At 40.6% G+C, this 237598-nt stretch overlaps 3 protein-coding genes and 2 pseudogenes across 8 annotated transcripts; 1 reads left to right on the forward strand and 4 right to left on the reverse strand.

The window, feature by feature from the left end:
* Positions 1-1535: 1535 nt before the first annotated feature.
* LOC127646169 (calcium-dependent secretion activator 1-like) lies at positions 1536-156211 on the reverse strand. 6 transcript variants are annotated; one of them, XM_052129650.1, is made up of 31 exons: positions 155581-156211; positions 110814-110927; positions 104282-104614; positions 80776-80856; positions 73905-74138; positions 71811-71932; positions 59196-59307; positions 52471-52610; positions 50796-50862; positions 50437-50545; positions 49813-50025; positions 36153-36289; positions 34660-34847; positions 32615-32716; positions 32358-32421; positions 32012-32135; positions 28381-28449; positions 27485-27517; positions 23524-23630; positions 23001-23030; positions 18957-19113; positions 16617-16758; positions 15347-15508; positions 13353-13508; positions 13031-13178; positions 11784-11858; positions 11571-11654; positions 10878-10910; positions 10395-10502; positions 3048-3152; positions 1536-2849 (listed from the first exon to the last, which is right to left on the reverse strand). In XM_052129650.1, the coding sequence occupies exons 1-31, from the start codon at positions 155917-155919 to the stop codon at positions 2673-2675; spliced, it is 4065 nt and encodes a 1354-aa protein (XP_051985610.1). In that variant the 5' UTR covers positions 155920-156211; the 3' UTR covers positions 1536-2672. The 6 variants fall into 6 exon arrangements, with proteins under 6 accessions (XP_051985610.1, XP_051985607.1, XP_051985605.1 ...); XM_052129647.1 differs by lacking the exon at positions 28381-28449; XM_052129645.1 differs by lacking the exon at positions 27485-27517.
* Positions 156212-187368: 31157 nt separating this feature from the next.
* Positions 187369-198252, forward strand: LOC127646206 (synaptoporin-like). The gene is made up of 5 exons (XM_052129705.1): positions 187369-187539; positions 189655-189773; positions 195556-195754; positions 195874-196065; positions 196910-198252. Exons 1-5 carry the CDS (start codon positions 187516-187518, stop codon positions 197225-197227), a joined length of 852 nt encoding a protein of 283 aa, XP_051985665.1. The 5' UTR covers positions 187369-187515; the 3' UTR covers positions 197228-198252.
* A 4827-nt stretch (positions 198253-203079) lies between these two features.
* On the reverse strand, positions 203080-207632 carry LOC127646222 (green-sensitive opsin-3-like; annotated as a pseudogene).
* Positions 207633-209771: 2139 nt separating this feature from the next.
* Positions 209772-212484, reverse strand: LOC127646215 (green-sensitive opsin-1-like). Its single transcript, XM_052129715.1, has 5 exons — positions 211975-212484; positions 211723-211891; positions 211368-211533; positions 211049-211288; positions 209772-210406 (listed from the first exon to the last, which is right to left on the reverse strand). The coding sequence occupies exons 1-5, from the start codon at positions 212333-212335 to the stop codon at positions 210293-210295; spliced, it is 1050 nt and encodes a 349-aa protein (XP_051985675.1). The 5' UTR covers positions 212336-212484; the 3' UTR covers positions 209772-210292.
* A 19065-nt stretch (positions 212485-231549) lies between these two features.
* Positions 231550-233228, reverse strand: LOC127646203 (green-sensitive opsin-1-like; annotated as a pseudogene).
* Between the last annotated feature and the right edge of the window lie 4370 nt (positions 233229-237598).

Here is a 237598-nt window from a genome sequence, read left to right on the forward strand (position 1 = left end):
ATATATGTCCTGCAGCAAACTGTTAACAAAATAAAACACTGTAAAGTTACAATATGTTAAAAAAAAAAAAAAATATGTAAAGGACACAAAAATAACTCTGAATACATTACTTTTTCCTTATAATGAGAAGTATCTTAGCTGTTGAACCATATAAACAGGTAAATCTATGAGAGAAGACTATGCAATGATTTCTCTGGGGTCAGCCTGTGGGCATATGAAGCAGCTATCCAGTCCTGCTTCCACAGGTTTTCTGTAAGGGCATTTTGGAGGGGTGCTACGCCCTATGCTCACATCCCCAACAATCTAAACCGTCAAGGTCTAGTGATGACAATTACATTACAGTGCATTTAAATACTCCCAGGACGATCAATGTTTTAATACTAATTCAACAACATATTTTAGTAAATTTGATGGATACTTGTGCCAACCACTAACTTAACCACTCGATCTGAGGGTTCTGTGATATCTGATTTGAAAGGAGCCACAGTCAGTGAAGAAGAAAAGGAAAAGGATGACATCCACCTGTCACTTATAGGATTGTGAGGAGTAGGGTCAACATTTTATCAGACATGGTATTATAAAATGTAATATTTACATTTATGCATTTGGCAGACGCTTTTATCCAAAACCTATAATATATGCATGTATATCCTATAATGATACAGAACGTGTAGCTTGAGGTAAAGTAACCTTTTACTTAAAATGTGTGATGGAGTGGCTCACCGGTAACATGTGGTCAAATATTCGCATTGCACTTTACCCACAGTCCCACAACTCAAAGTGGAAAAACAGCAGATGGCCAGTTTCCTTTTGCCTTACAAGCCAGAAATTCACTGTTGTCTCTATGCGTACAGGGATCACAGTTAAATGATCGGAGGCACTGACTACAAATGTTCCTCCCTAGACTAAATTAACTATGTTAAGTCCTTAGACATTAAATAGATTTATTTTTAACAATCTAGACCTCTCATTTATTAAGCGTTTATAGTCAAAGCCAGGCACGCACAGAATCTGCATGGAATTTCCCCACAAAATCAGTAGAAAATGCAAAAAAAGAAAATGAAATCCAGATTCCATCTGGGCCTCATTATAACAGAGAGGCCTATATTTGAAGGTGCAAATATGTTTTGTGCTGTAACACTGGTGGCTGATATGACAGTGATATCTGACTTTTTACTTTCGCACAAATGCAAGTTGTCATTTACCCCAATAAAGACTCTATTCAAGACATATTTGTTGACTATGATCAAGAAAAAGTGAGCACCACGAGGGACATTAAGTAGAATATAACAGTTTTGTTTCTTTAGGTATAAAACTTTGGTTAAACATTTAGTGCACCTTTAATTGAACTTTACCAAAATGGATATAGATTTTTCACTCCCTTGTGTTTAGGAATGGGCTTAAGGGATACAGACCAATCAGGTAGTGTGCAGTAAGAATTTGGCAGAGAGTAAAGTTTTGGCAAAACACCAGGATTCAAGGACCACAGCTGAAAACAAACAAGGGACAAGATCCACCAGTATATTAGTACATCATGTTATCTTTATTGAGAAGCCACAGCTCTTGCATATTACAACTGTTGGCTTTGATAAGGCAAACGCAAGAATGAATCCACCAGCTAATTGACACAGAAAAACAAAATGCTTTTGGAGAAAGTGGATCCCACAGGCATGCAGCGATGGCTCAGAATGCAATGTACAGCATCATATGTACAAAACAATAGTGAGACCCCAAAAAATGGCACATATCTATCTCAACAGATCTACTAAAATAAAAAGAAAGACTTTACTTGGACATACAAACTTAAAAAAGAGAGCGAGAGAGATCCTCTGTAAAAGTGAAACTGAACCAAAAATATAGCTTTTTTTATTTATTTATTTATTTTTGTCATGTCTGACATCTAATTAAAATAAGTCTCCAACAAGATATCAAAATGGAGGTATGAGGATATTGCATTTCTAGAATGCCAATTCATTTTCATTTTAAGATGCCTGTGAGACAATGCCTAGTTGTTTTTTTGCAACATAAGGTCACAGAGCCTCGACACAAAGAAAGAAAATAAAATGTACTATGAAAATGTGCAGACACAGAAGACATTTACAGTAAACAGTTTTAAACTTAAATACAGAAGTTCCTTTTTAGATTTTAAGCAGTTTTCATCCACTTTAAAAACAGACAAGACAAAGAAGAGGGTCCATACACTCATCTTCACAACAATGTACTATTAATTTTTGTAAGAGAACGTCAAAGAAGCGCCATATATGTTATCGCATTGGACAGGGAGACACCTAATAATCTCACTCGACATTATCAAACAAATGGTACTCCATATTGCTTAGGAACACATAGAAACAAATTCCTCAAATAAATGAGTTCAAAAATTGGTGCTAATTTGTTGTTCTTTATTATATTATGACACAGCTTAAATTGCCAATCAAACTCTTTGCAACTTTCTTTTTGCTCAGTACAATTATTTGATTTTTTATTATATTTTTAGCTTTGTTTGTGGACAATTCGAGCTGATGGGGGAAGATCCTAGAGTGGCTAACTGGGAATCAGAGGCGTTACATGCATCTTACTTTATCAGGCTAAGTTTAAAGTGTTGGGGTAGGGTAGGGTTCGATAGACAGGTCAGGTTCAGGGTGGTGGGCAGCACCGGATGGCCCGATGCTCTAGTCGTCCTCCTCGTCTTCCTCATCGCTGTCCTTCATCGAGATGCCCTGCATGCCTCCCTCCCTGACAGAGGCAGTGGCTTCTTCTAGGGTGAGCCGGTTCCGCACTGTGTCGTACGACTTGCTGTTCAGTGTAGTGTCAAGAACGCCTTGCAGCCTAAAATCTCGGTATTTCTTCTACAAGAATGAGAGATAGCAGATGGTATAATACTCTCTTAAATGCATTTAATGTCAGACACATATTTTTCCATAAATACTCTTGGACTTGCTTGCCTCTGAAAGCTAGAAAACTATATTAGAAGGCCGTATGTTATTCGGGGAAACAGTTGTTTTCCTTATAAGTCCCTAAAATATTGCTATGTGAGAAAGAAATACCTTAACCACCCTGATGAGGATTTTGAGTTGATAGACATGAAGCTGTTGGTCCATCCGTTCAGTCAGCCAGGTTGCCAGCAGATTCATAGTGGCTGTATACCATTGCTGCAAAGCACAAAAACACAGCATTCTCCAGCAAAACACAGACAGACAAACAAATGCATGCACAAGACCATCGTGTGTAGACATACATGTAAACATAACAGCCACACTGTGGACAGACATATTTGAATAAACAAAAAACACTCAAATGTGGGCACACAAACCCACACACTCCATTCATACACACATACAATACTGTACACACAACTGATCCCAACATTTACACATTCACACCCTCACTTAGAACCAAGGTTAGTCAGACAATTGAAATAAATTTCAAGAGCCAGCATTAGGAAGTAGCAATATTAATAACATAATCACCTATCTGCCCTACATTTATACAGCTAAGCCAAAACCCAAGTTTCAAATGACTTCAATAAAAATCTTGGTTATCCAGATAAGCTCAAATCTTTTGATCTCAGATCAAAAAATTATTTGGCTTTTTAAAAAATTCAAAAGATTGAAGCAGATGAAATTAAGTGCTTTTTCCTCTGTTCCCATTAACCATGCTGAATATATTAGTTCAAAAAAGCTCTAGAGAACAGTTATTCATGTTATCATTTAAAAGGAATAAAGTAAATCTTAAAAGCACAATTTTCCACTATTGGGCCAAACGTTCCTGTAGCATTTCCACTTGAGCATGGTTCGGCACGGCACGATTACAATCTGTTCTCACCACAGATTTCTTGGTATGTTTAGCTAAACATGCTCAACTGTGTTGGTGGAATGACTTTGGTACGTGGCGACTAATGATTGTCAATTTGCCAACTCCAAGGTAACTATTGTTTCTAGGTAGCTTGCAAAATAAATAAAAAGTGTATGTTTGGTGTATCTTTATGATTTTATAATTATGAAGAACTAGTGTAGTGCATAATTTTTCTACATGCCTTTTGTGTCAGAGAGGTAGATTACACTAGTAACTTATTAAAACTAATTTAATATATAATTATATTAATCACACGATATTTTGTTAATAAATGTTATTTTTAGCTAGTCTGTGAAAGTTGCCCTTTCTGTGTGTTCGTATCTGGTGACACGAACAACCCTTCAACAAATGATGATAAACCTCTTGCACTTTTATCTGTTTTCCTTTTTGTAACATGGGAAATGTCTTTATTGTGCTTTAGCAGAGTTAAAACCAGGAGGAAAAGCAGTCCTAAAAACTGGAATATATGATCATCCTCCATAGAGCACTCGCTCCAATGTTTACTTCACACGCTGCCAGCTGTGGTATTTGTTATGTACATTGGAGCAACACAGTGAGAAAAGAATCCGTGACCAGGCCAACTGGCCTGGATCAACACAAAACAGCATAGTTTCGCAACGAGATCAGTTCGGCCCAATGGTGGAAAAGTACAAAAGCAGTTCACCCAAAAATAAAGATATTTTCATAATTATATTGTTGTTCAAAACACATATGACTTGCAAGGAGATGTTAGGCAGAATGACTGTTTCAGTCACCACCACTTTAATGTAAAAAGATGCAATGAAAGTGAATACTGACTTAGAGTAACATACTGCCAATCAAAGTTATATGGGTTTGGAACAACAACAGGGTGCGAAAATGTTGACAGAATCTTATTTTTGGGTGAAATATACCTTTAAGCCCTAAAGCAGTGTTTCCCAACCATTTTAATTTTTTTGCCTTAAGCCCACGGCAACATCAGTAAGGCTCAAGTTCCCCTTCATCAACACAAAAGCAAAGATGTGTTTAAAAGACTGCACACCATTTTATGTTATCATTAACATTTTGTATTATTGATCAGTGAGTATGGGTTTGATCTATTGACATCCCTATTAGGGCTGAGAAGTAATAATGTTTTCCATTTGATTCCGATTCACAAGCTCTCGATTAGATTCTGATTTGGATTCAATTCTGATTAATTTGAGTGTATGAGTGTATTTTAGTTATAATGTTTATTTTTCTTACATATGAAATGCTAATGCTGTTAACTAAACAAGGGATCTCCTAACTTGGTGCATTATGAACAGGGATGGGAGGGTTACTTTTTAAATGTAATCCACTACAGATTAAAGAATAATGTAAAAGGTAATTTGTAATGTATTCTGTTAGATTACTCAAGGCAGTAATGTAGTCTAAATACTTTGATTTACTTCTTCAGCACGGGGCAGATTTTTTCACTTGTTTTGACTATAAAAACTCTGCAAAATACACGTTAAAAATACATTCTCTGAAAAACCTAAATATCTTATTAGGCGGTGTTGTTTCTAAAACAAGATAAATCAAACTGATCTTGTTTTAAGGGTTTGTAGATATTTTCAAAGGAAAACGATACAAAAATAATTGTCAAGAATATGATTTTTGCCCTAATATCAAAGGTCTTACTAGAAAAAAGAAATTGTGATAACGTGAATTTTCTTGATAAAAAAATATGATTGTGTCTGGTAACGTGCATGTGAAATGGCTAGAAATAGCATTTTAGCTTAGCATAAAGCTGACAATTTACACAAGGTTTATTTCTATTTCTTCTGATCCAAACTTCAAACTTACTTCTCTGTCTGCTCGTAAGAATGTAACACATAATAAGAAAGTGTTTCACCGCTGTTGAAATGCACTTTGGATCGCATCATTTATATATATAAATGTTTTGCATCCGAAAGGACTAAATATTAAATGAAACAAATGAGAATAAAATGATAAGTAATCTCTTCAGTAATCAAAATACTTTTTGAATGTAACTGTATTCTAATTACCAGTTATTTAAATTGTAAATGTAGTGGAATACAGATACTATGTTGTATTTTAAATATGTAATCCTGTTACATGTAATCCATTACTCCCCAACCCCGATTATGAAATATTAATTTTACAAATTGTTAACAATAATTTGGTCACATGTTAGCTTTTTAAAAATGTACAAATGAAATGTATTCCATTAACACAAATATTTTGTTCAATGTAGAAGTATTTACAATGATATTAAAAACAAGTGCTAAAACATTACTGTACATTTAAGAATGGCGGTAGTTCAGCGGAGAAGCGTCTGACAGAAGTGTTTTGTGTGAGTTTAATGGCATCTGCATCCGTGCTATGTGTGATTAGAATTAAATGTTCATTTTTTGTTGTTTATGATCAACAACTAACTGTAAAAAACAGAAAGGGAATTAAAAGAGACATTATTTCAATTACAAATTTGCGTGGATCTCGTCTTTGGACACACATTACATGAAACGAGTCAAACCAAACTTTTACTCTCAACACGCAGGATGCTGCAGGTTGGTGCTAACTTTCGCATTAATTAATTAATTAATTAATTAATTAATCTTTAGATTTTAAGATCCCTAATCCCTATTGTTTTTATATTAAGACATACATTTGGTTTATAGGTTCAACATAACAAAATCTGATTATTTTTGCATTTCCCAGAACCTGCTTACGTACCCCCGGTTGGGAATCACTGCCCTAAAGCAAACTCTATAGTCCTCAAAAGGCAAAAATCCAAAGTTGTGCAATCATAATCAGAATTCAAGAAATACAAACTGATTAAATTTTTTTAAAACTGAGTATAAGGCATTTGCAGGCAAAGGTGTATTGTACTGTTATCTTAAACCATTTCTACATCATATAATATGAAAATGTTCTCTAAATCTGAGGATCATGCATGTTCAGAATTCTCCAAATGCACGGATAAAATCTTACTTGTAGTTCAAAGAGAACAGCACATTTGTGGTTCAATGGATGATGCACAAACTACCATCTAGAAAGAGGAGTGCTGCATCCTATGAAGTGAATAGATAGATCTGGGAGTTTTGAAGTGGGCTACTTTGAGTTCAAGAGGTTAGAGTCACTGGACATGGTGTATACAGTTTGATTGAAGACACAGTGGCATTTCCAATCAATGTTTAAAGTATTCCTGGATTTATTCACAGTAAATCTGATTTGTGAGGATCTGAATTAAATGACTTAAAATCAGATTGCTTTAATTTTATTAAGGATATTTGATGTTTGATCAGTGATTCCTTTTTCACTTGTCCACTTCAAAGAGTTGACTGGTCAGAGCGTGCAGTGCATGCAGAGTGCAGTTGAGTGTACTGGGCAGAGAGCTGTGTGTGTGTGTGTGTGTGTGTGTGTGTGCATGAGGTCGAATTTTCAAGAGGTGGGTCATGCTAGAAGATGTACACAGGTAGATTATTTGATTAAAACTCATGCCACTAGACAGAATGTGATCAAACAGCAGGACATTTAGAGATAAGTTCCACTTTGTCCTAAAAGGAATGCAGAATGAGTTGGAATGCTGTCTTAGGAGGTTGGGTTAGGATAACGTGAGTACAAAGTGTTTAATGGTTGGGGAGTATGAAATGAAAATATACATACATACAATTCAAGTGTAGTTGCATGCAACCAAAATCTGTAACACAAGTTGCATCATCCAAAAAACACCTTGAAATTGCAGTTCACTGTTCAGACAGCACATGATGCAGAGAAAGATATTCAGCTTGGGCGGCTACATATCTATGAGTGTCAATGTGTAAGGATCCATGTAATATAATTTAGCAAAAATGTCGCCACAGTCACATAATTTTTATGAGGTCAGGCTGGCTTTATCAATGAGTCCAATCACTTTGAAAAATACTTCTGAAAGGCACTGTATCATTCATATCTGTAGCACAAACAGTGTAGGATGAGAATACACTCCTTGAAAAACCAGTAACCCTAAGAGCAACAGTAATCATGTTGCTTGCCTTAGCAACTGATGTCAATTAAGTTTCAAAGTTAAATTAGTACATAACATCAATAAGTTGTAGCAATAGTTTTTGACGCTTCGCTGAATATGTCTTTTGACAACTGACCTCACAAGACCATGATGAATCTTACAAACTATCATAGTCTCAGTCTGTATGATGGAACTGACCAAGCAAGAATTTAGTCAAAGCTAAGCGACATGTTCCAGAGGCAACACTGGTTCATGTTGCTCTCTGCTATTTGTTAATTTGCCATTAACACATTTTCTTTATGGCAGCAGTCTTTGTAGATTTTCCTGTTTTAAAAATTGCTTTTGATTTCGTGCTTCCAAGTGTCTTCAAGTGCTGTGCCTCTCACTGATAGTGATTGGTTTGGACTGAATTCTTGCAAAGACAGTGTTTGATCAGCGAAACGGCCAGACTGCAACTACAGCGCAAAAACAGGAGAAATCCTGCCAGATTCAATGTGGGTCTTATGAGGTTAGAAGTTATAAATATATATATATATATATTTTTTTTTACAAAGAAATAATAAAAAAAACATGATGCACAATAAAAAGCACTGCATTAAATGATAAAAAAAACAAACAGAGATTCAACAGGCATGCATAAGATGTGTGTCACAAATGTACAAATCACAAGCCAGTGATTCTACAAAAGGGTTCCTTAATACAAATTCCTAAGACTCAGACACTCACACAGACATACACTCTTATTGCAATTATAGACCAAAATGTACGGCTCACTACAGTGTGGTATGACACAGATCCAAATACTCAAATACGCACATACAATACACACTAATAAAAATGTAATATAAAAGACAACAAAAATTTTATTAAAAAACATCTTTGACAAACCCTCACACACACACACACACACACACACACACACACACACACACACATCCATTTGTATCCAAAACACAACCACTGGTCCACACATCTATTACATTTAAAAAAAAATATTAAAAACACACGTATGCCACTGTGTAACGAAGACACATGTTCACAAAATCACAAAGGATTATTTTTCTAAATCGAACAGTGCTCTCTTAAGCTTTTTATTAGTTATTATTTCAAATCGGTCCTGTTATTTCCATTCTGGCTCCTGTGTTTACAGTGCAAAACTCATTTTAAAGGTTTTATTAGAAAGTAGTTTTATCTTGATTTCCAGTAAAATTTCTAGATCATCCATTTTGTATGATAAATATACTTGTTTTCAGAGAATATGTCTTGAATTAAGTCTTTCTAACCCAAAGTCTTTCTAATGCCAAAGGGCTAACAAGAATGATCTTAATTTAAGATAAGTCTCTTATAACAAGTCAAAGTATATTATGTTCTTTTGCATACCAAATGTATCTTGTTTGAAGATATTTTAACTGGGAAAAAAGAAAAAGAATACTGATTAAGAAATGTATTTTTGCAGTGTAAACTACAGATTTAGTTTTATTTAAAAAAACTGAATATCTAATTTCAGGTTTAAAGTGATAGTTCAACCAAAAGTGAAATGATGTCACCATTTGTTCACCCTCATGCGATTCCAGATGAGTATGGCTTTCTTTCTTTTGCTGAACACAAACATAGATTTTTAGAAAAATATCTCAGCTCTGTAGGTCCATACAATTCAAGTTAACAGTGTAGAGCAATTTGAAGGTCCAAAAAGCACATAAAGATAGCATAAAATGAATCCATATGACTCCAGTGTTTAAATCTGTATATTCAGAAGGTATATGAAATGTGTGGGTGAGAAACAAATCGATTTAAAATTTTATTTTAAGTAATTTCTATAAATTGCCCAGTAGGTGGCAATATGCACAAAGAATACAAGTTGCCAAAAACAAAAGAAGAAAGTGAAAGTGGTTAAAAAAAAAGGACTTAAATATTGATCTGTTTCTCACCCACACCTATCACATCCCTTCTGAAGATATGGATTTAACCAATTAAGTCATGTGGATTACTTTTATGCTATCTCTATGTGCTTTTTGGACATTCAATATTCTGACCACTATTCACTTGCATTGTATGGAACTACAGAGCTGAGATATTTTTCTAAAAATCTTATTTTGTGTTCAGCAGACACATCTTGGATGGCATGAGGGTGAGTAAATGATAAGAGAATAAAACATTTTGGGTGACCTATTCCTTTAAAGTAAAATTCCCTCACTCATTCTTTTAAGAGCACTGTCTTATAAATAATCCACTTGGTGGTAGTGGTGACACTTTGCCTCTTAAACAAGAAACCGCTGTGAGCAAAAAAGTCCAATGAACATTAGCTAACACAACGCCAGAGCACAAAGGTCCAATGCATCGTGGCCAATGAAACACCAGAGCACAGAGAGCTGGAACAGGAAGTCACAGCAATGAGACATTAGGGAGCTGACTGAAAGCTTCAGGTCATGATTGGCCTTATGTGTCTGGATGTAAGGTCTAGAAGGCTTAGCACTCAAAATGTGACTTATCCCTCGAATGCCCCATTGTTTTGCCACATTTTGGATGGGCCCTCCTTTGTTATGTAGGTAGGCTTCGGCATCTTACTTACATCAAATAACCTTTCTATATACACCTCCTCATTGACCTTATCTCTCAGAATGTCCTGAGAGTGACGGACGAAGGTCACATAGCCATCGGCAACGTCCATCCCTGGTTTCTGTTGAAGGGGGATCAGAGAAAGAGCGAGTTAATTTTGCACAAAAGGCTTTTGAATAAAGGGAAAGTTCACCCAAAATGTACATTTCTGTCACTTTTGTTACAAAAGCAGATGTTAGGCAGTTTGTAAGCCTCAGCCACCTTTAACTTTTGTTGTACCTTTTTTTCTCTCCATACAATTAAAGTGAATGGTGACTGAGGCTAACATTCTGTCTAACATTGCCTTTTTTGTTCCATAGATGAATGAACATCATACGGGTTTGGAACAACATGAAGGTGAGTACATGATGACAGGATTTAAATTTTTAGGTGAACTGTACCTTAAAAAAAAAAAAAAATAGGGGAAAAAATATTGGATTTCTAAGAGTCTACTTACGGGAACATCCACATACTTTGATGCTGCTTTCACCTGAAAACAATAACAGGTTTGACTTATATGCTTCCTTACCCAAAATTAAAAAGGGCAACCCACATTGCCTTAAATTTACACAGTAATATTTTCCACTCAAACAAGTTTTGGACTTGAATGAATAGTACTTTGGTATGTTTTAAGTAAAAACAAAAATGGCATTCACAACACATTTTACTTTCGTAAAATATTACCAAATGAAACAGGATAATCAATAAGAAAAAATGTAGAGTGAGAATTTAGTGGTCTCTAAATGACGGGAGGGATAAAATAAGTGAAAAATAAGAGGGATCGGTGACGGCAGCTGAAAAGAGGCAGAGCAATTTATTATATTTTGATGAAAGATTAAGAACACACATTTTTTTTTCTTTGAAATAACATGCACAGATGACGGACAGTTTCAGTTACATAATAAATTACTCATGGGTGACAAATATGCCTAAGAACAGGGCATTTCAACAATGCTATTCATAATCATAAACTTTTGCTTTTTTGCAATACTGCTTCCAGGCAGATAATTGTCAGTGTAAACTCTCTGTTCAATGTCACATTTGTTGTTTAGGAAGACAAACAAGAGCCAGTCAAACTAACAAAACATTACTTAGTGCACTTAAATTACATTTAAAAACAATAAATACATTTAAAAGAGCTTGTTCTTACCGTAAAGGAGAGGAAGGACGAGAACAGAGTTCCTTCATCATACCTGGAGATCTTGGCAAGTACACTCTCCAGAATCACAACAAACTATACAGGTGAGATGAAAACAAAACTGATTTAACAACAACACAAACATACAATTTCATAAAAAAAAATATATTAATCACTTAACTAAAAAGTATCATTAAAAATAACAACCATTTTCTGAAAACATACCTTTGCCACCAAACTGGAAATCATGTCTTTTACGCTCTCTTCAATAAGTTCATCAATTTGAGAATGGTATTGTTTCTAAAAGGTGGAAACAGATTTAAACAATGCACAATTTGAACACTTCCTGCACAAGAATGTACCATGTATATACCATTAGCTTGAATTTGTTCAGTAACTGTTTAAACCTCAAGTTAGTCTGGGCAGAAATAAAATGGCATGACTGGACTGGAGTTTCCGAATTAGCCAGATTTCAGACTGATTGCCAAGGTACATAAAACTAGCAATACATTCAAAGTTTTATTATATTACTTGCTGCAAGTTAACACTTCTTTACAGCATGAGTATGGTCAATCCTGAATTTTTACATTTGAATGTTTGCATGCTGTTACGAAATGCTGAGCCCAGCATTTTTGCCCCTGGTATCTGATTTTTAGGGGCATTTTTTGTAAAATACTTAAAAAAAACTTTAATGCTTTTATTAAAATTAATTCTTAATTAATTAGGGCTTTTACCCATACATTTAAATCAGCATCAACCCATATTTTTTGATAAAACATATTAGGCTTGGATTTTTAAGGGCTTTATGTCATATTTTTACTGTATTAAATCATAAAATGACCATAATATGTATTTTCTGAAGCAGTATATTCTACTTTGAAGTTTCCATTCCAAGCCGGAATTTCTGTTTATGTTTTGTCCTGTGTGATCCTGCCCACTGCCCACTCACCAATAGTATTTCAACACCGCCGGGTTGCTAGATTTGAAACAAGTTTGCAGGCAAACAGATGCTGAGTTGGCTAATTTGCATGTCAACATTCAGACAACTCTCCAATATTTAGAATTTGGAATGCAGCACCCATTTCAAACATTTGTTGTCAATCTTACTTATAGTACCTTTAAATATGAAAAAAATTGAATTTTAACAGGACAGATTTTATTTCTGTGGCATTTTTGTCACTTCAGTGGCATTTTTGCCCAAATTGTTGCTGGCTGAGACTGAAGTAAATGTACAAACAAAAACAGATTAGTGTGGAGGTGTCCAAAATCTGTATACAATGTCAGGGATTAAAATTGTATAATGATAATAAAATCCCCAAAAATCAATTACGACAAACAAACAAACAATCCACTGCTGACATAAAGGATAAGATGGATTATGTACTTGGTTTCTAGGACTCCTACTATAAGTGTGCATAGACAAATCTGTACTGGGACTTCACAACAATCTTACAAAGTTTTTTTATAATTACCTCCTGGCCCATCTCCATCGCACACAGTTTAGCAGACTGGTCCTTGGCATCCACCATCACATTGAACATTGTGCATAAGGACAGTGGGATGCGGAAGTCTGTGGAACGGCTGCTTTTGGCCAGCTTGGATTCAAATGCTCCCTTGGTGCTGTAAGCAAAGTGTGTGAAGAAGATGAGTCATTTCTTACATGGAATTTTACTTTTTTAGGTCTAAGAAGATGTTTCAAATCTTCAATGTGTACCATAAAGCATTTTGAGCCTGTTTAGTACAGATAAACATGGAGGTTCTTGCAAGGTAAAACAAACACAATCAGGCACGTACCGTTTGACACTTGTCTCGATCATATCACTCGACATGAGTTTCATCCGGTTGTCCAAGTGCTTGGCAAACTCTTCTTCAGGCCAGTTTAGGTCTCTGATGAAGGTCTGGAGGGCATCCAGCTTCCAGAACAGATCTTCTGATGTCCCCGAGCCATTGCTGCCAGGCACAGTAAGATAGAGGTCAAGTTTCAAGGTCAAACAGTTAATAAGAGGAAGACTTTATTTAAGTAGTTATTTTCCATATTGCCATTATTTTAACCATACACCAACAGGTGGACCCAAAGTTTGACCCTCAAACTGGTTTGTTCAATTTAAAGGGAATGAGATCGCACAATTAGTGAATGGTAAAAAAATCAGACAGGTGCATTTCCAAAACATTAATAACCTTGTACATTGTCATGGTTATTGGTTGGGAATGGCCTGGTGAGAGAAGGCAGGGAAGGAGAGTATTAACTTCTGATTTTCATTCTAGAGAACGTTTGATTGAACATAAATGTGTATATGCCCTCTGGACATGATGAGTCGTTTATAATTTTGGCCCAATTTTCAGTTATAGAAAGATTGTAAATTTTAAATCTGTATATCTGCAATTTAAAAAAATATATTTTTTAGGAATACACTAGCATATTAATGTCTGTAAAGACCACTCCAAACTTATTTCATGGGTTCTTTATGATCAGGCTTGTGGTCTTATTAACATTTAACATTAAAGAGGTTCTAAACATGCAATATGATTTTCTGGATATATGCCCACAGAGGCTAACAGAGCTCCCGAGACCAAAACACACCATGCAGTTGACTCTGTGGACACTGCCATCCTGAGCAGAAATAGTTGGAATGGGAGGGGAAGTGCCATAAGTTACAGGGAAGAGTTAAAACATTAGAGTGACAGATAACTTCTTCTTTGTGGCATTGGTAAGTTCAAGATAAGTTGAGTGTGAACTGTGTTGCAAACTAATGTAGGTCTATCTAAAAGGTCTTCAAATTGCATTATTTAAATGGCTCAGATTTGGTGATTATCTACTCAATGCAAATGTGATCATGCATATTTGTTGAAAAAGAAGCCAACTCTGATGTTTGAACTCTATGGGGGCTAGTCTTGATGGCAGCAACACTGAAGTAACATCTACTTCAGAGCATCAGCTACCAACTCAATGACAGAGCTACGACCACACAGGGAGTTCCACAATGCACACCCACTGGTACCTTCCACACAAAACTAACCCCCAACGATTCCCTTGTTTCTTGGACCATACGTCAGTCTTAGATTTTGGAAGTTTTGTATGATGACTATGCCAGTTCAACAAACCCTAATGTCTCAGCATAATTAACGCAAGAACCTTTAGAAGGTAGATGCCAAAGCAAGTAAAACTGTAAATAAATATTGACTAAAATGGCCTTGATTAGGATATACAGTAGGTGAATTAGAGAATGAAAATTCTAAGGAAATTTGTATTGACAGCATATTGAAAGACAAACAATTGGGACAAAACTTAACAGATCCTTAAAGAACAGGAAGAAAATGGTCTAAGTTCTGATTTGAATGCAAAGAAATCATCAAATGGGATTATAACTTGATTGTATTGCTCGACTGTAGGTTTGGGTTGCAATTCAGATCTCACCACCTCAGTCCAACCTCAATGGCATGCACATTGAGGAAAATGAAGAGCTTTTCAGTTCTCATTTCAAATATACAAATCACACGAGCCTGTCTGGAATCCTTTGCAGGCTACTTGACATGAGAATGATTTTAGAGGCATTTCTTCTCACCCTATAGTTATCCTAATGTTTGCCATAAGATGGAAAGCCTGATATAGTCATTCCTCACATCATTTATGTCTGTATGCCATTATGTCTATATTATTATGTCTGATAAAAGTTGACAATTTGGACCATTATTTCCCAATACAATAATACTTAACTGCCAGAAAATATTTTCATGCCAAGAAGACTTTTAAAGGCATCAGATCTCAGGTAAATGCATTGAATACACACTCAGAGTCATAAATAGCAGCCATCCAGGACGGAGTGGAAAAGCTAGGCATTTGTGGAAGGTTAACAGATAGTCCTGCTACTGGCACGGGAAGATTTGGTACTTTGGGAATTTGGAGGTTCACATTTGGTAGATTCACATTGGGCAGATTACTTGTTAAACTCCTGCAGAAACAGACAAAAAAAAAGAAGGGAAAAAAAATCCATAACAGTGGCAGTGTGGAATGCTGCAAATAAGAAATGTAAGACATACAGTACAAAAAAAAGAGAAACTGAGAAATGGAGAAGACCATCTTCAGACACAAACAGCAGACAAACAAAAACAGTTCAATAAATGTAGAGAGGGACTCTAAAGCACATTTAAACAGAAGAACTGAGTAGAAAGAAACTCATGGTCAATAACATCGACAACAGCACATATACAATATACATATATATTAAAAATGCCAGTAAAAGCAGGATTTTTCACAGCAGTAACAAATAGCAGCTCGAATATTTAGGAACAGTGATGAGGTTTCACACATATACAACAGACAAATAAGAAATGAGAGAATCTATACTGATATTCAAGCCATATTTCTCAAGGGGCATCAGTTGAATAGACAGAAGAATATTCTGTAAGTATGTAACATTTGTATAGTCTGTATCTTTTCTAAAGATAACACTTCATCTAAATAATGTTATCTGTTCAATTGGGGACTGGCATGAAATCATGCAAACTAAAATCAAGCATGACAGAACAATTGATTAGGTCATAAAAAGCATTTTGTTTAAAGTGCACAATATGAGGGTTAGTACAAACAAACAAACACACACACACACACACACACACACACACACACACACACACACACACACACACACACACACACACACACACACACACACACACACACACACAAAGATGAAAACCTGCAAGAAACTGTCTTAAGTCTATCCTGATAGATTGTGGACTCCTCTGATGTTTGGCAGCCATCTTATATCAGGAATAGTTAAAGAGACTTTTCTTTAAACTAGCATTAGTTATTAATAAAAATGACATGGTTTTGTTCTTCACCTAAGAATTCTAACTGGATAAAATAAACTTATTGAATAACTGCATTGTTTTGTGGAGACCACCATACCCTTGGGATGGGGATATATGCCTGTTACACATATTTGAATTATTTTATATTCTTTGTATTTTTCTTTTTTTGTTGGTTTGTCCAGAAAGGCCAAAAAGCATCAGAAAAAAAAGTCACCGGCCCACTTCGCTGAGAAAGTGGTGTCTTACTTTACAGGTTCCCATGACTCCCGCTCAAAACCCCTGTTAATGGACTGAGCGATGGAGGACTCCATGAGATCCACATATCGCACCACAAGAGGGGCGTACAAGTCCTGCAGATGTTTGTGAAACTTTCCGTTACAAAGATGATCTGCAAAAATAGAGACATATACATCAAAAATTAAATGTTTACATTCTAAGCTTTTATATTATAAAAACATTATAAGTGCAGTGTGTTAACCAGTGTTGGGGAAGCTACTTAGAAACTGTAGCTTGCTGAGCTACAAGCCACTCATAAATTAAAGCAGTTCAAATAGAGTCAAGCTATTTAAAAACAAATTATTTAGCTACATGATCACACAGGAAGTCGATATGTTGTTACCGAATGTTCCTGTACCACGACAGCAACAAAATTCTGCCGAATTACTGACTAGTGCCATCTCCGATCAGATGGTCCATGGAAACCAGTAAGTAATAAAGTTCACATAAACAATGATGAGCATGAATTGGAGTTTGCATTTCCCCACTAAAATGTAATATTTACTCCACTAACGGTTAGGGAAAGGGCGTAGGGTTATTATCACATCATTTACAACTAAAAAAACAACTCGCTTTATAACTTGCTTTTGGCACCACTCTGTGGGCTATGCAATCTGGAGCTTACACATGCACAGACGTTTAACAACAGTCTTCGACTCAGGTCACTGCCTGCCACTCACATTCCTGGCAACCGCAACACGACGGTGGACGCACTGCCGTGGCAGGTTTCACCCAGCGGAGAGTGGAGGCTCCACCCCCAGGTGGTCCAGCTGATCTGGGACCGATTCGGCATGGCACAGATAGAGCTTTGGTACTCCCTGACAGGAGCTCCTCTCGGGACAGACGCGCTGGCACACAGCTGGCCCCGGGGGCTGCGCATTTCCCCCAGTGAGCATTCTTGCACTGGTGCTGTGCAAGATCAGGGAGGACGAGGAACAGGTCATCCTATTGGCTCCTTACTGGCCCACCCGGACCTGTTTCTCGGGACAGCACCTCCCTGGAAAATTCCCCTGAGGAAGGACCTTCTTTCTCAGGGACGGGGCACCCTCTGGCACCCGCGCCCAGACCTCTTGAACCTCCACGTCTGGCCCCTGGATGGGATGCGGAAGATCTAGTGGATCTACCACCTGCAGTCGTAGACGTGGTCAACCAAGCCAGAGCTCCCTCCACCATGCAACTTTATGCCCTAAAGTGGCGCTTGTTCGCGAATTGGTGTTCTTTCCGAGTAGAAGACCCGCACAGGTGCACAGTTCGGTCAGTGCTTTCATTCCTGCAGGAGAGGCTGGAGGGGAGGCTGTCCCCATCCACATTGAAGGTGTATGTATCTGCTATCGCAGCCCACCACGACGCAGTAGATGGCAAGTCCCTAGGTAAGCACGACTTGATTATCAGGTTCCTGAAAGGCGCCCAGTGACTGAACCCTCCTGGGATCTCTCAGTGGTCCAAGTTCAAGGCCCTCTCCCTGAAGACGGCCCTCCTGATCGCATCAAATTTAATTTTGTGATCCCCAACTAAATACACTAGTAAAACTTAAAATATCTAAGATTTGTTTTTGCTTAATTTTCTTAAAGATTACTCAATTAAATTTGATGAAAATTTGTCACAAAATTGAAATGTGTAAATCTTGAAATGCGTACTGTAAATCTTAAAAATATGTAATTTTTATTACATTATCTTATGTAATTTTTTTTTAAACCTAATACATAACTGAATACTTTATCCATACATATTTATATATTTTAAAACATTTAAATATTCAGTGTGAACCAGCAATAGATTTTTCAGTCATTGATCAGGTGTCCAGGAATTTTCAGGGCCAAAGTGGCAACCCTATGATTGAATGAGCAATCTCATGAATAATCATATTAATGTGAGAGCATTAAACAGATACTATATATTAACACTAAATACAACTTCAAAACTTGAAAAAAATAACAAATAATTGCAGCATATAACTAAATATTTTCCAAAACAAGAAGACCTAAAATGCTGTGAAGAATTTTTTAAAGCAGTTAATTTACTGCTAAAATAAAATAAAGAGCTGTCCAAACAAAAGATTCTCTAAAATGAATCAGACTTTTCAACACTATATAAGAGAATGAGGACAGTTTACAAGAGTGTGTGGCATGAAAACAGAGAAGTAGCTATTTGTCGTGATAAATCTCTACAGCTAATGTACGACGTTACTGAAAAAGCTACTGTGTTTTTAAAACAACTGAGCAAATGCTGCTACTTTTAGTTAGTTACACCCCAACACTGCTGGCAACAATATTTATTTTCAGAGCTCAAGATGTTGCAAGATGTGCTTACAGTCGGCACGGAGGAAATCATTAAGAAGCTGAAAGAGTGGGAAACTGTCCCAGCTTTCAGGAGACTGTATCTCAAGGGCAGCATCCATATCCACACCATACAAGGACAGGAAGTTCTCAGCATGTTCCGTCATCAGGTCTGACCACCATGCGAAGGCCTTGATTGTCCAGTAAAGGAAGAAAGAATGGAAAAAGTCAGAGAGAGATAGAAATCAAGACTGTATAAGGCAAGCTCAGGCAAGAAAAATTCAGTAAACTGGTTTAGTGTCTGCCACGTGAAATACAGATTTCATATATTGTACTTGGAAAGTGTATTTCTAACAAACGGCTCTTTATCTGAAATGTTAAGCAAATGGAGCTGGTAAATATATATATATATATATATATATATATATATATATATATATATATATATAGTACTGTGCAAACGTTTTAGGCACTTGTGAAAAACTTTCAAAGTGAGGATTAATAAAAAAAAAAAACGTCCAGTCCAGTAAACAGGAGTCCAGTAAACAGAAAAAGAGCTAAATCAATATTTGGAGTGAACACATTTGCCTTCAAAACAGCACCAATCCTCCTACTCTACTTACACCTGGACACAGTTTTTCTTGGTTGTTGGTAGATAGGATGTTCCAAGCTTCTTGGAGAATTTGCCACAATTATTTATTTAGGCTGTCTCAATTACTTCTGTCTCTAAGTGTAATCCCAGACTGACCTGATGTTCAGTTGGGGGCTCTGTGATTGCCATGCCATCTATTGCAGGGCTCCCTGTTCTTCTATTCTACTCTATTTGCAAAAAGAATGTTTGGGAGTATAACATTTATATTTCCTATTGACACACAAATGTAGCAAATATAAATAACCATGTTTTTGTGAAACATCTTATGTGTCTAAGACTTTGCACAATACTGTATATGTGTGTATATATATATATATATATATATATATATATATATATATATATATATATATATATATATATATATATAAAGGTATAGATATACTGTAGATAGTAAATCAACATTCTATGTGGTTGTTATGTTCATTACATTTACAAGGCATTCAAGTAACCAGTTTACAAGATTAAAGCCGATACGTTTAACATCATGGACTTTAAAACATACTTTAAACGATTTATAAATTTGCAACACAGACAACTCTACAATACATATTCTAAAACAAAGTCTAATTATTGTGAAAACTATTTCACGTATAAGGTTGTATATCTCAAGAATTCTGAGACCCTCTAAAAATAATAATCTTAATCCAGGTAAGGGAAACTAAAACTCCTTTAATAAGAGAGCCAGACATTCAGTTCCAAAATTGTCTTATGAGAATACACCTTAAATCTTGTGTTGCAAATGTCTGTACATGTGACCAGAGATCACTCAATTTTAGAACAATCTTCCAACTATCAGGTCATTTGCCAGTGGATTCAAGATGCCAGAGGAGGTGCAGTTCTCATGCAAGTGAAGTAGAAATCCCTGCATGCTTTTGCCCTCCATATGGAAGATGTAGTTCAACCTTTCACATCACAGCATCCCTAACTTTGGGATGGGAATGTGTCTCGCAAACATGCAACATTGCAGTCCCTGATTCAGACTGCAAGCAAGCTTTCGGCAAAGAGAGCTTGATGTATACAGAATGACAAAATATTTATTAGATACTGTGCTTTTATCTCTTAAAGTGATAATAAATTTGGGGCCTGTATTGGGATATTGATCTGGAGTTTCTTAGATCAATCAGGCTTGCTTGTAGTCTTGGCATGAAACTCTTTTTTTCTAATAAAAAAAACAGATCAGTGATAAACCCATTCTGTGAACCGATCAGCCTTTTAAGAGGCTTAATCCTTCCCTCTGGCTGCATGCTATGTGAGAAAAAAAATCCTTTTTTACCCCTCTAAACCCACAACTTCAATGAGCCCCACAACATTTTGCCCCAAATCCACTCAGCAGAGGAATAGCAAGCCTTAAGTCTAAACATACCATTTCACTAACCGGCACTCTTCATAATTAACTCTTGAAATATTACATTGGTCATAAGGTTGTGTTCAGCAAATATAGAATTTACTGGGTTAGCAGAGCAACACATACACTGCAATCATCAAAAATTATTTTCATACTAAATTTTATTGTCTTGTTTTCCAGAAACAAATATTGAAACATACAGTATCTGGAAGCACCGGGTAGGCGTTAGCATTAGCTAATATGACTACATGTTATGCCCCCATTGACTGAATGCTGAGTAAGATGTTTTATATAAAATATACTTTATACCTAAAGGGATAGTTAATCCAAAACATAAATAAATATATAATAATTATCTCACTATTTACTTACCCTCATTTCATTCAAAACCTGTATGACATTATTTCTTCAGTGGTACAAAAAAGGAGAGATTTTGAACACTGTACTAGTCGCTTTTTTTGTGCGATTACATTGAAAAAGGAAACAAAAGCATCATAAAAACATTATAAAAGTGGTCCATACAATTTTTGCAAAATATATGTTTTTTGAAGCCACCTGTCATCAATATGCCAAAGAGAGCTAAAGTGGATGTCAAGATTTTCAGTGAATAATTAGTTAAAATTCAGTCTGTTTTAATGCAAAGCCATGTATGGCTTCAGAAGACTTATATAGTGCACAAGTAATATGGACTACTTTATGATACTTTGCATCCTTTTTTAAGTCCCCTTAAAATATCCAGTCCCCATTCATTGTGATAGCATGTAAATGAGCGTTAAGTACATATTTCAAAATTTTGTGATCCACGGAAGTCATATGTGATTGGAGTGTCACGAGGGTGAGTAAATGATGACAGAATTTTTATTTTGGGGTGAACTAATCCTTTAACTTCAATCAGCAATAGAGATCCTGGAAAGAGGGTTATAACATTGGTTTGGTCCTTCAGAGGAAGTTTGAACTCTGGAATGTACACTAAAAAAACTTTAGGGAAAGGGAAAATAGCTAATTGGAAAAGTTAGGTTGACAACGAGTGGAGGGGTGGGTAAATATATAAACATCCCCCCTGGAAGCAAAATCATGCAGAAGGATAACCTTGCCAGTGGTGATGCAAGCCTTACAAGAACTTTGAAGGGAAAGTTGACAGGCACAAAGCTGAGGAATTAAGATGCCCATGAATTAACCCATGTCAGACGTGGAAATATATTCTCTCATATCGTGAGTAACAGGAAATTACAGGGGAAGGGAACTCTTTCATAGCTCATGCACAAGGCAGTAAGGGGCTTTTTCGTTGCATTCAGCTTGACCACATACCTCTTTTCCCTGCACAACACCATCAAATGGATTGAATGGTGAGAAAAACATGAAAATGTAGAGTGAAGTATGTGCAAATGTTAATGTGTGCACCAAATGTTTATTATTTACAAATTTTGGATGATGAATTCATTATTATTGGTGTTATGTGTGATGGTTTAGTGCAAACTGGCTACAGTAAGATTTGTGTGAGTCTCTTGACTCTTAAAGGAATAGATCACTAAAAATTAAAATGCTGTCATCATTTAATCACCCTCATGTCTTTCAAAACCTGTGTGACTTTCTTTCCTCAATGGAACACAAAATAAGTTATTTATGGCAGAATGTCGAAGCTTCACTTTTCCATGTAATGAAAGTAGATTGCTTTCATTGTGTGCAAGACAATGTAAGCATGAACATTCTTCAAAACTTCTCCTTTTGTGTTCAATGGAATAAAGAAATTCATACAGGTTTGAAACAACATGAGGTTGAGAAAACAATTATAGCATTTTCATTTTGGGGTGTACAATCCCTTTAAAGATCAAGTGCTAAAACTAATTTACTTTGCTCATCAGTTTGATAAAACAATTTCCTAGAAATTCAGGAGACCAAAACTAAACACTTCTCTTCTTAAAACTATCTCTTTAACTCCAACACATTCTTTAAGAATTTATTTCAACTGCCCCATCCACCCCGACATGACAGAAAAGCCCTGTGTGATCGACATGCTTGAGGGAAAAGGTACACTATGTGATGACAACTTAAGGAAAAAAAGAAACATGATACTGTACCGACTGATCTCCTGTACTTGTGACCGCAGCCTGTTAAGCATATTCAAAAAGATACAGTAAATCTATAAATCTTAGGAAGACCATGGATTACCTAATACTTTAAATTGCAGCTTGGAATAAGTAGTCAACTGCTGTAACATGATGCAACCAATTATTATTGGCTGGAAACCCTACTTGGCTCTATTTATAATGCATCTTCAGTGTTCCTTCTTTTTTTTAAAGGCATTTCAAAGGCATTTGTCTAATATCTGGTAAAAAAGAAACAATCTGTATTCTGGGGCTGCCTTTGTGTATAGATCCAGAGAAAGTGGTTGAGATAGTGGATCAAGTGATAGTGAACTCTTGCTGCTTTACTAATTCACTTCAGTTTTACAAACTGTATTGTGCAAAATGGACAGCTGTTCTTATAAGAGAGGTGAACATTAATTCCTTTAAGACAATGCTATATTCACAGAATAAACTCATTAACTAGATAAAAAAAGAAAGTGAACGGGAGAGAAAGAGAGAGATAGACCTGACTCACCTCTGCGTGATGGTCCTGGTTTTGTTGGAGAACCTCAATGATTAACTCCGCCAGATGGATGACGTGTTCCAGTTTTTTAGCAGGTGTAGCTAGGTTAGCAACATTCTCTGGAGCACAGTGGCGGGAAGAGAAGCAACCGTTAATATTAAATAGGTTTATTAACATATGTTTCATGAATTTTTGATGTCATGAAGACTACAATGCAGTCTGAAAAAGTCCTTACATAGCTAAATTTGCATGCAGAAATGACACTACTGTTGATGACAGTCATAACACTTGAAGAAAAGATGGATCCTAACTGGTTACTCTAAGTTACTAAAGTGATTTGTCTTAAAAGCAACAATTTAGTTTAAAGAAATAGAGCTAATGTTAGTTATTAACCATAATATCATAATCAACCAGATATGCCAAATCACATTATAAAAACATGGAGTAGTCAATAAGTTTTAAATATATATATTTTACTTTTTTGTGGCCACAAAGAGTATTTGGGCACTTAAGCCACATTTAAAATATATGTATTTTATTGCATTAGATACAAAATATCAAACCAAGTGGCATCTGCAATCAAATGATACTAGACCTTTTCTCAGAACAAATTTCTCTTTTGTGTATGTTCCACTAATGAACTTATCTGTGAAATATTTAGCTTGAGACGTGTGCTATATCTTTCTTTAAAATAGATGTCTCTAGGTTAGACTTTTGTTCCTTAATACAATGACATTCGTACTGTACATTTTTAAGTGTGGCTAAAGTGTCAGAATACTTTTTTGGGGTCACTGAATATAATTTAATACTTATATACAGTGGCAAGAAAAAGTATGTGAACCCTTTGGAATTAATCAACATTTTCATCCTAAATTAGTCATGAAATGTGATCTCATCTTCATCAGTCACAAGTTTAGACAAACACAATGTGATTAAGCTAACAACACACACGATTATAATCTTTCATGTCTTTATAGAACACATCCCATTAAACATTCACGGTGCTGTGGAAATGTATGTGAGCCCTAGTATTTAATAACTGGTCAATCCTCCTTTGACAGCAATAACCTCAACCAAGCGTTTCCGGTAGCTGTGGATTTGTCCTGCAGAATGTTCAGAAGGAATTTTGGACCATTCTTCCTTACAGAACGGCTTCAGCTCAAACATATTCTAAGGATGTCTGGTGTGAAAGGCTCTCTTGAGGTCATTCCACAGCTTCTCTTTTGTGTTAAGGTCTGATGGCCACAATAATAGGTGGATTTTCTTTTTTTGAAGCCATTCTGTAGTGGATTTACTTCGATGTTTAGGGTCATTGTCCAACTGCATCACCCAACTTCTACTGAGCTTTAGCTGGCACACAGCTACCCAGACACTAACCTGTAGGATATCTTGAAAAACTTGAGAAATAATTTTTCCCTCAATGATGGCAATTGGTCCAGGGCCAGTAGCAGCAAAGCAGCCCCAAATCATGATACTCCCTCCACTGTACTTCACCATTGGGATGATGTATATCATGTTGGTAAGTGGTGCCCTTTTTATGCCACCTTCAACGTAAAACCATCAACCTTAGTTTCATCAGTCCACAATATTTTTTCCCAGTAGCGTTGTGGAGTGTCAAGGTGGTCTTTGGCAAACTTCAGTCGTGCAGCAATGTTTTTGTTTGAAAGCAGCAGCTTCCGTTGTGGTTTCCTGCCATGGACACCATGCCTGTTCAAAGTTTCCGTATAGTAGACTCATGAACAGAGACGTTAACCAGTTTCAATGATTCCTTCATGTCTTTAGCTGTCACTCAAGGGTTCTTTTGTTTTCACCTCATTGAGCATTCTGCGGCATGCCCTTTGAGTCATCTTGGCTGAACAGCCACTTCTAGGGAGAGTAGCCACAGTACTAAATCAAAAAAATTGTCTAACTGTGGACAGATGAATATCTAAGCTCTTCAAAATAACTTTTGTAAACCCTTTCCAGCTTTATACAAAGCAATTCTTGATCACAGGTCTTCTGAGATCTCTTTTTTGCGAGGCATGATCCACGTCAGTAGATGCTTCTTGTAAATAGCAAACTCAAAATGTTACTCCTATCTCTAATTAGCTTTTTTTGCCATCATTAGCCTAGGGGTTCACATACTTTTTTCCAACCAACACTGTTTTTGAATGATGTATTCAGTATGTGCAAGAATAATACAATAATTTGTGTGTTATTCGTTAAAGTTATTATATTTGTTCGTTATTGTAACAGATGAATATCAAACCAGATTTTAAGACAAATGTATACAAAAATGCAGGTAATTCCAAAGGGTTCACATAATTTTTGTTGCCACTGTAGTTGTAATTTTACTTAATATTAATATGCTACCTTTAGATTTTCTCAGAAAGAAAACTGAGACTTCTCAATGTTAAACTGTTGTCTAGAATTTAAGGCCAACACATGAGAGAAAGAGCAGGACAGACTGTCAGACATATACAACATTTTGATGTATGAGGACAGTAGGACACACAATAATGTTTTTGATTTAAAAATATAATCAAATTTGGTCTGAACAAGATGAAATGAAAAAGACAAAAAGCAAAATGTCTGAAAATACCGACCAACTCAGCAATGCTAAGCTCTCCACTGAAGGAGAAAAGAACATCTTTAATTTATGACTGAAATGTTACTTCAGTCATTGAGTACATTACTTATTTAACATTTTCCCTGACTATTTAATCAAGGTGTCTAGATTGCGATATGTTCACTTTTATGCCATTGGTTTATTGGTCTGTTGAATTCTCTTGTTATTAATTTGAGATGTGGGGCACTGCACAACAATTTACTACTCAGCAGTCTGTGGACCATAAATATTAGATAGAAGCTCATTCTAACTCTTCCTAAGGCCATGATGTCATCAACACAACATGATAAATTAATGACAATGGATGTAATGATAATCTGTGATTATCATCATCCATGTTTCATTCTTTTTTACAACTATTTTCAATGTGTCCAAAATGTTTTGTCCATGTCAAGTTTTTTAAAAAAGAAGGAAAATATCTCTGAAGAACTGAGGAGTGATTTAGAGAGTCTGAATTGAATTAAGTATAACTTTTATATTCCAATTAAAATCCTGAATATGAATTGAATTTAAATTGAGGTAGCAAATATGATCAAGAATTCTAATTTTAATCTGAATTTAAGTAGAATTAAAATTGAATGATTTTTTAATAATACATTTTGTTTTTATTAATATGAATAAATTAAGTTTGAAAAAACACCTTTGGTAATTTGAAGTTAATTTATATATATTTATTAAAATATAATAATTATTATTATTTATAATTATTCATTATTCATATACAGTATACAATTAATACATTTTCATTTTTTGAACAAGGGTGGAAGAAACGTTTCCCAGAGTGCCATTACCTATGTTGAAATTCTTTGAATTGCAATTCAGTCACTGTAATTCAAATTCCAAATAAAAATCCTATAGGGTGTGGTCAATTTAATTTAAATTCAAACTTGTGAATCAGTTTAGAATTCAAATCAATTTAAAACTCAATTCCTAAATTCAGAATTTTAACCAACCCCCAATTGTGCCTGATCTTATTCCCAGTGCTTTAGTGAGAAATATTTTTCCACATTTTAACACATTGAAAACATTGTCACTGAAATATTTGTGAAAGATAGTATTACTTCTTATAAGGCTGCATAATGGCATACCATTATGCAGCATCTTAACACCATTGAAGAAGTCCAGTTTCTATTTAAAAAGACAAAATATAACAGAAGATAAGTCTTAAAAAGTATTCTTATATTTATAGAAGAATACTATCTTCACAAAAAACAATGCACAAAAGAGGCCCTTGTGTTATGAAGTGTCAGACTAAAGAAGTTCTCCCTCTTGCTGTTGTAATTGTTTCATGTGTCATATACAGTGTGCATATGCCAGGAGGGATATGTTGAAGGGGACAAGGGATGACGTCAAACATAGCTTCACCTGGATCCTTCTGATCCTTTAGAGTTTTCTCAACTTGAGAGAGAGAGAGAGAGAGAGAGAGAGAGAGAGAGAAAGAAAAAGAGAGTCAGAGCAACATAAAAGATAATAAAGAAAAAGAAAGAGAGAAATACAGAGTGATAAAGAGAGGAAGTGGGGAAAGAAGTATTATTCCTCAAGGTGTTTTTTTTAAGTCACTGCAGCATCCCTAGTAATTTCACTCTTAGTCGCTCTCCAGAGAATTCTTGCAAATTGGATATCTAATAATAATAATGATAAAAAAACAATAATGAACCCCCCAAAAAAAGGGAAACAAATACGCACACTTGGGAATTTACCTGGAACAAAAGGAACATAAAGCATAGCAAAGTAGCAACAGAATGACATACTTAACAAAGAGACATTAGCCATTGTTCACAGTTGTTGTAATCATAAACGGGACAAAACTTGTGATGTTGGAACACATAAATCATAGGTCATACACTTGTACAAACTCCTGCTCTCCTTGTAGCTCTGTCACCTGTTGTTTTGTTCTAGAACCCCCCAGTGATACCACCTACCACACCACAGTAACAATATAAACTCAGACAAAGTAAAGTGGTGAGCAAAGTAAAAATGCATTCAAGTCACAAACATGAGCTTCAACCAAAGATGGACAAGAGGAAGCTGAACGGATGCATTAGTCATGTAATATTACAAACAGATGGAACATCTCTGCCAACGAAATTGGAATTGGAACATTACATATTGTTCTCCACTCAATGTCTTTCATCTGTGTGAAGATGGCCAAACAGAAAATAAGAATTGACAGTTCTGAGAACGATGTGAAAAGGGATGTTGATTGGTTGACGAAAGAGGGATAAAAAAAAGAAATGAGGGGGTGAGGAGTTCTTACTCACGGATGGTTATATCCATCACTTGTGTAGCCAAGGAGTAGACAGGGTGGTCATACATTTCCCTCTTTTTTCCTAAAGAAAAAGAGGATTTCGGCATGCAAGAGTTTGGGATCAGAGGAGGGGGGTGGGGGTAAGGGTCAAATATGGTGAAGGGATGTTTTATCTTAAGAAGCTCTCATCATGAAGAATAGATGACTGGGTCTCATTGAATCAAGTTCTAACATTTTTGCAATATTTTTACATTCCTCACATAATATTATGACATCAAGTAGGTCGAGTTCGAGTCAAGACCGAGACCAGAAGAGGGTCGAGTCCGAGTCAAGACCAATACCGGGAGGGCAGAGTCTGAGTCGAGACAGAGACCAGTAAAAGCTGAGTCTAAGACAAGAGTTTTTTATTAATGTATTAACTGTGTAATTTAAAGAACTATTTTATTTAGGTACATATATCAAATAATAATTGTTTATTATTTTCTTAAGCTTATGTTGGTTAAACAAACTTACCAGTTGAGAATTGAAAAATTTAACTAATGACACATCCAAGGTTAAGTGAACAAATTGGTATTACAATTACAACATGTCAGTGTGGCCGAGCGACATCTGTGGAGAGCGAGGCCAGAAGAGGACCAGCTATTTTGTGTTGCAGTGAGAGCTGGAGGGGATATAAGGGCAGTCTAGACCACCGGAGGGGAGAGAGAACGATGCACGAAGCACTCTAGTGTGTGTGTTAAGTGTTGCTGAAAAGCAAACCGTGTTTGTTAGAGCAAGAATATAAAAGCTTATGTGGATTGTTTTTCCGGCTCCCACTTTCTTCTTCACAAGAGAGCAAGGGAACTTTGACTGTGGTGCCGAAACCCCAGAATTAGGAGGAAGAAATGCTGTCATGGAGTCCTTGCCACTGGCCGAAGTGATCAAGACCCTCATCCACCAAGCTCAACATCAGGCTCTGCTTGATACAGTTCTAGGTGCTCTTCCAGGCTGAAGCGGAGGATCTTCAGGTGCTACGGAGCTTGGTACACCAGGAGGGGTCTCCAGCCGCGAATCTGGACCCATCTATGGCTGTGCCTAACATCATACTACAAGATGGGACCTCAGAACTACCTGGAGGCTTTTATTGAGCTCTTCGAGAGGAAGGCCGAAGCATGGAAGTGGCCAAGCACCCAGTGGGCGGTCCATCTACCTCCGCTGGGGAAGCCCAACTCGCATTCCAACAACTTCCTGCGGCCAACCTCCTGGTGTATGAGGACTTGAAGAAAGCTAAGTTAAATTACTCACGACTCCATGACAAGACCATGAGTCCATGAAAATGTGGTCTTGGACTCGGACTCCAGAATGAGTATTACAACACTGTGTACAATAGCACATGACTTGTAACACACTACATTTTTAAGTTTGCATTATATATCCAACTACATTTAAAAGCTAGTTCAAGTGGGATCAAATTGTTCAAAAGTTCAACTAATAGTGTTGCACTTGCAAAACGAAGGTCCTTAAGAGCAGGCAAGTCCACACATGATGGTGAGCTGAAAGTGTAATAAAAGCACCACAAACAGCTTCAGCAATTGCATTTTTTATCTCAAATTTGCTTTTTACTACACTAGCTGTTAGGTTTAGGGTAGGCAGAAAGTATTTTGTTAATTTTAAACTCGAAAAAGTATTAACCTTAAAAATCCTTAAAAACACCTCAGAACTGCCCAACCCCAAGGTGTAAGGAAGAACGTAATATAATTTTGCAAAATGTCACCACAGTCATGTAATTCGCATGAGATCAGACTGAGAATAGAGCAGGACCGATTAGCACTTTTAGATTAAGTTGTATAATGCAACATAATTAGATGGTTTAACCCTCAAACCACAACCACCCTTAGATTAGAAGGTAACAATAAGGAATGAAGTGAATATAACAATTGGAAGTGAAGAAAGTAATTTTTAAAAGGATAGTTCACCCTTGACCTAATTCTTGTCATCGAAATTGATGATTTTCTTTCTTCTATGGCTTTAGAAGACTTAGAATACAGTGCCAAGAGTCATATGGATCTTCATTTATAGTGCTTTTAAGGTGGGTTTTTGTCCTCAATGTAAGACAGCAACTACTTACTATCCACTAATGTTAGGAAATGGAAATATTTCTTTTTTTTATTGGGTAAATGCCTAAAATGAGCTCCTCTTTTTGCTTCCTATGGAAGAAAGAGAAACATACAGATTTCAGCTGTTTGTTTGAGCATTCTGACCAGCCTAACATAACCAGTGGCTTGAGTTTTGGGTGGGACTATCTGTATGTCGGACTAATGGGGGGGAGTGTTGGAAAAAGTTGTTTGAAGACACACTTTTACACACTTCACCTTTAAAGACAAACTTATAAAGATATTCTCAATGTTGTCAGTCATTTGTTGCACTAGTATCTTTGCTTTGCTCTGTTAGAAATAAAAAGTGACAGAGCCATTGACTAAGTATTAAGTAGAAGGCAGTCATTCAGAGAGAGACAGAGAGAATAAAATGGACCATAGAAAATAAATGGATATATGTTTTTTACCTGACTTATTATAGACCTAAAACGTAAACGTAAAATGCAGTTCTCAAGAATACAATCTCAGGCATCATTAGTCCACTAAATGTGCAGAGCAGTATGTTAGATAAGTCGCTTCAAAACTCCAAAAAGGTCTGTTCATGCATTGATAACTGTTATAACTACGCCAATAACTGTATATAGTTAAACTTCATGATTGTAAAACACTTGCATTTGATGAACTCTTTAACTGGCCGCTGATGGAGAACAGCACCTAGCTAGTGGACCCAAGGTAAACTGAGTTTGAGACCCCTGCTCTAATGGGGTACTTCACCCTTCGACTTCTAACCACATGCTGCATTATTTCACCCCCAAAATCCCTACCTTAAAATTCGTCCCTATTCTTAAATCCTTAATTTTCCTGTTCTTGTTCCTTCATAAACCTCTTCCATAACTTTTTCTCTAGCCCTTCTCATCCTGAGCAGAGACATAACAATAGTATAAGAGAATGTGAAGATTAATGGTGAATCTCTAAACAAAAGTCCTTTATGTCCTTTATTTTCCTACGTTATCTTTCGCAATAGATAGTGGTCAGAAGCTCTTCTTTGTGTGGCATTTGAATGCATTATTTACACACAAGTCCACAAAAGGAGAATGTACAAGGAGACATTTAATCTTTCCTTGAAAACAAAGAAAGTAACAAAAGCAGTAGGGGGTTACTTGACCTTGATCAAACAAACATATAATTTTAAAACAAGACAGATGCTGTACAATTCTGTACAAGGTAGACTGAGGCTAAACAACATGTATACTGGTAAAAATACATTTAAATAAAAAAGCAGGAAAAAAGCCAATTAAACCACTGAATATACAGTACTCAACTGAAAACCATCAAAATCTATTCTTCAACCTAAAATTATTTTCACAAAACAAACTGAAAAAGAACAGAATTTTATTTACTATAAGCAACACATTATTCCAATATGGACCACAGTTTATGCATATAAACGATTCAAATGAACATGTTAAAAAGAAAGCAGCTAGTAAAAAATATAGAGATTTCTTCTGGTTCAAATCATAGGACGCTTTAAAGCATCATGCAGTGAAGGAAGAGAGCAATGGTAGTCACCTTCCACTATGGCGTAGTCTGTGATACGCTGGTAGTTGATTTGAGCTGCTTGCTCTAAGCATTTACGAATAACTGCCTTGACTTCTTCCTGCGGCACTGGGGTCACAATGTCCTTCATAAGCACCTGAGCAACAACACAAAGCCACATTTCTTACCTATTTTCGATATTGTTGTCTTGGCACAAATGAGTCTTTAGGATCAAACTTTTATACTTGAAATTCTGATTCAGGACAGAACAAGAAAATAGAGGCAGGCAGTACAAAACAAAAGGCCATCAATTGCTTCTTTTCTTTCTATTTTTATTACGTCTTTGACTCTAAATCAGTATTAGCAATGTTGTCATTACCCTTTCCAGCAAAGACAGAGTGGCTTTCAATGCTCCCTCTGGGCGACCAAATGGAAAGCAATACCTACAACAACAAAAAACAGCATAGTGGCAGGAGAAAATTCTTAACAATAATTTTTTGGTGTGTAATGTTGAGAAAACAATACAAAGGTGTACACCACTGATTCTCACAGTACCAAAACCAGTTGAAAACCACTGATGTAAAATGTTGTCTTTAATTGAAATTTTCTATTAAAGCCGTACATCCATAGACTCACCTAAAGTTTGTGATCTGATTTTCCAAAAGAACACGTAATCGTTCTTTGATTTCCTCAAAGCGCTCTTTTTCCTCCACTGTTACGGTGCCGAGACCATCAGGCCTATTTTACAAGCAAAATATGGCATTATTTACATGTGGGTTTGGATTCACTTGAAGAACCAAGAAGAAAGTGATAAAAACAGATTTGTTCATTTACTTAAAAAAATCATCCATCAACAACTAATTATGATACTATATTACCTTTTAATGCCCTATAATATTCACTAAAAGCAAATCAAACGTCATCAACATTTATGCCTTCATACTTGTAACAATAAAATACAATAAAATACAGCCCTGACACGCTGCACGGAGAGTACATCTAACCAGGAGCAATGTCTGGCTTTCTTTAATCAGATACACTGGCTATAAATGTATTTGTACCCAGCAGATGGGACCCTTCTGTGATACTCTTGGGGGACATTTTTTCCAACCCATTTTTTTAAATTACAGCAATCAATGTCACAGTACACCACTTGGGCTTCATATAATACATTTAATACACACCCAGCTGCAACACAATAATAAATATACCTTCAACAAGTCAGTGGGAACAGCTTGTAGGTTGTGAACTTAAAGACCCCATGCAATCAAAATGGAGTTTCGGGCTTTTGGTTCATGTCTATTAGCTTTAAAGCCATATAAATGAAAGAGTACTCCTAAAAACTGTCAGAATTAACCTTTAGCACATATACTGTATGCATTTAAAATGTACAGTCTTTCTCGTCTGGCAAAACAGAAAAAACAATTACTCATTTTGAGTAATACTCATAACACAGATTTCTGTCCAATCAAAATCCTTCTATAATGAGAATGTCCCTCCCCTTAATACCATTTGCAAATGACAAGGAAGTAGCAAATAATGGCTCATGGCTGTGATATAACAAATGATTATTGACTATTAATAAAAAGGGATGAGTCTTTCCATATATCCCACCCAAACCTCCTGTTTTAATAGGAATTATGTCAACACAGGAAAGAAAACTGCGTCGACAAGTGATTCCATGGGGTCTTTAAACCAAACATGTTATACAAATGCATACAGAAACTGCTTTCAAGGATTAAGCCAAAGCTTAATTTAACCTGAACCAGGGTCAGAAATTAACTTTCCTATTGGGAAGCAATATTTGGCAGGGGCATTTTTTCCATTGTAAAAACTACAACAGTTTATTTTGAATAAGAGGAGTGAACGGTCATGGAATTTAGTGAAGGAGCATGACACCAAACTCATTCAGAGCAATATAAGCATAGTGCCCATCTGTGCGGGTCAATAGTGTGAGGATCAGCCACTACTGATGGTGAGCTGCAAATAATGTTCAGCGAATATTCAAATGAAGATCGCAATATACGTATTTGTAACTATTTCAGATGTTATTAATAAAACAACAGAAACTAATTGTGGGGTGTTTTTTGCCCCCCTTCTTTTAATTTCAGGGCATATTTTCCCTGAGCCCCAATTAATTTCCAACCCTGACCTTAACCCATTTCACCCTGTACAAAAGAGAATGTCCTTGATATGCCCTCTTACCTTGTATTTTCAGGGGCCTGCTGTGTTTTACATTTCCTCTTTTTTTTAGAATCCTTTCTCCCTCCTGGCTTTGAGCCAGCCCCCTGTAACTCAGACCCCCTCTGACTATAAGGAACATGTAATGAAGTGAGCAACAACAATAACAAAAAGGGAGAATGGAAAGTATAGTGTCTGCAAGTATACTGCTGAGGTTTGGAAAGGGAAAAGAAATGATGATGATTGAGAACAAAAGACACAACAAAATCAAACAAAACTTGGCAAAATTATAAAGAACATTCACATGAAAAAAATTATAATAAACGCTAAAGCAAAATAGAGTGCAAAATAGTGTTTATGACTTTTGATGAGACCTTGGATGATCACCTTCTTTGACCCTGGTTTCAAGATCTGCTACTCTTCCAAAATGTGTACACCCCAGTAACTTTGTGTATCAGTGTGTAGGCTGTCAATAGAGCCATGTGATATGTGATGTATACCTGTTACCATGAACATGGGAGGCACAAAATGCAAAGCTGTAGTGCAGCAGCGTGGGGTCAATCATGTGCCCTGTGTCTGCCCTCTCCAGCAGGTCACCCAGGTAACAGAGGTGTCTGTGGCATCCTCTTACCCCGTTCCGAGCACAGTACTCATCAAGAACAAACACTTGTCCTGGGCTAAACCATCCCTACAATTCAAACAAAGGGGAATTGTAAGAGTGAGTTCCTTTTATTTCATTTAAACCAGTAATAATGGTTTGTGGATAGTAAAGAGCTTATGTGATTAGTTGAAAATCACATGATTCACACCAAATAAGGTTACTTGGTCAAATTGGCAATGTTCAGAATAGGATTTTTCATTTACACACTTTTATCAAAAGCAACTTCAGGGTACTGATTTTACTGTATTAGTATTTTAGTTTTTGGTGTGTTCCACACATTGTTGGGGAAAATACTTTGAAAATAGCTACAAGCTATTCATAACATAAATTAGTTAAACTACATTAAAAAAGCTACACTAAAAGCAAGTTTTTTTATGGATAACAGTTGGCTGATATTATTTATTTCTGCAATCAATTCCCTAAGCCTATCCATTTATTAATTTATATATTTAATCAGGGTGAAATTGAACAATAACCATGGTATTTGAAGAAAAAGCATAGTAAACATGATTAAACATGGTTAATACAGTCATGGTTACTAAAATGTTGTAAAAACATGGTTATTTCCATAAGGGTTAAACAAGAGTGACAACATTACTGTAAATTGAAAATAACTGTATACTTAATATACACTAATAAACAAGAAAACATCTTATTTTATATACATGACTCAAAATAGTGATAAACAGCAGCAATACACAAACTATGAACCGTCTGAAAGAGCCGACTCACTATATAACCAACTTACAGGTCCCAACGCTAAATATAAGGAAATTGTTTATTTCAACCAGTTGATTTACATTCATAAATGATTTGGTTTTCCCAGCGCTACATGAGAGAGAGAGAGAGCGAGAGAGGATGGGTGTGTTTTAATATTCTCTCTGCTCCTTTTCTCTATTCGCAATAGATGATGGCAAATGTTGTGTTTTTTGTCGCTACAGCGCTACTTGTTGGAAAATGTAGCTCATAACTGGAAAAGCTACACTTTTGTGAAAATAGCTGAACAAATGTCACACTAATGACAAATGTAGTTAAGTTTGTAGCATCGCTACTTTTAGTTAACTACTCCCCAACACTGGTTCCCCAGGAATCATACCCACAATCAATCCCATATTGCTAGCACCATGCTTTACAGGTTGAGCTACAGGAACCCTATATATACTGTATTATAGCATCTCACACCCAAACAGGTTAATAAGTTGAATAAGCTTCACATACAGTTGTCTATTCTATGTTTGCACCTGAAATATCCCCTATTTGGCTGGTATAAAAATGGCAGCCCTAGTAGTATTAGGCTATTCTGAACACATTACCATAATGTATTTCACTTACCAGACATGCAAAGTTGTCATTTAGCCTGTGGTCCAAAGTGAGCCTCTGCACCATCTCGAACAATGAGGCATGGTCAAAGCTACATGGGTTAGCTGAGATAAACTCATCCATGCCATGCTTCTGTGCCCTGTCAGCATCTATCCAGCCATTCATGGAAGAGGAAGGGAGAAAGGGTGGGTTCAAGGAAGAGAATGTTAGCAAACAGCAAGGGCAATTGTTTTGGCAAATGGATTGTGTTCTCTCACCAAAAAGCCTAGCATGGGTATTCTATGGCAAATCAAGGACATTGCGCCTTCACATTGTCAACTTGCAGCAATCAAGCATATTTCAATTCAGACCGAACTACTGTGGCAATGTGAAACTGAATGATACCTCTCAGCTCACATTCAGTCTGGATGTGCATGCATGAGCTGAACTGGGCGTGGTCTCTTCCTGCTCTCTCAATTTCAATTTTTGAATGAAAAACTACCAATGGTTTTGAAGAGGCGGCGGTAATCGGAATTATTCATTAAACATGAATACAATAGATTCTGCCATTCGCAATTGATTATGTCACTTATTTTCAAAGAAAAGATGAATGGCGTGCTTGTAAAAAACAGAAGCCAGAAAATCAGGGGGATATGTTAGCTAACCATTTCACCAGGAACCTTTCTTTCTAAACTAATTTAACACTGCAACAGTAATGACTACCCTAGTCTACCCTCCTTTGTGTACAAGAGTTCTCTTCAAGATTATACTTCATGTGCTTGATGTTCTAAAAGTAGCCAAAAAAAAAAAATAATAATAGTCTGTGCAATTATAGGAAAATAGTCTGTGCAATTACTGCAATGCAATTACACTACATGGCCAAAAGTATGTGGATACCCAAACACCACTCCCATATGTTTGTTGACAATGTATTTTCAAAACCATGGGTTTTAATAGGGAATTGGTCTTCCCTTTGCTGCTATAACTGATTCCACTCTTCTGGGAAAGTTTTTCAATAGATGTTGGAGCATGGCTGTGGGAAATTTGCTCCCATTCATATACAAGAGCATCAGTGAGGACAGGCACTAATTTTGGGTGATAGGTCTGACTTGCAGTTGCTATTCCAATTAATTCCAAAGGTGTTCAATGGGATTCAGTACTGGAGTTTGTGTATGCCACTCAAAGTCTTCCATAGCAGACTCAGTAAACCATTTAATTGGTGGCATCCTATTGAAAGTCACTGAACTTTTCGGCATATCCATTCTAGAATAAATGTAATGTCGACAGCGATTGCATGGCTGTATGCTTGATTTGATGCATCTGTTAGTAATGGGTGTAGTTGAAATAGCCAAACCAATAAATTAGAATGGGATGCCCACATATTTTTGGCCATAGAGTTTATATTTGCTGCGGATTTGCTTGTCCTTTGTGTGCAAATATATTTGTTGTAGAAAATTGTAAAAGTAAAGTTAAAAACCCAGAGTTCTTTAACAAAAACTATTTCAGAGATTTTTTTTTTATTAACAACAGAATGATAGAATCAAAATATGTGCAGTGATAAACATGCTTGAATGAGAGAAAATGTGAAGATAGAATATGCACTGTGTTACACCATGGCTGGGCTATGGGTCTAGATAATTATTATGATCTCACAACTTTTTTGAGAAGACATGGATAAAAATATTTATCTGTTGATCATACAACAAACAAATAAATAGATCTGCTTAATAAGAGGAACTTGGATCAAGTTATTTTATCTTTTGCGAAGTAGCGCATCATTAAAAAACTATAGAGTCTTAGATCAAACTAAAAGAGAGGACAAAAAAAAAAGGACAAAGATACAGGATACCATGCAATATGGATACAGTAACTATGACGAGCTAAGTGAGTAAATTAGATAGGGAATAGAAAAGGACAAACTTAATGAGGGGAGAAAAGATGAATATCAGAGTAGATGGCAGAGAAGCCCTATAACTAATTACTAAAGAAAAAATAGAAATGAGAAAAAGCAAGTGTAATGGATAACAAAACAGACTATATGAGCTATGAACAATGGAATTTAATGAGAGAAATAGGAAAGTTTTCCCCACTGAACAACACTGAAAAATTGCTTTAATTACAGGATACATAATAAATGATTATGCCTTATTAGCTTGCATTTTTACATTTCATAAATATGCAATAATGAAAACATTGTACTTCTACAGTGGAGGACCACAACATTTTGAATTGGCTTATGCACAAAGCATTGTGCTACATTCATAAGACTATAGGCAACTGGATGATAATACTATTTCCTACTGTATTCAAAAACTGTATTGTTTAAGGGAAAGATTATTATTTTTAATGGTTATATGTGCTATTTAATTGAAATGTCTGATACATTCAGGATGGCAGTGAGACATTTCCACTGTGCTTTCCAATTTCATGTGGGAAAAAGGAAGAGGAAAAAAGAGAAATAGGAAATAAAAATCTGGAATATTTTCCACTTGCCTATCCATTTGCATTCTGTATTATTCTCTTAGCATTTGCAAGTTGACAATACTAGAGAACTTTTCAGTGTGTTTGTAAGGGTGGCTGAGCACACTGACAAGCAAGCCACCTCAGTGGCATGCTAACAGGCTAACATTACTGTTCTGATGCAAATACATGTCTTTAGCATGAAGCCAACAGAGGCTAAAAAGTAATTAATTCATTCTCTGGAAAAATGGAGAATAACAAAACAACAACAAAAAAAAAAGTAATAAAATGAAATTGTCTTTCCATCAGCATCTGAATGGATTACATGACATCAAAATGCTCACCTACTCAAGCAATTAAAGGGCAATCAAAACACAGAGTTGCAAAATTGACTATATATTTGCAAAAACGTTCTAAATTTGGTTTAGAGACTACTTCAAAGAGGCCCATTTTCTGTGAACGGAAGATAATCAGGAGTATTTCTTGGTGAGGAGGGGCGGCAGCGTTGACTCCTTCACATTGGCATTCAGAATACTCCCCTTACATATTTGCCAACTCTTCCGAAGCAAGTTCAAATATAGAGAAATAAGTTTAAAGGCAACAGACCCCTAGAGAGTAAAGTCCAAGTACTCAACTTATTGTTGATTGGTTAGTTATTAATTTCATTTTGGTGACTAAATAAACCCCAACATTTTTAGAATGCCACCAAATCCTAGGCAACAGCCTTAATTGATTCTTCAGTCATTAGTTTTAATTGTAAGCAATAAGTCAAGAATAAGAATAAGCTTTAGCCTGTGGGGTATTCTCTGGGGTCTTCTGATGCCAAAAATATTTATATAGAGAAGGCAATTATGCAAATAAATAATAAACCATATTAACTTAGCTAAATGATAAATACAAACAAACTAATTTACATGCAACCTAAACTGGCAAGAATAATGAAGGTTTGTAGTTTAAACCATCCTCAAAAAGGTTACGCAAAAGTAAAATAATCTACTTAGGTCTAAGGCATGAAAAGTGAGATTGGAAAGGAGTAGAAAAGAACAAGAGAAAAAAGGATAAAGAGAGCACGTTGCATTGGTCAGATAATGGTTTTATGATTATCTGACTGGTGCTAGCTAACAGGTTAGCACTTACCCTTGAGTCCAGCTAGAAGACAGCAGGGTAAGAAGGGACAAACCAGAATAACATAAAGACTAGCAACAAGGCTGAAGGAAAAAGCAGACACGAAAACCCTAACTCCACTACAGTTGCAGGACTAAAGAAGGGTACAAGCAAAGCATGAACGGAGTAAAAACACAACGCAAAATACAACAACCTGTACCAACATGATATTGCACTCTGAACTGGTGTTGGACAAAGGGGTGGTCAGATAGTGTAGAGAAAAAAGAAAAGAAAGAAAGAAAGAAAGAAAGGTAGGAAGGAAGGTAAGAAGGAAGGAAGGGAGGACGAAAATAAGAAAGAAAGGGTGGTAAGAAGGAAGAAAGGAAGGAGGTAAGAAGGATGGAAGGAAGGAAGAAGGGAGGTAGAGAGGGAGGGAGGAAGGAGGTAAGAAGAAAGAATTGAAGGAAGGAATGAATGAAGGAAGAAGGGATGGAAGGAAGAAGGAAAAAGAAGAAGGGAGGGAGATAGGAAGGAGGTAAGAATAAAGGAAGGAAGAAAGGAAGGAAGGAAGAAGGGATGGAGGGAAGAAGAAGGAAGGAAGGAAGGAAGAAAGAAAGTAAGCAAGAAAGAAGGGAGGGAGATTGGAAGGAGTTAAGAATGAATGAAGGAAGGAAGGAAGGAAGGAGGTAAGAAGGAAGGAAGGAAGGAAGGAAGGAAGGAAGGAGGTAAGAAGGAAGGAAGGAAGGAAGCAAGGAAGGAAGGAAGAAGGTAGGGAGGGAGGAAGGGAGGAAGGAAGGGAGGGAGGGAGGAAGGAAGAAAGTCAATATTTTGGTGTATCACTGGTGTGCTCTGCTGCAGCTGATTTTGACAGGATTCTCAGCATTGCACTGGATTTCTAAACACTAATACCATTTACAGGGGGCAGATCACTGGAACAGGTACTAATACTGTACTGGCAAATACACTTACCTTCAGACATTTAGATTTGAAAGCTGGTTAAAAGTGTATTTGATGCCAGTATCAGCTACTCTATAATTCTATGAAGGTACTGCATTCAATATAATAAGCTGCAAGGAGAATGCTCAAACAATAAATCCAGTCACCATTTTTTCAATATTTTGAAAATAGGCATTTGATCATTAGGCTGTCAGTTTACTGGCTATTTCACTGTTTGCAAAAGCAAAAGCAAAAATTAAATAAAAATGAAAATTAATAATAATAATAATAATCAGGTATTCCATTGCTTTTTTAAAATTAGCTAAATCATTTCATATTCTTTTTAAGTTATTATGATATACAGTCAGGTCCATAAATATTGGGACATCGACACAATTCTAATCTTTTTGGCTCTATACACCACCACAAATGAAACGAACAAGATGTGCTTTAACTGCAGACTTTCAGCTTTAATTTGAGGGTATTTACATCCAAATCAGGTGAACGGTGTAGGAATTACAACAGTTTGTATATGTGCCTCCCACTTTTTAAGGGACCAAAAGTAATGGGACAATTGGCTGCTCAGCTGTTCCATGGCCAGGTGTGTGTTATTCCCTCATTATCCCATTTACAAGGAGCAGATAAAAGGTCCAGAGTTCATTTCAAGTGTGCTATTTGCATTTGGAATCTGTTGCTGTCAACTCTCAATATGAGATCCAAAGAGCTGTCACTATCAGTGAAGCACGCCATTGGCATCATTAGGCTGAAAAATCAAAACAAACCCAGCAAAAACATTAGGTGTGGCCAAATCAACTGTTTGGAACATTCTTAAAAAGAAAGAACACACCGGTGAGCTCAGCAACACCAAAAGACCCGGAAGACCAAGGAAAACAACTGTGGTGGATGACCGAATAATTATTTCCCTGGTGAAGAAAACACTCTTCACAACAGTTGGACAGATCAAGAACACTCTCCAGGAGGTAGGTGTATGTGTGTCAAAGTCAACAATCAAGAGAAGACTTCACAGTGAATACAGAGGGTTCACCACAAGATGTACACCATTGGTGAGCCTCAAAAACAGGAAGGCCAGATTAGAGTTTGCCAAACAACATCTAAAAAAGCCTTCACAGTTCTGGAACAACATCCTATGGACAGATGAGACAAAGATCAACTTGTACCAGAGTGATGGGAAGAGAAGAGTATGGAGAAGGAAAGGAACTGCTCATGATCCAAAGCATACCACCTCATCAGTGAAGCATGGTGGTGGTAGTGTCATGGCGTGGGCATGTATGGCTGCCAATGGAACTGGTTCTCTTGTATTTATTGATGATGTGACTGCTGACAAAAGCAGCAGGATGAATTCTGAAGTGTTTCGGGCAATATTATCTGCTCATATTCAGCCAAATGCTTCAGAACTCATTGGACGGCGCTTCACAGTACAGATGGACAATGACACGAAGCATACTGCGAAAGCAACCAAAGAGTTTTTTAAGGGAAAGAAGTGGAATGTTATGCAATGGCCAAGTCAATCACCTGACCTGAATCCGATTGAGCATGCATTTCACTTGTTGAAGACAAAACTGAAGGGAAAATGCCCCAAGAACAAGCAGGAACTGAAGACAGTTGCAGTAGAGACCTGGCAGAGCATCATCAGGGATGAAACCCAGCGTCTGGTGATGTCTATGCGTTCCAGACTTCAGGCTGTAATTGACTGCAAAGGATTTGCAACCAAGTATTAAAAAGTGAAAGTTTGATTTATGATTGTTAATCTGTCCCATTACTTTTGGTCCCTTAAAAAGTGGGAGGCACATATACAAACTGTTGTAATTCCTACACCGTTCACCTGATTTGGATGTAAATACCCTCAAATTAAAGCAGTTAAAGCACATCTTGTTCGTTTCATTTCAAATCCATTGTGGTGGTGTATAGAGCCAAAAAGATTAGAATTGTGTTGATGTCCCAATATTTATGGACCTGACTGAATGCACTCTGTTTTAAATTGAAGTGCTTAATGTATATTTAATGCATGTTTTTTACACTAAAAATCTCTATTCAGAACCTTCATAGTATTCTAGAATCTGCAAAAAACACACTGCAGCAAAGTTGTGTGGTGTTTGCTTGTGATTGAGTGTGAAGTATATTCCACTACTCTGTGCCATTCAAGACCACCTGGGTTGTGCTAAGGTGGAGGGTGAAACATTTGCACAGTATGATAATGTTTCAGAGAGAAGAAGGACTGTAATCATGACAAAATTGAATGGCATCTGAATTAGGAGGGAATCATCTGACCACAAGAAACTTTCACAAAGAGGACAAATAAATAGATGGAAAAAAAAACAGAACCTCTATCCTTAGATTTTGTATATGTGGTTAAAACTGGTAATAAATACATGGTGGTTATATTGCAATGAACTTATTAACACATAAAGTGTATGAATTCTCAGTAGTTCTGTAACTTACCGCACACCAAAAGACAACGCTCTGAATAGCAGGATCTATTATTATTTTGATGCTTTAAAGTTACTAGACATTAATGTGAAGTACTGGTTTTATATATGGAAATCATTTTTAAAATCTTTGTTCCCCTTCTGTCACTCTCTCCACGTTGTGTCAGAGAAGCGACACTAGGGGTCTCTCTTGAGCGCCGATATTCACCTCTGAACTATGAAAAAAGGCCAATGAGATTTGGCACCCAGTATTTGCATGTCCCACCTCCGGGAATACGGGTATTTAATCGGCGCAAATACGGGAGTTCATTCAGAAAATTTCTTCGGAGCCGATGGTCGTGCATGCAGTCTGCTGCGAGTTACACACCCAGTTCCTGTTTAATCCTCTGACGCTCTGCATGCTGTTGGATCTGACGGCGCATAACAGCGGCTTTCTCATTCGTGCACGGCTGTGCATTCTTGCCCCTGGGCGGTCTACAGCGCAGACAACTCGAAAGAGTTATTCTAAAACAGTTAATTTCGCTCTAAAAGAGCAAAACACAGAGGCGTTGAACGTCCTTCTCAGGACGCGTCTTTTTAAAGACAATTTTCCTCCTCTGTGTAGTTTCTGGATGCGTTGATTCTCCCCACCTCTTGACGGCCATTAAAACTGCCTTGCATTCCTGGGTTGCGATCACACGCAGGCAGCGTTTTTATGAATGGTCTATGTTTTCAGTACGAGAACATAGCCATGACAGCATTGCGGTCGTAGGCTTTTTCTTGTAGTGATAAAAAGCCACTTCAGCCGCCCCCCCCCGCACCTCGCCTCCTTCCTACAGGATTGAGGCAGGCGCCGCGGGCGATGAAAACGATCTGGGGACAGTGACGGGCTCCATTTCGCCAGGTGAACCCCCTCGAAACCCCCCGCCTCCCCGGCGCGCTTGCTTGTTTCCGTCCGAGCTCGGGATGAGCATTCTCTCCAATGGGTTATGTTTTCAGTGTGAGAACATAACCGCGGCAGTGTTGCGAGCTCTGCTTTCTCTTGTAGTGAGAGAGAGCCATTTTAGCCGCCCCCCCGCGCCTCGCCTCCTTCCTACGGGATTGAGGCAGGCACCACGGGCGATGGAGAACGATCTGGGGAGAATAACGGGACGCTTTCGCTGGGTAAATCCCCTCGAAAAACCTCCCGCCTCCCCGGCACGCTTGCCTGCTTCCCCCGAGCTCGGGATTAGTGCGGTCTGCTTAACAGCCTACCGTCCGGTCCCTCGAGCTCCCCGGCATTGGATGATGACATCACCGCTGCATCGGAGAGCATAACAACGGCATCGGATGCGGATAACACGCCTGGGCCGCCACCTTCGGGTCTCCGCCCAGTCTGAGCCTGACGCAACAAGGTCCGCTATGCTTCCCCGGGCTTAATTGGTTCCGCGGGCATGTGCGCCGCTCACAGCCGCACCCCCCTCGGATTCCTTCCCGGACGTGCATGACGAGCTGAGCAAGCCCAGCTTCCTCGCTCCTCCACTCTCGCTACCCTCGGTGGTAGAACGGTCCCAGACCGCTCCCCCCTGCACGCCATGGCCCCCTCCTGCAAGTCCACCGTGCCAGGGCACTTCAAAATCTGCACTTGGGTGGTCCTGTTCTTGACGTGCTGCAATAACTGCACTCAAACAGGCGATGGCCACTCCGTGGTCCAGAAACGCAACGATGGACAGGCAGTACGGGAGGCAGACAAAGCACGCTTTCTCAAACACCACCATCTCCCAGCTCCGTCCATTTGGCGACACCACTTGACGACTTCGCCCAGCAGTCCTCAGTGGTGAAGAAACAGACGAAGGCTATTTTCAAGCAAAAAAAAAGCATCCTGCCCTGTCACAAACCTGCCGCCTGCGTCCTCCTGCGGCTTTCATGAAAGAAAGAAAGTGGTGCTCCGCCTCAACTAACAAGTGAGTGGGCCCAGCTCTCAGCCCCAGTGTTGAGCTCCCCGCAGAAGTTGGATGCCCATCGTCTCATGGACCCCCTTGAGGACTCAGAAGGCTCCCAGGCGCTCCTGAGATGACAGACCCAGAGACCGAGACGTTAGCTCCGGAGCTGGTAAGACCACTCCGTTCCCCGGTGGAGGGCCGGGAGGAGAATTTTTTGTTAAATTCTTTACACTCTATAGAGCTATTTCCTTGTTGTCTCTGGGGTCACCTGGCCTGCAAATGCCGTTCTCACGGCACTCTGCTTTCAGGCCTCAACAGTCCCGACTGTTCCCTGACCGGCCGGTTCAGACGAATTCAGAGGACGCCAGCATCAGACCTCCTCCTAAGTCACAAACCCGCCCCTGCCGGGGGCGTGGAGCAAGGTAAGTGCTTTGAGGTTATTCTCAGCACCAGAGCCTCGGGACGCCACGTTGCCTCCCGACGCCGCGTTACCTGTTCCGCACCGCTGCGAAGCCCCACCGGGTGCGTACAAAAAACTCGTCCCCTTGGTGCCCCTAGCACGGAGCTTAGAGGTGTGGCCTTCACTGCCCAACCCGTCACGCTGGCTGCACCGGACCATTCGACTCGGTTATGCAGTTCAGTTTGCCAGGTCTCCGCCCCCCTTCGTGGGCGTACATTTTTCCGCAGTACACGGCCAACATGCCCATTCCCTGCGCGAAGAAATCGCCTCCCTTCTATTAAAGGACGCGATAGAGCCTGTCCCTCCAACCCAAACTAAGAAGGGTTTCTACAGCCCTTACTTTTTTGTACCCAAGAAATGCAGCGGCTTACGACCGATCTTGGACCTGCGAGTTTTCAATCGGACCTTGTCCAAACTCCCGTTTAAAATGCTCACCCAGAAACAAATTCTATCTGGCGTCCAGCATCTAGATTGGTTCGCAGCGGTAGACCTGAAGGACGCGTACTTCCATGTCTCAATTTACCCTCGACATCGACCCTTCCTACGGTTCACGTTCGACGGCCAGGCGTATCAGTACAAAGTCCTCCCCTTCGGCCTGTCTCTGTCCCCTCGCGTCTTCACGAAAGTCACAGAGGCAGCTCTTGCCCCGCTCCGAGAAGCCGGCATACGCATACTCAATTACCTCGACGACTGGCTCATATTGGCCCACTCCCGAGAGTTACTATGCATACACAGAGACCAGGTGCTCAGCCACCTCAGTCGTTTGGGGCTTCAGGTCAACTGGGAAAAGAGCAAGCTCTCCCCGGTCCAGAGCATCTCTTTTCTTGGTCTGGAGTTAGACTCAGTCTCAATGACAGCACGTCTCTCCAATGAGCGTGCTCAGTCAGTGCTGAAATGCCTCGCTTCCTTCAAGCCAGGCGCCGTGGTCCCGCTAAAACGTTTCCAACAGCTCCTGGGGCATATGGCATCCTCCGCGGCGGCTGCACCGCTGGGGTTGATGCATATGAGACCACTTCAGCACTGGCTCCGGACTCGAGTCCCGAGACGACCATGGCGCTGCGGCACGCACAACGTAAAAGTTACTTCTGCCTGCCGCCAAACCTTCAAACCCTGGACCCCTCTGCTTTTTACGGGCAGGAGTACCCTTGCAGCAGGTGTCCCGACGCGTTCTGGTCACAACCGACACCTCCAAATTGGGTTGGGGCGCCGTGTGCAACGGGCGCGCAGCCACAGGCCGGTGGAACCGAGGCCCGCTGCGCTGGCACATCAACTGCCTAGAGCTGCTGGCTATTTTTCTGGCCCTGCAGAAGTTTCTCCCGTTAATTCGGAACAAACACGTCCTAGTCAGGACAGACAGCACCACGGTCGCAGCTTACATAAACCGCCAAGGCGGAGTACGCTCCCTCCACATGTCACAGCTCGCCCGTCGTCTCCTCCTTTGGAGTCAGCAGCGACTCAAGTCACTGCACGCCACTCACATCCCCGGCAACCTCAATGTGATAGCGAACGCGCTGTCAAGACAAAGCTTGCCTGGTGGAGAGTGGAGGCTCCACCCCCAGTCGGTCCAACTGATTTGGGACCGGTTCGGCAAGGCTCAGGTAGACCTGTTTGCCTCCCAAGAAACCTCCCACTGTCCGCTCTGGTATGCCCGGACAGAGGCTCCCCTCGGGGCAGACGCGTTGGCACAGAGCTGGCCTGCGGGGCTGCGCAAGTACGCATTTCCCCCAGTGAGCCTTCTTGCACAGGTGCTATGCAAGGTCAGGGAGGACGAGGAGCAAGTCATTCTGGTAGCCCCCTACTGGCCCAGCCGGACTTGGTTTTCGGACCTCACGCTCCTCACGACAGCCCCTCCCTGGTGAATTCCCCTGAGGAAGGACCTTCTTTCTCAGGGACGGGGCACACTCTGGCACCCGCACCCAGACCTCTGTAACCCCCACGTCTGGCCCCTGGACAGGATGCGGAAGATCTAGCCGGCCTACCATCGACCGTCATAGATACAATCAATCAAGCCAGAGCCCCCTCTACCAGGCATCTCTACGCCCTAAAGTGGCATCTGTTCGCGGACTGGTGTTCTTCCCGAGCCGAAGACCCGCAGAAGTGCGCAGTTAATTCAGTGCTCGTGTTTCTACAGGAGAGGTTGGAGAGGAGGCTGTCCCCCTCCACCCTCAAGGTGTATGTCACCGCTATTGCGGCCCACCATGACACGACTTAATCGTCAGGTTCCTAAAAGGTGCCTGGAGGATGACTCCCTCCCGGCCTAACCTGTTCCCCTCCTGGGATCTCTCGGTCACCCTTACGGGACTCCAGAGACCCCCCCCCCTTCGAGCCGCTTGACTCAGTTGGACCCCCCTCTCTCTCAAGACCGCCCTGCTGATCGCGCTCGCTTCCATCAAGAGGGTCGGGGACCTGCATGTGTTCTCTGTTAGCGACGCTTGCCTGGAGTTCGGTCCGGCAGACACTTTCGTGATCCTAAGACCGCGACCGGGCTACGTGCCCAAGGTTCCTACCACACCCTTCAGGGATCCGGTGGTGAACCTGCAAGCTGCCCCGGGAGGAGGCAGACCCAGCACTTTCACTGCTGTGTCCAGTATGCGCTTTGCGTATTTATCTGGACCGCACACAGAGCACCAGACGCTCTGAGCAGCTCTTCGTCTGCTTTGGGGGACAGCAGAAAGGGAACGCTGTCTCCAAGCAGAGACTCGCCCACTGGGTTGTCGACGCCATTTCCCTGGCTTATCACACCCAGGTCGTGCCCCCCTTTGCGGGTCCGAGCTCACTCCACCAGGAGTGTTGTGTCCTCATGGGCACTGGCTAGGGGCACTGCCCTAGCAGACATTTGTAGAGCAGCGGGCTGGGCAACACCTAACACTTTTGCGAGATTCTACAATCTCCGAGTTGAGTCGGTATCGTCCCATGTCTTCTCAGGTACCGAGCCCGTAGTACTCAGTAGCACGCTGACGATCTGACCGGGTGAACCGCTTGCACCTAGCGCCCTTCCCCCTAACCAGGGGAAACAGTGCGCCTTAATTCCCAGGAGATCCCATGTTTGGGACGCTGGTTGATTGCTCCCTAGCCCTCGTGGGTTGCAGTTCTGCGGAGGAACTTGCCGTTCCCAGGTTGGCAGGCATTGGGGAAGGGTACGTGCAGCCTGATACAGTTGGTCGTCAAGCACGTAAGAATACCTGCTCGCTCCTGTATCAGCAGTTCATGTACACAGCTCAGCGCATGGCACTTTTATAAGTGGACCCCTAGTGTCGCTTCTCTGACACAACGTGGAGAGAGCGACAGAAGGGGACCGTCTAGGTTACGTATGTAACCTCCGTTCCCCGATGGAGGGAACGAGACGTTGTGTCTCCCCTGCCACGTCGCTGAGCCGAGCCACTGTTGTGGCCGGACTATTTCCGGCTCCTCAGAAAAATCCTGAATGAACTCCCGTATTTGCGCCGCTTAAATACCCGTATGTCCGGGGGCGGGACATGCAAATACTGGGTGCCAACTCTCATTGGCCTTTTTTCATAGTTCAGAGGTGAATATCGGTGCTCAAGAGAGACCCCTAGTGTCGCTTCTCTGACACAACGTCTCGTTCCCTACATCGGGGAATGGAGGTTACATACGTAACCTAGACGTTTTCAAATCCAAATGTGGGTAAGAATGTTTTTGTGTCCTTACTGGCAGAATCATTGGAATGTGTGCTTTAACTGTTTAGCAATCTTCCTTGTAACATTCCTGAAAGTCTAACTTCTATTCATATTTAAACATTTTCAAATTGTACTTGGGAGTCATTCATCTGAGGTCATGGTAATATCAGACTAAATATGAAAAAAGGAGGGCCTCTTTTAAAACGTTCTTCAAAGTAGAATGGTTGAAAGAATGTTAATTTTCTGAAGAGTGCTTTCTGGACAAAAAAACTTTTACAAGTCTACAAACTCACCTTTTCCACTACTTGTGGAGTATGCTTGTCATCACTATGACATCATGAGTTAATAAACCGCAAGTAGTGCTTTATTTGTGGAATGGGGTCACTTCTATTCTCATAGTTATAATATCAACCTGAATTCATGAATGTATTTTTTGTGATTGACTGTGAGACTGAAAATTGCTGCTGCATTTACAGTATAATTTATGTTGTCAAGGTAACAAGGTCACTGTGCTTGAGTGGTTGGAGGAGCATTGGGACCATAACCTAAATAAAAAAGTTGTTGGGATATAAAAGATGAAGACTATCGAGGTTGGAATTTAATTATTTAGTTGCCATGTCAGCTACCGTCACTTTTTTGCTTTTGAAAAATAATAAAAAAATAGCTATTTAAAGAGTTTACAGGTTAATTCTTTTGAAGGAATGTCTTGTCTGATATTGCAATGAATCATTTGACATGCTTACTTACAGAACTGAGAAATGGGGGCGTCCATCTGTGCTGAAGCTCCGCTCTTAGAATTCAGTTTCTGGACCTGGGTGGGCGGGATGGGTTTGTGTGACTGGCCAGTGGCCCGATACATGGCCTGCACCCATAGGATGCGGTCCTGCTCATCATCACTGGCAAAGATCACAGTATCGCCCTCCTTCACTGCATTGAAGAAAGCTCGGCCTCCATCTAGACCTGCACACATAGACAGTAATGACATATTCAGACATCTTCAGTTTTGATTAATTGACAGTATGCATCAGTAATTTTCTCCATTGCCCATTAAAAACCATCCTTTAATAATACAATTGCGTATATTAAAGGATGCCAGGGATTCTGTTATAGGCTAAGGACCAAGTGGAGTGGTGGTGGCGTAGTGGCTAAAGCACAGGGCTGTTAATCAGAAGGTCACAGGTTCTAACCCCACGGCCACCACCATTGTGTCCTTGAGCAAGGCACTTAACTCCAGGTTGTTCCGGGGGGATTGTCCCTGTAATAATTGCACTGTAAGTCGCTTTGGATAAAAGTGTCTGCCAAATGCATAAATGTAAATGTAAGGACAATGTGACTAGTTTCATAACTATTTTCTGCATGTGTGTGTATTACCTGGCTGTGGGTCAGTGTAGTCCACAGTATACCCATCCAGCTGCAGCAGCTCCTGAGGTTCTGACTTCTTCTCCCGATAGCTGCACATGGCAAAGGTGTACTGACTTACCTTTAATAAAAGAGAAACACAGAGTATTAAAGTGCTTAAAATCTTATATGCAATCAATTAGTTTCATTAGCCACATGCACTTTAACCCTTACAATATTTGCATATGATTCATCAGTTTCTTTTGAACTTTAGGGCATCGTCAAGGATATACTGTACCATGTAAGACTATAATGTATTTTATTCATCAAATTTTTCACTCTCACTTTTAATGTACACACTTGGAAAACTGATCAATGGGGACATGCAGTACCTGGACCAGAACAAAGAAGCGCTTCTTCCAGCGTTTCCAAACATTTTTGCCAACAGCCCATAAATACCTAAAAGAAAAACCACAGGTTTCATCAATATTTATTCATTAACATCTGTATATCTAAATGACAAAAGAACTACAGATGCTATGCGTGGATGATACTATTTAAAAATGAGGATGAATGAACAGGCTTAGCTAAGTCTTGATAAGCTAACAATTGCTTTGGGTGTGTAGTAATATGCAATTTCCAGATGAACAGAAGACTGTACCTTATCTATACAAAAAAATAACAATATTGAGGTAAAATTCCAGAGGGAAAACATTATGTCTAAATTGTCATGATGTCTTAATGGGGAGCTCATAATTATTTAGCATACAGAAATATCTCAGTCTTTTTGATGGATTACATTTGCTGAAACATTTTCTCATAAATAACATCAGGGTAGAGAAACTGTACCACAACTAGCATGAACTTCCGCTGCATCCAAATTCATATACTTCTGCAATTTTCTATGCCATTTTGTAGCGTAAGTAATGCAAGTAGTGTGTTAGAGAGAGACATAGAGTTCTATGAGAACCCAGAAGATAAGCGTTATACTGAGATTGGCTAATGTGCTAACGCTAGCAGCAAAAATCACATGCTTTTAAAACCTCACTTCCATTAGCTTTAAAACTGCGAATGCTTTTGTGTAGTAAATAAAACAAAAAACATAAGTGTTCCCATTTAATATTATTGTAGCCTTTGAAAATGTATATTCTAGATGTCCTCATGTATAGTGTTATGCTGTCTTTACGTGCCATTCGAATTACTGTAAATACAAGTTTAATACACGGAAGTTGTAAGTGAGCCACACTTTAAGTCGTAAATACAACTGGGAACCTCTGAGATAATTTTGATACCTGAGTTTCCGAGATGGGAGGAGTCATAAACTTTCAACATGGCGGAGTAGAGTAAGCTTTCTGTAGTGAACAGTGTTTATTCATTTATCTAAATACAGCTTATCGTTAGCACTTGCCGTTTCGGTCATATACATTAATGTATTTTAGCAACCATTTTATGCATGTTGCACATTTTCACACCATGAAAATAGCTTGTAATTTACCAAAATTCCATTATTGTCAGCAAGCTTACTGAAAAATATGTATTATGGTTTGAACTTTTTCAAAATAAAAGTTCCATGAAGTAAAATATTGTTGTTTACTACATGTAGACCGATAATTTAAGAAGTAAAGATGCATATTGCATGTCTGATGGTAGTTTTTATTTTTTATATGCCACATTTCTCATGCTTTAGAATTTTGTGAAACGTGTGAGGTGTAATTCATCAAACTGTTACATAGTTAAATAATTCTACGGGCACATTGAACCAAGTTAAAACTTGTTTTCCAGATAGTTAAAAAAGAACCTACACATATTTCTCCTCTGTAAACCATGGATATGCATTTACAAAAACTTTTATTTATATAAACAAAAAATATGATATTCTAAAATGCTTAAAAGATTATTTAAACTGCAGCACAGCCCATATCCACCATTGAAATCTGATGCTCAAAAGAACCCGGAAGTGTGGTTGCCTGCGGTGACGTCACAGTCATTTAATCTACAGTAAATCATTTGAGAAACACCATTATACTTCACTTTCATCAAATACTCTATAAAAATGGAATCACTTACCCACAAGCCTTCATGTTCTGAGGCTTGTCCATGCGGACGGCAAGTTTGATCTTCAGATCTTGATCAGGGCAGGCCTTGGTGATGGTCATCTTATGCAGTTCTGCCTGCTTTGGACTGTTGGGAGTTGGGTGAAGGACAACCTAATCATTCAACATGAGAGAACCATAATCATTAGTCCATCTAATCACAACCGATCTGACCAGATTGAGAGACCAAACTATCACCATTTAACATTAAATCCTATAACCAGCATCTGCCCTAGAAACATTTTCACTTCAGTAAAGTATATACAGGTTGTGTGAGTGTGGGAAAATATCCCTGAGTCTGGGTGTAAGCTGATAATTGCATATTACTTTGCCAGTCAGCATTTTCTGAGAAATTCTCAACACTCAATTAATTTTGGCTCATGCCTCTGTGCACTGAGAGTTAGACTGTGCTGCTCTTCTCTTGGCACCTTATCAGAGAGGAGTCAGTTTTTCTTCCATTTTCTTCTGTTCTTTTTTCTTCTGTCTCTTTCGCTCTCTCATGAGTTGGCGTAATCTATTTCTTAGCAGAGTTATAGGCTTAAAGATACCTGCCTACCTCAGCCTGATGGAGACAAATTTATAGTGTGAGCCAAGCATCTGGTATCAGTCAAGGTTGAAAAACATGTCTGTGCTGATGGGGCATGGCCGAGCGACGTCTGTAGAGAGCAAGGCCGGGAGCGTGAGAACGATAAGGATTGACACCTGTGGGAAATTATCTCTAACAGCTGTTTGTGTTTGCAGTGAGAGCTGAGAGGGATAAAAGGGACAGTTTTGACTGCCGGAGGGGAGAGAGAGAGCTACGTTTCAACTGACTGAGTATGTGCGAGTTTATGTGTGTGTGCTAAAAAACGAATCAGTTATCTAATGTAACCTCGGTTCTCTCTATATGAGGGAACGAATATTGCATAAGCTAGCTTACACTACGGGAAAGATTAATCTTTTCTGAGATATTGAAGCCAAAAAATTATCCTTAATTTTGTATCCATTGTCAACGCAGTGCAGCAGCTGCATACCTTGAGCGGGCTAGCTAGCGAGCTCATTGGTTGCTGCTGCAGCCTATAGACGAACTTAAGTGAACTCGCGTCCAATGACAGGCGCCCGCGCCGTCACTGTATCAAAGCCCGCCAGAATGGGCTTGGCTAGAGTGCATATAAGCATAAATTCGTAGGCTGGAACCCTGGTTTTCATTGAATGAAGCGAAAATCGCTCGTGGCGCGAGCACGGCCGGCTACGCAATACTCGTTCCCTCATCTAGAGAGAACCGAGGTTACGTTAGGTAACCGATTCATTCTCTTACGAGAGGTTCTCTCGTATTGCGTAAGCTAGCTTACGCTACGGGAACCCATTGTCAACGCTGTGCGTGCCAAGCATCCACTGCATGAGCCCCGGGGGTGGGGGGAGCCCTTGTGAGTGGGGGAATAATATTTGGCCGGCAAGAGTGCGGGCCAGTGTGTGTGTACTACATAAGCACATAGTGGGAAGGGAAAGACAGAGTGGCGGTGCCGGTCTGTGTGGAATGTGTCCCGTCAGTGCAGCTCACCAGGGGAGCTGTAGCGTATTAAACCGCTAGTAGTTTTGCCTGCAGGGCGGGCACTTCCAGATTGTAAAATCTGACAAAGGTGGAGGGGGAAGCCCAGCCCGCTGCCACACATATGTCGTGAATGGAAATCCCGCTGGACCATGCCCACGAGGAGGCCATGCCTCTAGTGGAGTGAGCCCTAATGCCTAACGGGCATGGAAGGTCTTTTGACGCGTACGCGGCAGCAATAGCGTCCACTATCCATCTAGACAGTGTCTGTTTCGAGGCGGCAAAACCTTTGGTGCGCCCTCCGAATGAAACGAAAAGCTGCTCAGAGCGTCTGAAAGAGGCGGAGCGCGCAGTATACAATCTCAGTGCTCTGACTGGGCAAAGGAGATTGGCGTCGCGTTCGCGATAGGGAAATGATTTATGCTCTGAAAGGAGTACCGATCACCTTGGGGACATAGCCGTGTCTAGGCTTTAAAATGACCTTGGAGTCACTTGGTCCAAACTCAAGACACGCAGCGCTGACAGACAGCGCGTGAAGGTCTCCCACACGTTTAACTGATGACAGGGCAGTTAGAAAAACGGTTTTGAGTGAAAGGTATTTCAAATCCATGGATTGAAGCGGTTCGAAAGGGGGGGGCTTTCATAGCTTCGAGAACTACGGAAAGATCCCAGATAGAAACCGATGGGGGGCGCGGGGGGTTCATCCTTCTAGCTCCCCTGAGGAAGCGGATGACCAGCTCATTTTTTCCCAGTGACTGGCCGTGCAGGGGTTCAGCGAACGCCGCGACGGCCGTCACGTACACTTTGAGCATAGATGGGGATCTGCCCTTATCCAGCAGCTCTTGTAAAAACACGAGCAGCGACGACACCCCACATGTCCGTGGGTCCAGGTCTCTGTCGGTGCACCATTTTGAAAACACAGACCATTTGGACGCATAGAGTCTTCTCGTGGAAGGGGCTCTAGCGTGTATAATAGTGTTTATTACTCCTGGCAAAGCAACGGGTAGTCGTTGATCACCCAAGCGTGCAGCTCCCAGCGCTCTGGGTGGGGATGCCAGATCGTGCCGCGAGCTTGAGAGAGGAGATCTGCTCTCACTGGAATGGGCCACGGGGCTGTCAGTGACAGCTGCGTAAGCTCCGGGAACCATGTCTGATTCTCCCAGCGCGGGGCTATGAGGAGCACCTAGTGACGTGTTTCCCTGATCCTCTGCATTACCTGTGGCAATAGCGAGACGGGAGGGAAGGCGTAGAGCGGGCGGTTGGGCCAGTCCTGGGCCAGCGCGTCCTCGCTTTTCGAGAAAAATACTGGCCAGTGAGAGTTCTCTTCTGACGCAAAGAGGTCTATCTCTGCTCTGCCGAATATGCTCCATAACTTCTGGACTGTTTGAGCGTGCAGGGACCATTCCCCTGGGGAAATATTGTCTCTGGACAGTCTGTTTGGGCCGTCGTTCAGGTGGCCTGGCATGTGCGTCGCCCTCAGCGAGCGCAGGTGGCACTGGGACCAACTCAGTATGCGTTTTGTCAGATGGAAGAGGTTCCTGGATCTGACACCGCCCTGATGGTTTAGATAGGATACCACAGATCTGTTGTCCAAACGGACCAGGACGTGGTGACCCTGAATGACCGGGAGGAAGTGCACGAGCGCATACTCGACCGGTATCATTTCCAAACAATTTATGTGAAGGAGCTTTTCCTAAACTGACCATAGGCCAAAAACCGGAGAGCCCTCGCAGACCGCGCCCCAACCCGTGTTGGACGCGTCTGTCGAGATGACTTTTCGGCGAGATACAGCTCCCATCGTCACTCCCCGCTGATACCATTCGGCCAATGCCCAGGGCTGCAGAGCTGAGATACAGGTCTGAATCACTCTGATCGGCTGGCGGCCCGTGGCCCAAGCCCGGCGAGACACGCGGGTGTTTAGCCAATGCTGAAGCGGGCGCATGCACAGTAAACCCAGCTGAAGTACTGCTGCGGCTGAGGCCATGTAACTTAGCATTCTCTGAAATTTTTTCAGAGGCGTGAGGCTGTTCATCTGAAAGGACGCGGCTAGTCGCTGAACACGGCGCGCGGTGTGTAGATAAGCGAGCCATCATCGCCATGGAGTCTAGTTCTATTCCAAGGAAGGAAATTGCCTGACTGGGCTGTAGTGAGCTCTTGGTCCAATTGACTGCAAGACCCAAACTGTTCAGATGACTGAGGAGAACTGTCCTGTGAGACAGAAGCTCCGTATGTGACTGTGCCAAAATCAGCCAATCGTCCAAATAGTTCAGAATTCGCAAGCCCTGACTCCGCAGGGGTGCGAGCGCCGCATCCATGCACTTCGTGAAAGTACGGGGTGCTAAAGACAGGCCGAACGGAAGGACGGTGTATTGATAAACCTGGCCATCGAAGGCGAATCTCAAGAATGGCCTGTGACGGGGATTTATCTGAATCTGAAAGTAGGCATCTTTCAGATCGAGAGAAATAAACCAGTCCCCCTGGCGCACATGCGCGAGGAGTTTCCTGATTGTAAGCATTTTGAACGGTCTTTTTGCGAGCACCTTGTTCAAAACCCTGAGATCTAATATTTGTCTGAGGCCGCCGTCTTTCTTGGGGACAAGAAAATAACGGCTGTAAAACCCCGACTCGCTCAGAGAAGGTGGCACTCTCTCTATGGCCCTTTTGCACAGAAGGTTTGCTATTTCTGAACGAAGCATGCAGGCTGCTTCCGTGTTCACAGTAGTTTCGAGCCGCGCTCTGAAGCGGGGAGGGCGGCGATCGAACTGTAGCAAATAGCCCTGTTTTATTGTGCTTAACACCCATTTGGATATCCCTGGGATAGCTTTCCACGCTTTGAAGCGTAACGCTAGAGGGTGAATGGCCAAGTCGCCCTGATTGCCGCACACAGCGAGCTGAACAGAATGTGTGAGCGCGCTTACTGTGCTTATGCATGACTGTTCGCAGACAGCAGGGACAGGCTGTTCTGAGAGTGACTTCCCGATTGAGGTGAATGGGGAAAGAGTCACATCTGTGAAGTGATGCGCGAGCATAGTCACGGGCATGGGACTTACATACAGAGAGGTGTTTGCTGGCCGTGTGACAGAGCGGGCAGAGAAGGGGCGCGCGCACGGATTCGTGGGCGCGTTTATTGACTCTAACACTCAAGCTGGCTGTGCCCGCTTTATGTGAGTGGGCTCTGATAGGGACACGGGAAGTGTAATGCTTGTGTGTAGGGGTGAACACTGGATTGTGGGCACATTTTCTACACATAAGGCATGTTTGCTTTTTAAAAGATTTCTTTGGGTCGCCGTGAAAATGGCATTTGAGTGCAGGCAAGCGGGCAGTATCACCGGCTTGTTGGCTGCTGAATCCACCACTGCAGTAGCCTGAGAGAAGGGGACTGACAGGGGGCGAAGCTTTGACGGTGGTCCGGCCGCGGCGGGACTGAGCCGTCGTTTCCTCAACAAAGCTAGGAGGACTTCGGTTGCTCAGGTTTCAGCGCAATCTTAGGCCGAGGCCCGCGGGGGCGGCGGGCTGCGGCGGCTGTCTGAGCACGTTCTAGGGCGGCCGCCCTGTCGACGCTAAGAAGTCTGGTTTGCTGAGCTGGGTGCTGTGAAGAGGCTCGTGCAGGAGGCTGGTCACGTGGGCGGCCTGCAGAGGAGCTAGCGCGACGAGGCAGGAAGAGATTCATGGCTTGGGTGGCTTTCTGGACTTCCGAGAAACGGTCAACAATGCCACTCACCGTGGAACCGAAGAGACCGGACGGAGAGAGCGGCGCGTTGAGGAACGTGGAGTGTTCAGCTTCTCCCATGTCGGCTAGCGTTAGCCATAGGTGTCTCTCGGTCACAGTCAACGCGGCCATGCACTTCCCTAGGGCTTGAGCTGCAGCTTTGGTGGCGCGAAGGGAGAGATCCGTCGCGCTCCTTAGATCTGAAACAGCCTCTGGGTGCCTGCCTTTCTCATCCCACTCTCGAAGGAGGTCCGCTTGGAGGATCTGTAAAATGGCCATGGAATGCAGAGCAGATGCGTCTTGGCCGGCGGCGGCATAAGTTTTGAGTGTTTCGAGTCGAGCCAGCAGGGTCGACATCGGAAGCTCCTCGCAGAGGTCGCATCCGCCGTCAGCGAGGGCGAGCTCTGCATGTTCCAGTCCCAGGCAGAGAGCGCAGATGAGGTGGCGGTCTCCGGCGCTGAGAGGGGCGCGGCATGAGGCGCAGGTGGTGCGAGGCATCTTTAAAAAGACGCTCGTTGCTCTTTTTGTGAAGTTCGCTGAGGAACTAGCTTGCTCTAAAAAAGGATACGTCGCCGGATGGCGTAGCTCGCAGGATGGCTGAAGGTGGCGAAGACGGCCGGCTTCTTCGAGCGCTGTCCAAGCTTGCTAGATGCCCCTCGAACGGTGACGCGGCTTCTGCAGTTCAGAGATGCGAAGAGCTTCGCTGAATAGATGAAAATCAGGGTTCCAGCCTACGAACTTACGCTTATATGCACTCTAGCCACGCCCATTCTGGCGGGCTTTGATACAGTGACGGCACGGGCGCCTGTCATTGGACGCGAGTTCACTCAAGTTCGTCTATAGGCTGCAGCAGTTGCCGCAGAGCAACCAATGAGCTCGCTAGCTAGCCCGCTCAAGGTATGCAGCTGCTGCACTGCGTTGACAATGGATACAAAATTAAGGATAATTTTTTGGCTTCAGTATCTCAGAAAAGATGAATCTTTCCCATAGCCTAAGCTAGCTTACGCAATACGAGAGAACCTCTCGTAAGAGAACCACGTTGTTTAATGTAAATATACGGCTTCATTGAGAAAAGAATACGCAGAGTCCCACTTCCTCCTTCCAACAGATCCAGTGACTTGTTACAATCTCATAATTAGAGGACGTCTGAGAACTTACTAGAGGATATTTGTTAAATCTCACATTGTAGCAATAACCACCCAGTTATAATATTTAATCCAGCAAAAAGCTTGCCAACATACGTTTGCCTGTGTAACTACACAGTACATGTATATACTATACAGTATATTGTGTCTCTTTGCAAAGACTTGAAAAGACCTGCTTTTTTTCTTTTTTGTAGCCATAGGCTATTTTTATTTTGGGTGAACTATCCTTTAAATTCACAAGTCTTGAGGTGATAAAACAAACAGAAAGAGCAAGATGCCCTAAGCCAATGCACAGAAAAGAGAGGAATGAGTGTTACCCTGCCCAGCTCCTTGTCCTCCAGGGCCAGCACTCCTGTACTCTCAGTGAAGAGCTTCACTTTGACTGCTGGCAGAGGGTGTGTGCTGGTAAAGTCTCCTTGGGTACCCCAACTAAGAACACAGATAAACAAAACTCTGGTCATGTCCTGGCTTCTTGGCTATTGTATCTTGAATACCCTTTGTGACCAAGGTAACATACAAAAAATGCACACATAGTACAATCATTCACTCTGTATTACTTTATCAGAGCATATCCCTGCTGTGCACAGACAGCTGGAAACCCTTGTTTGTGTTATATTACGTTTGATAAGATAGAAAAACAATCTTCAGAATCCTGCTACACTGATGAAACATTTCACTAACAAATCATTTGATAAGTTCCAATATTGAATGTCAAGTGCATGTGAGACAGACCAGTGGGTAAAGTGTATCGTCTGAAGATTTATATGTAATAAATTCAGTCTAAAATATTCTCTGGCAAATACTGGTATGATATTCTCCCACAAAAGAGACAAATCTGACATTGGATAAATAAATCAACACCTAAACTTGCATGCATGCATTAGTAACAAAACATTATTTACTCTTTAAATACCCATTTATTATTACAGCCTCATTTCTATTCTCTCCTTCTCGGTATACCTCCTTCTTACAGTGCGGCCACACTAATCCATATGAATGTAGGGTAAAGCCGTTATAAAGGGAATTTATAGTACCTAGCAGTGTTGTCTGCTTTACTGTTATGATGCTGGCTTCAAATTTGCATGTGTGGGAGACCGCAGTGAAGCTTAGAGAATGTGTGGAAAAAACTATAACAATGATCAATTTTGACATTATAAATTATACATTTACACAATCTCAGAACTACGTGATGCAACAGTATAGAAATGTTCACCTAACCAAACACTGATACACTCTCTCTCTCTCATGCACACACACACACACACACACACACACACACACACACACACACACACACACACACACACACACACACACACACACACACACAGAGTGAGGGGTAGAGTTGGCCTAGTAAAGAAGGACACGTGACATGATCTGCTGCCGTGGAAACAGGCTGAATATTTCAGAGACAGCAGTCAATTTACTGAAAGGAAAGAGGGGAACAGGGAGAAAGAAAGAGAGCAAGAGCTTGTGCGAAAGGGAAAACTGCTATATGTGTGGGAATTGTGATTTATCACAGTGGGAAGTGACAAATTTAGACTTGAAAAATGGGTGAGCACAATCTCACAATTTGCTTGGTAACCACCAGAGAGCGATACACATAACATAACGACTGGGTGGCAGAGAATTGATTGAGACAACAAGAAAGCTCCCTCTGCAAAAAATCACAATTAATATTTGACAAATGTTGCCACAAAGCTCATTTGTATGTGAAAATGAGTTTTCAGCAAATGTGTGGTGATATGGTTGTGCTGTGACCATTCATAGTTCCCCGTCTGTCAGGGCGATTTGAGGAGTGCAGCAGGCTCGGTTTCGCCGTGTAAATCCCCACGAACCACCCGCCCCCCAGCACGCTCGTTTGCTTCCATCCGGGTCCGACGCAAGATCAGCTCGCCCCACGGCCAGTCTGATGTCTCCCTCGGACCCCGTGAGCTGGATAATGATTTTGCCGCTGCATTGGAGAGCGTCACAGCGGCGTCTGATACTGATGACTCGACTGGGCTGCCACCTTTGGGTCTGCTCATCCAGTCTGAGCCTGACGCACAGATGTCCGCTATGCTTGCCCGGGCCACCATGTTGTTCCTCGGGTCAGGGCGCTGCTCACAGTCACGTCTCCCGGTACCTTTCTTCCTGGAGGTGCATGACGAGTTGACAAAGCCGTAGAGGGCACCTTTTACTGCCCGAAAATGCTTCCATCAAAAGGGTTGGGGACATGTGTGCGTTCTCTGTCAGAGACACTTACCTGGAGTCCGGTCCAGCAGATGCTCACGTCATCCTAACATTCCGACCGGGCTATGTGCGCAAGGTTCCTACGACTCCCTCAGAGGTAGTGAACCTGCAAGTGAAGCTTCCCCAGGAGGAGGAAGACCCAGCCTTATCGTTGCTGTGTCTGGTGCGTGCTTTGCGTACCTATGTGGACCGCACGCAGAGCTTTAAATGTTCTGAGCAGCTCTTGTCTGCTTTGGTGGACAGTGGAAAGGGAATGCTGTCTCCAAACAGAGGCTAGCCCACTGGGTCGTCGACGCCATCGCTTTGGCCTATCACACCCAGGTCACCCCCTTGCTGGTTCGAGCACACTAGACGAGAAGTGTGGCATCCTTGTGGGCACTGGCCAACAGCACCTCCCTAGCAGACACCTGCAGAGCGGTGGGCTGGGCAACACCCAATATCCTTACAAGATTTTACAATCTCAGGGTTGAGTTGGTCTTGTCCCGTGTTCTCTCAGGTCCGAGCAGAACTCGGGAATAAGCTTTGTTCCCCCCCTCCACTTGCACATAGCACCCTTCTCCTCCACTGAAGTGATCACGTGCGCTCTTTCTCCCAGGAGAGTCCACTAAACTTGCGCTCCCTGGATGTCCTTCCTCCCTGGCCCACTACGGGTACCGGCAGACCCGCATCTCCCTTGGTCATCCCCTCTGCCCCACGGTCGCTGTGTTTGTAGCAACTCCTCCCTCGCAGCAGGTAGGATCTACCACCGCACCACTTCCACAAGTGGCCTGAAAACCCATGTGACGTATTCGTCACACTTAACCTCCACCCAGCTTGGGCAGGATTTGGTCTCCAGGTCTTTTCCCCCTGAAAGAATAGGAGAAAGAAACCCCGCTGCCTGCTACCATGCTTGGCATGTTGCTTTGTCCCCCCCCTTCGGGATTCTGGGAACCTAAAAAGTTTATGACGCTCTATATGGGGAGTTGGGGAAGTCTGACGCAGCCTGCTGCTTTGGCACACAACTGCCTGCCCGCACCTGCATCAACAGTCTCCTAAGCAACCAAATTGGCCCAGTTGCTAGGAAGGGTAGAGTATCATGGGGTAACCTCGTAGTCACGACTAGTGGTTCTCGCTCTTGATGTGGCACGTGGTAAATTGATCGCGAAGGGTAGCATGAGCATCCACATGCGGAGTCTCAGCGGTGTCATGCACAACGAGCCACGTGATAAGGTGACCGGAAATTTCACAAGCTGCTTACAAAAGTTCACGTTTTAAACACACTGCCTTCTGGCTTAATGCAAATATGCAAATAATAAATATGTTAAAGCTGCAAGTTTTTATTGTTGCAGGAAAGTGAGTACAGTATGCCATCCCAGATGTGTATGACTTTCTTTCTGTTGCAGAATACAAATTATGATTTTTAGAATAATATTTCAGCTCTGTAAGTCCATGCAATGCAAGTGAATGGGTGCCAAAATTTGACGCTCCAAAAAGCACATAAATGCATCATAAAATTAATCCACATGACTTGTCGTAAGCAATATGATAGGTGTGGGTAAGAAACAGGTCAATATTTAAGTCCTTTTTTGCTAGGAATTCTCTACCTGCCCATTAGGAGGCGATATATATGAAGAATGTGAATAACCAAAAAACACAAGAAGAAGAATGTGAAAGGGAAATTTAAAGTGGAGACTGGCTATGCAGGGAGAAGAATTTATAGTAAAAAGGACATTGTAAGAGCATGGACCAAAAGAGTCAACAGTATGTAAAATCTTTGTTTGAGTTCAGCAGATGAAAGAAAGTCATACACATTTGGGATGGCATAAGGGTGAGCAAATGAAGATAACATTTTCGTTTTTGGGTGAACAATTTCTTTAACAAACGTGATTACCGGCGCTTAAGCCATGGCTACAAGGGGGCCCACAACTCCCGGGGTGGGGGGGCAATTTGTGGCATCCATCACCCATTTCTCCCCTGGCAGCATTAGGGGAGGAGCGCATGTGAGCACGTTTAGCAGGAGATGACGATATAAACATAGAACAACAGCAAAAGCCATCTGTGTAGTGCATCACCTTACAGTTACACCTCTGTTTTGTGACTGTATTCATTTTTTTTTATTATTTAACTAAATGTTCAATTTCCTTTCTTTCATCTTTCACTGTGTCCTCCTCCTTCTCCTCTCAATCCTTCTCCTTCAGCATGTCTGTTTGATGTGACACATTTCTTTGTCCATTAGGGCTGTTCTGCTTTGCCAAAATGAGCCAATTCTCCCAGATTCCAGCCACCAGTGACAGCATGAATATATGAATATAAACCAAGTTCTATGACTCATATTTATAAGGCTTTTATAAGAGCTAAGTCTGTTACAGTTGAAAGAAAAAAGAGAGAGATTAAAATGAAATTTTAGTAACAAAAAGAGAAATAGAGTGGACAAAATCATGGATTCAGAAGAACATAGAAGAAAAAAGTGCTGGACGATTTACTGAATTTAAACATAATATTGACCGAATATATGAATGTCAAATTATAAGCAATATAATGTGATATTTAATTGACAATTATATTTCCTAAAGACCTTGTCATAAGTCTTTTCACGCATTTCATTTTACATTTGTTAAGACAGAGATCGCATATTTAATTTGAACTTCAGAAGCAAAAACTGCGTTAAAAATGTTACATTATTCCATTTTAAAGTACTGATTCAACTATTTGTTTGCATCATCAGTCAAAAATGTGGCACTTTTTATATATTAAAATGCTTTGATTTCTGTTTAATTTGACTTTTTTATTTTTATTTTGTTATGTTGCATCTTTATGCCCAAAAATCTACAATAAAAAATCAAATCAAACTCCATACCCCTAAATGACAAAGCAAAAAACAGGTTTCTGATAACTTTATTAAAAAAAAAAAAAAAAAATATCACATTGACATAAGTATTCAGACCCTTTGCTATGCTACTTGATATTTAGCTCAGGTGCATCCCATTTATCTGGATCATCTTTGAGATGTTTCTACACTTTGATTGGAGTACACATGTGGCAAATTCAATTAACTGGACATGATTTGGAAATGCACAGTCTACATAAGGTTTCACAGCTGAAAATGCATATCAGAGCAAAAACCATGCCATGATGACAAAGGAACTGCCTGCAGAACTCAGAGACAGGATTGTGTCGAGGCACAGATCTGGGGAAGTCTACAAAAACATTTTTGGCTGCATTGAAGTTTCCCAAGAGCACAGTGGCCTCCATAGTTCTTAAATGGAAGAAGTTTGGAACAACCAGGACTCTTCCTAGAGCTGGCCACCTGGCCAAACTGAGCAATCGGGGGAGAAGGTCCTTAGTAAGAGAGGTGACCAAGAACCCGATGGTCACACATGTTGAGTTCCAGTGATCATGTGTGGAGATGGGAGAAACTTGCAGAAGGAAAACCATCACTGCAACACTCCACCGATCTAGGCTTTATGGAAGAGCGGCCAGATGGATGCCTCTCATCAGCACAAGACACATAAAAAAATCACCTAAAGGACTCTAAGACTGTGAGAAACAAGTCTCTCTGGTCTGATGAAACGAAGATTGAAATATCTGGCCTTAATTCCAAGCGTCATGTCTGGAGGAAACCAGGCACTGCTCATCACCTGCACAATACCATCCCAATGGTGAAGCATGGTGGTGGTAGCATCATGCTGTGGGTGGTGTTTTTCAGCAGCAGGGACTGTCAGGGTTGAAGGAAAGCTGAATGCAGCAAAATACAGAGATATCCTTAATGAAAACCTGGTCTAGAGCACTCAGAACCACAGACTGGGCTGAAGGTTCACCTTCCAACAGGACAATGTCCCTAAGCAAACAGCCAAGACAACGCAAGAGTGGCTTAGGGAAAACTCTGTGAATGTCCTGAGTTGCCCAGCCAGAACTCAGACTTGAAAATTTCGTTTTTTAATCATGCACTGAAATTCCAAATCTTTATCAATGGTGTAGAGCAACATACCTTTGCCAATGAATACTTCAAGTGCTTTAGTTATTGATTTATGTATGTTTGAATTAGCACTGAGTGCCCGCTTAAAAACGCAAGGGAGTGTGTGCAGTTTCGTGCTCGTGCTGCGATTCTTTGCGCGCTAATTAATTAGAATATTCAATGTATTACCAACATTTTGACAATGTTTTTTGACCATCACTATTGTAAATAACTGCAAATATAAAATGTTTCCAAACAGGAAACTTGAATAACGTAACATCTTCTTTCCCAGCTGCTTTTCTGCTTCACTTACAATATTCAACTACACAACAGTGTGTTCTGAACTGTGATGTCATTAACTGATTTAACATACTTAGAGTCAGGGCCATAGCAAGGTATTCTGTGCCCCCTGTATGTATATTGCTCTGGGCCCTTTGCTAGTTTTATATTTTATATTTTACTGTATTTTACGGCATAAACATTTTTAATCTACTTAGCAACAATGGATGTTTGGCTGACATGATGATTCCTCTGATTGAAAAAAGACCCTCTTGAACAATTTCTAGGAAATATATAGATGTGTTTATATATTGGATGTTTGGCTGACATGATGATTCCTGTGATTGAAAAAAAGACCTTCTTCAACAATTTCTAGGAAATATAGAGATGTATTTATATATTGCCAAAATAATAGCTGTAGAGCACAGCCCTATACATGATGAAAAGAAGGAGAAAGAGATCAAATAGGGAGACGAAAAGAAAAAGTCCTTCAAAATGAAGCTTCATTATTTGTTTTCCTGCTCTTGAGGGGCCTGAAGGTGACCTTGTTTATGAAACAGATTTTATTGCAGTCAAAGGAGTGCCACAATGTGTGTGTGCATATTCACACCAGTTCGCACATAAAGGTATACACAAACATGTGAAGGTTGCCGTGTGTGATGACAGAATCTAAATGCTAATTCTCACGTGATGTCATTATTCTTCAGGAGTGCTAGAGGCTCTAGTTCTCTCTTTCTCTCTCTTGCTTTCCCATTCCCCCTTCCACTGGGATATGCACTCCTAATCAGCTTCTCCACAGCTGATTACTTGTCTGAGGGGACATGGAGGCTCACATTTTCTGATTCTTTCTCTTATACACTCGCTCCACCACTCACGCTTTTTAGCTCGTTGTAAATCGGCATCTGATCCAATAATGGAACTTGGGGGCCAAAAATAGCAGCACATCATCTGCTTATCCCTAGAGTAACTGCCTCTGGCCAAATAAGAGAGTTCTAGTTGGAGGAAACAGCTCCTGAAGCTGTACTGCCATTAGAAAACCGCAACGTATCTATTCACTGCTGCTTTTACAAGGTACTGACAGTGTTTTGCATAGTCATAACACTATGACGTATACCTTGTTAAGTTAATACATCTATTATGATTTCATAACACAATTCTGATTACACACACACACAAAAAATACACACACTTGAGTCAATCGTGGACAGTGGTTCCATATGTCTTCAATCAATAGAACGCAATGAAATCAAGTTGTGAGAAAATGTTCTAGAATTGTGTTGCTTTACTACATTTTAATGATTTTTCATTTGTTATCATTAGTTAATGCATTAGGTATCATAAACTAACAATGAACAATATATTTTTACAATATATTTATCTTTGTTAATGCTAGTTAATAAAAATACAATTCTTTATTGTTAGTTCATGTTAGTTTATAATGCATTAACTAATGTTAACATACAGTTTACAACTTTAGATTTTTGCTATAAAAATATTGTTCATAGTTAATGTTAACTAATGTTTTTTAACTAATGTTAACAAATGAAACCTTATTGAAAAGTTGCTTGTACAAGCACCATGCCAGTAAGTCTATTGCTTTCAACGAGAAACCATTCAATGGGAAACCTTCGACTTCTGGTGGCCCTGTTCTGCTGGCGACATGGACTCTTGTGTTGTTGCTGACACATTGTTAACTGTTAAATGATGTTATGTCATGTTAGTTAATTAGTCCCTTTACGAATAATACGGACACAAGTTTTTCCTTTTGGTATTGATCATCGCGTACCTGGCTTCACTGTGTCACTCATACCAAATGGCGCCAAAGAGCAGAAACCCAGCGCTGACATATACAAGACATGATCTGCTGTTGCTCCGTTCTGTGGAATATAATGTACCTGTGGACTTGCCGGTGTCCTGAAAATATATGCTACCTTTCAGGATGTGCTACCAATGCTATATACGCATAGTTGTAGGGTTGGGGTTAGGGTTTGGGGCAGAGTTAGGGCTTAGTACAGCCTCACACCATATCACACTATCTGATATGAATGCTGGTAGCACATCCTGATAGGTATTATCTGCCTAAAAATATGAGGTTACCTAGGTTAACACATTTCATGCTGTTGTAGCACATACCGACAGGTTCTCCTGTGCCTCCCGACATTTGCTACCATGTTTTAACTTTACATATCACTGTTGTAATGTTGGTAGCACATCCTGAGTAGGTAGCACAGATTGTCAGAAGACCGGCATTCCTGAGAGCACAGCCGGTTAGAAGCAGATGTCGGTCGAGGAGTGGACAAATTGGAGGTGTTAGACAGCATCTTCGGCATTGCAGCAACAGACCTCCACTGCCAGCAATAATCCTAAGCAACGTTAGATCACTGCAATACAAAATTTAGGAACTACATATTAAAGCCAGGGCTTGTTTTGAGTATAGGGAAGAGGGCCTTATGGTGCTCACAGAGACCTGGATTCATCTGGAGAATGCCTGCTTGTAAATTGAGGTGGAAGGCTTCTCTCTTGTTCAAGTAGATAGAACTGTTACATCGAGGAAAAGTCAAAGAGACAGCATTTGCATGTTTGTAAACGAAAGCTGGTGCAGCTAATTCACAGTGAAAACTTTGGTATGTAATTCTGATATTTATTATTGTGCCTAAGTTTAAGACCTTTTTATCTTCTGCTGGAGTTTGGGAACATTCTTATCTGTGCGGTTTATGTCTCTCCATTGGGCAATCACTGCAATTTCGAACTGGTACTTTCTGGTTATGAACAGTATGTAAAATGCAATACCAGAGATAAAAAAGTACTTGATAAATGCTATGGAGACATAAAAGAAGTGTATACTGCTAGATCAAGGCCTCCCTTATCAAATTCTGACCAGACTGTTCATGTAATTCCAACATATAAGACACTTCTGAAGAGACATAAACCTAAGATTAAAAAGTGTGTGGTCCAAGGACAGTGTAGAATCTCTGAAGCTATATTTTCTCTGCACCGACTGGCATGTTTTCCACAGCATCAGCATTGATGAAGCAACTGTGGTAACTACGGATGCTGTATAGATTCTGTTCTGATTCTGTACGGACAATGTGGTCTCTAAAAAAGATGTGATTACTTACCCCAACAATAAACCCTACATAACAAAGGAGATAAAGGACTGTATTAACAGGAAAAACTTTGCTTTTAGAAATCATGATCGCTTAGCATTAAAAATCTGTTCAAAAATAATTGAATCAGTTACTTAGACGTGCTAGGATAAGACAAAAGCATATCCTAGAGAATAATTTTTATAGTTCAAACTCTAAATGGGTTTGGGACTCAACGAAATCTATAACTAATATGCATTCAGTGAAGAATATTATAACTACACATGATGATCTATAAAAGGCAAACAATTTAAATAATTTATATTTAAAAAGTTGTGCAGATGAATTGACCTTGGCATAGTGCCACATTTTTCAACAATCTTTAGACATCCAAACTGTTCCTAACTTTTGGGAAAAGCTGTTATTATATCAGTCCCAAAGAAAGAAAAGACTTAAGAAAATAATGACTTTAGACCTGTTGCACTAATGGCAATCTTAATGAAATGTTTTGAAATGTGCGTGGTGTCTATGTAAAAAGCAGATATCAGTAGTAAATTAGAATCAATACAGTTTGCTTGTAGACAAGGAAGGGGCACTAAGGATGCCATTAATAGCAGCATGCACTTGATTTCAAAACACCTGGAAGATCCTAGAGCTTATACTCGGTTACTTTTTATCGATTTTAGCTCTGCCTTCAATACGCTTCATCCTCATTTGTTCACTAAAAAACTTGAGCAGCTGAGTGTAAACCCATCAATTATCAAATCACATTCTTCTTTTTTAACAAATAGAATGCGATGTGTGAAAGTAAATAACAGTCTGTCACAACAAAAATTATCAGTACAGTACGGGTGTTCTACAAGGCTTTGACAGTTCACCAGTCCTTTTTACACTTTTTACAAATGAGTGCTCAAGCAGGCACTCACAGAATTATATTTTTAAATACTCAGATGACACTGCTATTTTGAGTTTACTTCACAAGCGAGACAATATCAGCACTATCTACCAGTCAGAAATAAGGTTGTTTGTTGACTGGTGTGATAAGAATTACTTAATAATAAATCAAAAGAAAACTAGAGGAGATTGTCTTTGATTCTACAGGCATAGGTAATCATTGTCACATGATTATACATGGCCAGCAAATTACACAAATGCAGTCCTATAAGTATTTGGGTATTTATATAGATAGTTCACTCACTTGGAATACACATTGTATAGGTATGTGCTCGTCTGCATCAGAGATTGTACCTTTTACATAGACTGTGTTTTTATGGAGTTGATAAGAAATTGTGTTTTTGAAAGTATTGTCTGGTACGGAATAACTGTATGGTTTGGGAATCTTACTGTAAAGCTAAAATCTAAGTTAATACATTTAGTAAAGACAGCAATGAAAATTATGGGACAGATACCACAACCTCCAGTCTCTATATGAGCAGTGCATATATGGCCAGGTGAAGAAACTTCTGAGTGATCCATCCCACTTTCCTTCTGGGAGAAGATACAGAGTTCCACATTGTAAATTAAATAGGTTTAAGAACTAATTTGTGCCTGTATCAGTGTGAATATTTAATAGCAGTTCACATTGATTGAATGTCTTTGTTTGTGCTGTACTGTGTGTCATTTTTAATGTTCATTTGAGTCCACACCAAATTTTCCCTTGGGGACAATAAATTATTCTTTGATTTTGATATGGACACAAATTAAAAGGATGGGAGTTTTTCAAACTGGATTTTTGTGCCCTTGAAGGGCACTGCAGAAAGAGGACACCACTCAAAGGGTCGTTACAAACTAAAGGGCCCAACCACTAGGGCTGCGAGCATCACCGTGACAACCGCCATGATGAGTGGTAGAGTTATGCATTCGCTTCATTGCAGATGTAAGCTATAATATTATATTTATGCGTATGGCTTGTTTATCTCTTATATTTATATGATTAAAAATATGATACATTTGAAAAAACTGATTACAAAATGTTTTACAGGAATTGTAGCTTTCATCTCTCGACATGCATTTTAGACGAAAAAAATATAAAAAATCCTTAAAATACTAAGAGTGTATCATTTGAATAAACAAGGTTTTATTCAACAGGATTTTTCTTCTTCTAAAACATTGTCTATGCATCGATTATATCTTGCAGTGTTTGTTAACAGAATCAAATAACAGCTCAATTACATTTGTGTGTAATTTCGTTGACGAGACTAACAGGTTCTGGATGGTGCGTCGTAAGGACGGAGAGGGAAAACGCAAGGTTTTTCCCGACAGTGAAGCTCTGTCATTCAACCAAAATTTGAGAACATTTCAACTTTTGCTGCAACGCACTCTGGTGTAGGCATCCATTGACCAATGGGATGCGGGACTAGTTGCACAGTGAAATCGGAAAAACATGGTGGACAAACACAAACAAGCAGTGAATTCATTCTCTGTCCTCTATTACATTTCTCCATCAGGAAAAATAATTATGGAGAGAGAGCCTGGATAAGAGTTTCAATGTTTACTGGTACATTGTCAAAAAGCTTTATTTTAAATATCCATCTCTATCCATGGCCTTTCAAACATACCTTTCGCAGCTCTGTCACTTGGAGTGAGTAGGGCATAGGGATGATCACTTTCAATTGGATTTCGCCCAATATTTTTACAATCATAAAGCTAGTTTCTCAAAAGATCTTGATAATTTTACTTGCTAAAATGTGTACACATTTGTAATTGTATGTTTATTTCTAAAGAAAGCTGTATTATATATTTATTACACATTTAATTCAATTTATTTAATCATCTATTCCAGTATCTGAAAAGAGATGAACTGAGCAAGATTTATTAGTTCACAGAGGTTTTAATATTTAATCTGTTGTTTTCTTACATTTGTGCTTTCCTTTTGTTTTGTGTTGATGGTCGACTAAAATATAAACCTCACCAACTTCAACTTTAATCAAAGATATTTCTTGTCTTTAGTGTTAAACTGTAAGCATCACACATGGTTCCGATTTAGTCAGTCAACCAAAAAAACAAAAACAAAAAAAAACCGAAGGAAAAATGCCACTTCAAAAGAGGCAATTGTGCACATAAAACATCCGATTAAACATTAACCACAACTAAATAATAAATGGTTCAAATAGAAAATCATACTCCAAAATGTCATGTGATGATGATGAAATTATACCTCAATATATACAATATATATATTTATACAATTAGATTCATGATAATAAAACTCTGATGCCCATCACATCAGTATATTGATGCCAAATGTTTCTCATTGAAAGCAGTGGGCATAAAGGGTGCTTTTGCCATCTACATAATGATGCACAGGGCTCTTGCACAAGGGTCAGTATTTGATGTCTTGGGAGTAAGAAGTTGGATATTTGTCCATTTTGAGTTTATAAAGTGTATAGAATGTGTCTTACGTTGGTTTGGAGGCCTCAGCCTGGTCTGTCTGTAGCTTCTCTCCACCCTCTACCTCCATAGTGCAGTACACGATGCGGTTGGGAGCCAGTGACTTCAACCCCTGAACTTCCATAATAACCACCTATATAGGAGAAACATTAATTGAAGAACATTCAGTTCAGTATTCTGTCTGCAGGTATGAGTTGTAAAACTTACATAAGTAGTCATACAGTCCCTTGAATAATGTTGTTATTTTCCTGTCATTACCAGTTAATAAGGAGCCCACCATCTCAACTTTCTATTCACATTATAAACTTTTATTGTTTTATTATTCAAATGTCATTGTGCCTGTCATTCATTAAATAAGTATTGTTAATGTTCCAGCAGAAAATCATTTCACACACCCAGAGCATCTTTAAAATCTACCAGCTCATAGCTTCCCAATACAAAACAAAAAAGACTCAACCCTATACCAAAAACACTGCTCTGTCAGCCACTATGACTACTAAAGTCTTGCTATATTACAATCAACTGCCCAGTAAAAATGAGCTAACTCCAGATGGTATAATTATAGTAAAAACTTAGACTGGATAGGCACTCGATATTCTCTAGGATAATTTATCAAAAATGTAAAATAACACATTTTTAATATACTGCAGTCCTTTCTGTCAGCAGACTAGCAGCCTATCTATAATTTATGCAATAGCAAGGACTGAAAATCCAGTGAAAATTTTAATCTCCAAGACGTATGTGTTAAACTAACACTGCAGTTGTTAATACTGCAAAATTTAACACTCTTTCTCACTCAAATTCTCCATCTAAACTGAGGGGTGTCTATTAATTCCCAATAATGAAAGGCAAATACTTTTAGACACTAGACAGCCAAAAGATTTGATCTGAGGGTAATGTTTAGACTGTGCAACAAGTGAAAACACTTTAATGTCTCTGATTGATTACGTAAGCAGTAAAACAGTATGTCCAATTTATTTTTGGAAATGACACTTTTTAAAAACTCAAGAGTGTAATTTCTGCACCACTAGAGGCACCAAATGGAAATGTAAGCATATTGATTGTTTCCAAAGGGGGTACCCCATTTGTTGTTCAAGCAAACAGGTAGTCACAGCCCAAACTCACGCCCTCACTTGAGACAGAAGCAGACATATCAGACAACTCAATCAATCAGAGCAATGTTTTGAAAGCACCACTTGGACATTGTGTTTACACTCTTTTGAGAAATCAACAACTTATTGTCATCTCTGCACAATACGCTGGAATAGGTTAAAGTACATTAAAAAGAAAGAAATGAAAAACTTAAACTTTAAGAACTATTAATTAAAAATACTGTAGCATTAAGTCAAAATAAAAATGTAAAGCCTTTTACTATCTTGAGATGCAAGTCTGAGAACACTGTTTTGAGATGATGAGTAATACAAAATTAAGTTTTTTTGTGTGTTTTTATTTTAAAGACCAAAAAGGTCTCTGACTTTAATATATAGTGACAACGCTGTTCACGGAACAGGTCAATAAAGGACAACTCTTCACAGTGTCAGAATGTAGAATTATTTTTGCTGAAATTATGTTAGTATGTCTGGTAGTTTGCTGCATTTAAGCTTTGTTAATAATAATATTTCAATGACAACATTTAGACAATTTATCATTGTTATACCTCAGTCATTCATATTTTTTTAATACCACACATAAAATGTCTCTACGACCTGACAGATAACACTGAAATATTTGTCCTGAGAAATCACACCTGATTCTGTGACAGCCCTAACGAGGGAGCTGGCCCACACTTTTTAAGCCAATAAGAAAAATAGCCATCAGAAACACACTGTAAATGTCTGTAAATCTCTTTGTGTGTTTGGGATTGTCGATATTGGGTTAGCTGACATGGCTTTAGGGGCGAGTTTTGGAGAAAAGGCATGTGGTTATAAACATTTTTGGCAAAATGAATTGCTTACTTTTATATTAAAAGTGATTACTTTTAAGGACCTATAATAAAACATAAAGAATTACACCTTTATGGCACAGTCACACAAAAATGTCACATAACTTCACCCCAAAAAAAGCACAAAATGAAAACACTGCCTGAAGAATAGAACAATTTCTACCTCGAGTGTGAATGACAGTACAACATCAGACTTAGAGAGCTGGTTTTCGTCTTCCTGTCCCATATCGATGATGGAGGTGTTGTGTCCCCTCTTGAGCTTCTGCAGTTTAAAATCTCCTCCCTTTGAGACTGGCATGCTCTCCAGGTTAGCCATCAGCTGGTTCACTGAGCTCTTCAGCTCCTCAATATACATAGCTTCCATCTCCTTTGATACAAACTTAAGGAATTTTCCAGCCTAATGTTTAAAAGAAGGAGCAAAAAAAAAAAGAAGAAGAAAATAATTCATTTAAAATATCACTTTAAGACAATATTAAAAAGCAAACAAAGCTTAAACAGCTTAAAGCCAGTTTTTAAATTGTCTAGATTGTATCCCATTATGGTAAAGCTTGTGTTCAGCTGCTTTGTTGGTCAGATATCTGGTCTCCCAGCATGACCATCTTACAAGCATCCAAAACAGAAAGCTTAACCAGCTTGACCAGACTGGGAGACCAGATAACGTCTAGGTTACGTATGTAACCTCCGTTCCCCGATGGAGGGAACGAGACGTTGTGTCAGAGAAGCGACACTAGGGGTCTCTCTTGAGCGCCGATATTCACCTCTGAACTATGAAAAAAGGCCAATGAGAGTTGGCAACCAGTATTTGCAACGTAACCTAGACGTTCCCCTTCTGTCGCTCTCTCCACGTTGTGTCAGAGAAGCGACACTAGGGGTCCACTTAAAAAGAGCCATGCGCTGAGTCGTGTACGTGATCCGCTGATACAGGAGCGAGCAGGTATTCCTACATGCAGAATGACCAACTGTATCAGGCTGCACGTACCCTTCCCCAATGCCCCATTTAAGCCATCAGGATTCCTTATCGTTACCCTGGAGGGAGGAACAAGGTGACGGCCGCCAACATGGGAACGGGCCAGCCTGGCTGGGCCTCTTTTCTCTCTATGTTTCTCGCATAGAGCAACTATGGCCGGGGCCCTTACACGCATTGAGGGAAGGGGGTCTTAGCCATTATTAGGGCGGAGAAGACCCTGCGGAGGCCACACCTACCCGGGAGGGGAGGCAAATTTTGAGTGGCAAATACATCGCATGGCCTATACTTAGGTCTTATGCGGAACAGTAGTGCGGTGGTAGATCCAGCCTCGCAGAGTATACAGCACGGCACCCGAGGCAGCTGTAACTGCCTAAGGAAAACACGGAGTCAACTCTCGTGAGGGGACAGAACCGTGTGGTTTTACACACAGGGGGAGTCCGAACAGGAGGCCTTACCTGTGGGGCACCTATACCAGTACAGGGTAGCTAGTGGTACCCGCAGTGGTTTGGGTCGGCGAGTTCCTCCGCAGAACTGCGACCCACGAGGGCTAGGGAGGAGTCAACCAGTGTCCCAAACCTGGGATCTCCTGGGAAAGAAGGCACACTGTTTCCCCTGGTTAGGGGGAAGGGCGCTGGGTGCAAGCGATTCACCCGTTCAGATCATGGACGTGCCACCGAGTTCTACGGGCTCGGTACCTGAGAGAACACGGGACGATACTGACTCAACTCGGAGATTGTAGAATCTCGCAAAAGTGTTAGGTGTTGCCCAGCCCGCTGCTCTACAAATGTCTGCTAGGGCAATGCCCCTAGCCAGTGCCCACGAGGACGCAACACTCCTGGTGGAGTGGGCTCGGACCCGCAAAGGGGGGGGCACGGCCTGGGTGTGATAAGCCAGGGAAATGGCGTCAACAACCCATCTCTGCTTGGAGAGAGCATTCCCTTTCTGCTGTCCCCCAAAGCAGACGAAGAGCTGCTCAGAGCGTCTGGTGCTCTATGTGCGGTCCAGGTAAATACGTAAGGCACGTACTGGACACAGCAGTGAAAGGGCTGGGTCTGCCTCCTCCCGGAGCAGCGCTTGCAGGTTCACCACCTGATCCCTGAAGGGTGTGGTAGGAACCTTGGGCACGTAGCCCGGTCGCGGTCTTATGATCACGAAAGTGTCCGCCGGACCGAACTCCAGGCAAGCGTCGCTAACAGAGAACGCATGCAGGTCCCCGACCCTCTTGATGGAAGCGAGTGCGATCAGCAGGGCGGTCTTGAGAGAGAGGGCCCTGAGTCCAGCTGAGTCAAGCGGCTCAAAGGGGGGTCTCCGGAGTCCCATAAGGACGACCGAGAGATCCCAGGAGGGAAACAGGTTAGGCCGGGAGGGAGTCATCCTCCGGGCACCTTTTAGGAACCTGACGATTAAGTCGTGCTTACCAAGAGACTTGCCGTCTACTGTGTCGTGGTGGGCCGCGATAGCAGCAACATACACCTTGAGGGTGGAGGGGGACAGCCTCCTCTCCAGCCTCTCCTGAAGAAACACGAGCACTGACCTAACTGCGCACTTCTGTGGGTCTTCGGCTCGGGAATAACACCAGTCCGTGAACAGACGCCACTTCAGGGCGTAAAGATGCCTGGTCGAAGGGGCTCTGGCTTGGTTAATAGTGTCTATGACGGTCGAAGGTAGGCCGGCTAGATCCTCCGCGTCCCGTCCAGGGACCAGACGTGGAGATTCCAGTGGTCTGGATGCGGATGCCAGAGCGTGCCCTGTCCCTAAGAAAGAAGGTCCTTCCTCAGGGGAATTCTCCAGGGAGGGGCTGTCATGAGGAGCGTGAGATCCGAAAACCACGTCCGGTTGGGCCAGTAGGGGGCCACCAGAGTGACTTGCTCCTTGTCCTCCCTGACCTTGCATAGAACCTGTGCAAGAAGGCTCACTGGGGGAAAAGCGTACTTGCGCAGCCCAGCGAGCCAGCTGTGCGCCAGAGCATCTGTCCCAAGGGAAGCCTCTGTGAGGGCATACCAGAGCGGACAGTGGGAGGTTTCCTGGGAGGCAAACAGGTCTACCTGGGCCTTGCCGAACCTGTCCCAAATCAGCTGGGCCGATTGGGGGTGGAGCCTCCACTCTCCGCCGGGCAAGTTTTGCCGTGACAGCGCATCCGCTATCACATTGAGGTTGCCGGGGATGTGAGTGGCGCGCAGTGACTCCAGTCACTGCTGACTCCAAAGGAGGAGACGACGGGCGAACTGTGACATGTGGAGGGAGCGTACTCCACCTTGGCGGTTTATGTAGGCCACCACTGTGGTGCTGTCTGTCCTGACTAGGACATGCTTGCCACGAATCAACGGAAGAAATTTCTTCAGGGCAAGAAAAACAGCTCTAGGCAATTGATGTGCCAGCGCAGCGGGCCTTGATTCCACCGGCCTGCGGCTGCGCGCCCGTTGCACACGGCGCCCCAACCCAATTTGGAGGCGTCGGTTGTAACCAGAACGCTACGGGACACCTGCTGCAAGGGTACTCCTGCCCGTAGAAAGCAGAGGTCTGTCCAGGGTTTGAAGGTTTGGCGGCAGGCGGGGGTAACTTCCACGCCATGCGTGCCGTGGCGCCATGCTCGTCTCGGGACTCGAGTCTGGAGCCAATGCTGAAGTGGTCTCATATGCATCAACCCCAGTGGCGCGGCCGCCGCGGAGGATGCCATATGCCCCAGGAGCCGTTGGAAACGTTTCAAAGGGACCACGGTGCCTGGTTCGAAAGAAGCGAGGCATTCCAGCACTGACTGAGCACGCTCGTTGGAGAGACGTGCTGTCATTGAGACTGAGTCTAACTCCAAACCGAGAAAAGAGATGCTCTGGACCGGGGTGAGCTTGCTCTTTTCCCAGTTGACCTGAAACCCTAAACGGCCGAGGTGCTCGAGCACCTGGTCTCTGTGTGCGCATAGTAATTCCTGCGAGGAGGCCAAAATGAGCCAATCGTCAAGGTAATTGAGTATGCGTATGCCCGCTCCTCGTCGACCTTCGTGAAGACGCAAGGGGACAGAGACAGGCCGAAGGGGAGGACCTTGTACTGATACGCCTGGCCGCCGAACGCAAACCGTAGAAAGGGTCGATGTCGAGGGCGAATTGAGACGTGGAAGTACGCATCCTTCAGGTCTACCGCTGCGAACCAATCTAGATGCCGGACGCCAGATAGAATTTGTTTCTGGGTAAGCATTTTGAACGGGAGTTTGGACAAGGTCCGATTGAAAACTCGCAGGTCCAAGATCGGTCATATGCCGCCGCCTTTCTTGGGTACAACGAAGTAAGGGCTGTAGAAACCCTTCTTCGTTTCGGTCGGAGGGACAGGCTCTATCGCGTCCTTGATTAGAAGGGAGGCGATTTCCTCGCGCAGGGAGTGGGCATGTTCACCGTGCACTGCGGAGGAATGAATGCCCACGAAGGGGGGCGGAGGCCTGGCAAACTGAATTGCGTAACCGAGTCGGATGGTCCGGTGCAGCCACCGTGACGAGCTGGGCAGTGAAAGCCATGCCTCTAAGCTCCGTGCTAGGGGCACCAAGGGGACGAGTATTTTGGACGTACCCGGCGGGGCTTCGCAGCGGTGCGGAACAGGTAACGCGGCGTCGGGAGGCGCTGTGGCGTCCCGTGGCTCTGGTGCTGAGAATAAACTCAAAGCACTTACCTTGTTCCGCGCACCCGGCAGGGGGCGGGTTCGTGACTGAGGAGGAGGTCTGATGCTGGCGTCCTCTGGACTCGTCTGAACCGGCCGGCCGGGGAACAGTCATGGGGCTGAGGGCGGAAGCACCGCATCCTGGGCGCCGAGACTGTTGAGGCCTGAAAGCAAAGTGCCGTGAGAACAGCATTTGCGGGCCATGTGACCCAGAGGTAAAGGAAATAGCTCTTTTATTGAGAATTTGGGTACCGCAGCCCCCGTCAGGGGGTGCGGCAAATTAAAAAACAAAAGATTCTCCTCCCGGCCCTCCACCGGGGGACGGAGTGGTCTTACCACCTCCGGAGCTAACTTCTCGTCCTCTGGGTCCGCTGTCTCAGGGACGCTTGGGAGCCTTCCGGGTCCTCGAAGGGGTCCGTGAGGCAGGGGGCGTACGCTTCCTGCGGTTTGATCGACGCTGGAGCTGAGAACTGGGCCCAGATTGGGGCGGAGCAGAAGGTCTTCTGGCCGCGGGAGGACGCCCTCGGCAAGCAGGTGGGGCCTGGGCCGTGGCGGCAAGCTTGTGGCTTGCGGAAAGCATGATGTGCGAAATGGCCTCCGTCTGCTTCTTCACCAGGGAGAACTGCTGGGCAAAGTCCTCAACGGTGTCACCGAAGAGGCCGAACTGGGAGACAGGGGCGTTGAGGAAGCGAGTCTTGTCAGCTTCACGCATCTCAACCAAGTCCAGCCATTGCTGACATTCCTGGACCACCAGAGTGGCCATCGCCTGCCCGAGTGCCTGCGCTGTGACCTTCGTTGCTCTCAGGGCGAGGTCGGTCGCTGAGCGCAGTACCTGCAGCGTGTCGGGATCAGGGCCACCCCCGTGCATGTTGCGAAGTGCCTTGGCTTGGTGGACCTGCAGGAGAGCCATGGCATGCAGGGCGGAAGCGGCGCATCCGGTAGCGCTGTAGGCCTTCGCGGTGAGCGAGGATGTTGCTCTACAGGACCGGGAAGGGAGTACAGAGCGGCCCCGCCAGGTGGTAGTGCTTCCGGGACATAAGTGGAGCGCAACAGCTCTATCCACCTAGGGGATCTCTGTGTACCCGAGCCCTCAGCATCAGAGCCCACGCCCTCCGATGTCGCGGCGAACTCATCTCCATCTCTTCCATCGCAAGAGGGTAGGCAGACTGGCTGTGAGGCGAGTCGCCGCCACCTCGAGCGGGGACGGGAGTCAACGAGCGTGCCGGGGCGCGGGTGGTCCGAGGGGGCGTACCCGGCGGAGCTGCACCCGCTGCCATCCCCGAATCGCCTCCATCACCAGCCGCATCGTCCTCAATCCCGTGGGAAGAAGGAGCGACGCGGGGGGCAGCTGGAGTGGCTTGCTTACGGTTGTAAGCAAGCCGCGACCGCAACGTTGTCATGGTCATGTTCTCGCAATGAGAACATGAACCATCCACAAAAGCAGCCTCAGTGTGATCACTGCCCAGACACACGAGACAACGCCTGTGGCCGTCGGAAGCGGAGAGTACTCTACCGCATCCAGGAACAACACAGGGGCGGAAAGGGATCTTTATAAAGACGCGTCCTTAAAAGGACGTTCAACGCCGCTGTGTTTTTTTGCTCTTTTTAGAGGAAATTACTCTTTTAAATAAAATCACTCTTTTATGAATGAAAGAACTCATGAGAGATCTTTCTTATCTGCAACTGTCGATGCGCTCAGGGGCAGGAAGTGCACAGCCGTGTAAACAGGAGAAAGCCGATGTTGTGCGCCGTAGAATCCAACAGCATGCAGCAGAGGATAGCAGGAACTCGGTGTGTAAAACGCAGCAGTCTGCAAACATGACCATCGGCCCCGAAGAAATTTTCTGAATGAACTCCCGTATTTGCGCCGCTTAAATGATGTCCGGGGGCGGGACATGCAAATACTGGTTGCCAACTCTCATTGGCCTTTTTTCATAGTTCAGAGGTGAATATCGGCGCTCAAGAGAGACCCCTAGTGTCGCTTCTCTGACACAACGTGGAGAGAGGGACAGAAGGGGAACCACCTTTGGCTGGTTTAAGCCTTTTTTTTTTTAAGTGTTGTCAAACCTTAACTTTTTCCAGGCAGTTTGACCATGATTTTGTTCAGTAGGACATGTACCTGGAATAACATTCCAATAAACCAATCAGATTTTAGGGTTTAGTTTAGGGTGAAGGGTTAATGTTTAGGGCTTGATTTAATGCTTAAACAACATATCAACCTAATTTCACTCTAGTTAGCGATTTTGTTTGTATGACATGAATTTTGTTCAAGGACCAACAAATGTTATTGATCAAAGAACACATTCTACTTGGCAAAATCATAGTAATCCCGTTGGAATTCTGAAGTGCAATAGAACTGATCCCAAGTTTCTTTACAGCACCTCTGCTGCATTTCATATGAAAGTGATCAAATGATGAGCCTTACCCGGGCAATCTGATCAGCCATCTGCAAGCGCCCATCCAGTTCTCTCCTGATCTGAGCTGCTTGCTCATCCAAATTATCCAACTGCAATGACATAAACACACTCAGTTACTTTGGTTACCATCACCCCTCACGGCTCCATGCACCGATAACAGCCTATACATCTCCAGAAGGCAACTAATCAATCCTGACCCCTGTTAAAGCTTTTATATATGCACCCCATATCTGAAATAACTGGGGTCACACTTTATTACCGTTTTTAATGAAAAAAAGAAGTCTATTTTGTTTTGGATGAAACTTACAAAACTTTTCAAAAACATGTCCAGGTCACATTTCAACCCAAAATCAAAAGATTTTTTTATATATATATATATATATATATATATAAAAATAAATAATCAAAAAAATATATATATAAAAATAAATAATCTAAAAATATGCATCATTTTCTTTCTGCAAAATAGAATTGATATATATATATATATATATATATATATATATATATATATATATCAACATATTGATATATATATATATATATATATATATATATATATATATATATATATATATATATATATATATCAATTCTATTTTGCAGAAAGAAAATGATGCATATTTTTAGATAATTTTTTTTTTCATGACAATGAAACACATTTCCCCCCAATTGTCATTGTCGCAATTTATCATTTTAATATTAAAGTATTTAAATATCATTGTAGCATTTGTTGTACTGTTTTTACTTTAAGCTGTTTTTAAATCATTGTGTAACAATATTTCGTAAAGATTATACAGTAAATAAAATACTGGGTTCCACTTTATATTAAGTGTATTTAACAACTATGTACTAACATTAAAATACATACAATCCAATGCATTTATTGTGTAATGGTTCAGCAAAATTATAAAAAAATGCACATTTGCTGCAACTGAGGTTGTGGTAAATGTAGGTTTAAGAGTAAGAGTAGGGGTCGGGGTAAAGTTAGAGGTAACGGTTAGGGTTTAGGATAAGGGTTGGGGTAGCGTTAGGGGTAAGGTTAACAGTGTAACTACAGATGCATTTAAATGCAGGTACTTCAAATATAAGTATAATGCAACAACGTACATTATAAGTACATTGTATTAAGTACATAGTAGTTGAAGACACTTAATGTAAAGTTGGTCCAAATACATAGGGTATTACAATAAACAGAATCTAATGAATCACTATTGAGAATACAAAATAACTCTAAAGTAATACATCTGGATGCATTATGGTAATAAGAATTTGGCTTAATTGCCTTATTGTCAAGATCCTGTAACAATACAAAGAAATAAATAAAAAAATCTTATCGGTCCTAAAATTTGCTTTATTTTCTAAATAAAAAAGGAAATTTCTTATTTTTCTCTTTAGGCTTTGGGCTTTTGATTGTGGGCTTTTGATAACCTGTAAATTGTATGTTTCTATGAGATCCCACGTATAATTAAAGTACATATTTACATTTGTTGTGCTCTAATTCCACAGAATTCTGTAACCCACATATAGCATGACAACAGACTCTTGTGACTGAATGTCACTGAGGGGACATTTTGCCTGCACAACTGAAATGTCACACTGATGCATTTTCCATTCATCAAGTCATTTAACTCATCACAATACAGTTCTTGCCTGGTTACCCACTGAAGCTAAGCAGGGTTGACCCTGGCTAACACTTGGGTGGGAGACCTCTTGGGGAAAACAATGGTTGCTAATGGAAGAGGTATTAGGGAGGCCAGCAGGGGGTGCAATATACTGTAGTAGTGGGGACACTATACTTTAACAATTCATTGTCCTTCCTATGATGTTAAACTGAGGTCCTGACTATCTGTGTCCATAAAAAAAATCCAGGGCACTTCTTGTAAAAAGAGTAGGGGTGTCACCCTGGTCTCTTGGCAAAATTTGCCCATTGGCCTCTATGCAACATGGCTTCCAAAAAAATCCCTATATATATATGAATTGGCCCACTTTACTCTCTCTCTCCACCAATAGCTGGTGTGTGGTGGGCATTCTGGTGCACTATGGCTGCTGTTGCATTATCCAGGTGGATGCTGCATAGTAGTGGTGGTTGAGGAGATTCCCCTAATACTATGTAAAGCACTTTAAGTGCCTAGAAAACCCTATATAAATGTAATTCATTATTATCATCATTCAAATGCCAATTAGCTCTTGCGTGTCATGTGGCTGATCTTGCCATGTGACTGATTGCGAGAACATAATGTTTGGCCGTATTTTCAGAGAGGAACATTAGCTATTAAAACCTTCAGTTTCACTGTGTTCCTTACACCAGTATTTCCCAAACTTTTTACAGTGGTGTACCCCTCCAAACATTCAACATCCTTTTGCGTACCCATTCTCTAACCAATAGATAACATTCACACGTGGTATTTTGAAAACATGGATATTTAACACAATTAGCTTTGTAAAATATTCCCTTAATTCAAGCATTTTTTGTACATGTTATATTTATCATATACATATTCAGGGTATATGCAGGAATCTTGAAGTTAATTTTAATACCTTTTCAAGACTTTTTCAAGAACTTCAATATTTTTTAATACCTCACCGCCACTTCAAGCTGTAACCATTTACATCAGTGATACTTTTAACTTAACAGTTTTAGTTTGTGATAAAGACTATAGACCACTCTGATACAAAAAAAAAAAATCAAATAGGCTGGGATAGTAAATCAAAGCAAAGTTTATTAAAAAACAAAACAAAACAAAACTTTGCTCCACCCTCAACAACAATCATGCTGACATGTGCCTCAGTTCTTCTGATTTTGTTCCCAGCAGCTTCTCAGTTTGGACCAATTCGTTCCGTTTTTCTTTACTACGTCTTCTGAGGATGTTGGACTTCGTGATCAGTTGTGCCATTAATGTCCCAGATTTCCCCTCTGCCGTTTGAGTTCAGTGAATGGTGTTTCTCCGCTGTGTGGAGACACCACAACACCTCAGCACGCAGTGTTGCTGTGCCGCCCAGAGCCACTCTGATGTCGGCTGCAGAAGATGAGGAAGCAGAGACAGCCCGGGTCGTAGCTGTAGCTTCAGGTGCGACTGCCGGTGGTGTAACGATGTTGGCACTAGGTTGTGGTGGTGCAACGCGATTACCACAGAAGCTAGCGATGGACAGCTGCCGCTCTCGGCGGCTAGCAGCGGCTTTGTGGCTAGCACAACACATGTGGGACTTTAACGAGTTAATGCCCATTGACACAATACTTATTTTTTTTCTTGCATAATGTACAATATGCCTCCCTGACATTCCCCTCGACTGGCTGCAGCCACTCTTTGAAGTCCGGCATTTCCATCCAGGACGGTGCAAATTTGCACTTCCCCATTCTGTTCATGAGTTCACCAACCTTCTCTTAAAACATTTCGGTGCGTTGTAATACGCACTGGGAACGCCAGAGCGTACATTGTGCTTTTGAACTTCCGCCCGTCTGCCCGCTCTGGTGCTCTCAGAGGCAAGTTACGAACACACCCACAATAGCCTAGTTTTTTATGTACCTGTTCGATTTTTTTAATAAAAATGACTAAATTCACACACTTTTACGATGTTTTTGGGACTCAAACTGTTGGACAGCTAATTCAGAAAAATACTTTCAAAATTTAAGACTTTATAAAGCCGTGATAAGACTTTTTAATACTTTTTAAGGGTCTTAATTTTCCCAAAATGGATTTATCACCTTTTAATACTTTTCAAGACCCCGCGGATACCCTGATATTGAATAAATGGCTTACTGATTACTGAGATGACAGATAATAGATATGACATAACAACCCACCCACCCCCCCAACCAATCATGTCACGGGAGCAGGACACAGTACCACCACTTTATAAGAGCAGAAGACTGACCTGTCCTCAAATCACATTCACTTTCACACATTCAACAAAAATTGTAAAAATACACACACAAATAAAATTATTTTCCCCTGCCTTTTCTCCTGCCTAGTTTAAACTTCCGTCTGGCACTGCAGTGCGTCTTGCGCACAGCTCTCGATAGCCCAAAGCCTTCATGATGTAAGGTACGCTCCCAGCGCTTATGTAAACAAGCCGCTATCGCATGCGCACCAGTTTCAAATGGGAGAAGAAGTGAATTAACACTTACATTTCTGTCTGTTCCCTTCACAACACTATCACATGGCTTCAGAAGACTTGAAATCTAAGGCACGAGTGTTATGGACAACTTTTAAGGTGCTTTGATGTGTGCTTTTGGAGATTGGAAAGCCACAAACACGATCCACTCATCCCTCAATCTTGTGTTTCACGGATGAAAAAAGTCATACTGCTTTTGAACGACGAGGGTCAGTAAATGATGGCAGAAAGGCCAGTTTTTAATTCAGTGGTTAGATTGTTAGTATCATTAATCAGGTGTAAATTATCGTCCAGGGGTCCGGAATGCCACCGAAACAGCGCGTAGATGGCACTGTCACGTGATCCTTGTAACTTTTATCAGCGCTGGCCAGGATAGGCCAATCGCAGTCGTTTAATATTACTGGAAGAGGATTTAGGCTTGTTTCCATTCACAGTTTTTATAATGTCTCCAATGAGATATAAAACTTTGTGATAGTTAAATGTGGATGAATGAAGGATTCGGTTTTATGAGTGGCCAGGCACCCCTTGGAGGAAGAAAACTTTGTGTATCATGTAACACAGTCTTTGGCTAACAACATGTGCAATATGCAATGTGTTCATGCCCAGGAGTTGTTCCTGCAGCAGTATTGCTTTGTATCAATGTTTTATATATATATATATTGAAGGTATATAGGCAAATACATATATTATGTAACACAAAGTATTCTCAAAAAACAGAACAACAGAACAGACCAACAAAAGCTCATAATTTAGATCCTTTTTGTGTGTGAAGAGATTTTTCATTGTATTTTTTAAATAAAAAGTTGTTTTTTTCAGTAAAAAGGTGAAATATTGTTTATTTAATTTTGAATCATGTTCGATTAGATTATTGAGGGTGCACAAAAGCTTTTCTTGTTTCAAAGGGGGGCATGGACTGAAAACAGAGAACCACTGGGTTAGGTGATCTAAAATATTGTTGAGCCTGTGACAGAATCGTCCGAGCTGAGGTGAGAATGGCATGACAATGACGTTTTGATGATGCAGGCAAAAAGTCAGTAAGTGACGAGTCATGAGACTGCCCCGAGCATGAATGCAAAATATAATATACTCCATCTGTACTATGGTGCCCAGTTTTCACTGCTCAAATATACAGCCACTCATACATAAACATATAAATTCTACTGTAATGCACAAAGTATACAAGCATCCTAAAGGGAAGATGGGAAATCCCCATGGAGAAGAAAATCTGACGTGCTGGAAGACAGATAATCTCTTCACCCCTGTTAACTCTGTTGCGTGAGTGTGTGGGTGTGCGAGCGTGTCAGTGTCTGTTTGTGTGTGTTATGACATCTAAAGCATCCCCATGCGAAGCATCACTTCCTGTCTATTTCACTCCCCTGCACTTGTCCACATAGCATCCAGGGGCGACAGCACCACTGCAAACCTTGCCATGGCAACATTCAGTCTGGAGTGGGAAACCCTGTCACAAATTATTGGTCCCCAGAGCCCTGTCTATCTTCTGCCCGGCTCTCCTGGGGCTGCATTCTAATAAAGCATGGCTCAGCACATGCAGCAACCCTTGTACTGTGGCCCCAAGACTAGAATGAACGACAGTATAGTTATACAAGTGAGAAGAAGGAAGTGTTTATTTAGAGTTCTACACAGCAGAATTCTCAGTTGCACTGTGTTCAACTAAAAGCTTTTGTTTAAATAATTGAGCATAACTCTACTGGTCTTCAAAAGTCAGTCTGTCACATTGCCTCTCATGAGTTTCTCTAATGCAAAAGCAAATAGCAACTACAATGACCTACTGACATTTTCATAGTTTATGATAATGTCCTCTAAGTTGGCAGAAGGCAGGAAGGATTTGCCATAACAAATCAAAAACAACATATGCATGCATAGATCTGGAGTTTATAACTAGCAGCTGTTATTATTACAGCTGTCTGGTTTCAGGTTCCTCATATCACTCCACTGGCTTTTTCTTCTCACATGATAAAATAATTTCAACAAGCATATCATCTCCATTTATTTACTTATTTGCAAGTCTTTTAATTTGCAGGTTAATATCCAGTCAGCCAGTCATTATAACAAAAATAAACATCTTCAGGATGATACGAAAAACATAAAATACTGATTGCCCTGTCAGGGTTCATTTTATGACAATGGCCGAATGACTGTATATTATCCTTTAAAGTTAATATGTATTTTATGCACAGCTAACAAATAGGCCAAATCAGGAATCGGCTGGCAGACCTAAATAAACTACAGGTGAAAAAAGCTCAATTTCCTCATTGACTCTACAGGCTTCTGTTTAGTTTGGTGTGCAAAGTAAATGGTCCTTTCATCAAAAGCCAGTCTTAATAATAGACACAAACAAAACATGGAACTAAAACATCTGTTCTCTCTGTACACAGGTCATTGTTGGTGTATTTACCTCTGTTAATTTAACTGACATACCAGCTGTAAGTCTTGGGACGTTCATCTATTTTATGGGCATATTTACACACATTAGCATTAACACCTACTGTGCAGTGCTTTTAGAATGTATTAACCCCCATTAACTATTTCTCATTTTAATGTGTTGCAAAGTCTGCAACAAGGGCATGAAAGCCCATGGATTACGGTGATAATGGCAAATCACTGTAATCACAAGTCTCAAGTAGCTTATTTGGCAATGTTCAATACATGTTTAAATGTATTAAAAGTAGTAATTACAATAAAAAGCAATACTCTGGCAATAATGTCAAGTAAAATAGTTCATATACATTAACATTATATTCAAATGATGTTCAGTAAAAGGTGTACGAATATCGCCTATTTTACAATGTCTTTGAACATGGCTTATTCAGTCATATTTTAGAGCCTGAACTATTCATAATGGGATATTCATTTTATTTTAATGGCTGTCGAAGTAATTCTCCATCATGTTAAAATAAAGTATCTAGATTCCTTCACAATTACACACAAAAAAAATATCTGAAAATGTATTAATAAGAGAAAAATTTCAATCTGGAGAAATGAATGTTATTGAATAAATAAATTATTAAAGTGAAGGGATTACACTGCAAGAACACTTTTGAAAGGTTTTTCAGAAATTAAATACAAAAAAGGGGGTTAATACTTTTTGAAGGCTCTGTAATTAATCTGTAAGCTCTCTTTGTTGTTTTCTTTCTCTGTGGCAAGTTGTAAACAGAACAATTCCTAGGATAATATTCAACTCAGGAAACCCAAATATACAGTAATTTAAAGACTTCAGTTGGAATCTTTCTGGTTTATTTTGGGCCAAAAGACAACAAACCCCTTTTGGTTCTATGTACAGCTTTCACCTTTTCAACACAGCAGGCACAGGATTTGAACCAGCAACGATTCTAGGATTTCAGTCTTAGGAGAGCTCAGCCCCCAAACTAGCAGGTACCCCGGATTCCTCCTCACAGAGATGGAGCGGGTGAAACTCAGAGACTCACCGCATCAATAATGCATTCACACATTTCTATTTGCTGATGGCAGAATAGACGGAGCTATGTTCTCAGACTCGATTTTTACTTCCGCTCTCTGGCTCTTTCTCACTGTTTTCTACTGTCACCACAGTCGCTCGCAGTATGTCTCTTCGCCACCTCCCCACCTGTCTTCATTCTCTCTCTTCCCTTGAAGGTTCCACTGTTGTGCAGGGGAAAGTGACATCTGTGACATTGTGTGAAGTAATAGGAAAGATAGCGCAAGCTCAAGTCATGTGACAAAATCCTACAGTCTGACCTTCAGCTATCCACTGATATATTCGAAACCCTGAACATCTTGTCTACTTTATTATTGATCTACTGACCCATCCAGCAGATAGGAAGTGACAGAGATAGTGTGCAATTGTGTGTGTGTGTGTGTGTGTGTGTGTGTGTGTGTGTGTGTGTGTGTGTGTGTGTGTGTGTGTGTGTCTGTGTGTACCAAATGTCCCCACAAGGAGAATAAAACCTGAAATCACCAACATTGTTGGGACCAGCAAATGTACCACATGAGGAACATGGCTTACTAAACATGAACAATGCAAAAAGGCTTCTGTAAGAGTTGGAAAATATAATTTGTTCATATAAAACTAAGACTGTTGATTTAATGTGTTAATTCAGTGCGATTAATTCTACTGTATAAAGTGTTAAAAATGTACGCATTTAATCATACCTCTTGACTGTATGTACAGTAAATTCTGTACCAAGAAATGTTCCTACCAACAGGCAGAAAGCGCATCTAAAGACAACGCACAGCTGTTCAGGCAACAAAACGACAGCTGTTCAAATACAGCTGGATGGAGCCAAGTGCACGGATCTCAAGAGGCATTTCAAACTACATTTAACTGGACACAGTGTCATAAAAATGTGTCGTTTATGACTTGAAATGCTGAAAACAATGAAAATACTTAAGTCTACTTCGTACATATTGATCAACTCCATTGCAAAATGGACTGCTGCAGACTGTAGGTCAAGGATAGACTTATGGTTAGTGATACAAACCAAAAGATATATTAACTTCTAAAACCACCTTTATGTTGTCTAATCAATGTTTTACACTTCTGCAACGTCTAATTCTTTGAACTATTTGAATATAGATAGAATAGAAGCAGTCACGTTCCTTTGATGGATTGCGAAAGAAAAAAAATGACCAATTATGCACATTATTATACATATAACAAATCCATCGTTTAGGTGCACGATAGCATAGAAGTGTGAACGATCAATTGCAGTGTGTATGTGTGTGAGTGTGCCGTAACCCTGCTGGTTTATTCTAAGCTGTTGATTAGTGGAGCACATAATCAGCTCCTGTCACCGGCTGCAATGAACATACCCCGCTCTCTCTCTCTATTCAAAGTCTTCACTGTTACTGTTTCCTCTTTACAGTATTGCACACATAGGAACCACTTTTGTTGTTGGATCACCTGGGATGCCTGACTACGAGTTATCACATTTTTTTGCTCTTAAGGAGATAAAGAGAAGCTTTAAATGCAAAGCAATGGACCTGACAAATTAAAGGATAAGCTGATCTTTCATATATAGAGAGGTAAAGACAGAGAGGTTTTTTGACACAGCACAATATCACTGCCAGTTTTTTTTCATGCACACAACAATAAGTGTCTGCTAAACAACAAAGAACGGAAAACAAGGAGTAAAAGTATTATTTTGCTTGGTTATTGTCAGATAATTCAATCAGTAAGCTCTTGAGAGCTGGAGAGAGGTGTGTTACAAAGAGAATATATTTGTGACTGCAGGAAAATGAGTGTGAATGGGCCAGTTTATGAGCTAGCACTAAGTATAATATAGTACAGCACATTCACAGTTTTCTATTATCTAAATGAGATGCAACCTGACTTTGAGCTACTGTGTATAATTTTTCCTCTGGTGAAGAGTTCTCAATTATGTTTCATTTATGTATCATTTTTGTCTCAGATGTTTCCCTGTCCTTAGGAGAAATACAAATTTTAACAAATGAGAAAATTGTTGGCATGCAGAGTATTGAGCAACAAAATGAATGTGGATAGCATACGGGAGGTAAGGTCTTAAAGTATTTAATGCGAAAAATTTGAGTTCATATTAAAATCTAATTTTTTAATTGCATTTTTGGCATCTTGGCAAATCAGTGCTCAGTTTGAGACATTTTTGAGATCTCTTCTGAAACTTGATACATGTGAGATTACTGGGCTCTTCTTCTAAAGGAGAACATTTTGAGAAGCAAGAGATAAGCAAAAGTCTCCATTAGTTCTCTATTTAACCTTGAGCGACCCCATGTCCACATGCGTGGATGTTGTTTTTTGACTTCGCTATACGCAACTCATAATTTTAATAAATTTAAACCGAAATACTGAATACTGTTCACAACACTCTTGACTGTCATTTAAAGGTTTAAAATCTGGCACACGTGACACAACAACGTGACATCGATTTCCGGGAAGTGCTTTTATGGGCTCTACTAAAAAACATGTTAATTATTTTGAATTAGTGTTGTCAAAAATACCGGTACTCTGGTACCAAGTCGGTACTGAAACAAAAACATTTTTATGATACCAGAATTTCTGAAGGTACCGGAGTAGCCTACTGAGTACCGGGTCTACCATGCAGAGGCGGGAACTTTTGAACGCTCACAGCAAGCAAAAGATGATGACAAGCAAAGCTGCTGCGGAGTCTCAACTGAATCTTGTCGAAAAGAAAAGTGGAAAAAGCCAGGTTTGGAAATTATTTGTATTTGAGGCTGATGAAAAGGGAAACATCATAGATCAGAAAAAACCTATTTGTAAATGCTGCTTTCGCAATTTTCTGACGAAAGGAGGAAACACATCAAACTTAATAAAGCACCTAAAAGACAAGACACCTGGATTTATTCAAGCAACCAAAGCAGGTGAGTTTAAAAGCATATTATAATCTGCATTAGGGCAGAAACGATTAGTCGACATTATCAACAACGGCAAAAATAAAAAAATGCAGAGAAAAATTTTCATTGTCGAATAGTCGTTTGATCTCATTTAACGTAAAATGAAATCATATTAAACTAATGACGCGCGAGAGCAGCACTGCAGTTCACACCTGACTGAGGAGAGGAAGAACTACACAGATCAGTCCAGATGCACTCTAAACTTTCACAGCTTCATTTTATGTAGATCCCAAAGTATTAGGGAATTATAAAAAAAAATTAAAAAAAAGTAGGGGAACATCCCGGCGTTACAAATGCAGTTATATTTAATGTGTTATAGCTTTATTGAAGTTCAAATAATACAGAAGCAGGTCATGTTAATAACTTTAAACTCAGAAACTGGCATTTCTCTGTGTGGTAAGCGCCTCTTCAATGAGTTGCGCAAATGTCCCGATCTAAGGGGGAGAGATTGAAACTGCACCCGGCTGAGAGAGACTCTGCCTCGGGGATGCTCATCCCTTGAGCACGCACGCTTAATGCAGCTAGATTATAACTTATTTAATCATATCTATATATATGTCCATATGCATTTCTTATCATGAAGAAAAATGGCAATATGCAGCTTTATTAATACGAGTGCACTATGCACATTAGTTTGGAAATTGTTTTTTATTCATTCTATTGTATGCTTGTTTATTTAGTTTTTTTTTAGTACTTGGTAAAAACTTAAAGTAAAAGTTGCAAAAGTTGAAGCAAATCTTATATAAGTGTTCAAAAATACTTTAAGCATACATTGTACAGTTTTGTTATATTTAAAAGTGTTACATATTTCTGTTCTTAGTTCTGCTGCTAATGTCTTGTTAACTTTGTTAATAAAAGAGTGTTGTTTAGTAAACTGTTTTTGCTTTGGTACCGAAAATGGTATCGAGTACTGTGAAATTTCACTGGCATTGGTACCGACTACTGAAATTTTGGTACCGTGCCAACACTATTTTGAATAACTTTCAACATTAAAACATCTGTGGGTCATTTCACTTCATTTGAATATAAAATGATTATTGTATTTTTTTATCACTGTACAATACGGTTCTTTTCTATGATGGCAAATCAGTGCCAGTAATCCACGCATGTTACTGAAGCTCGCACGCATGAAAGATTAAAGCCACGTGAGGAAAAGGAAGAACTCGCATGCATATTTCACTCGCTCGCGGTAGTTAATTGTCGTGCGAGGAAACAGGAAGAACCCACAAGCTCATTTTAAACCCTCTCACACAAAACCTCCTGTGCATGCAATACAAGCACTCCTGCGCAAAGAAACCTCTGCTGCATGAGCAAAATCATTCTTCAAACTTTGCACGCATGAACACCTTTTAATATTGTCAGCAGTAGTGGTCTCTTGCTGTTTTGTCTGTAACCTCAAATATCATTACAAACTCACCTGTTCTTTGTGAGCCATGACTTCATCAAGAGACCCTCTTCATGTCATGTCAATATTACTTTATTTATTTCTTTTTTTTTTTCATTTAACAGGGCTAATTTTATACTATATAATGTTTATCTTTGCCAGACACCTTAAAAACAGTAAGTTTACTACAGTTTACTAGCTAGCTGTTGCATTCTTGTGATGTTAGGTAGAACTACATAGAAAAATGTATCTTTTATAAATTGTATTACTCCAGTAATAAGTGGCAAATCGAGACAGTTGATTCAGCAAAATCTGTAAAAATGGAATAAAATTCAGCAAAATCAACAGGGAAGGTACGTGCAGAGAACAAATGCTGCTAGTTATTATTTTTTTGTATGGTCATCTGCTTGATCCTGTCCTTTGATCCTAAAACACCTTGTTACTGTCACAGTTTGTCTCCACCGTGTTCAAGGACTCTTATTTAGAAGTTTTCTCCTGCACTACAATTCCCAGAATCCACTGCCCTAATCACTTCCTCGTTATCCCCACCTGTATGCCATTCCCTCATTAAGTTCCCTGTGTATATATACCTTCTAGTTTTGATCATTAGTTGTCAGTCCTTGAATGTTAATGTTTGAATGTTAATGTTTGATGTTAGGATTTATATTTTGTTTCCACTACAGCGTTTGTTCTACTCCAGTTAATATAATAAAAGGATCTAAAGTTTCTACTCCTGCACACCAACCATTACAGTTACATGTACTGGAATATCTTGGCTCATGTCTGTCTTCATACACTGTATTTAATTTAGCCAATATTTACTTATTAATTTATCTCACCATTTAAGCCCATATACTGTACATTCTGTGTAATTCCCATTTATATTTACATGTTGGGCCTAATAATGGTTTCTCTTTTCATGCATGTTAGTCCAAGATGCAGGATCTTGCCAGGCATGTTGTTTCCCTGTTACACAGTGCTCTAGCTAATGACAATATCACAAATTGGTAAGTAAAATGTGTTGAGTGGCATTTCATTAAATTAAATATTGCACTTCTGAATCACATTGGAATGTCATAATTATAATTGACCACAATACTAGTGTTTTATTGCTTTATGTGTATTATAAGGCTTCAGTTTTTTTAAACAGTTTTAGTTACACAACAGTCTTTAGAGTTTACACTGAATGGTGACAAAAACAAAAAAACATCCAGTGAGGGACAGTTCTGTGGACGGAAATGCCTTGTTGATGAGAGCGTTCAACAGAGAATGGCCAAACTGGTTCAAACTGAGATGGTGAGAAGAATAATCAATGATATTTGAGGATACACACAAAACAGCAAGAGCCCACCCCACGACTGACAAAATTAAAAGGTGTTTGGGCGATTGAAGAAGGATTTTGCTCGCATGGCAAAAGTATATTTGTGCATGAGAGCATGCTTAGGGGATATGGCAAGCCACAATTCTCAGAATAACGTGATTTTTAATGCATGTACATTTAAAACAGCATATTTGTTTCGGCATTCTAAACAGCCGTAAAATACGGCATAGTAATTTCAAATGCCGTAAAAACATGCTAAAATTGTTTAATGTATGTGAAAAGTTCTGCTTTTTACACTGTTTGGCTTGGCATATGAAGCCTTAGAAACGTTTTTAACAGCATTTTCTATGTAGTATAATGAGCCCCGCCTGCTAGTTTTCACCGCCAGTAAAGTTTGAGGTGTTCACACCCAATCAGTGATGAACTGATTCAGACCAGACCAGTTCACTGCTGCAGGTTATTTCTGCCAATTGCTCATACAAATCAAAATGTCCAGAACAGACTTCATTTTGTTTTGCTGCCAGTGTTATGGATAAACTGGATTTCATGTTAACTGGAGACCTTCCATTTTACACCAGAAGTGAACGACCGGTGGTTTGTTTCATTGTACAGATTAAAATAAGTGGGATTTTTAGCTCGAACGGCAGGAGTATGCAAGATAAAATAAATAAATAAAAAAACTCACTGAGGCAAGAGATTCAAACTCGGCCATAAATAATATGTTCAGCAAAAACCTACAGCGCTTTATCAATTTGAGCTACTAGACTCTTAACTTATGAACAGTGTTGGGTAACTTTAATTTAAGTTAAAAGTAACTCGTTATAATATTGTGTTACTACTTAAACATTTTAATAAATTAAATAAAAAGTTACTTTTATAGAAAGTAAAGCATTACGTTACTTTTGCGTTACTTTTTTATCACAGCCACTTTCTCTTCTGCTATGCAAATAAGCCATGCATTGCATAAAAGAGACATTACTGGTCATGCCAGCTACTGTATAACACATGTCAAAACAGCATAGTAAACAGATATTTAGAAAGTAGGTCTTCACATCATATTTATAATAAAGTATCAATAACATGAATATGCGTGATTTGTTTTTCCATTGACATGCCAACCAATTTGAATAATGAAGAATAACCACTGACTTAACTAAACCAGCAAAAAACAACTTGTACCTGCATCATATATGTCATCATGTGCTGTGCCCATCGACAATGCCAGAGAACACTTAATGTTTTTCAAAAGTCAGGATAAAATGATAAAATGTATCTGATAATGAAATAATATTTTTTACTTAAGTCATCTCAGTGTAAGCTTGTTTGGAGTTGATCCACGGTGCATACAGATGCTACTGGTTGTTCGCATACAACTTCAAAGGCACATGTTGACACAACTTATATGGAATTGTTTTGCTACAAAATGTCATAAAAATGGTTAGTTTCACAAATCAAAGTTCTTGTTTATTATAAAACAAAAATGTAGAATCTTTTTTTAGAAATTAAGATGTTTTCTCTGCATACACAAATTATGTAGAATGTTGCTCGCAACCACTGATCCAGAGTCAGTTTTTCTCATCCCATTCTCCTAGTTACGGGGAGCTCTAACATGGAGCAGTTGTCAGTGAATTGAGTAATTATTTCACCCTGTATATCAAGCCGTGGCCAGTAGAAGGCAAGTCTTATAATCCCTCTGCCTAAACATGCTTACTGATTTTTTTAATGCAGTGTGTATTTACACATGAATCAACAGTGTTTCACTCAAATGAATGTTTAATGTTAAATACCTTAGACCAGAGAATTTTGGATGCAATCTGATCCTAAGACATCTCGTGTTTCCCGGGACAGTCCCGGATTCAAGCACTTTTTCTAGTGTCCCAACTTATTCTGAAAAAATCGTGTTTTGTCCCATATTTCCCCAGTTCTAAAATTTCCTTCTAAAATCACCTATATGGCTTTCTCAATCACATGAGTCTTTTAATCAAAGGTAGACAAGGATATGGCTTGTAAAGATCACACCATGTTATTTGAAGTACATGACTGGATTAAACTATCCAATCGCATTCCCCTATCAATTGATGTCCAGTTAGTGAACTGATTGAAGACAAAGACTAGTAAAGTGAGGTGTGAGATTTGTGGAGCTCGCTTTTCCATCACCCATGGAGGCCATACCAACATCGTGCAGCATGTTTATACAACAAAGAATGAGGATGATGCTAAAAGTAAGTGTGCCACACCACGTGTTAGCAATTTTTTGGGAAGCAAAGTTCCGAATCTGACATGGTGCACACAAGTGAAAGATGCATGGCCATAGCTTTGCACATTCATATCCTGAGAAGTCTTGCAGGCCAGGCTGGAGGAATCATTCATACCCTCTGACATTAAGAAGCAGTTGGATGCCCTGGTTGAAGCTGGAGGCATGAGAGTGGATGATTTCTTTTGTGCAGTCAGAAACTTTTATTCTGCATCGGTGGATTACCTCCAAAATTGGAGCCGCTCATTGGAGAACATGAAAAAACTTGAGTGGGCCCTACCGAGAGACATCCCAGAGTGGAAAGATATTCAGAGCAACCTCAAACATTTCTATTCCAGAACAAGCACTCTCAGTTTGATTTACAAAACCACGCTCTTTGATGAGTGGGCTTGCGCAAAAAACATTGTCACTCGTCACATCACTGAGTGGAACATTGACAAGATGGCCTTTTTTGTGAGCTGGAGAGCAAGATCATCAACTTCGGACACTTAGTCAAGTTGTGGAGTTTGTTTTATACCTGCCTGGGACATCTGCATCTGTGGAGTGTGTGTTCTCATGAATGAATGCAGCATGTACATCGGATACATCTCAACTCAGTGCAATAGTCATACACAACGATAAACTATTGAAAGACAAGTGCATTCTACATTGATCATTCTACATTGTCTGTAACTATAATCATGGCGTGGCTATGGGAAGACTTCTCCCGGCTTCTATATTATACCACGAAAATGTGTGTTATAAAATTTTTGACAGCTGCTCACGTAATCTCCAGCGCACAACAAATCCACCGCTGCAAATTATGTGTCCAACTGGATTCCACTGAAGTGAATATTTAGCCATTTTTAAAACGTAATTTTCAGGGTGGTCTAAAAGAAGACTCGTTGTGCTCTGCCCATTGCTGATAAGCATGGCTAACGCTCTCTAGTACTACTAATCACGCACACACTGTAAAAAGCTCTTCGTTCAGGGCAATGGAGGAGTCAGGAGACTGCTAAGCAAGTTCGAGGTCAGGGTTTTTAACAGGTTCACACACACACACACACACGCAATTTACGGTAACAGTCGATACACGTGAAGCTTTACAACTAAATAGAAAAGCACTCTCTCTTTCGTAGCTGTTGTGCTTTCTTGCCACACACTCATAATACAAATTAATTGTCTATGCATTTCAGGTAGGCAAGCCTCATACTCTCTAGAACTACAATGCCCATCATGCACTATGTCTCCTCAAAGTTTGCACAAATTTTCTTGCAATATGGGGAAAGAAGTGTAAAAAAGCAAAATGTTATTTGATTTAAAAAGTAACTTTGATATTATGGTCTAAAATTTATCGTTACTCAAAAAAGTTATTTGATTACATGACACATGTTACTTTTAACACGTTACCCCCAACACTGCTTATTAACCCTCTGCCGGCGCGTCCTGCTGGATATTTTCATCATTACTGCGGGATAAGATTTAAAATAATCCGTCATTTTGGGGCATACAAATAAATGTAAGACATCATTAGAGACTATAAAGGGTCTACTTTTATATGTGTACACTCACAATAACAACAAAACCTTGCGCTTTTGTAAAATAAAAAGGGTGAGCTTTCAGCAGACTCCTTTTGACATGGAGTGCTATTTTTTATTTTCCTGGTCAATGGCTGTGCCGACGACCAGACGCATGTATGCAATTCTCCGAAGTATGAGTCCACTTGTGAAAATGTTTCTATTTAGCATTTTTCTAATTGAATCTTTCATTTTTCATTACAAATGATAGTATTATTACTGCATGTACATTTTCACAGAGCATCATGTGAAAGTGCTTTAATGAAAGAAAACCTGTAATTTTGTAAAAAATTTGTAAAAAAGAGATGTCACAAATTTACTAATTTGATTACTGATCCCGAAATTGTGTGGAATCTTAAATATTACTTATATTATATCATTGTTATCATATAATCACTAGTACGCAAGCAACAGCGAGAGAGGAGCAGACTATTTTATTTATATAACTTTTTCGCATCTGCATTCCAATCTAAATCTTGATGTAATGCTTCCTCATGATCACGCAGCATGTGTTCATTAGCTGAATTGGAGACTTAACACTTAAAGTGTGATGAGACTCACGCTGCGTGTGCAAGCCATTCGCACATCACAAGCCAATCAACTATTTAGCCCTTTTCGGTGAATCGCATCTGCCAAATCCTAAAACTTTATTTACAGGTTTAATTTATATTTTGAATGGACTTGAACATGACATGGCTATGACCCCACGATATGGGTTTGTTTTCTCTTTTAATCGTTTAATGTATTTTTTAGTGTGACTATGGTTTAAGGAGGGTGTATCTGTATGCTGGGTTGGAAATCTCAAGGATTAATCGTGGTGGATTAATAGTGGTGTTTTCCTTATTATATCACGTGTTGTTCTGAAAGCAAAAAGCAAAAAGTGGGCACGTTTACTCGCACGATTAACCGAATGTGAAGCACTGCCGGCTCGTGATGCACGAATGGCTTGCAAGCGCTGCATGAGTCTGTTACGTATAATGCAGTCTCGTCACATTTTAACTTTTGTTTAGACTCATCACATGAAAACAAGCTGTGTGATCTTGAGGAAGGATTACATCAAGTTGTAGTTTGGAAGGCAGGTGCAGAATTTATATAAATAAAAGTCTACTCCTCTCTCACCGTTACTGGCATGCCAGTGATTATCCCTCCGCATGCCAATGCTGGCACGAGTGCCATAGGTTGCCGACCTGTGACTTTGTATCTCATTATAATGAGAAACATTCTCATTATTATGACTTACAAAATCACTTTTTTAATCAACTGTGGTGCAAACCAGCTTCAATAGACATTCAACTGTATTCAGAATGTTTGAGCAAACATTTTAAAAAGCGTGAGCAAACATGTTCATATTCTTTTGATATAATAATATGCTTTCATATGTGATAAGTTATCACAAAGGTAATATGCCAATGTGATAATGCTTTGTTACAAAATTTTACTCTTTCATACAGAAAAAATAACCATGGCATTTTACTACAAATAGACCATTGCTGTGTCCGAAATCGCCCCATATCCCCTCATTCACTAAAATAGCGGGCATAAGTGCACAGTAATGGAAATGAGAGATCGAAAAAGGGTGAGCAACACTTACGAGATATACTATGTGCATCAGAGATGGCTGCAGAGCTATCCCAGAAACAAGTTAGTCACATATATATATATATACTTTCCATGTGTAAATAATTATTATGATGATAACAATAATAACAGCTTTATTTTGTATCTATACATACAGCACGTTGTGATTTAATTAATGGTATATTACAGTAATACAATAAATCTTCATTCATTCTATTCTACATATTTAATATGTTCATAACGAACTACCAGCAGGAAAAACCACACATGAACAAGTGTATATTATTCATTTATTTATTTAATATAATTATTTATTTAATATCACGAAACTCTCCCATTTAAACTGTGCTGTGTTTAGAGAAAAGATCACGGGCGCATAGTGTCCTCAACCGACCACAAACAGTACTGATGTTATCAATAACAATCATTAATGAGACGAATACATTACCTACAGGTGCTAACCCACTATTTGAATAATACACCTTATTATAATTTCCTCTGTGTACAAAATGTCAAATAGAAAAGAAAAACACTGGTGCATTAAGATGAACTAATGGGGTAAAAAACAGCAGTTCATTACAAATCATTATAAATGTAGCTCACTGTATTTTAATTGACTGATTAAAAAAACACATAATTTTTTATATATATATATCCTGTAAAATGACAAGCACACTTTTGTAGAAATAAATGAAGTTCGTAACCATAAGTTCGGGAGGAGCGAATCCATCTAATCTTTCAATTAACAGCCAGAGTATATAAGCGATCTCAGCTGTTTCCACCATTCCTCCACCTCCCCAACTCCACCTTTACCATAGGCATCTTGCCCCACGTAATCATCTCCTATTAATAGTCCAGGGGGGTGCTTCAGAGCTTGAGTTGAAGATGCTTCCTTGAGCCCCTCCACCGTGGACAGCAAGACACATAAATGTAACCTTAATAGCTTAAAGTTTATGTGAGCAAACAAACTTGTGAACCTGCAGCAGTGAACTGGTCTGGTCTGACTCATCACTGATTTGGTGAGAACACCTCAAACTTTACCTGCTGTGAAAACCAGCGGGTGGGGCTCATTATACTACATAGAAAAAGTAAAAAGTGTCTAATGCTTTTCACATACACTAAACAACGTTCAATATGCTGTTTTAAACTACTTTCACATGTTTTTTTACGGCATTTGAAATTACTACAGCGTATTTTACGGCTTTATGGTTGTTTAGAACGCTGCAAAATATGCTGTTTTAGATGTATATACATTAAAACTATCCTGTTATTCTGAGACTCGTGGCTTGCAATAAGGAGATTTCGTGCACGCAAGTTCTTCCTTTTTCCTTGAGTGGCTTTATTGCATGTATGAGCATCAATAGCGTGCGTAGATTATTACCATTAATTTACCATCATACTTTCCATGAACATTTGTAAATGCATTCCTATATTTATTGTACATTTTCACATTGAGAATCAATGGGTTCATCCAAAACCTGGAAATGTTGCTTTCAGGGGCTTTATATGTAGTTAGGATGAAAATAAGGTGCATTTCGAACTATTCTGATACCGCTGCACACAAACAGCACCCTGAAGGTTAAGTCATTCACTTATTTAACCATGGCATGGCAAAATAATCCTAGAGCAAATCTACAGTACATTCATTCTTATTAATCCTTATTTGACAGCTTTCCTGTAAGAGTTTTCAGGGTTTTTTTTTTTTTATTAATGCAGAAATGGGGCTATTATAACGTTCTCTTTGATACATGCTCTGTGCCTCTACATTCAAAGGGCTAACAATCTCATTTGTAAAGCCTCACCTCTCAAAAGTAAAAAATAGAGCTATGGGAAAGGCTAATGAAGGTTTTTTTAATGATTGTTTGTTTTTATTTGTGATGTGCAGGGCAGTCAACAACGCAGTTGCTCTGACTGAATTCAAAGAGCGGCAGACAATTTTTGCCAATTACGTGTGATTATGCATTCATTAAATACACTGCAGGTGGTGTATGAAGCATCTTTTGGCAGCCAAAGAGAAAATGCCTCCTACACATGGCCTTGCGCCCTACACAACACAGTCCTGGGGATAAATGGAAAGAGCAAGGGAGAAACTTTATTTACGCATTTTTTGCTATACGAAGGCAAAAAAATGCTTGGTTTATTGTGAAGAAACCCAACCAATACATGTTGTCTGAGTAATACATAAAGTTGTGCTTGAAAACTGATTGGAAACTAAATAGCTGAATTTATTCAAAATGATTAAATGGCTAGGTTGAAAAAACCTGCAGATAAAATAATGGAAATTGTTTGTAACACACTTATATTAATATATATATATATATATATATATATATATATATATATATATATATAGTACTGACATTTAATCGTAGACCTGTCTTATGATCATTTTGGCCTATTCCTTCAGACAAAACTGGTATAACTGAGTCAGGTTTGTAAGCCTCCTTGCTCGCACATGCTTTTTCAGTTCTGCCCACAAATGTTCTATCGGATTGAGTTCAGGGCTTTTTGATGGTCATTCCAATACCTTGACTTTGTTGTACTTAAGCCATTTTGCCACAACTTTGGAGGTATGCTTGGGGTCCATTTGGAAGACCTCTTTGCAATCAAGCTTTAAACTCCTGGCTAATGTCTTGAGATGTTGCTTCAATATATCCACATAATTTTCCTTCCTCATGATGCCATCTATTTTGTGAAGTGCACCAGTCCCTCCTGCAGCAAAGCACCTCCGCAACATGATGCTGCCACCCCCATACTTCACAGTTGGTATGGTGTTCTTCAGCTTGCAAGCTGGCTTTTTTATGGCTGTTTTGGAGCAGTGGATTCTTCCTTGCTTAGCAGCCTTTCAGGATATATCGATATAGGACTCGTTTTACTGTGGATATAGATACTTGTCTACCTGTTTCCTCCAGCATCTTCACAAGGTCCTTTGCTGTTGATCTGGGATTGATTTGCACTTTTCTCACCAAACTACGTTCATCTCTAGGAGACAGAATGTGTCTTATTGTGTCCCCATGGTGTTTATACTTGCATACTATTGTTTGTACAGATGGTACCTTCAGGCACTACACTGTCTTAGGCCTAAGTATAGTACAGTAAGTATAGTATGAATCTATTGGGGATATTCTTATAGAGAATTATTGAGTTGTATTTATAAAAAATTACTCTATTGTAAACCTATGGTAAATATGCTTCTATTTCATTCTCGGAAATGTAATCAGTATATGAAGCCTTTCTTAAATTCAGATGAGACTACTTGTCATGACATTTCTCAAATATAAATGAGCTTTTCAAAGCTGGTATAAATGAGCAGTGATTGACCAGCTGATTGATGACTCCTCAGAGCAATTACAATGGCTTTGTGATGATAAAAAGCTTTGATCTTGCCAACAGGATGATATGACATACTAGCATCTGAGTCATCCCAAATGCATGCATAAAATATTGAATATGCTTCAAAATAACTCTTTTGATAGTCATGTTTTCTCTATCTACACAAGAAATAAAATGCCATTGCGGATGTACAATACTAAAAAACAACAATCTCTCTATTACAAGCCTAAAATGTGAAGCTTTAGTCTTAGGATCAACCTCATATCTAGTCTCAATAACTATTGTTGTTATAACCTGTGTAAGAAAATTTTCACACTACTGTCATTATGCTGCACATAAATACATAATTTTATTAGTGCATAAAAACCCAGTGTTTTTCTGTATCCACTAAGCTTTAATGAATTTCAATCATTAGTTATAATTAATATAAAATGGTCCCAGGTACGTGAGAATTACTGTAGATTGTACAGTATAAAAGAGGGCAAAAATTTAGTTTTAAAAGAAAAGTTCAAACAAATATTTAAATTCTGTGATCATATACTCATGTGGTTCCAAACCATATAACATTTTTACAAAGGAACATGTTAGCCAGAATATTAAGGACTGTCAGCCTCAGTCACCATTCACATTCATTGTTTGGAAAAAAGAAACAATAAAAGTGAATGGTGACTCATTCTGCCTAACATCTCCTTTTTGTGTTCCATGTAAGAATGAATAAATGTTCGAATTTTCATTTTTAGCATACTGTACCTTTAAGTTTACATATCACTGGCAGAAAATGATAGTATAAAAGCGAAACATTGTTTGCTTGTCATGGGAACAGTGCTTTAGCTTGTAGGAATACTTGTCACACAGAACTGGAGAAAAATGCTGGTTGAGGGTTTATTTGTCGGCAGATGCAGCAATTTTACCACTGCCATCACTGTAATGTTTTGATTACATTGACATGAACAGTGCCAGGACTAAGCAGATTTTCTGCTGAACTTCCCTCCTTAGAGTCTTATTCTGCTCCTCTCCCTTTCTGTTTGTCAGTCCAATGTGGAGATATGCTTACCAGTGGATACAGACCTAATAAAATAATGTGTACCCTCACGTTTGCCTAAAAGTATTTTTCAATATCTTATAGATCCCTTGAGTGCTTTGAACAATGCAAATTTGGGCATATTTATGAACCGATGACAATTAATTTGCACAAGCAAATAAACTTAGTCTCTAAGTAAATGCTCTATTGTAATCTGCTCCCATCTGAGCAATAAAAGGTCCATTATGAACAAAATGGACTAACACTGATTTTCTGTCATTTTGGCAGTGGTTTTGTCGGCTTTCAGTGTGACGAACATGGGGAGACAATATGCTAATTCCCCACACTGATAGCAAAGGAAAAGTGGGTTAGCCATTGGGGGGGGGGGTTCTTTATCTTGTTAAGCCCAGTGCAGTTAAAAACTCTAACTGAAGTTTTGGAAATGCTGTACCTTTCAGCCAAACAACGTTTAAGATGCAGCATGAAGCTGTGTTCTTGTTGACCATGTGTCTTTACTAGCAAGTTATATAGCCCCTTTATTGTTGTTTTATTTGTCCCACCTACCTGGCAGGCTTGGTACAGCAGCTGGTGCTCAAATTTCTTGATCCCAAGGATCAGCTGGAACATCTCATAGAGCTGTTCTTTGCTGAGGATGAGCTCGGATGCAGCGCTGGCTGTCATGCGCTGCTGTGCCTTGCGTGGGTCCTCGTCTCCACGGTAGATAGTGTCAAACTTTGCCATCCAGGAGCTCAGCACCGTTTCCTTGCTCAGACCATCAATTTCTGGCAGGCTCCGAACACGTTTCTCGATATGCCGCTTGAACACCTCGCGACAGTCCAGAGCAGATAAACCTCCTGTTTGGACCATCTTGGCAACACGGTCACTCTTGAGGAAAACCTACAGGTCATACGGAGAGAGGGAGGTAAAAAAATATTTAAGGACTCTCTGCAGTAGAACCAGTGAAACAGCTCTGCTCTTCAAAAAATTTTACTTCGGTGACTTCAAAACATTCACCATGTTATCAATCACTCCAATCTGCTGGAGTAAATTATGTCTCAGTGCTTTGCTTTAATATTCTATGCTGTGATGGATACAATATCAACTAAAATGATATACTATAGTAATATAACCAAGTAGGCCCATTGCGATTATTAAATAACCGTCTGATCGCGATGTGATTTAACCACGGTTATTTGAGACAAACGTGATTATTGGGCATTCAAATTCATTAAAAATTCTAAACTCATGGGTTTGCCTTAAAAATGCAATATTCAACACTGATAAATCATAACGATAAATGTATCTGTTTTATTTTATTTTTTAAAGTAGCAAACACCTCATGATAATATTTTTGAATGTAAAATGTGTGAGATGTGTTAGTTTAATGACACTACCCTTCATAGGAGAATTCAGTAGACAAGAGCTGGATGTTCTTGTTAAGGACATTTCTGTAAAGAAAAATTATCACGTTGGAAAGTAAGAGGTGGGTAAATGGAAAAGGGTGACGGAGGCTGTCTCTGCTGTGCCCAACTCCGATAGGGATGTGGAAGGGGGTTGAAAAATAAAGTGTCAGTTTTCTAATGTTATATATTATTATTCTATGAACTCTTAATTATACTATGATCACAGAGAGAGCACTATATGCAGTGCATCAATTTGAATAAGCATGATTTGTCACCACATTAAAAAGCTTTTATTAACATACAGTGAGGAAAATAAGTATTTGAACACCCTGCTATTTTGCAAGTTCTCCCACTTAGAAATCATGGAGGGGTCTGAAATTGTCATCGTAGGTGCATGTCCACTGTGAGAGACATAATCTAAAAAAAAAAAATCCAGAAATCACAATGTATGATTTTTTAACTATTTATTTGTATGATACAGCTGCAAATAAGTATTTGAACACCTGAGAAAATCAATGTTAATATTTGGTACAGTAGCCTTTGTTTGCAATTACAGAGGTCAAACGTTTCCTGTAGTTTTTCACCAGGTTTGCACACACTGCAGGAGGGATTTTGGCCCACTCCTCCACACAGATCTTCTCTAGATCAGTCAGGTTTCTGGGCTGTCGCTGAGAAACACGGAGTTTGAGCTCCCTCCAAAGATTCTCTATTGGGTTTAGGTCTGGAGACTGGCTAGGCCACGCCAGAACATTGATATGCTTCTTACAGAGCCACTCCTTGGTTATCCTGGCTGTGTGCTTCGGGTCATTGTCATGTTGGAAGACCCAGCCTCGACCCATCTTCAATGCTCTAACTGAGGGAAGGAGGTTGTTCCCCAAAATCTCGCAATACATGGCCCCGGTCATCCTCTCCTTAATACAGTGCAGTCAGCCCTGTCCCATGTGCAGAAAAACACCCCCAAAGCATGATGCTACCACCCCCATGCTTCACAGTAGGGATGGTGTTCTTGGGATGGTACTCATCATTCTTCTTCCTCCAAACACGGTTAGTGGAATTATGACCAAAAAGTTCTATTTTGGTCTCAACTGACCACATGACTTTCTCCCATGACTCCTCTGGATCATCCAAATGGTCATTGGCAAACTTAAGACGGGCCTTGACATGTGCTGGTTTAAGCAGGGGAACCTTCCGTGCCATGCATGATTTCAAACCATGACGTCTTAGTGTATTACCAACAGTAACCTTGGAAGCGGTGGTCCCAGCTCTTTTCAGGTCATTGACCAGCTCCTCCCGTGTAGTTCTGGGCTGATTTCTCACCTTTCTTAGGATCATTGAGACCCCACGAGGTGAGATCTTGCATGGAGCCCCAGTCCAAGGGAGATTGACAGTCATGTTTAGCTTCTCCCATTTTCTAATGATTGCTCCAACAGTGGACCTTTTTTCACCAAGCTGCTTGGCAATTTCCCCGTAGCCCTTTCCAGCCTTGTGGAGGTGTACAATTTTGTCTCTAGTGTCCTTGGACAGCTCTTTGGTCTTGGCCATGTTAGTCGTTGGATTCTTACTGATTGTATGGGGTGGACAGGTGTCTTTATGCAGCTAACAACCTCAAACAGGTGCATCTAATTTAGGATAATAAATGGAGTGGAGGTGGACATTTTAAAGGCAGACTAACAGGTCTATGAGGGTCAGAATTCTAGCTGATAGACAGGTGTTCAAATACTTATTTGCAGCTGTATCATACAAATAAATAGTTAAAAAATCATACATTGTGATTTCTGGATTTTTTTTTTTTAGATTATGTCTCTCACAGTGGACATGCACCTACGATGACAATTTCAGACCCCTCCATGATTTCTAAGTGGGAGAACCTGCAAAATAGCAGGGTGTTCAAATACTTATTTTCCTCACTGTATATTGTTTGAATTTGGTGATAGCATTTACATGGTTTGAAAGCCGAAAATAAAAATATCAAACACAAAACAGTTAAAAAAATCTAATTTCTACATAAACAACCCATTGCGACTTCAGACTCAACATGAAAAACCAAGTAAATTAATTAAATATCTGACCGTTTAGAATTTAAGACAACTTTCTAAGACAATTTGAATGCTTTTAAAAAACTTTTTAAGAACAAAAATAAGAACTTTCTTTCTTATACGTTTTTGCGGGAATACAAAATATTCATAACTTTTTTCTTAATTTAGAAATTAAGAAGAAAATGCATATTTCGCGAATCTGGCCCCTGAAGAGCGCGTGAAACGCTCTGATACGCATGCTGTCAGCAGAGGCTCACGCCAAACTCCTGCAAAAATATAAACGAACAAGTGTAAACTTTGATAGTGAACACAAAGCACTCCGGTTTCACTTTAAATGATCGTGTAATGGCAAATTTTCCTGGTTCATACACACACTGTTAATGACACAAAGTGACAAAGAGAAGGAGATGCACACTTTATTCTGTGGAGTGATAAAATTATGAAACGAAATCTCAAAGGCTTTGCTTAATGACAAATAAGGGCTTGAGAGTCGTGGGTTTAATCAGAGCATTAAAATAACGTGTGAAAGTGAAGAAAGTATTCACTATCGCATATAATTATAAAAATGTAATATAACTATATTAAATATATATAAATTATATAAAAATATATATATAAAAAAAAGGAATATATGAGTTAGTGTAAATTTAAAATTTACCAAAACTAAAGTTGACCAAAAATAGAGACATATTTTAAGTATTTAGAAATATTTTGATATTTAAAACATTATTGTTCATCATTAGTTTTTAAAGCCTTTAAAAGAAATCATAGTTTATTTCTATTATGAAGCACACATGCATAAAAAAGCACACCTTAAAAAATATGCTAATCTATGAAAATTAATTGTGAAAGCCCTTAACGAGACAATTAATCGTAACAGCCCTAAAACAGACAATTAATTGTCATAATCACAATTATTTGTTTGACAATTAATCGTCAGCCAAATTTCATAATCATGACAGCCCTATAACCAATGCCATTAAAGCTATGGAAAGCAATGGTAACTGTAAAATTTCACTGCTTTGAAATGATTGGATCAGTGTGGGCAACAATGTTGCAGTGGTCTCTTTCTTTCTCTCTGTCTCTGAATTAGTGTGAACATATTTCCTCATTCAAACCAGAGTAACTGGAGAGAACATTAGTGATTTTATTCTTCTGGTCCAACTGAAATGGCTTTTGGAAATAAAGCAGAAGAGGTCCAACTGTCTCCTCTCTATTCGTATCTACTTTATAGCGGATATACGCTTTTAAGATTAACATTCTTTCATTTCTGAGAAAACAGACCAAAAATATTGATGACTCATCTTGCACTTATGGGTGTGTCCATTTATTTATTTTTTTTATGTCCCACCCCTAATACCACTTGTCATAGAGCGCAGCTTTGCCGCCCAGAGTTTCAGCCATCTTTGTTCCAAAAATATTCTATACTACTGGATACAATAAATCATTATATACTACAATGACAATTAAACACACTGAATAGATAAAAATTTGTTCTAATAACCACTTCCGGCTGTATGTTGTGCAAACTATTTAGCATCCTCAGAAACACAAACTACAGCAAAAGTAATTTATTGACCTTACCACAACACTCTAATCCATTAGCAGAGCAATCTCTTTCCAGAGCATGTGTAAGCACTTGTATTTGAGATGTGTTTTAGCTAAGAAGAGCTGTCCCTGAAGGGCTATTTAGCCACTCTCATTTGTATGATAATTCACTAATATAAAGGCGTGTCTTCACCTAAATGTTTTGTCTAATCTGCAGTGCGGTAACTACAATTGAGTATCCTACTCTACATTTCAAATACCCAGTACAATAATCAAGGGCTTGGTTTGTGATTTCATTGTTTTCTGCTATCATTAGCCTGAGCTAATCGCTTGTAGAAGGTTAATATTGTGCCATGACCTCACATGTACTGAGACACAGATCTCATCTGTATTCATTCTGGTAATTATTATTTGGGGGACAATTTTGGCGAATTCAGAGAAAAATGTCTTGTACACCATCTACAATCTCTAGTTGTCAATTATTTTTAATGTCCTTATCTAATACCATTTATCTAGTATCTAACAAAAATAAATTATTCAAAAGTCATCACGAAATGGCATTCGCAACCCAATTTACTTATGTAACATGACATATTTCTGAGTGAAACGGTTCTTCAAAGAGAACAGTTTTTTGGACAGGACTATACATACAGTTTTGCCAAATAATTTTTACGAGGCTTGTTTCACGTCAGTTTCCTGCTGAAATGAACACCTGAGGCACTACAACAACAATGAGCTTTATTCCCTTTCAAATCATGAATTAAATGTTTGATTAGTAGTTGGTACTTTTAACCCTGTTCTTCACACAATGCAATCTTATGACATCTAAACACTTTTATAACAAGACTTGTAAGGCAATACATTTAAAAATTTGCATTACATTATCAACTACATTTACAAGCTTGTTCAAATGGGATCAAATTACATGGTAGCGCAACTGATAGAGCATTGCACTTGCGATGCTGCTGCAAAGGACAGGGGTACGAGTCCTGAAGAGCATGCGAGTTTACATGTGATCTTAAACTGTCATAGAAGCACCACAAAATTAGGTGGTTGCTTCAGCAATTGTGTTTTTCATCTAACAACTATAGGTAGATAGGTCTGTTTTGTTGATTTAAAACTCTACAGAGTTTAACTTAAAACAAACTGATGTTTTCCATCTCACATTTGCTTTTTATGACACTATCTGTTAGGTGTAGGTTTAAGGATTAAGGCAGAGAAACTATAGTTATCGTTATATAAACTATAACGATAACTATAACCATAAAGTTTCAAAATTCATTCTAATTCTATCAATAGCATTGTCCACACCACAACTACAACAATGACACAGATTAACAATATTACACATTCAAAGTGATTTTTTCCAGCTGATGAACGATAAATATAAAAATCCATCCAAATTTAAAGGGCTCGAGCATCAATGTGCACTCATCTTCAAATTAACACATACCATTACTGGATCGCCACATATTACATAAACAAATTTAATGTAAACTCCTGCTAAAGAACCAACAATGTTTCTTCAGCATTCTTCTTTAGCATTAATGGAGATGAGATAATGAAAAGCTAATGCAAACTGGCAGCATAAAATTACCTCAGGTATCGAGTGATAATGTCACCAACATTGTTTTGTATCCTTAAAAGTTGTATCTGTCTGATTTTCTTTTGGCAAAACCAAAATAGCAGTAGAGCAGTAGCACGTCATCTACATTGATTTTCTTGACTGTAAACATAACTGCAGAGCACGCTTAGAATAAGCAGAAAGTTATCATCTGTTGGTGTGGACGCTAATATAGTTATCTTTGTAGTTATCGTTATAGGTATCATTCTTGGTATGAATGGGCCTTAATGTTATGAAACTGTTATAAATCTGACTCTTTTTTTAAATTAACATACTTATTTGTGAAATCTAGACACCACTACCTTTTTAGATTTTGTTAAACATCCAAACAAAAACATTCACTGTCAGGTTTGAGGTCAAAAGCATGTTAAAAAGTTTGAGCAACCAATAATGCCATGGATGATTTCTTCTTTTAATTAGTATGTTTGTATAAGCAGGACAAGGGTGAATTTCTGCCAGTCATTCTACTGTCAATGGCACTCTACCTCATAGTAGCTCTGAACTGCATTGATGAAGGCCTCATCAGCCACGATCTGTGTGTCCCCTTTGAGAAAAGACTCAAAGCGATCCTTAGTGGTCTGCAGCTGTTGCTTTGTGATCTGCAAAGAGAACAAAAAGTAAAACAATGTCAAAATTCAGACGAATTAAGATGAACTTCACTGCAAAAACATTTCAAAACACTGCTTATCAATTTGTATGCAGTTACAGTATTATAGATAACAAAAATAATAATGTTAGCACTTTAATCTTGATCTACGATGGGTTTTGATTTATCTGTTATCATTTTTTGCACAGTCAACTCTATGGAACTATGGAACTCTAGAGTGGTTCAGGACTACTGTAAATACATGAGCTGTTAAAGAAAAATGGTGAGAGATTTTTCAGAGGACAGAGGTTAACAGAGGACATTAAATACGTCCTTGTTTTCCCAGTCGCACAAATACACAGTCTGTTTCTTTGTCTAACTCTCCCTCTCTTCTGTAAAACACCTCAAGACTACACTTAAAAATATACTTTCCACCTTATGCTAAACTCACACCCACCTTCTTCTAACTTAATAACATACACATTCTCTCCATCCTCACAGCCAGATATCTTTCTCACTCTCACTCTCATTTTAACTCTCCCTCACAGAAACTGTGTACATATTGTAAATCCTTCATATTTTTAAGATATGTTGATTTTCATACTGTGGTGGTGGGGGCGTGGTCAAGCACCAGTTTGTGAATGGAGAGCGATATTGGGAGATGAGAATGGTGAGGGTCATTACCAGTCTTTGATGGTCTCTAACAGCTGTTTGTCATTGCAGTGAGAGTGGAGACGGATATAAGACGGAGCCAGACACCAGTGGGAGAGAGAGAGAGAGAGAGGGAGGCACGTACACACCCTGAGACCATGCTGTTCCTGTGAACATTGAGTTTCCGCTGAAAAGTGAGTTTGTTTTGTTTGTATAATAAATACCTTTTGTGTTGGACTTTGCCAACCCCCGCTTCCTCCTTTGCCAAAGAGCTATGAGCTTGTTACACATATATAATATCTCTCTCCCTCTCTCTCTCTTTCTCTCACATGCTCTCTATCCTGTTATTTTCCCCTCTGATGTGATTCATCGCTCTCCTTGAATGTCATGAGGGCACAGGATGACAGAGTGACGAACGAGTAAGCAACAGAACGAGAGAAGTGTTGTGAAGGAGAAAGAGATGAGCAGGCCAAACAATATACTACTCCACACATAAAGCACAAGAAAACAGCACTGTTCCAATTTGTTTTATAGTAGAGGCAGACCAATAGTGGATTTTGCTGATATGATAACTTAGCTGGTGAGATAACCGATTAATCAGATTAATCAGATTTATTGAATGTTTAAAACATTTGTAGTCTTTTCTTATTGTGACAGGGACAGCCATATAGGCTACAAGAGTCCAAAATGAATAAAATCCCAGATGCTACTATTTATGCAACCAAACTCCCAATAATAACATAAAAAAAACTAGATTTGGCTCATAATATAGGACATTTAAAGGTGCTATATGTAATATTTGTTCTGTGCTAAATCATAAAATGACCATAATATGCCATTAGAGAATTAGGAAACATGCCATGTTGAAATACTGGCTTCTCCGATAACAATGCCACAGCCAGTATTTTCTACTTTGAAGTTTCCATTCCAGGCCAGAGTTTTTGTTTATGTTTTGGCCAGTGTGATACCGCCCACTGTCCACTCACCAATGGTATTTCAACACTGCCAGGTTGCCAGATAAGCGTGCTTCAGCCATGGAAGCCAACAAATGAACTGGATCAGAGATAACAGATTCCACCCGACCTAAAAAGCCTTGCCATCCATCTAAAAACCAACATGACCAGAGGTGTAGTAAAACAAGGATAAAAATGGAGATGCCTTTGGAAGATGGAGATGGCTTAAAGTCCAGAAATCCTTTAAAACAGATGCTGAGTGCTGAGTAATTTGCATGTCAACATTCTGACGACCCTCATGAGTTCGAGTCTGGGGCGGGGGGCAGACAACTCTCCAATATTTTGAATTTGAACTGCAGTACCCATTTCAAACACTTGTTGTCAATATTACATATAACAGCTTTAACTGTAAACAAGCCAAAATACTCAAAATACCATCTCTGTGTTCCCAGCTAACACAAGCACATAAGGAAAACAAAAGACTGACTCTGAAGGCCAAAGTATATTTCAGTTGTCTGCATTGCTGATTGCTCTGCGCACACACACAGTATAAATGATGCAAATTTCATGTCTAGAAGGGATCATTCTCTCGTCAATCTAGCAAGATATTTACACAGCGTTAATTTGAAGTTGCACAGCAAGGAGGACTGTTTATATGAACAGTCAGTTTGATGACCAATTCAAGCTCTAAAGGAAATATTTCACATAATAAATTTGATAGCTTAGCTCTACGTCTGCTACTTTCGGTCAAGAGATATTATTGGTCACTGGAGAAGTACATTAATCAGCTCTGTTGTTAAAAGTATGGCTAGGTGGTCTAATGGTAACTAATTTTCTTCTTGCATAAGAGGCCTGGGTTCTAATCCGCTTAAATATAACTTTATATTTTAATAAACAAAGATTGCATCCGTACCTCAATGGACATATATCTTGAGAGGGGACACATCACGGTGGCTGATCTGGACCGTCTGACATGGCTACGTTATTCAGTTCATGAGGTGCCCGCCCAGGTTCAATCGTTTCATCTTGGTGAAAGGCGAGAACACCACTGCCTTGCGCACGGAGATCGTGTCCTTTCTATGGAAGGACGCGATAAAGCCTGTCCCTTCAGCCAAGATGAGGAAGGGGTTTTACAGCCCCAAAAAATCAACCAAAAAAAGCCAGCGGGTTGGGGCCAATCTTGGACCTGGGAGTTGTGAACCAGGCCTTGCACAGACTCCCGTTCAAGATGCTAACATAAAAAAGGATTTTAGCGAGAGTCCGGAATCAAGATTGGTTCTTGGCAGTAGACCTGAAGGACACGTTTCCGCGGCTCGGTTTTACCTCAACACAGGCCCTTCCTACGGTTTGCTTTGCACATGGGATGCCTCCAAGCCTGGCTGGGGTGCTGTGTGCAATGGGAGCGCAGCCGCTAGTCCCTGGACTGGCCTGCATTGGCACATCAACTGCCTCTATGTTGCTGGAAGTGTTGCTTGCCCTGCAGAGCCTTCGGCCATTGATCCAGGGCAAGCACGTGTTGGTCCGGACGGACAACATGGCGACAGGTAGCGTACATCAACCATCAAGGCGGCATGTGTTCTCGTCACATGTCGTTAATCGCCCGCTGTCTCCTTCTCTGGAGTCAGCAGCGGCTTAGGTCATTGCGAGACTTTCACATCCCGGGCAACCTCGCGGACGTGCTGTTGCGGCAGGTCATGCTCAGGGGAGAGTGGAGACTCCACCCCCAGGTAGTCCAGCTGATTTGGAGTCGATTAAGTCTAGTGCAGGTTGACCTGTCCACTTCCCAAGAATCCTCCCACTGTCCGCTTTGGTATTCCCTGACCGAGGCTCCCTTGGCACAGATGCGCTGACACCCAGCTCCCCCCAATGAGCCTACTTGCACAGTTGTTATGCAAAGTCAGGGACGACAAGGAGCAGGTCATCCTAGTAGCACCCAAACTTGGATCTCGGACCTCATGCTCCTCGCGTCGTGTGCTAACTAGGCCCTGTACTGGGGTAGGTGCTCCACATGTACTGGTTGCCCTTAGGTAACCCCGTGTGATGTATCTCCCACAAAACGGTTTCCCCATTGGTAAACCTGCGATCGACCTGCGCTCTCCTCCAGAGCCTGTAGGACTATGTCGTCTCTGGCGACCAAAGCCTACAGTGACACTGGACAGGCCACCTCCGCCCGGCATGCCATGGCCATCCTGCAGGTACACCAGGCCAAGGCACTAGGAACTGCACATGGTTAGTCCTGATCCTGATGTGCTGCAGGAGCTGCACTCTGCGACCGACATCACCTTCCATGCGACGAAGGTCACAGCGCAAGCACTCGGGCAGGCTATGTCCACCTTGGTGGTCCAGGAACGCCACCTGTGGCTGAATCTGGTCGAGATCAGGGACGGCGACAAAGGCCGCTTTCTCAATATGCCCATCTCCCAGTTTTTTTCTTTTTGAAAAACTTCAAAAAGACTTTTCGGCAACACCATTGAGGGCTTCGCCCAGCAGTTCTCACTGGTGAAGTAGCAGACAGAGGCCATCCAGCACGGCTCAAGATCCCGCACCCCGTATGCTCGCCGAGGGCGTCCCCCCATGGCGGGTGAAAGCCCAGGCACAGAGCCCGAGCCCAGTTCTCGGACACAGCGTAGAGCCCCCCACAGGAAGCTGACACTTCCCATCTTGGCCAGCACGAGGACCTGAAAGGCTCCCAAGCGCCCCTGAGAGTGCTCAGGGAGCGAGACATGCGCTACGGAGCTGGTATCCAGACCACTCCATCCCCCACTGGAGGGCCGGGAGGTAAATACTTTGTTTCCTTTTCTCTTTTGTTTGCCTTACCCACATTGTCAAAAAGAAAGTGGTTTCCTCACTCCTTGGGTCACGTAATCGGTGTCCACAGCTGCCATTGTCACAGCTGCCTGACACTGAGCACCCGCAGCCAGGGCCCCCCGTTGAGCACAATTAGAGGAGGAACATGTAATAAAGTCCTTCATTAGACGAGCCTTGACTTAACCAGCAGGGGTTTGATGCATAAGCGGACTGGGTTGTATATCAGCTTGAGTAGGTTTGGATTTGTATGAGTGTGTTTGAGAGTGGTTACTCTGCAACAGACAAAGAGCAGAGCTCTAATAACAGCAATCACCATTACACATCACTAGACCATTCACATACAAACTATAGGCTGCTCCGCTTACACGATAACATAATGATGCATGAACACTTGTTAGAACATCTTCCATTGCATTTACCGTCATTATTTACCAACATTAACTACTATAACATTAGATCGACATTAGATCGGCAGATAAATTAGCAGAGCTAGCCCGGATTAATTAACATTATCACGGAACATAACACAGCTGATAACTTTATAATTACTGATATCAACGAACATAACTCAGCGTACATAGTAGGATTAATCGTACTCACTCAAGTAAGACGCATATGAACACAAGATACGTCCAAACTGAGGCCGATCATAACTTTAATGCACGTCTCAGGCGCCTGTGCAGCGCGAACTGATCTCTTGCAGCGGCTGATGCAGTATGTTCTTCTCTTCCTTGTGAATAGCGCCACTTCTCAACTCACACGCTACGTGCTTCCATAATAACAGTCCCAGCCAATGTAAGCGCGACAGCGCTCATACATTCTCTTACTAAGTGACCTTTTTCACAGCCGCCCCCAAATTGCATGCAATTTGCTCCTGTAAAAGGTTCATCCTTTCATGAGACCGCAAACCCGCCCATGGTGTCCGCTTCACTTCGGTGCAGGGAGGAGATCACGACCCTTCTTCGCAAGGGCGCGATAGAGTCTGTCCCTCCAGGCGAGATGGGGAAAGCACAGGTAGACCTGTTTGCTTCCCGGGAATCGTCCCACTGCCCGCTCTGGTATTCCCTGATGGGAGCCCCTCTCGGGACAGACGCAGCTGGCACACAGCTGGCACACAGCTGGCCCCGGGCTGCTGCGCAAATACGCATTCCCCCAAGTGAGCCTTCTTGCACAGACCCTGTGCAAAGAGCGTGGAGCGACGAGGAACAAGTCACCCTCGTTGCCCCATACTGGCCCACCCAGACTTGGTTCTCGGACCTCACACTCCTCACGACAGCACCTCCCTGGCAGATTCCTCTGAGGAAGGACCTTCTTTCTCAGGGATGGGGCACAATCTGGCACCTGCGCCCAAACCTCTGGAACCTCCACGTCTGGCCCCAAGCATGGACTCAAGCCAGAGCTCCCTCTACCAGGCAGGTTTATGCCCTGAAGTGGTGTTTGTTCACGAATTGGTGTTCTTCCCGAGCCAAAGACCCCCAGAGATGCGCAGTCAGGTCAGTGCTTTCCTTCCTGCAGTCCCTCTCCACCTTGAAGGTATACGTAGCCGCAATAGCCGCACACCACGACACAGTGGATGGTAAGTCCCTAGGGAAACACGACCTGATCATCAGGTACCTCAGAGGCCCCCGGAGGCTGAATCCTCCCAGGCCGTGCCTCTTCACCTCATGGGATCTCTCTGTGGTCCTCTTGAGCCTTCGAAGAGCCCCATTTGAGCCACTAGAATCAGTCGAGTTGAAAGTTCTCTCCTCAAAGACAGCCCTCCTGATTGCGCTCACCTCTATCAAGAGGATGGGGGACCTGCAAGCGTTCTCTGTCAGCGACTCTTGCCTGCAGTTTGGTCTGGCATATTCTCACGTGATCCTGAGACCCCAAGGTTCCCACGATCCCCTTCAGGGATCAGGTGGTGAACCTGTAAGCGCTGCCCCAGGAGGAGATAGCGTGCTTTGCGCACCTACTTGGATCGCATGCAGAGTTTTAGATGCTCTGAGCAGCTCTTTGTCTTCTTTTGTGCACGAAAAGGGAAAGGGAACACTGTCTCTAAACAGAGGCCTACCCACTGGATCGTGGACACCATTGCATTGGCCTACCAGACCCAGGCTGTGCCCACCCCCTCGTGGGTTCGAGCACACTCTACAAGGAGTGTGGCGTCCTCATGAGCACTGGCCAATGGCACCTCTCTAGTAGATATCTGCAGAGCAGCGGGCTGGGCAACACCCAATACCTTTGCAAGAATTTACAATCTCTGGGTAGAGCCGGTTTTGTCCCGTGTTCTTTCAGGTACGAACAGGTAGATTTCGGTAATACGGAACAGCTGGCCGGGTGTATCGCTTACATATAACACCTCTATAAAACGTGCGCTTTTACCCCCAGTTGAGTTCACAAAGTTGTGGACCCTGGAAGTTTTTCCACCCTAGCCTTATGGTTCCTGAACTCAGTTGAGAAGTTCGCAGCCAGCCCCACTACGGGGTCTAATATGCCTTGTACTGGGATAGGTGCTCCACAGGTGCCATTTACTCTGGTAACCCCTGTGATGTATATTCCATGGTACGGTCTCCCTGTCGGCAGACCAGCATCTCCCTTGGGCAGATCTCTCTCTGCCCCTGGTCGCTGTGTTTGCAGAATTCCCCCCCTTTTCTTGGCGGAACCAACCACCGCACCTCTTCCATGTGCAGCTGGTGAGCCCATGTGTCATATTACCCCTTTTGGGCAGGTTGTGGTCTCTGCGGGGTCTTTTCCCCCTAAAAGATGGTTCCCATGGTTCAGCTGTTGTGGCATTTTTCTATAGGGACACAGAGTGTCACTACAATGTCGAGTGAGTGACAGAAGGGGAATGTCTTGGTTACTGCCGTAACCTCCATTCCCTGATGGAGGGAACGAGACATTGTGTCCCTCTTGCCACATCACTGTACTAGCCGCTGAAACCTTGTTTCGGCTCCTCAGCACAAAACCTGAATGGAATCGCATTCCTGCTCCTTTTATACCCATATGTCCGGATGAGTGGCATGCAAATTCCACTCGCCAATTCTCATTGGCCTTTTCTCAAAGAATGGGAGGTGTTCAGGGCTCTCAAGAGCGACACCTAGTGTCACTACATCAAAACAACTTCTTGTTCACTCCATCAGGGAAAGGAGTTTACAGACAGTAACCAAGACGATTTTTTTTATGAGTGTGAAAACCTGAATACAAGCTAGAAATTTCTTGTCACAACCTTATTCTGTTTAATGAGCATCCTACCAACCACTACTAGATACTTCTGTGGATCACAATGCATAATCAGTTAACAAGAAATAAAAAATTGTTTGTCTGGGCTTGTATATTGTTGGCATTTTTACAGCTTGAGCTAACAAGACTCGAGACTCTTTCTCTTTAAATATTGCCACAAGGTATTACTTGAACCTCACCTGAGGTAACAATCCATTCTCCAACAATTTAATTTCAGCAGGCCATGTCTTATTTATAAAGGAATTTACATTTAACATGTGTGGAAAAACAAAAGTGTACATTTTCTTTAAGAGCTGGTGGAAGAAACTGAGGTGCACTTTCTGTGTGTGTGCATGTACACTCAGCAGTAGACTGCAGAGTTGTTAGTAATTATGATAATTGCATGAGTGCAGCAGCTTTTGCTGAGGGCCAGAGATGATGCATGAAAGAGAAAGAGTGAGATATGGAGGAAATATGGATGAGTGATTTTAAATGTTATTCCACAAGGCGGAAATAGCACTTTTGCATCCAATCGCGGTGCATCTTGATTATTTTACAAAAGAAAATAAAGTCTAATTAAAGCTTCTCTGATTTTAAGATTTATGAGTGTCAATTTGTTTTTCAATGTTTGGGGTTTCAATTTGTTATATACAGGCGGAGTGCCAAAAATGGGGTAGAAGAAAAAATAACAACATGTTACATAACTGAATGTGGGGGAGAAAATGGAGGTGTTGCAAAATGTACATGCAGCACACAAAGCCCATATTTAATAGAATGCTGTCATCATAAGCATAATTAAAAAAAATTTATAACTAAACTCACTCTCAGTGCATAATCATTTATTTTAATTACCTTTTTTTTGTGTAAATAAGAGTTTTGAAATGGTCCAGTGCATTACAAGATGTCACTGGCACAAACTGGGTTATAATATTTTGCAGACTTGCTGACAAGGGGTTTGTTTCTTAAAGCACTAAGTAGAAAGTTAGCTTTTTCACCCAATTTGGAATGCTCAATTCCCAATGCGCTTTTAAGTCCTCGTGGTCATGTAGTGAATCGCCTCAATCCGGGTGGCGGAGGACGAATCCCATCTGCCTCCACGTCTGAGACCGGCAACCCGTGAATCTTATCACGTGGCTTTTTGAGTGCGTTGCCACGCGGAGGTTTCACGCCATCCACCGCGGCATCCACACTCAACTCACCATGTGCCACACCGAGAATGGTGCAGGTAGAGTAGCAGGAGAGGTGAGGACAGGGGTTGCAGGAGGTGTAAAAGTTGTTTGTGTGCTGTGAAGGTCAGAGCAGGTGTGGGGTGTGAGAATGGGTTTTTAAATCAACAGTAAAACACATTTAGGTCATCAGCCAATTGTTAATTCCCTACAGTGTTGGGGTTGGTGTATTGTATTTGGTAAAGTCTTTCAGGCCTCTCCACAATGATGCAGGGTTGTTTTTTTTCCAGCTTTTCAGAATAGCTTCTTTTAGACACTCTGATCTCCTTTGTCAGTTCATTTTTGGCCTTATTATACAATATTTTATCCCAATTTCTGTAAACATTCTTTTTGACCTGATGAAGCTGTCTGAGTTTTGCTCTAAGCCATGGTTTGTCATTGTTGTATGTTAAACAAGTCCTAGTAGGAATGCACATATCCTCACAAAAACTGATATATGATGTCACCGTATATGTGAGCTCATTGAGGTCTGTGGCTGCAGTCTCAAAAACACTCCAGTCATAGGTCCAACTCTTTAAAGTCCTTACTACAGGTTTAGCTAATTTTAGTTTCTGCCTGTAGATCGGAGAAATGAACCAGAGAGTGATCAGAGAGTTCCAAAGATACTAGAGAGACAGAGTGATATGCATCCTTTATTGTTGTGTAGCAATGATCCAGTTTATTTCTGTCTCTGTTGGGGCATGTAATGTGCTGTCTGTATTTGGACAGTTCACGTGTGAGATTTGTCTTGATAAAATCCCCAACAATAATAAGAAGTGAGTCTGGGTATTGTTGTTTCGTGTCTGTGATCTGATCAGCCATCTGTTGCAGCGCTGCGCTCACACAAGATTGTGGAGGAATATAAACAAACACAAGGACACAAGGAAAACTCCCACGGCTAGTAGAAAGGCTTACAGTTTATGTGCCTCTATGTTAGGACAGCACATTCAGCATTGTTACATCTGTACACCAACATTCGTTGATGTAAAAACACGTTCCACCGACTCTTGTTTTCCTCATTAACTCTGCGGCGCAATCCGCTCTGAACAGCTGGAAGCCCAGTAGATTTAATGCACTGTCCGGAATGGTTTCGCTCAGCCAGGTTTCCGTGAAGCACAATGCAGCAGGATTTGCAAAGTCCTTATTTTTGTGGGTGAGGAGTAATTCGTCCATTTTGATAGGAAAAGAGAAGAGATTCGCTAGATGGATGATTGGTAGCACTGTTAGAAAGCAGCGCTTTCGGAGCCAGCACGCCGGCTCGCTTCCCTCGCTTGTGTCTTTTAATGCACTTGTACAGCACCGCTGCTCCTCTGACTAAAATGTCCAGCAAAACATAGGAATAATCCAAAAACTGGTAAAATATTGTCTGGCATGTGCTACCGAATATTGTCTGGCATAACATTTACATACTGGTAAAACTGATCTGAAATAAATGACTAAACACAGGACAAACAAACAAAAATAACAAAATAACTGAAGAGCTTCACACCGAGCGGCCGTCCACGGTGCCATGATGTAAAAAGATATTAGTGAATTAGTGATATTAGTGAAAGTTTTGGCCTAAAGACGCAGTAACGTTTACCTTCGCACTGAGAAATTCCACTGGTGAAATACATCTCAATGGGAATCCCTGTGAAATTTACGATCGACTTGACTTTGGTGGTGAAGATTTCACGTGTAGTTCAAGTTTGTTGAACTTTGAGAGGGGAATTCGCCACATTAACCAATAGAAAGTTTGGTTTGGCATTGAACCCCAGTTTGGGTGGTGCCTCATACACATCTACACGGAATATCCATAATGGACTAGAATAACTTTTAGTGGCAAGTTTCTTTTATCTTCACAATCCCAGAGTATAAAGCGCAGCATTAAAAAGAGGCTGCATGGCAATTCATTTTTTGCTTGTTTCACACACTCAACATTCGTCCATGCCTTCTTTGCCTGCACAATTTTGCCATGCAAAGGTAAATGTGCTCGCTCCATAAATTCAGCTGCCGTAATGATGCACTTAACCTAATAAAGAGCAATTTCAACTCAATGAGCGATCTACCTTCTGGTTAACAGATGTTGCGCCATCATAAAATAATGAATAACAAAGGTTAAGATGATTTTCAGAGACTGTGTAACCCAAGTCTCCTTATACTAATAAACACAGTATGCAACAGGAAAAGATAACATTTTAGTGGTAATTTATAATTTGTCAATCAGCCAAAAATATGATTTTAAGTTCAAGACATAGTTTGTATTAAATAATCACATATCAACAGGATTTAATAACTGAATGAGATTATGTGGTTAAGAAATATAAATAGTGTGATTCTCCATACTTAACACCATCAAGCACATATACATAAACTGATATTGTGGTACTGAGTGATAATGCAATTATTAGTATGGTAAGCAATTGAGAATATAAACATATCCGATATCAAGGGGGTCATGAACGTTCTAGAACTACATTCTTCTTAATATCTGTATGGTGGATGTAATAAATAATAAGGACAAGGCACACACTGAACAGAAATCCTTGAATAAATGAAACGGAATACTATTCCTGCAGCAATGCATTAATACACACCCATCCATCAAACGCACACACAAACACACACTCTGAGCAAACAGTGTCAAACAGTATACAATCTGTGAATACAGGTTTAATTAGTCAAATCTGATTCAGATAAGCAAAGCAAGCATCAAAAAACTGCCCTAACCAATCATTCCTTCCAAAAGCACCCTGGAACTCTGGGATATTGCTCTGCCAATGGGGAACACTGTGTTCTATATCGTCCTGAAGTCCGCCACTCTTTCTCTCCTCTCCCCTCCCCTCCCAGAAGCAGTAGCATAGCGTATCTAGTCTGCCAAGACCAATATCCTATCAATATGTAATTCCCACATTAACATGCTAAATCTGAGAGTTTTCATAACTGAACTGTACATTAAACATCAAATACTGTATGTTTTGTTTGGCTGTGAATTTTCACTTTCAGTGAGGACAGACAAATTATTTGAAACTTGTTGGCCTGGTTAGGACATGATTTTAGGCTTTGATTCTGCTTAAATGTAATGCTGCATTAGAGCCACTTTATAATTGTAATTTCCTTAGCATAAATGTTGTTTTCAGTCAGTTGAACACAAGAATCAACACATCACTGTGAAGTTTAAAGGCGGCTATAAATTGTTAAATATATGCAAGGAAAATCAGACCAATCACAATTCAGTATGCAAATAGATGCAATAAAGAAGACCAATCATAATTTAATATGCAAATATCATAATGAAATCATAGTTAAGATTAGGTTTAAAAAAATCCCCAACCATGACGTTTGAGGAATATACAGTAAATACAGTGCTGTCTTGCAACCAGTGTGATAAAATATTCCTTTGTTACAACCCCAAGCAGATTCACAATTTCAGTAGAAACATGAAGCCTCAAGAAACAGAAGGCTTTTCTCTGAGCAGTAGAGTTAGAGCAAATGCAAACGGATTACCCTGCCTTTTCTTTATATAAAACTTCACAGCATACCGACATTCCTTATTAAATATGTTGAAATTAATCCCTATATGCTGGCTGGAATGTGCGAATGTTTCTTTTTGTGTGCACTCATTGTGTCACTAACATTCAATTGGCGTTTGGACAGCACAATAAAACTAAATGTGATGTAGGATGTGCCAGTCCTGAAGTATCTGTTGGCGTCACGTGAGTATAGCACTTCAATGGATTGTGAAACTGTAGGCTAAATAGCCTTTTAATCACACTTCCAAAAGACAGGATTAAGTCAAACCTTTTCCCTGACAGAAGCACGCAAGACAAGAAAAAGTGATGTAAAGGGTAAACGTGGAGGAAATAATTGGCAACGCAAAAAGTATTGTGTGATGGAAAGACAGGGAGAGTGCCTGGGTGCTCATATGTGAGCTGAGAGGTATCTTTGTAGTATGAGACAGAGAGATATTTGAGTGTGTGAGAGACAGCAAGCTAAAGCGTGCTCAGTGTTAGAGATTATGGGAGTGTGTGTGTCGGTCTCTGAGAGAGAACAAACGTGTGAGTGGTTGAAAGCACTTGCCTGAAACTCCACTAATCCAGCTAAAAATAAGAACTTGTGCCATGTGACATGCAGACTCTGTAAGATGGCTCCCTGTAAAGAGATATTCCCCATTCTGACAGAAAAGATGCACTCAGAGTAGGGCTTGGCATCATAGCTACAACAATTATATCTATAATAATTATAATTATATGATGCTAGTATGAGTGTCGAACAGCCCTTTTGGGGATGAGTCGACAACCCAAAGGACAGGGACAGGCTTTTCCTATTCATGCCTCTTTTCTCTCTTTTTTTCTTTTTATCCCCAGAAAAGAGATAATTCGCTAACCGACCGGGACGCCATTGGGGGGTATTAAGTGGAAATACGTCACATGGTCTTGCCGTGTTTTGTCAAAAGGCGTCTGCCCAAGGAAGATGCAGTTTGCCAACAGGGAAACGTTTTCAGCTGAATATATGTCGCAAGGGGTTGCCTATGGGGAACCAGTGCATGCGGAGCACCTATCACAGTACGGGGCTTAGTTAGCACAAGTACTGGGCTGGCAGTGAGTTTCTCCGCAAACTCATCTGCCATAGGGATAGGAGAAAATCAATCAGGGAACACATTTGTGAACACTACTGGGAATCAACAACGCACATCTTCAGCTCAAAAGAGGTGAAAGGTGCTAGGCGCAAGCAATATACCTGGCCGGTTGACCCAGACTTACTGGGGCGTTAAGGAACCATGCCTTGTTGGCCTCTCTCATCTCGACCAGGTGGAGCCAAAAGTGGTGCTCCTGGACCACAAGGTGGACATCGCCTGCCTGAGAGACAACGCTGTGACTTTCATCATGAAAAGGGAGTTCGGTTGCCGAGTGCAATTCCTGCATCAATCCCAGGGCAGGACTACCCTCGTGCAGGTCGTTCAGCGCCTTGGTTTGGTGGACTTGCAGGAGAGCCATAGCGTGCAGGGCAGAGGCAGCATGTCCAGCGGCACGTAAGCTTTGGCCACCAGGGACAACATAAACCTACAGGCGCTTGATGGGAGCTTCGGGCGCCCGTGTCAGGTGGCGACGCTCTGCGGGCATAGGTGCACCGCGAGCGCCTTATCCACTGGAGGCATCACAGAGTAGCCCTTGGCCGCCCCACCATCGAGGGTAGTGAGGGCAGTGGAGCCGAACGATCGGAACTGGGCAGTAAAAGGTGCCGTCTACAATCATGTCAGCTCCTCATGCACTTCCGGGAAGAAAGGAACTGGGGCGGGGTGGGGTGGTGTGTGGTTGTGAGCCCAGATACCAATCGTCGAGCCGCAAGGGTTCAGGGAGAGTGGAGATTTCCACTCTAGCCCGATGCTCGCGGCTGCCCGGGAAAGCACATCCGTCATTTTCGCATCAGCGTGGGACTGGGTGACCTCACCCAAAGGGGAAAGCCCGGCCAAGGCTTTTGCATCCAACTGGACGAGCCCGCTCTCTGATGCTATGCTCGAGAACTCATCACCTTCGCGGGCACCGAACAAGAAGTCTAACTCGCCCTGAGACGAGCCGGTGCACTCATCCAGAAGCCGGAGCAAACGAGCGTGCCAGGGAATGGGAGGTCTGCAGGGATTTACACAGCGGAGGTGGTCCCATTGTGGTCCCCGAATAACCCCCAGTGCTCGCCGTGCTGGCCTCATACCCGAAGGCGAGCCGCAACTGCAGCGTTGCCATGGTCATGTCCTCGCAATGAGATGTCTTGCCGTCCATGAAAGATGTCTTGCCGTGCATGAAAGGCGAGACATATCCAGCTGCAGACCCGCAGCACCACCAGTTTCAGAACCCCAGTTTCAGAACCCCAGCGCCAGAACCTGAAGTGAGGGGCGGCGTTATTGACAATGAGACAAGCATGGCGGAGAGCATGGTGAGTTGTGTAACGTTTTTGACATCATGTTGTGAAAAATTATCGCATATATTAAGTTCAGCGTTTATCTGCTAAATATTTAATTTGTGCATATCTTTTTCATCTTAATGAAGCTTGAATATTTTGTCATACTTTACTGTATTAAAAAAAAAATTCAATTTGTGCATAACTTTATCATCTTAATGAAGCTTGAATATGTTGTCATACTTTACTGTATTAAAAAAAAAATTCTACGGATGGTTCGATACATTTTGCTTGTTGTAAATGAGCCTTGCAGTGACGTTTTGAAGACATCTTGTGAAGGTGTTAAAGTGTTTGTTCCACGTTCCTCTGTTATATGCATTGTTTGTGAGTTAATGTTACCTTATAGTTGAGGGTTTTTGTTGAGATTATTGTGTGCTTTCATCTCTGTAGAGACATTTGAATGAATGAGACCACAAGGAAAAGGCCACAACAATCTCCTGGAACAGTCAGAAGCTTCCAGAGAGCCCTTTCTATTTCATTTTGTGTTCAGGGATGACATGGAGTTATTTTAGCAAGAATGTAAGGACAAAATGGGCCTGAGAGTGAATTCCTTATTTGATACATTTTAAGTTTAATTTATACAGGATTGTCATGATAAAATGGGCCTAGGGGTGAATTGGTCATTTGTTGTATATATTTTTATTGTTTCTTTTAAAATTATGCTGAATTTTCTCTCTTTTTAGTTTTTTGACATGTTTTATTTTACATAAAGAAAAATGCATGCTGCACATGTTCTTGTGAAATAAAGTATATTTTATATAAAATGCCCATAAGTTTCAAGCATTTTTTTTCACCATCATGATCAGGAAGTAACTCTCATAATACAATGAAACGGATAACTATATACAATTATATTACACAAGATCAATGTTTTAAAATGCTTGTACTGTACCTTAAAGAATCATTATAACATACGTATAACGTATGATGTTTCGTTTGTAATAAAAGCAAAGTGCTCTCCAAAACGTTAGGTGGCGCTACTCGGTTTCGAACGTAAGCTCCGCCCCTCACTTCAGGTTCTGGCGCTGGGGTTCTGAAACTGGGGTTCTGAAACTGGTGGTGCTGCGGGTCTACAGCTGGATACTATTGTGAAAGGCAGTGATCGTGGCCATCTGAAGGTGAGAGATATCGACCACATCCAGGAATAATACACAACCGGAATGGCATCTTTAAAAAGATGTGTAGAATATAGACTTTTAGGGGGGAAAATTCTCTTTTAGAATACACTCTAAGTGATTTGCTGAAGCGCCCAGGGGCGATCTCTACAGTGCACCTGTTCAGAGAGGGGAGAAAGCCACTGTAATGCAGCGTAAGGATCCAACAGAGGTTGGAAACCATGGGAATTCAGCTCGCTTATTTCTCAATGAAACAGCGACCGCTCGGCTCCGAAGAGAAAATCTGAATGAGCGGTATGCGCGCCCCCTCATTTATACCCGTAAAAATAACGTGTTAAAAAAATGAACGCAATTAAACGCAATGACCCAGGATTGTAATAAGGAAGATTCCTGAGAAAAGCAAGCTTATAGTACCACCAGTTTACTCCAGAAGGCAGCAACTGAAATTTCAGCTGTGTGGCAAAGCGCAGTTTATACAGTGAAGCATAAGAAAACAAACAGACATCACAAAACAGACATTCGTTATGTTCTTGCGTTCAAAACATTTGATGGAGCGCAAATTCAAACTAAGGGATCTCAAGATGTGTTCTAAGTATTAAACTATATTTAACTCTACACAGTGACCTAAACATTTTATGTTTATGACACAACACACCCGAGATGCTACTCAAGCATGTCTGATGCTTGTTGAAATTGACAGGTCCTTAAACAAGCCCTCATAATAAATCTCGAACTGATTGACAAATTCACTTGTGAAATGGATTGCTGTGAACTGTATGATTGACTTATGTTCAATAATATGGTAGTAAACAACATATTGTATTCTAAAGCCTTTTTTTGTATTGTCTTATCAATGATTAACTCTTCTGCCACAAGAATGTAATGCATTTTAATTATCTGAATATATATATATGTATATAATATTTAATATTTAAAGATAACTAAGTATAATTATTTAATCATATATTGAATTATTGTTATATGAGGGGCTCTCTCAGCAAATATTTGTATATGCGATTAAATGCAATTTATCGCGATTAATTGAGACATCATGTAATTAATTCGATTACAAATTGTAATCGATTGACAGACCTAATATATATAACATAAGATCAAGCTTTTGACACTTAGGACAACTGAGGGAATTGTACACAACTATTACACAAGGTGCAAACATTCATTGATGCTCAAGAAGACAACATACATACTAAATATACTACATACTACTATGCATATATACTTTATGTAATTATCTGTAATGTAGATTCTTAAGAGCAGTACTAATTTAAAAAATATTTTATCTCTTATATTTGTACAAATTATGAAAGGGGTGTGAATATTTATGAGACAAACGGGAATGCAAACGTATCTTCACAACTATATATGCTGTTTATTAAACCTCCGACTAATAGGTTATCAGCTGTCTTCCTTTTCTTCGGCTTTCTATCTTGTTTCTGAACAGCATTCTAAATATAGCAATTCTGTAATTTGGCGACTAAAAACAGCCATTTAACTTCTTAATGTTTCAGCTAAGGAGCCAAAGGCTCCTAAGTAATTTTTTTAGTCTGGAGCCCTGCAATATACCAACCCTAAGCTTGAGCAGATAAACTATGACAATCTCCCATCCACAATGGGAAAGAGAGAGAGAGAAAAACAGATGCTTTCGTGCCAAAATATGAGGGTGGCAAAGGATGTTCTCTTCTTTCACATTCATCATCGAAATAAAAACCTTGAGAAAAACAGAAGGTCATATCATCCTGCCTGGAAATAGAGGAAGAGAGAGAGAGAGGAGGGGGGGGTAGAAGGGAAGGAGTGGTAGTGCTACTTAATGGATTATAGGGTATGGAAAGCTGGGTGGGAGGGAGGGGAAGAGTGTGTGTAATGGTTCACGAGGGGAAGAGTGGGTGTGTGCGGCGATGAGATGAGAAAATACTGTCACATGCTTTAGAATAAGGGTCTAGGCAGATCTCCCCAAGAACACTGCTGGAGCGCCACAACAGCTAGTAGCTACTGCTGTTCATCACACTAGACTGTTTCACCATCCTCCTCTTTCACTCCTGCTAATGCTACTTCCTTTCATCCTACTCTCAAAGCCTCCAGGCATGAAAACAAACCCTGCAGACATCTTATTTATCCAAACTACTGTTTTGGCTCAAAACTAGTCAAATCCAATTAATTTGCCAGCCCAATTAATAAGACAATATTTGGCCATCTGATCTGCATCAGATGATAACAGTGACAAAATGGCTGATGTGCACGCTCTCCCTTGTCTCCAAAATCTATGGACAGCCCAACACAGTCTCATGAAACTAGTAATAATTTGTACCAAATGGCAAAATTGTAAGATATCATCTGACTTGGCTTTTACAAAATCAATAAACAGAATTTCAAATCAATATAACACAGTCCAATATATTTACCTTGCCTTCTATCCAACATTTAATTTAAAAAAAGGAAATGGCTGTAAACAAATGTAGTTACTCATTCCATTTTTATTTATTTATTTATTTCTCTAAAGTTATTTTTCTATTAAAATATCGTTAAGTTTAGGGTTTTGGTAAGGGGTAAGACTATATGGTTAGATTTAGATTTAGGTTAGGGTTAAGTTAAACTTAGGAAAAATCATAAGAACGCTTGTTCAGAAACCCTGATGTTTCTTTTCTTCCTTGGTACACAACTAATTTTCCATTTAAAATCATGCACTCAAAAACTATTTTCAAGATTTACAAGATTTTACCATTTTCCATTTTTCAATCAAATTGAATTGAGTAATCTTGAACAAAATTAAATAAAATAAAAAACGTAGTTATTTCAAGTTTAATTAATTTAATTTTGTTAAAGATTACACAGTTAATTTTGATGGAAATTGTTATGCAAATAAAATGTATAAATCTTAAAAAATATGTTTAAATATATTTTTTGAGTGGGGTTAGGTTTATATATATATATATATATATATAAAATAAAATTATATTCAGAAAATTAAAATGCATTACATTCTTGTGGCTGAAGAGTTAATCATTAATAAGACGATACAAAAAGCGGCTTTAGAATAAAATGTATTGTTTACTACCATATTATTGAACATAAGTCAATCATTGGCATACAGTTCACAACAATCCATTTCACAAGTGAATTTGTCAGTCAGTTCAAGATTTATTATGAGGGCTTGTTTAAGGACCCATCAATTTACATCTGCGTCAGACATGCTTATGTAGTGTCTCGGGTGTGCTGCGTCACAAACATAAATGTTTTAGGTTACTGTGTCAAGTTAAATAGAGTTTAATACTTAGAACACATCTTGAGATCACTTAGTTTGTATTTGCGCTCCTTCGAGTGTTTTGAACGCAAGAATGTAATGCATGTTTGTGTTGTTCTGCTGCTGAAGTAATTTCCTCACTGTATAAACTGAGTTGCCCATAAAGCTGACATTTCACTTACTGCCTTCTGGAGTAAACAGGTGGCACTACAAGCTTGCATTTCTCAGGAGTATTCCTTACACGGTGGCATTGCGATTAATTGCGTTATTTTTTTCAACGCACTGAATTAACACGTTAAATTGACAGCCCTAATACATATATATATCATTTTTATTTTTTATTAATTTTTTATGGCATAAATGGCACATCTGGAATACTTGATTCTGATTAATTGAACATTAATTGAACATTAATTGTCAAATGAATTTTTTATTGTATGGTAAGTAGACATGTAATCTGGATTCTAAATGAATCATTCCAAAAGTTCTAGCATGTTAATATGAGACTGACAGAGAAATTACATTAACTAAATACACTTTTCTTTTTTTTTTTTTTTTTTTTCCCCACCTCCACCCCCCCTCTTCGGAGGACAACTTTATTATTATTTTTATATATTTTTTTTTTTATTCCAGAAACTGTAATATCTTTTTTAAGTACATACACAATATGTTATATTCGGATTAACCATATACAAATTGATACACATAACACTTTTTCTTTTTAAGGCAGAACATATATCCCTTCCCTCCTACTAAGTGACATAATTAATCAGCGGGGCCCAGAGAGAGTCGAAGTCAGCCGATCGAAATTTGTTAAAAGCAAGCATGGACTCCAGACTGATATGATCAGACAAGAGATTTCTATACTGGTTAATGCTAAGATTATTTTTAGTTTTCCAATTCAAAAGGATAGTTTTCTTTGCAACAGATAGTGTGGTGAGGACCATGTGTGCTTTGTCGATCTCCATATTAATATCATTTAAATCCCCTAATATACATAGTTTTGGGCAAGTAGGTATATTACACTTAAGCCATATTGATAAGTCCTCACAAACCTTAGTCCAGAATCTTTGGACTGGTGTACAAAACCACAAGGCATGCATGTAATCGTCTGCTGTATTACTTGTGCACTGCGTGCAAATATTTGATTGATTAAAACCCATCTTGAACATCCTTTGTCCTGTGTAATAAGTTCTATGAAGGATTTTGTATTGTATGAATTGTAGATTTAAGCTATCAATCATATTGAAGTTATTTAATATTATTTCTGACCAAAACTGATTGGTGGAATTCAGTGATAGATCCGACTCCCATTTTGCAATTGGTAACGAGATTGTATCATCTAGTTTGGAAATGACTCTATATATTTTCGATAGTAGCTTTGGAGTGCCAAGGCTCCTGAATTCTATAACACTTGGTGGGAGTTCCAGGTTTATTTGCTTAAGAGGGAATTTTTTACTTATTACTGATTTGAGTTGTTGATATTCTAAATATCTGTTATTACTTATCCCATACTGTGAGGTGATTTTTTGAAATGGTAAAAAGTTACAGTTATGAATTAAATGCTCTAGATGTTTAATTCCTTTGTTTTTCCATTGGATAAAATTAATCATATTTTTGTTTAGTGTGATATCAGGATTATTCCATATAGGGGTGAGCCTACATGGGAACATTGAAGAGTCTGTTTTTTTAAGAAATTCCCACCAGGCTGTCAAACAAGTACTGATGTTAATGCTCTTAAAGCACTTATGAGACTTAATATTTGAGCTAAAATACAATAGATTAGAAATGTCCATGTTTCCGCATAGTGCTTGCTCTATATCCATCCATATTTCATCTGATGCACTAGGTTTGAGCCATTTAGAAATATACTGTAACTTATTTGCTAAGAAGTAATGATGAAAATTAGGGAAGTCTAGTCCACCCCTGTCTTTAGTTTTCTGTAGAGTTTTCAGGCTGATTCGAGAGGGTTTATTCTTCCAGAGAAATTGAGAAATATGTGATTCTAGTAATCTAAACCACGTATAAGGAGGTTTCGTAGGAACCATAGAGAACAAGTAATTAATTTTAGTTAAGATCATCATTTTTATGGTGGCAACTCTACCCATGAGTGAGATGGGTAAAGATTTCCACCGAGCAAGATCGTCTTCTATGGTCTTCAGTAGCTGAGTGTGATTTAACTGAAATAAATCCGACAATCTGGAAGAGATGTTTATGCCAAGATATCTTATATTGCCTGATTGTAACGCTATACTGGATGGCCCTTGAAACCTACAATTGATCGGTAGGACGGTGCTCTTTGACCAGTTAATAGAATAATTGGACAAAGATGAGAACTTATTGATTACTGAGATTGTTTCAGAAAAGGATGTATGTGAGTTCTGAAGGAATAATAAAACATCATCAGCATAAAGGCTTATCTTATGTTCATTCTTTAAGGACCAAACACCTTTAATATACTGATTTTGTCTGATTGCCATTGCTAAAGGTTCTATAAAGATGGCAAAAAGCGATGGGGAAAGAGGGCATCCCTGCCTAGTGCCTCTCTGCAAATTGAAGCTAGAAGAGTTTTGATCATTTGTCCTAACTCTTGCATTAGGAGATTTATATAAGATCTTAATCCAGTTAATAAAAGTTGATCCAAATCCGAATTTACTTAAAGTAGCTAATAGAAATTTCCAATTAACTCTGTCAAAGGCTTTTTCCGCATCCAAAGATACTATAGTTGTTTCTAAATTATTAATGTTGGAATAATCTATTAAGTTAATAAATCTACGCATATTTGTAGAGGAATGTCTGCCTTTTATAAAACCTGTTTGGTCAGGGTGAATTATAAAAGGAGTTATTTTCTCTAACCTTCCTGCTAAGGTTTTGCAGATTATTTTAAGGTCAACATTTATCAATGATATGGGGCGATAGCTAGATGGTAATGTAGGATCTTTGCCAGTTTTTAACTGTACGATAATGTTTGCAGAGTTCATGGTTGATGTTAAGTAGTTTTCTTCTTTAATTTGTGTGACCATTTTGAAAAAAGTTGGTGCCAGAATTGTCCTAGTTGGTGCTATTGGGAAGCCATCTGGGGCAGTGGTGGCTCAGCGGTTAAGGCTCTGGGTTACTGATCAGAAGGTCGTGGGTTCAAGCCCCAACACCACCAAGACACCACTGTTGGGCCCTTGAGCAAGGCCCTTGAACCTATCTGCTCCAGGGGCGCCGTATCATGGCTGACCCTGCACTCTGACCCCAGCTTAGCTGGGATATGTGAAAAATAAATAATTTCACCATGTATATGCAGAAATGTATGTATAATGTGTGACAATTGGTCAAAATTAAATTAAATTAAATTAAATCTGGTCCGGGAGCTTTATTGCAAGACATATGTTTAAGGGCTTCATGTAGCTCTGCCACTGTAAGGGGAGAATCTAAGGCTATGACTTGTTCTTCATTTAATTTTGAAAGGTTTATGTTGTCCAAGAATTTCTGGATGTCGCTGTCTGATGGATCTAGTTCGGATGAATACAGAGTTCTATAGAAGTTTCTAAAAGTGTCATTTATTGCATTAGGCTCATGTACGATATTACCTGCTGAGTCTTTTACTGAATTAATTGTTGATTTTTCTTTGTTAGTTTTTAATTGGTTAGCTAAAAATTTTCCAGATTTGTTGCTATGTTCGAACTGCTCCAAACGTAACCGTTGTACCATAAACTGTGTTTTCTTATTGATTATTTCATTTAATTCAAATTTAGCTTTCCTTATTTGCTTAAGCATCTGTTCTTCCGGTGATGTATTGTAGATGTCCTCTAGTGATTTAATTCTTAATTCTAATTCTGACATATTTGCATTTTCCTTCTTTTTTTTATATGATGCAAAAGAAATTATTTTTCCTCTCATCACTGCCTTCCCTGCTTCCCATAGGATACCTGCTGAGACTCCTGGTGTGTCATTGTTTTCTAAATAATTAGACCATTCTCTTTTGAAATAACTGATAAACTCAGGGTCTTTAAGCAATGCCAAATTGAATCTCCAGTTCCTAGAGGGTAAGTTAATTGATTTATTCCTCAGGTTGAAAGAAACTGGGGCATGGTCACTCACGATGATCGGGTGAATTTGAATGTCAGATAACTCACTCACTAAAGAGTTGCTAACTAAGAAGTAATCTAATCTAGAGTATGAATGATGAACTGAAGAAAAAAAAGTATATTCTTTAAGATTGGGGTGGTAAGAACGCCAGACGTCACATAGTCCCAGGTCCTCCATGTATTGTTTAACTGTATTAACAGATTGCCAGTTTCGATAGTTACCTGCATTACTAAGCCTGTCAGCTGTAGGGTCCATTACCATGTTGAAGTCCCCTCCAATAATCAATACACTGTCTGTATACTCAGACAGTGAGGTGAAGAAGGAATGAAAAAAGGAAGGGTCATCAACATTTGGTCCATATAAATACACTTTTCTTGCCATATGATAGAGGAGGTCTCCAGTGTTCCAATAGTACACAGAGGTACTATTGGGCTGCCCAACTTAGAACCATAATGTTTTTTTTTTTTTACTGTCTACCTTGGATGAATATAGAATCTTCTGCTGTCAAATCTGGCCTGCCTTTAAATGTATATCCCATGTATAAATGTATAGTTTTGAATATGATAAATGTATGGTACAATATGATATGAAAAGATACCTAGGTGTCTCCAATCCTTTAACTTGTTTTAGTCCCATTTGGGGAAATACTAAGTTTAAACCAGGTTTTAATGCAGGCTTTAAGATTTGAGCAGATAAGGTGATCAGAAAGATGGCAGATCTATAAATTGACAATAAACTTATTTCATTTAAGAAAGTACATACAATATCCCTAGAACGCATTTCTTTAAATATATACAAATAATAAATGTCCTATTTAAATCCAAAAATTATTCTTTTGACATACCATCGCCGTCTAGTTTCAGTAAATGTTTAATTTCATTATAATACAGCATGGTGGTGTCAGGCTCAAATTATTCTACACACTCCAAATTAGAGGCTTGGAGAGTGGATCTAAATTTGGACATTCAGATGGATGACTGGATGGAAGCATGTAAGGAAGCCCAGACATAATTTTGTTTGAGTTTGAAATTGCTGCAAAATAAATAGTTGATGGAGACTTGCATAACTCTGGTTGTATTAAATATAATGAAAATATCCGACACGTGTTTCAGGTGCAAAAATATTTAAAGGTTCTTTATACCATAGCATTTGGGAAGGTGAAGAAGTAGAATACCACTAGCACCTTTGTTTATTTAATTAATTTATATAATTGGGAGACATGGGTGTATTCTGAAAGCAAAGTGGCTTATTTCTTTGCATTGGAAGAGTGTTTGTATCCCAAATATAGAATGTTGTATTATTGTATTACTTTTGTTGTATATGGCAGAAGCTCATTGTATTACTTTTGAGATACAATGTTCCGCATTGATTTGGTTTTTGTATCTTTTAAGCCAAGAAATAGTTGTGTACTCAATTTTCTGAAGTGTATCTGTGACTAATGGAACTATTCTGCAATTGCCTATTCTTTCCCTGCTGTCCGCGACCCAGTCCGAATAGACCAGTTGAGAAACACTGCTTTAAGTCACACACAAACTCATGTCAGACCCCCTCGCCTTGCTTCTCTCAGACATTTTCTCCGCTGTGCGCGCGTGCGTGTTGCAAGTTGACGAGTCTGACAGGCAGACAGGGAATAAAGGAGATGCGCACGTGCACGTGAGATTCTCCGTCCGGTTGCATTTTTTTCTCAATACCGTAGAAAAGCAAATGTACATGGTATGATAACGGTCCATTTTCAAACAGTGGTATACCGTGAAAACGGTATACCGCTGCAACCCTACCCAGAAGGACTTTATTTTGCAATAATGACCAGCTAACAGTACATTATTCCATACATATCATTGTGTCCAAAAACTTGTAATAAATCAACACCCAGTAATTTCTTTAAATGCTTAATAAATGGCCACCACCATTACAACTGTTGGATCTCCAGTAGTAAATTCATGTTAATCTATGAATTTCAGTTTAGCTTTTTTGGATGCCTGTTTCATTCCTGTTATGGGTTCTTAATCTGTAGGAACAAGCCCAATTAAAGCATCAAAATTCAACATATTCCTTTGGACACCACCAAATCAACATTTTAGGATTTGCTGATGCACTATGGAAACTAGGTTCTCTCGCTCCTAATTGAGCCGTCTATCTTCAAAGTGCACAAATATGAGAGGCCAATTAGTGCTGAATAGCAACATAAATGACACATAATTTTTGCCTCTAACTGATCATATGCAAGACATCTTATTTTCATGAATATTAGAAGTATCATTAGGAGCTTTATTAGGGCAAGTATGTAATCCACAGTGGCTGAAATAAGTGAGATTCACTTAATACACATTCATGATCTACTTTAGCATAGAAAAGCCACATACTGAACATACACTCACAATGCCTCATAAATATATCAACAAAGACAAACACACAGTGCTATATTAGTGTTCCTTATCTCAGCATCTTGCTCAGAGTACTTCAGAGCAACAATTCCTTAAATAACCATGAAAAATCACACATGTACTGCAATGCCCCGACAATTAAGACCAAAAAAACAACACCATTCCCACAAAATCAACCATTCTGGAACACACTGCTCTAGCAAATCCAATACAATGACACAAACCACACGCTACTTTGGCTTTTATCATTGGCTTTTCATAACTGTAAATACACTGTTCTCAAAATTCAAACACAGCCCGAACAATTTGCTTTGATGCATTTGCATTTCATAAAATGCTCTCTTGTCCATGTTCACACTGCAGAACACACACAAATAAACTGTGCAATGACCTATGACAGCAAAGTCCTTGCAGTTTCATACACTCCAAAAAACTTTGGGTTATTTATTTGACCAAATAGCTGGGTTAAACATATTGGGTTGTTCTGTTGGGCTATTCCTAGCGTTTATTGGGTTGTTTCTATAATAACGCACCCACAGACGCTTTAAATTTCAACGGTCGACCAGTGCCACTGCCAACAGAAGATGCAGAGGTAAGTTAATAATATCACGTTATCTGAATGCTTTTCATTTTCATTATCAACATACAATAATAGCTGATTATTTAAATAATTAAATAATTTCCCCTTAATTTTGGGTCTGCTGTATTACTGCTCACTTGGCTACCGACATAACACTTGCGATAAAGCCAGCCTATTTTAAACTGTGGCATAGAAACTATTAATTGGGATGCTCCCCCTCACTTTCTGTGTTCGTCCCGACACTTTTTTAAAAATCATACATAATATTTAATATAGTTGGCCGACGTGCAAATAAATTTTAAGACGCCTCGGCTTTAAGACTCATTATCCGGTGTTGCAGACACGGCAGTTTTTCATCAACTGAAAGAAAAGTATATTGTCATTTTTATAGTGTAACATTAAAATATTATCTAGAAAGTTATATCTGCAAGGCACTAAATTATATAATACACAAATTGGACTCAACAAGATATTACACCAGGGATCGGCAATCTTTTTGACATGGAGTGCCGTTTTTTATTTTCCTAGTCAGTGGCTGTGCCGATGAAGGAGTAAAAGTGGTGTTTTCCTTATTACATGACGTGTTGTTCTGAAAGCAAAAAGAAAAGCAATTAAACACGGAATGTAGGCTGTCATCCACGCTGTCTGAATGAAGCAAAGTGGGTGCATTTACTCAAAGAGAAGTGCTGCTGGCTCGTGATGTACGAATTTCTTGCACGCGCAGCGCAAGTCTCATCACACTTTAATAGTGTTTAGCTTCTCATTCAGCTGATGAAAACATGCTGTGGAATCATGAGGAAGGATTTACATCAAGATGTAGATTGGAATGCAGGTGCGGAATTTATATAAATATAGTCTACTCTCTTGCTGTTGCTGGTATGCCAATGATTACCCCTCCACGTGCCAATACTGGCACGCATGCCATAGGTTGCTGACCCCTGTATTACACAATAGCCAGCATCTACATGACATTGGGTGATAGCCTAATCAGAAGCCACTTTTCAGATAGTTCTGTGCCCCTGAATTCATGACGGTTATGACTTTTGTCATGTCGTGACATTTATCACTTTTATTGTGACTTTTTAATGCCAAAAAGCAGCTAAATTTTGATGGTGTTCTTTTACCATTGCAGGAAGATGCCTGGCTACACCAGAGTCAGCTCCAGGCTATGTCACAGCCACGCCAGAATCAGCTTCAGGCCATGTCACAGCCATGCCTCAGCCTGCTCCATGCCATGTCACAGCCATGCCTCAGCCTGCTCCATGCCATGTCACAGCCATGCCTCAGCCTGCTCCATGCCATGTCACAGCCACGCCTCAGCCTGCTCCATGTCACAGCCACACCTCAGCCTGGTCCAAGTCACAGCCATGCCTCAGCCTGCTCCATGCCATGTCACAGCCACGCCTCAGCCTGCTCCATCTCACAGCCACGCCTCAGCCTGCTCCATGTCACAGCCAGAACTCAGCCTGCTCCATGTCACAGCCACGCCTCAGCCTGCTCCATGTCACAGCCACGCCTCAGCCTGCTCCATGTCACAGCCACGCCTCAGCCTGCTCCATGCCATGTCACAGCCATGTCCCAGACTGCTCCATGCCATTTCATAGCCGAAACTCAGTCTACTCCATGCCATGTCTCAGCCAAGCTCCAGACTGCTCCATGCCATGTCACAGCCGAACCGCAGTCTGCTCCATGCCATTTCTCAGCCAAACCCCTGACTGCTCCATGCTATGTCATAGCCCCCCCCGTGCTCTATCAACCCACCATTGGCTTATGTGTTGGGTCATTTTTAACCCAACTGATTTTAGTGAGTAGTTATGAGTGTATATAATCATATGCATTTTGTATTTTGAGATGTTAAAAGGGAAATATCACCCTAATATTAAAACTGTCAACATTCACTCACCCTCATTTTGTTCCAAACCCAAATTATATTCTTTCTTCTGTGAAATACAAAAGGAGATATTAGACACCATTCACTTTCATTGCATCTTTTTTCCATACAATGAAAGTGAATGGTTACTGAGCTAACATGTTGTCCACAAAAGAAAAACATTTATTTAGGTTTGGAACAAAATGAGGGTGAGTATATAATGACAGAACCTTTAAGTGATATTTAATTGCTGTTATTGCAAAAATGTACAGTGTATAGACTTTGATATATTCTTGAGATATTCTTATTCCCCAACACTTAATGCTTTGTTGGATTCTTTTCTCATGTAATGATTTAAACCAAGCAAAGCCTCAGCTATATGTTTACTTTATATGATGTTTACCAATTCTCCTAAAATATGATTCACAAATCTGAATTTATAATATCAAGAAAGGTAGGCTAAAATAATTCCCTAGTTGGGGCATGAGTTCATTAAAGCAGCGCTAAAAATAGCCACCATTTATTCCATTATTTAATCATTCACACTCAAATGTGAATGTCCTGCTATATAAAGTAGGTTTTAGGACTTTCCAGCTAGATGTTTATTACTTCTGACAAAATTAATCTGCCAGTCTCTCTAGCTCTTTTCCCTGTTGTTGTCTTCCTCTCTTCACCTGTCCATTTCTCTCTGTGCTTAATGAAACAATAAATTCTATTCCTCTCACCTGTTATATTAATAAGGTAATTTCAGAATCTCCAAATCTCCTCTGAAGAGATTTAGCTCTGGCCTTTCAATAAAACATCTTGTTATCTCCACGGGAACCTGTCTTAACTACACTGGCGGCCAAAAGTTTAGAATAATGTACGATTTTGTTCTTATGGAAAGAAATTTGGTACTTTTATTCACCAAAGTGTCATTCAAATGATCACAATGTGTAGTCAGGACATTAATAATGTGAAAAAGTACTATTACAATTTGAACTACTTCAATGAGTTTTCATCAAAAAATCCTCCACGTGCAGCAATGACAGCTTTGCAGATCCTTGGCATTCTAGCTGTCAGTTTGTCCACATACTCAGGTGACATTTCACCCCACGCTTCCTGTAGCACTTCCTATAGATGTGGTTGTATTGGCAGCACTTCTCACGCACCTTACAGTCTAACTTCTTTTAACGAACCAAATATCTTTCAGCTGTGTTTGATATAATGGCAAGTGATTTTCTAGTACCAAATTACCAATTTAGCATGATTATTCAAGGATAAAGTGTTGGATTGATGGCTGCTGGAAATGGGGCCTTTCTAGATTTTATAAAAAATTAATGGTGCTGTTTTTTACATCAGTAATGTCCTAATTTTGGTTAATTAAAGTACCAATTTCCTTCCAAAACTGCAAACCTGTTCATTATTCCAAACTTTTGCCCACCAGTTAAACTCAAGCTCCAGCTGCCATAACTGCTGCCATCTCTCAGCCTCTCTTAATTTTCTTCGGACCTCCACTCTCTTTCTATTACTGTGTGTCATTGCTGTGTCCTCACCCTTTTGTCTTCACAATAGCTCCTCTTGACTCTCCTCTCTCCAATATATTGCCCTCATCTGAAACATATTTATTTTGGTTTCCCACACAAACTTTGCAGGTTTAAAGATAATAAATGTTCTCCATTTTTTAATCAGAATCTACATACATTTGTTTGTGTCTATTTCTCTACTTTTGTCTATTGCAATCGAATTTGTAGCATTTATTGGTCCTACTTCTTGTATGGTGTGCTTGGAAGTATAGTTAATCAAAAAATCTAAATTCTGTTATAAATTACTAAAAGTAAAAAGTAAGGAAGGAATGAATGAATGAAATTTAATGGTTACTGAGGTTTAAATACTGCCTGACAACATAACATCTTTTGTGATCCACTGAAGAAAGAATGTCATATCGGCTTAGATAAACATGGGTGAGTAAATGATGACAAAAACATTTGTTTTTTTTTTTGTTTAACTGTTGCTTTAATACCACACTACAGCGTTGCAGTGTCAAATATCTGCCATTTGTAATAGCACAAGTAAGTCCTTATTCACTTGGTAGCCATCTTGGAAACCCTCTTGGCTAATTGAATGGGGAATGACTCCAAAACTACTGGGCAAGATTACATTTCAACAACATATCTCAAATCAGCAACAAAAATAGACAACAACAGTATCATAACATTTGGTTCTTTAACTCAATATAATGAATCTACAAAAATAAAAAGCCAATGAATTTATTAATTATGCAATTGTTTTTTAATTTTTTTTTTATTTTATGAAAAGCGTGATTTCCTTTTCAATAGCAGCCATATTTAGTGTTAGCTTATTTTCTCATTTATCAGTTATTTTTTCACTATTTTGTCACTACACAGAAAACCAAGAAAATATAGAACCAATAATTTCTTCCATCTTTACTGAGCTGTTTTAAGTTTACCTGTAAATGAAATCATAACCCACATTGCATGACCCACTAGGGATGTGCACGAGTAGTCGAAAGCTTAAGTATTCTTTTTGCAATAACATTTACATTTATGCATTTGGCAGATGCTTTTATCCACAGCGACTTACAATGCACTTATTACAGGGACAATCCCCCCGGAGCAACCTGGAGTTAAGTGCCTTGCTCAAGGACACAATCGTGGTGGCTATGGGGATTGAACCATCAACCTTCTGTTTACCAGTTCTGTGCTTTAGCCTACTACACCATTGGACACATACACTGCCATTGGACATTCAAACAGAAAATGTTCTCTGTATATTAAGCTGTGATAGGAGAAAGTATTTTAACAAAGAATTACACACATCACCTTTAAATTCCCATTTGTCCTTTGCTATAGTAGTCTTCTTTACAGATCTATGTTCTTTCACTTCCATCTGCGTTTTCTCACTCTCACTCTCTTTGCTTTCTCTTCTTACAGTTATGCTTCATATTTCACACTGACCAGAAGCTTGCATGCACACAATAAATGCTGGCAGTGTCGCTCCGTAAAATACCTCAATTTGAAATCAGTGTAGAATAAAACTTAATTTGTAAGCCTGGCAACTCGATACGGGCATGGTAACTTCATCCATCACACAAAGCTGCACTGATTTGCCTTCCTGTCTGAATGAGAATAAAATCATGTGTCCAGCAGTCTTACACAGTGGGTCTCTGAGACCAAAGAATAGGCCTGTGGGGTCAGTGTCATTGAGTTTGATTGTGCTAAATACTCGGAAACAGGGTTTGATTGAGTTCAGCGTTCTTCATTCATTCATGCTTCTTGTGCCTGCCTCTTGTAATAGAAGGAAAAATATATCAGTCTCTCTTTCTGCAAGCCCTGAGGCAATGCAGACATTTAACTGGTTTGTAAAACCTTTTATGTGGGACATACATTATTTCTACTTGCTAGGCACACTATAAATGGACCATCTTTTAAAATGTGTGAACACCAGACATTGCATAAATAAAAATCTTTCTAGGTGATGCATATCATTAAAACTAGACAGCCTCATTTGAGACTAGCAATTTGGCATGTTTCCATCTCAGTGATTTATTATTCCACATGTGTGAATATGTCTGTTTGTGCACTTCCACTTGTATACATTCTAAACATATGCACATATATGTTTACTTGCACTGTAATGGAATAAAGCAGACCCAATGCACATCAATTTTGCCATCTAAATAGGGCTATTGGTTTTGCATTTTAAGTAAACATATGCTGAAGGCTTGCAGAGTGATAAAATGCCTTCCTGCATAACACTGCGGTCCCTTTGTGCTGTTTAAAGGTCTACAGGTCCTGCCTTCAAGGTCAACAGCCTTTAAAAGTTGTGACGGTGCAACCAAAACAATAGCCAAGCTATGCCTGTCAACATGTGATATCATATACAAATGTACACAATACAAATACTATTGATTACCATAAAAATTTACTTTGACTCACCCCTCATTTTCTTTAAAAACATCCAGCAAAAATCAAGGTTACAGTGAGGCACTTACCATGGAAGTAAATGGGGTCAATTTTTGGAGGACTAGAAGGTAGAAATTTTAAGCTTACAATTTAATTAAAGCACTTACATTATTTTTTTCTGTTAATAATGATTATTTGTATTATTTGAGCTGTTAATTTGCTTAAATTAATGTTTTTAAACATTTACAGTAAACACAATGCACATAAATTCTGCCATATAAATAGGGCCATTGGTTCTGCATTTGAAGTAAACATATGCTGAAGGCTCGCAGAGTGATAAAAGGCCTTCCTGAATAACACTGCGGTCCCTTTGTGGTGTTTTTCACAAGGTCAACAGCCTTTCCAAGGTGTGACGGTGCAACCCAAACAATAGCAAAGCTAAACCTGTCAACGTGTGATTTCACACACAAATGCACACTATACGAATACAAGTTACGCTTAATAAACAGCATTTGTGGTATAATGTTGGTTATCACAAAACATTATTTAGACCAAAAAAAATCAAGGTTACAGTAAGGCACTTACAATGGAAGTGATTAGGGCCAATTTTTGGAGAGTTTGAAGGCAGACATTTGAAGCTTATTTTATTAAAGCACTTAAATGTATTATTCTGTTAAAAATTATTACTTGTATTTTTAGAGCTGTAAAGTTGTTTAAATGTTAAAATTGGATATAACTTTACACAGAGAAGGTTAGCAAGAGATTTTATCACACTAAAATAATGTAATCATGCAAATTGTTTTATGTCTTGTGGCTATACTTTTTAAACAGTGAGTATTTTAATAATTATGGATTGTCCCCATTCACTTCCATTGTAAGTGCCACACAGTAACCCAGACTTTAAAATGTTTTAAAGAAAAGTAGGGACAAGTCTAAATAAATTATTGTGGTACTCAACACTATGCTACAAGTACTGTCGATTGAGCAAATTAAATAAATTCTTCTGTTAAAACTCATGTATTATTTGAGCTGTAAAAGTGTTTAAATCGTAATTTTTTACAGTCGTTTTAGAGTTTTGTGGTTTGTTGACATTTCATGTGGCATTGAAGGTGTAAAATTGGCTATAACTTTACCCAGAAAAGGTTAGTAAGCATTTTTATCACACTAAAATCATGTTAGCATTCATATTGTTTATTTATTGTGGCTCTACGCTTTAAACAGTGAGTATTTTAACATTTACGGACTGGACCCATTCACTTCCATTCCATTCCATATTTTTGTGGTAATCAATATTATGCCACAAATGCTGTTGATTGAGATTAACAAGTATTGTACCCGGAATATTCCCTTAATGTGTATTAACCCGGGTACATTCCTTTAATCTGAACAAAGAAGCTTCATGCAGACACAGTTTAGGGCTGATGAAACCTAATAAAAATATCCAAAAAACTTTATTTTGACAAATCTGAAATTCTACAAAATGCTTTTTCAAAACTGCAACTAATTGGTCACGTATTGCAACCATTTTTCCCGCCGATACGATTACATTTTGTAATAGGTCACACTGGTGCTGTCACGATCCCCTGTTGTAGCTCCCCAGTTCATGCCTGCAGCCTCGACCGTCAGTGAGCCAGTGCCTGTAACCTTGAACGTCAGTGAGCCAGTGCCTGTAGCCTTAAACGTCAGTGAGCCAGCGCTTGTAGCCTCGACCGTCCAAGTGCCAGCGCCTGCAGCCTCGACCGTCCCAGAACCAGCGCCTATAGCCTCGACCGTTCCAGAGCCAGCGCCTGTAGCCTCGACCGTCCCAGAGCCAGCGCCTGTAGCCTCGACCATCCCAGGGCCAGCGCCTCTCGAACCTCCCAGGGCTCCGCCTCTCAAGCCTCCCAGGGCTACGCACCTCGAGCCTCCCAGGGCTCTGCCCCTCGGGCCTCCCATGGCTCCACCTCTCGAGCCATCCAGGGCTCCGCCTCTCGAGCCACCCAGGGCTCTGCTTCTGGAGCCTTCCTCAGCTCCGCCCCACGAGCCTTCTACGGTTTCAATCCCAGAGCTTTCCATGGCTCCGCCTCCAGAGCCTTCCTCGGCTTCAATCCCAGAGCCTTCCAGGGCTCCGCCTTCTGAGCCTCCCACGGCTCCGCCTCCTGAGCCTCCCTCGGTTCCGCCTCGTGAGACTCCCACGGTTCCGCCTCCTGAACCATCCATGGCTCTGCCACCAGAAAACTCCATGGCTCCGCCTACCACGGCTCCACCCTCAGAGTTCCCCATGGCTGTGGCCGACTCCCAGGCCTCTAAACCCTACCCTGCGGCCGGCTCCCAGGCCTCCTGAACCTGTCCTTGCCCTATGGCCAGGTCCCACTGCCTGTCTGCCCCTTGTGCCCCCGTGGACTGCCTGTTTGCCCTCTGTGCCTCCTTGGACTGCCTGTCTACCCCTTGTGCCCCCGTGGACTTCCTGCTTGACCTCTGTGCCCCCTTGGACTGCCTGTCTGCCCCTTGAGCCCCCGTGAACTGCCTGCTTGCCCTCTGTGCCCCCTTGGACTTTCTTTTTGCCCCTTGTGCCCTCCTTGGTCTGCCTGACCCCCCTCTCACTCCTTGGACGTTTTGTGTTTTTTGGGTATTTTTTCTTTCTTTTTTAGGAGCGTCTAGAATCCACTCCTTAGAGGGGGGGTTATGTCACGATCCCCTGTTGTCTGCCCCGTGTTTCTCTTGTCACCTGTCATAAACTACAATTCCCACAATTTCCGGCCCTCATCACTGCCAGCACTCAATCATTGTTCTCACCTGTTTGTCGTTTGATCTTCACTATGCCTCTGTACTTAAGCCCGGTTGTTTGTTGAGTCTCTGTCGATCTTTGTTTGCGGATGTCTGGAAGTAGATGTTTTGCCTTGTTCACCCAGTTCGTGTACCCTTTGGATGTTTTCATGTCTTGGTTTCGTTGTTCCCATCGTGGACGTTTCCTTTGTTCCAGTCTGGTTTGTTTTCACTTTGTTCAATAAAAACCCGCATTTAGATCCTCACCCCTCATCTGCCTCCTCCTGCTTGCGTAACAGGTGCAACTACAGAGTTCTTCTCTCTCTCTCTCTCTCTCTCTCCATTTATGTGCTGCTGTTTTCTGTTAAGCAACATCAATGGCAAATGCAGAAAAAGCATAACGAAACAGCACTATCCCCTACCTGGACAAATTATCAGCACTGTTCATTGGCAAATGCAGTGTGAGCGAAGAGCAGTTGCATTTGCTCACGCAGCGCAGATCATTACAGCGCTGCAAGAACCAGTGAGAAGTATGGCGCGACTCGCGAAACCCATTTAAATTTAGCACAGAATTCTCTAGTGCAAACATCTATGAAAACCCTGCAAACTGGTTTAAAAACAAATTGAATGGCCAGACATTGTAAACAGCATGGACATGGGCCGATACAATACCTTTTTTTTTAAGTGAACTTTGCCACACTTTTACAAGTTATATTGTGCAGTTATATGTTTATGCCCCACACAGTAAAATTACGGTAACACTTTACAAAAAGGTTCCATTTGCTAACATTATTTAACAACATTAGTTAACATGAACTAATGTACTTAATATTAGTTACAACATTTTTTAAATCAAAAGTTGTATTAGTTAATGCACATTAATGCACTATGAACTAACATGAACTAAAAATTAACAATTGTATTTTTACAATTGTAACATTATGATTAATAAATGCAGTATTATTTATTGGACTTTTCTCAAGTTCAGAGGTATGCGAGGCTCTCAGAAGAGACCCCTTGTGTCACTACAATCGACACAACGTCGAGTGAGTGACAGAAGGGGAACACTAATTATTAAGCAAATGCGTGAAGACGCGGTGCCGTCATTGAAGGTTAAACAGTTATATCTGTTATTAGTGGTACTGTGAACAACATTAATCTGATTTAAATTGGGCTCCTCACAGAATAGCGGTGAAATGAGTGACTGATCAGATATTGAGCGTGAATATTTGAATGACACCGAGAGCACTCATGTTAAAGAGAGTGAAGCTGAAGGTGCTTATGATGGCTCAAACGGTCTCTATCTCTTCACACAGCGTCTGATTGTCAAGACTCAAGTTACATCACGTGTACTCAGATTTGTATTTGCATGATAAGTTGTTTTAATATCCGTTAGCAGCCCTTTATCCTCTTCCTGCTCACTGTGCAGCGAGTCCGAATAACTACCGTAATGACTATAGAAAATGGGCAACTTAATATTCATACATGTGTCATTCTTACACATTATTTAATACAAAACTGCATATTAATGTGAATTACATCATGTCTGAAAGTTTAAATTCATGAATGCTTAGAATTGCTGAACAACCCAGCCTCCAGAGGCCATTCTGTCATACTTCAAGGCAGTGTATGTGTGATTCCCCCTAAATCTAGGCACGATCACAGATATAAGACGAAGATCGGCTGATTTCGATCGGTGGCTGATCGATCGGTGCATCCCTACAAAACACTGTGACATGCACAGACATAAATTAAACTCTTTTCACGTATCACTACAATTTTTAAAAATTACCATAGATTTACTATAGTAACACTAACTGTATTAACCATAGTACTTAAGGCAGGAATATATTCATAATAAATATTATAGCTCTATTCAATTTTTAATAGGTTACAATAGGGGAATGAGGGAATTTCGCTAATTTTTGTTACAATTATGGAAGTTTACAAGTGTTTTTATTTTCTGTTTTTAAATGTGTTTAGGGTACTGTTTTTCTTTACAAAAAGGCATATTTTGTTTAATAGATATCAAACCATCTTGCCATGGTAGTGAAGATCCATGCTTAGTTTTATCTATGGTTACTATGGTATTGTTACAAATACAACTTAAAACTATCAAAAAATATAGTACAAATTTAGATTTTATTTAGATTAAACACACAAACTCCAAAATATAACATAGCAATTCGATCTGCACTCATATCCACCAACAGGGTTTTTTCCTTGCTCAAAATGAGGCGTAGGTGGTACCATATGATCAAAAAAGTTATTTTAAGAACACGTAAACGTTGGCTTTACATTAATACACTCCTAATGACCTGGCAACTGAATAATAGTGTTAATTTTGTCATCTGTTTTTTTATTTAGTCTTAGTCCTGTGTCAAATATCCATTTTAGGTTTTATGATATTTAGTCAACCTTATCCTATTTTCTTTTTTAAGTCAAGTTTTAGTTGACAAAGTCTGGGCATTTTAATGTAGTTTTAGTCAATGAAAACTAAATATACACACACACACACACACTTTATTGTTGTCATTTTACAGTTATTTTTCACATAAGATTGATCTTATCATGATGATCTCATGATGATGACATTGTTAGCTGCAGACAGCAGGGGTGAGAGACGAGCGTCTCAGTGTTAGGGTGAGCATCAGCAGGCAGAACATTACATTTATCCCGGTCTCGACTCCCGCTCAGATTGGGTCTCTTCCGCGACTGGTGGAGGTTTACCGCACAGAGAATGACAGTTTTGGAGTGTTTATTTACATGGCACGCTCCCATATTATATGAAGTTTAATTAAGGATGAAATAAAGCTGCAGTGCTCCTCTCGTCTCGCATGTCATCATTATAGTTTTATATGAGCTCAAGTTACGTTAAATGACATGAAGCGACTATTCGATAATGGAATTTTTTTATCATTATTGCAGAGATTTGCAGTTACAAATGACAATCCACCGAGTGCAACGCTTGTTAGTGTTTTCCATGAAGACACCCACCAGAGTTATGTAGATAGCCGTAGGCGGCACGAAATTTGACGGAGGCGGCCGCCTTGTAATTCTCTATGCAGGAAAAACCCTGAATAAAAAAAACAGCTGTTTGGCTGAAGACGACGGATGTAAATTATGCAGTCAGAAGTCATAGAAACATACACATCCTTGATGCTCCATTAGTCGTCCAACAACAAACTAGTAAGTTTGATTTTTTTAGCTGTGGTGATTTTAAAGTGAGGAATTAAAAGATGCAACTTTTTGTAATGTTTAAGCATGCTGACAGCATGCAGTGCATTGCGTGTACAGTAGTTACTATCAGCAAAGACTTTCTAACAATTCAGTCCACTGTCGGCCATCTTTGGAACATTTCTTGGAAGTTATTTCCAGTCATGGAAGTACGGCTCTTATCTTCTTGAATGAGGGAACACTGAAATCTTAAAATCTGTTTGCCAAGCTTACGTTTAAACAACATATTTCAAATCAGCTGTAAAATTAAACAACACTGGTATCATAAATTGTGCATCTTTACCTCAAATTACGCAGACAAACGCAATTTTAACGGCTTCTTTTCTAATGCGTGTGTGCATTCTCGAGTTGATTCACAGGCGGTGTCTATATTTAAAAGGCTCTTTTACCTGTGAGGCAGGACTTCCATTCTACATCCATTGACCGTTGGGCGCAAGCTCCTTTGTTGGATGTTCCATTCTCCCATTCATTTTAATAGAAATGGCCTATCTCTGCTAAATAGTCTCTGTTATCAGCAAGTAAACTTTGAAAGAAATGCATCTTAAAAGCATTACTTCACCACATTCAACAATAATTGTCAATTTTAGTCATTATCGGACTTTAAATTGCTTGCTGTAAGCAATGTTCCATTATTATAAATAGTCCACAGGTTTATTTGTAAGGTCTTGAGGACAGTATTTTTATAGACTCGAGTCTGTTGCTGATTCTTTTTGCTGGGGTGTCTGACAGACAGTGAATTGCTTTAATAAACTGTTGCTGAAAAAGAAAAAAACTGTTGGATGCATTGAACTAGGCTACAGTGCTTCTGTGGCGCACCCACAGAAGCACTCTTGTTACACTGAAGCACATCACTGAGCTTGGGATGTGCATAAAAGTGGTGTCGTGACTGGAGAGTTATTACATACCTCCTATTTAGTTTTTGTGTATTTATCAGTATTCTTATTGTAGGGCTGCCCTTTGCGTCCACATATCCCCCAGAAATATGTCCACTAAGACGTTCAATTGTTATATGATATGCCTTTTTTGCATCAGTCCTATTGTTTATCCCTAATCTTGACTGTATTACATCATTTACAACTAAAGATACATCTCGCTTTTGGAGCAACATGCAGCTTACAAGTGCCCACACTCAACAATACTTCCGGTTTCGGCCACTGGGGCAGTGGTCAAATTTCAGTAATCACAGGTTGATTTCTGCTGAAGAACTTTCAACCTAATGTTTTTAAATTCACAATGACATCAGTTTGCTGTGAAACATGGCCAGTGCTACTTTAATTGTAAATATAAACTTTCAGTCATCTCAAAGACCATTTGTTTTCGATGAGTATTCCAATATAACAGTGTGGCCTTGGTAAGCACATTCAGATCTCTTCAGAGCTGGCCTCAAAGAACGAAGGTTAAACTGATATAATGGAGTAGCTAAAGATACCTACTGTGCCTTAGTACACTTATGAAGTTCATATTGTGAGAACAGGAATCAAACAACAGCAATCTGTTTGGCGTAAAATAGCAGGTAATTAGGTGATACTTGAAAGCTGAGGAAGATTAAAATAAAGATGATGAACAAGTAGAACAAGAACAAGTAGAAGGGGTGAGAAAAGTAACCTTACCTGCACATCAGCTCAGCTGAAATGACACCAAGATTAAGCAAAAGACAATAAGCCCTTGAAAGCTGTCAATGCCAATTTCATTCCAAGAGAAGTCACCACTCACACAGATCTCTTCTGGCATTATTTAAAAGACTGTCACCTGGTTCCAAACAAGAAGGAACAGCGTGATGAAAGAAGTCCTTATTTCATGATGCTTTGATAGACTTTACAAAAATCTTAAAGGTCTTTGGAATCTGCAAGCTCTCCACATTCTTATTATGTGACCTTGTTTTGAGGTCAAACACCCTGGTCTCATGAAAATTACGTGACTGTGGCAACATTTTTGCAAAATTATATTAAGTGGTTCATTATACGTATTGCTGCAATTTCAATGCCCTCTGTGGGGAGCTTAAAGCCAGTTTAATTTTCTCACAAAAAGATCATGTTTTTAAGGTTAATGCTCTATGAAGTTTTAAATTAATAAAACCTACTTCCCTAACCTAGACCTTTAACAGAAATGTAATAGTGTCATAAAAAGCAAATGTAAGATGACATTTTTATTCTATTTTAAAAAGAACAAAACCAACGTCTCTATCCTAAATGATATATCTAATCGATAGTGTCATAAAAGCAAATGTTAAATGAAAAATGCAATGGCTGAAGCAGCCACTTCATTTTGTGGCATTTCAAAAACACTTTTAGCTCATGTTTTAACTCTTCCGGGTTCGAATTCAAACGCTCAATGAATAGCACCACTGTGCAAGTTAGACACACTTGAGAAAGCCTGTATAGTTGGTAGTGTAATGCAAGCATTAAAATATAGTCATTCAAATCGTGCATTATAGTAAGTGTCAAATGTAATAAGATAGTATTGTGTGGAGAACAGAGCATAAGATAGGTGTTTGTGAACTGTTTGTTTCAATCGTGATTTGTGTGAAAGTGAAAAAAACAAATTGCTGTTGTAACACCTCTAGTTTATTATTTTACCAGAAAACTGCAGCAATACATCGAATGAGGCTTGTAAAAGTTATTTTGCAAAAATTTAGTTATAGTAACTGTCTTACTATGAGACCATGTTGTCTGAGACCACCTTATCTGCTGAAAGGGGGAAGAATCTACAATCAGTGTTGAAATCAAACACAGGAAGGATACAGATAATTGAAATTCTATCCTCCCCCAAGGTCTAAGAGCAAAACTGCTAAAAGATCTTAATCGTGTGCCTGTATCATTTGGGGTTAAAGGAAGGGCTGCTGGCCCAGACCAGATTCTGATGAGAGGAGATACAGGATGAGTACAGAAGACACTGCTCTCAGCATACCAAATAGTCAATTAAAAATGCAGTAAAAGTGAACCCCCGAAACTATCGAAAACATCATGTGGACTTCACATGTGGTCATGTTGGAGTTTATAATGCTTGATAAACAGTTTAATGAGCAGTTCACTAGAGATATAATCCATGAGTACAAAAGCACTTCAGATGCTTCAAACCTGAAAAAAAAACTCAAAGAAAATCTCTGAGGAAGGTAGCCTTTTAGAAATGGATAGAGTTTAAATCTAATTCCTGAAGTGATTTAACTCACTGTGTAACTGGTCCTGCTTGACCCGCTCTGAGCGGGATTCAAACCGGCATGGGAGGCGGGCGTGCTAACGAGGAGGCTAAAGGCTACAGCCCCTAGTGTCAGTCACAAGTGCGCTTGTTGAGGCCAGGGGAGTGAGTTTTACACACTGCACAGCTACCTACCAGCTGGCTACCCCCCTAAACCTCACTCCAATCCAGGTCATAGCAACACTGTGACCGGTCCTGCTTGACCCACTCTAAGCGGGATTCGAACTGGCATCAGCCAGCTTCGGAGTTGGGCATGCTAATAAGGAGGCTAAAGGCTACAGCCCCTAGCATCAGTCACTAGTGCTCCTCTTGAGGCCAGCGGAGTGAGGATTACACACTGCACAGCTACCTACCAGCTGTCTATAACATTACAACTGCACAATAGCAAGCTTCAAAGTGTTTTACTTTAAAGAGTAAACAAGAATTGAGTTGAGATTATTTTTATTTTTTGTGACAAGCTTGGATGGAGGATGGAGCTAATAATAAGTTTTGGCACACTGACCAGCAAAACAACAGCTAAACTTGATGCCCAAGAGTACAACTGATGTAGAATGGACAGCAAGTCCTTGATATTTAATAATATATTAACAACAAATGGGTGCTGTTTAGAAATAATTGAAGCAAAGAAAAAGCTTGGAATCGGATGGTCATAAAGAATAAAACAGAATGTTATAAAAGATATACACTCACTGAGAATTTTATTAGGAACACCTGTACACCTACATATTCATGTGATTATCTAATCAGCCAATCGTGTGACAGCAGTGCAATGCATAAAATCATGCAGATATGGGTCAGGAGCTTCGGGTAAGTTTCACATCAACCATCAGAATGGGGAAAATGTTTATCTCTGTGATTTCGACCGTGGCATGATTACTGGTGCCAGACGGGCTGGTTTCAGTATTTCTGTAACGGCTGATCTCCTCTGATTTTCATGCACAACAGTCTCAAAAGTTTACTCAGAATGGTAACAAAAAACAATTCAGTGAGTGGCAGTTATGTGGACGGAAACCTTGTTGATGAGAGAGGTCAACAAAGAATGGCCAGACTGGTTTGAGTTGACAGAAAGGCTACGGTATCCCAGATAACCACTCTGTATAACTGTAGTGAACAGAATAGCATCTCAGATTGCACAACACAAAGCAACATTACAAAATACATACTTTAATGCAGGACAAATACCGTTACCCTGCTCTTACAGTCAACTAGCAAAAACAGAAAATAGCAAGCTTCTCTATATGCATAAAAATAATGCACAGAAGAAAATTTATTTTCTTCAGATGCTTCTTGATGGAAACATTTGGAGTTTTATATGAGCAGAACATTTGTTTCAGCCATTTACCTTCATTCCCATGAGCTCCTCTAATATCACATTAGCTAAATAATTAGTCATAAAACTACTAGTCTAATGTTCTGCAACTAAAAAATGCAGTCTAAACAGATGAAAGAAAAAACATTAAAAGATTATTTTCTTTAGTAATGTCTTAATAAATGATGTTGTTCTGATTTAATATACACTAAATAAAATGGAACTATTACCACCAGCATTTAGCACAATATGGCACATGTACCTATATGGAGATTCTTTTCAATAGCCACTATTTTGTGATGACACAATCTTTGCCATTCACCACACCACTCAATGATTTAGTGCCCTTTACAGTATCATTTGGCAATGACTTTTTCACTCTCTACCGGCATTTTAAAGTCCTTTTCCACATTCCCTAGCCTGATAAAAGCACCTCTCCTATACAACCTTTCTTGAAACACATTTTTAGAATAAGCAAAATTCCAATTCCCTATTATGTTTTTGGCATCATCATAAAACAGGCAAAAAAAAATGCAGTAATACCATTCTTTAGTTCCCTGCTCTTGATAGACGTCATTCATAGCACTGATTCACATGGATGAGTCTGAGTCACTGAGGTGATTGACTGAATGGCTCTATTGAACTTAAGGGACCTCAAGAGTGACTCAACTCTGGGATTCATTGTAATGGCCCAAATACCACCAGCCCTGACTCACTCAACTGAATCAGTACCTACTGTGAGGATCAGAGCTTTGACTTGTAATAAGAGTAATGACAAACAGCAGGTATTCCAATACAATGTTGTATTGATCAAAGCTTCTACATCTATAATGGCCTCTATGACCCCACGTGAGGCTGAATAGCAACACTGTATGTAGGGTTAATGCTTGCAGAGCTTTTCATTTAGGTCTTTTTTCTATTAGTCATCTGACTAAGCAATATTGCATAACTAAATGTTGGGCTGTTATTATCTTTACATTGACAATGTCAGAAAGTATTTATTGAATTTTTTAGCTTAAAAAACTGAATCAGAATTATTACACATTATGCATACAACATTCTCATCACGTTCTGTGTAAATAACCCTATCAGCTCAAATCCATATACTTTCAAGTCTTTGTAGAACTGTACTCTTCAATTATCTAAATCTTTGAGCTGTTTTGTTTCTTCAAAAGTGTACGGAAGCAATTGTGATGTGTCAAAATGAGAATGCTTTTTTTTTCTTTCCCAATGGCCACTTACTATAGCAGTAACTCTAGCGGTTAACTGTGGTTTCAAAGCATGTTGTAAATAGTCAGGAATAAGCTTGGATCAATATCTGGGGGAAATTGGATGGGACCTCTGAAAGATACCTCTCTGAACAAGGAAACATTTTTATGGTAAGTAACCGAAATCAATTACAGGTTTCCTTCAGTTTCAGTCATTGTTAGGTCAATAATCTGCATCTTCTCTCGAGATAATTTCTGAATGCATGTTAGATTTTTTGCATTTAATTTAAACTTGATTATCAACAGGCTTTTGAATAAAAAAAATTGCATGTAACCTATGTAATTGATAAGAAGAGAAGCTTATGATTCATTCATAATCAAATGAATCATAAGCTTAGTTTAGTAATTGATATAACAAAAACATTTGATGGGATGCACTTTTTACATAAACATTCGTTGCGCTTTTTGACCTTGTGAACAGTGAATCCCACATTCGCATCTGTTACACCAAAAGTCACCTTGGAAGATGAATGAGTGTAGCGAGGGATGGCGCAAATGGAACTGAATACCCTATTGCCGCAAGACTGCACACAACTACCGACTTTCAATGTGAACGAATCACATGACTGTACAACGACAATGACACCGCTTTATTTTGGTCCATCTCCCTCTTGATGAATATCTATAATTAGATCTCGTCTCGTGCGGCCGAATTTGGCCGAATGTGCACGAATTCGTTTGGGTTTTAGGGGCTCGCGACAAGACGTACCAAGCATAAAATCCACCAGAATGACGGATGTGATTCCACAGTCAGCTTGTTCACATCCCATGTAGGTGTCCCGTGAACAATATTGCAGTCTTACAAAATTATCAGCGACATTTGTACACTTTAAGATTGATCTCACCAGACGCATGCAACGGTATTCAATGCAATGTTCTGATTATGAGAAGTGGTACATATTGTTTATTAGGCGCATTTTCTCAAGGTGAGACCAACATTTCAACGGACACCTCTTGTTCATGGTCTTACCTTCAGCTGTCGCCTTGCCATGTCGGTCGGCTGTTTGGCATTGAAAGGATAGGCGATGCATCGCATCACAAAGACGTAGAGTTGTAGCTTCTTCTTTCGTTCCTCTTCTTCCCTGTGCAGTTTCTCCACGTCCTCCTTCTCCTGCTCGCTGGCGGCCGACGGACTCGGGCTGGATGGACGCGCGCTGGAGCCTCGGCTGGTGGGTTGAAGCCTATCTGAGCTCTCGCTGGTCCTGCTGGGGGAGATGCGTGTGGAACCGGACTGAGGTGCCATCACCTCTCGGCTTTCCTCCTCCACTATCCCGTCCGATTCTTCTTCGCTGGACGACGGATCCAACATTTTTGCTCTCGGGCTAAGCTCGCCTAACCTTACAAGCTAATTAAACGCGCGATGGGATATTTGCGGCGTGAGATGTATCAATTTGTTGACGCGATGCTCGGCATTCAAAGGGCTGGACGGCTTGTGGTGGATTTTTGATATCCTCAAACACTTCGAATGCTGGAAGTAGGATGCGGAAACAGACACTGCAATCTCTTCACACGGCCAGAGCGAAGATGATGCTACTGCTGCATTCGTGTTCCGTGCTGTGCCTCTGTTCACCAGTCATTGTTAGGGGCTCGAGAGGAAAGCGGTTGGGAGGGGCGCGCGCAATGAACAGAGCGAATGATGGCCACTTCCTGCCGAGTTTCGCGCGTGAGACGCAGGCGCTGTCCGTGGTGCTGGATGCGCGAGAGGGTCATTTCGGACGCAAAAATGGTGAGTTGAGTTGACCCTCAAACTATTCATTAACAAAGCAGTGACTCGACACCTGAAGGGCATTTCAAATCTCTCGTTTTTAACGATATAGTATCACAGTTTCCCAATACCCAAATTTTAACTACACATTTAATGTTAGTTTATTGAAAGTCATAATCCAACTTTTAAACGATTTATTTATTATTTAATCGCATTTACATTTTACTAAATGTACTGGTAACCATAGTTTTTGATAGAATGCCATACAGAGTGTGTACTGTAAAATAAATCAGTTTTATGTCATCTCCTTCAATATTTTTTTGTTATTTTTTCATTTCATTATTGGATGACAGTGGTGGCTTAAACCAGTTACCACAGCTTACTTAAATCTGTGCATTTTGTGTCCCTCATAAACAAACGTGTAAACAAAGACATTGAAGGTGCACTCAGTAATTTTTTCATCATTAAAAAAGTGTAACTCTCAAAGATGTGAATTGTAATTTTGCAATATATGTAGGAAATCATGACCACTCGCATTAAAATGAAGACTCCAGTCATATCAGTAACCTTATAAAAGGTGTTTTATTCTACATGGAGAGGGTCCACACATGTGGGTGGCCATGTTAGAATCACATGACCAGCTGAATACTACTCGCTTAATCTCAGTAACCATCCTGTTATTTGACACTTTCACTCATTGATTAAAGTAATCACTGTCTATTGACAGTGAATACAAAATTTGTACAAGGGCATTTGAAACTGGAAACAATTCATTTTAAATGATGCTGCATCCAAGCCGCTAGGTGTCAGTGTAAGTCCAAGATGACACAAAGACAAAAGTTACCGGGTGCACCTTTAACAATGAGTAGAAAATCCCAATTTTTACGACATGTTATTTTAGGCAATTTTTCAGCTAAAATCTAGTAACTTTTTTATTATAAATGTCCTTTTGTTTTTTGTTTTTTATTATTGTCTTTCTTTATAAGGATGCCTTTTGGCATGTCCCCAGCTCTGTGTTTCCAACTTCTCCTTGGGTATTAGCAAATATGCACATTTTGGAAATAAAAGCCAGTAATTTGTATTTCTTCTCTCTCAGTAAGTTTTTATGTTTTAGTGGAAATAAAATATATATATATAAATATATATATATATATATATATATATATATATATATATATATATATATATATATATATATATATATATATATATATATTATAATAATAGTTTTCTCAAAGTTATGTGTCAACCCTGTTACCAAGCATACTTTTTACATTTATCATTTATTAAAGCCATATTTTAAGAAAACATTTGGCAGATGCTTTTATCCAAAGCGATTTACAGTGCCCTTACTATAGGGAAAATCCCCCCCCCCCAGAGCAACCTGGAGTTAAGTGCCTTGCTCAAGGACACATTGGAACCAGCAACCAGCAACCTTCTGCTTAGCAGTGCAGTGTTTTAGCCCACTACGCCACCACCACTCCCTGTTGACTAAATATAGAGTACAAAGGGACAAATAGTCCTCACAAGCTATGTTTTGCCATTCAGCAGAAGCTACTACAGGGACACTGCCCCTGGAGCAACCTGGGGTTCAGTGTGTTACTCACAAGGGCACAATGGTTATAGGGAGTATTGTCTGTAGTTGTCTCCATATACAGCAACATTTTGGGGGGCATTTCTGAAGGAGCAAGCTATGGAATGCTGTAAGTGCTTAGTGCTCAAAACCAGCACATTACCAATTGTAGCCACAATTAATTAAATTAATAGATAACATGCCAGAGATAAAAAAAAAGAAAAATCAGATAAACAACAGTGTCAGCTGATACTTGAACAGTGTGATTAATGACTAGCCCCACCCTTTAACCTTTGTTTGCTTATGTGAGACCTGCTTTTATTACGCTTGTCTGCATTTCTTTCTTGATCTTCCTCATCATTTACCTCTCCTTCTTCTTCATTATCATCTAAACCATTTTTCAACCATGTCACTTATCCACACATGAATAATATATAATTTTTTTATCACAGCATTCACATTAAAAGATTTAGGATCTGTTGCCCTCAAAAGCAAATTCATATTTTAGTCATTTTTTTTTTTTTTTTGACAGCATTGGCTTACATTATTGTTGTCTTTGTCACTGTGAAAAATATCAATATCACACGCAGCCCTGTGGCAAGAATTAGTCCCAAAATATGTGCAGTTATATAACCATATTTCAAAAGGCTTATGGATTGTACATTTTCCTAAAGGACAGAGGAAATGTGCTCCAATCATGTCGATTTGCGTTCACATCTTGATCAGCCCTCCCATTTTTCAAGATTGTTCACGCATTGGGAAACCACATGTAAAGCAACAGTGACAGGAAGACCATATTTAACAGGTAGTTGAAACGAAGCTGTGTGAACATTTATCTGCTTGCCAGGTTGCATGATCATATCTGCTAGGGTGATTCTCACGGATTCTCTCAAGAAAATTTCCAGGTCATATTTAACACCATATCAATACCAAAAAATACCAAATATTTTGCACAAAGAGAATGAAGACTACATTTAGGACCAATAAGAGTTTTTGCATTGGGAGATGATTATCAGGACACTTAAGCACATACAACCCACCAGTTCTCAATTTTCTTTTTTGTTTTTTTGTTTTTGTATTTCGGTAAAACAAAATGCTGTTGTAATTTTTTTTCAATAAAAATCATTGAAATGAAATGCAGTAGTAAGGGATTACTACTGTGATGTAGAAATGTATGTACAATTTAAATTACATAATACATTATTTTATTTACGTTGTGATAATGAGAATATCTTAATTTGTTTTCCATATACAAAATACATTTTCTTATTTGTTTCTTTTAATTTTGGAGTAAAATAAGAACAAGGAATTTTCTTGACAGGTTTAGTGACAATCACCAACAAGAAGACCATCTATCCTCGTCCTGCTTGACCTGTCTTCTGCCATTGAAATACCATTAATCATTAGAATCTCTAATCAATCCTCTCAGAACTGTATATCACTGGCACTGCTCTTATCTGGTTTGAATCTTACCATACATACTTCAAGTTTTCGTGGCTGGAGAGTGTGTCTGAATCACATCAGCTATCCAATGCTAACCTCTACCTGAACCTCGTTTCATTGTAAACCCCAATACGTCCTTTCTTCCACGGTACACAAAATGTACTTTGATGCAAGCCTAAACATTATAATAAAGTCTAACAAATTACCCAGACCCAAAACATAACCCTGATATCTAAAATGCCCTGTTGTGTATCCCAGAATGACGAGAAACATCCAGGTTTTAAAAATGGGTTCGAAACATTTTTCCTAATTGTAACCCCATACCAACTTCTAACCGTAAAGTTGAACCCATTACCATCATTCTAATTTGAAAATAAGTTTTGTCTACCAAGGAAGAAAGAACATATCAAGGTTTTTAAGGAGACAAGAGAAACATACTGTATATGTGATTTGTTGTTCTAAAAGATAAACGTATTCGCCATCTCATGGAAATTTGTAAGAATTTTCCAAAACTGTTTTAGCTATCCTCCTCTTCTAGATACACGCAACTGGGTCCAGAGTTTCATGCCTTCACCTACACTCAAAAAAATATTTTAGCCTATTTTCAAGATGTATCAATTTCAATTGAATAATACATTTCCATCGAATTGAATTGCCTAATCTTTAACAAAATAAAATGTACAAAGCACAGCTGTAAAGGCACAGCTCTCATCCGGAAAGGGGGCGGGGAGCAGCAGCTCATTTGCATTTAAAGAGACACACACGAAATCAGTGTGTTTTTGATTCCACCCAAAAAGAGGCATTTATAATATGGTATAATAAATGATCCGTGGGGTATTTTGAGCTGAAACTTCACAGACACATTCTGGGGACACCTGAGACTTATATTACATCTTGTAAAAAGGGGCATAATAGGTCTCCTTTAAGTAAGAGTGGTGCTCTCCAAAAAATACTTGCATCAAAGTTATTATCGTAAATTAAAACTAAATGTAAAAAATTTTTTTTTTCGTAAATTGAAATAAAAATCAATATAATTGGATTAACTGAAACTAATCTAAAATAAATGTATAGGTTTTTAAACATTTAAACCCGCTATCACCTTAACATGTAGATCCCACTAGGTGGCGATAGCACTAGCAGGTGGCCTATTTCCCGCATTACATTAGTAGAGACAGAGCGGGAGGGAATCGCTAGTACATCAAGCAGTTAGAAAACTAGGGTGACCAGAAGTCGGTCCCGGATTAACGAGGTTTGTCCCGGTGTCCCGTCATTTCTCAAAAAATTTAGAATGTCCCGTTTCAGCTGTTAGGCTCACTGATTTTTTTCTTTTAAATTAAATATCGATTGCAGGGAAAGAAAGATATTTTATTGCACTGCACGTTGATTTGACGATATTTTCATTCTAATTTTGCAGCAATCCGCTCAGAATCTATCTGATTACAATGACAACGACTCGAGCGCTTGGCGCTCTGTGTCATCATCCAACGCAAATTAGGGCTGCATCTGAAATCAAATGTAGCTATCTTGTTGCCTTGCTGCCCTATCAGTTAATGGCACAACAGACAGCGTTTGCATATGAAGGTACCTCCAGGAACTGGTTTCGGACAGGCTACTGTGTTGCTAGAATACCAGCAACTGATTAACACCATCTGGTGTCCACTAAAGGTAACGTGTCTGCTTCATTCATTTAACTGAACCACAATGGTATAATAATCTAGAAATAAATCAAGAGAGTTTTGGCGAAAACCAAGTGTATAGTCAATAAATACAATACTACTTTACAGCTAGAAATGTAATCAAGAGTGGGAAAAAGTTAATAAAAATGTACATTTATACACAAATTGGCTATCAACTGCCTCTTCAGCTGCCATTTTTTGTTCTACAGCTCAACCGCCGTGAATTCAGGAGCACAGGATTGAGGGATTTCATAGGCAGCAAAGGATACATCTATGCTGCCTTCAAAAATCGATCAGATGAAGGTATTTCAGTAGACAGGATGCGATGGAAACATTGTATTCAGACATGGCTTGATCCCTCCCTACCTCCGTATGCAGCCTCTGGAAGCACCATTTTCCTGGTTTCAGACACAGCCTAGAAATGCCCAAATGAAAATGCATGTTCAATAAGTTAAAGAAGCCAATCTATTTCTTTGCACAACATGTGAAAATGGAATTTAAATGTTTTGCTGTCATTGTAAATGTTCACTTTCCCATGGCAACAGTGTTACATAAGATATTGCAGGTATTCATACAGCTGTATTTATTTCTAAATAGTACAAGCACTTAAATGTGAAAATGTGGAATTATATTTACATTTTTAAGTTCTTTTGATGAAAATGTTGTGTAAAAATGTGCAGCTGACAAGAAATTTCAAGCACTGACAAGTCATATCAGTATTAAACATGCAATATGACAGCATATAAAATATAGAATATGCTATATGGAATTTGTACATTTTACAAATATCTAAAATGTGGTTAAAATCATATAAAACAATATAATAAATTAAAATAAAATGTTGTATACTCAAATATGTTATATTGAATTTAGCTACATATTTTAATACAATGTACACTACCGGTCAAAAGTTATGAAACACTTGACTGAAATGTTTCTCATGATCATAAAAATCTTTTAATCTGAAGGTGTATGCTTAAATGTTTGAAATTAGTTTTGTAGACAAAAATATAATTGTGCCACCATATTCATTTATTTCATTATCAAACTAAAATGTAATAATAAAAAAACATTTTTGTAATTGATGACTTGGACCAATAATAAAGAAAAGTATCCAATAAGTGCCCAACATAGATGGGAACTACTTCAATATTGTTTAAAAAGCATCCCAGGGTGATACATCAAGATGTTGGTTGAGAAAATGCCAAGAGTACATGTCTGCAGATTCTTGGCAAAGGGTGACTATTTTGAAGATGCTAAAAATATAACACAGTTGAGTTTTTGTTTAGTCACAACATAATTCTCATAGTTCGATTTATGTTATTCCACAGTTTTGATGACTTTACTATTGTTCTAAAATGTGGGGAAAAAAATATAATAAAGAATGAGTAAGTGTTTCAAAACATTTGACTGATAGTGTGTATATACTGTGTGTGTGTGTGTGTATATACAGTGAGGAAAATAAGTATTTGAACACCCTGCTATTTTGCAAGTTCTCCCACTTGGAAATCATGGAGGGGTCTGAAATTGTCATCGTATGTGCATGTCCACTGTGAGAGACATAATCTAAAAAAAAAAATCCAGAAATCACAATGTATGATTTTTTAACTATTTATTTGTATGATACAGCTGCAAATAAGTATTTGAACACCTGAGAAAATCAATGTTAATATTTGATACAATAGCCTTGGTTTGCAATTACAGAGGTCAAACGTTTCCTGTAGTTTTTCACCAGGTTTGCACACACTGCAGGAGGGATTTTGGCCCACTCCTCCACACAGATCTTCTCTAGATCAGTCAGGTTTCTGGGCTGTCGCTGAGAAACACGGAGTTTGAGCTCCCTCCAAAGATTCTCTATTGGGTTTAGGTCTGGAGACTGGCTAGGCCACGCCAGAACCTTGATATGCTTCTTACAGAGCCACTCCTTGGTTATCCTGGCTGTGTGCTTCGGGTCATTGTCATGTTGGAAGACCCAGCCTCGACCCATCTTCAATGCTCTAACTGAGGGAAGGAGGTTGTTCCCCAAATCTCGCAATACATAGCCCCAGTCATCCTCTCCTTAATACAGTGCAGTCGCCCTGTCCCATGTGCAGAAAAACACCCCCAAAGCATGATGCTACCACCCCCATGCTTCACAGTAGGGATGGTGTTCTTGGGATGGTACTCATTCTTCTTCCTCCAAACACGGTTAGTGGAATTATGACCAAAAAGTTCTATTTTGGTCTCATCTGACCACATGACTTTCTCCCATGACTCCTCTGGATCATCCAAATGGTCATTGGCAAACTTAAGACGGGCCTTGACATGTGCTGGTTTAAGCAGGGGAACCTTCCGTGCCATGCATGATTTCAAACCATGACGCCTTAGTGTATTACCAACAGTAACCTTGGAAACGGTGGTCCCAGCTCTTTTCAGGTCATTGACCAGCTCCTCCCGTGTAGTTCTGGGCTGATTTCTCACCTTTCTTAGGATCATTGAGACCCCACGAGGTGAGATCTTGCATGGAGCCCCAGTCCGAGGGAGATTAACAGTCATGTTTAGCTTCTTCCATTTTCTAATGATTGCTCCAACAGTGGACCTTTTTTCACCAAGCTGCTTGGCAATTTCCCGTAGCCCTTTCCAGCCTTGTGGAGGTGTACAATTTTGTCTCTAGTGTCTTTGGACAGCTCTTTGGTCTTGGTCATGTTAGTAGTTGGATTCTTACTGATTGTATGGGGTGGACAGGTGTCTTTATGCAGCTAACGACCTCAAACAGGTGCATCTAATTTAGGATAATAAATGGAGTGGAGGTGGACATTTTAAAGGCAGACTAACAGGTCTTTGAGGGTCAGAATTCTAGCTGATAGACAGGTGTTCAAATACATATTTGCAGCTGTATCATACAAATAAATAGTTAAAAAATCATATATTGTGATTTCTGGATATTTTTTTAGATTATGTCTCTCACAGTGGACATGCACCTACGATGACAATTTCAGACCCCTCCATGATTTCCAAGTGGGAGAACTTGCAAAATAGCAGGGTGTTCAAATACTTATTTTCCTCACTGTATATATATATATATATATATATATATATATATATATATATATATATATAAAGAGAACAGAAACAATATCATATCCAGACAATAATAAACAATAATAATAATCACACAAACACCCACACACACATGTTGGTGCAGCTATCCTTATGAGGACTCTCTATAGACATAATGATTTTTATATTGTACAAACTATAGATTCTAACCCTACCCCTAAACTTAATCCTCACACAAAACATTTAGCATTTTTACATAAAAAAAAAAAAAAAACATTGTTTAGGATGTTTTTTTAAGTTATTTGAATTATGGGGACACTAGAAATGTCCTCATAAACCACAGTTATGGCATAATACCCTTGTAATTATCAGTTTGTAACCTAAAACATATGTCCTCGTAAACCACACAAACCTGTCCACACACACACACACACACACACACACACAGTCTTTTCACTTATTCTGTCTTACACGGCCAATCAGTGATATGTTTTACATTTAATTTGGAATTGGTATAGAGTTTTTTTTTTAATGTTTCGTTTTCAGAGTTATGACAATTGTCTTAAGACTTCCTTTCTCACGTCAAATGCACTACAGAGGATTTTGTGGTTAAAGTTCAGGAAATTATGGGTAAAAGGAAATATGTGTTCTCTTACGAGAGGTTCTCTCATATTGCGTAAGCTAGCTTACGCTATGGAAAGATTGATCTTTTCTGAGATATTGAAGCCAAAAAATTATCCTTAATTTTGTATCCATTGTCAACGCAGTGCAGCAGCTGCATACCTTGAGCGGGCTAGCTAGCGAGCTCATTGGTTGCTCTGCAGCAACTGCTGCAGCCTATAGATCTAACTTGAGTGAACTCGCGCCCAATGACAGGCTCGCGCCGTCACTGTATCAAAGCCCGCCAGAATGGGCTTGGCTAGAGTGCATATAAGCGTAAGTTCAGTAGGCTGGAACCCTGATTTTCATCTATTCAGCGAAGCTCTTCGCGATCTCTGAACTGCAGAAGCCGCTCGCCGCTCGAGGGGCATCTAGCAAGCTTGGACAGCGCCGAAGAAGCCGGCCGTCTTCGCCACCTTCAGCCATCCTGCGAGCTACGCCATCCGGCGACGTATCCTTTTTAGAGCAAGCTAGTTCCTCAGCGAACTTCACAAAAAGAGCAACGAGAGTCTTTTTAAAGATGCCTCGCACCACCTGCGCCTCATGCTGCGCCCCTCTCAGCACCACCTCATCTGCGCTCTCTGCCTGGGACTGGAACATGCAGAGCTCGCCCTCGCTGATGGCGGATGCGACCTCTGCGAGGAGCTTCCGATGTCGACCCTGCGGGCTCGACTCGAAGCACTCAAAACCGAAGCCGCCGCGCCGCCTTTCGTTTTGCCGCGCAGAAAGAAGCACCGCTCCCAAAGGCTGCCGGAACCGGTGTTAGAAGCGACTACCTCGCCGGAGCCTCTCCCTTGAGCCTCGCTTTCACCCTCCCCGCCCTCCCGTCTAAGGCTTGCAGAATTACTTCCGCCTGTGTGGCCGCGCCTATGCTGCCGCATCTGCTCTGCATTCCATGGCCGTTTTACAGATCCTCCAAGCGGACCTTCTCCGAGAATGAGAAAGGCAGGCACCCAGAGGCTGTTTCAGATCTAAGGAGCGCGACGGATCTCGCCCTTCGCGCCACCAAAGCCGCAGCTCAAGCCCTAGGGAAGTGCATGGCCGCGCTGACTGTGACTGAGAGACACCTATGGCTAACGCTAGCCGACATGGGAGAAGCTGAACGCTCCACGTTCCTCAACGCGCCGCTCTCTCCGTCCGGTCTCTTCGGTTCCGTGGTGAGTGGCATTGTTGACCGTTTCTCAGAAGTCCAGAAAGCCACCCAAGCCATGAATCTCTTCCTGCCTCGTCGCGCTAGCTCCTCTGCAGGCCGCCCACGTGACCAGCCTCCTGCACGAGCCTCTTCACAGCGCCCAGCTCAGCAAAGCCAGACTTGTCAGCGTCGACAGGGCGGCCGCCCTAGAATGCGCTCAGACAGCCGCCGCAGACCGCCGCCCCCCCCCGCGGGCCTCGGCCTAAGATTGCGCTAAAACCTGAGCAACCGAAGTCCTCCTAGCTTTGTTGAGGAAATGACGGCTCAGTCCTGCCGCGGCCGGACCACCGTCAAAGCTTCGCCCCCTGTCAGTCCCCTTCTCTCAGGCTACTGCAGTGGTGGATTCAGCAGCCAACAAGCCGGTGATACTGCCCGCTTGCCTGCACTCAAATGCCGTTTTCACGGCGACCCAAAGAAATCTTGAAAAAAGCAAACATGCCTTATGTGTAGAAAATGTGCCCACAATCCAGTGTTCACCCCTACACACAAGCATTACACTTCCCGTGTCCCTATCAGAGCCCACTCACATAAAGCGGGCACAGCCAGCTCGAGTGTTAGAGTCAATAAACGCGCCCACGTAATCCGTGAGCTGCCTCTTCTCTGCCCGCTCTGTCAAACGGCCAGCAAACACCTCTCTGTATGTAAGTCCCATGCCCGTGACTATGCTCGCAAGCATCACTTCACAGATGTGACTCTTTCCCCATTCACCTCAATCGGAAGTCACTCACAGAACAGCCTGTCCCTGCTGTCTGCGAGCAGTCATGCATAAGCACAGTAAGCTGCCACACATTCTGTTCAGCTCGCTGTGTGCGCAATCAGGGCTGACTTGGCCATTCACCCTCTAGCGTTACACTTCAAAGCGTGGAAAGCTATCCCAGGGATATCCAAATGGGTGTTAAGCACAATAAAACAGGGCTATTTGCTACAGTTCGATCGCCGCCCTCCCCGCTTCACAGCGTGGCTCGAAACTACTGTGAACACGAAAGCAGCCTGCATGCTTCCTTCAGAAATAGCAAACCTTCTGTGCAAAAGGGCCATAGAGAGAGTGCCACCTTCTCTGAGCGAGTCGGGGTTTTACAGCCGTTATTTTCTTGTCCCCAAGAAAGACGGCGGCCTCAGACCAATATTAGATCTCAGGGTTTTGAACAAGGTGCTCGCAAAAAGACCGTTCAAAATGCTTACAATCAGGAAACTCCTCGCGCATGTGCGCCAGGGGGACTGGTTTATTTCTCTCGATCTGAAAGATGCCTACATTCAGATTCAGATAAATCCCCGTCACAGGCCATTCTTGAGATTCACCTTCGACGGCCAGGTATATCAATACACCGTCCTTCCGTTCAGCCTGTCTTTAGCACCCCGTACTTTCACGAAGTGCATGGATGCGGCGCTCGCACCCCTGCGGAGTCAGGGCTTGCGAATTCTGAACTATTTGGACGATTGGCTGATTTTGGCACAGTCACATACGGAGCTTCTGTCTCACAGGACAGTTCTCATCAGTCATCTGAACAGTTTGGGTCTTGCAGTCAATTGGACCAAGAGCTCACTACAGCCCAGTCAGGCAATTTCCTTCCTTGGAATAGAACTAGACTCCATGGCGATGACGGCTCTCTTATCTACACAGCGCGTGTGGGCCCAGGACTGGCCCAACCGCCCGCTTTACGCCTTCCCTCCCGTCTCGCTATTGCCACAGGTAATGCACAGGATCAGGGAAACGCGTCACTCGGTGCTCCTCATAGCCCCGCGCTGGGAGAATCAGACATGGTTCCCGGAGCTTACGCAGCTGTCACTGACAGCCCCGTGGCCCATTCCAGTGAGAGCAGATCTCCTCTCTCAAGCTCGCGGCACGATCTGGCATCCCCACCCAGAGCGCTGGCGCTGCGTGCGGTGATCAACGACTACCCGTCGCTTTGCCAGAAGGAGTAATAAACACTATCATACACGCTAGAGCCCCTTCCACGAGAAGACTCTATGCGTCCAAATGGTCTGTGTTTTCAAAATGGTGCACCGACAGAGACCTGGACCCACGGACATGGGGGGTGTCGTCGCTGCTCGTGTTTTTACAAGAGCTGCTGGATAAGGGCAGATCCCCATCCACGCTCAAAGTGTACGTGGCGGCCGTCGCGGCGTTCACTGAACCCCTGCACGGCCAGTCACTGGGAAAAAACGAGCTGGTCATCCACTTCCTCAGGGGAGCTAGAAGGATGAACCCCCGCGCTCCCATCGGTTCCTATCTGGGATCTTTCCGTAGTTCTCGAGCCATGAAAGCCCCCTTTCGAACTGCTTCAATCCGTGGATTTGAAATACCTTTCACTCAAAACCGTTTTTCTAACTGTCCTGTCATCAGTTAAACGTGTGGGAGACCTTCACGCGCTGTCTGTCAGCGCTGCGTGTCTTGAGTTTGGACCAAGTGACTCCAAGGTCATTTTAAAGCCTAGACACGGCTATGTCCCCAAGGTGATCGGTACTCCTTTCAGAGCACAAATCATTTCCCTATCGGCGCTGCCAGCATCCGATAGCTGAACGCGACGCCAATCTCCTTTGCCCAGTCAGAGCACTGAGATTGTATACTGCGCGCTCCACCTCTTTCAGACGCTCTGAGCAGCTTTTCATTTCGCTCGAGGGCGCACCAAAGGTTTCGCCACCTCGAAACAGACACTGTCTAGATGGATAGTGGACGCTATTGCTGCCGCGTACGCGTCAAAAGACCTACCATGCCCGTTAGGCATTAGGGCTCACTCCACTAGAGGCATGGCCTCCTCGTGGGCATGGTCCAGCGGGATTTCCATTCACGACATATGTGTGGCAGCGGGCTGGGCTTCCCCCTCCACCTTTGTCAGATTTTACAATCTGGAAGTGCCCGCCCTGCAGGCAAAACTACTAGCGGTTTAATACGCTACAGCTCCCCTGGTGAGCTGTACTGACGGGACACATTCCACACAGACCGGCACCGCCGCTCTGTCTTTCCCTCTGTCTTTCTCGCTAGCTAGCCCGCTCAAGGTATGCAGCTGCTGCACTGCGTTGACAATGGATACAAAATTAAGGATAATTTTTTGGCTTCAATATCTCAGAAAAGATGAATCTTTCCGTAGCGTAAGCTAGCTTACGCAATACTCGTTCCCTCCTCTAGAGAGAACCGAGGTTACGTTAGGTAACCGATTCGTTTTCTTCTACTGTAATATCAGTAATGAAATTCAGTTATTAAAATGCAGATTTTTAAAATGATAAGTATTATTTACAAATGCCTGTTTTCCCCATTATATATGTATCACTTGATATAAAACTAAAACTTAAATAAAAACTAAATGTAATGAAAACCTAAACTATAAAATATAAAAAAAATAAAACAAACTAAAACAAAGAACTAACAAACAAAAATGAAAACTAAACTTATTTGGAGCAAACATTTTTAAATGAAATAAAATCTAAATAAAAATGTTTAAACTATTATAACATTGGTCTGCATGTTCACACATTTGCAAAATATTGCAGAGTGTTTAGTTTATTTCATAATAATCACACTCACAGTGTGTGGCAATGAACCCAACCGATATGGAAATGCGTCTCTCAGCAACAAAAGCAATTACACCTACACAGAACACACTTTCACTCTTTTTAGAGATGGTAGAGTACATTTATTCAAGAAGATTTTTTTATTATTTTAAAGTATTGTGAGCAGACAAATCTTTTGTTTTTCTCTTCTACTTCTCTTTGTGTCACTTGTCCTACAGTTTTCCTAAATTTATCTTAAACCAGATGATTGTATCAGGACTTTGTTCTGCCCTCTGCCTCAAAAGCCTTGCTTGAGTTAACGCCTCCAAAAGACAACAGACAAATGAAGTAGTTTTGTCACCTCTTTACTGGACTCATTTGAATGGTTACAACTGCAGAAAATACAAGGGTGACATAGTAAATACATAAAGTTAACAAATATATCCATTTATAGCTATCAAATAGATTATTAGGTAATTACTCAACATTTAGCTTAGCTCACATTAAGAAATGCAACAATGAGCAGAGCCCATTGGAAAATGTAGAAAATAGCATGTAATCAAATAAAAAATCTTTTACATGAATCAATCCTCATTACTTAATTATACTTAATTGATTATAACATACTGACAATTCTAGGTTACGTATGTAACCTCCGTTCCCCGATGGAGGGAACGAGACGTTGTGTCGGAGAAGCGACACTAGGGGTCTCTCTTGAGTGCTGAAATATGCCTCTGACTTGTGAAATAAGGCCAATGAGAAGTTGGTAGAGAGTATTTGCCTACCCTGCCCCCGGACATACGGGTATTTAAGTGGGCAAATACGGGAGTTCATTCAGGATTTTTCTGAGGAGCCGGAAATGGTCCGGCCACAACAGTGGCTTTGCTCAGCGACATGGCGGGGAGGACACAAAATCTCGTTACATACGTAACCTAGACATTCCCCATCTGTCGCTCTCTCGACGTTGTGTCAGAGAAGCGACACTAGGGGTCCCACTTAAATCATGCCATGTGCTGGGCCGTGTACGTGAACTGCTGATACAGAAGCGGGCAGGTATTCTTATGTGCAAATGTGACCAGCTGTATCAGGCTGCACGTACCCTTCCCCAATGCCCCACTAAAGTCATCAGAATCCTTCTGGTTACCATAGTGAGGGGAACAAGGTGATGCTTGCCAACCTGGGAACGGGCCAAGCCTGGCTGGGCCTCTTTTCTCTCTATGTTTCTTGCATAGAGTAATCACGGCCGGGGCCCTTACATGCATTAAGGGAAGGGGTTCTTACCCAGTTTCCTATTAATTCAGGGGGAGAAGACCCTGCGGAGACCACACCTACCCTGCAGGGGAGGTAAAGGTGGCGAATACATCACATGGCCGCTTAGGTCCTATGTGGGAAAGTTGGCGCGGTGGTAGATCCTGCCTCGTAGAGGGGGGAGTTGCTACAGCAAGGTGACCGAGGCAGCTGGAACTGCCTAAGGGAGACACGGGAGTCCACTCGTGAGGGGACAGTACCGCGGAAATTACAAATAGGGGAGTCCGCACAGGAGGCCTTTAACCTATGGAGCACCTATTCCAGTACAGGGTAGATTAAGTACCCATAGTGGATTGGGTTGGCGAGTTCCTCCGCTGAACTGCGGACCCATGAGGGCTAGGGAGGAATCAACCAGGGATCCGTGAGATGGGATCTCAGTGGCCATTTCCGTGCGCAGGGAATTGGCATGTTCACCGTGTACTGTGGAAAAAGGGGGGCGGGGGCCTGGCAAACTGAATTGAATGGTCCGGTGCAGCCAGCGTGACGGGTTGGGCAGTGAAAGCCACGGCTCTAAACTCCGTGCTAGTTGCACCAAGGGGACAAGTATTTTGGACGTACCCGGCGGGGCTTCGGAGCAGGTGCGTCCCGAGGCTTTGGTGCTGAGAACAAACTCAAAGCACTTACCTTGCTCCACGCGCCCGGCAGTGGGCGGGTTCGTGATTGAAGAGGAGGTCCGATGTTGGCGTCCTCTAGTCTCATATGAACTGGCCGGCCGGGGAACAGTCGTGGGGCTGAGGGTGGAGGTACCGCGTTCAGGGAGCCGGGACTGTTGAGATCTGGAAGCAAAGTGCCGTGAGAATGGCATTTGTGGGCCAGGTGACCCAGAGACAAAGGAAATAGCTCTTTTATTGAGAATGTGGGTACCGCAGCCCCCTGCAAGGGGTACAAGATTTTCCTACAGGGCGGCCCCGCCAGGTAGTAGGGTTTCCGGGGCATAGGTGGAGCGCAACCGCCCCATCCACCTGGGGAATCGCCGTGTATCCGTGGTGCACTACGCTGTTGAGGGTAGCGAGAGCGGCTGAGCTAGTGGCGCTGTGACAAGTGGAGAGGGGTGCGCTCCACGATGACATCAGCTCATCGTGCACTTCCGGGAAAAACGGGTCCGGGGGGGGCGAGGCTGTGAGCGGTACCCGGACCCCAGGAACCAGTCATCCAGGCATGATGGCTGTGGGGAGGATGGAGGGTTCCAATCCAGCCCCACGCTAGCGGCGGCCCGGGAAAGCATGTCGGTCCGAAAGCGGCAGCCCAGGGGAGTCCTCAGCATCAGATGCCGCGCTCTCCAATGCAGTGGCGAGCTCATCTGCTTCGAGCTCGAGAGGATAGGCAGACTGGCTGTGAGGCGAGCCGCTGTTTACTCGAGCACGGAAGGGAGTCAACGAGCATGCCGGGGGGCTGGTGGTCCAAGGCGGCGTACCCGGCGGAGTTGCACCCGCTGCCATCCCCGGATCGCTTACAGCACCAGCCGCATCGTCCTCAATCCCGTGGGAAGAAGGAGCAATGCGGGGGCGGCTGGAGTGGCTTGCTTTCTGTTGAAAGTGAGAGCATGAACCATCCACAAATGCAGCCACGGTGTGATCGCTGCCCAGACACACGAGACAACGCCTGTCTGAAGCGGAGAACACTCAACACAGTGGGAGAAAGGCATCTTTACAAAGATGCGTCCTGAAAAGGACATTCAACGCTGCTGTGTTTTGCTCTTTTAGAGGAAATTACTCTTTTAAATAAAATCACTCTTTTATATAGAACTCTTTCGAGTTGTCTGCACTGTCGCCCAGGGGCAACAATGCACAGCCGTACAAGGAAGGAGAAAGCTGCTGTTATGCGCCATCAATTCAACAGCATGCAGAGCGTCAGAGGAATAACAGGAACTGGTGTGTGAATCGCAGCAGACTGCATGCATGACCATTGGCTCCGAAGACATTTTCTGAATGAACTCCCGTATTTGCCCGCTTAAATACCCGTATGTCCGGGGGCGGGGTATGCAAATACTGTCTGCCAACTTCTCATTGGCCTTTTTTCATAAGTCAGAGGCATATTTCGGCACTCAAGAGAGAACGTTGAGAGAGCGACAGAAGGGGAACCAAATGTATTCAAGGATTAACAGCAGCCATGACCACTATTTTCTTTCCCTGCCATGCTGGAACTAGGTGCACATTTATGACATCATCAATAAAGGAATAAGGCTGCGTTCCATTTAAAATTTGTATCCCATTCCCTCGCAAACCTCGCTCCATCTCATGGACTTGGATGTACGTCACAATTGAGTTGCATTGTGGGATATGGAGCTGCCTGAAGCGTACATCAGCGTAGACTCACTCCCTCTTTCAAAATCAAGCGGTTGAGTGTCTGTCAGTAGAAATTTCGAGACTCATCGAAGGAAGTGGACTGGACTGACAAAATGGCCATGGGGATTCCTTATGGAAGTTGGCAAGTGGATGTTAAAAGTGAAGTGGAACTAAATCAGAGCATGTAATATTATCTTTCGCCAGTAGGATTAATCATTTCACCACATAACATAACTACTTTGAATACAAACTGAAAATGTCCATGAGGACAGAACAACTTTAGCTATGAAGTCCTTGGATATGGTTAAACTAATCATACAGGCCAGGCAAAGATCTCTGTGTAAGTTTGCTTGATGCATACATTTAAGTGTTCCAGATCACAGAAACACTAGTGTTTCCAGAACAGCTCTGGCTTTCTCCAGTAGATGGTGGCACAAAATAGTTTTTCTTAACCCCAACCCCCCCAATCTGCAGCAGCATTCTCTCTGCATCTGAATCATCAATAATTGATGAAGTTTCTCTCTGCCCTGCTTTACTTCAGCTTCAATGTATGTCTAACTGACTCGTTGTAGGTTGTAGGAACTTGTATGTTAAAGCTAATATTGGCTCTCAATGTTTTTGGCTTTGAGGCAAATCAATTGCTGGTGAAGTTTTGCTTTTGTTTCTCCAATATTTAGATCTCATTCTTATATATAACAGATTATACACATTTATATTGATGTATATAATGCATTAATGCATTTTGAGGACCACAACCTGTCTACATGTAATAGGCTATTAATAATATAAAACCTCAGATGGTGTGCTGTGTGTAACTTGTTTTATTTTTTCATTTGTATGTGTGTGTGTGGAGGGATGCATGTTTTCAAATGAAATTTTCAAACTATGAATGTCAGTGATTAAGAAACAGTGAATGTGGAAACAGTAAATTGTATTCCCTGCCTTTCTTCTTCTGTGAAAAGAAGGCCAAAAATGAGTTATAAATGTAATGATTTAAGCTGGCCTTGACCCTGCCATTTTTCTTGTCCATCCTTTCCTTTCTCCCTCAGTCTGCTCTGGCCTTAATACCTTAGTCATGACAGTTCTATAATTGCCATATTTTCAAAAGTCTTATAACAGTCCACTTTCTCCCTAAACTCTCTCTATTCTTTCTTTCTTTCTTTCTACCTATGTCTCACATTTTACATCTTTAATGTAAAATAATGCTGAACACTAATCCCAAGCTTAAGAAAATCTTATGTTTCCTTTTAGTTTGGTGTTCATCTCACTATAGCCAATATTGACTATGGTTCAGATTTATTATATAGTTTTAAAGGAATATTCCTGGTTCAATGCAAGTCAAGCTCAATCGACTGCATTTGTGGCATAATATTGATTACCACAAAAAATTTATTGTGATTTGTCCCTCCTTTTCTTTTAAAGAAAAGCCCAAATCTTGGTAACAGTGAGGCACTAACAAAGGACATTAATGGTGAAGGTAGCAATACATTTTTTGTGGTAATATTATGGAATATTATGCCACAAATGTGGTCTATTGAGCTCAACTTGTATTGAACATGGAATACTCCTTTAAGGGACCATCCTTCACTTTTCTCACCATAATGCCACTTTCTCAGTGAAATGCTGACATACAATGGCCCCAAAAAGTATTCATACTCTGAAACCATACTTTAAAATGTCTGCATGTCATTGCATTAGATACAAATACGCTTAAATACTTTTTTGAGCCACAATCAAAGAGCAACTGAAACATGATTCTGATCATTAAGTGAAGTGAAAAATCATAAAAGAAACTGTTATGTTTTCAAATCTGAATGCATATTTCATTGCAATCCTTATGCCTGAGGTACTTCAGTTTGCTCAGAACTTGATGTACAGGCCCTTTATTTGTTTGCTTGCCTTGTTTACACCCCTAAACAAGTTTTGCAAATGCACACACATTTGTGTACAAGATTCAGACATGCTAGACACGTTCATCCTACAAACATCTTCTTACAAACAATGCTTCCTTGGTCTGTGAAAGGCAATTAGACCTATTTGAAATGAAACAACAGAGTGGGGATGGGAGCGCAGGGAGAGGTGCACTGTTCTGGTAATCAATCAATTTAACAACTCTCATTTGCATATTCATCAAACACCCGCCCTCATTCCATGCCAATCCTTAGCTGAGAGATTTTAAATGGTGAACATATGCACATGTATTTGAAAATATATTGTCAATGGGGTTTAGGTTCAGTTCTCTTAAACAATTTCAGGAAATACCATTTCTTCAATCAGTTTTGACAACAGAAATGCTACATAAAAACATTTATCTTAGGGTGTGTTCACACTTGTAGTTCGGTTCTCTTGGTGATCTTGATCAGGACCAAAAAAAGAAAATTAAACATTTAGATCTAGTTTGCTTAGCGTTCACACTGGCATTTTTAACACCGAACATAATGATACTAAACCAAAGGCATCTTGAAAAAGTCACAACCTGATTGGACAGCTTTTATGATGTATATTTTTTGACGGAAATAGCCGATCATTCAAAACAATGCTGGCTTCTGGGCGAAACACGCTCGTAATATTTATATAAGTATATATGGTGGTATTTTTACCAGCTGTGAACAAACAAAGAGCTAATAAAATGAGTAAAAGAGTCAAAACAGCGCCAGGAATTCCTCCGTTGTACACACAAATGAAGATATGCTGCAAGGACAGCTGACAGCGGTTCCGACGCCTGTACCGAACTGTAATGGACAACATAGCTCCTATGATGAGAAGAACCAGATATGCCACCACAACTCCTCAATGATGGCTCAGTGTGCGCTGTACTGGATTTTGTGGACTCTCGACGTCGGAGAGATCCTCTCGAATACCTCATCGACTGGGAGGGGTACGGCCCAGAAGAGAGGTCTTGGGTAGCCCAGGATGACATCCTGGATCTGGCTCTGATTACCAACTTCCACTTAGATCATCCCAATCATCCGGCTCCACATGGACGGGGGATAGGGGGTCTCGGCCCTCCAGAGCAGCCCATGGGGGGAGGGGGTACTGTCACACCTCCTCTGGGCTCTCCCTTGCCCCGTTCACTTTCCCAGAGCTTCTAATCACCTGCACCACCTGCACTTAGTTACCACAATAATCATGGTCATATACCCCTCATGACCTCACAGTCACTGTCTAGTCTCCCTTAGGAACACACAGACCTCACTGCTCTTCCATAGCAGTGCCCATACTCTTCATAAGCTCATCATCATCATGATACCTTCTTCAGTTATCATCATCGGCAAACCAAGTGACTCACAACACAAGTTGGTCTACAATTATACTCACCAGCGTTCTTACCTGTTTTTCAATAAAGCTCCCTTATCTGGGTTCATCTTCCATCTGCGTGTGTTGCCCTCCTAACAGATATGTGTTGAAAAAAGATCTTGTTTCTATTTGGAAATATGTCAGAGGAAAGAAAACTGTGTATACTACCACCAGGGACGGATTATGACTTGTAAAGGCCCTGGTGACAATTATCTCCAAGGGCCCCCCTGCACCCAAAAGTTGTTGAGTGTGGGGGAGGGTTTGTTGTTCATGCCCAAAAGGGTTTCATCCGGGGGGGGCACCAAACTAGAACGCCCAGCCTTAAATCCCAGGGCACCCCGGGCAGTCAAGGGCCCCCTGGAAGTCAAGGACCATGTCGGATACTTTAATAGGACAGTAGTGTTCCTAATAAAATGCTCAATGAGCATATATACTTCACATAAAATGCTCATTGTATGTATATAACATAAATCCTGCTGTCTTATTGAACAGAATTAGGTCTACTGTAAGTACAACAACTCACAATACCCTTCAGTAATACATCATTCATCTTTCAAATATTGATTATTCATCAAAGACTAGATTGTCAAGATCAGCTTTACATGCACCCTGCTAGGCATCTGCCTTTTACCTCTCTGTCTCCCTTCCTCCAGTAGAGAGATGGGTTTAAGAGGACCATTATTTCTAAATATAGAGCCATATAATGCTCTGCTCCTTGATCCGGTACAACACCAGGCAGAACAGCACTAACACCAAAGAGTACATCTGCACTTTGGTGAAATTAATTGATTTTTAAGAGGAGTCTCAATTTTACACATCCCTTTTTCCATTTCTGTTACTGGAGCTTCAAAACCAAAAGAAACAAAATGACCCCAGAATGATGTTTGAATCAATGCTTCTCAACTGGTGGGTTTTGACTCAAAAATGCGTCTGACAGGGTTGTGGACAGCAGGAGATTACAATGTTAAATGCAAATAATAAAATTCAACTATAGAATCATGCATGCTGTAATGAAGCCTCAGGCAAGTTGGGATCCATCTGCGGTGATTTATTATCAACAGAACACAAGTTGTACAGGCAGGGTCAAAGGCAGGCAAACAGAGAATATAGTAGGCAGGCAGAAGAGTAACTAGAACAAGCAGAGGTCTGGGCAGGCAGCAAACAATCGTAGAACGGAACAGGCAAGAGATAAACAAGGCAGGCGGCAAACTAGCAAGGTCTAAACAACAGGCTGGAATGGTACACAGAATAGCTAGAATGGTAAACAGAGGGTAACTTGCTTGGTAATGTAGCCGGAGCTGACCGTTGGACTGCGGGTGATACCCGGAAGTGAGGCTGATGTTGACGTTCAGGCGGTGGAAGAAAGCTTTCCATACCCGGGACGTGAATTGTGGGCCCCGGTCGGAGACGATGTCCTCGGGAAGTCCGTAGTATCGAAAGACATACTGGAACAGGTGTTCGGCGGTCTCCAGGGCAGTGGGCAGTTTGGGCAACGGGATAAGACGGCAGGCCTTGGAGAATCGGTCAACAACGGTTAGAATGGTGGTATGGCGCTGAGAGTTGGGGAGATCCGTGATAAAGTCCACAGCGATGTGCGACCAGGGACGTTGAGGTATGGTTAGAGGTTGAAGCAGGCTGGCTGGTGGTTGTTTGGGGGTTTTGGCGACGTTGCAGGCTTGGCATTTGTTAACAAAGTCGGCCGCGTCGTCCGACAGCATCGGCCACCAGAAGCTGTTCCGCAGCAGGTGGATGGTGGCAGTGATGCCAGGGTGACCGGAGTACGGGGCATCATGTACCCAGCACATGGTCCTCTCCCGCAGACTGGGAGGTACAAAGATCCAGTCAGGCGGGCATTCGGGTGGTGGAGGAGTGGAGGCATGGGCCTGAGTGATGTCCGCCATGAGGTCCCACTGGATAGGGGCTAAAACCAACTCGGGAGGAACTATGGGTTCGGCGCTGCAACCTTGAGGTATGGCTTCGTGCTGTCGGGAAAGAGAATCGGCCTTGACATTCTTGGACCCGGGGAGGTAAGAGATAGTGAAATCAAAGCAAGTAAAGAAAAGAGCCCATCTGGCTTGCCTGGGGTTGAGTCTCTTGGCAGAGCGAAGATATTCGAGATTTCGATGGTCTGTGAACACTTGGAACGGATGTCGGGCCCCCTCCAACCAATATCGCCACTCCTCCAGTGCGGCTTTCATAGCCAGGAGTTCACGGTTGCCGACGTCATAATTTTGCTTGGCGGAAGAGAGTTTGCGGGAGTAGAAGGCGCAGGGAAACAGCTTAGGAGGGTTACCTTGGCGTTGGGAGAGGATCACTCCAATGCCCGTGTTCGAGGCATCCACCTCCACGACGAACGGTATGTCAGGGTCTGGGTGGTGCAGAATGGGTGCAGAGGTGAAGCGCTCCTTTAGCTGGAGTCGGGGGTCCAGTGGCGCTTGTGTTGATTCCCCTTTACCAGGTTGGAGAGAGGTGAGGCGACGGTGCTGAAGTTTCTGATAAATCTTCGGTAAAAGTTGGAGAATCCCAGAAAGCGTTGGAGTTCTTTCACGGTGGAGGGTTGAGGCCAGTTTAGTACGGCTTGGACCTTATTATCGTCCATGGCCACCCCTTCGGGGCTGATGATGTACCCCAGGAAGGTAACAGACCTCAAGTGGAACTCACATTTCTCGACCTTAGCATACAATTGGTGCTGAATAAGACGCTTCAGGACAGCTCTCACCTGGATGATGTGCTCCTCGAGGGAATCAGAGTAAATTAGACGACCTTCTAGCGCCACCACTGTCAAAGGAGGATTACACGCCGTCAGGGGAATTTGATACTGTACACAGAACGACTCATCGATAAAATTCCCCGCTGCCCCCGAGTCAATCAAAGCTTGGGTGTTAGTACTGGTTGACCGGAAGGTTATTTTAATGGGCACCTCGAGACAGGTGCCTGGCAAGGTAGAGGAAACGAGCAGACTCACCCCAGGACGTTAAGCTTGTGAGGGACGCGTCGGGCAGTTGACGCGCTGATGTCCAGCTTGACCGCAATAGAGACAGAGGCGGTTGGCGTAACGGCGTTCCCTTTCCTCGGGGGAGATGTGTGGCCGGTCGACCTGCATAGGTTCTGAAGTGTGGGTTGTCTGGGGCACCGGCGAGAGAGGTGTCGTCCACCGTGCTGGGCGTCTGGAACGGATAAGGTTGTCTATGCGGATAGCCAAGGTTATGAACTGCTCAAGAGAGATACCTTCGTCACGACAAGCCAGCTCGGACTGGAGTTCTGCATCAAGGCCCTGCCGGAAAAGGAGTTTGTGCGTGGATTCGAGCCAGCCGGTTTGAGCTGCGAGGGTTCGAAAGGAGAGTGCGTAGTCCGCAGCTGTCCGCTTGCCTCGGCGGAGAGCCAGAAGTTGCTCGCCAGCGTTCTTGCCGCCCTCAGGGTGATCAAAAACATCAATCAGACTTTGTCGGAAGGATTCAAAGGTAAATTGAGCAAATCCGTGGTTGGTCCACAATGCGGTCGCCCAGTCGAGCGCTCTGCCAGTGAGGACGGAGTTCATGAGCAGAATTTTGCTTTCGTCAGTGGGGTAAAGTGCCGGTTGCTGAGAGAGGAATAAGGAGCATTGCATGACGAACCCCTTGCATTTCGACAGTGAGCCGTCAAACTTCTCGGGCAGCGCGAGTCGCGGACTCGCGGAGGTTACTAAGAGGGGCGTGGCGGTCGTCGCTGAGCTGGCTTGAGTTATAGCGGGTGCCGGTGCGGGTGCCGGCTGATGTAGTACCTGCATGGAGCGCATCATCTCCTCAACAGCTGCCGTAAGCCGAACGAGTTGTTGTTGTTGTTGCGCTGACAGCTGATTAGCTTGGGCGGTGAGTTCCTCCGTCATGCGTGAAATCACCGCTGGATCATGGTGCGGCGAAGTCTTCTGTAATGAAGCCTCAGGCAAGTTGGGATCCATCTGCGGTGATTTACTATCAACAGAACACAAGTCGTACAGGCAGGGTCAAAGGCAGGCAAACAGAGAATATAGTAGGCAGGCAGAAGAGTAACTAGAACAGGCAGAGGTCTGGGCAGGCAGCAAACAATCGTAGAACGGAACAGGCAAGAGATAAACAAGGCAGGCGGCAAACTAGCAAGGTCTAAACAACAGGCTGGAATGGTACACAGAATAGCTAGAATGGTAAACAGAGGGTAACTTGCTTGGTAATGTAGCCGGAGCAAACAAGACTTCGCAATGAATGAATGAACTGAGCAGCTATAAATAGAGCGTGGGAAACAGGGAACAGCTGTAGAGTAATCAGACCTAGGTATGCGGGTTTATGGGAAATGTAGTTCTAGTGATCAATGCTCCGGTGAATCAGATCTCCGATGACTGGAGAGGGAGGCGCTCTCTGTGTTCGTGACACATGCATAGTAATCAAACATGCTTGTCAGACGTCAAAAAGGAGAAAACACATCCCATATACAGCATTCTGTTCTTGACCTCAAGGGCTTTTTTTTTTTACATTTAATACTTCTCTCAAAATCGTCAGAATTCAGTTGTTTAATGTTGCTTTTGCAAAATAAATAAATAAATAAAACCCCCCAAAATAAACTTTAGGTTTCTGTGCATACCCCGAGATAATGTCCGGCAGGCAGAGGTAAGCAAAAATGCTTACTTGACTTATAAAGAATGGAACATAATAGTACAATTTAGTAAACTAAACAAAATGAAAGAAAATATTTAGATTAACTTTCTGTGTAAACAGTGTGTCATACACTCATTGAGCACTTTATTAGGAACACCTGGACACCAACTTATTTATGCAATTATCTAATCAGCCAATTGTGTGGCAGCAGTGCAATGCATAAAATCATGCAGATCTGGGTCAGGAGCTTCAGTTAATTTTCACATCAACCATCAGAATGGGTAAAACAAATTTTCTAATTGATTTAAACCGTGGCATGATTTTTGGTGCCAGATGTGCTGGTTTGAGTATTTCTGTAACTGCTGATCTCCTGGGATTTTCACACACAACAGTCTCTAGAGTTTACTCAGAATGATGGCAAAACAAAAAAACATCCAGTGAGCGGCAGTTCTGCAGATGGAAATGCCTTGTTGATGAGAAAGGTCAACAGAGAATGGCAAGACTGGTTTGAGCTGACAGAAAGGCTACCGTAACTCAGATAACTGCTCTGTAAAATTGTAGTGAGCAGAATAGCATCTCCGAATGCACAACATGTCGAACCTTGAGGTGGATGGGCTACAAGAGTATGGAATAATAATAGTACATTGAAACTGGTAGTTTGTATTGCCATGCAAAGCCACATTGCACCTTTAATTTGAGTTCTCACGGACATATCGTTTACACTGACATTTGTGTTCACTTAACCTAGGATGTGGCATTTATTTTATTTTTATTCTAGACTTGTAATATTGTTTAATCGACATAAGCTTAAGCAAATAATATTTGAGGTATATTTGATATATGAGCCTAGAGTCAATAGTTGTTTAAACTTTAACTATATATTTAACACATTCATGAAGCGTCTTACTCTGGCTTTTCTATACTTTCTACTCTCAATAAAATAAAAATAAAGGCAAAAGATAAAATAGAGCTGAACAGAAGCCATTTGTCATAATCTGAGTAGGCGTTAAATATGTTGCTTGAATCCATTTTAAACACAACAGCCCTCCTAGTGGACAATGGCAGTGATACAAGCAGTAAAATAATATGACCAAAGCACGCATGAGACAGCTTAAAGCAGCAGATGGCAGCATTGTATAACAACATAAAGAGAGAAAAAAAAAACCTCTTTGATCGGGCCGTGTACAATGATCCATCAACAAATTAAACTTTTCTTTCTTTCTTTCTTTCTTTCTTTCTTTCTTTCTTTCTTTCTTTCTTTCTTTCTTTCTTTTTTTTTCTTTCTTTCTTTCTTTCTTTCTTTCTTTCTTACCTGAGTACAGACAAGGTGGCTAAAGGAAACATTGAATGAGAGCGTCATTCCAGGTTTCCTCAACAGTGTTGGGTAAATTAATTGAAAAGTAATCCACAAATATTTACTCCTCTAAAATTTTATACAGGGAACCTTACTGACTACTTCATCGAAAAGGTAATAACAGTTACTTTTCATTTGCTTTCTAAAACACTTTTCAGCATTCGTTTTTTTAGGAATGTGTAACAGCAGTAATGGACTAACTTGACTACTAACATATATAATTTATTTATTTGAAAGTCAGTAACTGTTAACTAATTATAAGAAATTAAAATGAAATCCATTATACTACATTTTTTTACTTTTAAAGTAATCAGATTGCAGAAAATAATTACTTTTTAATCGGACACCCAACACTGTACATCAATGACACCAATAATTTACTATTAGCCTATTAAAGAAAATTGAGGGACAATATTGTGGCTGATTTATTATTTATTTTCATAGTCATTTTTGACCTGTATGTAAATCACTGAGGTAATGGCAGAGTTTACATAATAGTGGGCTAAATAATTACATGTGTATTTGAGTATCTTTCAAGTGTGTGCGTATATATGGAGGTAATACGTGTTACCTATCCATGCAAGGTAAAAGTGTGTGTGTGTGTGGGGGCACACAGCTGTCAGTAGTTGGCTTGCACAGACCCAGCACATACAGTGCAGTATTAATATATTACAGTATATATTAATTTATACAGTAAGTATGATATAAGTATTATATTAATATATACATGTTATTTACTTTTAATATTTGTAGTATTTTGAAGATTCAACTATTGCAGAATTTACCTAAATTAGGGTTAGGTGAAGTTTAAAAAGATTCAATAATCTTATTTTTGACTCTGGCACATGTTATTTTTTCCAGGTGTTTTTAGCTATTTCAATACACTGGAGAAATTATTAACAAACAATATTAATGTCTCTAAAAAGTAAAAGGACATATTCGCTGCCACTAGAACACAAACCAACATCCCAACGTTTCGCTTTACAGCTTCTTCAGGGTTAGGTGAAGATATAAGATAAAGTAAGAAATAAGTGCTAAAGTCAGTGCTAAAATATAAGTGCTCATAAATCCACATCAGCCAAGTGTTAAATTAAGTGCTAAATTAAATTCCAAAATCAATCACTCCATATACTTAAACACTCCCAAAAAATTCAAAATAGCTGCATAAGTAGATAGATAAATAATACAATAAATGAGGAAAGGTTCTGAGGTTCATCAAAGTAGATTTATTGCAGTCTCATAATGATACATACATTTTAAATTTTTAAAGAAAACCAGTATACCGAAAATAATTACGGTTAAAAAACCTAGAGTTGGAAAGCATATGTTTAAAAGAATCTCAGAGTTATACTTATAGTATATTAGGGTTAGGGTTTGGGCTTAGATATTCAAACTTGGATATAAATTGTGATAAATGTTAGTTCTAAGAATTACCATCCTTACATTCCCTCTCCTATCCACTTCCATTCTTACTTCCATTTAAAATCTCCTGGTACCCATGTTTGTAATTTTTGGATCCACTGAAGTTCCCTTCTCTTCCTTTGACTCTCTGTCCACTGGAGGTCAGCCTCCAACCCTGAAACCATTAGATATTCTATCCTGTACCAAAATGTGAAACTAGATGTGTGTCTAGATTCTAAGTGTTGTTTCAACCTTGTGGCAATACTATGCTTAGTTTCATCTGCATACATTTTGTTGCAATGGGTACATCTAATCACATACACTACATTCCTGGTTTGTAAATGCTGTCTGATTGGATAGCCTTTTTCACCAGACGACGGTATTTCATCAGTTGAAAATGAAGAGCCACAGAGGGAGTCCGCATTCAACCTGATAGAAAGGTAGATTTGACTAATAAATCCTTAAGGTTTTGTTTCTTCTTATATGCAGACACCAACCTAAAAGACCGTAACTCTAAAACCTTTTGTTGGATTTGTTGGAAATCACCCTTAACTCCAGCATTCAAGATTTTAGTCTTTTCTGAATAAACTGCAGTCAATGGGATGATACCTTTGGGTTCTGGCACCACCTGTCTGTTTTCCCCTTCCCATAGTTCCCGCAGTGTATCTGATTTAATCTGCCTGAAATCGCCTGGAATACCTCCTATGTCTCAGTGCTGCAAACAAGGTTTGTGTCGCCTCATTGAATTGATTCTCCAGTGAACAGGTTCTATAAAACCAAAGTAACTGAGATTTAATCAGACATCTGAAAGTATGTTTTGGATTATAACTCTTTTTAGGCAGTAGGCAGTGTGTGTCTAGACACAAACTTTCTCTGTTAAAAAAATTATAATAATTGTATCCAAACGATAAATATGTTCATTAGGAATATTGCTCTTTCATTTTATGTGATTGTGATGTGAATTTGCTATTTCATAGAATTGATGAAATGTAGTCTTATCATGGTGCCAGATCACAAAATACCATCCAAGTATATATAGTACATAAGAGGTAAAGAGGAACACTTAGAGAACAATGTATTCTCCCATTCAGCCATATAGATATTTGCATAGGCTGGCCATACCTTGAACCTGCAAGAACTGAGAGTCAAATTCAAAGTCATTTCATGTTAGATTTATTTTCAACAATTGCAAAATGGCATCATCAGGTATGAGTTGGTTAGGATTCCACTCAAAACGTTATCCCACCACCTGTAACCCTAAGTTAGTATTGATGTTAGTGTAAAGGCTTTCCACATCAATAGTAAACAAGAAGAAATTAGCTGGAAACTGTGATTACGAAAAGGATCTATATACTCTGCCACCCTATAAGTTTCACTGTCACAATCAAATACAATGGGTCAACCATGGGGAACCTCACACAGAACCGTCCAAGCCTCTGGATCTGCATGGATTTTAGGAAGTAAGAAAAATCTCCTATATTAGGGTAAGTCAGGTTCCATCAAATAAGCTTTTTGTTTTTGATTAATGTACCCCTCATCAAGTATGGTTTCTAAAATATTTGTAACCTGTTTTTGAGTATCTATTAACAGAGAATGTGACAAAGGAAAATAATTACTAGTATTATTTAGTTGTCTGTTGACTTCTAAAAGATATTGTTGTTTATCCAGGATTACAATGCTAGACCCTTTGTCTGCTGGTTTAATGACTATATCTCTGTTCTTACGTAGTTCAGTTATAGCTTTACGTTGTAAAATTGACAAATTGTCCGGTGCAGTTGTAACAGCTGGAGAATATCTAACAAATATATTATATGACCTAATCCATTTTTGAATAGATTGATCTACTGTGTTTAACTGTGGTTCCCAACTGGAAGCTGGAATGAAGAGTAAAATCTCTCCATCTGTAACAGTCAAAATAGTTTAATAGTTTTATATGTGTACAGAATGCATCGCCATTCCTCATGAGGTCCCCTTCATAGTCCCCTGTGGCACTGAAACAAAGGTGATTCCCTTACTCATTAACTCGCTCTGTGGCTCTGTAGGTTAAGGTTAGGTTAGGGTTAGGATAGGTGCTTGTGGAGCACTTGCTTCTGTTTCACACATGACAATAAAAGACTGAGCACAAGATTTTCCTTGAATAAATTATTTGATCAATTACAATAATGACAATTGTGCATGTGCACAATTAAATTTTTTACTATATGCTTTACTCTGTGCTTTGTGCATTGTGGGATTAAAATGTATCCAAGTGGCTCAAGTGTTTTGACTATGTTCACCAAAATTCGTTCAGATTCATTTAATGATTTAGTAACCATTTCTGGAGATCTCAGAAGGTGGTTACAAATGAGTGTCTTGTGTGAAATTAGATAGTCACTTAATCAACGTTCAAAAGAAAATGTTAATAATTAAAAATGTGTATGTCTATAGACCTACAAAGACACTTTAGTAGAGTTTTGTTTTTCCCGTCCCCTTTTCTCCCCAATTTGGAATGTCCAATTCCCACTGCGCTCTAAGTCCTCGTGGTGGTGTGACGCACCTCAATCTGGGTGATGGAGAACGAATCTCAGTTGCTTCTTCATCTAAAACCGTCAATCCGTGCATCTTATCATGTGGCTTTTTGAGCGTGTTACTGCGGAGACATAGTGTGTGTGGAGGCTTCACGCTATTCTCCGTGGCATCCACACACACAACTCACCATGCACCCCACCGAGAGTGTGAAACACATTATTGCAACCACGAGGATATGACTCTACCCTCCCTCGCAACCAGGCCAATTTGGTTGTTTAGGAGACCTGGCTGGAGTCACTCAGCATGCCCTGGATTCAAACTTGCAACTCCAGGGGTGGTAGTTAGTGTCTTTACATGCTTACTACCCAGGCCCCCCTTTAGTGGAGGTTTTAAGCATTATAAGAACAAATCAAATCTATCATTTCACAACAGTTTGCCAACAGTATGAGTGGTGGTGGCGTAGTGGCTAAAGCACAGGGCTGTTAATCAGATGGTCGCTGGTTCGAACCCCACGGCCACCACCATTGTGCCCTTGAGCAAGGCACTTAACTCCAGGTTGCTCCAGGGGGGTTGTCCCTGTAATAAGTGCACTGTTAGTCGCTTTGGATAAAAGCGTCTGCCAAATACATAAATGTAAAATGTAAGTGTAACAGTTTGTGAGCTGCTGAGCATGAATATTATCAAAAGACAACAATAACAGTCTTATAAGTGATGGTATAAAAGCGTCTGCCAAATGCATAAATGTGAATGCATAAATGTGACGTCTACTACGTCCCCCGCGGCTGAAACCACCTTGTGTAAGGGGTTTTAATGTATTATCTACCAGGTGTCTGCATATATGATCATGTGTGACCCCACAATGTGCATGCATGTGTGGGCAGGTTTAAGTAGTTTAGGGGGACAATTGTTTAGGTTACAAACTGGTAATTACTAGGGTATTATGCTATAAATGTGGTTCATGAGGACATTTCTAGAGTCGCCTTAATTCAAATTGCTTAAAAAACATACTAAACAATGTTTGTTTTTTTTTAATGTAAAAATGCTGGAAATGATTTTGTGAGGGTAAGGTTTAGGGGTAGGACTAGGGGATAGAATCTATAGTTCATACAGTATAAAAATCATTGTGTCTATGGAGAGTTCTCATAATGATAGCCCCCCACCAACGTGTGTGTGTGTGTGTGTGTGTGTGTGAGTGCATATCTGCATGTGTGTCTCTTTTTTGACACACAGACCAACACAGTACCAGTTATCCCTGTTGATGCATTTCTATGGTGTTCACTCACTCAGTATCTCTTGGTTTGGGTGGCAGAGGAGCTTAATACTCTCTCATAGACAGACCCATAGGCTGATGTACAATCCGTTTCATCAATGTGTATGGTCATATTTGCTCCGGTAAGAATTATTTTTAACTTCATATTTGTTGATTTTAAGGCATTCAAATTTGCTTGTTGTTGTTTTTTCTTTGTTATTTGTCAGAAAAGTGTTGGCACAATCGTACCACTAAACTTATCAATATAGAAGTTTAATATTATTTTAAAGTGTGCCAGTATGTAAATGTACTGGGTTTGCCCATAATTTGATTGACAGTAACAGGATTAAGTGTCTGGTGAAAGTACTAATTGGCTATAATGCATTAATATTTTGTGGGGTTTCTCAAAGTTGTATTCTTAATATAGTGTGTTTATATGCATGCAAATACGTGAATTAGAAATTAGGTTTAATTATTAGCTGCTCTTTAGGTTCGCAGCATCAGCTTCCTGTTTGTAATCCCTTTTGCCTGAATAATTAATCTGCTCTTGCTGAAATGGCAAAAAGATCGATACCATTCAGCACTAGAAAGACACATTAATGATGTATTTGAACTAAATTAAATGCAGCATGATTGTATATTTGCTTCTGAGTGTGTACATGTGTGCACGTACTGCATGTGTAAATTTTAGCTAATTAGTGTTGGTGCCTTTGTGTGCATGTGCTGGCAACCCCTGTGTAACCTTTGCATAGTTGGGTCTCATCATAGACTCATCAAAGAAAATACTGCTTTTCTTCTTTGTTTCATCTGTTCACCCCAAAAACATTGTATTTATATTTTATTATAGTACATCAAACATGACTTTTTTAGACAATATTATTAGATATTATATTTTAGATCCCATAAGGGATGTTTCGGGAATGTTTTTAGAATGTTTATACAGTTTTGGGGTTGGCTTAAAGGGAAAGTTCACCAGAAACTGAAAATTCTCATTTACTCACCCTCATGTTGTTCCAAATCTGAATTACTTTTTGTCAAACTCAAATGGAATGGAAAAATAGATTCTGACTGAAACGGAACATTCTGCCTAACATCTCCTTTTGCGTTCCACGGATGAAAGAAAGTCATATAAGTTTTGAACAACACGAGGGAGTAAATGACAACAGAGTTTTAATTTTTCTGTGAACCATCCCTGGAATATCTCATAGTTACTTTCTTTACGTTACATATTGCTCAAATCATTAGAAAACAATAACATGGTAAAAACACCATATAGGTAATTATATTCCAAATATTTTGTAATTAAAATAATCTTTGAAATAATCTTAAAATAGTCTTTGACTCTTTCTCTCTCTTTCTCTCTCTCTCTCTAGCTCTCTCTCTCTCTCTCTCTCTCTCTCTCTCTCTCTCTCTATCTCTCTCTCTCAATTTTCAATTTCAATTTAAAAGTACTTTATTGGCATGGTTGTGTTTACATGCAATATTGCCAAAGCATTAATACACAAAACAGATAATGACAAGACAAATAATAATAATAAAATGGTAACAAATAGCAATAAAGATAGAATTTAAATAAGGTCTCTGTCTCTTTCGCTCTCTCTCTCTCTCTCTCTCTCTCTCTCTCTCTCTCTCTCTCTCTCTCTCTCTGTCACACACACTCTCTCTGAAACACACACACACCCATACCCAGAACAATATAATTCTAGACAGTGCTTAATTAACATATGCAGCGAAGGCATTAAATCTAAATTTAAAGTGCCCAATTCCTCTTAGCTGCTGTATTATAGTATCAGAAAGAGAGAGAGAGCGGAAGGGATTGTGGAAAGAGTGAATTTCAAGGGACTTGGACACATATCTTATCAAACACCTGTGACCTCAGAGAATAAAGCTCTGGCATTTGTCCAGTAAATCTTTATCCATTTCCATTCATTACAACAAACAGGATACTGAAATGGTGAAATATAAAAATTGTGACAGACATGTTCCAGGTTCACAGGGTTTAGCACATTAAAAACTTTTTCAGGTAGACATTTCACACAGCAGTCGGCTAAGTGGTTGTTGAAAAAGACCTTAAATCAAAAGGTAATTAAAACAGAATCTTTTAATGTTCTGTGAGGTTAATTTGTGTCAGACTTCATCTGATAAAGTACATTTTATGACATTGAAAATTACAGACAAGAGACCTAATCTTTGTCTTCTCCTCATACTGTCTTTTCAACAAGGAATTCAATTAATATTTCGCATTTCTTTCCCCACAGCTTTTTGCTGTTTTAGCATTTGCAACATGTGGGGGGTATACGGGACAGATACTGGTTAAAGTGCAATGTGCAGACAAAACCCATAACAATATCAGTATCATTTTCAACTACCCATTCAGGTAAGTGTTCTTAAACAGACAAAACACATAGTAATGTAAGTTACACTGTAAAAACAATATTTGTCAGTTAATCTACATAATGCATATTTAATGGAATTTACATCTAAATTGATTGGCTGCCAGTTAAAATCAGTTATTTAAGTCATTTTAAGGGTCAAAACAGGTAGAAGATAACAAATTAAGATAACAAATTGGCACAAAAGTCTTTGAAGTCTGTTTACTACATTTATTTAGAGAATATTTTACTTTGTAGGACATAAGCCCCTGCTGTCACCGTCTTGACTTATGAGAGCAGAACAAAAAACATACAACCTTTTGAGGCATTGGATGTTGCTTACATTTCTGTTTACCTTCTTGGTAATTAGATAATAATGAAATGCTAAAAACAAAAACTAAGAGTTAAAAACAATGTTTAAAATGTAGTTTTGTTGATATAGAAATGAATGTTCCCCGTCTGTCGCTCACTTCGATGTTGTGTCGAAGAAGCGACACTAGGGGTCTTTCTTGAGCGCCGAATATGCCTCTGAACTATGAAAAAAGGCCAATGAGAAGTTGGCAGACAGTATTTGCATACCCCGCCCCCGGACATACGGGTATTTAAGTGGGCAAATCCAATGAGTTCATTCAGAAATTTTCTTTGGAGCTGATGGTAGTGCATGCAGTCACACACACCAGTTCCTGCCTTTTCCTCTGAAACTTTGCATGCTGTTGGATTGATGGTGCATAACAGCGGCTTTCTCCTTCTTGCACAGCTGTGCATTCTGCCCCTGGGCACTTCGTCAGCGCATAGAAAACTAGAAAGAGTTATTTAAAAGAGTGATTTTCTTTACAAGAGTAATTTCCTCTAAAAGAGCAAAACACAGCGGCGTTGAACATCCTTTTCAGGACGCGTCTTTGTAAAGATGCCTTTCCGCCCCTGTGTTGTTCCTGGATGCGGTAGAGTGCTCTCCGCTTCAGACGGCCACAGGCGTTGTCTCGTGTATCTGTGCAGCGATCACACCGTGGCTGCGTTTGTGGATGGTTCATGGTACCATGACAACGTTGCGGTCACGGCTTGCTTTCAATAGAAAGCAAGCCACTCCAGCTGCCCCCCGCATTGCTCCTTCTTTCCACGGGATTGAGGACAATGCGGCTGGCACTGGAAGCGATCCGGGGATGGCAGCAGGTGCAGCTCTGCCGGGTACGCCCCCTCGGACCACCCGCCCCCCAGCACGCTCATTGACTCCCATCCGTGCTCGCGGTAACAGCGGCTCGCCTCACAGCCAGTCTGCCTATCCTCTCGAGCTTGAAGTGGATGAGCTCGCCGCTGCATCGGAGAGCGCGACATCTGACGCAGAGTACTCCCCTGGGCTGCCGCTTTCGGGCCAGCACACCTAGGCTGAGTCCGATGCGCAGATGACCGACATGCTTTCCCGGGCCGCCGCTAGCGTGGGGCTGGATTGGAACCCTCCATCCTCCCCACAGCCATCACAGTTGGATGACTGGTTCCTGGGGTCCGGGCGCCACTCACAGCCTCGCCCCCCCGGTCCCGTTTTTCCCGGAAGTGCACGATGAGCTGACGTCATTGTGGAGAGCACCCCTCTCCACTCATCACAGCGCCACTCGCTCATCTGCTCTCGCTACCCTCGACGGCGGAGCGGCCCATAAGTACACGGCGATTCCCCAGGTGGATAGGGCAGTTGCGCTCCACCTATGCCCCGGAAACCCTTCCACCTGGCGGGGTCACCCTGTGCTCCCCTCCAAGCCCTGTAGGACAACATCCTCGCTTACCGCGAAGACCTACAGCACCGCCGGACAGGCCGCTTCTGCCCTGCACGCCATGGCTCTCCTGCAAGTCCACCAGGCCAAGGCGCTCAGAAACATGCACGGGGATGGCCCTAATCCCGATGTGCTGCAGGAGTTGCGCTCAGCGACCGACCTCGCCCTTAGAGCTACAAAGGTCACAGCGCAGTCACTCGGGCAGACGATGGCCATGCTCGTGGTCCAGGAACGTCATCCATGGTTGAACTTGGTCGAGATGCGTGAAACCGAAAAGGCTCGCTTCCTCAACGCCCCTGTCTCCCAGTTCGGCCTCTTCGGCGACACCGTTGAGGACTTCGCCCAGCAGTTCAGAGTTGAAGAAGCAGACGGAGGCCATATCTCACATCATGCCCCACTGCAAGCCTGCCGCCATGGGCCAAGCCCCGTCTGATCACCGAGGGCATCCCCCTGTGGCTAAGAAACACCCTGCTCCACCTTAACCTGGGCCCAGCTCTCAGCCCCAGCGTCGAGCACCCTGCAGGAGGTTCATGCCCCCATCTCACGGACCCCCTCGAGGACCCAGAAGGCTCCCAGGTGCTCCTGAGACATCCGACCCAGAGTCCAAGACGTTAGCTCCGGGAGGAGACTTTTGTGTTAAACTTATTTAATTTGCCGCACCCCCCGTACCCACATTCTCAAAAACAGAGCTATTTCCTTTGTCTCTGGGTCACATGGCCTGCAAATGCTGTCCTCACGGCACTTTGCTTCCAGATCTCAACAGTCCCGGCTTCCTGAATGCGGTACCTCCGCCCTCAGCCCCAAGACTGTTCCCCGGCCGGCCGGTTCAGAAGAGTCCAGAGGACGCCAACATCGGACCTCCTCATCAGTCAGGAACCCACCCCCTGCCGGGCGTGCGGAGCAAGGTAAGTGCTTTGAGTTTTTTCTCAGCACCACAGCCTCGGGACGCACCCTTGCCTCCCGAAGCCGCATTACCTGCTCCGCCCCGCTGCGAAGCCCCGCCGGGTACATCAAAAATACTCGTTCCCTTGGTGCCCCTAGCACGGAGTTTGGAGGCGTGGGGCTTTAACTGCCCAACCCGTCACGCTGGTTGGTCCAGACCATTCGACTCGGTTACGCAATTCAGTTTGCGAGGCCCCCGCCCCCCTTCGCGGGCATCCGTTTTTCCGCAGTAAATGGCGAACATGCCAATTCCCTGCACACGGAAATCGCTACTCTTTTACTCAAAGATGTGATAGAGCCTGTCCCTCCAACCAAAATGAACAAGGGTTTCTACAGCCCTTACTTCATTGTACCCAAGAAAGGTGGCGGCTTACAACCGATCTTGGACTTGCGAGTTTTCAACCGGGCTCTGCTCAAACTCCCATTCAAAATGCTCACGCAAAAACATATCCTGACATACGTCCGGCATCTAGATTGGTTCGCAGCAGCAGACCTGAAGGACGCGTACTTTCACGTCTCGATTCTGCCGCGACATCGACCCTTCCTACGGTTCGCGTTCGACTGCCAGGCGTATCAGCACAAAGTCCTCCCCTTCGGCCTGTCTCTATCCCCTCGCGTCTTCACGAAAGTCGTAGAGGCAGCCCTTGCCCCACTCCGAGAAGCCGGCATCCGCATACTCAACTACCTCGATGACTCGCTCATCTTGGCCCCCTCGCAAGAGTTACTATGTGCGCACAGACACCAGGTGCTCAGGCACCTCAGCCGTTTGGGGCTTCAGGTCAACTGGGTAAAGAGCAAGATCACCCCGGTTCAGAGCATCTCTTTTCTCGGCATGGAGTTAGACTCAGTCTCAATGACAGCAAGTCTCACCAACGAGCGTGCGCAGTCAGTGCTGAAATGCCTTGCTTCCTTCAAGCCAGGCACAATGGTCCCTTTAAAACTTTTCCAATGGCTCCTGGGGTATATGGTATCCGCCAGACATTCAAACCCTGGACAGACCTCTGCTTTTTACGGGCAGGAGCACCCTTGCAGCAGGTGTCCCGACACGTCTTTGTCACGACCGACGCCTCCAAATCGGGTTGGGGTGCTGTGTGCAACGGGCACGCAGCTGCGGGCCATTGGAATGGGGCCCGCTGCGCTGGCACATCAACCGCACATCAACCGCCGAGTTGTTGACTGTTTTCCTTGCCTTGAGGAAGTTTCTCCCACTAGTTTGCGACAAACATATCCTAGTCAGGTCAGACAGCACGCGGTGGTCACGTACATAAATCGCCAAGGCGGACGCTCCCGCCACGTCACGACTCGTCCCCTCCTTTGGAGCCAGCAGTGACTCAGTGTCACTCACATCTCAGCAACCTCAATGTGATAGCGGACACGCTGTCACGACAACACTTGCCCAGTGGAGAGTGGAGGCTTCACCCCGAGTCGGTCCAGCTGATTTGGGAACGATTCATCAAGGCCCAGGTAGACCTGTTTGCCTCTCGAGAAACCTCCTACTGCCCGCTCTGGTATACCCGAACAGAGGCTCCCCTCGGAGCAGATGCACTGGCACACAGCTGGCCCATGGGGCTGCACGAGTACGCATTTCCCCCAGTGAGCCTTCTTGCACAGGTGCTGTGCAAGGTCAGGGAGGACGAGGAGCAAGTCACCCTAGTGGCTCTGTACTGGCCAACTCGGTCTTGGTTCTCAGACCTTATGCTTCTCGCGACAGCCCCTCCCTGGCGAATTCCCCTGAGGAAGGACCTTCTTTCTCAGGGACGGGGCATGCTCTTGCATCCGCACCCAGACCTCTGGAACCTCCACGTCTTGCCCTTGGATGGGACGTGGAAGATCTAGCCAGTCTACCACCTGCTGTCGTAGACATGATCAACCAAGCCAGAGCCCCAGGCACCTGTACGCCCTAAAGTGGCGCCTATTCACGAATTGGTGTTCTTCCCGGGCTGAAGACCCACAGAGGTGCGCAGTTAGGTCAGTGCTTTTATTTCTACAGGAGAGGTTGGAGGGGAGGCTGTCCCCTTCCACCCTTAAGGTGTATGTCTCCGCCATTGCAGCTCACCACGACGCAGTAGACGGCAAGTGTCTGGGTAAGCACGACTTAATTATCAGGTTCCTAAAAGGCGCCCGGAGTTTAAATCCCTCCTGGGATCTCTCAGTGGTCCTCACGGGCCTCCAGAGACCCCGCTTCGAGCCACTAGACTCAGCTGGACTCAGGGCCCTCTCTCTTAAAACGGCCCTGCTGATCGCGCACGCCTCCATCAAGAGGGTCGGGGACCTTCAAGCGTTCTCTGTCAGCGACACTTGCCTGGAGTTCGGTCCGGCAGACACATATGTGATCCTAAGACCGCGGCCGGGCTACGTGCCCAAGTTTCCTACCACGCCCTTTAGAGACCAGGTAGTGAGCCTGCAAGCGCTGCCCCGGGAGGAGGCAGACCCAGCCCTTTCATTGCTGTGTCTGGTACGTGCTTTGCGTACCTATTTGGGAGCTCTAGACATTCTGAGCAGCTCTTTGTCTGCTTCGGGGGACAGCGGAAAGGGAATGCTGTCTCCAAACAGAGGCTTGCCCACTGGGTCGTCGATGCCATTTCATATGCTTATCACACCCAGGCCGTGTCCCCCTTGGAAAAATCCTGAATTAACTCATCGTATTTGCCCGGGGGCAGGGTATGCAAATACTGTCTGCCAACAACTCATTGGCCTTTTTTCATAGTTCAGAGGCATATTCGGCGCTCAAGAGAGACCCCTAGTGTCGCTTCTTCGACACAACGTCTCGTTCCCTCATCAGGGAACGGAGGTTACATACATAACCTAGACGTTTTGGTTGCAAAACCAATACAATTTGTGACCTTGAAGCAAATTTGTAATCTAGAAACAATTTTTTCTTTGCTTTAAATGTGCTTTGACAATAATTTTGAATGACTTCATGTGATTAAAATGTCAATACATTAATTTGACTCTACTGCTTTTCGTGGTCATGGAAACAAAGAACCAAAATACACATTTTGCAAATATATTTGCAAAATGCAAATGCAACAAAATAATCTGAGCATATTAGAATCGGCAGCAAAGTCCTATGTTTTCTCAGACTCCAGCAGGTACATTTCAGTGCTCCTCTATGTGAAGGTCCAAAGAAAGAGACTCTCTTTCTCGAAGGGGATTATGCTTCATGCTCTCAGTTTTTCGTCACTGTGTCGGTCCTGGCTTTTCTCTATTCCCTCTTGGCCACAATAGTTTACTTCTTCTACCAGAACAAATACAGAGAGAAGAACAGAGGTCCAGTAATTGTGAGTTCATTTCAGAATTTTTAAATGTGCAATCTGTATAAAAATAAATACTAAGAAGTCTGCTTAATCTAATCATCAACACTTTCTATTCTTTGGGGTCTTTTTGTCAATCCCTATAGGACTTCTTGGTGACAATAGCTTTCTCTAGTCTTTGGCTGGGGAGTTCAATTACCTGGGCTAAGACTCTGTCTGGAGTGAAGACAGCCACTAATGTGCATCAGATCCTGCTGTTAATGTCTGCATGCAGAGCCCAGGAGAACCTATGCCAGGTCCTGCAAGAGCCCATATGGACAAATCTTAACATGTCTGTGGTGAGTATATTGTTTATTAGGAAGCTATTTGTAAGTAATCGTCCCAAAAATGTCCCAATTTTTCTACCACTATTATTGTGATGGAAATCAAAACTTTACTGGACAAAGTGATAATGTTGGCTTAAGCCCATTATTAGGAACACTATGGTCCAAATAAAGTGCCCAACGTGATGATTTTGTAGCCCATCCGACTCAAGGTTTGACGTGTTGTGTATTCTGAGATGCTCACTACAGTTAAAAAAAACACACAGTTACCGTAGCCTTTCTGTCAGCTAAAACCAGTCTGGCCATTCTCAGTTGATCTCTTTAATCAACATGGCATTTCCATCTGGAGAACTGCCACTCACTGTTTTGTTTTGTTTTTTGACACCATTCTGAGTAAACTGTAAAGACTATTGTGCATGAAAATCATGGAGTTTTACAAAAATCCCTAATTCGAGACCAAAAATCTTACTCTAGTTAGCTAATTAATAAAATATACAGTATACGTAAAATTATGTAGAAATTTGGAAATGGAAATATTTAATAAACATTTTAATGTCATATGAAATAGTTAACTTTTTTTTTAACAATTTCATACAAAAGAATTTTATTTTTTAGGTTAACTTTTTTGAACAATTTCATACAAAAGGAAAATGAAAGGAAATTAAGGTTTAATATTGAGGCTATGTACTACAGACATACTACGTATGTGGGATTAAAATAATCTGCACAATCTTTAAGGCTGTTCTGAACACCCTAGCAACCAACTAGCTATTCCCTAGCAACCACCCACAATACCTGTCTGTCTGTCTATCTGAAAATGTACGTTCCATAATTCTGTTTTATCCTTGTCTGCTTCCAGGCCTTTGGTTTTTTGAACTTCTTCCTTTGGGCTGGTAATATTTGGTTTGCCTACAAAGAGACAGGTCTGCACAAGTCCACCCAGCGATATCCATCCAGAACTCCCTCTGAGAAACGCGGCAGCTTCAGGCAATATAGTCAAACCAGTTGTGATCAATCTGGAACCGGCTTTGGCCAAAGGCTCTACAACCAGGGGAGTTTTGACTTATCGAGCGGAGGCTTCAGCCTACCCCAAACTAATTTAGGACAGCCAATGCTGTACCGACAGGTGGGGAGTCCAACATCCAGAGGCCCTCTCATATTTGTTAATGAGATCTGAGATAGAGAGCATGGGTTGAGAAGAGAAAGAAATAAAAAAGCTGTCTAAACTGATTTATTCTCAGTAGTAACTCAGTAATATCAGTAATAACTATCAGTAATAACTGATATTTCTCACATATGATTGGAAATTGTAGAATTTTTGTAGATATCTGTCTGCACACTGTTATTTATTTGTTTATTCCCAACAGAAGTTCCTCCGGGATACAGTATTTAACCTCTTTTGCATCCTTAATATTTACGTATTATATTAATTCAAACTAATTTAGTATTGTCTCAAATATGGGCTATATATAATATATTGTTATACTGTATATATATATTTGTACAATATAGTTGTTAAGATTCAGTGATACTTATGTAGTATTTTAAAGTGTAGAATGTCTACATCTACAGTTTACACTATCTGTTTAAATATTTCCCAAACAAAAGTACTGTGGTAATAATACGTACATTGATACACTGTATGCTATGGTACTGTGTGATTGCCATTTTCATATAGTATGGTATTTACATGGTACTCAAAGGTCCTTCAAATGTGATATTACCATGGCATTACTATCATTGTTGGGTCCAAAAAATGATAATACCATGGATTATTGTAATACCATAGTAATAATATAGTAATAACATTGTAAAAACATTTAGTTCTATTTGTATTTATAAGGCATGTACAACACACACAGCACTCATTTTTTATGTTCTGTCATGAATAATGATTAATTACCAGTAGACAGTTGGGATGAGCAATATGATTTGAGTCAGAGAGAGATAAGTCCTGAAATACTGAAATCCGAGGGGTGATGACCAGTCAGAGCTCTTTTTAATGAATCTTTTTGTCTAACCACACACAGTGTTCAGTGAAATGCATGCATGAGGATGAGTCTCTCTGAAAAAAATCCAATGCAATAATGTCGGTATATAGTTCCAATTTATTATGAGATTCAAAATTGCTCAAATATTATGTAAATTGATTGTAATTGTGTCGATCGTAACTGTGTCTTATAATTAGGTAATAAAATACTACTTATTCCTCTAAATTACAGTTTTATGTGTTTGATGTAAGTTACCATTACCAATTCCATTCTTTTCTGGAAAAGCTAATGAACCTTTAATAAACAATCATGGTGAAATTTACAAAAGGCAGAGGAAGAAATGAAAGCATTCAAACACAGAAACATCCCCATAGGGGATTCATAGTAAATTATCTCTTTCTCTATCTACATGTTCTTGTGCTGTTTCTTTGTTAGGGCTGTCTATTACAAAAGAGACAACAGCCACTGCCGAAGCTACTTGTTTTCCCCATTAAGCCTTTTAATGAAGGGGTGTAAGGGAGCAATTAGGATCTCTTGCCCTGTCAGAGCCCAATCTCAGCCTCATGGTTAACAGCTCTATATCGGCAGAGTATATACACCACTGCAGTGAAGCTAAATGCTTGCAGCTGCCAGGGCTCCAAATTGCAGCTTTTAGGTGGTCATGAGATTTTAGCCACTGGCATCTTGCTGGTACCAAATTAATGGTTATAACTGAGAACCTCTACAGCTGTTCAATTACATGCCTTAGACTAAAAGAGTGAAGTGCGTGTACATTGAAGTAGAAAAGAGAGAGAAGACAGCAATTTATACATACTTTAATTTACAGGTGTCACAGCAAGTCACATTATGCAAAATATGCTTAAAAGGTGCTCATAGACAGTTCATGCTTTACCTCCATCCATTAATCTAAATGAGGATTTATGGAATTCTACTTCATATCAAACCCCTTACCCATGGTTAAAGGACTGTAACACGTGGACTTGAGTGGCTTTGATAAAACGGTTGCAACAGCACTAATACAAAAGAGACCAGTGTTCAATAAAGAGTTAAGTTTATTCAAAAAAATGATCAGAGTAATATTCTGCAGATAGTTCAGTAACCTAACTGTAGGCAGTTTGCAGTTGCCAAGCAACACACAGTAGGATCTTGGCACATTAATATAGAATGTGTGGTCACAGTGTGCATTATAGTAATTTTAAAATGGCTTCAAAAGAGACTCATCCAATCAGAATTTAGAATCGGAACTATGCGTTTTATAAGGCTTGTTAAATGAGAGTGGAAATCACTTTGTTAGAGGGCTTATATAAATAGAGTAGGCACTTAATTACATAATGGCAGAATAAACATCTCATGGTGGCACATGATGTAGCAGTGGAATTTATGTTTTGCTCTAGAGGACTGAGTATAAGCTAATCATAGAGTCAGCCAAGCAAATTAAAAGACACCATGATGATCGATATTAGGAGGTACAAATTTATGTGAAGAGGAGGCTGGGCTGACCCTCACTGTTACCCTGTTTCAGTCCAGATTCTTCATCCTGTTCATCCATCTGTCATTTCTGGCTCATAGATAATGCCCTGATCCGAGGCTTAAAAATAAAAAATATATAGATATCAGTTTTTTAAGCTGAGAAACAGTTAGTGCATGCATCTGATTGTGACTACCACCATTTACAACCTAAAACCATACATAAATATATAATTATCTAATTGATCTATGAAGGCAATTATCAGGGTAATTACCATGACCCACATGGTAGTGGTTATTGTCAGAGTTTCAGCGGTTCACGGACCAAAGAAATGTGTGTATTAAACTTAAACTAAACATAACCCATCAATTAACTAAATATCAAATATATTTGTTCAAATTACAAATAACTGTCAGGATTAAGAGGCCAAGGTTTTTACAACGCCTCAAAAACAGGTCAACATTAACTCATCCATTCATAATTTTATATTTCTATATCAAATTCACAGAAATTATGACCCCTACATCTCATGCTCTTTGCTGCCAAATGAGATACAAATACTCAGTTATGAACCACACACACAAACTAAATATGTTCACATAATCTCCATACACAATGGGGAAAATTGCTGCTGATTTCATTGATGTGGGGCACAGTGCACAGTGGGATCTCAGGCACTGGCATAACTGGGCATCTTTTACACAAGAGAGATGAGAGAAATGATCAAAGCCGATGCCATTTTCCAATTCCTGCTGTTTCTTGCACTTCATAATCCTTTTCACACAAATCCTGTAGGGTATGTGTGATAGACAAATTAAAGCATGGATAATATATACTCACTGAGCACTTTATTAGGACCACCTTTACAACTATATATTTATGCAATTATCTAATCAGCCAATCATATGGCAGCAGTACAATGCATAAAATCGTGCAGATAAGGGTCAGGAGCTTCAGTTAATGTTTACATCAACCATCAGAATTGGGTTAAAATGTGATCTAAGTGATTTGGACTGTGACATGATTGTTGGTGCCAGCTGGACTGGTTTGAGTATTTCCTGGGATTTTCACGCACAACAGTCTCTAGAGTTTATTCAGAATGGTGCCAAAAACAAAAAACTTCCAATGGCTGTTCTGCAGACGGAAATGCCTTGTTGATGACAGAGGTTAATGGAGAATGGCCAGACTGTTTGGAGATGAAAGAAAGGTTACAGTAACTCAGATAAGCCCATCTGCCTTAAGGTTTGAGGTGAAAACCTTAAAGCGGATGGGCTACAACAGCAGAAGACCATGTCGGGTACTTTATTAGGCCCATGGTGTTCCTAATAAAGTGTTCAGTAAGTCTACATAGCTCCTCAGGTAATAATTTTTATATAATTTTTAATATTTAAAAAAACAATCTTACTCTAAAGAGAGCATACAATATAAAATCTTCTTGAAGACAAACTTGAAGGGAATATCCTCAGCACAGTCCTTTTCTGATATTCTTTCTTCAGCTCTCTCATAATTACTAAGAAAAACAATCCATGGTCTGCATGTTTATTTGTGTAAAACTGCGCAAAAAATAGTTTCAAACTGTCAACAAGAAATGTAAAGTTTGTCAAGACAAGTTTAAATCAACTTTAAAAAGGAAAGATTTTATGGTTATTTAAGCCTTTTGTAAGCCTTATGTTTAAATACCTGGGCTGTTTCTGTATCTGTGTTGCACAAGCTGTGTTGTCAGTGTTGTTAAACTCATGCAAAATGCTGTTGCATGTGCCACTGAATCTTGTCAATACTGAGTTTTGCCCAGAGAGCAATCTCAGAGACAGTTTAGCACTCTGATAATCAGACTGCAAGTCAATTGAATAAAAATCAGTTGGAGGGCTAGATAAAAATGATTGGGCGGACCGGATTGGGCCTGTGGCCTACTGTAGGACATTGCCAATTTCTGGATGTTTCCTTTGGCATTACTAGGTGGTTTCTTGACTTTGACAGACAGACAGACAGACAGACAGACAGGCAGGCAGGCAGGCAGGAGACCGACAAACAGACAGGCAGGCAGGCAGACAGACAGACAGACAGACAGACAGGCAGGCAGGCAGGCAGGAGACAGACAGACAGACAAACAGGCAGGCAGACAGGCAGGCAGGAGACAGACGGACAAACAGACAGGCAGACAGACAGACAGACAGACAGACAGACAGACGGACAGACGGACGGACCGATGGACCGATGGACGGACGGACGGACGGACGGACAGATAGATAGATAGATAGCATTCATTAAGCTTTCAGACTTCACTGTTGACATTCTGCCAGTTGATACTCTGCCACTTCACTGTTGACACCTATGGCCAGTGTGGCCATAGGTGTCAACCTGGCCATAGGAGGAACTGGGACTTTTCCCGGTGGGCCGGCCATGAAACGGGCCGAACGGGCAACAAAATGGCACCGCGATATGCCAAAGAGAGAAGCAACATGCACCTAATACAAAATTGTATTGTTTGCAGTGAGTGGTTATTTAGGTTAGGTTTGTTTACCTGATATCATCATTTGGTCTCCCATCAGCCACTTGACAGGTCCTATGTCTCAAAAGCCATTTCAAAAGAGCCAAATGTGACTTCTTTACCATTATAGTAAACCACCTGCACCCCTTTTGCAACCCCTTCACTGTGCACATTTCCTTAAATGATACATGTACAGTAGGCTATGTGTGCTGTTAAGATAACAAAAACTAGTTTAGACTGCTTAGTAGTCAGTATAATCAGGGAAATGTTAGGGACATGTCAAGCCTTAAATTACCCCCACTACAGGCACCCTATTTTATTATTAACCACTGAAACAATAGATAGTTTACTTCTCTTGAACTGGCACATGGACAGTGGTGTATTTAAGAACAGGTGTTAATCCAATGCCAGCAGTGGGAGAAAGCATGTTTTCCAGCTGTATCCCTGACCATTAGCTCACATAAAACCAGTTGCTTCAACATAATTACAGATATTTGATTAATTTTAGGTAATTTTTTGGGTTCTACCTTACCAAACCATTTGAGAAACCACGTGAGTGTGAGCTGCAAAGATCCTGTTCATAAATAACCATTGTAGATTTTCAATTGTCTCTGATCAGAGTGTAAATTTCTGTACTAGTAACTGGTTCAGCATCTCCTCTTTGCTTTTTAAATGATGCTATTTATACAGAATGTGAGGAGTTTAGCTGAGCTATAATGTTTTGGAATGGGCAATATGTTCAGATTGCAATCTTTATTCATCAATTTATAGCTGTTTAAATGTGAGGCTGCAGGGAAAAAAATTATTTGAGCTTTTAGGATTTTTAATCCTTGCATTTTTCAGCAATTGTCCCCTATAATATAGGGCCCTATATTGTTTTTTCTCCCACAATGTATATACAAATGGTCCTTTGGACATGTGGAATGAGATAGGATGTAATGATATGAGTGTTATGTAATAACTGAAATGTATGCTTTACATAAAATTGTTTAATTATTTACTTCAATTTGATTTAATTTTGTTATTAAAATGTAAATGTGTAAATCTTAAAAATAGACAAAAATATTTTTTTGAGTGTTGTCTCTACAATTTTTTATTATGTATAAAGTATACAGTAAACAACACATAACTTGAGCAGAGCTGCAGAAAAATATCTGAACATTACTCTGAACCATTAATCAGACGAACAAGCTCACTTCTCATCATGAGAGAGAAAGCAGTTAGTTTAAACACATTAATTCTTTAGCCAGGGAAGCCAGGTGAATGTTCACCACCACAGTTAGGAGAGCACCTTGCAAATTGGCTTAAGCAGATCTTTGTCTTATCTTTATCTTGTTTCATTGTGCCCACTAAGAAGTCAGTGCAGTTCCTACTTCTGTAAAAACCTAATCTTGTAATCCTGTTAGAGTTAGTTGTATTTGTGCTCAATGAATTGACTGACTGGACATCTACATGACTGCAAGGTGCAATGAGGACAAATTATGGAGGGATAAAAACAGATATATGTAAATAGAAAAAAATGTGTGTGCATAATCAACGACATCCACATAGAAATAAATGAAAATTCTGAATGTTCTATGTCAAGAATCGGTATGGGAGAGCCAGGCATGTAGACAATTTCCTCTTTTCATGCTGGAGACACTGAGGACACCTCTGTTTTGCTTGCTGACACTGAGGACTCCTCATCACCAAGAGGATTATTGCCGCAGAAAAGGGTGGTCAGCATGCAGCTCCGAAACTGAGGAAAAGACACAGTGAAATAAGAGTACAATGCTACAATAAAGCAAAGATAAATACATGTAGAATCCAAAATTAGCCCTACACTGTAAAAAAAATTAAATAATAATCTGTTGTTTTTACAAAACTAAAAAAAATAATTAAAATAAAAAGGCAGCTGTTTTTGCCAGAATAATTATATAAAAAAATACTGTAAAAGTGTAAACAACTTTACAGCACAACTACATCAAAATTTACAGTTTAAAACTATTGTTTTTACTGTACATTGTACGGTGAAGTAACATTGTTTATATTATGAAATGATAAACTTAATATATTTAACTTCTGAAACTGTAAAAATTTGCTTTTCACTTTATAATGTAATGTATCACCATAGTAATTACAGAGGGGTACATGATGACATGAAGTTCATCAATAGTGGCTCTTCTGGGAGCAATGACAAATAAACATGTAGAGACAGTGCTCAGTGTCACTCGAACAAACACTTAACACCATCAGGGTGACACACGTGAAATAAAAAACAAGCAATAAACATGAACTAAACTGCATCAAATATAGCATAGAACTGATATTAAAAATAAGAAACATAAATATACCCATAAAATATTATGAAATGTAACATGTCACGCAGGGAATTCTTGGAACGCCTGATTACTGTTTTTTGCAACATTTTATCATGAAAATACATGTATTGTCTTTTTAAATATATAAAACGTTAACGTATATTTTACGGTAACTAATTAACCAATTAGAAATGTTTTTACTGTAGCATTTTTACAGTCTTTTACAGTTAAAATTACAGATATTTTTCAGTGTATCAAGGTTTTTGTATTCTGGAGGATACAAACATTTGAGAGGCCAGGATGAGGAGCAATGAGTGAATCAGCCAAAGTTTTGTAAAAAATGTTTGAAAAGGGCGTTCTTGCAAATACCGAAGTCTTTATTTTCTTGTCCATTTTAAAAGTAGTGGCTAAATTGAGAAGATTTACTGATCATAAATATTTTTTACAAGCAATGAAACAAAATTTTGCATAATTTCTTTAAATATATATTTTTATGTAGAAGTGGGTAAAATATCAATTTTCTAATGCATCGCGATCTTTGTTTGAATGAAATAAACTCTTAAATCCCAGGATCGATTTTTCACTCTATAGACAACCCTCTAAAATGCAAGTAAATCACACACATATGCGACCAAATCTCCTGCTATGTGACTAAAAGTGTCTATTATTAGTCACTTTCTGGTAAATGTTCAGATTTCCCTCATCAGTGATTGAGTAGTGTAGTGGAGAAGAAGTTATGTGCAGCTAAATATTTTCACTGCATGTTGAGAGTAAAAGTTTAACTCGTACTCTGTGTCTAAAGATGAAATCCACAGATACATATGTCATTGAATAATGTTTCTTTTAATACCCTTTCTGCTCTTAACAGACAGTGGTTGATTAAATATTCAAAAATTTAGAATAAAAAATTCTAATCACAAATGGATGCTATAAAGAAGTCATGCAGGTCCAACACATTCTCACACCCCAACTCGTCACATACGGACGCTCGGGCAAGACCCCTTGGCGTCGCTTATCGACGCGCCGGGTGTACCTTTGGCGTCGTTTTACGACGCGTCCGGTTTCGAAACATAAAAAACCGGTTGGAGGGCCATTGTAGCGTATTCCTTTTGATTTTTATTGATCGCGGTCTCGACTCTCGACCCATTCGCAGCGTGAGCTTACCCGAGACGTGATATTTCAACGCCGCGCGCTCCGGTTCGGAGATACGTAGAACGTGACGTGTCCGGGGTTTTAAACATAAAAAAACAGTTGGGGGGGCCATTGCAGCCTATTCCTTTTGATTGTTATTGATCGCGGTCTCGACTGTCCACCCGTTCGCGGCGTGAGATTACCCGAGACGTGACATTTCAACGCTGCACGCTCCGGTTCGCGCAGATACATGGAAGTCTATGGGACCGCCCTGCGCGTCGAAAAACGACGCTAAAGGTGTACCCGGCGCGTCAATATGCGACGAAACCGCCCGAAGCGTCCGTATGTGACGAGTCGGGTCTCGTTATATGCGCTTGTCTTAAAGAGACAGAACCGATTTAGCACGTGTCCTACATATCAGTGAGCACGTTTACATGAATGTTCTTACAACTATGCTTAATAAGCTGACAGTGATTATCTGTGTAAGGTCATAAATGGTATAAAATAAACTGGTCGACACGGGTCGATTTTTGCCCATTACACCAATTTCTCGTGGCATTTAAACACCTTTTAGGTTTTTTTTTTTTGCACATTACGGCAATTTCGCGTGGCATATAAACAAATTTAGAGGTGATCTCACTGGCTTATCCAATGTGCCCAGCTGTTGAGCGCATGTCTGTTCACAGTTTGACATCAAAAGCAAAGACTAAACCTCTGTTTTACCAATTTGGCAAAGCCAATTTGTTCTCGCATTTGGTCCTTTGGGAGTGTCAGTTGTGGGCAGTGAATACATACATGTTTTGAGAAATAAAGGTGCTCACAAATGACACGCGATTCAGACATAAATAAATCTGAAGCACTTGTTTATCCAATGCGTACCTGTTTGTTGAGCAACACATATATGATGGGGTTAAATATTGAGGAGCTCTTTGAGAAAAATGCAGGAACAGCCATGAACTGGGCACTGAAAGCAGCTCCCTTATTTAAGAAAATCCAGGCTGCAACGCTAGCATAGGGGCTCCATGCCACCAAGAAACCCAAAACCATCAGGATGACCATTCTTGTCACTTCCTTCTCTGCCTTCTGGGTGGATGATGAGTCCTGCTGTTGAGCTGCAGCCTGAAGGCAGAGGACAGTTTGTATCATAAAGAGTATGAATAAATATTTGGAGACAGTAAAACAACATCATAGTACCGTTTTGAATACAAGATAAATCTTACCGCTTTTACAGTGCACACAAGTCTTCCATATGTGAAGAATATTATTGTGACAGGAACCATGAAATGGCAGAAGAACATGTATAGAACATATGATTCATTGTTATATTCAGGGTTCAGTGTGTAATAATCTGGTCCACATGAGCATTGCATTCCCTCAGGAATATACCTGTGAAGCAAGTTACTGGATGTTTAAATATTTTCTAGTTTATAAGCAGAGTTAAATGAACAGATATATTACGTTGAAGTTCTTCTCACTTTTTTTTGGTTCTATGTTCAAGTGATAGAGTATGACACTTATAGTATTTATGTGTTTTTACTAACCTGGACCACCCAACAAGTGGGGGAACAGCACAGCTAGCTGCCATGATCCAAGTAAAGGCAATTCCTCCCAAAGCATGTGAAGTCGTGAATTTAAAGCTACCCATAGGCTTGCAGACAACAATATATCTCTCAACGGCGAGCACCACCAGTGACCAAAGAGCAACTTGACCTGGAGAAATCAAAAAAGAGAAACTGGAATGCAAAAAAACTCAACAATAATTGCATTAATGTGTGAAATATTTTACCACAGTTTCAAGACACTATGCGACTTTAGATTTTTTAGTTTTAAACTTACCTCCAAGCGTTGCCATGAAGCCCTCAACAGCACATCCCATGGGTCCAAAAATAAAGTAGCCATTAACCGCTGAGGTAATTGTGATCGTAAATCCAAAGCAGACCATGATCATTCCAGCCACGGCCAGATTAACCAGAATGAAGTTTAACGGCTGTCTGAGAATTTTTGTGCTGAGCTGTAACTACCAGCGTCAAACCATTGATAGGGAAGCCAGAACAGATGAGAAAAAACATGTAAACTGCCAATAGTTTGAATTGCCATGGTTCAGCCAAGTAGTATTGCGGGTACTCAAAAGGACTTCTTACAAGCCCTGTCTGATTGGACATCGGGATGTAGAAGTTTTTACCCTCTGTGCCGTTCATCCTTACTCTAAGCTTTTTAATTAGGCAACGAGACAGCAAAGTAGTGAAGTAAAGCTGAGCTGTATTGAGAAGCCAAACAAATCACTTATCACCTGTGTTTCCAGTGGTGACTCTTTTGGTTTTATACCTTTCTGAGAGATTAACGGCAAGTAGCCAAATGTGATCAGGAAGGAAAAAGGTAGAAACAGATTACAGTCTGATCATTAACATTCTTATTAGATTTTGAGCACGTGGAACTTGCAAAAATCTAGCCACCCTTTGATAGAACTGTGTCTGTGCAACTGCTTGAACATTGGACTTTTTAATCACCTTTTTGCTGAATACTATTCTCTAAACAAGCATACTGTTTATATGTTTATTTTTAGTATATAGGCATGAAAATGAGATGCTCATTTAAGGTTGGGTGATCATTGGTGAATATGAGTAAGCTAATTAACATTTAAAATAATAAAAGTCTGTGCTTTTGTATTAACAGGCTAATGCATCATACTTAATTATTAATCAGTTTATTAATCTGTTATTTTTTTACCTTATCTAATCACACTATTTAACTTGTTACTTTAAAAATCATTGTACTATATTTTCAGATGCATAATGTGATTTACCAATTTGATTTTACAGAAAATGACACAAAACTATCACATTTAACATGATGTACCATGACATCTGGTGGAATGTTTATGTCTTGATGTTGTAGATAGATATTTAAGTCTCTCTGACTTGCATAGCATTTGCTCAACATATGTTTTTATTCTCACATGAATCTTACAGCACTGATCATCTTTTCTCAGAATCATGATTTGTGTCTAGTAAAGAGGTGCTTGATAGTTATATAATTTTCTGGCTAAGGTGGAGATCAGACACCAACAGAAGAGAAAGAAAAAATATATGTTGATTACAACAACAACAACAAAAATATAATTTTTTAATACTTGATGATCTATGTTATCCCAACATTATTTAGGAAATCTAACCTTTCGTACAAAGGAGTAAACAAAGTCACTGTCACAAATGTGATTATTTTATTAGTTACCTAGAAATCTAGCAATTAAATAATGTGCCAATTTGTATTTTAAATATAAATATGTATTTAAAAAATATAGTATCTTAAATGTTTATTACTCATTTTACATCAGAATATTTCTTTGTTGCAGTTTTTTCTTTAAATTTATTTAATTGTTACTTTGCTTACTTTTGTATTTTTCTTTGTTTTTTGTTTATTTTAAATTACATTTTGAATCTCAGATTTTCAATGTGCTTTTAATTTTTGACCCCTCAGTTATATTGCCAAGGCTTTATAATATATTTCATTATTAATATAATATAATATAATATAATATAATATAATATAATATAAACAAAAAAATGAAGGCGAGTTTACTTCAACATTTCTAAATTGCACAAATAAAAAATACATATTCGTCTCTGGCTTGCTTTTGCTCGCATGTCAATGATGCCGGGATCTACTTTTATATTTAATTTAATCACTGAGAGGTTTACCTGCAAAGTAGCACCAAACATCACAAGCAGATTCAAGAATGGACACAGAGTAGCCATATAACACTTTTCCTTGAGCAGAATATTGCACTACAGATCGCTAAATTTGTTCAAAGGGGAAAGTGAGAGAGCACACTCACATGCATGGTTGCCAGATTGCACAAAATAAGTATAACATTAGGCAGAATATTTCCAATCTGCGCAAATATAAATCTCAAACTGAGGGTGTTGCGTCTCTTATCTGGCAACCCTGAGCATGTTAAACACTTGTGGAGATGCGGTAGGTCCCAATGCAAGTGCACTGAAATATCCAATGAAAAATAAAAATGCTTTTACTATAAATGAGCCACAGGCCACATTAAACCATGTGGAGGGCCTGATCTGGCCCGCGGGCCGTATGTTGCCCATGTCTGATGTAGATGTATGTACTGTACACTTTATGTAGGTAGTATGAATGTGTACCATAATTTAGGCATGAAACTGCAACGTTTTGTGTTTATAGTCCTTAGGCCACTTACCATCAGCCATAAATTAGACAAATCACACAACGAAAAAACATATTTTTTATGCATGTATTTATTATTCTAATTTTTTCAATATTTATAGCATTTAGAAAATATATACAGAAGGGATGACAAAGCAGCCCAAAACACAACAAAAATAAAGAATCATGCATCATAAAGTTGCCTTGAAAAAGTAGTTCTATCATGTTTCTCAATGGATTTTCAGATGGGTTAAAGTGATTCTGGGCATGACCTGGGCCTGATAATGTGTTAAAATTAGGCTTATGTTTAGATTTAGTGGTGAACTATACCCTGTGTTCCATATGTTGAGAACACTGGGTATACCATGTGTTAACCATTGTGCAAACTAATCTACACATGGCCTTTATATAAGAGAAATCCTCAAATGTGACCTTTAACAAGTACGCATTAACAAACCAAGGACATGCTTAAAAGTTGAAGACTTTTAAATAAACAATAAAGTGTTCTTTAAACTGAAAATTTCCAAGGCAGAGAGGAAAGAGGTAAATGTCACTGCTTAGAGACAATTATGGAAAAATTCTTACCATCACAAAGACTGATCAGTGGAAAAAAATATGTTTGTTCAAGACAATGGCTTCAAAAGCATTGAAAGAATGATTGATGAAACACAACTGGCAAATATTTCTATGCAGGAGAAACTGAGGACACCTCTGTTTTGCTAGTAGACACAGATGACGATTCTTCATCACCAAGAGGGCTCTTGCCGCAAAAAAGGGTGTTCAGCATACAGCTACGGAACTGGGGAATTGGAAAGAGGAATACAGCTATAGTTAAAATGCCATTTAATTGTACTGGTTTCTTTGGAATACAGTTATACTCATCTCAAAATCTCATAATAATGCAGTGGCTTTACTTTATTGTTTATGGTATTGTAATTGATTCATATATCACTGCAAAAAATTATTGTATTCATATTTTTGTCTTGTTTTTTATAACGATATCTAAACATTCTTAAAACAATATCAATTTACTTAAGTACAATTTGAAAATGTCTCTTAAGTTTTTTAAGTTTATTTTTCAATACAACAAACATACAAAATTCTTAGCTTAATTTAATCAAATTTGGAGAGGTTTAAATGTGTAGGTTAAATGTGAGGTTAACAGAAAGAGGTGAAAAAGCTATTTTCTAATGAGGTATAAAAATGTATTTAGCTAATTTAACACAATAGACACATTGTCTGAAAACAAGCCTTATTGTCTAACAAGATTTTGCTTCTCAGATACATTTTTAACTTGTTTTATGGATATTTAGATATTTATACTGGAACATAAATACTGATTAAGATTTATTTATTTTATTTTTTGCAGTAAAGGAAATAAATACTAGTGTGTGAGAAGGCCTGGTAAAGAACATTATAGTTGAAAGTCACCATTGCTCACCTGTTTGTTGAGCAGCACATAGATGAAAGGATTAAACAAGGCTGAGGTCTTGGAAAAGAAAGCTGGAAGAGCCATAGCTTGTGCAGAGAAGGCAGATCCTCTGTTAAAAAAGATCCAAGCAGCAAAGCTAGCATAAGGAACCCAGGCCAGCAGGAAGCCCAAAACCATTAGAATAACCATACGTGTCACTTCCTTCTCTGCCTTCTGGGTGGAGGCTGAATCCTGCTGTTGTGCTGCTGCCTAAAATTAAGTAAAGTAGTAAATGTTTTGTATGTATGATGTTGTGTTTCTTTGCAAATATATATGATAATCCACTCACTGCCTTGACTGTGCAAACCAGGCTTCCATAAGTGAAAAAGATGGTTGTAACTGGAATGCAAAAGTGACAGCTGAACATATAGATGACATATGATTCATTGCTGAATATGGGGTTCAGTGTATAGTAATCTGGTCCACAGGAGGTTTGCATTCCCTCTGGGATATATCTGTTTTAAAACAATGGAATAAGATGGTCAGAACCACAAAGGAAAAACAACCAAACAAAAAATGGGTAACACATTGTTGGTATTATATCGGAGGGTTCATGAACCATTGATCTGTTGTGTTTGTTAACAACATTCTCAAGGACTAATCCATTGATTCAGACAAGTCTCTAATTGGCAGAACCCAATTACCTGGACCAGCCCAAAAGTGGGGGCACTGCACAGCTACAGGCCATGAACCATGTAAAGGCAATTCCTGCTATTGCATGGTTTGAAGAGAATTTGAAGCTCCCCATTGGCTTGCAGACCACAATATACCTCTCAACAGCGAGCACCACCAGAGACCAAAGGGAAACCTGACCTGTGGACAGAAATGAAAAGGAGTCACCACATGGAATCCCAAACAGCAAATTGAATGGCCTATTTATGTTGAAATGTTCTTGCCTCCAAGTGTAGCAAAGAAGCCTTCAATGGCACAACCGGTTGGCCCCAGTGCCATGTAACCAACAAGGGAGCAATAGAACGAAACAGTGAATCCAAAGATGACCATAATTGTTCCAGCAAGAGCCAGGTTTACCAGGATGAAATTTAGAGGTTGCCTCAACTTTTTGTGCTGAGCTGTGACCACTAGCGTGAGACCATTGATCGGTAGCCCAAAGCAAATCAGCAAAAACATATAAAAAGCAAGCATCTTAAATTTCCATGGCTCTGCCAGGTAATACTGAGTATAGTCATAAGGACTCCTCACTAACCCTGTCCTATTGGACATGGGAATGTAAAAGTTGTTTCCTTCAGTGCCGTTCATCTTGCTGTGGAAGAGCAACCTGCTGAGCTGAGAGTAGAGGTCAAGAGTTCTTGGAAGTTTCCTGAGAGTCCACCAGCAAACGTGTACTCCACCGAAGGACCAGGTGCTTGTTTTTATACCTCTAGAAGTGTTCCCAGGTAAAAAGGGTGTCACCATTAAGACGATTTGGCAGACATCAGACTTCATAACCAGCTGGAACACATCCACTTGGCTCATTATCAGCTTTAATATGATATCCATCCACTCTTCGGGGGATTAGGTTTAAAATCTTCTGCCGTGTAATCTTACTTGTAAGTCGCAGGCTGAGAGATAATCCAGTGGAGTGGGTTGCATACAGCCCTCCCATTTTGACATACTTTTTACTGTACGCACACTTGAAGTCTGGACATGCCTACACACCATAGTTCCAAGAAAGAAGGAATAATTACTATTTGTATTGGGAAAAACTATCTAATAGAATCTATGATGAAAAAGTTTATCTTAAGTATGTGACTTCACATGGCTCCCAAAAGTACAGTCATTATTTTCAAATATATTGACTGGATTGAGTTACTGTATTACTAAAGAAAAGGAGAAAAAAAAAAAAAACACCCAAAAGGGGTATGCATATCATTTACAATAACTTTACATGTACATATATTGCAGACATACTCTTAACAAGAGTATGTCTGCAAAAGCATGAGTGACATACTGGGAGGTTTAGCAGGAAGATTAAAATAAACTAGTTAGATAGTGTCAATACCAAAGAGAACTAGAGTGCAAATTGCAAGAACATGACAACAATTGTTAATATAGTATCAATTCTCAAGGTAATGAATAAGTATCAGTGTGAATTAAAAGTTGTGCATGTACAAAACAAATATTACTTCATTGCCAGTAAGTGAAAGAAGAAGCAACTGTAATGGACTATTGCTACATTAACTAATATGTGACCTGCTCGAAGATGTTGAGGCATTTAGTCCCAGAAACAGTTTTACCAATTTTAGGAATATTGTCATCTTTCTAATTACATAATTATTGTTTCTACTCCAAATTGAGATATAATCATTAAATATATGAATGTTTTTAATATGAACATTTTAATGTTACTTAAGTGATTAAAATAAAAATAAAAAACACACTTCAAAGTGACTCAAAATTATGGAACAGGTCACATCTGTTGGATATTTTCCAAGACTGTAAGAGCTTATGATGTAAGATTTATGATTTTTAAAACTGACTACCCTGTTTGGGGGATTACTATATTCCTCAAGTACAGTTTAAAACATTCTGCAGTGCAGTTCTACATTCAGACAGATTAATATTATTTTATTTTATAGGCTGAAATGCATTTCTCATTGTGTGCTAGATGAATATATAATGTTCAGTTCTGCAGACATTAGTTGACAAATGTCAAGACAATGATGCAGAAATATTCTTAATGCATGCTTAAATTTTAAATAGACTAAGTACATTTTGATACAATATTTACACACGCTGACATGATTAAGTCAGAAAAGAGTGGCAGACAATACATTGAAATAAAAATAAATACCTTCATCAAAACATCAAATATTAAAGAAATTCAATTATTGGTCCATTAGTAGATGGGATATTGTGCCGAGCACATTCCAAAAATATAAGTATTGCAGAAATTTCCAAAACCTAATAACTAATAGATCTGAGAAAAAGTCCATAAATCATTGCTTAAAATAAATATAACATTAAACTATATTTGTTTATTAATTTCAATCCTTTTCATAAAATGTTTATGGAAATGTGTGTGGTCTTGCAAACATAGGGGAGTTACAGACTTTTACAGAGCTCATTAGTTTTGGTGAGTGCAATGCTGTAATTCTGTGAATTTGGAGCCCCATTTGTATGATGCAGCAAATAGTAGGCAATTAGGAGGATTAACCTATGGAGTAGACATTGAGGACACCTCTGTTTTGTTTGCTGACACAGATGAGGACTCCTCATCACCAAGAGGGCTCTTGCCACAGAACAGGATATTCAGCATGCAGCTACAGAACTGGGGCATTGGAAAGAAGAATACAGCTATAGTTAAAATGGCTATTTCATCGAATTAATGCCTGTGGAGTTCACAGGGGTAAGAGATAGTATGAGCTACTGAGTGCATTCAATATTCTTCAGGTGCAAAGGAAATAATTATCTCTAAAACAATAAATTAGCATTATCTAAAGCCACATCCACAATAATAGTGTTTTGGTGGAAAAGACAATGATTTTGTTTTGTCTGCACCTCATACACAATGGAAAGACATTTTACTCCAACTGAAACTGTCAAAAACGCGCACACACACACAGTGTGAGTATGTGTGAGTGTGAAATTTATATATTACTCACCTGTTTGTTGAGCAGCACAAGGTTATACAGGACTGAGGTCTTGGTCACTTTCTATTCTGCCTTCTGGGTGGAGGCTGAGTCCTGCTGTGTGGCTGCTGCCTAAAGAATTTGGAAAAATAATCAGTTAGGAGGCTCTTAAATTCTGGTTCAATGTGATCATACAGTATCTGTAACAGGGTAAAAGGGAAAGGAGGAGGCAAGAACCAGCTTGACATTATAAATCAGTGTTTCCCAACCACTGCACATTAGTGTGCTGTGAAAGATTGTCTGGTGTGCCGTGGAAAATTATCAAATTCCACAAAATAAATAAATGCGTGAAAAAATAAATAATAATTTCAGGGATCTAAACTCCTCACTGTTCTGAGAAATTCGCCGTTTGGAAACCATAATCGGTCACTTTTGTGATTGTGAAGAGCAATGATTAATGTGCAAAAGTGACTGATATTTCTCACATGACTCGCATCAACACTGCAGTATACATTGAAGTCTCTGAAGTGATGCCACACCAAAGTGTTTTTCACACACACGTTTTTGCTTCAACAACAATGTCTTTGAGAGTACTAAGCAACAAGAAATATTAAGAACTGTCCAAATTTGTGAAGAGACATTGAATGTCTCATAATTTCTTTTAATTAAATATTACCTTATCGTTTACGAATATCAGAGACCCCAGTTATTGAACTAATTTCAATTCACAAGAAAATGCTTAAACCTAAACATAAACGAGTCCTTTTATAACTTTCTACTATCAACGCAACTGCAAGATTTTTGTCTCTCTTCCAAATACATGTTTTCTATGTTTATTCTGCACACCCCCCACTTTTTTACATGGTAAACTCCTAAAATCGCCCCTCCGTGAAGCTTTCTGCAAATCTTGTCTTGTGGAGGGCAATGCTTGATGCTGGGTTCAGCCCCCAGAACCAAATTAAAACTGCCACGTGAAGTCGTCTGTCCAAGGCAAAGACGCAAAATCTAATGACAATTGCCTTAGCATCAGTCTCCCATGATGCGTTTCATTACGCACAGGCAAGTTAAAGTCGATGCGGACCAGGAGGAAGGTTTGAGTTGTCGATTTAGTTCTGTTCAGTTAATTAAAAAAAAATAACATATAATATTTGAATCGTATTTGTTTTTGTAATATTGCGTTGTTCATATGTCATGTTTTAGTGACCTCCGCTGTCACTACGGGGAAAAAACATTAATCTGCTTCGTGTGGTGTCTCTGTTGTTCATCTGTTCGCTTCATAAATAAATAAATGCATAATCTGCTATATGCTCGTCCTGTAAATTCATGATTCAAAATTAAAACATGAATGAAAATAAAAGCTTTTAAATGTCTAATTATCATTAAAATATGAAAATTAAAATGATGGGTAATAATAGATTATGACAGAATTTTTACGACCCTGTCTGTCAAAATGACGGACTATGAGAAAGTCTAAGGCAAGCACTGTATGTGACTTTATTTTTTATTTTTTTTTGCATAGCAGAATTTCAAACATTACAAGTAAACACACTACTAAGACAGAAAGAAAACATGTTCTTGAAAAGGAAAAATATTGACGATGATTAGCCTATGTGGGATAGTGGTGTGCCGTGGCAGAAAAAAGGTTTTGGAAACACTGATATAAATAATAGTTTAATAAAACTTAACCAAAAGACACAAACACAGGGGTGTCGGACAGCTGCCCGTAACTCTCTCTCTCTCTCTCTCTCTCTCTCTGTCGCACTGCCATCTCCGGTTGACCCTTATCCCTCTCAGAGGCTTGATTAGCCTGATTAGAGTCCGGGTGTGCGGAACCACAACCTGGCCCCACCCTCTGCCCTGCCACAGTATCTTTTAAAAAATGCGTATTGTGTGTATATGATTTGAGTTTTCACAATTTGAAAGTGTTCGTTCATTATATGAAGATTCTTATGTAGATGTATTATTATATTCAGGATTCAGAGTGTAGTAATATGGTCCACATGAAGTCTGCATCTGCTCTGGAATATACCTAGGTACATAAATATAAGCTTAGAATTGATACTTGGCAAATGTAAACAGATCAAAGCAAACTGTTAATCATACCAAATCTCCTAATCACCCTTAAACTCTTTCAGTTCAATTACCTGAACCAGCCCAAAAGTGGGGGCACTGCACAGCTACAGGCAATGATCCATGTGAATGCAATTCCAGCCATTGTATAATTAGAAGAGAATTTGAAGATCCCCGTTGGCTGGCAGACCACAGTATACCTCTCAACTGCCAACACCACCAGTGACTAAAGAGACACTTGACATATTGACAGAAATGAGAAGTTCCCTGTCTGTAGCTCACTTCGACATTGTGTCGAAGAAGCGTCACTAGGGGTCTCTCTTGAGCGCCGAATATACCTCTGATCTATGAAAAAAGGCCAATGAGAAGTTGGCAGACAGAATTTGCATGTCCCTCCCTCGGATATACGGGTATAAAGGTGGGGAAATGCGTCTGTTTCATTCTGAAATTTTCTTCGGAGCCGATGGTTGTGTATGCAGCGAGCTGCGAGTCACACACCTGTTCCTCTTACCTCTCTACATAAATCGCCAATGCGGCGTACGCTCTTGCCACATGTCACAACTCACCCGTCGTCTCCTCCTTTGGAGCCAGCAACGACTGAAGCGTGCCATTCAAATCCCCGGCAACCTCAATGTAGTGGCGGACGCGCTGTCACAACAATGCTCAGTGGAGACTGGAGGCTTCACCCCCAGTCAGTCCAGCTGATTTGGGAATGGTTTGGCAATGCTCAGGTAGACCTCTTTGCCTCCCAAGAGACCTCCCACTGCCCGCTCTGGTATGCCCGAACAGAGGCTCCCCTCGGGGCAAACGCACTGGCACACAGCTAGCCCACGGGGTTGCGCAAGTATGCATTTTCCCCAGTGAGCCTTCTTGCACAGGTGCTATGCAAGGTCAGGGAGGACGAGGAACAAGTCACTCTAGTGACTTAGGGGCGCTAAGGGGACGATAACTTTTGATGTACCCAGCGGGGCAGAGCAGCGAGGCGGAGCAGGTAGTATGGCGTCGGGAGGCGAGGACGCGTCCCGAGGCTCTAGTCCTGAGAAAAGGACTCGAAGCACTTACCTTGCTCTGCACACCCGGCAGGGGGCGGATTAGTGACTGAGGAGGAGGTCCTGTAGCAGCGTCGTGGTCGTGGGGCGGAGGGTCCGCGTCCAGTGTGCCGGGACTGATGCCGTCATCTAATTCAGACGGGAGCAAGCAAGTGTGCCGGGGAGGCGGGTGGTTCGCGGGGATTTACCCGGCGAACGTAGCCCGTCATTATCCCCAACTCGCCTCCATCGCCCGCGGCGCCTGCCTCAATCCCGTAGGAAAGAGGCGAGGCGCGGGGGGGGCGGCTGAAGTGGCTTTCTCTCTTGACAAAAGAAAGCCACGACCGCAATGCTGCCACAGCTATGTTATCGCATTGAGAACATAAACCATTGGAGAGAAATCGCTCATTCCGAGCTCGGACGGAAGCCAGCAAGCGTGCCGGGGGTAGGCAGTGGTTCGAGGGGATTTACCCGGCGAACAGAGCCTGTCATTGTCTCCAAATCACCTTCATCGCCCGCGACGCCTGCCCCAATCCCGTAGGAAAGAGGCAAGGTGCGGGGCGGCTGAAGTGGCTTTCTCTCATGACAAAAGAAAGCCGCGACCGCAATGCTGTCATGGCTATGTTCTCGCACTGAAAACATAGACCATTCATAAAAACACTGCCTGCGTGTAATCGCAGCTCAGGCAAGCTAGGCAGCTTTTATGACCGTCAGAGGAGGGGAGAAATCAACCGCATCCAGAAACTACACAGAGGCGGAAACACGTCTTTAAAAAGACATGTCCTGAAAAGGACGTTCAACACCAGCTGTGTATTTGCTCTTTTAGAGAAAATAACTCTTTTAACTGCGCTGTCGATGCGCCCAGGGGCAACTGCACTGCCTTGCAGAGGAGAAAGCCGCTGTAATGCGCCGTAGAATCCAACAGCATGCAAGGGAATACAGGAACAGGTGTGACTCATAGCAAACAGCATGCACAACCATCGGCTCTGAAGAAAATTTCTGAATTAACTCATAGTATTTCCTCGCCTTTATACCCGTATGTCTGAGGGCGGGGTATGCAAATACTAGCTCCCAACTTCTCATTGGCCTTTTTTTAATAGATCAGAGGTATATTCGGTGCTCAAGAGAGACCCCTAGTGTCACTTCTCTGACACAACGCCGAAGAGAGCGACAGACGGGGAACCTCCATTATGCACCCAAGGGGACCTAGAGCCATGCAGCCCAAAAGTGAGTAGTAGAAAGAAACCATAAATCAAAAGATGACCATAAATGTGCCAGCAAAAGCCAAGTTGACTAAAATGTAGTTGAGCGTAGATTTGGGGTACTCGAGTTTGGACTCGGACTTGAATCAGTCAACCAATACGCTTGAATGTTACAACAGAGTCTACTGTAAAATATCAACTACCGAGGGGGCAGGCACGAGGAAAACATAAAGATGGGTATGTATCCAATGTAATAGAAACTAAAGAAGACAGTATCACACAACACGGGACCGGACAACTGTTAAAATTGCGTGTGGTGTTTGTGCAGCCAAGATGGTGCTCACTTTGTGGTTTCATCGTGGTTAAAAACTTAAAATCAAGAACATCATTGAGCCAAGTCACCCACATCGTGTCTCTCACAGTTTACAAAAAACATCATATCGAAATAAAAATAAATAAAAAATGTATTAATATTGGATATTACTCTTTTTAGGTGAAATGTATCTACACATGTAGGCTTCTGGAGTCTCTTGTGGTCCACACAGTGTTGTTAGCTTGAACTGGTCCATAATAGCTCGATGAATTAACAGTGTAACTTTTTTTGTGATTAACATTTTTTATTGATTCATACATTAAACAAAGAAAAGAAAAACATAAAGCTTCGGATTTAGGCCAATTAAGTCTGTATCCCTAGAACAGGAATGAATAATTCTGTGGCGGCAAGGCATAGAACATGAGCAAAAGTTTATGTGCCACACCTCCTGCCACTACCCCTGGAAAATTATCCTCCTTTCTTATCGTGGCTGCTAATAGTTCCAGGGCAAGACAGAACAATAATGTGGAAAAAGGGCAACCCTGCCCAGTGCCCCTATCCAGAGTAAAATAATCTGAATTTAATCCATTAATTTTTAATGCCACTACCAGGTGTCTATGAAGTAAATTATTCCAACCAATAAAAGTATTCCCGAACCCATACATTTCCAGATTCTTCAAAATATAATCCCATTCTACCATATCAAATGCCTTTTCAGCCTCAAGTGAGATGGCAGTGACCGGAGTCTGATCATTTGCCGTCGACCACATGATATTGATGAAATGCCTAATGTTATCAGAAGAGCTCCGGCCCCGAATAACCCCCACGAGATCTATATGTGTAAGAGATGTCATAACTTTTCTTAATCGGTTAGCCAAAATTTGTGACAATATTTTAACATCTGGCTGGATCAGGGAAATTGGACGGTAACGCTTACACTCGCTTGGATCTTTGTCCTTTTTGAGAATCAGACTGATCCGGGATTCTGTCATGGTTGGCAGAAGCTTAGCAAGATTGGCTTCCTCTAGTGGAGCCAATTCTGTAGCATAAGATCTAAAAAACTCAGAGGCAAAGCCATCTGGCCCCGAAGCCTTGCCTGTAGGCTAAGCCTTAATTACCTCATCAAGCTCCTCCTAGGTTATATCAGAACCAAGATAAATGTTTTTGCTCAGCTGTCAGTTTAGGAAGTTCTAATGGTTCCACAAAGTTTCTAATAGACTCATCTGTAAAAGAAGATATGGAACTATAGAGATTAAGATAGAATTCTTTAAAATCATTATTAATATCAATGGCTGAGCTAAATATTTCACCACCAGCAGATTTTACTGAGGTAGAAAAAGACTCTCTCTGTTTTATATATTAATCAGAAATTTTCTTGCCTTGTCCCCTGACTCAAAGTATGAATCTCTTGTCCTGAATAGCCAAAACTCCACCTTCCGTGACAAAATAGTAATATATCGGAGGTCAACGCGATCGGAGGTCATCAGACGACATTCAGCGCTTCAGCTGTAAGGTTATTAAATATATAATTTAGAGATGTGGACGGGATTAGCTATGTGGGTATTTTGCATGCATTTTACCACCATTGTATGTGGGGTAATTTGCACGCATGCTAAATTTAGGAGGGAATTTAGGGTCTCGAAATATGTGAGCTATGGACTAGATTAAACTATCCTTGTTGTACCTTATTAGGTAATGAAATGTATAAGGGAATTAGTCGCATTCGACAACCATTATAAATGAGATAAATAGATTCTCCACCATTGAAATCATAATACAACATCTAGTTGTATCAGCTCACAATATCTCCTGTAAGGAATTAGCTTTAATACGTGAATGATTAATTCACTTATTGGAGTGATATTATTCTCACGGCTTATTGAAAATAACATCACATGTTTTTAGGTACAGCTTTGAAGTGAAATCTTTCAGAAACAGGGATAAGATTATTTATCAAATATACCACAGTCCAGTCGTCTTTGAACACAGACAAACTTTATTACTATTCTAACATAAATCATATCTAACACATATATACATGAGACAGGTTGGTGAAAAGTGACGGAATGTGGAATAACTGATCAGTACAGTGAAGATGAACTCTACGGAGTCTGTTGACAATACCTTAACAACCATTTCATCCTTCTTTGAGTCTACATCGATTTGCTATCGGATTACCCAAATTATTTGATTAATACACCAGCACTTTGAGCACAATATTGGAGATGTACTTGCTTGTCTTTGTGGTGTTTCCTTGCGTTCTTGGTGTGGCATTTATTGTCTGTATGAATGATGTTAGCTGTGAACCGAGGCCTTCTCATGGGTTTGTGAACTGTAGAGAGTGATGAGCTTTCTCGGGACCTCGAGTCCCGAGCTCCCTTGGATCCCACATGCCATGAGTTTGGTTCCAGCGAGATGCAGCGCAGTAGTCGAAAGAGCAAACACGGAGGAAGAGTGTTCAGAGAGCAGAGTCAAGAGGAAGAGAGGGCAAGAGAGCAAGAGGACGAAGAAGCGACCTCTTCCTGTTTGGAACTATTTGAACTGAGATTGGCTCCATCCCCCAAAGGTGTCCTGCACCAATCTGAAGTGACTTTTCAGAGTCACATGGTCAACTGGGCTGTCTTTTCCGACAGTTGATTTATGGTCCTTTGTTTCAGAATCTTAAAAATGTCCCGCTCAAAAATAGTGCATATTTAATCATGAGCTTTTCTATCTTGAGAATGGTACAAGATACATTATATTCATTGTCATCAGATATTTCTTCATACACAAACAAATGTTTATATACTAAACATGACATGTTTTTATGGATGTCATATGTGTAGCTAATAAAACATGAAAATATCTGGTTACAAATCATATTGGTTTTACCATTTGATTTGATTTTATCAAGTTAAAACTTATAGTTACCATTCTTAGTAGAATTAGATAAATCATACAAAAATAAAGATTAGATTTATCAATTATAGGTGATTGTACATCACTACACACATTTTAAAGAGTTCCATCAGTCTATAATCCTTAATTTGTTATGTACAAACGTTACCACAGTTCAAAGTGATTTTCAGCATTAAGAAGAAATGTCTTAGAGTTGTGAAAATCTGATGGTAACTTGCACAGAAGACAAATCTGCTTTAACTGGGTGGGGATTCTTGTGAAGGCCGGTGATTTATAACGTTGAAACATTCCAAACTGAAAGGCTATTTTTTTTTTATCGTTTCAAATCGTGTTGGTGGAATTCTTCTGCATATAAAATCTTACACAGCTCTTCCTCTGCACTTTCAATATTCCCTTGCAACTCCACGAGTTCTCGCGCTTTGGATTTTTTAGTGTATGAGGTATACTGTATGATCCGGCCCCTAAGAATTGCTTTGGCTGAGTTGGTCTCCATAAAAACATTGATTTCATCCTTTAACATTTGTTGGAATTCAGGATTTTGCAAAAGGGATTCATTAAAGTGCCAACTATATGATTTCCTTTTCTCCAAATGTGGCAACAACTCTAAACTTACCAGGGTGTGATCTGAGACCAAAATGTTTCCAATTGAGCAATCAAAAACAGACGAAATGAGGGACTTAGATATAAAAAGATCTATTCTAGAATAAATCTTATGGACTGATGAAAAAAATGTATAGTCCCTACCAGATCTGTTCAAAAGTCTCCAAATATCTGTAAGACAAAGATTTTTACACATCTTGTGAAGTGTCAATGTTGCTCTATGGGGCTTACACACTTTTGCTTCACTATGATCAAGAGATTAAAGTCTCTTCCCAATATTATATCATGAGGTATGCCAGCAGCTTGCAACATTCCTTCAAGATCTATAAAAAAGCCTTGATAATCAACGTTAGATGTGTAAATATTAGCCAAAATAAGACTTTGCCCCTGAATTTCTGCTAAAACAATGACTCTTCCTAATATATCTTTAGTCTGTTTGAGATATATGATTTGTATATTTTCTAAATGAGGTCTGATTTTCACTCGCCGACAGTTTTGATCGCCGTCAAAAGCCCGAAATCATTGGCAAATCGGAGCTCGTTCCCGTGAGCACCGAACGCAATATATTAATTATCAAAAACGCGATCTGAGAGAAGTGCCGATGCAGCACCGATTTCAGCGAGATGTCTAGCATCTTAAATATCTAGACCTGTCTGCAATACCAAATCATGCAATGTGAAATGTGTTTTGACTGAATATAACTGCAGCGTTGACCTTCAGCCAATGAGAGAGCAAGAAACGGGGCACGGGTTTCAGTGGGAGGAGTCCTTCAAGAACTTCAACTAGCATGGCTGCGGTATTAAGAAAGTCTCATTGGACCAAAGAAATGGAGGAAAAATTAGTGGAAGTTTGGCAGCAGCACCAGAATGTTTCATCTGAATTGTACCACAACCGGGTGGAGAAAGAGAAGTGTTGGAGAGAAATTGCCAATTCTCTTGGACAGTCAGGTAAGCAAATAGGTAGATTTTTCAATAGGAGGTACATTTTCATATTGTAACCAATAAAATATATTAAAAACATGCACATGGTAAATGGTAAATGGTCTGCACTTATATAGCGCTTTTTTTTTAACCTTAGAGGTTACCAAAGCGCTTTACACTGTTTCCCAATCACCCATTCACACACACACACATACACCAATGGTGGTAAATGCATAACATATCACACTTCACACGTGTACTCTGTTGTGAAACATAATTTGGAGTCCAGGCAGAGTTCTCTGGTATTCGTCAATAGTGAAATGTTTTATAATGTGTTCCCACCTGTCACCAATTCCTCGTGTAATTTGAAAGCCTCACGATTCCATGAAAACACAGACAGTTGTTTAATATGAATGGTACCACAATCCAAACTCTTTGAATCTCGTGTAGCGTGTAGGAGGCATTGCTTATCATTCAATGACTCCCCTGCTCTTACTTGAGCCAGCACTAAAGAAAACATGTCCACCCCATATCTTCCCAAATTTTTCAGCTTCCTGTGGGGAAAGATGAGTTTCTTGAAGAAACACTATTTCATATTTCATATGTTTAAGAAGAGAAATAACCTTCCTTCTTTTTATGGGGTGTCCCAACCCATTCACATTCCGGGAAATAGGCGGAATAAACACAAAGAAAATGTAGATTCATCCACATAACTGTCCCAAAGGTGTGTTCCTCCACAAAACAAATTCCAGCTGCTAGACGGAACCAGCACAAAAAAAAAAAAAAACAACAACAAAAAAGTTTCTTTGGACAGTCAAACGAATGTTCAGTGAGCTGGCCCATTCGGCTGCTTCATGAGTGCAACAAAAGACCTTATCAATCCAATGACTTGCAAAAATACATAAGAACAAAGAACATGCAGATTCATCCACACAACTGTCCCGAAGGAGAGTTACTTCACAAACCAAATCCCCCGCCACTAGGCTGAACCAGCACAAAAATAAACAAAAAAGGCACTCAGTTTCCTCGGACAGTCAAGTGGATGTTCAGTGAGTCGGTCCATTCGGAGGCAACGGGAGTACCACAAAATACCTTACTCAGTTCCTTGACTTTGTGAAGGACATCACTTGCTGGGGACATGTAAATATTTTACAGCCATCCTTAGCATCTATTCTCAATTTGGCCGGGAACATAAGTGCAAAAGCAACCTTCCGTTAATGTAAGAGTTTCTTGCATTCCTTGAATCGATAATGTTTCTCTCTTGCCGAATTTGCAAAGTCTGGGAACAAGAAAATGTTGTGGTTCTTCCAAGAAAGCCTTCCTTTACTCCTCGTCTCACGTAACATGAGATCTTTATCAGATGATCTTAGAAATTGGGCAGAATTGATCAGTGCCTGACTCCCTCAGTGGATCTCTGAGCCTGAACCCTGTGAGCTTGCTCGATTTCCAGCTTATGGCCTGTTATGTTGAGAAGACTCGGAAAGAGCCGTCCAGGAATTTCACCATATCCTGACCCTCTGCTCACTCAGGAATTCCAACAATTCGGACATTATTCTGCCGGCTACAGTTCTCCAAGTCTTCCAACTTCTCCCTGACATGCTCCAATTCCACCTTGGTCGCCAGCAGATAAGCAGATAATTCCCTCTCTGATGACTCCAGATAATTGATCCGTTTCTTGACATCCCCCACTATTGTAACCACCTCATTGAATTTCATCTCCATAGCAGTGGTCAATCGACAAATTACAGCAAGATCCTTCAAGTCAGTACTGACCTTCGTCAGCATTGATGACATGTTCAACATTTCTTGCCGAAAATCCATTATTTCTCCAACCAAATAGACTCTTGGGCTTGTGGCTTGCTGCTCAGTGGCATCAGCTTGACGTCTTTTAATGTCTCCAGAGCCCTAGGATTTTCCCTAGCATCACCAATTTCAGCGAGATGTCTAGCATGTTAAATATCTAGACCTGTCTGCGATACCAAATCATGCAATGTGAAATGTGTTTTGACTGAATACAACTGCAGCGTTGACCTTCAGCCATTGAGAGAGCAAGAAACGGGGCATGGGAAGTTTCAGTGGGAGGAGTCCTGATGTATCTGCAACAGAACTTCAACTAGCATGGCTGCGGTATTAAGAAAGTCTCATTGGACCAAAGAAATGGAGGAAAAATTTTTGGAAGTTTGGCAGCAGCACCAGAATGTTTCATCTGAACTGTACCACAACCGGGTGGAGAAAGAAGTTGTTGAACATGGAGAAATGTTCAACATTTCTTGCTGAAAATCCATTATTTCTCCAACCAAATAGACTCTTGGGCTTGTGGCTTGCTGCTCAGTGGCATCAGCTTGACGTCTTTTAATGTCTCCAGAGCCCTAGGATTTGCCCTAGCATCACCTAGGAGTTTGAATTCTTTGACATATTGTCCTCCTAGAACAGTTATGGAACAGAGTGTATTGAATCTCATGGGTTTATGTGTGACATTATGGGACATTAATAGTGTTTAAAATAGCAAAGTGTGCAGAGCTCACCATTCACATGTCCGAACCTTGCATGGCATCACGTGACTCAATTGTGTAGCTTTTTAAATAGTCGGGGGGGAAAAGCGTTATTGCCAAAGCAGACAGCAACTCTAAACAGATAAACAGCACCTATTTATTATTGATTGACTATTTTCAAAGCATTGACAAGCTGCTTAAAATACATTATTTTATAGCATTTGTCCACCATTCGCAACATTCAACCATGCACAATAAAATATTAAGATATTTTGGGCAGTGAAATGTTTTGTTTATAATTTAATTATAGACTATAAAATAAATGTATTATTCGATTATGTATGTGTCACGATTGCAGGTGAAGGCAGACACGGGACAAGGATCTACTTGCAGCGGAAAGCTTTATTGAATAACAAAACAAAATAACAAAACAAAGTAAACATCCACGATGGGAAAAGGTAAAACAAAACACGGAGGGCATACAAAGGGTTAAACAGAAAGTAAATAAAGACAGAGAGCACGGATAACAGGCGTCCACATACATCAAAGACCGACAGGGGAATGGAGAAACAAACGGGGTTAAATACAGCGAAACAGGAGGATAACAAACGATATTCAGGTGCAGACAATAACGCTGTGGCAGTGGTGATGAGGGCCGGGAACCATGGGAAATGTAGTTTGTACACAGACAGTGAAACACGGGGCGGACAACAAGGAAAACGTGACATGGAACGTGAAAAGTGGCATGTGAAACAGAAAACCCGGGGCAGACAACACAGGAACGTGACATAATCCCTCCTCAGAAGGACCGGATTCCAGACGGTCCTAAACAACAACAAAAAAATAGAAAAAACAAACAAAGGTTCAAGGAGAGGGGGGCTAGCCGAGGGGGAGAACAGACAGACCAGAGGGGACACAAGGGACACAGAGACAGAACAAGGAGGCACAAGGGACACAGAGACAGACCAAGGAGGCACAAGGGGCAATCAGGAAGTCCACGGAGGCACAAGGGCAAGGAGGCAGTCCAGGGGGCAGGGAAAGGTCCAGGAGGCCTGGGAGGTGGCCACAGGACAGGGACAGGTTCAGGAGACCTGGGAGGCGGCCACAAGACAGGGACAGGTCCAAGAGGCCTGGGAGGCGGCCTCAGGACAGGTTCAGGAGGCCTGGGAGGCGGCCACAAGACAGGGACGGGTCCAGGAGGCCCGGGAGGCAGCCCCAGGACAGGGACAGGTCCCGGAGGCGGAGCTGAGAGGGGCTCTGGAGACGAAGCTGAGGGAGGCTCAGGAGGCGGAGCTGAGGGAGGCTCTGGATGCTCAGGAGGCGGAGCCGAGGAAGGGGGCACCGTAGGAGGCTTTAGGGGTGGAGACCTGGAAGGCTCTGGAGGCGGAGCCGTGGGAGGCCCAGGAGGCGGAGCCGAGGATGGCTCTGGAGGTGGAGCCGAGGGAGGCTCAGGAGACGGAGCCGAGGAAGGCTAAGGAGGCGGAGCCGAGGAAGGGGGCGCCATAGGAGGCTTTAGGGGCGGAGACCTGGAAGACTCTGGAGTTTCTGGGGGCTGAGTTTTAGGAGGCTCAGGAGGCTCTGGGGGTGGAGCCGTAGGAGGCTCGGGAGTCTCTGGGGCGGAGCCGTAGGAGGATCGGGAGGCGGAGCCGTAGGATGCTCAAGAGGCGGAGCCCTAGAAGGCTCTGGAGTCTCTGGGAGCGGAGCCGTAGAAGGTTCTGGAGGCGGAGCCGAAGGAGGCTCGGGAGGCGGAGCCGTAGCAGGCCCGGGAGGCGGAACCGTAGGAGGCTCTGGAGGCAGAGCCGAGGAAGGGGGCACCGTAGGAGGCTTTAGGGGTGGAGACCTGGAAGGCTCTGGAGGCGGAGCCGTGGGAGGCCCAGGAGACGGAGCCGAGGATGGCTCTGGAGGTGGAGCCAAGGGAGGCTCAGGAGACGGAGCCGAGGAAGGCTAAGGAGGCGGAGCCGAGGAAGGGGGCGCCATAGGAGGCTTTAGGGGCAGAGACCTGGAAGGCTCTGGAGTTTCTGGGGGCTGAGTTTTAGGAGGCTCAGGAGGCTCTGGGGGCGGAGCCGTAGGAGGCTCGGGAGTCTCTGGGGCGGAGCCGTAGGAGGATCGGGAGGCGGAGCCATAGGATGCTCAAGAGGCGGAGCCCTAGAAGGCTCTGGAGTCTCTGAGAGCGGAGCCGTAGAAGGTTCTGGAGGCGGAGCCGAAGGAGGCTCGGGAGGCGGAGCCGTAGCAGGCCCGGGAGGCGGAACCGTAGGAGGCTCTGGAGGAGGAGCCCTGGAAGACACGAGAGACTTGAGAGGCAGAGCCCTGGGAGGCTCGAGAGGAGCCCTGGAAGACTCAAAAGACTTGGGAGGCGGAGCCCTGGGAGGCTCGGGAGGAGGAGCCCTGGAAGACTCGTGAGACTTGGGAGGCGGAGCCCTGGGAGGCTCGGGAGGAGGAGCCCTGGAAGACTCGAGAGACTTGGGAGGCGGAGCCCTGGGAGGCTCGGGAGGAGGAGCCCTGGAAGACTCGAGAGACTTGGGAGGCGGAGCCCTGGGAGGCTCGGGAGGCACTGGCTCTTGGACGGTCATGGCTACTGGCGCTGGCCCTTGGACGGTCATGGCTGCTGGCGCTGGCTCATGGACGGTCATGGCTTCTGGCGCTGGCTCTTGGATGGTCATGGCTACTGGCGCTGGCTCTTGGACGGTCGAGGCTACCGGTGCTGGCTCAGGAACGGTCGAGGCCACTGGCGCTGGCTCAGGGACGGTCGAGGCTACAGGCACGATGGTAACCCGACCATGTAGATGGTTTTCAGGGAAGCATCGTCGAACCCGGTGTGGATGGCGACAGTGGAGAAGAGCCGTGAGTACTCGCAAACGGTCAACTTCGCCTGGGCCAGTTCGGTGAAAACCGCTGCTAGATCCATCTTTGGTCGGTCTTTCTGTCACGATTGCAGGTGAAGGCAGACACGGGACAAGGATCTACTTGCAGTGGAAAGCTTTATTGAATAACAAAACAAACACGAACAAAGAAAACATCCACGATGGGAAAAGGTAAAACAAAACACGGAGGGCATACAAAGGGTTAAACGGGAAGTAAATAAAGACAGAGAGCACGGATAACAGGCGTCCACATACATCAAAGACCGACAGGGGAATGGAGAAACAAACGGGATTAAATACAGCGACACAGGAGGATAACAAACGATATTCAATTGCAGACAATAACGCTGTGGCAGTGGTGATGAGGGCCGGGAACCATGGGAAATGTAGTTTGTACACAGACAGTGAAACACAGGCCGGACAACAAGGAAAACGTGAAATGGAACGTGAAAAGTGGCATGTGAAACAGAAAACCCGGGGCAGACAACACAGGAACATGACAGTATGACGCTAAACTTCATGTTACAAGTTTAATTTAGTTGGTTATTATGTTTTTATTTTAAATGGTTATTTTATTTTATTTTTATTGTAAACCACCAGGTAACTTATGCACGTCTTTTTTTAGCCTATAACTCTGACACTTTTTGAGGACAATTCTGTTACATTTATGTCTCAAAATGATTCGTATTCATGTTTTTGCAGTTAAAGAAGAGCTCATTTAAATGTTCTTTTGTTGATATTTAAAGATTTCAGACTGACTGCAGAAGAACGCTGCTGTCGCTCAAGCAAATATCAATTATTATGATTTTTTGTTTATCTTCTGTGGCAGCAACTGCGAGACTGCCCTGCATTGTGCGGTTTCCTGCAAATTAACTAGAAAATCATGTCTGTGACAACATGGCCCATAATATTATCAGTGGGCTTTTCCAGTGTTTTTGGATGTAGCATTTGCAGTCAAATTGTGAAACATTTCTTCTCAGCGAGTGCTAATTACTACTGTGTTGACTCATTTGTACAGTATGTATTTTCCCAAATCAGTCGGCAGATAGAGAAAAAAATATTCAGACAGAAATGTCAGTATAGACTCTTATTTCTTTAGATAGGTATAATTTTAAATAAAACTAAATTAAATTGAATAGAAATATGCTTCCATTCTGAAACCACTTTGAAGTCTGTTCAGTGGGATACTAATCATAAAATGTGTCTATGAAATGCAACAGAGGTGTTTTTGTTACATTTATATTGCAACTATTTTACTATCTTAGTTGTGAAGTTTAAGCTTAAAAATAATTTATGTTGAGATTAAGGTTAAAATTTTATTTCAGATTCATGGGCAGATTCATTCGGACTTTGACTCAACTAGGACTCTGCCTGTTATTGACTCGGTCTTTTTGTTTGATACATTTGACACATTCCGCTCTAGTCAGTTGCGGACGCTGGTAGAGGCAGAATATGAGAGCAGCATGAGGCAACGCGTCCCTGCATTCAGATGCGCGTTCTGCTCTCTGTTCCAAAGAAATTGCGAAATATGCAATCTTCAATCCACTTATATGCAGTAGCGATTTCGCTTAGTTTTACTAAAAATCTGTATACACGAAGGAGGTTTGAATTGTGAAAATTCTGTGAAAAATTCACAGTGAAGAATTTTAAACTCTTTTATAATTTAATGCAAATGTTTTAATTGCAAACGATATTATCAGAAAAACACTTTGAGTAAAAGGTAGTTGTCTAGAAGGTGTTTGTTTCCACTGCTACGAACAATGTGAATTTAGCCTAATTAGATTTAACTGTAACATGTTCTAATCCAGTGGTTCTCAACCTTTTTGACTCCAAGGCCACCCACTGTCCAAGACAATCTTTGAAGGGCCCCTCGCCTGTAACTAGACATGTCTGATTAAAATAATTGATCATGGATAATTTTTGAAGTTTCAGAAAGAGTCTGTTTATAATTTGTAGGCATACATCTTAACATTTCAATTAAGTTTAATTATTTTAATATTTCCTATTTTAAATTTATTTTAAGTCAACTTGAGGCCCCATTGGAAGTGTGCTGAGGCCCCCTAGTGGTTCCTGGCCCCAAGGTTTAGAACCAATGTTCTAATCTATAAAATAACCACCCCCGCACATATATTTCTTACATTTCTAGCTGTTTATTTTTCAATTTGTTTTTTCAACGAATTGCCAACTTGCCAACTGTCTAAGCCATTTTAAAATTTAAGAGAAAGAAAGAGAGTTCAATGTTACTTTTGCGTGCATGCAATTATTTATAGATATCTAGTTAGTACAAGTATTGAAAGACTATTTACAGAAAAATATGTGACAGGCAGCAAAATAGATAATCTCATCTCTATGCAAAAATGCATATTCCAAACAAAACATTCCACAATAGCAATGATGATGAGAAAATTTGATAACATTTGAAATACATTGTAGAGAGATTAGACAAGTGTCCAGACATTTCATGATTAAAATGTGAAAAGAGTGATCATGCACAATGTTGCAACAAGTTTTGGCTCATTTATGCTGGAGAAACTGAGGACACTTCTGTTTTACTGGTGGACACAGTTGAGGACTCATCATTTCCAAGAGGGTTCTTTCCACAGAAGAGGGTGGTCAGCATGCAGCTACGGAACTGGAAAGAAATATTGTAAATCTGAGTTATAAATGTGCCACTACAAAAACAAACAATAAAGGATATTAGCATGTTCTGCTGGTTTTATCAATAGGCTTCAGGGTCACACTTTACATTACCATTTTACTATATATATATATTTATGCAAGTAATGACTAATACTACCAAATGTAGGATTATTTTGAAGAGCAGCTTGTAACTGAACAATGTTTATTTTTTTCATTACATGTGTATGGTATATGCAAAACAAGGAAACTGATATGTAAAGTGGTTTTGGAGTTAGCTACTTATGTATCATGAAGAAGTAAAAAGCTCCCACCTGTTTGTTGAGAAGCACATAGATGATAGGGTTAAACAAGGCTGAGGACTTGGAGAAAAAGGAAGGAACTGCCAGGGCTTGTGCAGAGAAGGCAGCTCCTCTGTTTAAATATATCCAGATAGCAAAGATAGCATAAGGAACCCAAGCTACCAAGAAGCCCAAAACCATCAGGATGACATTCATGTAACTTCCTTTTCAGCCTTCTGGGTGGATGCTGAATCCTGCTGTTGAGCTGCAGCCTAGATATTTCATGATTGAAAACAAGATATATTAAAATATTGATCATGATGATATGTCTTTAATGGGTGTGATTTAAATATACTTAAATAAAAAGTGGACTTACAGCCTTAACTGTGCAGACAAGGTTTCCGTAAGTGAAGAAGATTGTAGTAACAGGTACTAAGAAATGGCAAGTGAACAAGTACATGAGATATGATTCATTATTGTACACAGGGCTAAGGGTGTAGTAATCTGGTCCACATGATGTCTGGAGACCTTCAGGAATGTACCTGTGTAAAAAAAAATAATTATTGAAGATTATTTTAACCAATTTCACAAGGTTCAAGGCCAATCCAAATATTTGGCTTTGAACACATTTCTGTTTGTCAAATAGGTTTACCTGGACCAGCCTACAAGTGGGGGCATGGCACAACTGCAGGCCATGGTCCATGTGAAAGAAATGCCTGCTATTGCATGGTTTGAAGAGAATTTGAAGCTTCCCATTGGCTTGCAGACCACAATGTACCTCTCAACAGCAAGCACCACCAGAGACCATAGAAAAACCTGTCCTATTAGTGCAGCAGATAAGAGTTAAATTAAGATTATATTGCTTTGCACAATTCTGGATTGAGGACTGAAATATGTAAAAACAAAATTCATCCTTACCACCAAGTGTTGCAAAAAATCCCTCCATCATGCAAGCAAGAGGCCCTAATGCCATATAGACAACCATCAAGCAGTAGAAAGAAACAGTGAATCCAAAGATCACCATAATTGTGCCAGCAAAAGCTAAGTTGACCAAAATGAAGTTGAGAGGCTGTCGTAGTTTCTTGTGTTGAGCTGTGACCACTAATGTCAGCCCATTGATCGGTAAACCAAAAATAATGAGTAAAAACATATAAAAACCCAACGCCTTGAATTTCCATGGTTCTGCTAAATAGTACTGTGTGTACTCAAAAGGGTTCCTGACAAGCCCTGTCCTATTTGACATGGGTATGTAAAAGCTTTCACCCTCTGTGCCATTCATCTTAAATCAGAAAGTTGCAAGCTACCACCAGAAGAGTCCAAGTTAAGTCACCACCGCCATCTGCATACTTATATACTTTTTCTAGCAAGCACCAAGGGGGTATGAGGGGAGCTTTCTTGTAACCAGTAAGGAGATTTGACTTCAGTCTTAAAAACTGTATTGACCTGTCCGACCTTCTTTTTTATATGATATCCATCTCCTTCCCCTGAGATTAGTGGAAGAGATTAGAAGAGTTCCAAGTGCCACCTAAGCATCTCACATGTTTGCACAAGCATAGCATACTCATCTCATATTACCCTCTCTTTAGTATGTCATGATCCTCTTCAAGAGTAAATACAACCAACTCCAACTTAATGATAAAAAAAAAAAAAAATTACGTTAAAGGGATTCTGAGTAAATACAACCAACTCCAACTTAATGATAAAAAAAAAAAAAATTACGTTAAAGGGATTCTGTTAATGACCTAATGTGAATAAAGGCACATTATGCCTTAAAATAAATTAATTAACAACTGAAAAAAAAATCCCATTGGAAAAATGAAAGTTAAATAGCTTATAATTAAAAATAGCCTAATTCTGGATTTTATTTAAAAATATATATAATAATTTAATATAGCAGAAGCTGTCGATTTGATGTTACAAATTTTCATCAGCCCAAATATTCAGAAGACCCCTGCTTTTGTCTAATTACCAGTACTGACGATTCTCCATTCTCCATTGATCTGTTGAGATAAGTTGGTAGCTAGTTATGAAAAATTGGGAAATTGACACTGACCACGCCTCAATACCCAGTTGGCCTTTTTTAGCCCAAGGGTAATCGACGGGCCAAAGGCCATAGGCCATTGGACCAGAGGAGGCATAATGAAGCCTCGGAAGTGACAGTTGGAATGCAACTGTACCTGGCACGCACTAGCACACTTTCATTTGGCCCAATAGTGGAAACACGGCTAATGTGGCCCAGACTCTATGCCGATAATGCAAAGTCTATCTCTAAAAAACAGTTTGAAGTATAAAAGATAGACTAGGATCTTTGTGTCATCTTTGTGTTGCCTGTATATCCATTAAACCCTGACCACAAAAGTAATTTCGACTAACCAAAACTGTATGACTTGCCAACTCTGTATGTCTGTGAACATTGAATGGGATACTCACCAGTCATATCCATATGGACAACGATCATAGAAGATACATTCTTCAGCATTGCTCTTCTTAAGTTCAACCAAACAAAAACTGGATACCTCAGCAAGTCCACTTCAAAGCCACCAGACTGTATACATAGAGTATCTAGAGAGTTTGGTTTTACTAATGGTGCCTACACACTATGAAAATTTCAGGCAGAGCGCTTGAAAGTTAGGAATGCATAAGCTCCATTTGGAGGATGTGAGAAGAGCCTTATCAGTTTTAATTTAAATGGGCATACAGCGAATTGGATTTCCGAAGGCACAACCAGACCAGCCTGTCAAAAAATTATCTTCAGAAACACTTCCTGTTTCCTTTTCCGTCATTCCAACACACCATCCCCATTTAAATAAATCTGTTTGCATATCATTAAGTCCAATATGTAGGCACCCTAATTCAATCGGCTCTATCTGAATAGAATTTTCTAAGCTACAAAAACCTCAAGTCAAAGTTTTTCCAATTTTCAAGAAACATGCTGGTCCATTCTGGTCTGTTTTTTCAGACTAGTTGCCATTATACTTAGAAAATTAAATTGAAGTTAACTTTTATCATTAGTTTACATGTGTGTTATTTAGGGTAACATTGTAATTTGTGCTAAATGCTTCCTCTTACAAAAAAACAAAAGTTCTGTCAAACTAGCCACAAATTTGCCATTTTTTCACATGCACATGAGCTTGTGATTCACCGCAAATGTTTGCCAGATGTTTGCATCTCTTCACCGGTAGTGGTGAACCTGCAAAAAACTGCAATGGACAATTTGTTGCGAGTTTGCCGCAAAGCTCATTTGCATTTTAAAATAATAATTAATGATGAAACTGCAGCAAATTTCTAAATGTTTTTATGGGACAAGTTGCCAAACATGTTGTACGTCACTTGTTTCTTTAAAGCTGAAGTGTGTAATTTCATCATTCCCCATATTACATTGGTTGAACAAACAGATAATCTTAACCAAATAGAGCAATATTTTGAAAGCTCCACAGAGTCACAGTTTAACATTTTTTGGGGGGATTCAACCTAAAAATGTCTTTACTCATAGATTTCTATGCATATTAAGCTGAGATAGGACCAGTTACTGAAATTACACTGTGGAGCGGAGGGGGGCGTGGCCAGGCTAGAATGTTGCACGCCCGGACCCCAATCGGCCTGATGGGGCGCGTGAGGGATAAAGGTGGCTGGTGACGACGGTTCGAGAGAGAGAGAATTACGGGGATGTAGTATGGACATCTCAGTAGCATGGACATCTCAGCAGCATGAGTTTTTGTTGTTTCAAAATCCCTAACCCAACCTAAATGTAACACTTTGTAGACCACTTCCAAGTACGTGTAAACAATAAGAATGCAATGGCCCTGAAGTATTTCAAGTAGCATCGATCCAGGACTGTCAAAATAAAATGACTAGCCAGTCCTTCTAGAGACAGAACAAACAAGATGTTTGCATAAACTGAAAATAAACAATGAGGTGTCATTACCAGATCTTTTATAGTCTCTGAGTCAACACATTTTGTCAAAGAACATCAAACGTTTACCTGAAGTGACTTATCCAGACGTGTTGTTGATACTGAGCATGTCTACGCGAGAGAGGCGATGAAACTGTATCGTTGTTAAGATGCTCACAATAATTTTCTCAGCGGCAAGGAATATTGGATCGCTCCTGTTATTATCAATGAAGCCGTTCAATAAAGCTGTCTACATGGCCTGCTGACAAGGTAAGGATTTACTTTTCTAGTCTCTTTCTTATGTATAAAAGCATCTGTTAACGGTAACTAAATCACTTGAGCAGCTTTATTCTTTATAATGGGAGCGATAGTCACTTTTAGAGCTCCTTACAATCGGCACAAATTTTGTTCACCTACCAGAGACAAGATGTGTGCTACAGTTGTTATTACTGCATGGATCCATTGAGCCATCTCGCTTCACTGAAGTGGTTCATGCGTTTGTTTGTCTTAGCTTTTTCTGAGATCTAAACACTTTAATTACTGATCCGATCCAGGGAGCATCCAGCCACCGAACAACATGGTCCACATTTTAATTATGGCATTTTATTGTTAACATTAGTAACGTTCATCGTGTTAAAGTTACTATGAATGAAGCGCCTCCCTCTGTTGTTTTAAATTATGGTGTGTTCCATTCAAAAGTGATCATTTCTGTGCCCTGTTAAATTTTAAGATTTAACCATCCACTTTAAGAGCTTAGAAAGCCTAATAGGTGTAAAGGCCCAAAAATACTTCATAAGAAATCAAAGAACGAATAGGTGAGACATTTAGAACTAAATCTGGCCAAAAAGAAGGTGTTTTTACGTTAGTTTCGGTGGTTCGTAACAGCATGTCTGGGTGAACTTTAAGGAAAACTTCTAACCAGCTGCTTAACACCCTCTTACTGCCATTGGTTCATGTCATCAGTAGGTGTGACCTGGACCTCCGCTTACTTTGATGCAGACAGCTCTTTCTGTTTTTTGTTGTTCAGTCAGTCAACAAGAACAGTGTGTAGAGTTATTAGCAAGCTGTTGCAAATTTACCTACATCTGTATGATCATTCATGTAGAGAAAATTTCCAGGACCACGTCATGCGATTTTTTGTTTTGTTTAATTTGTCTGTCATCTGTCATCTGCAGTGAAAGCCATTTACACATCTGCCCAAAGTAAGCCTGTCATCGTTCTTTTGACTTTATTCTTTTGTACTCCTCTTTGCAGTAGTATCATTGTCATTATAAATGACAATAACATAGTGTAACCAGTGCATATTATGGCAGTGTATAGCGTGTTAGCGCATTAGTGCCATTCAATCAAAATGTAAACAAGGCTAATTAAAAATGTTCTACTGCATATACATCGATGAGCCAAAACATTAGTCTATCATCTGCCATCTGCAGTGAAAGCCATTTACACATCTGCCTAAAGTAAGCCTATCATAATGTTTTTGTCTTTCTTCTTTTATACTCATCTTTGCAGTAGTATCAGTGTCATTATAAATTAAGATAACCAGAGTGTAACCGGCGCATACTATGTAAACAAGACAAATTAAAAATTTTCTACAGCAAATACATCGATGATACAAAACATTATGACCACCCACAGGTGACGCAAATAACATTGGTCATCTTCTAACAAGGCCACATGTCAAGGTCTGGGTAGATTAGATGGTAAGCTAACAATCGGTTCATGTAGTCAACGTGTTGAATGCAGGAAAAATAGGC

The sequence above is a fragment of the Xyrauchen texanus genome, chromosome 7, assembly GCF_025860055.1.
Source record: "Xyrauchen texanus isolate HMW12.3.18 chromosome 7, RBS_HiC_50CHRs, whole genome shotgun sequence".
Classification (NCBI taxonomy): Eukaryota; Metazoa; Chordata; class Actinopteri; order Cypriniformes; family Catostomidae; genus Xyrauchen; species Xyrauchen texanus.

What these genes read in the sequence shown, in the direction of transcription:
- LOC127646169 (XM_052129650.1), bottom strand. Translation starts at nt 155,919, where the DNA reads ATGTTGGATCCGTCGTCCAGCGAAGAAGAATCGGACGGGATAGTGGAG. An exon ending in AGACTACGCCATAGTGGAAG is followed by an intron (nt 28,450 to 32,011) that starts GTGACTACCATT and finishes CTTTTTCTTTAG; the next exon opens with GAAAAAAGAGGGAAATGTAT. An exon ending in CAAGTACAGGAGATCAGTCG is followed by an intron (nt 19,114 to 23,000) that starts GTACAGTATCAT and finishes TGGACAATCAAG; the next exon opens with GCCTTCGCATGGTGGTCAGA.
- LOC127646206 (XM_052129705.1), top strand. Translation starts at nt 187,516, where the DNA reads ATGTGTATGGTCATATTTGCTCCG. An exon ending in GTATGGTCATATTTGCTCCG is followed by an intron (nt 187,540 to 189,654) that starts GTAAGAATTATT and finishes CTTTCCCCACAG; the next exon opens with CTTTTTGCTGTTTTAGCATT. An exon ending in ATTTTCAACTACCCATTCAG is followed by an intron (nt 189,774 to 195,555) that starts GTAAGTGTTCTT and finishes ATGTTTTCTCAG; the next exon opens with ACTCCAGCAGGTACATTTCA.
- LOC127646215 (XM_052129715.1), bottom strand. Translation starts at nt 212,335, where the DNA reads ATGAACGGCACTGAAGGAAACAACTTTTACATTCCCATGTCCAATAGG. An exon ending in TGGTTTGCACAGTCAAGGCA is followed by an intron (nt 211,289 to 211,367) that starts GTGAGTGGATTA and finishes ACTTAATTTTAG; the next exon opens with GCAGCAGCACAACAGCAGGA. An exon ending in ATGTGCTGCTCAACAAACAG is followed by an intron (nt 210,407 to 211,048) that starts GTGAGCAATGGT and finishes CCAATTCCCCAG; the next exon opens with TTCCGTAGCTGTATGCTGAA.